Raw genomic sequence first — 288,358 nt, forward strand, 5'->3', positions numbered from 1 at the left:
TGTGAAAACGCAGCCCTTTCTCTCCACCCATTTTGTGAAAACTCCAGCCCACATTGCAGGCCTTGACTACTGCAGCCTTCTCTCTGGCCTTCTGTTATCATGTGTTTGCCCCCTCATATCCAGTGGTGTAGTGGAAACAGGGCTCATGGGGTCAAAGCACATGACTTTTTGATTAGCAGAGACAATTACGTCATCTGTGACCCCCCCCAGACCTCTCCATTCCCTCTGGGTTTAGCTGCAATCCTTACAGTATTTATTTCATTTTGAATTATTTTTAGGCTACCTAGAATCCTCTCAAGGTGGTGACAGTAGCTGGTGGGAAAATGGATTTTCCCAGCAACAATATATTGTTGTGAGCTATCCGTGTTGTAATGCAAAATATTCTTGGGTGGCTTGGTCTTGAGTGGGCAATTAACACCCATTAGCTTTACAAAAGACATACAAAAGACACAGACACAAAGGGGGCCGATCTACATTGCGCCTGCCATTGAATTCGGTGTCCAATGAATTCGGTGAATTGGGTTAACCGCTCTCGCATTAAAACGTGATTATTCACACTCACCCATTTTCCCCATTGCAGTGCTTCATCGAATGCTCAAGCTCGGTTCACACTTGAGCACTGTGCTGTTTTCCTGCTGTTTTCCTACGCGTGCTTGTCTGATCTCAGATGCTAAGCAGTGTTGGCCCCGGTCAGTAGTTGGATGGGCGACTGCCTGGGTATCAGGCTTCCTGCACTGAGCAGGGGGTTATTCTATCCCTTCAAATGAGACTAAGTTTTACCCCCTCCTATCCCCTGCTCCTGATGTGTTTTTTTTAAATTAAGGCGTTATCCTCGCAGAATCGGGGCTTCTCCGCGATGTTTTTTTTTTCTAATTCAGGCATGATCTTCCAAGATTCGAGGTTGTGAAGCTTCACAACTTTGAAGCTTCGAAGATCATGCCTGACTTAGAAAAAAAAACATTGCGGAGAAGCCCCGATTCTGCGAGGATAACGCCTTAATTTAAAAAAAACAACAACACCCAGAGTGGGGGATAGGAGGGGATAAACCTTAATCTCATTTGAAGGGATAGAATAACCTCCTGCTCAGTGCAGGAAGCCTGATTCCCAGGCGGTCTCCCATCCAAGCACTGACCGGGGCCAACCCTGCTTAGCATCTGAGATCAGACAAGTGTGTGCACATCCAGCCCTTTGCTTGTTGCTGAGGAAACAGGGGCTGCTGAGGAAGCTATGTGATTGGTGGCTGGAAGAAGAGATGGGGCTGTCGAGAGCTGTGATTGGACAGGAGGGAAATACAAACACCGCCACATATGGACAGGCGGGGGAGGGGACTACGACTGGATATGGTAGCAAAGGCGGAAAATCAGGGCACATTAAGGGGAAATACTGGGATATTAGGGTATTGAAAGCGGGAGCACAGAAGTGGGAAATTCCAGTTCCAATTCAAGGTGGCTACTGCGTAGTGTGAATGGCGGGCAGTGAAACCTCATTGGAAGCAAAAAAATGGCGGTAAGTGTAGATCCAGCCAAGAGAGAGATGGATCAACACCTCTGGCTGCATTTTTGGACTCTCCTTGGGGTTGTGGCTATGGGGACTGTCATGATGAGTGCCTGCACTTCAATATTTACCACTACACCACTGCTCACATCTCTCCAGAACTTCTGCTGCCAGAATTATTCATCTCTGCCATTATTCAGACCATGTTACACCACTCTTTAAATCCCTGCACTGGATTCCTGATAGAACACAAAACTCATCCTTGCTTTCAAAGCCCTTCATGGCCTTATCTCTCCAGTTCCATATGCTGCTCTATCCATGTCCATAACTATTATTCTTCTACCTCAGTCACCTTGAGATGTTGCAAGAGTTTACAAAAACTAAGGCAAGTAAACAACAATAAACAATGCAAACAAACCCTGGCGTCCCATCTTTCCATTCCTCTGTAACCCCTTGCTCTGCCAGGACTTTTGATTGTAAGTTCCTTGGTAGCAGGGACGTTTTCACTGTTTTTTATTCTGTATAGTTTAATGCAAATTGATGATGATGATGATGATACTGTAAACTTTGTGCCAAAGTCATAGGTTTCTATACAGCACCAGGTTGGGGAATATTGATGTAGATTTTGATATTCAAAGTGACCATGATAATCCGTCCTAATTAATAAGCTTTCAGAAATTGCTGCATGCAGATAGATGGATAGAAGATTTAGGCTTCCTAAATGTCAACCATTAACCCAAATATCCAGGCAGGTATTGGTATCAAGGTGGTCCATGTTTGGGTGAACCATGACTATGACCCAGTCAATCTAGTGCAGAGCACCATGGACAGACGGGGCTCTCCTGTTCTCATCAATATTATGAAAAGTTCTGCATATTGTACAACTGAGAACTGAATCCCAGGAAAATGAAGTTCACTTGATATTTTTTTATAAACTTGTTTGATATTTTCCAGTTTAATCTTCTGCGGGTTGTGGAGATTTGTAACTCTGTGACCTTTCTATTGCATAATAATGTATGCATATATTCAAGAGAAAAACAGTTACGAGTCTTGTGACATCTTAAAGGTTAAAAAAAATAATAATTCTGGCAGAGGCTTTCATTGACACTGTCCACTGAAGTGTTCACTTCAAACTGGCAGATTTATATACACATGGGCGGGAGTGGAGTGGGGGGACATAAACTCAAGAGGCTGACTTCTGAAACTTGGACTTTTTGTGTTTAAATGGTTTCATCTGGGACTGAAATAAAGACGTCTTGGGGAATCCTGGAGGGGGCTTGGGGAGGAGAGTGGCATGGCCCTCAGAGGGAGCCCAACCCTCCACAGGGAACCTCTGCAGGCCAAATTAAACCCACCTGCTAATCCCCCACCCCCACCCGCCCTATATCATAAAAAGCTGGTTGCATTAAAGATACTGAAGCATTACAGCCCTATTAGGAATCCCTAGCACTGCAAATAATGCTCCGATATATTTACTCCCATGAAAACTGCACCGCCCATGTGCTTCTCTATAGCAGTAAAGATGCAAAGCACATCCTGCATCACTGTATCAGACCTAAATATTTCCAGGTTTTCTCCACAGGCAAAGAGTATCCTCTCCATTAAAAAAAGAAAAAAGACAAAATAACTCTGCAATTAAACATAACGGATACAATCTAGCAAAGATTAGGCATGTCTAACTCCCATTGAAATCAATGGTAATTCAGTTACTTATGACAACGTTTTCCATTGCTTTCATTGGGAATTAGTTTTCAGGACTAACATTTGCTGGATTGTGCCTACTTTAACCAAGAATAGTTTTAATTTAGTGCACTGGGTTTTTTTCCCCTTAAAGAGCATTGCGAGGCAACTTCTTTTTGTTTGCTTCTAAAGCTGGAACTAGTTTTTCCAATACTTTTCACAATGTTGTTTAGCCGCATAAAATTTCAGTACGTGAACCATATAGAACTTCACATTGTGCTGACAGTTCTATTGTGGAAGATCTAATTCTGGTAAAAGACAAACTGCCATGGAATGTCCAGCTCCACATCCAATTAAAAGCAGCTTTGCAGAACGCAGGGCCCTGACAGGTTGAGGAGGACAAACATTTCTTTCTGTTCCATTGCCACACATCCCATGTTCATTCCATCCCCAGGAAAAACATCGACTACCTAAGAGAAAAAGGAGAAATATTGTAATCAGAATATTAAAGGAACTAATACAGCACCACGACTCCCAAAGTCAGATTAATTTAGCAATCAGCAGCCTTGGCGAGCACTGTGTTGTTGTTGTTTTAAAAGGGGGGGGGGAGTTATGTTTCTATGATTCTTAAGAACATGAGAAGTTGCCTTATATCATGTCAGACCATTCATCTAGTTCAGTATTGTCTTCACTGACTGGCAGTGCAGCTCTCCAGGACTTCAGACAGTAGTCATTCTCAGCACTACCTCGAGATGCCAGAGACTGAGCCTGGGATCTTTGGCAAGGCAAGCATGTGTTCTACAATTGATATACAGCCTTTTCCCAAAATACTTTTCAAGTAAACAGAGAGGCATTGTAAATGGGCTGATAGTTTCACTATGGATTATTCAAAAAGGAATCAAGTGTGTGGTGTGAACTTTGAGGTCCTGATCCAGCTTTGTTCATGCAACATTCCATTATCTTCTAATTACCTCTTCCATCTTCTCTTCTTTTTTCCTGTTTCAGACCAAGATCCAGGTTTGTTTATTAGCAGTATTTAGGGCTTTGAAATTCAGTACAAAGTGCTCAGTCTCATTTTAAAACGGGCTGATGGCAAAGGAACTTTTAGTCTAAAAAGTGGCAGCATGGTTTTCTGGAACTATTTCAGGTATTATCGTTCTTCTTTCGGTGCTGACAATCAAAGAAAAACAACACTTCCAAATGGAATTATACTCTTGTTTTTCTTCTATGCTTATGCCAGGGTAACTGGATGACACTTAACAGTACAGTATCAATTACTGCTCAGAAAAAAACCAAAATAGTTCTGTATTCAGTCTTTTTGTAAGCTCAGTCACATAAAAGGTATCCTAAACGTTGAAATACTTATTAGATCTAAAATCACACCCATCCAATCACTGACTTAAAGCTATCAAGTTAATATTAAGAATTAATGTTTGTACCTGTGGAATATATAGCTTATTTTTTTCCGGCCATTGCCTATGTTCTCCAGGATTGAATGTGCTAGATCCCTTCCCCTCCAGGTATCCAGTGAGGTCTACTATCCCACCCCCCAGCAACGCCTCTGCAAGTGATACTGCAGCATGATGCACTGGCTTCCAGAGGCTTTGTGAAAGAATGTTGCAGCTTGCAAGGATGCAGGATTAGTGCTCTGGCATCCCAGCTGGCTCCTGGCATCCTGGCTACAGGGAGAAGACTCACAAATGTGCTTCTGCCACTACATATTAATGAAAGCCCCTTCAAGGGACCAAAATGCTTAAAGAACTCCTCTCTCAAGAACTGTGCTGAAAATGCAAAGTGGGCTGTGAAAGTGGGGTGGCATTTTTGGAACAGCTTTAGTTAAACAAACCATAAGTTTGGATATCACAGAGGAGCTATGGTTACTTTAAAACTGGAAGCAGAAGCTTCTGCTCTCTTGCAGATGCAAAAGAGGAAAATAAAGGAGTGGAGATGTGAAAGCCCAAGGCTCACAGTGGTTCAGTCACATAGCAGGAAACCACAGTGTCCTGTTATGCCTTAACCGGGCAAGTGATCAGCCCAAGTTCAACCTTGGTATGTAGCTTGGGAGTACTCCTCAATCCAGCTTTGTCAACTGAGGCTAAGGGCCTCTGAGGCTTGGGGCACCTTTTACCAGCTTCAACAGGTAAATCAGCTATAACTGTTTCTGGACAAGGATAGTCTGGCCACAGTGATCCATGATCTGGTAACCTCTAGATTTGGTTATTGTAATGTGTTATTCGTGTGGCTGCCCTTGAAGACAACCCAGAAGCTTTAGTTAGTGTAGGATCTGGCCACTAGAGAGCGTGCCTCAAGAGCTGTGTGAGTAGAGGATGGGATGCCGATGATGTCCTCAAAGCCACATAGAAAAAGTCTTTGGAATCCAGCAGCAAGTTCTGACAGCATCCACAATCCACCCTTTTGCATGTAGTAGTAGTAGTAGTAGTAGTAGTAGTAGTAGCAGCACACTGCCCTGGGATCCACCAAGATGAAGGACAGTTTAAGCACATAATTAATTAATTAATAAGGTCATCCAGTGAGCTTCATGGCTGAGTGTGATTTGAACCAGGGTCTCCTGGGTCCCAATCTGATAGCAAATGTTAAGGGGTTAGAGCAGGGATGGGGAACGTGTGGCCCTTCAGATGCTGTTGGACTGCAACTCCCACCATCCCTTGCCATTCGCTATGCCAGCTAGGGCTGATGAGAGTTACAGCCCAACAGCATCTGGAGAGCCACCTGTTCCCCAATCCTGGGTTAAAGGAAAGCTCTTGCCAGCAGAGAAAATAGACCATTATGCATGTCAATAAAAATGCATTTATGGGGATGGGGAAATCAATGCTCATGGAATAACCAAGATGTTGTCAAATAACGTTGATGGTGAAACGCAGAATATGACACAGTTCAGTACAACATAGGAGAACAAAACCATATTAAAATGCCCTCCGCTGCCCAAACCTGAGGCATAAACAAGAAGAGACTGAAGAGAGATTAACTTTAATTAAGCACTGTACAGTTACTGAGGGCCAAATTAGAGATGATGCAGGAGTTTGATGCAATCATTCACAAGAAGGCAGTGATAAATAGGGACTGTGGGAGAGGTCCCCACCCCAAAGCTCCTCTTTGCCTCTCAGGGTAAATTATACAGGTTAACCCTTCCTCCCCTACCACTGCAATCCTGATATCTGGTTTCTCCTGTTAAAACACACTCAAATACCCTAAAGCACACCGAGATCGTAATCCGAAAGGACTGACTTGAAGCCATGGGTCTATCCAAAGCCCTACCTGGTGGGGCAGGAGTAATGACAGAGGAATTTCGGCCTCCCGTTCTTCCCTAAGTGCATTTTGAGCTAGATGGGCTCAGAGGCCCAGCTAGCTCTCCTACCTTCTTGGGGATGAGAAGTGGGAGGCTTGTGAATCTGGTGGATCCACGTCCTCTCCTCTCATCCTCCCCACCAGCACACACCCTTTCCACCCTTCCCATCCTCTTCCAAGGTTGCAACAGCAACTGTGGAAGAGAAGCCACAGGTGAGCTTTCCGCAGCAACTGGGAGAGAGGGTGGGAAAGATCCATTATCAGAAGTCCTCCTCCATGGTCGAAGCCACGGAAGAAGAGATCTGCAACACCCTAAGGCTCCCCAGATGCTGTCTGGGAGCCACAGGATTGCTCTCGAAAGCACACACACAGGAAAGCCTAATCTACATATTTTGTAAACCTACCCTGGAACGTTTTTGTAGAAGGTGTGGTATAGAAATTCCTTAATATGTTAATTAAATAATATAACCACAGTTCTCCTGCACCACATCTAGCTTGGCACTAACATTTAATATGTTATGGGACATTCAGTTCAGGACTATATGACGCCTTCCTCAACTCATGTATTATTCAACTGGCATTTGAAGAATCAAAGCAGCAAAGTCCAAACTAGTTCAGACATAAAAGGACCACCCAGAGATGTGGCTGCTATTGTTAGCAAGGAACAGTTTTTCTTTTTTGTTTTCATTTTTGGTACAGAATGATTCAGCTGTTTATTTTCTTTCAGCTGTACATCTGAAACCAGAAGTGGAAATACTGATATAGAAAAATAGAGGCTATTCTTGTGCTCTATTCCAACAGGACTAATCATGCCAGAAATCCAATGAGAAAACACGTTCTCCTTTCCCAACCTCATTCTGCTGATTTGAACAAGTGGAGTCTGCATTAGCATCTGAATACACGGCTAGCTGTCCATTAAATAAGTTATGCTCTGAGCCAACAAGCAAATGGTTTCCCAGCTGTAAGCTGGGATAATAACATGACGCTCCCTTCAATAGAAAGTCTGACCTCCTAAAAGCTCTTGCATTTTTAATAAAGAGGGACTGCAGCTGCATCCTCTTCCTTCATGCCTAGATAGGATGCCTTTCCAGATTTTACTGACATTAGCTAACAACACGATCACATTTGAGTATGAATGTAAAAATCAGTATTAGTTTTACATTACTATTACCCATTTAGTTGGAATGTGGATGACTTTAAGAATCCAAACAAAAATACATTCCTTTGAAAAATAAAATTTAAACAAAAGGACTTCTTCACACAACACAGAATTCGCCACAGGATATAATGATGGCCAGTATTATAAGATTATTTAACAGAAAGATGGTGCATGACCAAAGTTGACAGAGGAGGGACAGGGCTGCATGATCAACGTTACTTACAGTATTGTAGTCTGGCCAGCATGAAGACCAGAAAACCATGTACACAATAGAAGATAGCAGGGGATGGGAATGTGGAAGGTTCTGCACATGACTATCGCTGCATTGCTGAGCATAAGTATGCTTTGCAAATAGAGGGGGCTCTAGAACTTTGTTCTCCCACTGTATCCTTTAATTGAGGCCCTGAGCACAATTTTAATGACAACTGTAAGAATTGCATAATATGCTAATAACAACAACCTTCGGTTCCTTAAGGAGGAAAAAAGGCAGGATATAAATGTAATAAATGAATGAATGAATGAATGAATGAATGAATGAACAACAGATAGCAAACACTAATTTTGTCACCTGGCCAGAAATACATGGCTGTCTCTTGTTTAGCTATGATTTTTCAAAAGTATATCACACCTGAAAAAGGCAAATTGCTTCGCTTTATGAATTATGAAAAATCCAAGTCTAAGAGAAAAACACTTTTGGCTGAAAATTATGGTTTTGCAGGAAGTAAGGGTGTCCCCACCACCCCAACTTTTCTGCCTTAAATGCCAGTGCAGCCCATTTTCATGCAACAAACATTTAGGAAATGGAAAGACGCTTGATTGTTAACATAATTCTGCTGAATCTAATACCCCTGCAGTACACTAGACTGCTTTGAAAGGATGGAGATACTGGGTTGCTATGGAAACAAGAAGGCAAGTCTTTATATTGCTCATTCCTGAAAAGCTGCCCCATCAATATCTTTAAAGACTGCTAATAAAATTTTAATCCATGATAAGAATAAAATGTATTTCAAACTATTGTTTGACACTGTCCCCCACCCCCATCCCAGTTTAGATATTGTCACGCTCTTTCCATTTTGGCCACCCTAAGAATGTCCATCAACCATCTAAAACATGAATGAAAATCATCAACCTACAGTAACATCCAGTTTGATGGCTTAAGGAGATTATTTAGCACAGCATAAGACACCAGCTCCCTTGTTTAAAGCATGAGTACTGGTGAATATGATTGCTCATTAACTGATTTTCCAGCAGTCCCATTCCTACTCATCCCTTGCCCCCGTTCCCACAAGAAATTGTAAACTGTTAGTGACCAAAGAGTACACATTTTGAATGGATTATGGCAACAGACCAGTAAGTTGAATGAGTTCCAAAATAAAATTAACCACTGTTTTCATGAATTCTAAGTTACTTCCCTGAAGTGATGACTTCTACCTAATCTGGCTTACTCCCAAATGGTTTTCCAAGTCTTGTGAGACTGAAGAACTAACAAGGCACTTTAATCATTATGAAAAGCACCAGGGAGGTGGCTGATATGAGTGCCTGTTAAAATATACAGAATCTCAGGTTTAAAAACAAATGGGTTCAAATGGGAGGAGGGGAGATCCGGGTTTGAATTCTTGTTCAGCCATGAAGCTCTACTGGTTGAACTTTGGTCATTTTCTCTCAGCCAAACTTACCGCCCAGGGATGTTTTGAGCATAAACAGTTTGGGGGAGGGGGGAGGGAATGCAAGTTGCCTTGAACTCCTTGGAAGAAGGACCAAATAAACATGCAATAAATAATTGTTGTATTGCAAAAGTTCACCACAGTGTATCTTTGAGTGCTTAGTAAGCAAAAAGAAAATGAGAATACCTCACTGATTATGGATTGAACCCTCTTTATTTCCAAGTCATGATTTTAAGAGGCCAAGGCTTGGGATGGAGTCCCATAGAATGCACGATAGAGGTGTACAAAAATATGCATGGTGTGGATAATGTGGGTAAGGATACATTTTTTTCCCTCTTTCATAATACTGGAACCTAACAGGGTTATCCCATGAAGCTGATTGGTGGGAGATTCAGGACAGATAAAAGGAAGCACTTCTTCACACAGTGCATATTCAAATTATGGAATTCGCTACCACAAAATGTGGCGATGGCCACCAATTTGGATGGTTTTAAAAGGGGGTTAGACAAATTCCTGGAGCAGAAGGCTATCAATGGCTACTAGTCCTGATGGCTCTGTGCTACCTCCAGTATCAGAGGCAGTGAGCCTATGTACACCAGTTGCTGGGGAATATGGGAGGGAAGGTGTTGTTGCACTTGTGTCCTGCTTGTGGGTTTCTGATCTTATGTTCTTATGTTCCTTCCAAGTTAAGATTCCTAGAACTGGGCTGCCTATCATGATTCTAAACATTTGAATGCAACATGCTTTATTAATAAATTCAGGAATACTTTACATGTGTTGTATAGGTGTCTGTGTATAATTATTTTACTTTTGAATTTTAGTACTGCAAAATATAGCTGAGCAGGCCATTCATCCATGGCTGCAAAAGGCGAAATGCATCTCCCATGGCATATGTTCATGTATTATAAATAATTCATTTCACTCTAGTCATTTTCTATGAGTGTTCACAAAACCTTGCACCTGAATTTCCTGGGTAGACCTACAGTAGTAGAACATTCTGGAAAGAGCCAAGGCAACCCCCAGGCCAACCCATCATCATGATAATCTACTGTACAGAGAGCAATTACATATGTATTCTCAAGATAAAGAGAGACAAAGAAAAAGGGTCTATTAAAAAGATGTGCAAAAAGAAAGTATGATATTTATAACAATGAATACTCCTCCTAAATCAGCGGAATGTAGGGATGGCAGAGAATTTTCCCCCGAATCTTCGGGGGGCCGAGCGCCGACGCATTCGGCCCCCCGAAATCAGCGGTGAAATTCTCTGCCCCCCCGCCCCCCCCCCCGGGGGACGGGACTTACCTTTGGCGAATGTCCCTCCCGGCGGCGGTTCGGCGGCGGTTTGTCGCGGGCGGGGGCAGCGGCCGGTCTCCCGGCCGGCTGCCGCCGCCGCCATTGCAAAAAAAAAAACCTAAAGTAAAAAAAAAAACAAACCCATGACAGGCTACGTTACGATTTACGTAGCCTATCACGGCTAGATTTCCAAAGTCAGCCGTGATAGGCTACGTAAATCGTCATGTTGCCTATCACGGGTGACTTTGGAAAAAAAAAAAGCGCATACGCAAATGGGGACAGGGACGCCTCCCCCCCTTCGCCTGAACTTCGGGGGGAAAAGCGAAGCGCCTCCCCCCCACTGCGAAGCCAAGCTGCAAAAAGGTAAGTGACTTTCGTACATCCCTAGCGGAATGCAGAATTTTTAAAGGGGTAAGTTTGAGTCAGAATGCCAAGAATGGTGGTGCTTAAGGCATGAGCCCTACAGGAAGATGCCAGGAAGATGCTTCCTACAGGAAGATGCTTCAGGACTGCCAGGTCTAAAGACAAAATGCACCAAAGCAGCAAAATAACACTGTACTTGGAACTCTAATCTACCTTTTGGGAAACACCATCTTCTTTTTAGTTCTCACACCTAGGGTGGCCACTTATGAATTGCCAAAGAAGAGGCAATGCATCACCAAAAATAGAACAAAAGATGCAGATTTGCGTAAAATTTGTATATGTTAATTTATATGTATAGATGCAAATTTAAAATATTATAATTAAAATTGAAATATAGTACATCTAACCATAGACTAGAAGACTGTGACCAGGTGACCTGTGCTCCTGCCTGTTCAGTCTACTGTTCAGGTGTTAACTCCTGATGGGCAACGGTTCTTGTGGTTCTTTATCTTTAAACTGGAATTGGACAGGAGAGCCCCTTCAAACAGAGGACAACTTCAAATAGAAGACAGTCCTCTGGCAGCCCTTCAAACAGAGGACTGTCCTGTGTAAAAGAGGACACCTGGCCACCCTGCTCACACCATGTCGTAGCATATTCTTTTAGAAGATACTCAGTCTCCAGAAATTTTCTAACGGGATCATGTTTCACAACTGTAGAGCAACTGCAAAGAACATCTTTCTTATGTTTATTGAGTTTTCTTATGCACTTATCGTACAGGCCATATGGAATACAGTGTTTTACACGAGCTGAAGCTCTTGATAGATCTTGAAAACTGAGATGGGCATGGGGAATCCAAAAAGTTTATCACATTTAATGTCAAACTGAGCCAGACTGACTAGCAAATTCTAAGAAGATTCTAAGTTCACATTCTGGAGCAAGGTGCTATATTCCTGTGTCTTAACCCAGCTGAAGTTCTGCATTCTGTATCAAATTAATCTCCAAACATCTTCAAGAGAAGCTTGACATGGAGCATATGACGCTCATCTTGTCTCAAGCTTACAAATAAATGAATAGCAGCAAACACATCTATATCTGAAAGAAAAGATGCTCAACCAGATGGCTTGCTGAAAAGTGCTATTCGACTCCAAAATTTCCAGGCAAGCTGATGGGTCTAGGAGCATTTTAAAGCTATAAAGCCAAGGGATAAACTAGACATGACGGCAAACACGTGACTGGCAAATGGTATCTATACATCTACCTGCATCTATCTGCACCCTAAGTGCCTTGTACAACTTTGTATGTGTTGGAGTATCACAACATTGTACATTTCCCCACCTTACCTCACATCGTCAGCTGCCAACAACGAGGAGGTGGGGAAACAGAGAATGTTATGAAGTCGCAACAAGAGTTAGGTTTGAGTAAGTGTTATGGAAGGAATGGGGGATCTAGATGTGCGGTTGCTGCATGTTTACCATACACGTAATTTAGGCACTGGCCACGGGCTTAGAAAGAATTAGACAAATTCATGTAGGAAATTCATGGCTACCAGTTTTGAAAGCTAAATGAGAGCTAAACTCCATGTTCAGAGGCAAATGTGTCTCAGTGAATGGCCGGGGGGGGAGGGCAAATAAGAAGAAAGAGCTGTTGCCTTTGTATCCTGCTTGTGAGCTTCCTGAAGGCATCTGGCTGACCAGCATTGGACTGGATGAACCCTCCAATCCCAGTTGGATTCTTATCACAAGTGACCACAGGAGGCAAAGTACCCTAAGAGAGGAATATTTCCATTCCTTCCCCATCATCCATGCTCAAGACCACACAACCTGCCAACTGTATGGTTAACTGAGCAGAGAAAGGTCTGGCTTTTCTAAATGTATTATTTCACACCACTTCCCAAAAACATGACTGTCCCCTCCTGGTAACATCCTCAATTTCTGTCCCTGGACATTCCTGTCCCACACTACTATATAGACTATTGTTGCTTTATTCTGTTTTGTCTGGGTGATGCTTAAGTAGATGATGCTTGTCTAAATTCAGTCCCTGAGGTTTCAGAAACATGGAATGTGAAGGAACAGGGTTGGACGGAATGGACCGATAGAGTTGGGGCTTCATTTCAAATGTCCATGTCTAACTCAATGGACATATACACACACACTGGACAAGAACGAAGATGGAATACAACAACTGTAAAAGGGAGGTCCTGGTGACAGGACAAATATCCACACATTTCTGCCATCCAACTCCCCTACCCTCAACCCAAGAAAATAACAAGACCATTCATCGGCCAGGTGGATTAGGAGGCCACAAATGTGACATACTCTTAAACTGCATCCTTGTGCTACATTCTCTGCAATAGCAACCTGCAACATGAGATGTGAATATCCCAACGGCTAAAGCGCTGCTTTCCTCAATTATAGCAAGAACTCCCTAGAAGGTTGCACTTTAATTGCCTCATATTATCTTCCAATAAAAATCACCATTAACTCTGTGTATTATTAGACCTTCTCTTCATTTTTTAAAAAAGGAAATGCAGCAGCAGCTTAATGCATTAATACATCTTAGATAGTTTGCTATCCCATGCAAGCTACAGAGATTAAAGGACAATTTGTAACAGATGAGATAATTTCTAGATAACGTAAATGGGGGGAGAGAAACAGCACTGGAGCATGTGAGGAAGAGACTAGGATGAGGTGGAGCAAGATGAGAGACATGAATAAAGGAAGCTTTCCCAAAGAAATAAAAATAAATGTGCAAAAAGAGCTGACAGTCAGGATGACAGATGACCATGAGTAAGAGCATCAACGAGGCAATTAAGAGGCATTCCTTTACATATCCACAGAATAAATCTGCAGGTACGTCTTCTCCATGGCAACATAATATTATCAAACTGAGGAGCAAGAAATTCCCTTTAAAAAAAGGTTTAAAAAACATTTTGTGTTTAGAGGGAGTAGGGGGTGGGGAAAAAAACTTCCAAATTATGAACATTTTCAAGATCCAAATTATTTATTCTTACACAATATGAAATGTTGAAATATAAAACATATTTTAGCAGCCTGAGCAAATTCCTGCAGAGCTCTTGGAAAGACAATGCTTATGGACTGTAACCCCTACAAATCTTCCAGGCTTGCTGTCCCCAACTTCCCCATCACAACCACCATCAAGAGAGCATTCATGTGTTTGCATGACTGAAGAAAACAAGTCCCTTATCTCTGGATATCCTCTCTGAAGACTGGTTCAAATTGTTACTTTCCTCTGGCCCTAAGAATGAGGGTAACCTGTCCTGTTGCATACAATGAAGTGGCCACCTCAGGCAGCGGTTTGAGGGCAACATGAAAGGACAGCAAATTGTTAGATATTTAATTATTGTTGTGGTGATGGTGGTGGTGGTGTTGTATTTTTACTGCCAGGAAATGGCAATTGTTGGATTTCTACTTCAGATGCTAAAATAACTTTTCTGGCATTGGGTATTATGTACCCTGACCTGGGAGGGGGTATTTGTTGCTCCGCCTCAGGCTGCAAAATGTCTTGGGCCAGGCCTGACTGGACACTGGGAATGAGGATGAAATCCTGAAGTGGCTGGGTTTGTGAACCCTCCCTGCCTTCTCTCAAGCTTTGCCCATCTATTAACTCAAAGGCAGGATGCCTATTAGGCCTTGCAAATACATACCCTGATTAAAACAGTGCATTCCTACAGTTAATCAGCATAAACCAAGACCTCAAATTATTGGTCTATCTGAGTACTCATTTTGGTGGTGAGTGGCTGTTTGCGAGGAGCCTTGCTGGTCTCAAGTGTTAGAAAGACCTTTATCTTACAGTTCAAATGGATGTCAAGGTCACAATGAGCCCCAAAGAGGGTCACCATTCAAGTTTTATGGTGCCTTTATAAAATCATTATACCAATTTATTAACCATACACAACTTCTGAAATGTCATGGAGCCCGGCACCTCCTTGATCGCTCTGCAGTACTGCAGTTATTTATAAAGTTATCAAGCTTTATTGGAATGCCGTGGTTGACAAGTCTATACAAGTTGCTAACTCAGTTAAATGCCAGAAAAGGTATTCACTTCAGCTTGTACCAAGAGTGTTATCTGAAGACCAGGCTATAAATGCAGAAATACTGACCATTCAGTATTTATTATGATGAATTAATTTTATTTCATGCACACTACAGGAGAACTTGGAATGATCATCTGATATGATTATTAGCCTCTAATTTCCACAATCAGAGTTTTGAGAAGACATCTTTGAGACGTGTCAAGCCTACCCTAGAAATCTGATTCTTGATGGTCTCTTGTTTTTAGCAGGCTTAAGGGAAGATAATAACACTAATAAAAACAAATACAAATTAAGGTCACCCTTGTCCTGAGGGCCAAAATAGTCTTTAAGTCTGTGTCTAACAGCTAAGGGCTGATCTACATTGCACCCGCCATCACAATGAATTCGGTGTCCCGACGGGTTAAACGCTCTCGCATTAAAATGTTATTATTCATACTCAGCCATTTTCCCCATTGCAGTGCTTCATCGAATGCACGAGCTCGGTTCACACTCAAGCGCTGTGCTGTTTTCCTGCTGTTTTCCTGCACGCACTTGTCTGATCTCGGATGCTAAGCGGGGTCGGCCCCGGTCAGTAGTTGGATGGGTGACCGCCTGGAAATCAGGCTTCCTGCAATGAGCAGGGGGTTGTTGTATCCCTTCAAATGAGACTAAGTTTTACCCCCTCCTATCCCCTGCTCCCGATGTTTTTTTTTTAAATTAAGGCGTTATCCTCGCAGAATCGGGGCTTCTCCACGATGTTTTTTTTTCTAATTCAGGCATGATCTTCGAAGATTCGAAGCTGTGAAGCTTCACAACTTCGAATCTTCGAAGATCATGCCTGAATTAAAAAAAAAATCACTGCGGAGAAGCCTCAATTCTGCGAGGATAATGCCTTAATTAAAAAAAACAACATCTGGAGCGGGGGATAGGAGGGGGTAAAACTTAATCTCATTTGAAGGGATAGGACAACCCCCTGCTCAGTGCAGGAAGCCTGATTTCCAGGCGGTTGCCCATCCAACTACTGACCAGGGCCAACCCCGCTTAGCTTCCGAGATCAGACGAGCGTGTGCACATCCAGCCCTTTGCTTGTTGCTGAGGAAACGGGCTACTGAGGAAGCTATGCAAACAGTAGCCGGAAGAAGACATGGGGCCATCGAGAGCTGTGACTGGACAGGAGGGAAATACAAACACTGCTGTATATAGACAGGCGGGAAGGGGACAATGACCAGATACGGTAGCAAAGGTGGAAAATCAGAGCACATTAAGGGGAAATACCAAGTTATTAGGGTATTGAAAGTGGGAGCACGGAAGTGGGAAATTCCGGATCCAATTCGAGGTGGGTACTGCGTAGCGTGAAAGGTGGGCAGTGGAACCTCATTGGAAGCAAAAAAAGGCAGTAAGTGTAGATCCAGCCTATGTCTTCTTCTTTTTTCATTTTTACTTTAGACTAGGTGCAGGAGGCCTAATCCAGACCTTTAAAATATCTTGTCCTCTACACCAAGGTCCCAATCCAGACTGGGGCCTTACACCTACTCTAGAGTGAAAATGAGAAGAAGAAGAAGAAGAAGAAGAAGAAGGAGAAGAAGGAGAAGAAGAAGAACAAGCAGCAGCAGCAGCAGCAGCTAGACACAGATTTAAAGTAATAGCAGAAGGTGCCCTTTGTTGAAGTGGAAGCAGTAAAATAGGATCTGGTTTTCCAGTTTTCACCAGCAAAAACACAGGGCAGGGGTGGGTGTTGATCTATGCCAAACAACAAAACTGTAGGCCAAGAACTAGCCTTTGCAAGCTACCTTTTTCAGTGCAGAGGATCAGAGGTGGTTACAAATGACAAGGACCAAAACAGCTGTCATTAATTAAACAGACTATTAAGTGGTCTAACCAAATGTCTGTTATATGAAAACATTATTATGAATATTATTCTACAGACAGAAGACACTGGAGAAGAAAATATTTCAGAAGAGATACATAAATAAATATAGATATATAGATACAGATACTGTGAGGAGTACCTGGCAAACAAAACTGCATTGCACAAATGTATGCCTACTATGCTCCTGTAACTCAGACAGTTCTCTATTTAGACTTGCCAAGGTGAGTCAGACTCTTTCCCAAAGGGAAATACTGCATGCCATGGAAGAAAAAATGAAACATGAAAAGTAAAAAGGGCAGCAAATAATATGTCAGGTAAGACTCTAGCAGAAACCACCCAAAGACTTGCCTTGTAAATGCGTATACCTTCCTCAGTTAAGGGAAACCATAGAGGGATTTGCCAAGAACAGGTGCAACAATGGCCATGCTGGCTGAGGATTGTGGGAGTTGTAGTCCAAAACAACTGGTAGACACCTGGTTGGGGAAGGCTGATCTAGAACATGTGAGTAGACAGCCAGGCCAGGATCGAAAAGAACTGTACAACCAGTCCTGTTCACAGAATTATACTAATACAAAATATAGGTATTACATAGACTTGCTCTAATAAAATATAACAATTAGACAGAGCCATCAACCTCATGATATCATGCTAAAGGGGGGAGGTGATAAGCATGGTCCTGGCTGGACTACTACAAAACTATGTAGAATTAGAATGAATTCTGTATTACAGCATGTAGAAAATGCTAAAGGTACACCTTCTGGGAGGTAGGATTAGCTGCATGTTGTCTTGTTTGGGATACAAAATATTTGTCCACCCCAGATTCTATAAAATGTTAGCCGAGAGAGAAATGTGACTCTATCAAAAGAGGAAATCAAAAGAGGAAATCTTCTGCAAGGATAAACTGAAACAGAGGAGAGTTGAAACTAGGCAGCAGGTGACTGAAACCCCCTTCTGCAGTTTCACGAGAGCAATGAGTAGTTCCATCCAGCAGCAATGGTATCCAAGCTATGCTGTATTCAGCTCTTGAAAGGGATCATCAGCCAACAGGAAACATGGAGTCGTATCCAATGCAGTCACAGTGCTAGCACTAATGATGGCAAATCATCGCTTTCCCCCTTTGCCTAGCAAGCGCTGCTGATGTTGTGCTAGCGCTAGTTTGTGCTAGCGAGCCCTATCCAATGTGGGCTCGTGCTCCAAAAGAGCTTGAGATGCTGTGGCACCCTATCATCTTGCACTGAGACACCCCTGAACAGGCTCGTGCTTCTGGAAAAGTCACCACCCATGGTCAAGCGGATGTCAGTTTGCTGAAAGCAAAATGATGAACTGTTCGGCATTATGCCATCCCATTTAGAAGTGGGAAGGCTACTTCTGGGAGGCCCACTTTCAAATCCCTTCTTGGCAATGAAGTTCACTTGGTGGCAACGGGCAAGTCACCATCGCTCAGCAATTTAACTCACAGATATAATGTCTCTGCCATACTTTTCAGTGTCAGGGCTTTTTATGAATATCCAGGTAATGCCCATAATCACAAGCCTATCAAATAATTAGGGGTGTAATTCTTGCAGGAGCACCATACTGCAACCCTCTCAACTGAATTCCTGTACTCGGATGAGAGGAGAACATTAGCTCGTGCCCTTTGCATTTAATTGAATCCATTTTCTTGGCAAATTTTAAAAGTATATCTGGGTCTAAAATCTTCAAAATGAAACGATTACTGCTCTTGGCCTTTGATTTGGAGAGAATTAGGACTTGTGCACTCATGTGCTCTAGCTATTTCAAAGTGTATGTCAGATTTTTCACCAAAGGATTTTTCCTTAAAGGGGGTATATTAATAGATGCAAGAACATTCACAAGGGGAGGGAGGTATGAGTACTCCTACAGAGAATGTGACAATGACCTGGTTTGCAGGACATGACAGCCCACCATGCAATCCTATTGAGATAGTCCTCACCTCTGTGCTCCAGCCACCCTGCAATTGTGGCTAGATGGGTGATTTTGCCGTAAGGGGGAAGGAAGGAGGGTGGGCAGTGCATAGGAAGCTGCGTAACATGGCTTCTGTGGTCTCCTCCCCTCCCCGCCCCCGAGTGCGGAGATGTAGCCAGAGCAAAGAGAACTGTGCTGGCTACAAGGGGGAGGGGGAGGGGACAGGGAGCACGGTTTCTGGGAACCGACAAATCCTATGGCTATCTAGACAGTGTTTAGTGCCCATAGGATTGCTCCCTTAATTTACCCTAAAACGAGTCATGGGTTATTTGTTGATTGTGTAACCTTCAAACAACCTCTGCTCTACCGCATACGCAGAAGGGATTTAAGAGTTCATCTACTTCCGTTTTCTTTGTAGAACAGAACATTCTATAGCCAAATCAACTCTCAGAGGTGTTCGTCCAACTCTTTCCCCCCCTAAACTCCTCAAGAACGGTCTCCACAATTCTCCTTGGCATCTTATTCCATTGCTAGGCTGCTTTTAAGAAGTTGTTCAGGTTAACTTGAATCTTGGGGGGGGGGGGCCCTTAAGCCATTGACTTGGTTTGCATGTAACAACAACCCAAAGTACGGGTATGGGCTGTCATTGAACATGCAAACCCTGAACTATGGTTTAACTTTGGGTTGTTAACCATGAGCAACCCAGAGTTCACAACCCATCAAAAAACCATGGGTTCTCTTCCTGGGTTGTTTGTGGTTAACAACCTATAGTTAAATCATAGTGTAGGGTTCGCATGTAACAACAACCCACAATTCAACAACAACCCTATATGGCTTGGGGCCACACTACCTGAAAGACTGCCTTCTCCCATATGAGCCTGCTTGGTCTGTAAGATCTTCTGGAGAGGCCCTTCTTTCAAGATTGCAACTATCAGAGGCATGTTTGGTGGTGATGCAAAAGGGGGCCTTTTTGGTAGCTGCTCCCAGGTTGTGGACCTCCCTCCCAAGGGAGGCTATGTTCACTCCCTCTCTGCTATCCTTCCAATACCACGTAAAGACAACTTTATTCAAGAAAGTCTGTGGCCTGTAAGTGGTTCTGTGGGTTGGGTGCTGTTTTTAATTCTGTAATTATTATGTTTTTATTTGTATTTTAATGTGTTTTATTGTTTTAATATATTTAAAACTGTTTTTGCAAGCTGCCTTGAGTGCTATTTTTTGGTAGAAGGGTGGGGTATAAATCAAATTAATACATACATACATACATACATACATAAAACCCATGATTCAATGACAGCCCCAATTCAGTCAATACTCTGGGTTGTCAGGCCACTGTTTCCTGCCCTATTCCTCAGCAGACAAGCTAAAGAATTGTTACCCACCTTCTTTCTGGCATCTTTTTAAATAGTGTCAAAAAAGTTTCATCATAACCCCAACTAACCTCCTTGGAAATATATATTTTCTTTATAAAATAAAGAAAAGATTGCATCAAATCTAGATCTCATGATTGTGGAGGTGGGAGGAACTCGTGAAAGTATGTATGGGTGACATCTATGGTGACTTGGAAAGCTAAGCATCACATTTCTTTAAAAACACGTGGGTTTGATCCAGAGTTTTTATTTTGCTAGTGGGGGAGTTCCCAAGCAGAGTTCCACTCAGAATGCCCCTTTGGCAGAAAAGGGCACATAGGGGGCTGAAGGGGGAAGGGATGATTGGTGAAGATATCTCCTCCCCTCTTCAGCCAGTGGAACAGCCCTCCTGGATCAAAACCCTCCCACTGGTGGAAGGATCCCTTCCATTCATGGGAGGCTTCTCCTAGAAGAACCAATCTAGTGTTTAGGATTATGCGTGCATTTTGTTCAGCATCATTCACATTACAGAGGAAACTTCCACTATATTAAATTGATTAAACTTCAAGGTGGGGTCACACATAAAAAGTAAGAAATGTAACTTAAATTTAGAACTGTTTGACAAACAGAGGACTTTCATCACACACACACACGCACGCACACAACCTGTAAGTTGCATGTGGCTCCTGGTGTAGAGTGCCTTTTGTCTTACCTTTCCCCAAATTGTTGTGAACTGCCCAGAGAACTTTGGCTATGGATGGTATAGAAATGAAATAAATTAAATAAATAAATTTTGTTTCATCTAGTTCAGGGACCCCAAAGCGGTGCACACTGGGACCTCCAGTTGTGCCCACAAAGCTCGCCACTCCCTGCCCCCTTCAAAAATGTATTTGTTTAATTAACAACGTTAGGGCACCAAGTTCTCCTGCCTGTTCTTGAACCTGCTAGTAATCAGTTGTATGGCAGGAAGAGAAGGAAAGAGTTGCTTCCTGGCCCTGCCCAATCTTCTTCCACCTACGCAGACCATTCGCCTTTACACTCTGTCTCTTTCTCTCCACCCCCAGCCTCTAGCCTTGCTATTTCCCCAAGCCCTTTCCTCCTTTTTTCTCTCCCTTCCCCTCCCCTTGCCTTCTTCTTTCTCTCCCTTCCTAGCCCCTAGCCTTGCTCTCTCTCCCACTCACCCCTTTATTTTGCTGTTTCTCTCCACTCCTAACCTCTAGCCTATTTCTCTCCCTCACATCTTTACTTCACTGTTTCTCCCCTCTCCTAGCCTCCAGCCTCGCTCTTTCTCTCCCCTCTACCTCTTTGCCTTGGTATTCCCCCCCCCCGCCTCTAGCCTTGCTGTTTCTCCCCCAGACTCAGTGAATTTTGACTAGCCAGGTCCCCACAGCAGCCATTATGTGACTAACCACATCCTCTGTGGCAGCCACATTGTGGCGGCGCCCACAGCAGTTTCTCAAATTCCCAGATGTGCCCACAGGTCCAAAAAAGTTGGGGACTCCTGATTTAGTTGTTTTGACTTCATCTAACGGCAGCAAAGGAAAGAAATCCATTTGGCTAAATGCTAAACCCTGCAACCCTAAACTTGGGAAAGCAGGATGCCTTCATACTAACTGGAGAAATACAAGAAGAGCCAAGACCAAAAGACCTGTAGGATTCCAATTTTCTGCACATTTTGAAGATGATGCTTATAATAGAAAAATTTTGCATTTTAAAATATGATAGGTAATGGCTACATGATAGAATGTTGATACAACATCTCTGGTTCCTCTATTAGCACGTATAGGGCTTTTTTTTTTAATTAACTGCTTTATTTTTGTCCCTTTCCCTTTGCAATTAAAATTCATGCAGTGTGGTGGTACCAAGTGTGAGTAAAAGCCAGAACCAATTATCTAGGCTCTCTCAAAAAGGGGAATGACAACTTCCGTTACAAACTAATATAAAGAGGTCATGATAATAATACCTTCCCTCCAGATTTTCGCTCTCCAAAGAGAGGTAGGAGAGTTCCTGCAGAGATCTATAAACTTCTCTCCAAGCCTTACCTAGTGCAACTGTGATTCCTAAAGTCACCCATTAATCAAAATACTGTTTCTCTGTGCAGTGGATTCTATGGCCTGACCTGAACATTGATTTCAACTCTAAAATTCAGGTATATAAGAATGTGAATCTTCAAACAAAATATAAAATTGGAAAAATATTAGCTGTTTGCCACACTTTTCAATACATTCCTGGAGAATCAATTCACATGTAAAAACATTTTATTTATTTATTTATTTAATTATTATTTATTTATTTATTTATTTATTTATTTATTGTATTAATCGCCCATTCGGCCAGTCACCCAGGCTCTCTGGGTGATGTACAACAATAAAAACAGTTTACACAATAAAATTCAACATTAAAAACATCACATTTCTAAAATTACCCTAGCCCACCCCAAATGCCTGCCTGAACAACCATATTTTTAATGCACGGCGGAAGCTCATTAAAGAGGGGGCATGGCAGAGTTCCCTAGGGAGGGAGTTCCACAGAGTGGGGGCCACCACAGAAAAGGCCCTCTCCCTCGTCCTCACCAGCCTAGCTGTCCTGGCTGATGGGAAGAGAGAAGGCCATCCGAGGCTGATCTTGTTAAGCCACCTGTCTGGTGTTGCTGGAGGTGCTCCTTGAGATAGGCTGGGCCGGAACCATATAGGGTTTTAAAGGTCAAAACCAACAACTTGAATTTGGCCCGGAAAACAGCTGGTAGCCAGTGCAGCTCCTTCAGCACTGGAGTGATGTGATCTTGCCGGCGGCTGCCTTTAATCAGGCGAGCCGCCGCATTCTGTACCAGCTGCAGCTTCTGAACCGTCTTCAAGGGTAACCTCACATAGAGCGCATTACAGTAGTCTAAACGAGAGGAGACCAGGGCATGTACTACTGATGGGAGCAGATGGTCGGGAAGGAAGGGGCGCAGCCACCGTATCAGATGGAGTTGGTACAGCGCTGTCCGGCTCACAGCTGACACCTGAGCCTCCATGGATAGCTGGGAGTCTAAGATGACCCCCAAGCTGCGGACCTGGTCTTTCAAGGGTAACTGTACCCCATTCAACACCAGGTCGACATCCGCGAATCTCCTCTTGTCTCCCACCAAAAGTACCTCGGTCTTGTCAGGGTTCAGCTTCAGCTTGTTCCTCCCCATCCAGCCACTCACCGTCTCCAGACATTTGGACAGGGATCCTACAGCCAACCTTGGTGAAGATTTGAAGGAGAGGTAGAGCTGCGTGTCATCCGCATACTGATGACACCGTACCCCAAACCTCCTGATGATAGCCCCCAGCGGCTTCACATAGATGTTAAATAGCATCGGGGAGAGGATGGAACCCTGTGGCACCCCACAAGTGAGCGGCCATGGGTCCAAAACCTCATCTGCCAGTGCTACCCTCTGGTACTTGCCAGAGAGGAAGGACCGGAACCACCGCAATACGGTGTCTCCAATGCCCAACCCCCCGCAGGCTGTCCAGGAGGATACCGTGGTCAACGGTATCAAAAGCCGCTGAGAGGTCAAGGAGAACAAGGAAGGAGCATTTGCCCCTATCCAGAGCCCTGGAGCCCATTATATATTAACATATAATGTTAATAAAGCATTAACAGCATTCTCCAAAAACTCAGGTTTCTCCAAACCAAATTTTCGATCATGACACTTGAAGAGAGGGGCAGTTTGCATGACACAACAAGCCATCCTGGGTTAATTAACCCTTTGGGCACCATTTTAAATATCCAGGCCCCGGCTGGCAGTTGCCATGGCTTATCATACAATCCCGGGCAGCCTGGATTTATTTATTTATTACATTTCTACACCACCCCATAGCCAAAGCTCTCTGTGTGAGGCCTAAGCAACCCTTGTATGACCCTAGAACACACCATGGGCTATGCAAAGGTTTTTAACGCTTGCACAACCCCCACCGCCTGGGATCTCATGACACAACAAGCCATGGCAACCCCCAGCCAGAGCTTGCATATTAGAAATGGTGCCCTAAGGGTTAATTAACCTATGGTGTCTTGTCGTGACACACCAGGTCAGTGTAGGCCTATGTAGAGCCCTTACTTATATAGCCCCCACCCACCCAATGCCTCTCTGTTCTGATGCTCCCCATGCTTTGCAAGCCAATCAAGGGAGGAAAAGGGTGCAGTATATTTTTTAGAGTGTATTATACACTTTTAAAATTCTTTCTTGTGCACAAAATCACAGAATCAATTTACCACTTGCAGCTGCTACTAGATCCCAATTCTGAAAAATATTTAGGTATACTCTACCCAAAACAAGTACAGAGTTAGGACCTAGACATCTGAAGCCAGGCATTTGCAGATAAACATCAGGAAGATAAACAGAGGACCACAACCTACATTCAATGGGCCATGCATACATCTTTATAACACCCAAGGAGCCTATCCATTGGAAACTTGCTTTATGGAATCAGGTACAATTTTCATGACATCGGATAAACACCCAAGCAACTTAACCACTGGAAACTTGCTTTATGGAATCGGGTACAATTTTCATGTAAAATTCAAAGGCTCTAGGATTTCAATTCACGGGGAAAAAACACACGTTGTCATCAGTGACTTCCCTAGCAGCCTCTGATTGGTTAAGAACTGTGATGGATGAAGCAATATACAGTTAAATGGGAGACCAGGGTTCAAATTTCTCCTGCACAGAATTGTTGTGGGGATAAAATGAAATCGTTTCCATTTATTTGATAAAATTCCAACCAAGTTGGGAATTTGATAAAATTCCAATCAAGTACAGTTGTCGATATTTTTTCTGATTAATACACACAAAATGACATACACTTGCACATGCTCTTTTTATGTTGTATAATCTGTATTTTTTACTTTCATTAGGTATTGAGCTCCTACTTAGGCCATTTTACTATAGATGTTCCATAAGCATATCACTTATAGACTAGGATTTATAATTAGTGAATTCCTTTGTTTCTTTAGTGATTTTGATTTATTATTATGTACGTTCTTCTTTTTGTTGCCTTTATTTCATTAACTTTATCTCAAATCAAACTTCATGACAAATAAAATGAAAACTCCCACAAGGGCTTGGGGAGCAGGAGGCACGGGAGAACAGAGAAAATTAAATGAACAAAATCTCACTTATTTTTATGGTATTATTTATTTATGTATGTATTTATTTCATTTAAAGCACTGAATATCCCGCTCTTCAGTCTAAAAGGACTTCACTGTTGTCGACTTCAACAAGTGTCTGGAGGCAGTTTTAGAATGGATGAGGGAGAACAAACTGAAGCTTAATCCAGACAAGATGGAAAAGCTATGGGTAGCCATAGAAGCCAGCACATCTGGACAGAGTCTTGCAACCGTTTCCGGATGGGGTACACTCATCCTGAAGGACGAAGTGCACAGCTTGGGGGTTCTGCTGGACTCAGCGCTATCTGTAGAAGCACAGGTGGCAGCTGTGGCTAGGACTACCTTTTACCAGCAAAGACTGGTACATCAGCTGCAAGCTTATTTAGACAAGGCAGACCTTGCCTTGGTCATGCATGTACTGCTTACATCCAAACTAGGCTATGGGCTGCATTTGAAGACAACTTGGAAATGTCAACTGGTACAGAAACACAGCTGCTCGGGGGCACATTGGGGCTAGATGGTTGGAACATGGTACACCAATACTGTACCAGTGCTGTACTGAGTATCAGTCCATTTCTGAGCCCAATTCGAAGTGCCGGTTTTGAACTTTAATGCTCAAAGGGAGCAATCCTGTCCATGTTTCTACAGAGAAAAGTCCTACAACCCCCAGCATGCCCCAGCCAGCATGGCTGGCTGGGGCATGCTGGGAATTGTAGGACTTTTCTCTGTCTAAACATGCATAGGGCTGCACCCCAAACAGTTTAAGGCCAAGTTATTTGAAGGACCAAGTCCACCCATATGAACCTGCCCATATCTTAAGATCAGAAATGAAGGCCCTGCTGGTTGGCTCCCTGTTTATTTATTCATTTGAAGTAATTTTTTATCTTGCTCCTGTTAAGATAAATTAGATTGACAGGCACTAGAGACAGGGCCATTTTTGTCATGGCCTCTGATGTATCAAACTCCCTCCCAAGGGAGGTGTGCTTGGCCCTGTCAGTTCCAGCCTTTGAAAAGGTTGTGAAGACGCAAGTGTTTCAAATGCCTTTTAACGCAGAGTATTCCATTAAAGATGCCACTGGCTTTTACATTATTGGTGTTAGATGGTTGGTTTTTGGATTATTGTTTTTTCTTGTTTTTTAGCAGAGCTGAAACAGTGTTTTAAAGGTTCAGAAGCTGTACTTATTGTTAGTTGGATTTTGGCATTCTTCATGTGTAAACAGTGTTTCAAATTGTGTTATATATTGGAATTTTGATTTTATGGTGTTATGTTTTGTGAGATGCCTTGAGAAGGCAATGTCCTGTAAATCCTTTAAATAAATATGAATTTGTACAATGCCATCAGTGTTTATCATCAGAGATGATGCTATGTCTGGGCTCCAAATCTGTTTCCCAGAGCCCCGGATTTCTATCCCACAGACCTATGTGTCCATTGATGCTAGTGGAAGGATTTGAAACTTTTTCTAAGAAACTTTTTCTAGGTTTAATTGCCATATTGAGGGAGGGGGGTGATTTTCAGGGGGAGTTGCAGCAGGGGAGGGAAGGTTAAATACCCCCTCCTACATGCTGCAACCCCTCCCCCCACTGAAAAACCCCACAAATTCTCAACATGTACCTTCCCGCCACTCTGCGATGTAGGGGAAATGTTCCAAAGTACCCCAAGGACCTAGGTAGCACACATCCTGCACAACCACATCCCCGTAGCTATCCAAAATCCAAAGTTTGAAAACAGAGAGTGATGTCTTCATAGTAAATGGAACAATGGGCCCCCCCAGTTGGAATGCTCAGTTTCCAGTGACAAGGTTTTCCACTACCCATGCAGAATAAGGCAAATAAGGCAAAGCATTACAGAGGTGTATGGTGTGGAGAATGTGGATAGGGAGACATTTTTCTCCCTCTCTCATAATACTAGAATCCGGTGTCATCCCATGAACCTGATTGGTGGGATATTCAGGACAGATAAAAGGAAGTGTGTTTTACACAGCACATAGTTAAACTATGGAATTCGCTACCACGGGATGCAGTGATGGCCACCAATTTGGATGGCTTTAAAAAGGGAGGAGGAGGAGGAGGAGGAGGAGGAAGAGACTATCAATGGCTTCTAATCGTGATGGCTCTATGCTACCTCCAGTATTAGAGGCAGTATGCCTATGTACACCAGTTGCTGGAGAACATGGGCGGGAGGGTGTTGTTGCACTCATGTCCTGCTTGTGGGTTTCCTGTCAACAGCTGGTCAGCCACTGTGTGAACAGACTGCAGGGCTAGATGAACCCTTGGTCTGATCCAGCATGGTCTTTCTGGTCTTCCTCCTCTGTATATATTAAGAACATAAGGAGGAAGACCAGAAACCACCTTTCTTTGTCATTAGTTTTAATAACTGGAAGACCGATCTAGAGAACAAAAAAGGGTTTTCCAGGCATTGCTCATCCAAATCTCACATTATAACAAAGTGTGTATGGAAAGAAGAAAAGCAGAGGTCAGGGGCTGCACAACAAGGGGAATGCGTTATACAAGTCTACATTTACTTAAAGCCATTAACAAGGGGAATTAATTGGGTACCCTCACTCCAAATAAAGTTTTGTTGGAGTTCATCATGCCTCTTGTATGAAGCTTGAATATAACACACTTCTGCATTAGTGCTGTCAAACTCCCACTTCTGAGGATTTTCTGCCACTCTGTGTTGGTTTCTAAAGGTCATGGAGTGTGACTCTTAAGCAACAAAGCATGTGCACCAGGTCAGCCCTACCAACATCAGAGTGAGGCAGCAGACTCAGGCACTGGATGCTGAGGGGCGGGGAGCAGGCAAATCTGTGTGTGCTATCCTGCCTGCCCTGCATCCTTAAGTTATCTGCTGCCCTTGGGTGTGCTAGAAGGTGCTCTCCCATCACCAGCGTTTGAAGTAAGTACAGCGTTGAAGTAAGAATCAACAGCCAGGCTAGAGCAAATCTACATGGCCGATTTAGTGCAGAGCACGTGCACATCAGGGATGTTTATGACAGATGACACTGTCACCAATTCGCAGCAACCCCGCAGCTTCCCTCTGGAAAAAGCGCATTTTTGGAAAGGCCTTTTAGTGCATTTTTCTTAAATGCGGCTCCCGTGCAGTTCCACTGCAGTGTGCCCTGTCCCCCCGCATTAAATCCTGGGCGTGCCTCTGTGACCTGGCTGTGACCTGGCAGTGATGTGGACAAGGGGGTGGGGTCGCCCCTTCCCCCCTTTCCTTCTTTTTCCTCACTCGCAGTAGGGTGCTTTTGGACATGCTTTCCTTCCCACTTAGCACTCCTTCATGCTATTTCATCCTTTCATTATATCGCAGTAGTGCTGTTTTCCCATTCACAATATGTATCCTAGCGCTGTAGCCACTTTACCCATTCACAGTATGCAGCCAGTTTTTCCCGTTCATAATAGTGCAATAGTGCTGTTTCAGTCACTCAGAATAGCACAGTAGCTGCTTTACCCTTTCACAGTATGCAGCCTCGTTTTCTCATCCATTCATAATAGCACAGCAGTGCTGTTTCAATCATTCAGAAAAGTGCAGTAGCTGCTATACCCATTCAGATTATGTAGCCTGTTTTTTCCCATTCACAATAGAGCAGTTTCAATCACTCGGAATACTGCAGTAGTTGCTTTACGCATTCAGATTATGTAACCCATTTTTTCCATTCACAATAGTGCAGTTTCAAGCATTCACAATACCACAGTAGCGGCTTTACCCATTTACAGTATGTAGTCTGTCTTTCCCATTCATAATATGGCAGTAGAACGGTTTCAAGTATTCACAATAGCGCAGTAGCTGTGTCACCCATTCAGTCTATGTAGCCTGTTTGTCCCATTCACAATAGCACAGTATCTTTTAATCTTTCACAATATTCCAATGGTGGATGAGAGGGGAGAGGTGTGGGATAAGCTACAGAGGCTTAATGCAAAGCTTCCAGTAAACTTCCCTGAGCAGGGAAGCGTGGACAGGAGCGGGGAACAAGCCTCTCTCATTCGCTGAGCAGCACCTACAGGGGTGAGGACATTCAAGTCTATTCTGCCCACCCAGCCCCGAAGTATGGGAGTTTCAAGTGCTGTGTGTCCCTTAAAAGGTTTTAGGTAGTGTATACTCCACCTTTTTTGCTTCGTGTGCCCCTGACGGACCAAAGTGATTTCATGAAAATCCGAACATACCCAGAAAGCGCTTCTCACTCTCTCATTCTGTTTCCATGTAGATTGTCCCCTAGTCAGCTCTTATATATGGAATGGAGGGAGGCGTCATCTTGCCCTTAGCCTCAGGCAGCAAAATCTCTTGGGCCAGCCCTGTTGTGCACATGCATGTACACACAGAAAATGCACCCTTTTAAAAAGCCCTGCTGGGTAGCAAAGGGAATGGATTGGGCACTGTATATTCACTGCAGAAGGCCTTGGGGGATGTCAGGCTCAGGTTGAATCCCTTAGATTCTACCCACATTAGTTGTCCAGTGGTGCCTGCATGTTTTGTCCAAAGACAGTGCCAGGGTGGAAACTGAGCCCATAGAGCCCCAGAGCAGTTCTGATTCTGAGGAAGAACAGCAATCCATGGGAGAGGAGCTTGCTCATCTCTCACAAGCACAGCAGCTGGCAGAGATTCCTCCTGCCAGCATTCCTGGGATAGATAGTGACCCTGGCAGTGAGAGAGCGCTGGAGGGGGGCTTGCTGGACGCTCAGCGCAGACACAGGGAGCAGCGACAGATGGAGAGCGCCGAAAGGAGGCGCTCTGCTCGTTTGGCGCTAAAACAACGGTCACGTCCCGAGGACCCAAGGGTAAGAGGGAGGATCTCTCCATAGCCCATAAGTTCAAAGTCTTCCCGCGCCTCTCCTTCAAACGGGGACCAACTGCCTTACCTGGAGCTTAGGCTACTGTGCTATCTACCCCAGTGCAGTTCCTTGGTTAGTCGCTAGTGATTAGTATCTGTAAGAGTCATTAAGTAATAAAGGAATAAAGAATCCTCCTCGTCTGTGTCTTGAGTTGACAATTGGAGGGGAGTGTAAGAGGCAGCTAGGGCGCTCCTGACAGACAGTTTCCCCCAGCAGAATGTCTTAGGCTCTGCCAAGGTAAATTTTCTGGATGCACCCCTTGTCCTCTGTATCAAAAATGTCCATGAATGGTTTTCTCTCATTCATTTCGTGGCTCATTTTCACAGACCTTAATAGTAATGGCACTCTGTAATCCATCATACCAGCAAAGCAGACCTGAATATTGGGATCTCTCTTCCCCCACCTTTTTAATTTCCCTTATGCTTCAGCACATCCCACCCCCCTCGCCCCCGCTTTCTCTTTCAAAATCAGGTGGATAAATATAAATAACAGAAAAAAGATGTTCATATATATAACCTCACCCCAAGCACACCTAAATATAACAAGTAAAGCACAGCATTTGAGAAGCCTCACTTCTGATATTGCATTACAATCTATTCTTGCTTTTTCCTCTCCCCCTTGAAGTTGTGTGCAGAGGTCAAGTTTGTGTTCCAACTTCCATGAAAAACAATGTCATTATCGTGCATGCCAAATTTCACTGTGATTTCTCAGTGTTCAAAGATACGACAAGTGTGTTTTACATATTTCTTAGCCCTCTTGGAAAAATGAGCATGGGCATCAAACTTAAAACATATAACCAAATATTCTCAATGTGCTCACCAACATACATTTTCCTGGTCCTTTCAAAAGCAGGGGTGGAGTTTTTGCTGGGAGATTCAACATTCAAATGTAGAACTTTAAGTCTTCAAGGTAGGTATCACACTATAATGTATTTTGCATTTTCCTCCATCTCCACCCCGCCCCTGAAAATGGGTTCAAGAGTTGAGGTGGTGTAAGAATGTGATACATAGAACTGGCTCCTGACCTGAACATGCATATCCAGTGTCATTCTGATGTCTTAGTGTTCAACAGAATAGTCATGATACAACAAACAAAATGCCAAACAAACAAGTTGAAGCAAAGTACTTGCTTCGCTCAGCCAACTGAATTTAACACTCACATTCAAATCTTGAGCTCAGATTTGAAAGTTGAGATAAATATACACCCAGTTCTACTTTTCCTTTCCATCTAATTCAAAGGAAGCTGTTGCGGTGCTAAACCGGTGTCTCTCGGCAGTAATTGATTGAATGAGGGCAAACAAACTGATGCTTAATCCAGACAAGACAGAGGTGCTCCTGTTCAGTCGAAAGGTAGATCAGGGAACAGGGATTCAGCTTGTGCTGGATGAGGTTTCACTCCCCCTGAAGACACAGGTTTGCAGCTTCGGTATACTTCTGGATTCAGCCCTGAGCCTGGATGCCCAGTTTTCAGCAGTGGCCAGGAGTGCATTTGCACAGTTAAAGCTAGTGCGCCAGCTGCACCCGTTCCTTGAGATTTCTGACTTGGCCACAGTGACACATGCCTTAGTTACATCCCGTTTGGATTACTGTAACGCACTTTATGTGGGGCTGCCTTTGAAGAGTGTTCGGAAACTTCAGCTGGTTCAAAGACTGCTGACTGGAGCTGGCTACAGGGAGCATACCACTCCCCTGTTAAAACAGCTTCACTGACTCCCAGTCTGTTATGGGCACAATTCAAAGTGCTGGTCATGACCTATAAAACCCTATAGGATGGCGGAGAATTTCTCCATGAATCTCAGGGAGGCCGAATGCGTTGGCATTCGGCCTCCCTGAGATTCATGGAGAAATTCTCCGCCAATTCCCCAAAATTGGTGGTGAAATTCTCCGCCACCCCCCCCCGCCACCCCCCGGGATGGGACTTACCTCCCTCAAATGTCCCTCTCAGCAGCGGGTCCCAGCGGCGGTTCGGCGGGGGTGGCAGCCGGTCTTCCAACCGGCTGCTGCCGCCGCCATTACAAAGTAAATGTAAAAACACACACACACACACACGTGATAGGCTACGTAACGATTTACATAGCCTATCACGGCTGACTTTGCAAATCTAGCCGTGATAGGCTACGTAAATCGTTACGTAGCCTATCACGTGTGTGTGTTGGGTTTTTTTTACATTTACTTTTTTATTTCACGGCCGGGGAGATGGGGCGCTTCTCCCCGGCCTGAATTTCGGCCGGGCGAGGCGGGGCGCCTCCCCCCCAGCCTGAATTTCGGGGGGAGAACCGAAGCGCCTCCCCCCCACTGCGAAGTAAGCTGCGGGACCAGGTAAGGGACGTTCGTCCATCCCTTCCTATATGGCTCAGGTTCAGGCTATCTGAAAGACCGTATTCTCCCCTATGAGACTGCTCATGCCCTGAGATCTTCAGGGGAGGCCCTTCTCACGGTCCCGCCACCATCACAGGCTCGCTTGGTGGGAACGCGGGAGAGGGCCTTCTTGGTTGCTGCCCCAAGGCTATGGAACTCCCTTCCCAGGGAAGTAAGAATGGCACCCTCCTTGGTATGTTTCCGCAGGCAGGCAAAAACTTTTTTGTTCCAGCAGGCCTTTGTGGATAGATAGTCTGGGCCTGTGAGAATATGATGGATTGATACTATTGTTTATATTGTTGTCTTTTTAAATTCTGACATTCTAAACAATTTTATTGATGATTTAATTATATTTTTAACTTTTGTATACTTCTATATGTTTTAACTGTACTAGTTTTTAATGTTGTAAAGCTGCCTTGAGTCCCAGTATTGGGGGAAAGGCAGGATATAAATAAATATTATAATAATTATAATTTATAATATAGAAAATAAACATTAGGGAAATCAAGATATCTCTGCCTGGGTTTGTCTTGACTGCTTATATTCCCACATCATTTGTACTTGGGAAGTGTCCTCATTTTCTGACAAACACCTTAAGGCAATGCACCTAGCACTGACATTCATCAAAACAAGCACTAATTTGTTGGCACTGTTCTAGTCTGAGATGCATCAGAGCCTACAGGCTGAACCCTGGGCAATGTGAATTTACAAGCCCTGTCACGTTGAGCCAGTGAATAATCGAAAGCCATTGTTTGTGACAAAAATGCTCTCATCTCCTCTAAAGACATACAACAGCACCCTGAATATAGAGACGTAAATTGGTAGAAATGGCCATTTGGTAATGCAGTCAAATGAGTACAAAAATGGAAATATCAGCATGCCTATAATAAATAAAAGAAGCTACAAGGCATCCAGATAATGCAAAAACAAACCCACAGATGCACAAGAATATATTTATGAGGTTCTCATTAAGACACTCTTAATATACAAACAGGCATTCAGAGATCCCAAACAAATAAATTAGTTCTTCATAAATCAAGGGTCCTTGATGCCAGAGAAAGCATCCACTTTTCCCCATGTCTGAAGGGAAAATCTTATTAAGCATTTTAGATTTCTATCTCCAGACTTTTCATGGACTTTGTCTGAGGCAAATGAGATGACAGAAAAGCATTGAGCAGTTGAGCTTCATATGCCACAAGCTTCCATATCTTAATTCAGTAGGGAAGCCAGTCCATCATTTAGGTCTTGTGTAAGCCCTAAGAGAAATCCTGGAAGAGCCCTAAATAAACATTTAGGAGACCTTTTCCATATACTTGCTCAGAAAAATTTATTTTGTTTCTCATGTAGCATGGCCATTTACAAATCACCCCAAAGTAGGAAATGCATCACCAAAAAAGAGATGTAATTTTTCTTCCACTGCAATATATTATCTATACATATAAATTAGCATATGCATAATTTATATATATACAGAGAGAGAGAAATGCAAACTTAGAAATAATTATTATAATTGAAACAGAAATGCAGCACATCTCACCATAGTGTGGAAGACTATGACCAGGTGACCTGTGTGCCTTGCTTAGTCTGCTGTCCATGTGCTGTTGATGGGCACCTCCAAGGCCCAGCTGTACCTTCTGATGGTTCTGATGGGGGTTGGACTCAATGGTCTTATAGGCCCCTTCCAACCCTAATATTCTATGATTCTTTATCTTTAAACTGGACTTGGACTGGACAGCCCTTCACACAGAGGACACCTTCAAAATAGAGGACTGTCATCTGTAAAAGAGGGCACATGGCCACCATATTAAGCACTTTTATAAGGTGCTTTTATACATTATAAGGCATCTTTTGGGAAATTCTGACCATCAGTCAGGCTGGGCTGAGCCAGCCTTCCAGTATGGCTAAGATAACATAGGTATAGGTATACAGAGGCAAGAAGCTTGGTGAATGTTCTTGTAGACTGCTACCCCTGTATACCCCTGTATACTCCTGCAAGTCTTGACTACAATAGCTTTCTTAGAGCTGTAACTCAGCTTTGCCTGAACTAAGAGTCTGATGCTCTCCAGATTTCTCTGTTTGGTGACTGACCCCAATGCAATGTAGGTCTTGAGACTATTTGAAAACCACAGCTCATACAGGAAGGATAGAGGAGTGGCTGAGGAGGGATCCCTTAATGCCTAACCTTTGCTCTACTGTTACCAAAAGATTGAAGCAGTAAAGTTGCCAAGGAAGGAAGAGGCATTCTCAGTCTTCTCAGCCTTGTTGCAATGAATCATGAATCAATGAATCTTGTTGGGGGACTTCAACGTACATTCGGAGGCCATCCTCACAGGAGCACCTTGGGACTTCATGGAGACCATGGCCTCCTGGGAGCTGCACCATATTCTAACTGGGCCCACCCATGTAGCCGGTCATGCACTAGACCTTGTGTTTGTTTCTGGAGAAGCGGGAAGTGATCTGGAAGTCGGGGGTATATCCACCACCCCCTTGTCATGGTCAGATCACTATCTGGTGACGTTGGACTTCTCGGTTCCACAACCTCTCCGCAGGGGTGGAGGACCCATTAAAATGGTCCGCCCCAGGCGTCTTATGGATCCAAATGGATTCCTGAACGCACTTGGGGATTCTCTGGGGCATGCCAACGGCCACTCGGTCGAGACCCTGGTGGGTGGCTGGAATGCCGCAATCACTGGGGCATTAGATCGGGTGGCTCCGAAACGCCCTCTCCCCCTGAACAGGGCTCGGACTGCACCATGGTTCAATCCGCGGTTATGAGCTCTGAAACAGGAGGTGAGACAGCTAGAGTGCCGGTGGCGGAAGTCTCGCTCCAAAGACGATCAGACACGGGCTAGAGCTGTATCTTCAGCCTATCACGTGGCGGTGAAGGCAGCAAAAAAGGAATATTATGCTGCCTCCATTGCATCTTCAGAGTGCTGTCCCAGGAGGCTGTTCCAAGTGGTCCGGAGCCTGGTCGGTCCTGTGGCTCCGGAACCACTGGAGCATTCTAAGGCCACCTGTGAGGCTTTGGCAAGGCACTTTGCAGATAAAATTGATCAGATTAGGTGTGTTACTCTGCACGCTGTGGATACAGTTAGTGAGCAAGAGGCGGCCTGTGGCAAACCGGTTTTGTGGGATCGGTTCCAGCTTCTTCCTCCTGATGAAGTGGACAAGGTGCTTTCATCTGTAAGGCCGACCACCTGCTTACTTGATCCTTGCCCATCTTGGCTCATTATGAGCTGCAGAGAGAGACTGGGTGAGGGGATCAAGGCGGTGGTGAACGCCTCCCTTGAGGAGGGAGTGATGCCATCAGCCCTCAAGGAGGCAGTGATAAGACCACTCTTAAAGAAGCCCTCCTTGGATCCTCAAGTTCTGAACAACTTTCACCCAGTCTCAAATCTGCCATTTTTGGGCAAGGTGATTGAGCGGGTGGTGGCGGTGCAGTTGAAGGCACACTTGGAAGAAACTGATTATCTAGACCCATTTCAATCGGGCTTCAGGCCTGGGCATGGGACAGAGATGGCCTTGGTCACCTTGGTGGATGATATGAGGAGGGCTCTGGATAGGGGTGAATGCTCCTTCCTTGTTCTCCTCAACCTCTCAGCAGCTTTTGATACCGTTGACCACGGTATCCTCCTGGACCGCCTGGAGGGGTTGGGCATTGGAGACACTGTATTGCGGTGGTTCCGGTCCTTCCTCTCCGGCAGGTACCAGAGGGTAGCACTTGGAGAGGAGGTTTCGGACCCGTGGCCGCTTACTTGTGGGGTGCCACAGGGTTCCATCCTCTCCCCGATGCTATTTAACATCTATGTGAAGCCGCTGGGGGCTATCATCAGGAGGTTTGGGGTGCAGTGTCATCAATATGCGGATGACACGCAGCTCTACCTCTCATTCAAATCTTCACCAAGGTTGGCCGTAGAATCCCTGTCCAAATGTCTGGAGACGGTGAGTGGCTGGATGGGGAGGAATAAGCTGAAGCTGAACCATGACAAGACCGAGGTACTTTTGGTGGGAGACAAGAGGAGGCTGAGGGTTGTTGACCTGGTGTTGAATGGGGTACGGCTACCCTTGAAAGACCAGGTCCGCAGCCTGGGGGTCATTTTGGACTCCCAGCTGTCCATGGAGGCTCAGGTGTCAGCTGTGAGCCGGACAGCGCTGTATCAACTCCATCTGATATGGCGGCTGCGCCCCTTCCTTCCCGACCATCTGCTCCCGTCGGTAGTACATGCCCTGGTCTCCCCTTGTTTAGACTACTGTAATGCGCTCTACGTGGGGTTACCCTTGAAGACGGTTCGGAAGCTGCAGCTGGTACAGAACACGGAGGCTCGCCTGATTAAAGGCAGCCGCCGGCGAGATCACATCACTCCAGTGGTGAAGGAGTTGCACTGGTTACCAGTTGTTTTCCAGGCCAAATTCAAGGTGCTGGTTTTGACCTTTAAAACCCTATATGGTTCCGGCCCAGCCTATCTTAAGGAGCGCCTCCAGCAACACCAGACAGGCCGCTTAACAAGATCAGCCTCGGATGGCCTTCTCTCTGTCCCATCAGCCAGGACAGGTAGACTGATGGGGACGAGGGAGAGGGCCTTTTCTGTGGTGGCCCCCACTCTGTGGAACTCCCTCCCTAGGGAACTCCGTCATGCCCCCTCTTTAATGAGCTTCCGTCGTGCATTAAAAACGTGGTTGTTCAGGCAGGCATTTGGGGTGGGTTAGGGTATTTTAAAAAAAATTATGGTAGAATTTTATTGTTTTAAATTGTTTTATGGTATGTTGTACATCGGCCAGAGTGGCTGGGTGACCAGCCAGATGGGCGATTAATAAATTTAATAATATAATAAAAATTTAATAATAAAATCACATTGAACAAATATAGCATGGTTCCACTTTATTACATAAGGCAACATGTGGGGACTTACGCATAGAAAAAAGAGCAGAGACATAGGGTTTCTCCACATAGAGCTTTTATCTTGCTATTGAGATTGGTTACTTATTGAAGTTTGTGCATCCTTTACATGATGTCGTCAATCTCCAGGGCATCTCCTGCACTAAATGAGTTTTATCCCATTTTTTAAAAAGATCAGAGATAATGAGCTATCCAATTACAGCGCTTTGGATTCCCTCATGAAAAGAGGAAAAGCCACAATAAGAGGAGCTAGACCACAGCACCATCGAGCAGCTGTATAATGAAACTTATCGAAAACTCAGATAAGCAAGAAAAGGAGGGGGGAAATGAGGGGAGGAAGCACCTGTAAAGGGAGTCTGTCATGATCCTGCATTTAAAATGGAAGCAAAAAGCCCGGTTTTAAATGCGGGACTCGAGCTTGGGGGAGCTGGGGATGGCAAGGGCTGACAGGAAGCTCTGGTGTGGGCTGGTCCATGAAGTCACAAAGAGTCGGAAGCGACTGAACGAATAAACAACAACAACAGGAATGCTCATACCCTTCAACTGTCCCTATTTGCTCAGATCCATCCTGTTTTTTAGCTTCTGGCATAGATAAATCATCCCCTTAAGAATGAAAATGTTTTCTCATTGAAGGGGAAATAAAAAAAAAAAAATGTTGATGTTGTGTGCATATGCACGCACGCACGCACGTACACACTCACGGTCAATGTGTCTCCATGGTGAAGGGGGAGCGTAAGAATACTACGCAGGTGCCCAAGCCACTTGCCTGGCTCCACATTGTTCAAAATGGCCACTTCACTCCTTTCTCAGCTACTCATCACTTCCTCATCCCCAGTAGTGTCTGCATTCAAGACTAGCTTACTGTGAGATTGCTGTGGAAGTTAGTGATGGAAGCCTAAGATCAGAATCTGCGCACCCTCCCTATTCATTATCACTCCACAGTGAACCTGCCTCTTTGTAACAGAGGTTTAGGGCATGTTTAGACAGAGAAAAGGCCTACAGCAAGGCTGGCGGAGGAATGCTGGGAGTTGTAGGCCTTTTCTCTCTCTAAACATGCATAGGATTGCACCCTTAGAGTGTGATGGGGGTCCAAGCTTAGACTCCCATCATTGACTCCTCACCCCACCCATGGCAGACTCTAGGCCAGCCCTAGACAGAACTGCCTACCGTCACAGTTTATTCCCACCTAGAGATGCAAAATTTCCAGAAATGTTGAAGCCATGGGAAAAAAGCGAGTTTTTTTCTTGTTTTTTTATTTGGAAAAAAGGAAATTTGGGGGGAAACAGAAAAATAAACAATACTTACTTTTTTAACCACTCTTTACAGATCTGAAACCACTTTGTTGCTTTAGGATAGCCTTCCCCAACCTGGTGCCCTCCAGATATTTTGGACCTGATCTATCAGCCTCAGGCAGGATGGCCACTGGTCAGGAATGCTGGCCATTGTAGTCCAAAACACCTGTAGGGCATCAGGTTGAGGAAGGCTGCTTTAGGAATGTAAAGCAGCCTTTATGTTCCTAAAAGTATATTATGCATAACATGGTTTGCTCTTAAAATTATCATTATATTTGAAAACTTTAAGAAGTGAACTCAGTAAATTGGTAATTATTGTATGAATAAAGTTTAATATACCAAACATGATTAATTTTATGAGCAAACCAAGTTATACATAATATAGTTTATATTCCAGTTTATGTCTGACCAGAGGGAACTTCAGCAACCAGTCCCTGAAACATCTCAATCATCCTAGAAGCCAGATGAAGTGGGAAGAACTGGAAGCAGAGGAGGACAAGTCCAGAAACACAGGACTCTGTAGATCAAAACCCAAACTGTCAAGAATGTACATTTTCTTCCATATTATGATAGGGTGACTATTCACATGTTGGGAAACTGAGCATGACTTGGAGCATCCCAAAATGTCTATCAGTAAAAGATATATTGGATCAATAATTTTAATAAGAAATGGAAAAAATAACTATGCTAGGAGTCTTACAAAGAGAATTAAAAAACGTTTTCCCCCATTGCTTCATTATTTCCAGACATTTTATACCTCTAGTCTTTCTATAAAAGTCTTCTTATTACATAGTTTTGAGAAATCGGGGGGGGGGGAGTAAAGGCTTGAGATCAATATATAAACACCTTGTCTTACATCTTAAAAGAAAATATTTCATAACCTAAAGCTGTTCAATTCTTCAGAAAAACAAAAACAAAAATGGTCCTTCGGAAAGAAAATGGAAAAAACTGTTTTTTTCTGAATTTTTCTGGGCCTTCACATCTATGTTCCCACCTGAGGAGAAGGTAAGCTGAGTTGGAGCTTGGAGGGGAGCTTGGAAATTCCCATCTAGGTTGCTTCCCCCAAGTTAGAAATGCAGCAGTGCCAGGCAGTAGCAAATGAGATATTTTCAGTGGGGCAGGCAGACGATATGGTGGAGTAGCCTTGGCAGGGGAGGGAGACAAGTGTCTTCTATGCACCCTTTGCCCTCCTTTTTTTCCTCTTGCCATGCTTCTCTCTCTCTCTCTCTCTCTCTCTGTGTGGGTGTGTGTTTCTCTTTCCCCCATTGGTTATGGTATCCTTATGGACCATCTGAAATGGGCATTGGGGACACTATGCAACACTGGTTCCATTCATACCTGGATGGCTGGATCTAGATGGTGGTACTGCTCTCCCATGACAGCTCCGCAATGAGACTCTGAAAACCTCTATTCTGCCCTCCAACTCTTCAACATTTACATAAAACTGCTGAGTGGGAGTCATCCCCAGTGATTTGGGATGTGATGTCATCAGTAAGGTCCTTACACCTTCCATGACTGAGTTAGAAGGAAGGGGTTAGCATCATTTGGAAGTTGTGAATGTAAGAACTGCCCTTGATAAAGAGACGTTCTAAAAATGTGTTGGGAACCATAAACATTGGTGCAGCTGTCTTTTTGTCCAGTACTGGCATATGCAACACATCTCACAAGACCTGAAACAGTTTCAGTTGCTCCCAGTTAATTTCCAACCAATTCAAAGTACCAGTTTTAACTTTCAAAGCCCTAAACAACTTAGGACCAGAATACCTGAAGAACCACCTCTTTCCACACAAAGCTGCCAAGGTATTAATGTGCTGATGCAAGATCGGGATATTTTTTTTTTATTTCTTAAAAAGAATAGTTTATTACTATTTTTTATATTTTTTACAAGTGTTCAGTTGAACGCAAAAAGGACAGCAGAGATGCTCATCTAAGCCAGTGGTTTTAGTCCTGCTCTCCACTTCAGAATTTGGAGGCAGGGGCAGAGGAAGCGCTCCTGCTGGAGCTCTTTGCTGCATGAATAACAAACGGCTTTACGTCAACAAATGTGCTCTGTTAGTGGGAGAGGGGTCTGCTGCCTGTACGGGTGCACTGGGCTGATCATGATTTGCCATAAACTCATGGCACAACATGATGACTTCGAAGGGACAGGCTGGTAGGGTGGAAAGGATCTCAGATGACTATATTTACAGTAATTTGAACTGGCAGTTTGCTTTGATCAAACCAGGATAAGGGCTGTTCGGGGGAAGGGGGAAGCTCTCTCTTAATGCTAAAAGAAATCATAATTCATGTTCCTCCCTGACTAAACAGGGTTGTTAAAAGGCTCCTTTGAGAACAACTTTCTCTGGTATAACCTTCAGAACACAATAAAAGGGATTAAAAAACCTGACTGAAAACCCAGAGATTATGGATGCTTTTCCATTGGTTCTCAAAGGACTTAGAGCAGGGGTGAGAAACTGGTTTCTGGTGGGAGGGCAAATTGTCCCCCCTCACAGGTTGTATGACATCAGTGGGCATGGCCACTGTGATTGGAGACGGGTGGCGCTGCCTCTCCCAATTGGGAGGGGGAGTGGCATGCTAGGAGAAATCCCAACAGTGGGATTTCCTCCAGGAGGTTGGGCTTGGAAGCCAAGCCCCACCCCCTGAAGGACTCTTAGGGGGCTCTGCGGGCTGACTGGAAATCTCTATGGGCCAGATTAGGCCTGCAGGCTGGAAGTTCCCCATCTGTGAGTTAGAGCAATCCCCTTCAATGCTTAAATATATTACTACTGCCAAACACATATAATGAATGGGATGGGGGATTAATCAGAAAACAGTGTCAAAGTGGTAGAAGTACATTTTTGCATATCACGCTTGCTCTCATTCTGATCAGTTAGCCTACCACAGCATACTGGGTATCAGATCCCATAAAGGTGATGAGTCAAAGGTGTAACTGTTACTAGTCAAATCACTTGTTTGATCTCCTTAGGCTAAAGTAGCTGGCATATTTTATATGTAGCTGGCATATTTTATAAAGTAGCTGGCATATTTTGCTCATTGGAAGGACAGATACTGAAGCTGAAGCTGAAATATTTTGGCCACCTAATAAGAAGAGAAAACTCTCTGGAAAAGACCCTGATGCTGGGAAAGACTGAAGGCAAAAGGAGAAGGGGATGGCAGAGGATGAGATGGCTAGATAGCATCACCGATGCAATGAATATGGACTTGAGCACGCTCCGGGAGACAGCGCAGGACAGGAAGGCCTGGCGTGCTATGGTCCATGGGGTCACGAAGAGTCGGACATGATTGAATGACTGAACAACTATTAAAGTACCTCAGGTAATAATTTAAAATTGATAAATACCCCTTACAAACTTACAAGAGTGAGCTAAATACCAGGGGAGAATCCAGCAAGAACTTACAGGCCTTGCATTAACACAGACCACTGAGTGGTTGAAAAGAACCTTGGCTGCGTATTTTAAACTCACCCCAAGCTTAGAAAGGGGAATAGCAGTCTGCTTAAAGCAGGAAAAAGTGCACACTGGCTTCAGATTAGGCTCAGTTTAGGCTCAGGCTTGAGGCCTTAAAGAGCACTAAATAAAACAAGTTTAAGGGTTCAGCATATCATTTAAGTCTTTCAAAAGTAAAGCAGTGGAAGAGTCTGCTTAAAGCAGGAAAAGGTGCAGGCTAGCTTCAGATTGGGCTTGGTTTAGGCTCAGGCTTTAGGCTTTAAAGAGCAGTTCACTAAATAAAGCAACTTTAAGGGTTCAGCATACAATTTAAGTTTTAAAAAACACAGAGAAAAAGGATGCAGACCTTGCCAGCCACAGCCTTCCCAAATCACCTACCCTTTGTCTACTGTCCCTTCCAATGGTCCATTGAATAGAGGATCTCCCCTCAATAGGTCTCCCATTCACTATTGTTAATAGTCCTCCTTCCTAAATAGGAATCATCAATCCCTGGGGTGCCAGCTGACCTACATTCCCAGCTATGGAAAAGCCAGTGCTGATCAGGAGTTCAGCGGCTAGACGGCCATAGGATATGTGGTTTTCCGGGAACTGACCTTGGAGCCCGCGCTCTGAGATCAGTTCCTGGAGAACCGACCTTCCCCCTTTCCACACTGCAGGCTGCACGGAACAGCCCCATGCTCTGCAATCAGAAAAGGAGCGCAGAGCAGCCAAAACGGGGCATTCCGGGGGGTGTTCTGGGGCGGGGAAAGCAGAAATGCTGGTACAACATATCCTATGTGTCATCCGGCAGCCTCTTCCCCTGCTCCGCATTCCCGCTGCTAGACAGCCGAAATCAGCTGTCTAGCCGGAAATGCAGGGCAGGAGAAGCGCAGAGGGAACGATCCCCTCCGTGCTTCTCCTGCCCTGCATTGGATAGGCAGTCACCTCCGAGTTCGGAGGCAGCCACCTATCCCCATAGGATTGCGCCCTAAATGTATCAGAAGCAGAAAACCAGCTAGGGAGGCAGTTGGACCACTGGATGACAATGGAGTTAAAGGACTACTGAAGGAAGACAAGGAGATTGCAGAGAAGATGAATGAATTATTTTCATCTGTCTTCACTGCAGAAGATATAGAACAGATACCTGTGCCTGAACTGATGTTTTCAGGAAGGGAGTCTGAGGTACTAAGGCAAATAGTGGTGACAAAAGATGAAGTTCTCAATCTTACTGAGAAATTGAAAGCAAATAAATCACTGGGCCCAGATGGTATCCATCCTAGAGTTCTCAAAGAACTCAGATACGAAATTGCTGATCTCCTAACCAAAATAGGCAACATGACCCTAAGATCAGCCTCTATACCAGAGGACTGGAAGATGGCCAATGTAACACCAATTTTCAAAAAGGGATCCGGGGGGATCCAGGAAATTACGGGCTGGTTAGCTTAACATCTGTTCTGGGTAAACTGCTTGGAGGCATTATTAAAGATAAAATTAGTAAGCATATAGAAGGACAAGCCCTGCTGAAAAAATCAACACAGCTTCCACAAAGGTAAGTCCTGTCTCACTAACCTTTTAAGTTCTTTGAGAGTGTCAATAAACATGTAGGCAAGAGTGATCTGGTAGACATTGTTTATTTGGACTTCCAAAAGGCTTTTGACAAAGTCCCTTACCGAAGACTCCTGAACAAACTTAGCAGTCATGGAATAAGAGAACAGGCCCTCTTATGGATCAGTAATGGGTTAAAGAACAGAAAGCAGAGAGTAGGAATAAATGGTAAATTCTCCCAATGGAGGGAAGTAAATAGTGGGGTCCCACAGGGATCTGTGTTAGGACCAATGCTCTTCAACCTGTTCATAAATGATCTGGAATGAGGAGTAAGCACTGAAGTGGCCATGTTTGTGGATGACACCAAATTATATAGGCTGGATAAAACAAAAAGGGATTGCGAAGAGCTCTAAAAGGATCTCTCCAAACCAGGAGAATGGGCATCTAAATGGCAAATGCCATTCACTGTAACCAAGTGTAAAGTGATAAACGTTCGGGCAAAAAATCCCAACTTCAAGTATAGCCTGATGGGATCTGAGCTAGCAGTGACTAAGCAAGAAAGAGATCTTCGGATTGTGGTGGACAGCTCAGTTAAGATGTCAACCCAGTGTGCAGCCAATGTAAAAAAGGCAAACTCCATGTTAGGCATAATTAGAAAAGGAATTGAGAATAAAACTGCCAATATTATACTGCCCCTATACAAACCTATGGTGCAACCACACTCGGAATACAGTGTACAGTTCTGGTCACCACACCTAAAAAAAGATATTGTAGAGCTGGAAAATTGCAGAAAAGAGCAACTAAAATGACCAAGGGGATGGAGCATCACCTGTGAGGGAAGGTTATGACAGCTGGGGTTGTTTATCTTGAAAAAAGGAGGGTAAGGGGAGACATGATAGAGGTGTACAAAATTATGCATGGTTTGGAGAATGTGGATAGAGAGACCCTCTCCCTCTCTCAAAATTCTAGAACCTGGGGTCATCCTATGAAGCTGGTTGGTGGAGATTCAGGACAGATAAAAGGAAGTACTTCTTCACACAGTGCATAGTTAAACTGTGGAATTTGCTACTACAGGATGTAGTGATGGCCACCAACTTGGATGGCTTGAAAAGGGGGTTGGACAAATTCCTGGAGGAAAAGGCTATCAATGACTACTAGACTTGATGTCTATGTGCTACCTCCAGTACCAGAGGCAGTGAACCTATGCACACCAATTGTTGGGGAACGTGGGCGGGAGGGTGCTGTTGCACTCATGCCCTGCTTGTGGGTTCCTGGTCGACAGCTGGTTGGCCACTGTGTGAACAGAATGCTGGACTAGATGGACCCTTGGTCTGATCTATCATGGCTCTTCTCATGTTCTTATGTTCTTAAATAATAAATACATGAATAATAAAACGTAAAACTAACATGAAAGAATCTAGAATTAAAACAATAAGATATAAAAATATGCATTTTAATAAAGTGAAGTTTTATGAACCCATTGTGACCCCATATGATTTAAAAACTGTTACATGGCTCATTTAAGGGTTCAGACCTCACAAAACAAACTGTTCCTGGGTTGTTAACTGAATCAGAAATGGCACAGCTGTGGCTCATGCATCCCACTCCTCCCACAATTCCTGTGGAATTGCCAGGAATAACCCAGGAATTGCCCAGCATTACGTGTGAACCAGCTCATTCCGTTGCAAAAACAAAACCTAAACCTCATAGTCCTCACTGTTATGCCATTCCCCAATGTTCCAAAACAGTCAGTGTTCCAAAATCCTGGTGTTATTTTGACTATCCACCTTAACTTACTGCTTTAAAACCACATTTACAAATGGCTCTCTAGGAAGAAGAGAAATAGGCATTATGGGACAAAACAGTAATAATACAGGTTTTCTATATGGATTTTCAACTAAACAATGATTATTTAAACAGCCTCTTAATGCTCATCTATCTTTACAGAATGATGGCTTGTCTTTTATACCATCTGCCTCTCACACTGGCCAAAATGAGGCTGTAACCATAACCAATGTGTAAGATGTGTGAGAAGTGCACTATATTTTTTAAAAAACAAGCTGTTATATGCAGTAATGAAACCACAACCAATAGGAAACTGAAAATGCCATACAAGCAAGCTGACAATCCCATCTTTGATTTCTCACATGCAATAAATCCAGCCTTCACAATACTAAGAGGAATGCAGCAAACCACTGCCAACCAGCCATTGCAACGAGTACTGGGATTTGCTGCCATTTGCATTGCACAAAATTTGAACTGCAGCTTTAAAGGCGCTTTAAAAATGCTGTCACGTTGCCATTAAATCCTAGAACATGTATTTACTTAGTTTCTGTTTTGCTCTAAATGTTCTGAATCCTAGAATGTGTATTTACCTAGTTTCTGTTTTTCTCTAAGCTTGAGAATGAAACCACAGTGCTTTCCCAATGACGTTTCACAATGAAAAATTAAAACACTGATCACATGATGAAACTTAATCTGATTTCTCCACCTCAGAGCTGCCCTGTTATAGGAGGAAACAAGCCCCTTGAGAAGAGGGGGAAGACTGTTCATTTATCAGTCTCTACTACCGCGCATCCCCCGACCTATTTTATTACTAAAAATAGCTCTTCTTAGGTCACTACTGCAAATTGAATTCTGCTGCTTCATTGCCCACTGCATCTCACTGAGCTGCATCACACAGAGCATTAAGAAGGTTAACCTATAGGCTGCCAAACCAATGCAACTGGTCTTCTGGAAAGAACAGACATTCAAAACACATTACCTAATAGACTTTGGGTAGAGGGGTTTTTTATCTTTGTGAAATTATGGGCTGTTTGTATCTAACATGACATGACTGTTAGAGAAACTTTATTTTATTTCTATTTTGCATTTCAATTCAAAAGGATCTCCAAGGCAGCTTACATAATGTAAGAAAATGCTGGTTGGGGAATACTACATATTTCTGTTATAAAAGTTACATATTTCTATTATAAGCACCACTTATGGCTCAGTCACATTAGGGAGACTGTTATACTTTTCCTGAAGAAATTACAATGTGAAAAACAAGATAGAACAGGGGCGTAGAAGAAAGGCAGCACAATTACATGCATGACATCAACAGTGAAATAAGGAAGAGTACCTGCCTGGATGGTTCAGACATAGGAAGGATGAATGGCAGAACTATGTCCTTTCTAAGGACTGATTCTTACAACCACTTGCCAAATTTGGTCCTGTTCAAAGAGTACTAGCTAATTTCTGTTAGCAACCGAAGGCACACCAGTCAATGGGACAAAACCAAACAAAACACATTCACTTTTCATTTATATGTTTTGCCTCTGTTTTTAAAACTACTGCTGGATTATATGTGTTCATTAATTAGGGAAACAGCTGGAAACATACAAGTGTAGGTTTAACAAAAATCACTGTCCTTTCTTTCAGCTCATGAAGCTAGAGTGTCCATGGCATAAAAACTGCACCCTAACAGTGCAATCCTATACATGTCTACTCAAAGGTAAGACCCATTATGTTCAATGGGACCTACTCCCAGTTAAACGTGTATATGACAGCAAGCGAAACTTCCAGTATCAAAGTTTATATCAAACTGTGCAGTATCGGGACAATACCCCTATAATGCCTTCACACTGAAGTGAACAAGGACATTTCCATCTTCAGCCAAGTCCAATTCAAACACTGATTCACCCAGACTGACGCTGGGTTGCAGAATCAAATGGGGGGGGGGCAGCAGGAGTGGAATCTTGCTTATTGTACAAATGAGGTCAGTGAGACTTCAGCAGTGCTATTTATTATGCAGAAATAGCGGCTGTCTTAAGGGAAAAGGTGAAATCTGCTCTTCTTGAGTCTGGGCCAGCAGCACTGAGTGCTGTGCCACATTGAAGGTAGCTCAGATCACCATGTGTCAGCTATATTCTTCACAGCATTTATATTAAGCTGTGTAGTTTATGGAGACAGGAATCCAACTGAGAGGAGGCACTGCCTTATCAGGGAAATATTATAAAACAAGCACTGGGGTTGTGGGGAGAAGATTAAGAACCTCAGGAAGAAAACCAGCTGTGTCCATCTGCTGATGGAATGGCATCTGCCAGCAGAGCGAGTTCCCTTTCTAGCCACCACCACCCATCTGCTTTGGAGGGTTGGGGGACTGTCTGGAGCAGAATTTGGGAGCACACAGGAGGCTGTTGGGTGGAGGAGAGGATGGAAATGTTCGGTGCATGAGCAGAAGTCTGCTGCTTGTGTGATGCTGGATGAAGCCTTCAGGTACTCCAACGCCACTTTCAGAAATATAGAACCTAAGAACATAAGAAGAGCCATGCTGGATCAGACCAAGGTCCATCCAGTCCAGCATTCTGTACACATAGTAGCCAATCAACTGTCCACAAGCAGGACATGAGTGCAACAGCACCCCCCCACCCATATTCCCCAGCAACTGCTGTGCATAGGCATACTGCCTCTGATACTGGAGGGAGCATATAGCCATCAGGACCAGTAGCCCTTGATAGTCTTCTCCTCCATGAATTTGTCCAACCTGCTTTTAAAGGTATCCAAATGAGTGGCCATCACTATATCTTGTGGAAGTGAATTCCATAGTTTAACTATGCGATGTGTGAAGTACTTGAAAAATGTATCCCTATCCACTTTCTCCACACCATGCATAATTTTGTACACCTCTATCATGTCTCTCTTCACTCACCATTTTTCTAAGCTAAATAGTCTCAGATGTTGTAAGCTTTCCTCATAGGAGAGATGCTCCACCACCATGACCCCCTTTTCTGCACTTTTTCCAACTCTACAATAGTCTTTTGTACATGCACTTACCAGAACTGTACACAGTATTACAAGTGTGGTCACACCATAGATTTGTATAAGGCAGTATGATCTTGGCAGTTTTATTTTCAATTCCTTTCCTAATTATGCCTAACATAGAAATTGTGTTTGTTTGTTTGTTTGTTTTTCACCACAGCTGCACACTGGGTCGACATTTTCAACAAGATGTCCACCACAACCCCAAGATCTCTTTCTTGGACAGTCACAGCTAGCTCAGATCCCATCAGTGCATACATGAAATTGAGTATTTTTGCCCCAGTGTGCTTCACTTTACACTTGCCTTACATTGACCAGCATTTTAATGCCCATTCTCCCAGTTTGGAGATGTCCTTTTGGAGCTCTTCACAATCTCTTTTTGTTTCAACCACCCTAAATAATTTGGTGTCATCTACAGACTTGGCCACCTCACTGCTCACTCCTCATTCCAGATTATTTATGAATAAATTGAAAAGCATTGGTCCCAATACAGTGGGGACCCCACAGTTTACATCCCTCCATCAGGAGAATTTACCATTTATTCCTACTCTCTGCTTTCTGTTATTTAACCAGTTAATGATCCATTCACATCTTCTAAGTTTGCTCAGGAGTCTTTGGTGAGGGACTTTGTCAAAAGCCTTTTGGAAGTCCATGTTGATTCTTTTTTGGCAAGGCTTATCCTTCTATATGTTTACTAATTTTATCTTTAATAATGCTTTCAAACAATTTACCCAGAACAGACATTAAGCTAACTGGCCTGTACTTTCCTGGATCACCCCAGATCCCTTTTTAAAAACTGGTGTTACATTGGCCGTTCTCCAGTCCTCTGGTACACGTTACATATTTTTGTTAGAAGATCAGCAATTTCACATTTCAGTTTTTTAAGAACTCTGGGATGGATACTATCTGGGCCTGATGGTTTATTAACTTTCAATTTGTCAATAAAATTGAGAATTTCATCTTTTGTCACCACTATTGCCTTAGTTCCTCAGACCCCCTTCCTGAAAACAAATCTATTGGATGGCTTCTAGGATCACCAGGCACTACCTATATAATTATATCTGCATCTAGAAATTTGCTGCTCCCCTCAGGGGTTTTTTATATCATAGTGAGATAACCAATGCCTAAATAATGGAAACAAAGGGATGCTGGTTACCTGGGGATTAGCAAGCTAAAGCTATTCAGTTTTCCCAAGGTGTGTATGACGATTGCTCTGTTCATATAAGTGTTCAGAAGCATTTTTTTGAACAGCAAGCACTTAATCATTGGGCAGCCATCTGGATTATGAAACTGTCCAGTATCCCAAGCCATAACTAAATTGTCCTTTAAAACCAATTAAGATAAAAGCTCTTTGAATCTTTCAATGGCTATGATTTTCTGTCAGTCCGAAATAAAATTCAAAAGGTGTACTGAAAGTTTCTGAAACACAGGGCCAAGCCAACTACAGTGTAATTTCAGAATGATAATAGATGTAGAAAGAGGGGGGCATCAAGGTGGGGAGAACTAGAGCTTCTTCACACATTATTATTAATCCCCTTAAACAGAGATTAATCTCCATGTCAAAAAACCAGGAACCTTGCGAAGTATGCAATGAAATGCAAATAGCTTATTTCGCATAGAACATTGGTAACTTGGTGCACATGGCAGCTTCCTGATAGGCACAGAGTCACACACCACCATGCATGCATTACAAGGTTCATGTCCAATGCAGCAAGTAATCCCTTCCCGGTATACATACAAATACCACCCAGTCCTATGCCTGTTTATTTGGAAGTAAGTCCCATTGTGTGTATAGGGGCTTGCTCTAAAATAAGTGTGCATAGGACTGCTGCCTTAGCCTTGCTCTTTTAATTAGTAAGAGTTCCCTTTGTCATCAATACTTGTCATGAAGCAATGTCTGGAGTATGAGACTTTTGCAAGGGTAGGGTCATGCAGGCTAGAGCAAAGGGAATGGGCAAGACTCACAGTGCAAACTCCAGTGTATTATATAAGCTCAAGAAGGCAGCCTATGGCACAGAAAACAATACATGAGAGCAGAAGTGGTTGCAGAATGTTCAAGGAGTCTGTGGGAAATCTTGGTATTAATGACATGGCATAACATGGTACTGATAATACGAGGAGACCACAGGATGCAGATAGGTAAACACCAGCAGGGAAGGATGGGCAGAGGATACAAGGAAGACAGGGTCCAGGAAGAAGCACTGACCTGGGCAAGTTGTTTTGGTGGCCTCCCCGTCTAGATCAGCCCTTAGGTCAGAAAAAATTAGGGAATTAAAAGCAGTATAGTAGACTACACAACAAAGTGGCTACAAGGAAGCCATGTTTTAATTATTTATTCTTTGTAGTGAGGAGCAAACTGTCACGCTGACTTTGGGAACACAGAATTAGAACCAAGGGAACATGACTGAATGATCAACACTGAGGTGGGGAGAAATTGTAGTTGGCCTTTGGTTAAGTGGAATGATGAGATGGCCTTATTTTAACAAGGTAGGAAACAAATTGGATGTGGCTCCTCCAGACATTGTTGGACTACAACTCCCATCATCCTTTATCATTGGCCATGTTGGCTGGGGCTGATGTGAGTTGGAAGACTGCAAGTTCCCCACCCCTGTTAACTCTTAAAAACCTGTTTGCCCATGTTGTTGTTGTTGTTCAGTCGTTCAGTCATGTCTGACTCTTCGTGACCGCATGGACCATAGCACGCCAGGCCTTCCTGTCCTGCGCTCTCTCCCAGAGTGTGCTCAAGTTCATATTCATTGCATCGGTGATGCTATCTAGCCATCTCATCCTCTGCCATCCCCTTCTCCTTTTGCCTTCAGTCTTTCCCAGCATCAGGGTCTTTTCCAGAGAGTTTTCTCTTCGCATTAGGTGGCCAAAATATTTGAGCTTCAGCTTCAAGATCTATCCTTCCAATGAGCACTCAGGGTTGATTTCCTTTAGGATGGACTGATTTGACCTCCTTGCAGTCCAGGGGACTCGTAAGAGTCTTCTCCAGCACCACTGTTCGAAAGCATCAATTCTTCGGTGCTCAGCCGTCCTTATAGTCCAGCTCTCACAGCCATACATTACTACTGGGAAAACCATAGCTTTGATTAGACGGACCTTTGTCAGCAAGGTGATGTCTCTGCTTCTTACTATGCTGTCTAGGTTTGCCATAGCTTTCCTCCCAAGGAGCAAGCGTCTTTTAATTTCATGGCTACAGTCACTGTCTGCGGTCATCTTGGAGCCCAAGAAAGTAAAATCTGTCACTGCTTCCATTTCTTCCCCTTCTATATGCCAGGAAGTGATGGGGCCAGATGCCATGATCTTAGTTTTTTTAATGTTGAGTTTCAAACCAGCTTTTGCACTCTCCACTTTCACCCTCAACAAGAGGCTCTTTAGATCCTCTTCGCTTTCTGCCATTAGGGTGGTATCGTCTGCATATCAGAGGTTGTTGATATTTCTCCCAGCAATCTTAATTCCGATCTGTGATTCATCCAACCCGGCGTTTCTCATGATGTACTCAGCATATACGTTAAATAAGCAGGGTGACAGTATGCAGCCTTGTCGTACTCCTTTCCCAATTTTGAACCAATCGGTTGTTCCATGTCTGGTTCTTACTGTTGCCTCTTGACCCTCGTACAGGTTTCTCAGGAGACAGGTAAGGTGGTCTTATACTTCCATCACTTTAAGAATTTGCCATAGTTTGTTGTGATCCACACAATCAAAGTCTTTAGCGTAGTCAATGAAGCAGAAATAGACGTTTTTCTGGAATTCTCTTGCTTTCTCCATGATCCAGCGAATGTTGGCGATCTCTAGTTCCTCTGCCTCTTCGAAACCCAGCTTGTACTTCCGGTAGTTCTCGGTTCGCATACTGCTGAAGCCTAGCTTGTAGGATTTTGAGCATCACCTTGCTGGCATGTGAAATGAGTGCAATTGTGCTGTAGTTTGAACACTCTTTGGCGTTGCCCTTCTTTGGAATTGGAATGTAAACTGACCTTTTCCAGTCTTGTGGCCACTGTTGAGTGTGCCAAATTTGTTGGCATATAGAGTGCAGCACTTTAACAGCATCATCTTTTAGGATTTTAAATAGCTCAGCTGGAAGACTGTCATCTCCGCTAGCTTTGTTGTTACTAATGCTTCCTAAGGCCCACTTGACTTCACTCTCGAGGATGTCCGGCTCAAGTTCAGTGACCACACTCTCATGCCTATCAGGGACATTCAGATCTTTCCTGTATAGTTCTTCTGTGTATTCTTGCCACCTCTTCTTAATCTCATCTGCTTCTGTTAGGTCCCTGCCTTCTTTGTCCTTTATCATGCCCGTCTTTGCACAGAACGTTCCCTTGATATCTCCAATTTTCTTGAAGAGATCTCTAGTCTTTCCCATTCTGTTGTTTTCCTCGATTTCCTTGCATTGTTCATTTAAGAAGGCCTTCTTGTCTCTCCTTGCTATTCTCTGGAACTCTGCATTCAGTTGGATATATCTTCCCCTTTCTCCCTTGCTTTTCGCTTCCCTTCTTTCCTCAGCTACTTGTAAAGCCTCATCAGACAGACACTTGGCTTTCTTGCATTTCTTTTTCTTTGGGATGGATTTCGTTGCTGCCTCCTGAACAATGTTACAGACCTCCGTCCATAGTTCCTCAGGCACTCTGTCTATCAGGTCTAATCCCTGAAATCTATTCCTCACCTCCACTGTATATTCATAAGGGATATGATTTAGGTCATACCTGAATGGTTTAGTGGTTTTCCCTACGATCTTCAATTTAAGCCGAAATTTTGCAAGAAGCAGCTCATGATCTGAGCCACAGTCAGCTCCAGGTCTTGTTTTTACTGACTGTATAGAGCTTCTCCATCTTTGACTGCAAAGGACATAATCAATCTGATTTCGATATTGACCATCTGGTGATGTCCATGTGTAGAGTCGCCTCTTGTGCTGTTGGAAAAGAGTGTTTGCTATGATCAGCGTGTTCTCTTGGCAAAACTCTATTAGCTTTTGTCCTGCTTCATTTTGTACACCAAGGCCATGCCTGCCTGTTATCCTGGTAATTTCTTGACTTCCTGCTTTAGCATTCCAATCCCCTATGATGAAGAGGACATCTTTTTTTTGGTGTTAGTTCTAGAAGGTGTTGTAGGTCTTCATAGAACCGATCAACCTCAGCTTCTTCGGCATCAGTGGTTGGGGCATAGACTTGAATTACTGTGATGTTGAATGGTTTGCCTTGGATTCGTACTGAGATCATTCTATCGTTTTTAAGATTGTACCTCAGTACTGCTTTTCCCACCCTTTTGTTGACTATGAGTGCTACTCCATTTCTTCTAAGGGATTCTTGCCCACAGTAGTAGATATGATGGTCACCTGAATTAAATTCGCCCAGGCCTGTCCATTTTAGTTCGCTGATTCCCAAGATGTCGATATTCAATCTTGCCATCTCATCTTTGACCACCTCCAGCTTACCTTGATTCATTGATCTTACATTCCAGGTTCCGAAACAGTATTGTTCTTTACAGCATCGGATTTTCTTTTCACCACCAGACACATCCACAGCTGAGTGTCCTTTCGGCTTTGGCCCAGCCGCTTCACTCTTTCTGGCGCTACTTGGAAATACCCTCTGCTCTTCCCCAGTAGTATATTGGACACCTTCCGACCTGAGGGGCTCATCTTCCGGCGTCAGCTCTTTTAGCCTTGTGATACGTTCCATGGAGTTTTCTTGGCAAGAATACTGGAGTGGGTTGCCATTTCCTTCTCCAGTGGACCACATTTTGTCAGAACTCTCTGCCATGACCTGTCCGTCTTGGGTGGCCCTGCATGGCATAGCTTATGGCTTCACTGAGTTACGCAAGCCCCTTCGCCACAACAAGGCAGTGATCCATGAAGGGGCTGTTAGCCCATATTTTGGCCCAAACATTTCCAGCATCTCTCCCACCAGCAATACATGTTCCTGATGCTGGTGAAGAAACGCTGCTTATGTTGGGGCTGATTCATGGGATAAAAGGCTTTTAAACATTATGCCTGCCATGTGAAAAACATAGGGACAGGAGGAAGTATCCTGGAAGTGGTCATGGCTAGCTGGCTGGAACCCTAAACAAGAGGACGCAACGCTGCAATATTTTTTAAAGCAGCCTGCTTGGTTCACAGCCTATGCGGGTATGGGCCAAATATTTAATTGTGATTTCATTACTATTCCTTAAGGAGGTAGATGGCATTGGATTCTGGAACTTATTTCATCTTTGGTAGAGCACGACCTTAAAGCTCTTCCTATATTCAAATCAGGGCAAGCTGGGACTAACAATATCCATCTTGGAATATGAAGCAGCAAGCCTGGGAAGGGCACACCAGTTTATCAGAAATAGGCAAATGTTGTACCTGTCTTCACACAAGTGAATCAAAGATGAGCATTAACTGAACTTCAGTGCCAGGTAAGGCACCAGAAGAAAACTTACAGGAAAAGATATGGGAAAAATAGCATGCAGGGTGTTAGCCAGGATGGGGCTACTACACCAGACAGATAGGCAAGATCTCAGTATTCTTCTTAGATTATTTTCTAGTCAACTTTCTGAAAAATACTTAAATCAGCCTATCTAGATTACTTTCTTAAACCTCAGTGGTGGCCCACTGGGCTCAGGAAAGTTTTTTGACCCCCCCCCCATGTCATGAGAGCTTTCTCCGCCCCTTCCTCTGGAGCATCAGAAACGTCTAAAGCCAGGGCCAGGATACTTGGAGTTTAATTAAGTTTCCCGTTAGGGTGAATTGGCAGATGAGTTGCCATCGTGGGTTTAGAATCTACCATATTTGGAAGGAGTTTTCCTCCAGGTAACATTAGCAGTGGTTACAGAGGTTGTTTCTCCTTCCACGGAAGCATGGAGCTGTGAGAGCCCCCTCAAGCTATCTTAAATTTCTGTATTGTATTCCAGGTACTTTTCTATTATTATTATTATTATTATTCATACACACACACACACACGAAAAATGAAACTACAGCACAAGCCTTGTAACTGTTTCCCCTTCCATTCCTTCTATTTTTAACTTTAATGTTGTTCATAACGAACTGAGCAATGATTATGGTGAACTGGAGCATGTGGTAAGTTCAAATGCTTTACTTATTCACAGGCCACTGATTCTTTTATATACCACTAGAGTAGGCCAAATATACTTCCACTCCTTTGGACCTTTAGAGACTTTCACTTTTTGTCTATCAGGGCAAAGAGCAGAAGACAATCTTTCCATTTTCAAACAAATAAATACTTTCCAAGAGAAACCTGATGCAATCTGCAAACAGATTTTATTTTTAGAATATTATAATCCAGCTGAATCTTCTGTGCCAAATGGTTACTAGAGAAGCAGGAAACCAAAGGCGGATGTGGGGAGGCTCATAAGACCTAATTCTCTGGTGGGAAAATCAAAGCGGTTTTAATTAACATCAGAGTACCTCTCTGGAAAAAATAATAATCAGGACACAAAAAGGAACTCTGAAGTTGAAAGACAACAGCAAATCTAAAGCTAAAGCCTGATTACACCATGTGAGAATCCAGCTGGTTTTTTCCAGGGGGGCAACTGTATTAGCCAGTTGTAGGGATCTGTCAGTTCTGCTTTCTCCTGCATTCAGATTGTTTAAAACCTCAAGTTCTTTCTCTCCTGAATATGAAGAACTCTGCAAATTTTGGTAAAATAAACTGAAATGAAATTCTCACCCATCTGCAGCAGTCAAATTCAATAGGTACAGCTATTTCCAGCAAAGAGAGGACAACAATGTATCTGCCTGCCATGCAGCTGTTAAAGATGAGGAGCCGGTCAGAAAAAAAGGCAGCAACCCTAATTCAACACTAACATGAGCCCTGTTCAGGCATTCTGAGGCCGCTTCTACATGAGGCATTTATTATTGGCCACTCATGGAAGTTTGCAGGCCCAGTACATGACGTCATCAGCATCCAGGGCCCCTCCCACCCTATCCCCAGTGTAAGCTGTCGCAATTTAAACCTCTTTTAATTGAGGTTTGAATATAAACCATGCGATGTAGTGCTATTTTTCAGCCACTAGATAGCGTTGTTTTTCGTTCAACGATATGGAGGCGCTGAGAAAGGACGTTTGGTCACATTCACAGTCTAAAGAGCCAATCGTCAATGCTCCACAGAAAAGGAAGTAAAATGCTCCACCGGCTCCCAATTTTTCCTTTAATGCAGAGCAGCTCAGAAAGTGTGTTGTTTAAACATGAGAGGAGAGGAAGCATTCCAGCACTGCTCCTCTCCTTCCTCATTGTTGTTGTGGACAATCAGCGTTCAGAATTGTGTGGAGTGCCCCCACGGATAGCGGAAGCTTCAGACAGTCGCCTGCCATGTGTACAGGGCTATGAGAGCAACGATGGAAGGGGAGGAGGCTAGCTCTCCTCCTCCTCCTCACTTGTTTAAACAACATATTTTGAGAACACCTGAATAGGGCTATGGTTGAAGAGACAGGGATTCAATCCAAAACTTTCAAGAGCTTAAGCACTCAAAGCTCTGGGCCTGGATGGATGAATCTATCCATTTCAGTTTCTCCTGCGTTCATTTTTTTAATCTCAAGTTCTTTTTGTCCCAAATATGGACAAATTCTTATCAAAACTGAAATGAAATTCTCACCCATCCCGAGTTGGTTGCAGCAAAACAACACAGTCTTGTGGTACCTTAAAGATTCATGCTTTTGTGGACTGGAGTCCCAGGTGCATGAAGTATTATCCTCAGTAGGTATACACACATGGGTATAAAGGAAAAAAAAATAAACATTAAGGTCAGATGGAAAAGAAATGTAAAAAATACATGTGACAATTATGTCCAAGCTTAAATGTACACAAAATAAGCATAGTGACCATTCACAGCAGCAGTAATAGATAACAAACATTTTAGCATTGCCAAGATAATTGACAACTGTAGCAGGACAGAAACCCATTATCTCTATTTAAGAAGAGGTGATAGAATTTGACATTTTGATAAGTTGTAATCCAGCAGACCAATCGTTTTAACATCCAAAATTATAGCTTTGAACACACTAAATTGATGAAAGAAAAACTGGTCAACAGGTCTGGCTCCTTTATCAGACAAACTGCCATACTGTTGTAAGCCCAAGCTATAGAACTGGTACAGTTCTTCTCCACTTTTACTGGAAGGATGTCTGCACATTACATCTAATGTTTTTCCATTCAAGCATCTCCTTGCAATTTATGCAGATATGGATATGGAGACAGAGTTGGCTGCAGATTGGTTTGTGTCTCTGTTAGATAAATCTCCTGATGCTGGTGGGTAGCATTTTAGATTAAGGGGCTGTTTTTAAGTGAGAACCAAGAGAAGTATAACTGATCACGATATGCTGTAGATCATTGATTTTCTATTGAGAGCAGTTTGATCTGGGAGTTCTAGGTGATAAGTGCTACTATGTCCTTTCTTTTTTAGGCCTGACCTACAGTATACAACCTGTGTGTATCTACTGTAGATACAGAAAACTTCCATCTTTGGGTTTTGTTTGCCCTTGTGGCAAAGGAGTAACAGAAAATTTAGACCACTATCTCCTAAAATGATAAAGTACATCAAGAACTGAGGGATAAATCGATCCATCCAGTAACTAAAATTAGTTTTTTCACACCTGTCTTTAATGATGCTACTCATTTTGAAACAGAAGGAAGAGAAACATAACAGAATGGTTGATATTTTTCACATTTGGTATATATTCAATGTTGGCAAAAGGGAATGGAAAAACAAAGGGGCTGCATATAGTTGCCACTCTCTTAATGATGGGTAGAAGTATTTTTCTCTCTTCATCTTTGGTATGCCTTTTATATGTAAATTCAATAACCCAAAACCTATGGCTTATTAATTATTACTTATTTAATACATATTTAATCTACCCAATAATTAATATTCTCTGGGTGAATTACAACCAGTTTACAATTTAAAAAAAAGAGTTAGGGCTATACAGTTTTCAACCAAGCATCAAAAAGCAGGGAAATTGTGGGCTAAGGCTCACAAGCCATGCTAGGAAGCGTTGCTGTCCAACACATCTGCAGGGCACCAGGTTGGGAAAGGCTGCCCTCAAAAAAGAGATGTAGGTGGCCCTAAGTTGTTCATCATCAGTTTTCCACAACCCCACAGTCACCTCTGCATATCATATTCTCCATCCTGTCCACATGATTTATCTGCTTTGGGAGAATGAGAATTTCACTTGCGTTTTCTGTTAAGGCTTGTGAGCCTTAGCTCACAGTTTCCCTGCTTTCTGGTGTTTGCCTGAAAATTGTATAGCCTCTTCACACACAAAAAGCAAGCCAAACCATCTTGTTCCTGGTGCCCTCCTGCTTCTGATCAAAGGACAGACTCATCAGTTTTTAACTGTTAGTCTGCATTTCCCTTGATTTCCTCTCTCCTAGGGGCTGCAGAATTCCTAAGACTCTGTGAAAAGCTTGAAGGTGGGAGTGGTTACTTGTCTTTATCAAGCAATGCAGTGGCTTCTCTTTACTTTTTAACTCTTCCCCCACTTTCACGTGTGACTGGGGGGGGGGGGTGTTTTTAAAAACTGGTCTTTCTCCCTCCAGATCTTCCTGAAATTTTCAGGGTATGTAAAAACAACACTTCTTTCTCGCTCCTGAACCATTTCAATTTTATAAAGTTTAGAACAACACACCCCTGATGACCATTTTACATGATGGAACCTTGAGGATGTTGGGTTTTTTTACAGATGGGCCTTAACAAAGGAGATACTAGCATGTCTCCCTTAATTTAAAGAAATGTTTACACTGAAGATTGAATATGTATGTTGTAGATCAAAATTTTAGTGGTGTATTAAACATTTTTTTGGAATTGATCTTATTTTATTAATCTAACCTCATTGTAATTTTTTCTTCTTCACTGTTTAGTGGCAGACCATTATGCCTATGGAACCTAGAGATTGCATATAGCCACCATGACTACTATTCATTGACAGGCTCATCTTCCATTAATTTGTCTAATCCCCTTTTAAACACATAGTTTTGCCGTTGGGTGCAGATTTGCATTGCAAAAAAGGGTCATATTGCAACAAATTGGATGTTTTTTTGCAATGCAAATTTTAGGCACCAAGGCCCCTATCCATATTGGGACTACAGCAGAGGGCACAAGAGGTTAAAGCCCCCTACCCCAACACTAGGGTCACAATCTGGATCCCCTGCCCCTTCATGCTGGCGGTTTGTGTGTAGTTTGGCCCTAAACTAGTGGTCCCCAGCACATCTTGTGGCACTGAATTCTATAAACTATGCACTGTGTGAAAACATGCTTCCTTTTGTCTGGCCCAGCTCTCCTGATAATCAGCTTCATTGGATCACTCCACCTTCTAGAGTTATGAGAGGTCTATCCACTTTCTCCACATCATCCATATTTTCATATAAAGCTCTGTCAAATGATCTAATCAGTTCAGGATGGGGTGAGTGGGAGAAGTGTTGCATAACAGTGTTGCACAAAGTGTTGCACAAAAACCTTCCATCAATTGTGATCCAGCTCCTCACAATTTCCATCAAAAGCAGAGTGTGAGTGACACTAAGACCATCACACTACTCATCAATGACAGTCACCACCAGATTTTTGCTACAGGGGAAAAGAGCATTGGTACATCTGTCTCTTAAAACTAGCTGGTAATGATACATTGTCACTGTCAAAAAATTGACAAATATGGTGTGGTAGCCTGGAGGAAACTGAGGGCACTGGCCATTTTTAACTGCTAGTCTATCATTTGCATACAGTTTGTGGTTTTATTTAAATATTAATTTAATTTAATTTTTCCTCTGCCAAAAATCAGTATGGATATCTGGTCTGGGATGGCTAATGGAGCAGACTTTCCAAACCTGGCACGGCTTGTGCTGCTTAACACTCCCTGCCCCTGTTCTTAAAAGAAAGCCAGTGTGTTATATTAGACAGAGGGTTTCTCCACACGAGGCTTTTATCCCACAATTTACCACTTCTTCTTCTTCTGGATTCTTTACGGGATTTTAAATCGTCTCTTTACAGAGGTGGTTTTTCTTTAATGCTACCTGCCATTTCCACTGGTTGGGTGGAGCCTGGTGGGTTGTTATCAGATGTCAGCAGCATTGTACGCCAACTGCCCACCCCCTCCGGGGTTGCCCCTCCCCCCTCTCCGCATGAACATCTATTGCCTCCGATCCCTACCTCAGCAACTTCTATATACAATCCACAGTACTGTATATAGAGGCAGAAAATAAACATTACTGTGCACAAAGAAGGAATGAAACGTTTAAAAAATGGAGGAAAAAGGAATAGAGTATCATTGCTGGTCTTCATGACACTGAAAAAAGGAAGACACATTAAAATCATGACATTGAACTGCGTTCATTTGATATTTCTGTGTATTTCATAAACATATCTGCAGAGTTGCATTCCCCACAAAGCCATATCATATGGTAGAAATGTTGGCACTATGGGAAAATGATGCATATCTTGATCCAAACTGGAGAGGGAGACCACACTAACAAGAACAAACTTAAGGCTGCTGATAGGCAATATTTTCTCTGCATGGATATATACTCATGAAAAGGAAAAGTATACCCATGTCCATTGTGTAAAAGGTGTACATGTGTTTGAAAGCCACAGTACACAGCAGCTTCCAAGGATGTGTACATGCAGCAATATGGTTTCACTTATGATGGTACGCACTGGTTATATTGACTTGCCATATGTAAAGTAGGGTGGTACACAGTCACAAGGATCTTGTTAGAGCTGTCTTCACTCAGTAATACCAGCCACTTCATGAAAATTAAACAAAAGATGCAAAATGAGGCACAATTCCTTGGAAATGTTGAGCAGATTATATAGCACGTGGTAACATTCACCACCAGACCATGTCGGATGGCTTCAAAATCCTAATAAATCAAATGATAAAAATCTAAAAATTCAAAGGAAAAATCATTGGGTTGGATCCAAAGATTGTGTGAGCAAAAAGCCATTTGCAATTGATATGTCCTATGCCCTCCTTCCTTCTACAAAGTCTACCTGGACTGCAGGTGATGCTCCTGTCATGGCAGACTGTGGGGGAGGGGGGAGGCTTGCCAAAAAAACCTGTTGGTAGAGCTTCACTTTTACAAAGTGCCTCTGCCTGATTCAGGGCAATCTCCCTCCCACTGATCAGTGGGACAGAGACACTTTTTGAGGGTGCACACAGCTGCACAGGACAGGACAGGACAGAACTGTTCCACAAGGGGCTTCCACTCGTGCTACCTTTGGTTCCAATTCTCAGCAACTACTGTATCAAGTGAAGAGCAGGATCCCTTCCTGTGTCAAAGACAGTGACAGAGAAATGTCTTCCACCACCTCTGACAACCTACTGACTGAGTCCAAGATTTGTGGCTCACGTAAGGAGCCCTGGATAGAAGACCAACTATTCCCCTTTACTATTTATTAGCAAAATCCATTCTCTGGGCAGGAGTCACTGGAGAGACATCTGTCCTTCCATCTCACACCTACAAAAAGACAACCCTGTTTCCCCAAGCCTGGAAATACCACGGTAATGTAGCTTCCAACAAAGCCAAATAACAACGTGTTGGGAACAAGACAACATGTTCCAAGCCTTGTGAATAAGTTTCTCTGACCAGCTTTCTAGAACTTCAGATTAAATTATTACAATGGCAGCTCCTAGGCTTATTCTATGAGTCACTGAAATTCACAGATTTATCCTGCTGGTGGTTACCATACATGTGGGACTTACAGGCATTCATCAAAGCTGAAACCACCATGTTTAATTTTGTTACTGAGCTTTTTGAACCAGTTTGCTGCCTGTTAGCTTCCCATTAAAATGTAGCTTTCTATAAATGGGCACTTCCTATAAAGATATATGTTCTGCATAAAAAAAATCTCCTGCTTGCACTGTGCATTTTTCTATTGTATGAGAAGCTTGCGTGCATCTATTTCATTGTACATACACATGGCTTGAAGCCCCAATTGGTGATGGATTTTCTCTTCAGCTTTTTCTGTATATTTTTGGTTCATCCCAACTCCAGATCTCAGAAGTAAAAGAGCAATGCTAGTTATAATTTTGAGTTTCATATATGCATTTTAATTATGGATCCAATGAAAATAGAGTCAACACAAAGGAAGAGCTAAATGAATTCTCTAGTAATATTCTTGGCATGTGAGGGTGCAATTTATGGTATCTGGTGGAAAACAAAGATAACAACTTGTAAAGCAGATCTGCAACTGAGGATTTGTTGATTTGGCATTGATTAAGAAACACTGCCACAATATAAGTAAGTTCCATACCTTTCTGTTGGGAGTTCTTTTTTCCCATCTCTTGGAGATAGCAAGCATAATTGTGGACAGTTGCATATTTGTCACATTTATTTAAACTGTGCTGTGATCAGCTCAGCTCAACATCTCCTTTTCCTTACTTACATTGTTTGCTAGTTGGGTTCCATTAATTTATTCTGTATTTAGATTTCCCACCTATTTACTCTTTTGTTCTGCTCAGTTTTCATTTGCACGTGCTCATTAGTGCTTTTAAACTGAGATGTTGTCTCAATCAGATCGCATTCCAGTTAATATTTATATAACTGTAGAAGGGCTTCTAAACCACAGGTGTTGAATGGCTACTCCTTTCTGTTCCCCTCACATTAGCAAGGAAATAACACACAAAAGGGCAAGCAATTACAGACAAATTTCAATGGCCAACTCATATAAATGCTAGGATGAATAAATAATCGGTGGTTGTTAGGAAGAATCCCTGCAAGGTGCCCTTTAACAACTTATGGCTGTGATTAGGACTGCAATGAGAAAGGAGAGGGTGCTGTTAACATGCCTCCATGCTGGTCTTCCAGGAAGCTCTTACAATACAGACCTAGTGAAAGCAGAATTTATCATGTATAATAGATAAAAGTAATAAAATGGCATGCTGAGCTTTCTTGCTATACACAAATGCTCTGCACTATGCTGAAAGATTCCCCCAACTATTAGAGCAGTATGAAAAAGAAGCAGAGAATTTATGATTATCTCCTAGTGACAGTCCATCAAGTCCCCTGGGATCGCACGTCAGACACGCGATCAGGTCTCCTGCTTTATAAGGCTGCCACAAACATTTAAGTAACACTGTCAGCATAACGGAGGGATCTGTCCATCAGGCAGCCTCAGCCTTGGTTCCCAACTGGTGTTCATTCCACCCTGGAATATGCCTTTCATAATCTGTTAGGAGTGTTTCCTGGGCCAAGGCTTCTTACCATAATATAGCTCAAATCCTAGAACTTAACTGAGAATAAAAAGAGCTTGTGGAGTAAATAGGCAAAAGATTCCTTTTACCTTCCTTCTAAGAAAGAAGAGGAATAAAATTCTGCTGTGTAAGAACTGCATCTGCTCTTCTTAGAACAATGATGATGATGATGACGACGACGACGACGACGACAACGACAACAATGATTTCTATCATACCCAATTGCCTGGATCCAAAGATCCCATGATACAAGTGGAAGGCACTCCTGCTCATGAAGGGCCGGGAAGGATTCACCCATTCCTCTTCCTATCTGCAGATACCCTCAACCAGTAGGGCAGGGATAAGGACCTCTGGCCTGCAGGCCTAATCCAGCCTGCAGAGGTTCCCCATCCAGCCCGTGGAACCTCCTCCAGAGGGTGGGGCCCGGCCACAGCTGAATTTACTGCAGCAGTGATGGCAAAAAAAAGAGCAGCAGTTTTGCAAGTGAACAAAGCATTTGAAGAGTGCACAACTTGTTTGCAGGCAGAATTCTACTCCCAGACGCCCCACAGGAGCACAATTCTGCTTGCGAACAAGTCACACGCTCCCTGCGGGCCTTACCTGCTTGCAAAATTGCAGTTTTTTTGCTGCCCCAGCAGCAACATCCAGCTTCAACCTGGAGGTGTTCCAGGGTGTGTGTGTGTGTGTGTGTGCGTGCGTGCACACACAAAAAAATCTTGACCCCCAGAAGTTGCACACCCCAGGTCTATGCATAGAGAAGACATCCATGACTGACATGTAGCCATCACCTGCACAACCTCAGGGACAGGGCCAGCAGCATGGCCCCACAGTCCCCTTCTACACGACATGCGTACTCATGCAATTCATGCGTGAAGGGGGCTTGTTCTTACAAAAATTAGTATAGAAATTCACCTAGAGCGAAGCCTCACCCGTTGTCAAGAAGGACAGACACTCATCTTCCTCATTTGTTCACCTGGAAATCTTCCTTCCAGTTGATCCACTAGTCTTTTGTTAGGTTTGTCTTTCTAAGACTATGGCCGGGTTTGGATGATCACCGGGGGTGGTTTTCCCCGCCCCCACGTGCTGGTCGCATGACTGGAATTACTTTAATTACCCATGCCACATCGTGGGTTACCATGTCGTCTGAACCTGGCATGCGGAACAGGCATAGTGACTTTTCACCCACCCAACAAACCATGGCTTGCAATAGGGGTAGCAGAGTGGGTGGAAAGTCACTACGCCCACACCTGCTGGATTCGAATGACACAGCAACCCGCAACTGGTAATTAGGGCAAACCCAGCCACAGAACCAGCATGTACAGCGGTGGGGGAAACGACCAACGCTGCATTGTTTCCGTCGTTGATCGGCCAAACCTGGTCAGTAATGGGTACTGGAACTCTGAACTCAGTGAGATCTCATAGGGACAACACCCTTGCTGGGATACACTCCTGGAGTTCCCAGCTTTCATTGCCCATCTTTGCACTCCCTCATCCAGTGATCTATGCCTGGAAAAGATCTGTCACACTGCCTGCAGCACATCCACCACTTTCACTTTTACTCAGCAACCCATGATCAGTGTGGAATTCCTGCTCTTCCTGCCACCTTTTGATCAGATCATAAGGAAGGAAAACTGCTCCTTCTCTCCTCCCCCTTGCCAGTTACACTACTTCCCCCTCTCATATCCTCTGTCCGCTAAAGCGTAACAGTATAGATGTCTTGTGCTCACCGCCGTGTCACTCCTTCTCTAGCACAGCCTTCTACAGTTCACCTGTAACTTGCCTTTTATTTTTGCTCTATCACTAAAACTCCTTTTCTGAAAAGATCTGACCCAACCTTTGTTATTCCCTCTCAGGTACCTTGCAAGGGCACTCTGCTAACTAAAGTTATCCACACTCTTATGTATTTTATGTATAAGGTATGTGATCTTATGTACTTCCGTAAATGTGCTACTTTCTGGGCCAGGTCTACTGGACCAACAGCAGCCTCCATGTTCCAGAACGGCTCATTCCCTAAACATGGAAAGGTAGGTTTCAGACATGTAGGCCTGGTTCACACATTATGACAACCCAGAGAATGGGTTGTCGTTGAATCATGGGTTGTTGTTACGTGCATACCTTGCACTATGGTTTAACTATGGGCTGGTTCGCACATCACAACAGCCTATGGGTTAAACAACCCATGGGCTGTCAAGGATAAGCAGGAAAGCCAGCGCACCCGTTACAATCAGCTTCTTCGTAGGTTGCTTACTGTGACATATGAACCTAGACCGCTGGGTTGTTTATGGTCTAAACAACCCAACGGTTAACCCAACAACAAACTATGGGCAAATCACTGGTTTGTTTAGCCCCTAAAGAACCCAGCAGTCCAAGTTCACATGTCACACTAACCAACCTAAGAAGGAACTGATTGTGGGTTGCTGAGTAAAAGTGAACATAAGAACATAAGAACAGCCATGCTGGATCAGACCAGGGGTCCATCTAGTTCAGCATTCTGTTCACACAGTGACCAACCAGCTGTCAATGGGAAACCCACAAGCAGGACATGAGTGCAACACCACCCTCCTGCCCATGTTCCCCAGCAACTGGGGTACATAGGCATGCTGCCTCTGATACTGGAGGTAGGATAGAGCCATCAGGACTAGTAGCCATTGATAGCCTTCTCCTCCAGGAATTTGTCTTATCCCCTTTTAAAGCCATCTAAATTGGTGGCCATCACTACGTCTTGTGGTAGCGAATTCCATAGTTTAACTATGCGCTGTGTGAAGAAGTGCTTCCTTTTATCTGTCCTGAATCTCCTATCATTCAGCTTCATGGGATGACCCCAGGTTCCAGTATTATGAGAGAGGGAGAAAAATGTATCCCTCTCCACACCATGCATAATTTTTGTACAACTCTATCATATCTCCCCTTACTTGTCATTTTTCCAAGCTAAATAATCCCAGCTGTTATAACCTTCCCTCAGCTGGAAGTGGTGCATGTGCTGCAGGCAGCATGGCCGCTCTCTCCCACTCATCCCCAACAGCCCATGAGTTGTTTAGCCTATGGGCTGTCGTGTCATGTGAACCAGGTCTAGGGGTTGTTAACCACAAACAGTCCAGAGTTCACAACCCAACAACAAACAATGGGTTCTCTTCCTGGGTTGTTTGTGGTTAACAACCATAGTTAAACCATAGAGCAGGGTTTGCATGTTACAGCAACCCACAATTCAAAAACAACCCACGATTCAATAACTCACCCCATACTCTGGGTTGTTGTTATGTGCAAACCAGGTCTTAGAGAGACACATGTCCTGAAAAAGCATGGTAATATATCAGAGCAGATGAGGGGAGTCTTAGGTTGGCCTTAGGCAGCCTTCACCAAACTACAGTCCCTCCAGAAGTGTTGGACTGCAACTATATTGTGTCGGACTACAACTGGGAATAATTGCTGATGATCTTGAAACTTCAGTCATCAGTTCCAGCTTTGATGAAACTGATTAATATTTTTAGTGAATTGTCAGGCTATTCAATTAATTGGTCAAAGTTGGAAATAATACCAACTGGAGATAGGATATACTCTAGTATATTAAGCTGGCAATTTCGACGATGCTCAGATTTCCTTACTTATTTGGGGATAATTATCCCTAGAGACATATCTCAAATGATCAAGTTCAGTATAAATAAGTTGATTAATGATATTTCACGAGATACCAATAGATGGGCATCTTTAAAGCTGAGTCTATGGGGTAAGGTTAATACACTTAAGATGAATACTATACCTAGAATTGTTTATGTTATACGTGGGATCCCTTTACTTATACCTGGCAAATATTTCCAAAAGTTTAATGCTTTGTTTCAGAGATTTTTTAGGGGGGAAGGGTTTCTTTCCACCAAGAATATATTTGAAAGGCAACTTCCAATTAAAGAAGGTGGGTTTGGTTTTCCAGATCTTGCTACATACCATTGGGCTTATCTACTGTATTGTACTACATTTTGGTCTTTTCCACTTAGACGTGATTTTCCACCCTGGTCAGTTTTGGAATCTTCCTGTCTGGAGCCTCTCTCCAAATTGATGGTATTAGGTTCTTGGCATATTAAGGTGGAGACAACTTTTTCCACAGTCAAAGAAGTGTGGCATATAATGTCACAGCAATTACAGTTTGACCCATTTTCCCATGTCAAATTGACTTTATGGGAAAATCCAGACTTATTGGAAAGAAAATTTTCTTGTGGGAGATCTGGACAGATAAGATGATTTTTACTTTGGATCAATTAGTGGGTACTGATTAAGAGTTTTTGCCATTTTCAGCTTTGCGAGATAAATTTGATTTGCCAGCTACAGCTGAATGGCAGTATTTGCAATTGCAGTTTTTGTTAGAATCTAGCTTAGGTTCTGCTGCTTTCAGTGCTTTGGAGTCCCCTTTGCTGGTGGAAACACCTACTGAAGATGACCAGGTACATGGACCCACAATTCATGTTTATAAATACTTATTATCAGTGAATATGTATGATACACAGGGTCTTCAACAGGAATGAATAGGGAATTGGAATGTCCTGTTTTGCCTAATCAATGGACTGCTGTCTTAGTGTCTGTATCTGATATGTCTACGAACCTTCAGTTATGCCTTATCCACCAAAAACCTTTGTTTCGGGTTTATTGGACACCACAATGTCTCTTTAACAAAGGCTGGTCTAAATCAGCTAATTGTTGGAGGTATAATGGAGTTACCACTTCTTTTATTCATATGTTTTGGAAATGCCCAATAGTGGCCTCCTTTTGGGTGGAAGTTATCATATAGATAAACTTTGTACTGGAAAGCTCTTTAATATTTACTGACGTACATGTTCTTTTAAATTATTTACCTGCTTATTGGAATCTAACACATGGTCAGCATAACTAGATTTTTCATGCCCTCTTGACTGCTAAAAGACTGATATTACAACAATGGAAGGATAAAAGCTGCACCTGTAATGCAATGGATTGAAGACCTAACAATACTAGCAACGTTTGAAAGAGTAGTATATAGGTGCAAAATGGATCTATATATGGATATTTGCTCTGCTTTTACTGAAGTTTATGTATAATCCATTCTGTCTTTTCTTTTCTTTTTTTTAGAATACTGTAATATTTGGAAATGAGGCTTTTAAAGCATGTAGTTATACTTGCGAATTTCTTTTCTGTTTGTTTTTGTTTTCTTTCATTTGGTTGAAGCTCACAGTAAATTAAAAAAATACAACTGGGAATAGTAGTCCAACACATCTGGAGGGCAGCATGTTGGGGAAGACTGGCCTGAGACATGCCCAGAGTGGACTGCAATATCTATTCCAGATGTCATAGCCCATTCTGGAGTTGGGAAGAAACCTTTCTGAGCAGAGCCGAAGAGCTTTTCTACACAAGCCTGTTAATCCACTGTATCTACTTTCAGTTTCATTTGAAATCCAAGCACTACATGAAGAGTGTTTCCTTTTCTGTTTCTCCACTATATACCATCTAGGTGGCACTGTGACGTAGTGGCATAGCATAATTACACAAGCGGAAAATGTCTATATGATATGTCTGATATATCTGGCATACATGATGCATTCTCATTTCATCTCTAACTGAAAAAGGAAGAGTTCAAAGCATCAGCTAAAAATCAAGCTACTTACCAATTATTGCTAGACTGTGCTCTGAACCACATGCAATCTGCAAAAGAAATAGGAATACAATGGTAAACAGATGACTTAGCAACAGATCTTATTACCATCAATGTAGTTTGTAATCTTGCATTAGAAATAGTTGCGGTGTACTAAACATACACCTAAGTCCTATACAATTTAAAGCCAAACAAAACAGTGATGAAAGAAAATCTGTATCATTGGTTTAGATTCAGACTTTGTCTCCCATGGACAAAAGAGATCTTTGGTCCATGGAAGGCCTTTGATCCAGTGGAGGAATCCCACTGGTGGAATAGGGAAAGAGGTAATTTTGTCAATTCCTCCTTGTGCAGCTCCCTATGCCCTCTGGACCACTGGGGGACTCTCTGGAATAGCATTGGATTTGGCACTGAGGGCTGGAGAGGGAAGTGAAAATTGACAAAAATTGCTCCCCACCCACCCCGGTCCCCCACCCACCCAACTTCCTGCTGGCAGAACCATCCTGAGTGGAATTCCACTCAGGGGATGCTCCCACCAGTGGGAGTAAAGTCTGGATTCAACCCAATATATTTTGAGAATATAAAACTGTTTATATTCTTCAGAGGCCTAACAAATGAGTTGCAGCTCACCTCACAGGGGTGCCATTTCAAGTTTTAATAGTGGGGCAAAGAGGGGGTATAGGTTCAGCAAGATTCATAGCACAATCCTATGCCTGTTTACCAAAACTTAAGTACCACTGTGTTCAATGGAGCTTACTCTCATGTAAGTTGCAACATAACGGTCTATCCTCAAAGTCCCATCTTGAATACATTCAACGTGAAACCGGGGGGGGGGGGGGATGCCTATTTTAGGAGCAGCTGTCATAATTATTTTCATCATTATACCTCATAACAACAACTATGGCAATGTTCTCACTACAAGACAAACTCTTAAAACACACGGGGGGGGGGGGGAGAGCACATTTCCCTAAGACCAGAGATTTGTGCCCTTGGCCTGCATATCTAATTCATAGGCATATTTAATTTTTCATAAGTATGACCAATCAAAGAGGAGAACCAGTGAGCTGGCCAGAGCAGATGCTCCCAAGGAACCACTGTATGTGCTCTGCACTGCAGAGGTGGGGTGAGAAGATAACCTGCCTCCTGGCAAATCTTATTTTCTAGACTCAGTATGACACCACTTCCCACCCCACCCCCACCTCAAAACACTGGTATGGCTGCCATTCATTTTATCAATAATAAGAAATACTATACTTTATCTGATGTTCACCAGGGGGAAACCAAAAGCATAATCCACAAATTATGCAAATATTACATGGATCACATGGAGACATCTGAGGACAGGAAGTAACAAAACTACAGATCTGATCCCAGGCTCAAGAAGGCAAGAAGCATATAGAGGAGCTTGGCATTTTAACCACTAGCCTTCTTCAGACAACAAATGAGGATGCTCAGATGGGGGTGGAGTTGAATGCCATCCCACTTCCTTTCAGGTGAAGCTAAAACAACTTCTTTTCAGCAGACCTGAGTCTGGCCTAACTTGCAATGAAACCATCCCATTTCCTTTTTTTTCTCCCACTTTGAGCATTGCAGATAAGGGCTGCTTCCAGATAGAGCCCTAACAGTGAGAAGGCATTGTGCAGCTATTCCAAGTTTTACTCTGTAATGGATTTTCTGCAATTAAAAAGAAGGAAAAAGCAGTGGGAAAACATGGGAGGGTTACAAATGGAAGATGACAATGTCTGGAACCTTCATAAAATTCTGTGAATGAGGCAGGGCAATGAACGCCTTGTCTGGAAGCACCCTAGACAAACAACAATCCCGAAATACAACAGAGCAGCCAAACACAGAGCCCCCATTGATCATGGAAAGGGGCATGCCTCTTTAAAACCCAAAATAAACTCTTGCATTGTGAAACAGAGGCCCTACTTACATTTATGTATTTATTGCATTTCTATATTGCCCAGTAGCCAAAGCTCTCTGGAAGTGATGAGCCCAGGGACTAAGACAATCAACATAGCGTACACAAATTCAAGACCGGAATAATCACCAGTGTGTTCCATAGAGAGAACACTGCTAGTGCCATTCACTTGATACAGGAGATGCCCCTCACACTCATGCTGTCATGAAGTGGAATGCTAATCGAATGGCTTAGTACAGCGCTCTATAGAAATCCAAATTACAACTGACTTTGATCTCTCCTCAGTGAATTGTTGCTTTAGCTCTTCAACAACTCATTGAGCATCTTCATTACGATACAAAGGCCTCTCAGTTAATTTGCAGCTGAAAGAAAAGAGGTTGGGTAGAGCAGCACAGCCTGACCAGAACAGGGTTTCCTTACTATCATAGGGATGAGAGGGTATTTTCTTCAGCTTGTTATTTGACAGGGACTTTCCAAAATTCATAATTTTTTTTCATAAACAGGATGGAAAGAACTTGAGATTTATTTATTTTTTAAAAACTGAATGGGGGAGAAAGCTAAACAGAGAGATTGGTTCACACCTATTATCTGAACACTGCTTCAGTTCCTAGAATTCACATTTACCAAAAAAAAAAATAGTGTTATGTAATTTTATCATTAATACTTAATATCAAGGAGCGGGTGTCTCTTGAGGTAAACAGAGATGCCAAGAAGTACTAAAGTACTGAAATACTGTGTGATACAGAAGCTCCAAGGAGCTGGGTAACAATACTCTAGAGTCTTCCTTTATATTTTTAACCTTTTCTATATAACCTGTTTTTCATATGTAACCACATCTTTTCTTTATGAGCAGCGGAAAAAAAGGCTTGTGTGAATTACTCACATTTCCAGGTAACATACATAGGGCAAACCTCAACATCCCTCCTATGGCAGGATGTGCAAAGTTCAAATTTATGTGAAACATATGTATCTCATTATCAAACAGATAAATAGGTATGTACCTGCACCTTACACAGAAGTAGGGAAGAATTTTGCACAGCCAGAGAAATGGCAAAAGCCAGCCTAAAGCCAAATACAGGGCAATTATGCACATAAGGCTATCCAACTCAGAATAATGCCAGCAACTTACTGGTATTTCCTGAGATGAAAAACCTGAGCTAATCAGAAATGAGTGCAATCAAATTGCAATCTATGATTGGGAAAAGTGGCCCTTTTACTAGCTTAAGTGCCACAATCAAGGGTATTGATAAGCAATAATTGCCCCAAGCAATCAAGCAATAAGTGCCACAGTCAAGACTATTGATAAATATAAATATCTAACTAGGAGATGAAATCTATTTATATAATCCAATGCTGGCAACTCAAATGAAACAGAAACAGTTCTAGTTCTCAGGAGAAGAAAAAGTGGAAGCGTCTAAGATGAGTTGGTGTCATCACTCAATGAAAACTATCTGAATTTAAAGTTATGGTTCGCTTTCAGTGCCAATAAAAACAGGAAGATTCACAATAACTTAAATCATCAAGCTTGTTTTAACTCATAAAACATTTTATTTTATTTTAAAAAAACTTAAATAAACACATTCCAGAGTAAGACAATATCCATCATAAGACAGGGTTCTACATGACAGAACTGGAGATCTTTCCACTCCATCAAAGCAACTACGGGGTTTAAGATTTAAGCCATGGAAACCACCCGAAACCATCCACAGACTATGGGCCGCACATGAGCACTGCTTTTACAATGAGACCACACATGCCCAAATCAAGTCTCCTCCATAGGATCCCTTAAGGTGCAATGGGCATTCTCCCTTCACTTAAAGGATCACCAGGAGTGGAGGAAATGGCCTGGAAGATCTACTCCTACACTAGCTTTCCCTCTAGATGTGTTGGACTAAAACTCTCATCATCCCAAGCCAGCATGGCCAGCCTAGACTAATTCTTCCACAGGAAAGAAAACTATTTAGGAAACCCAGTGACTTCTTTTTCTAAAATGCAATGGAGAAGGGGAACAGGGAGTAGGAAGGGAAAGGGTTGAGATAGGGGTGGAGGTAAACAGGGAGGAAGGGGGAAAAGTGAGTGTGGGGGTTGAGTGAAGGGCAGATGGTGCAAAGAAGGAGAAGAATTGAGAAGGGGGCTTAGTAGATGAGATCCCAGCCCAAATGATCCCTTGAATTGCAGCTTAAAAGTACTGTAAAGGAAATGATTGGCCTCATGTTCCCTGAGCCAAATCCCCTGGTTTCAGGATGGCTGAAAGAGAGAGGAGACAAGACTCTCTCTCTCTCTCTCTCTCTCTCTCTCACACACACACACACACACACACACACACATCCTAGCCATGGTATTTGACATATCTTCAGCACTAATATAACCTTGAGTGGTGCACACTGTACCAAGCACTTGCACCAGCCAACATCACAGTGGATTTTTGTAAATCTAGCTCAGTGTTGTCTGTATTTGACTGGCAGCATTTCTCCAGGGGGTCTTTTCCAGTCCTACCTGGAGATGCCAGGATGCTTAGGATGTTTGGGATGCTTTGCTATAGCATAAAAACAGACACGGTGAGGCGGATTTCCCTTTTTGCCCTAACACCCTTTTTTCAACTTGTACATCCCTATATAACAATATCCTTAGAAGCACCTCTAGGGTTGTGTGCCACTGCAGAAATGTTAAGACTAATCAATAAGAATTCAATACTTTAAATGGAAGTCTAAGTTATTTATGTCTCTTAAGGGACTTAGTTACCAGCAGACCTTAGTTAGGTACTACTAGTGTTGCAAATGTTAAATGCTTCCTTGTGGGCTGTTAAGATAAGATTATGTTAACAGGACAGCACTTGAAGACCTCAGCTTTGGGGGTGGGGATAGGGGGCAGGGTTACACAGGTTTCTAACCCTCGTGATTATATAACCATGACAATTCTCCTTTTCCACTGTGCATGCTAAAAGATCAGAATTCAAAAGTGGAGAGCTTCTAGCAGTTGGGTTTTGTTTGGGGGGCCTTACACAGATTGCTATCCCCACCCCATAATTTTGTGGGGAGGGCATTCTTCATAATGGAGCCCATATGTCTGGAGGGCAGGCAGCTGGGAGCAAAGAGATGCCTTTGAGTCATGGGAGAAAGGGAAAGGATTTCTAGTGCAGGAAATTCTCATTCCTACCTTATCCCTGTTCCTGCTCCACCTCACTGTCATTCACCCCAGTGTTCATGCTCTCACCAGTCTTCTCTGGCACCATTCTGCTCCCACCTAGTAGAGGGGAAGGGTGTAAGCTCACTGGTAGAGCTTTTCTGCTTTTTGTGCAGAAGGTCCCAGATTCAGTCCTGGCATCTCCAGTTAGGACTGGAAAAGACCCCCTGGAGAGATGCTGCCAGTCAAATACAGACAATACTGAGCTAGATGGACCAATGATCTGACTGACAGATTACATTTCTATACTGCCCATTAGCTGAAGCTCTCTGGGCGGTTTACATGGCAAAGCTAAAGCCAAAAAATGCAATATCCTAGTAAAACATAATATAAAACCATACATTTAAAACAGAATAAAACCAAAGTTGTAACTGAGAAAAAAGTCAACAGCAGTGCACAGATCTAAAAATGCTCTAATGCAATTTTTAAAACTGAAGGGCTAAAAAGCCTGGGAAAATAAGGTCTTCACTTGGCACCAAAAAGACCACAATGTAGACGCCAGGCAAGTGTCTCTGGGGAGGTCATTCCACAATTGGATTGCCACCACTGAGAAGACCCTTAGTGGCTAACCACCTTACTTCATTCAGTGGGGGCACTTGGAGAAAGAGCTCTAAGGATGATCTTAGGCTCTTGTTGTTGTTGTTGTTCAGTCGTTCAGTCGTGTCCGACTCTTCGTGACCCCATGGACCATAGCACGCCAGGCCTTCCTGTCCTGCGCTCTCTCCCGGAGCGTGCTCAAGTTCATATTCATTGCATCCGTGATGCTATCTAGCCATCTCATCCTCTGCCGTCCCCTTCTCCTTTTGCCTTCAGTCTTTCCCAGCATCAGGGTCTTTTCCAGGGAGTTTTCTCTTCGCATTAGGTGGCCAAAATATTGGAGCTTCAGCTTCAGTATCTGTCCTTCCAATGAGCAGTCAGGGTTGATTTCCTTTAGGATGGACTGATTTGACCTCCTTGCAGTCCAGGGGACTCGTAAGAGTCTTCTCCAGCACCACAGTTCGAAAGCATCAATTCTTCGGCGCTCAGCCTTCCTTATAGTCCAGCTCTCACAGCCATACATTACTACTGGGAAAACCATAGCTTTGATTAGACGGACCTTTGTTGGCAAGGTGATGTCTCTGCTTCTTACTATGCTGCCTAGGTTTGCCATAGCTTTCCTCCCAAGGAGCAAGCGTCTTTTAATTTCATGGCTACAGTCACCGTCTGCGGTGATCTTGGAGCCCAAGAAAGTAAAATCTGTCACTGCTTCCATTTCTTCCCCTTCTATATGCCAGGAAGTGATAGGGCCAGATGACATGATCTTAGTTTTTTTAATGTTGAGTTTCAAACCAGCTTTTGCACTCTCCTCTTTCACCCTCAACAAGAGGCTCTTGAGATCCTCTTCGCTTTCTGCCATTAGGGTGGTATCGTCTGCATATCGGAGGTTGTTGATAATTCTTCCGGCAATCTTAATTCCGACCTCTGATTCATCCAACCTGGCATTTCTCATGATGTACTCTGCATATAAGTTAAATAAGCAGGGTGACAATATGCAGCCTTGTCGTACTCCTTTCCCAATTTTGAACCAATCGGTTGTTCCATCTCTGGTTCTTACTGTTGCTTCTTGACCCTCGTACAGGTTTCTCAGGAGACAGGTAAGGTGGTCTGGTACTCCCATCACTTTCAGAATTTGCCACAGCTTGTTGTGATCCACACAATCAAAGGCTTTAGCGTAGTCAATGAAGCAGAAATAGACGTTTTTCTGGAATTCTCTTGCTTTCTCCATGATGCAGCGAATGTTGGCGATTTGATCTCTAGTTCCTCTGCCTCTTCGAAACCCAGCTTGTACTTCCGGTAGTTCTCGGTTCGCATACTGCTGAAGCCTAGCTTGTAGGATTTTGAGCATCACCTTGCTGGCATGTGAAATGAGCGCAATTGTGCGGTAGTTTGAACTCTTAGGCTCTAGGGAAGTATATATGGAAGTTAGGGATGTCCATCGCTGGAGAATCCAGTTCTGTTTTGGCTTGACCGAGTTCTGCAGCATGTATAACTTGTTTTGGGTCTGCAAGCTAATTTGCAGACTGTTCCCCAAACTCTGGGAACTTTTTTGCACATTTTATTTGGAAGGTTCTACCACTTGCATATATTTCTGAGCAATCTGTGCAAATTATGACTGAATTTGAGCAAAGTACAGCCCAATTTGCACAAATTACACAAATTTGGCCATAATTTGCATAATTGAGCAAATTCAACCATAATTTGCACAAATTTGGCTGTAATTTGCACTAATTCCTTAGATATGTGTGCAAATTACAGAACCAACTAAAAATGCACAAATTCCTGGAAAATCCACAAATTGCCCCAACTCACTGCAGATCGAGTTCGGTGCCACAACAGGAACCAAAATGAAGTCCAGGAGGCCAAGCCTAGGAAACTCATCAAATTCCACTCCCCAAACAGATTTCTCCAGCATCCCTAATGGAAGATGATCCTTCAGGTAACCTGGCCCCAAGCCTTTAGGGCTTTGTAAATTAATACCAACACTTTGAACTTGGCCCAGCACTCTAAAGCAGTTTGCTATGAGGAAATTTCCTGCACTGACCATTTCCATTTCCTTTCTAGGTTTTTTTCCCATCTCCAGACACATCCCCACTCCTAAGCTTACTGTCCTTTGCACCTGCCCCTCTATGTAGTAGGTATCTGTGTGTGGAATCTGGATCATGCTCATGGTTGTTGTTGTTAAAGGTGACTGCTCCAATCCAGTATATGTTGTGCTTTTAAAAGGCATTTATATGTGACTAGCTGTACCAAAATGTGGACGGGCGTTTGAACGTGCAGTTCTCTAAAAGCAATGCAATGTACTTAAACAAAGTCCACACCTGGTTGCTTGTTTCAATGTGCATTTTTATTGCTGTCTGCAGTTCCTGATCCAGGAAGTTATATGCACATAATGCAGTTATATGCGTTATGTGCAGAGATCTCCTTAACTGATTGGGGAAGATGCCCAGAAAAGCCTAGAGCCAAAAGTGGAAACTGATTCAAAGTGGATGGTTCCCTGGAAATAAGACCCAAGGGGTTCAGTGGTGCTTACTCCCCATATAAATGTATGTAAGGTTGTAGCCTTAATATGTAATTTTGCTATATAGATTTCTGTGCATTATTGCTGCATTTCATCAGTGTTAACAGGAGTTCAGAATGGATCCACAATTTATACATCCCCTGAAATATTTGGGGATCCAAAATTCTTCCTTTTAAAAATGATTTTTTCTTTTATTTAGAAGACCTTCTCACGGCATCTTAGTAATAGATGATCATGTACTGAACATACATTCATATTTTAAAGTTTTATCATTCCACCTTTATTTTGGCTGTCTCGTCACAGCCTCACCAAAGCATTTCACAAACAGCAGCTTATCAGTCCGAGCAAGACAGATCTAGCATTCAACTTGTTCCTAATTAAAATATGCCGCCGCCACCCAGCAGCCCTGGGTGGAATTTTGCTGAGACATTATCTAGTCATCTCATATACATTTTGCTAATCCAAAAAAGAGAAATAAGTACATATTTGTATGTCTCAGTAAAACTCAGAACTGAGTTCAGGAACAAAGGAAACAGAAGAAATTGAAATGGAGAATATCACTGTTTTGATATCAAGGGAAAACAGGTCCAATTCATACCTTACCTGAGTGGTAATCCCACTTTTCTGGGGCTGGCTGGATCCTAAGCTGCTCCATTAGCAATCAGATTATTAAACCATATGGGATTGTGTACAAATTTTCATTCCAGGTGTGAAGGAATGCAACTTTCAACCACTCTCCTCTAGTGCATATACTTTTAAAAGGCCCACAGTCTCATGAGTAGATTGGAACATATCATGAAGTTACTGGAGTCAAAGACCTAAAGATTAATGTCTATGTCAGGGTGGAAACTGAGCCAATAGAGCCCCAGAGCAGTTCTGATTCTGAGGAAGAACAGCAATCCGTGGGAGAGGAGCTCGCTCATCTCTCACAAGCACAGCAGCTGGCAGAGATTCCTCCGGCCAGCATTCCTGGGAGAGATAGAGACCCTGGCAGTGAGAGAGTGCTGGAGGGGGGCTTGCTGGACGCTCGGCGCAGACGCAGGGAGCGACGACAGATGGAGGGCGCAGAAAGGAGGCGTACCACTCGTTTGGAGCTCAAACAACAGTCGTGTCCCAAGGACCCAAGGGAAAGAGGGAGGATCTCTCCCTAGCCCATAAGTTCAGGGTCTTCCCATGGTTCTCCTTCAAATGGGGACCAACTGCCTTACCTGGAGCTTAGGCTACTCTGCTATCTTTCCCCAGTGCTGTTCCTTGCTTTGTTGCAAGTGATTAGTATCTGAAAGAGTCATAAAGGAATAAAGTCTCAGAAAGAATCCTCGTCGCCTGTGGCTGAGTTGGCTATTGGTGGGGCCTGCAAGAGGCAGCTAGGGCGCTCCTGACAGCGTGCTGTTATTTTAATGCATGGCTATACCACACAGAGTACAGGTGAAAGGAAAAAAAGATAAAAGATTAACTAAAAGCTACCTTCATCAGAATTTGAGATTTACGTTTAGTCACAGGAATCTTAAAAACCCTTGTCAATTCTTTTTTTTGGCAACATATCCAAATAGGCCAGAAAAATAATGTAATTTTATTCTTTTTGGGTTAAGAAGTCAAAGGGAGTGATAAGTAGCAACAGGTACTGCAAATCAGTAAAGATCAACCCTTACACAACACTGCATAATCATTCTTTTCTCCTGCTGTTCTTCATGTGCTTCATTAATGTATTGCTGTTTAACTTAACCTAGCTACATTTGGTATGAATAATTCCTCTGACACAGAAAAAGAAGCAAGGCTTTAATTAGAGAAATTGTCAGATGATGATGATGATGATGATGATGATTTACATTTCTATACCGCCCAATAGCTCTCTGATTGGTTTACAAAGATTAAAAATATTAAAAATACAATATACAGAGATTAGAAACCATTGAAACCTTCTTGATCACATGAGTATTGATAAGGAGAAGGCACTTCAGCAATACCCAAAAGTCATCTATAGTTAGCAACAAACCAAAGGTACTTGATCATAAACCCATTTTTCATGATGCAAGGAAATCCTTCACTAAGTCAGGATTCATAAACGACTTGACAGAATGTTTCAAAGCGATGAGATATTTAAAAGGTTTGTGTGTGGTCATATGAAAGCATTCAGTATACTAGGAAATAAACTAATGGAAAAATGTTTTTAAAAACTACTGCAAGATTCTAGAGGAGTGAAGAATGGCATTCCCTTAACACTGGAAATGTCTGGTAAGGATTTATACATCTGTCCCAATACTCATGGCTAATGAAGATTCAGAAGGTTTCATTGTGATTTGTTTCCTGCACCTTCTCCAGTGAAATACATAACTAGAGAGTTATGCTCTTCAGAGTGTTGATTTTATCCCATTATTGGAGCAAGTAATGTTAGCATTCTATTATGGCATAGTAGATTTGTAAAAGAAATACTGAATATACTAGATGTATATGTTAATAATCACTCGGAACCCGATTGTTAACATCATCAGTTTTCTGAAATTCATGTCTAAAAGATGCCTGTGTGTGTACATTATACTCCCTTTTGCTCACATGTCACATTTCCTCTTCACTCTACAGCAGGCTGTTCCATTCAACCATTTCAGAATTACACCTTAATAATGAGTCATAGATATGTGAACTCTCTTGGAGACAATTCATGGACTCGTACGTTGCAGAAACTGCACAACATTGCTTTTCTGGTCAAGACCTAGCTTTAGCAGCTGTACCTTTGTTGTCTAACAAAGCATCAGAAATGACTGGCAAGCACAGAGGAGTTCTCATGCTTCTCCACGAAAACTGGAGGAGAAATTTATAGAGTAGGCTGCTCTTTATCATCTAGCACATTTTGTGGCAGAAGAGGATACTGTGCCCTCATTAGATTCAAAGGCTTTCTAGTGGGTAGGGATACCTACTAATGATTTTCAAAAATGTTGTAGTGGTCAAAATGTCTGACTAGGACTGCAGAAACCCAGATTCTAATCCCCACTCAGTCATGAAACTTAACAGGTGACCTTTGTCATTGAGCCTAACCTATCTCACACACAGAGTTGTTGTGATGATAAAATGTGGGGAGGGGAGAGAACTAGTTACTCTGCCCTAAGCTCTTTGGAAGGGTAACAGGATAAAAATGTAATGAAGAGATAAAATAAGAACTGCTGGGAGTGTTTTTGTTTGATTGAGTAAAGAGGCCATTAAGAGAGAACCCTGAAAGATGCACCATCTCAATGGCTGCATCATGTATGCCAGAGACAGTACACTGCTATTTCATGATACATAACATGATGGCAGTGAAGAAACCTACTCCTTCGAGGTACCATAAAGCGGTTGGTGTAGTAGGAGATTATAGACATAGACACTGACATAGAATCATAGGGTTGGAAGGGGCCTACAAGACCATCAAGTCCAACTCCCTGCTCAATGCAGGAAGCCTGATTCCAAGTTCTAACCAGGGCTGACTCTGCTTAGCTTCCGAGATCAGACGAGATCATGTATATGGAGCCAAAGACAGAATGCTAGCAAACATTTTTAAGGAACCCATTAACAAACTGAATGTGCTCTTTCCACAGACAGTTAAATTACGCTTAGGGGTGAGATGTTCAACTTGCTTCTTCAGCATGGAGAACCCATGAACACAGGCTGCAACTAGCTACAATGAATCAATAACATGCAAATGTGCTTTATTAATCCTCCAGGGATGTGAGAATAATGATGATCTACTTGCTAGAGATATCACTGCAACTTTGTTTTTCTCCTTCAGAATCCCGGGACAGATTTATTTGCTGGGTTTGCTGCATCTCGAATGACCAAGAAACAGAATGTTGAGGAATCATTTGAGGCTATTAAGTTCCATCATGCAGTGAAGGGGGGGGGGGGTGTTTCCTAATCAGAATGCTCTGACATTCATGAACAGAACGTTTCTAAAAGAAGCATGTGATCAGGGCTGCTGTTCTGCTTAACACTCAAGGTGGAGAACCAACCCAGCTGTTCTGTGATAGCTGTGCTAAAGAAATCCCCCAGCGTCATTCCACAGTGCAAAGCAGATGGTGGCCACAGTATGCACTGAGTCTATGCAGTCCTAAGGTCTACTGATAGAATCACGCCCTACTTCTCCCTTCAGAGGACAGTTCTGGCATCACTTTTCACAGCTGAGAACACTAGATAGTCAGACAACCACTGTTTAAGGTTACTTTCCCAGTTGGCAAAATGTGCGTTTTCATCCCACACAGGCATGCTTTGGGTAAGCTTTTTCAGTATTGTCTACATAGAAAAATACATCTAAAATCCAGAGCTCCTGGGGTGGGGGTGGAGGGGGGATCAGCAGCTTAAATTGAACATACAGGAATTAGAAACAGCCTCTGTTCAGAGAAGGCATCCAAAAGTCAATATATTCAAGAACTCTTGAACAGTGACTTTGCCAACCTCTAATACAATCCACAAGGCTAGACTGGCAACATATACAAGTTGGATTACAAGAAATAAGAAATAATAATTAATAAACAGAGATACCACAAAGGCTGGACCACGGATCAGGGCAGACTAATTCCTTCAAAATGTCTTGAACATAAAGATTACTGTGACTACCTACCTGATCTGTTGTTTATCAATTAAGCAGCATTGCATAATTGCACTCACATTCATATCCCTCACATTTCAAAGAAATTGGAACTGTTTTCTGTCCTCAGCTCTGCCATGGAAACAGCCCCTGGTAGGCAATGCTTTGCTCTGACATTTCACCTGTCTGCTCTGCAGCAACCTCTGGGATTAATTCTTTCACCTACATCTCAGCCTATAGCTCCCAAAGTCTCATCCGGATCCTTGGCCCTTCTTCTCATTGCATTCTGATCTTCATCTTCAATCTTAATAATTTAATTTACTTAGATACACTATTCCAAGGTCTTCACCTCCTTAGATGAGGACGTTCATCCCTATGCCAGATCTCCAGCCTTGCTTCTAGTCACTACTTATGACCTTCCAGCTTCTCATTTTGCCTTTCAAACACACTTCTGGGCATGGTGTATAATTGCTTTTATCCTGACCTTGGGCTCCTTCACACAGAGCTTTTATCCTGTGATTGAGATTGCTCCTTCATGGAAGTTTGTGGGTTCTTTACATGATGCCATGACCCTGCCGTGACCCTCCAGGGCGTCTCCTGCACTAAATGCCCTTTGTTCCATTTTTAAATAGATGGCAGATAATGAGCTATTAAATTATCCCGTTGTGTTCCACTTCAGTTTCCTCTGTGAAAAGTGTAAAAGCGACAAGAAGAGGAGCAAGATCAATGAAAGATAATGGAAGACTCAGATATGGGGAGGAGGGGGGAAGGGGGTGGAGGAAAAGGAAGCATGTGAAAAAGGGAGTCGTTGTGATCCTGCATTTAAAACGGAAGCAGAAAGCCCTGTTTTAAATGCAGCATTTTAGGCTGGTGTAGAGATGCCCCTTGTCATCTACAGCCCAGTTTCAGTCAGCAGCTCCTGAATTCATCTTCTGTTTTGGATGCAGCCCTATATTTCAACTTTGCCAAAGCTCCTGATCCCTCCATTCTCTTATCCAACTAAGAGAACTTAGGGGATGGGAAAACTCCTGGCTCCCAACCTTGACACCAGGCCTCCCAGTCTCTCATGATGGATGATAGCCACAACAATTTGTCATGAAGTTCTTCTAGCCTGAGGGCCAATTCACACATCACTTTTTCATACTGCCTCCAAGCACTGGACTCCAAGGTTCTCCTGCTCCTCAGTGCTGTATCAGTCCAGTGTGTATTCTGTTCAGTAGGGTGATCTCTTCAACATCTATAGTTCTCAGTATCTCTATGCCAGTCATGCTATGCAATGGGTGCTTGTGACACTCATGCATATAGGTTCCAAATGGCAATTACTCACATTTCCTTGAGTTTGCATGATCAAGAAGGATAAATAAGCCAGGGGTCTTATGCCATGGCTTATTGTGTTGTGTGAACCCGGTGAGGGTGGCTTATGTGAGGGTTAAACAACCCTTGCATAACCCATGGGCCATTTTAGGGTTGTGTGAGGATTGTTTAATCCCTACATAAGCCACTTTTGCGAACCTGGTCATTATGTGCCAGCAAATCTAGTTTGCAACCAGGTGAATAATAAGGAACATAGGAAGCTGCCTTGCATTGAGACAGACCATTGCTCCATCTAGCCCACTATAGAATCATAGAATCATAGGGTTGGAAGGGGCCTACAAGACCATCAAGTCCAACCCCCTGCTCAGTGCAGGAAGCCTGATTCCCAGGCAGTTGCCCATCCACGTACTAACCAGGGCTGATGCTGCTTAGCTTCTGAGATCAGACAAGATCAGATGCATCCAGCCCTTTCCTTCTCCCATCACTAATGTCAGCAGTGGGCCTGTTCGCACAATCAAGCAGCCCACCGTGGCTTAAGTAAGCCGTGGGTGGGCAGCCATTTTGAATATTCAAGCCATAACCACAGCTTGTCATGTCGTCCAAACCTGGTGAGGGTAAGTTGTTGGCATGGTTGGCAAAGCATCCACAACCCTAAAACAGCCCATGGATTCTGGGTGGTTTTTAACCACGCCAACAACCCACCCTTGCCGGGTTCAGATGACATGACAAGGCACAGTTGCGGCTTGAATATTCAAAAGCTGTCAGGCACATGCTGCAACCCACCGTGTTTAAATAAGCCACAGTGGGCTACAGTGGTAGTGTGAACCTGGTCACTGACTGGCAGTGTCTCTCCAGGATTTCAGGCAGGATTCTTTCTCAGCTCTACCTGGAGATGCCAGGGATTGAACCTGGGACCTTCTGCATGTGAAGTAGGTGCTCTGCCATTGAGCTAAAGCCCCTCCCCTGATCAGGAGCTGTAGCCAAGGCTGGCTCACTAATGAGTGCGCCTGCATGATACATGTATTTTCAGCTATGTGCCAGTGTAAACTTTGAAAAGTGTGGTATACAGCTAAAAAATGGGTTGAATCCAGAATTTGCTCCCCATGGACAGAAGGGTGCCTTTGGTCTATGGAAGCTTTCTGATCCAGTAAAAAAACCCACTGGCAGGATGGGGAAGGAAGCGATTTTCATCTATTCCCCCTCCAAATCTGCCCCTCTGGAAGGCTGGCAGACGGTACTCTGGAACAGTGAGGGAAGTGGCACTGGAGGCTTTAGGGGGACGTGGAAATTGGCAAATATTTCCTCCCCTTTCCACCAGCAGGGGTGTTCTGAGCAGAATTCCACTCAGGGTATGCTACCACCTGCAGAAGCAAATGCTGGATCTAACACATTCTGTCTGAAGGAGCCCTAATTATGTTAAGCAAAGGTGGAAAAAAACATAACCACTAACAGGATATAAAAACTTGGTGGTGAAACCCATTTATTCTGAGGTAAGGGTTAAAATGATGGCAGCTATTAATGATTATTACCTTTAAACCAAGTTTTTGTTTTTAAAATATGAAACATGGTATATATGGTAACTGCGCTCATTGCCACCTATGGCAATGGTGTTCCTTGACACCTTTGCAAGCTCTGCTTTTACTTTTGACAGAATTCTTCCTGTTTCCTGGCTACCTTTTAGTTTAGAACAATGAAGATGCTATAGCAGCTGGATGTGTTTATGCCGGCTGTTGTCTCTGTTCTATTAGACCCGCAAACATAACATTAACCAGGAACCAGGAACCTCAGATGATGGAAAGCAGCTGTCCAAACTAAATCTGTTCAGTATGAAGTTAGATCATAACTAGCACTGAGCTGAGGAACATCCTATGGATTCTCTAAACATTTGTTGGACAATAATGTCTCAATAGCTATGCACAATATTCTGATTTTTTTTACACAAACTCCTTAGTTGTGTTTGCTACAGAAATATATATTTTACCTTTTGTGCTTTTTAAGGTTCTTATTCACACCCTACTCCATTATTCCACCCCACCTTTTTCTGTTTCCCTATGTCTATTTTAGATTGTAAGCCACTTATTTGTTATTATTAATACATTTATAGTCCACCTTTTTTCCTCATGGAAGGAACCTAAGGCAGCTTACATGTAGGGGAAGCTGGTGGCTCCAATTTCAGTGGGGCAGAAATTCCATTCTAGTTTTTAGTTACAAGTGCCAGAAGTCTGTGGAGCTATCCAAGGTGCTGAACCTTATCCCCAAAATGGGTCCAGCACCTTGGATAACTTCTTTAGACTTTTTGCTGGTTGTAACTAAAACCCAGAATGTAATTTCCACCCCACCAAAATTGGAGCCACCAGCCTCCTCTGCTTACATGGTCCTCCTCCTCTCCACTTTATCCACACATCAGCCCTGTGGGGTAGGTTAGGCTGAGACTCAGTGCCTGGCCCAAAGTCACTCAGTAAGCTTCATGACCAAGTGGGGACTAGCACCCAGATCTCTTAAGTCCCAGTCCAACACTCTAACCACTATATCACACTGGCTCTCCATAAGGTAAGGACCTGTCAAACCTGTGCTTTGTAAAGCACCATGTACATAGATGGAATCATGTTCTTCTTAACATAGAAGCTCAAGAGACCAGAGAAGAGCAGGATTCTGTTTATGTGTAATAGTAGAAAGGAATTAATGTGGCTTTACTGCATAATCTTGTAAATGTTCTCACAAATATGTTTGCTGTTTATAGAGAAGGTGAGAGAGATAACAGCATTTACCTTCTGGTCAATACCTTCTGGTCAGTAAGTAGGCATGTAGCCACGGGAAGTAAATGGATCTCATTCTAGATTTATGGCAAAAATGTTCCCCTTACTAGTTGACATGGACACCTATTTCATGGCAAAATCTGGTAGTTTGGGGAAAACACAGCTACTCTTAGACAAACAGGGCTTCTTACTAGTTGCAGGCACAGATATGCAGCAAAGTAAATAAAGATCATACATGGAACCGCAAAGGAATTGATTATCCCACTTAGAACTTCTCTTGGTTGGAATGTATTAATTTTTTCTCTGATACAAGGTGACGGGGCTTTGAAACAGTTTAAGCGAACAATCTCTCTCATAGCTGCATGCCAACATTTGTACATCAGTTCCCTACGTAAAGCTTAAAGATGATAAATGTAATGAAAATGTTCAAGCAGAGACTTCATGCTTCAAAGCCCCACTGCAAGTTTATACCCTAGAGCAGGGGTAGGTAACCTGGTGCCTGCCACATGTTTTGGACTGCAGCTCCCATAACCACAGTCCATTGATCATGCTGGCTGGGTATGATAGAAGTTGTAGTCCAAAACCTCAGGGGCCCACCAGGTTGCCTCTTACCCTAGAGAGCTGTGCTCTGTCCCATCGGATGCACCACCTAGTGCCCTAATTACCACAGATGCCGAGAAGGCCTTTGACCAGGTCTCCTGGGACTTCTTTATTATAACATTAGAAGCCTTTCAATTTCCCCGAGTTTATAAACTGGATTAATATTCTATATTGCTCACCCACCTTGAGAGTGTTAACCAATGGCTTGAGTTCTAAACCTTCACCCATAGAAACAGGGATGCGCCAGGGCTCCCCACTGTCCCCCTTACTCTTTGATTTGTCATTAGAACCATTGGCCTATGCATGAGGGCGTTAGACTGGGTGACATTGTACAAAAAAATACTATTGTATGTGGATGATGCCCTAGTGTCCCTTTCCAATGATCCAGAGTCCCTACCTAAGTTAATTACCACACTAAACCAATATAGCAAAGCCTCAGGTTACAGGGTGAACTGGGAGAAATCAGAGATTATGCCTCTAGGAACCCCACATAGCAAGACGGTTTATTCAGGATGGGGATTTAAACTTAGTGAAGATTCTTCCAAGTATTTAGGTCTCTCCATCCCTAAACTATTAAATAATTCAGTCCCATATAACTTAGATCCCCTAAATGAGCACATAAAACTGGACACTGAATGGTGGAAGCACTTCAGATTAAGTTTGTGGGCCAAAGTGAATACCATTAAAATTAATATTGTCCCCAGGCTGAATTATGTGCTAGGGGGAATCCCCTTTAAAATATCTAAAACGTATTTTAATCTTGTGGATAAATTATTAGAATAATTAGAATATCTTATGGGAAGAAAAAAAAGGCCAGATTCTCTATTGGAAAAAAATGAGACTCTCAGTGCAGGAGGGAGGCTTTAGTCTGCCCAATCCGGGCACTGACCACTCTGCCCATATTTTAACACAGGCACTGCACTGGTCTGAACCAAAGGGATTGGAAACCCCTGTCTGGGTAGTGGTGGAGGGGCAAGCTTTGGAACCCATGCCTGCACTACCCATGCTTGCTCCTTCTGTGTGCACCCTGGTCATTGCCAACTCCACACCATCGCAGAGGCAAGGAAGGTTTGGGCTCAACTGGGACTGACACTGAAATTTGACCCTCACCCTCATGCAGGCCTCACGCTGTGGAACAATACCAGCAAAATTGTGGTGGGTAGACAAATATGCTGGAGACAATGGCTTATAGCGGGCATTTTTCCATTAAGCCGGTTGATAGTTGAGCACCAACATTTTGTAATTTTTGAGAATCTACCGATGATGGCTCCCCTCCCACCCTTAGCTAGGTGGCAGCTACTACAATTGCAACTTGCTCTCAGAGCTAAATTTGGTCCTGCTGCCTTCTATCAGCATCAGAATTCCTGTCACCATGGATGGTCCTCCAGTCAGCGTCCTCCCTCCCTAAGCAAACACTAGTGGTATTTACCCAGTTTAAAAAACTCCAGAGGTTTAATCTTTCTCGTACTAGGGAAGCGTGGAACACTGAACTTGGCCAAGAGTGCCAACTTTCAGACTCAGTTTGGGATGCCCTAAGAGCACAAATTTTAAAAAGCACCCTAGACCTGAAATTAAGATTAATCCAACAAAAAATTATTCTAAGAGCCTACTGGACACATGAACGACAGTACCAGAAGAATTTCAGTGACTCTGCCCTTTGTTGGAGATGTCAAAAAGGGAAGGGGACTCTAATGCACATGCTCTAGAGTTGTCCAGTGCTGGAACCGTTCTGGAGGAATGGGATTGAAAGGATCAAATTCACTCTTCAATTAGATTTTGCTATATTAGGCCATACAGTGGTGTTAGGACTCAGGCCATCAATATGGAACAGTGACACACCACTAATGGACTAGTTGTTAAGCGTGACTCTAGTGCCTAAAAGATTGGTGCTCCAGGCCTGGAAGGCAAAACACCCACCCACAAGAAGCATGGTGTGAGGCCATGTCTCTTTGGCCTCCCATGAATTAATGTTGTTTAAACACCTGTTGAAAGAGGCCTCCTGATTTGGCAGCCTTATGTGGAACTGTTTGATTAACCACCCTTATTAAGTTATTTTCCCCTTTTGCTTTGTTTTGAATATTATTTTGTCTGTTTTTTTGTTTTGTTTTTCCTGAGTTGGTCCTGAGCTGGGATCACTCAGGTGGTGGGGGTTATTGAAGGGTTGGGGAAGGGAGGGTTGGTAGAGAAAAAGGACTGTAAGAAAAAGAAACAGAACTCCCTAGGGATCTCTGCCATGCCCCCTCTTTAATGAGCTTCCACCACGCATTAAAAACATGGTTGTTCAGGCAGGCATTTGGGCGGGTTAGAATGTAGAATTTTATTGTTTTAACCTGTTTCTATTATTGTACATCGCCCAGAGTGGCTGGGTGACCAGCCAGATGGGCAATTAATAAATTAAATAAATAAATAAATGCGACAATGTCCAGGATTTGGGAATGTTTATTCATGTTTAATCAGTACAAAGACATGGACTAGCAGTCACTGTTGATTTCTTGATATATTGTTCTTTTGTGATATGAAACTAAAAATGAATAAAGAATTATTAAGAAAAAAAGAACCCTAGAGAGCTGTGCTACAGTGCAAGCTGCCACAGAAGCATCCTTAAATTCTTTTCATCATATAATCTTCACAGCAGAAATACTGCCCCCACCTCCTATTGCAAGAAATTCCTGTCCCTCTGCAAAGAAAATGGCAATATGCACTTCTTTGTGTTAAACTGTATACCTTCTTCTGACAATAAACCTGGCTTGCCAGCAAGTGCACACAGTTCAACAAAAAAAAGTTCAGCAGACTGACTTGTCCAAAGAAAAGGAAAAGAGAAGAATGGACAGCATGAAAAAAGCTTCTTCGCAATGTATGTTTCAGCAGTGTCCACTGACCTCATGTTAAACAAGAATGGGAAATGTGCTGTGTTGCAACTTTTCCTACAGCTGCAGTGTCTTTGAGGCAGAACCCATATGATGCAGTGGGTTTTTTTCTTGCACGCACAGTACACGCACAAAAGAAGCAGTTTCCATAGCAACCAAGCCACAGTGAAATTTATCAGGACAGCTCCTCACCTTCTACCAATTATTATTACTGGTTAACATTGTATGGATCAGCTGACACCTAGTGTCTGCTCTGAAAGCTTCTGCATGGACTGATTTCCTGAGCGCACTATAGCGGGAAGTTAAAACCTTTTCCCACTTAGACAGGCAGGAGCACTCACTTCCAAAGTGCCCAACGTATCAATTCTCCCACATAACAGATAAGCTAATCATCATTATGTGTGGTATGGCATATAAACAAACACGCATATATGCATCACTGGCACCCGATTTTGTTAGTTTGATGAACTGGAAAAGTGTCCATTTTATGTGAAGATAGAGGACTTCCACAGAACATTTAATCTCCAAAGAACTCTCATGAATTAAACAGATTTTTTTTTTTTTTACAACGGGGAGGCTGAGATGGTATTATTTATTGCATACACATACAAAGCTACCAGCTTATGCACTCAAAAGAAAAATAGTATGCAACTATCCAAAAGATAATATGCAGCAAAGTACAACAGCTCATAACCAATATAACAACATAATATCATCATACCTTTTAGGCTGTGAAGGGAGTGAGCCCAACTCTACACAGTGAGATTTACTTCCAAGTAAACACAGACAGGATAGCGCTGTAAGGGTGAAATGCAATTGTGTCCCTACGCTGATGGAATGGCATCCTCCAGTGGAGACAATTTCCCCTCCCCTCCGCAACCCCCTGTACCCCATCTATTCTGAAGGGTTGGAGGACCCTCTGGGACCCTTGGGGCACACGGCTGGCTGCAGGGGACAGATATATCCCATCAATTTCCACTATTTGTAACAGCAGCTAAACATTTTGAGCGAGAGGATTCAAAAAAGTGTCAGTGGATTGCACAAGTGATTCAAATAAGCTAAATGAAAAGTAATTAGTGGAGGTTTTTATGAAGGATTTATTTTAGTTACACTTTTTACGTTAAATGAGAGTAAGCTGCATTACATGTTTTATATCTTCGTTGTGGAGTTTTTTACCTCTTTTGTATTGTTTTAGAGTATATAAGTGGAACCTGCAACAAAATGTTGCAGTGTGGAGTGCTCCTGTTACTGACCCAGTCAGACAGCCATGACTCTTCCAGCCTGCGCAATTCCATTTGCTCTACCATTCGCTTTCTTCCCCTTTCCCAAACAGATAATATACTCCAACTACTGAGCATGCTCAGTTCTCACTGGGCTATTTCTGGGGATCCCCCTGTGTGTGTGTGTGGGGGGGTTAAACTGTAGTTCTTCAAAACATGGGTTCCACCAAGCATGCAGATACCTCCTACTTAAATGTATGTGCTGTCAGCTCTAGTGCCATAAGTAATGGCACCTCTGACCTTTGGAAATCGAAGAAATGATACATTAGAAAGGAAGCAAAAACTACTTCCAAATATTCCCAAGAGGTTTTAGAGAAACTGTGCAGGGATCTACTGTCCTATTTCCATGATTCTGCAAGAGCGAATCTGGTTGGGGGTCAGGGCATCAGTGCCCGCAGCAGCTCCCTGACCCTGACTATCAACCCCCCCCCCAAGTTATGCAAAAATATAATTATGCAAATGGGCATAATTTATACATGTTTACAGAATCCAGCTTTTCTCAATGCAGAATTTGGATATCATGGGCACAGAATTTTAATTGTACTGATGTGCAATACACACAGCTCTGAGTTTAAGGTTTGACAGCACTATCTTCCTTAAGTTTCTTGGAACTTTCCTACTGCTACTCTTTACGTCAGAGGTGGAGAATGTCAGGCCCAGCTGCCAAATCTGGCCTGCCTGTGAGCCAAATCTAGCCCTCCAAAGTTCCCAAGATAGCCCTGCCCCCTTTCCCCTGGCTACCAATCATTTGGTTGTTTCTTGGCTTTGTGGTTTCCCTGACATTCTAACAGGTTGAAACACCTCTCCTAAGGCTTGGTTACTGGGAATATGAGATTTAAGCTGCAATATGCTGGTATTTTTGGTCCCACCCCTTTTGCCTTTGGCCCTGCCCACCAATAGAATGTGGCCCCTGGAAGCTTCTCCAAAATGGAATTTGGCCCTTGGCCTGAAAGAGGTTCAACACCTCTGCTTTAGGCCCTCCCCATTGGGGAAGATGTGGCGTGGGTGAAGCATCCCTGGCCAATGGAGCAGCTGGAGCATCCCCCATTAGAGAGGACATGGTGTGGTGAAGCGGCTTGGATGAAGCAGCTGCAGCCAAGGCAGCTTTGCCTGTGCTATGGGGATGCTGCTGGATTTTGCTGCTGCCACCAAAGCCTAATTTTCCTGCAAATCATGCACTGTCCTCCCTTCCCTGCATGTTGTCCTCTCCATGTCAATCACAGTCCCCAAAGCACTAGGAGTGTAATTGTGATAAGGAGGACAATGCACAGGGATGAACCTCCCCACGCACCATCCTTTCCCATGAAAAATCCCACTCCCCACAGCTCACCAAACAGCTGGGAAGGATATGATGGTGGGGCAGATCAGAAGGATACCTGTGACATTGCATCAGAGTCTAGTCACAGGGAAGAATGGGCTTTCCTCTTTCCAGATCAAATTCTTTGCTACTAATTCTGAGACAACTATAGAACAGTGTGGGGAATGGCTCCTGTTATTACTACGGGGCGAAAAAACCATAGAGGTATAAATCAAGGCAAGGTACAATACTGCAAGTACCTATATATTCTCATGGAATTTCTGTTATCCACAGACATCTACAACCACCAAACTTTAGCAGCACTGGGATGCTAGGCAATATACAGATCATGAAAGTGTTGCAAACCCGATACTGAAAGCTGACAATCGAAATCAGATGGACAAGACAGCAACAGCACAATGCGTCAAGAGGCAATACAGGTGCTAGGACGAGGTTAGGGTGATTACAAGCATGTACAATTCAATGGCTGGAAATGACAGATAAAGGAAGATATTATGCTTGGAACATGGAGAATGCAGGACATCTTGATTTATGACTTGGAGAGTAACAATGGTTAAGGTACTTGCTTGAAACCTAGCAAACCTAAATTCAATTCAATGTTGCTGTAACATGGCATAGCATGTGTGTGTCTGTCTGTGTGTATCTGTCTTTCATGGATGGATGGATGGACAGACTTGCAACAGAGCAATTTCAAAATATATTTAGAGCTAAACATGTGGGCTTCTGCCCTCATCAGTAGCTGTGATGTTAAATGGATACCAAGAGTGGCAGTTTGGAATGCTGGGTGATAAAAATTCCTAAGGAGAAAAAAAAAGTGATATGACTGGTATAATGCTTTGCGCGTGCGCGCGCACACACACATATCTAGCCATTTCAGGACAAGAGATGCAATACCTAATAGCAATTTTTGAATCCAAGCAAAAATAGCTCTTGTGCCTGAAAGACATACTCAGAATATATCAGCATATCAAGGCAGAAATAGCAACAAGAAGCTAATCACTTATTAACACTCTGCTCCCTGTAATAAAACCAGTACGTGGACAACACAAGTAGAGAAATAGTTGGGATGAATATTGTCTTTCATCTATTTAATCCCGTCATGGCCATGCCATTTCATGTCTGGCTTTGGGGCTTCAAATACTACAAGACATGAGGTCTCTGTGGCCCCAATCTGTATTACAGAATTGCTATGAATGTGGGGAAGCTGGGGAGGGTCAGGAAGGGGGGGGGATTAATACACTGAAAACTAATGCTGAAAAGCATGAAATACGCATTTCCTTCTTGAAGATAGATTGAAGTAATTTAATGGAGAAAAGCTAAGCACTGACACAGTACATCAGAACTGAAAGCTCTACAGTTTTCAGCTTAGATACAAAACAGCTATCATCATCCCCAAAGAGATGGTTTTTGTTTGGTTTTGATTAAAGGAAAAGTAATGGCTCCCATGTTTCGCTGACTTTTTTTAAAGGGACTGTTAACTGTACTGACTTTTAAAACGAAAACTTCAGAGCCTTGGCTATAGATGGAATCTTTTAAAATAAAAAACCTATTTTTTAAGGTATGCAATTTTAAATTGCCTTGTAGCATGGCCTTGTAGGCCCCTTCCAACCCTACCATTCTATGACTATTCTATGAAAATTGGCTACTTGGTACAGAGAAAATAGTTATACTGATATACAGTGATAATATACTGGAACACTAAATATGGCCTAACAACACAACAGATTTTGTCCGTTTTGTTGAGATTTTGGTACAAGTAGGACCTGTGATAAAATCTGCCAGTGTTGATGCGCCTGTTCAGCCGTCCAGCCAGCCAGCCCCTCTCCCGGTTTTCCACAGCTCTGATTATGTTTTGGCATCTGAGCATACTCAGTATTCATAGGGAGGGGGGATTCCCTTGACTTAGTGTGTGTGTGTTTTTATAGATTTTTTGTATTTCTGGAAACCTAGGGTACCTCCCAATAGTGCTGATAACCCTCTTGTGCATGGATGGTGCCATTTCAGCTACATAAGGCTTGGCACTTGGAGAACAAGCTTTCTTTTAGTATATAGGATAGTGCCATATTTTAGCTTATGACATTAGTGTAATGACATCTGGGTCATGTGGTTTAAAAAGGAATAGTCTATGGCAGGAGTCCCAACGCAGCAATCACGTGAACTTCCAATGGTGCCCACGAAGCTCTCCCTCCCTGCCCACTTAAAAAAAATAGTTCTAAGAAAAACCCTGGAAAATGTTAGGGCAGTCTTCTTTCTCTCCCTTTCTTGCCTCTCCCCTTTACACCTCTCTCCCCATTTCTCTCCCCTCTACCCCTTTGCCTCGCTATTTCCCCCAGTCTCTAGCCTCACTATTTCTCTTCCACACACACACACATGCACGCACGCACGCACGCACCACTTCTTTAGCTCACTTTTGACTAGCCAGGCCCTCACGGCAGCTGTTATGCAACTAGTCACATCCACTGTGGGAGCCATTTTGTGGTGGCACCCACAGCAGTTTCTAAAATTCCCAAATGTGCCCACAGGTCCAAAAAGGCTGGGGGGGCCTGGTCTATGGAGAACTTTCTCCTGAAGAGTAATTTGCAGGGCATAGTACAGTATGTGTAAAAATAAGGAATTGGATCCAAAGGTTTTATGAGAAGACCACTTGCATAACTGACCTTTCCTTTCCTTTTCTCCCCCTGCACCTTTCAAAAATCTTCTCTGTAGGGTCAAGGGCCTTCTTGAACAGCATGAGAAGTGTCACGGGGGGCTGCAGTGGGAGAGGGGATATTATCCAAAATAATAATAACTGGGGAACTTTGTGTGAGAGGATTCAAAAACTGTTCAGTTTCTGAGTTAACATTGTTGTTCCTATAAAAACTGGAGCCTTAGCCAGGTTCATCCCATTGTTATATTTGTCAGCATTCTCAATAAATATTATTTCCTCCGAAGTACTTGTGTATGAAGTTACATGGGCATCGGTAACTACAGATTATGTATGTTGGTATGGTATTTCTATACTGCCTTTCTAAAGCCAAGCAAGGAGGTTTACAAAAAAAAAAAAAAAACCCACAGAAGATATAACAATCAAATAAAAGTATAGTCAAGCACTAAAAGCAACCTAAAAAAATAATGACTTTAAAAGCCAAGTTAAATGTCTCCTGACCCTGTTCCTAAATGCAAAGAGAGTGGAGACCAGTCACAGCTGCACAAGTAGTGTGTTCCAGAGTTTGGCAGCAACACAGGTGAAAGCCTTTTCCTGCATGACTGAAAAATAAGAACATAAGAGTCATGCTGGATCAGACCAAGGGTCCATCTAGTCCAGCATTCTGTTCACACAATGGCAAGCCAGCTGTCGACAGGAGACCTACAAGCAAGACATCAGTTCAACAGCACCCTCCTGGCCATGTTCCCCAGCAACTGGTGCACATTGTCATACTGCCTCTGATACTGGAGGTAGTATATAGCCATCAGGACTAATAGTCATTGATAGCTTTCTCCTCTAGGAATTTGTCTAACCTCCTTTTAAAGCCATCCAAATTGGCAGCCCTCTTGTGTTAGCGAATTTCATAGTCCGGCTATGCACTGTGTGAAGAAGTACATCCTTTTATCTGTCCTAAATCTCCCACCATTTGGCTTCATGGGATGACCCTGGGTTCTAGTATTATGAGAGGCAGAGAAAAATATCTCCCTATCTACATTTCCACACCATGCCTAATTTTGTACGCCTCTATCATGTCTCCCCTAACTCGCCTTCCTTCCAAGCTAAACAAACCCAGCTCTTGTAACCTTCCCTCATAAGGGAGATGCTCTAGCCCCTTGAACATTTTAATTGCCCTTTTCTGCAATTTTTCCAGCTCTACAATATCTTTTTTAGGTGTGGTGACCAGAACTGTACACAGTATTCCAAGTGTGGTCGCACCATTGATTTATATAAGGGCAGTATGATACTGGAAGTGTTATTCTCAGTTCCTTTCCTAATTATGCCTAACATGGAGTTTGCCTTCTTTACAGTGGCCACACACTGGGTTGACCTTTTCATTGAGCTGTCCACCACAACCCCAAGATCGCTTTCTTGGTCAGTCACTGCTAGATCAGATCCCATCAAGTTATATTTGAAGTAGGGATATTTTGCCCCAACGTGCATCTCTTTACACTTGCTTGCATTGAGCTGCATTTGGGCATCTGCACACGAGGGTGTCTTCAAAAGGGCCTCTCCTGCTGATCTTAATAACCGAGCAGGTTCATACCAAGACAGGCAATCCCTCAGACAGCCAGGCCACAGGCCATTTAGAGCTTCAAATGTTAAACCCAAAAGCTTGAATTGAGCTTGAAAAACAGTTGACAACCAGAGCAGATATTTCAGTATTGGGGTGATATGATCACCAAACCATGTACTGGTTACCAGCCTAGATGCCACATTTTGTACTAATTGAAGTTTCCAGGTGCTCTCCAAGGATAGCCCCATATAGAGCGCATTGTTCACTGTTGCCAGATCAGACTGACTGATGTGAGATCGGACTTTCCAGTGCTACATTCAAATGTTTTATGGACTGTTAAACAGAATAATATGTGCAACAAACTCTGCTGAAATCACCTAGCAATAAAATAAAGCATCCTATGCTATAACATATACACTGTGGCACATTCTTAGACACTTTTCACTTTCTCCACCTATACTTTGTAAGACAGTGCCATACTGTGGACAGTCCTGTTTCTTTGCCCTTACGGTCTGCAGTCCCTGCAGGTACAGCAAGCATGTTTTCTGACCCAGTTTCCTCACCAGTCTCTACTTAGCTGTATGCTAGCGATGCTCCTCGCATGCCAATCAGATACTGCAGCTTGCACTGCAGTTTGTTACAGCACATTTACAGCTCCTACTAAAAAATTATAAGAGGAAAAGTACTGTATCAGCTAAGCCTAATTGAATGGAAGCTGCTTCCACACATGTATTTGGTACTTTTATGCATGTTGATTTTTATTATGCTTGTGCCTGCACATAACATCCTCAGTAAGCCGGGGGGGGGGGGGGGAATGCTTTTTCTAGGTGTGTGGAAAGAGAGAGTATTTAAATTATCTTCTGCTCATGCTCCCTTGAAAGGAAGCTCATAAATCTATAAGCATAAGCGCTTCTTCTTTTTTGACCAGTTGATGAGGTACGTAACTCACTACAAGAGAGACCTCATTCAATTTCTCTTGCTTTCATTTATTCAACACTATAAACACACTCAAATAACCTGTCAGGTAAAGAATGGAATTATAATCCCGCTGCAGCATATAAAATCAAGTACTATAGTACAGTGGAAGCAAAAACATATCTAAAACAAATGCCTCTGTACATCAGGCAAGAAGTACATGACTAATACTTGTACAAACACCTGACAGCAAAGTTTTGCCCAACATATATGGGTTAATGTCTAATTCAGGAGACTATTCTGGTTCTTGCCCTTCATCATATTACACTAAAATACAGTCATGATGGGAAATTATCAACAGTTCTTAGGGACCATGCTGACGATATAACATCATAAACTAGGGCCAAGTAGACACAGTCTTTTGAGAACTGATACACGATCAATACACGATGACAACTGATATACGATTAATAGAATCATGGGTCAGCTGAGTAACACCTGGTGAAAAACATAGCAGAAATCGGAGACTCATGCAGGCTAGAAGAATCAAGCTAAAAGTTAAATGGGTACTAAGGGAAAATCCAAAAATATGAGGACAAAGCTATGCAAAGAAATATGATCAAGGAATACAGCTTTGTATGTCCATATGTCTTGTGAAACAATAAAATATCTGGATAATCAGGGGTTCAGCTAAATATGCGTGGCATTTCAAAGAGTAACCCTGTCTTGGATGAAACAGTGGATTTGGGTAACAATGACTACTTTCAGATAACTGCAGTCCTGATATTGAGGTGTTACTACATGTGACTGACACTAGAAGAGAACCAACCAGTTACAAAATCTATATTTTAAGGCCAGAATGTAATGTTGTGAACAAGTTAACTGACGAGTTAGCAATACAGGGCATAACCCAGCCAAAGTTTAGCTCCACTAAGTTCCACTGATTTCAGTTAAAGATTTAACTGTGTGTAATTCTATTAAACCCCTTCATGGATCACTGCCTTGTTGTGGCGAAGGGGCTTGCATAACTCAGTGAAGCCATAAGCTATGCCGTGCAGGGCCACCCAAGACGGACAGGTCATGGCAGAGAGTTCTGACAAAATGTGGTCCACTGGAGAAGGAAATGGCAACCCACTCCAGTATTCTTGCCAAGAAAACCCCATGGAACGTTTCACAAGGCTAAAAGAGATGACGCCGGAAGATGAGCCCCTCAGGTCGGAAGGTGTCCAATATACTACTGGGGAAGAGCAGAGGGAATTTCCAAGTAGCGCCAGAAAGAGTGAAGCGGCTGGGCCAAAGCTGAAAGGACACTCAGCTGTGGATGTGTCTGGTGGAGAAAAGAAAATCCGATGCTGTAAAGAACAATACTGTTTCGGAACCTGGAATGTAAGATCAATGAATCAAGGTAAGCTGGAGGTGGTCAAACATGAGATGGCAAGATTGAATATCGACATCTTGGGAATCAGCGAACTAAAATGGACAGGCCTGGGCGAATTTAATTCAGGTGACCATCATATCTACTACTGTGGGCAAGAATCCCTTAGAAGAAATGGAGTAGCACTCATAGTCAACAAAAGGGTGGGAAAAGCAGTACTGGGGTACAATCTTAAAAACGATAGAATGATCTCAGTACGAATCCAAGGCAAACCATTCAACATCACAGTAATTCAAGTCTATGCCCCAACCACTGATGCCGAAGAAGCTGAGGTTGATCGGTTCTATGAAGACCTACAACACCTTCTAGAACTAACAGCAAAAAAAGATGTCCTCTTCATCATAGGGGATTGGAATGCTAAAGCAGGAAGTCAAGAAATTACCGGGATAACAGGCAGGCATGGCCTTGGTGTACAAAATGAAGCAGGACAAAAGCTAATAGAGTTTTGCCAAGAGAACATGCTGATCATAGCAAACACTCTTTTCCAACAGCACAAGAGGCGACTCTACATATGGACATCACCGGATGGTCAATATCGAAATCAGATTGATTATGTCCTTTGCAGTCAAAGATGGAGAAGCTCTATACAGTCAGTAAAAACAAGACCTGGAGCTGACTGTGGCTCAGATCATGAGCTGCTTCTTGCAAAATTTCGGCTTAAATTTAAGATCGTAGGGAAAACCACTAAACCGTTCAGGTATGACCTAAATCATATCCCTTATGAATATACAGTGGAGGTGAGGAATAGATTTCAGGGATTAGACCTGATAGACAGAGTGCCTGAGGAACTATGGACGGAGGTCTGTAACATTGTTCAGGAGGCAGCAACGAATCCATCCCAAAGAAAAAGAAATGCAAGAAAGCCAAGTGGCTGTCTGAGGAGGCTTTACAAGTAGCTGAGGAAAGAAGGGAAGCGAAAAGCAAGGGAGAAAGGGGAAGATATATCCAACTGAATGCAGAGTTCCAGAGAATAGCAAGGAGAGACAAGAAGGCCTTCTTAAATGAACAATGCAAAGAAATTGAGGAAAACAACAGAATGGGAAAGACTAGAGATCTCTTCAAGAAAATTGGAGATCTCAAGGGAACGTTCTGTGCAAAGACGGGCATGATAAAGGACAAAGAAGGCAGGGACCTAACAGAAGCAAATGAGATTAAGAAGAGGTGGAAAGAATACACAGAAGAACTATACAGGAAAGATCTGAATGTCCCTGATAGCCATGAGAGTGTGGTCACTGAACTTGAGCCGGACATCCTCGAGAGTGAAGTCAAGTGGGCCTTAGGAAGCATTACTAACAACAAAGCTAGCGGAGATGACAGTCTTCCAGCTGAGCTATTTAAAATCCTAAAAGATGATCCTGTTAAAGTGCTGCACTCTATATGCCAACAAATTTGGCACACTCAACAGTGGCCACAAGACTGGAAAAGGTCAGCTTACATTCCAATTCCAAAGAAGGGCAATGCCAAAGAGTGTTCAAACTACAGCACAATTGCGCTCATTTCACATGCCAGCAAGGTGATGCTCAAAATCCTACAAGCTAGGCTTCAGCAGTATGCGAACCGAGAACTACCGGAAGTACAAGCTGGGTTTCGAAGAGGCAGAGGAACTAGAGATCAAATCGCCAACATTCGCTGGATCATGGAGAAAGCAAGAGAATTCCAGAAAAACGTCTATTTCTGCTTCATTGACTACGCTAAAGCCTTTGATTGTGTGGATCACAACAAACTGTGGCAAATTCTTAAAGTGATGGGAGTATCAGACCACCTTACCTGTCTCCTGAGAAACCTGTACGAGGGTCAAGAGGCAACAGTAAGAACCATACATGGAACAACCGAGTGGTTCAAAATTGGGAAAGGAGTACGACAAGGCTGCATACTGTCACCCTGCTTATTTAACGTATATGCTGAGTACATCATGAGAAACACCGGGTTGGATGAATCACAGATCGGAATTAAGATTGCTGGGAGAAATATCAACAACCTCTGATATGCAGACGATACCACCCTAATGGCAGAAAGCGAAGAGGATCTAAAGAGCCTCTTGTTGAGGGTGAAAGTGGAGAGTGCAAAAGCTGGTTTGAAACTCAACATTAAAAAAACTCAGATCATGGCATCTGGCCCCATCACTTCCTGGCATATAGAAAGGGAAGAAATGGAAGCAGTGACAGATTTTACTTTCTTGGGCTCCAAGATCACTGCAGACAGTAACTGTAGCCATGAAATTAAAAGACGCTTGCTCCTTGGGAGGAAAGCTATGGCAAACCTAGACAGCATAGTAAGAAGCAGAGACATCACCTTGCCGACAAAGGTCCGTCTAATCAAAGCTATGGTTTTCCCAGTAGTAATGTATGGCTGTGAGAGCTGGACTATAAGGAAGGCTGAGCACCGAAGAATTGATGCTTTCGAACTGTGGTGCTGGAGAAGACTCTTACGAGTCCCCTGGACTGCAAGGAGGTCAAATCAGTCCATCCTAAAGGAAATCAACCCTGAGTGCTCATTGGAAGGACAGATCCTGAAGATGAAGCTCCAGTATTTTGGCCACCTAATGCGAAGAGAAAACTCTCTGGAAAAGACCCTGATGCTGGGAAAGACTGAAGGCAAAAGGAGACGGGGACGGCAGAGGATGAGATAGCTAGATAGCATCACCGATGCAATGAATATGAACTTGAGCACACTCTGGGAGAGAGCGCAGGACAGGAAGGCCTGGCGTGCTATGGTCCATGGGGTCACGAAGAGTCGGACATGACTGAACGACTGAACAACAACATGGGCTAACAGGTTTTTAAGAGTTAACAGGGGTGGGGAACTTGCAGTCTTCCAACTCACATCAGCCCCAGCCAACATGGCCAATGATAAAGGATGATGGGAGTTGTAGTCCAACAATGTCTGGAGGAGCCACATCCAATTTGTTTCCTACCTTGTTAAAATAAGGCCATCTCATCATTCCACTTAACCAAAGGCCAACTACAATTTCTCCCCACCTCAGTGTTGATCATTCAGTCATGTTCCCTTGGTTCTAATTCTGTGTTCCCAAAGTCAGCGTGACAGTTTGCTCCTCACTACAAAGAATAAATAATTAAAACATGGCTTCCTTGTAGCCACTTTGTTGTGTAGTCTACTATACTGCTTTTAATTCCCTAATTTTTTCTGACCTAAGGGCTGATCTAGACGGGGAGGCCACCAAAAGAACTTGCCCAGGTCAGTGCTTCTTCCTGGACCCTGTCTTCCTTGTATCCTCTGCCCATCCTTCCCTGCTGGTGTTTACCTATCTGCATCCTGTGGTCTCCTCGTATTATCAGTACCATGTTATGCCATGTCATTAATACCAAGATTTCCCACAGACTCCTTGAACCTTCTGCAACCACTTCTGCTCTCATGTATTGTTTTCTGTGCCATAGGCTGCCTTCTTGAGCTTATATAATACACTGGAGTTTGCACTGTGAGTCTTGTCCATTCCCTTTGTTCTAGCCTGCATGACCCTACCCTTGCAAAAGTCTCATACTCCAGACATTGCTTCATGACAAGTATTGATGACAAAGGGAATTCTTACTAATTAAAAGAGCAATGCTAAGGCAGCAGTCCTATGCACACTTATTTTAGAGCAAGCCCCTATACACACAATGGGACTTACTTCCAAATAAACAGGCATAGGACTGGGTGGTATTTGTATGTATACTGGGAAGGGATTACTTGCTGCATTGGACATGAACCTTGTAATGCTTCAAGACTGAAGGCAAAAGGAGAAGGGGACGACAGAGGATGAGATGGCTAGATAGCATCACCAATGCAATGAATATGAACTTGAGCACACTCCGGGAGAGAGTGCAGGACAGGAAGGCTTGGCGTGCTATGGTCCATGGGGTCACGAAGAGTCGGACACGACTGAACGACTGAACAACAACAACAACAATTCTATTAAAATTAATAGCATCCTTTGGCTGGATTGTGACGATAGATAAACGAAATCGTTCTATAACCTCCTACCAAAGAAAACTCAGGGCTAAGAATGGGTTCTCAGTAAGGGGGTTATCAAGTCATTGTGGTTATTAGGGAAAGAGAAGGCAAACCTCTGTATGTCACAGGGCTATCCCTACCATTAGGCTCTCATGACTCCCCTGGAGGATTCCTTATCAGAAAAAGAGCTTGAACCTTCTGAGCCAGATGTTCATAGGGAACAGGCTACCTCAGAGGACCCCAGGATTACTCAAGACAGTCCTGGGCCATCAGGGGTGATGCCTTCGGATCTGCCTCCTCAAGAAGCAGAAAGCTCCACTTTGGAGGCCGGGTGGGTGAGGGGGATGCTGATGCAACCACCATGTTCCTGAGAACCCCAGCACCTTAAGATTCAGGCTAGGATGGTGGCCAGGTGAAGGAATGCTCACTTGCTGAAAAGGTCTTCTCATGAGCAAGGCCTTGCTCACAAGTAGACTTCTGATAAAGTGCCTCTGATGTGCTGCAGTGGAGTCCTGCATGGGAATCTGGAGGTGCCAGCTTATAAACTTTCAGCTGAGACCTGCTTCTTCCTGGAACAACTTACCTCAGGTCCTAGCACCTTGAAACCTTGTTTCCTTGACATTATTCCTTGAACTGATCTCTTATGCTGTTGGCACTTGGACTCCTGTAAGTAACCTTGCACTGCCTTTGATCACTCTTCTTGCTAAATCCTTGTCTGTTACTATGCTCTAAGAACTTGATGACTTTGACCTTGGACTGACTTGACCTTGGTACATGCCTGTTCCTTGACTGAACTGGACTGGGGGGGCGGGGGGGGATGTTTCAACTTTAGACCATTATTCCCTATCCAAGCCCAAGGCCCTGTAAACAGGACACAGGCAGAGTGATGTGATTCCCTCAGGTAACAGACACTGGGAGAGCAGGCAAGGGGAAAACAGTGGCAGCCTCCTGGCTGTTTCTTCTGAACTCCGCAGCTGTTCCCTTCTGTTGGAGGACAAAGCTGTGCATGCCACACAACCTATCCTTAGCCCCCTAAACTACCCTGGTGCCTCAGGTGTGGTGGCCGACACTGTGCCATTAAAAGTGCTGAATTACGTTTCACCTGCCTGTCCAGCTGGATTCTTTGCATGGGATGGGGATGGGGAGCCATCTTGTCCTTTGCCTCGGGCAGAAAAATGTCTTGAGCTGACTCTGGTATGTCAGAGGCCACCCTGTTCTCCACACACTATTCTTGAGGATGGAAGTATGTGCCATCGGACTCTAAGATAAATGGCCTACTCTTAGCACCAAATGATTCACAAACACAGAACACATGCACGTGGATTGTTATGTGGTTATCAAATGGGACTGGGGCCAAGGTGTGAATTAAGTTCCTAAAAGAATCCCTAAAAAAGCAAACAAATAAAAGCCCATTGCCATTTCTAGAATGCACATGAGATAAATTTCTGTGAAATACAAAAGGAGACTTATTGCTTTTTTTCCTTACAAGTCAAACTGTAAGCAAATATTTTCAACACACCTTGTTTATAATTCAGTATAGCCACCAAGGGCCAGATGATGCCTGGATCACAGCTGTCATGGGCTGCCAGTTCACCAAGCTGATTAATGCTTTCCAAAATGAATACTAAGTTTTGTTTTTTGTGTATGTAAAATACATTATTATTCAGAGAAGACACCATACACTAAAACAGGAAAACAAAATTATGTATCCATCAGAATGTCAAACATATTTACATTTATAGTAGCAACACAAACATTAAGTGAATCATTATTATAATGTATAACTATCATTCACTGTTCTGACCCAATAGCAAACCCATCTTCAGAGGGCAAACATCATCCAGAAGAGCATGCTTTATGATGAGCACATTTCTACATGCTGTAGAACACAGTTTATAATATGCAGTGTTTCCAACAGCAGCCCATCAAATGCTTCTGGGAAGCCCACAAGCAAGGCTTGGGAAATAGCTCTCTCCTGTTATCCTTTGGATTGTGTCTTTCCTAGATTTTGCCAGAGATTCCAAGGCTTCAACAGGGTTGGAGACAGGAACCTAGCTTGGTGAGCTTCCTTGGCATGTGTGTGTGCTCAAGCCTCAAGAGGGATTCAGGATTGACATTCACAGATGTGTGTCATGAACCCCTATGATTTGATGGCAATACGAAGCCTCTAGTTTGGTCATGCCTAGTATAAATACTACCAACTGAGCTTTCTGCTTCTGCCTGGTCCACAGAGCTCAACTTCCATCTCCTTACCTTCTTGCTCCTTCCTTTTGCTTCAGCCTCTTATCTTCTGCAAATCTTACAGGCTTTGCTTCAGATTTGGCTGTCCACACTCTTAGCTGGGTCCTAACAGTTCCTCAAAAGCAGGGGTGGGCAACTTATGGCCCTCCAGATGTTTTGGCCTACAGTTCCCATGATCCCTCACCACTGACTATGCTGATTAGGGCTGATGGGAGTTGTGGTTGAAAACATCAGAGGGCCACCCCTGCACAAAATGTGAGCAGTGGCCATATTCAAGTGGGCCCACATGGCAAATGTCTCCTTTTTGGCAACAGCAGTCATTCCCTTCTCTTTCCCCATGTGCATTTCAACCACATCACTAAAACAGGAAAGCCTCCTTTAAAGGTTTTCAGAGGTGTCTTGTGATATGGCATTATCCTGGAAAGCTTAGACCTATTCTTCTTAGGGCTGCCACGTTTTTCTTTTTACTGGCCCTACTCCAGAGACTTAAACAACAGCCTGACACACAGAAATTCAGGTGAAGCTTTTTCTGCTATAAGCCCACTTATTTCCACACCAAGGGAAAAACTTCCCCTGCTAAAACTTCTTTTGTCAAGCTGTAGTTCTACACTGTGAGGTCTGATCAATTAATTCGAAATGGCATCAATGAACCTAGCCTCTCCCAGTCAGTTATTGTTACAAATAGAGATGTTCTCTCCTTTTTATCCTCTTCTCTCCTCTAGGGACCAAGAAGTATTATTAGCTTGCTTTTATCTTACCATATCCACTTTTAGATACCAATATTGTGTTTTCTAAGTGGTTTTCTTTAGTGCACTTTCAACCTAAAATATAGTTCCAGGACAGTTCATTCAGAAAAAACTGCTTGATCATGCCCTGTCTTTGTGATATGAATGAAAGAAGAGTATAGGTACCTGAATCTGACCACATGCTATGATGTTACAGCAAAAATAGAAGGGAAAGAACTAATCTCAGCTGCAGTTATGTGTATGCTCTGGAAGGATGTGGAGCATATCTTCAGACTTCCATATAGTAATCACATGAGAAGATTTTGCTGCTCCCAAATTCTAGGCTATGTTCTACAATGTAGCCCAAAGCATGGGAAACAGTATTATCAAAACCCCAAGAGAGATACAGTGGGTGAATTCCAACATAAGAGCAAATCATCATTTGTCCTTATAGAAGCTATGATTCAAGCAGATATGAACAGAGAGCATCCTGCCCATTAAGACCCCCTCAGGACCAGCAACTGGCTGTTCCAGAACAGAATCCCTCCACTCTGCCCAAGTCTGAATGTATTTCAGTAACATGTCACTTTAGAATCGCCATAAAAGGGCTGACATACAGCTTACTTATTTGAGAAACGGGAGAGAGATAATTAATTGGATATTTTATATTATTTGTAGCTTCTTTCCTCTCACGAGCTTTTGAGATAGGACTGGCTAATTATTTAAATACAGAAAGCATGATTCCACTGGAAAGTTCTCCCGTGTGAACAGTGGTGTACTGGTAAATTCTGAAGTGTAGGAGTTCATCATGACACACACACGCACACACCAAAGAGCAGCAATACATAGCATAATGCCCTATTTATTAGGACCATCATGTCTGCAATCCAATGCTCTTTCAGAAAAGCTTACCTGGGAGTACGCTCCATTGAATTCCATGGTGCTTGCTTCTGACTACATACGTTGAACTTGTAAAACAAAAGGTCTTCAGTCAGCTGAAATGCAACCTTTTGCTTCTAATTAGAAATGCAAACAGTCTTGCAAAGAAGTGTTACCATTTAAACTGCTAGAGTGAATAGCAACCCCATCAATGAAAAGGAAAGAAGCAGCCAGCCTCTGCTTCATTATTTTCCTCATTTTCTGACTTCCTATATACTACTAATCTGTCACAAACAACAATAGAACTTGAAAGCCTCATCATCACCTCACTCATTTTCCAGAGTAAGGAGGGTCTGGCAATTACGCTGGTGCTCTGGCAGAAGACATCATAGCTCCTGTTCTGGAAAAAGTCCTGGAGCTGCATTCCCCCTCCATTACACCATTGTGTGCAAATCCACCAAAACATCAGGGAACTACATGAAAACACACAGAGTGCAGCAAAGCTTCCTGGTGGATTGTTCCCATTAACTTTAAACTAGACAACTAGAAAAAAGAACAATTTCTAACATTACACTTTTCCTTCAAAATGGGTAAAGATGGCGACTGTGCACTGTCCTAATTTCCAGGTACATCAGTGTTCCAAAGCAGTGCAGACTGCTTAAATAATTCACTCTTCTTAAAAGCACCTCCACAGGCAGGCCTCATCCAGAAGAGGAATGTTTTGAAGGGCTTAGGGAACACAACTCCTATTGCAGTGCAAGATAATACAACGATTTGTACTCAAAGTTCTGGGATCTTGTTCTCAAGGAAATTGGAAAAATCTCCTCTGACTTATTGATCCTATACCTCAGATAGCACTTTTTTTGGTCTCTTCCCTGACTTCTTACAGCATCTGTCAAATAAAGATGTAGCTATTCCTTTGTGCTGCACATTCAGTACTTATACCACACTGGACAACTGAAAGCCATTCAAATGTAGCTACTTGGTATTTGAAAGCGTGGTAATTTGCATGGGAAAAGCATAGTGGCAAAGCACTAGCTTTGCATGCAGAAGGCCTCAGGGTCAGGGTTGGGAAAGACTCCTGTCCGAAATGCCACCAGTCAGTGTGTGTAGATCAGGAGTGTCGAAGCTCTTTCAGTCCGAGGACTGAATTCTATTTCGAAAAAGCTCTTGGGGGCCACATCCAGTGGTGGGTGTGGCAAAGGGCAAAAGGGCTGAGGCCAAAACTACCAACATTTTAACTTAAAACTTTTACGGCCAGTAACTAAGCTTTAAGAGAGATTTTTCAACCTTTTAGAATGGGGCACAATGTGCAAAAGCCTGGAAACCACCAAACAACTGGCAATGTGGGGGATGTGGGGGACCCTGAAGGGCCAGATTGGGGCACCAGATTGCACTCACAGGCCTGAGGTTCGACACCCTTGATGTAGACAGTACTGAGCTAAATGCATCAATGGTCTGATGGTATAAAGTAGCTTTGTATGACTGGGTAGCTGTGGAAAAATTCACCCAGTAAATTCAATGCTCAGAAGGATTAGCTAAACCTGAAGCTTTCCGCACTATGAGATAAATTTGCCTCATTTATTGAAAAGTAATCTCATGCTATAAAACCTCCTATAAGATACTTTTTATTTGTCTACTTTCTTTGATATTATTTCTCTCTCTTATGCTCTTCATTGTATGGTTAACTTGTGTATAAGGGCATTTCTACATGAGACTTTTATTGCACGCTCGTAACTGGTCACTCATAGAGGTTTGTGGGTCCTTTATTTATTTATTTATTTATTTTACTACATTTATATCCTGTCTTTTTTCCTCCTTAAGGAACCCAAGGTGGCGTACATAATCCTCCTCCTCCATTTTATCCTCACAACAACAACCCTGTGAGGTGAGTTGGCCCGAGAGTCTGTGACTGGCCCAAATTCACCCAGTGAGCTTCCATGGCCGAATGGGGACTAGAACCTGGTTCTCCTGACTCCCAGTCCAACACCCTAGCCACCACACCACATGGCTCTCCTTTACATGACATCGTCAATCTCCAGGGCATCTCCCACGCTTTCTGACCTTTATCCCAGTTTTTAAAAGATCAAGGATAATGCAGTAATAAATATTAATCTGCTTTAATGGTCATGCGTAATTGTGCAGTTCCGCTATACCACAGCACCATCTAGTGGCTGTATAATGAAACATGTAGATCTTGCAGACAAAGGAAGTCCCGGGGGAAAAGCCCATGTCAGCCCATGTAAGGAGCCGATCTTAATCCTGCAAAGAATCCAGAAGCAGAAGCCCCAGTAAGTTGCGGGATAAAAAGCCTGGTGTGGAGAGCCCTAAGTCATATTCAGCCTTCTGTGTTCTGGAATCATTTTTACTTTTGGGATGTGGAATCTTATTTTTACCGATTACTTTTAAAAAAATAGGTACAAAGGTTTTACACTAAGTACCCTAAAGATTTCCTGTCCTGATTTTAAAGCATGTTGTTGTTGTTGTTTATTCGGTCAGTCGCTTCCGACTCTTCGTGACTTCATGGACCAGCCCACGCCAGAGCTTCCTGTCAGCCGTCGCCACCCCCAGCTCCCCCAAGGTCGAGTCTGTCACCTCCAAAATATCATCCATCCACCTTGCCCTTGGTCGGCCCCTCTTCCTTTTGCCTTCCACTTTCCCTAGCATCAGTATCTTCTCCAGGGTATCCAGTCTTCTCATGATGTGGCCAAAGTACTTCAGTTTTGCCTTTAAGATCATTCCCTCAAGTGAGCAGTCTGGCTTTATTTCCTGGAGTATGGACTGGTTTGATCTTCTCGCCGTCCAAGGCACTCTCAGAATTTTCCTCCAACACCACAGTTCAAAAGCATCTATCTTCCTTCCTTCGCTCAGCCTTCCGTATGGTCCAGCTCTCGCAGCCATAGGTTACTACGGGGAATACCATTGCTTTCACTATGCGGACCTTTGTTGTCAGTGTGATGTCTCTGCTCTTCACTATTTGATCAAGATTTGTCATTGCTGTCCTCCCAAGAAGTAAACGTCTTCTGATTTCCTGGCTGCAGTCAGCGTCTGCAGTAATCTTTGCGCCTAGAAAGACAAAGTCTGTCACTGCCTTCACATTTTCTCCCTCTATTTGCCAGTTATCAATCAAGCTGGTTGCCATAATCTTGGGTTTTTTGAGGTTTAACTGCAACCCAGCTTTTGCACTTTCTTCTTTCACCTTCATCATGAGGTTCCTCAGCTCCTCCTCACTTTCAGCCATCAAAGTGGTATCATCTGCATATCGGAGATTGTTAATGTTTCTTCCAGCGATTTTAACTCCAGCCTTGGATTCATCAAGCCTAGCACATCGCATGATGTGTTCTGCGTACAGGTTGAATAGGTAGGGTGACAGTATACAACCCTGCCGTACTCCTTTCCCAATCTTAAACCAGTCTGTTGTTCCGTGGTCTGTTCCTACCGTTGCTAATTGGTCATTATACAGATTCCTCAGGAGGCAGACAAGATGACTTGGTATCCCCATACCACTAAGAACTTGCCACAGTTCGTTATGATCCACACAGTCAAAGGCTTTAGAATAGTCAATAAAACAGAAATAGATGTTTTTCTGAAACTCCCTGGCTTTCTCCATTATCCAGCAGATATTGGCAATTTGGTCTCTAGTTCCTCTGCCTTTTCTAAACCCAGCTTGTACATCTGGCAATTCTCATTCCATGAGTTGCTGGAGTCTACCTTGCAAGATCTTGAGCATTACCTTACTGGCATGTGAAATAAGTGCCACTGTTCGATAGTTTGAACATTCTTTGGTGCTTCCCTTTTTTGGTATGGGGATATAAGTTGATTTTTTCCAATCTGGTGGCCATTCTTGTGTTTTCCAAATTTGCTGGCATATGGCATGCATCATCTTGACAGCATCATCTTGCACGATTTTAAACAGTTCAGCTGGGATACCGTCATCTCCTGCTGCCTTGTTATTAGCAATGCTTCTTAAAGCCCATTCAACCTCACCCTTCAGGATGTCTGGCTCTAGCTCACTGACCACACCGTCAAATCTATCCCTGATATTATTATCCTTCCTATACAGATCTTCCGTATATTCTTGCCACCTTTTCTTGATCTCTTCTGCTTCTGTTTGGTCCTTGCCATCTTTGTTTTTGATCATACCCATTTTTGCCTGGAATTTACCTCCGATGTTTCTAATTTTCTGGAAGAGGTCTCTTGTCCTTCCTATTCTATTATCTTCTTCCGCTTCCACGCATTGCTTGTTTAAAAATAATTCCTTATCTCTTCTGGCTAACCTCTGGAATTTGGCATGTAATTGGGCATATCCCCCTCCCCATCCCTGTTGCCTTTTGCTTTCCTTCTTTCTTGGGCTACTTCCAGTGTCTCAGCAGACAGCCATCTTGCCTTCTTGGTTTTCTTTTTCTTTGGGACATTTTTTGTTGCCGCCTCCTGAACAATGTTGCGAACTTCTGTCCATAGTTTTTCTGGGACCCTATCTACTAAATCTAGTCCCTTAAATCTATTCTTCACCTCCACTGCATATTCATGAGGAATATTAGTGAGCTCATATCTAACTGATCTGTGGGTCTTCCCTATTCTCTTTAGTCTGATTCTAAATTGTGCAATAAGAAGTTCGTGATCTGAACTACAATCAGCTCCAGGTCTTGTTTTTACCATCTGCATAGATGTCCGCCACCTTTGGCTACAAAGGATGTAGTCAATCTGATTTCGGTGTCGACCGTCTGGTGAAGTCCATGTATAAAGTCGTGTCTTAGGTTGTTGGAAGAGAGTGTTTGTTATGCACAGTGAGTTGTCTTGGCAAAATTCTATCAGCCCGCTTCATTTTGTTCTCCCAGACCACGCTTGCCTGTAATTCCAGGTGTCGTTTGACTACCCTCCTTAGCATTCCAGTCTCCTATAATGAAAATAACATCTTTTTTTGGCGTACTATCCAGTAGGTGCTGCAGATCCTCATAGAACTGGTCTACTTTTGCTTCTTCAGCATCTGTGGTTGGGGCGTATATTTGGATTTTAAATTTATTTTTTTTAAATTATTTTACTTTATTTATTTTAAATTTTAATTTTAAAGCATACTCATTTGATTGTATCAGTTTTTTCAAACCTTACTCTTAATGCTCATTGTGAAAGAACAGTCAGTTTTAACTACTGTCATAATGATAAATAGTTATTAAGACATTTATCAGTAGCCCAGATATGAAGCCAAGACATTATACTGGCAGGAGTGATTAGAATAAATTGCTTGGATGTCAGACAGGAATCTTTTCAAAAGAGCAGTTTGCACTGATGCATATGAAATAACCACCATATGAAGGGCACTTTAAATTGCTCCCTGTAATGACACTCTTTAGGCAAAGGAAAAGATGCTTCCCATGTCATTCCATGTACAGAAACTCATCTGACTGGCAGTTGAATCTTACTTCAACACTGGCGATGGGACAGCATGCTGAACGGAGCAGGCTAGCTTAGTGAGTGCAGAACGTAGTGGGTGTAGGCCCACATAGGTCCAACACATTACCACAACTCCCCAGCATGCACTCTGTGAGACAGCCACCTCACTCTGCCTAATAGTGGGGCCAAGCCTGCCCAGGGGCATGCCAGTGAACCAAGGGCACAGTGTGTGGATTAGGACATTTCTCTACTACAGCCCTCCTCTACCTGAACAGTTTTATTGTGTCATGGAAAGCCACTGCACATGACTAGCTTGTAGAATGAACTGGAGACAGCCAACAGGATGAACAATTCAAAATGGCTTCCATGTGGCTGTATGTGTGTGTAATTCCTAAGAGATCTGTGTAAAGGCACAAGCATTTGTGCCTTATTATAGCAAACTTAGCCAGATCCTTCAAAACGTCAAGCCTGACTCCTGTACCTATCTATTCATAACCTAAATGAACAAGGGCATTATTTGTAGAACCTGGAATTCTAAAGGAAAAAAAGGAATGCATACTAATATTGCTGCGGATTAAAATTAACATTTCCTTGTGATACTCAAGCTAATTACTCCCAAAGCAGCTGTAGGACTCTGAAGCAAACTCACTACTGCCTATGTTAGTCAATCTATCTTGCTTCACATTTTCCTGCACAGTGACCATAAAATAATGGGCAAAGTTGGTAATAAGTGACTGAGGGCGCTTCCAGACAGAGGGTTTTTCATTCTACCAATTAGAAGACATTGTGCAGCTATTCCATCATTTTCTCTGTAATGGATTTTCTGCAGTAAGAAAAAAAGATGGCAAAAGCAGTAGGAAATCCCCCCCGATCCCCCACACACACACTTCCTTTTTATACATTATTGTGCTGGGTTGGTCTAATCTCCTTCAGTGCAATGTGTTCATTCCATCAACAACTGAATAATAACTCCCAAAGAGCACTGCAGTATTCAAATTGAAAGCTAAGTTTATGTTATACCTAAGCAGTCCAGTCCAAACTTTGAAATTATATTCTTAGATTACAAATTCACAATATTTTTCAACAGATCCAAAGGAGTTCTGCATGTGTACTGGGTCTTTTCACAGGGTTCTGCATGTATACTGGGGCTTTTCAGGACCCTCCTTCCAATCTCAGCCACTTGCATCCCCCCAAAAAGCCACTCCTGAAGGTCCAGAGGGCACTCTCCAGAATACCATGTGATTGATTGATTGATTGATTGATTGATTGTATTTTTATCCCACTTCTCAGCCAAAAAAGGCTCCCGGAGTGGCTTCAATCAATGAACAAAGAAGACAAGGGACTGCAGACTGAATGCATGCATAGGCCCTTTGGATCCCATCCTTTTTTCTTTCTCTTTTTTTAATGATTTTTTAAAAATTCTCCTTTTTTCTATTTTACTGACTTGTAAGGTTTCTTTTTTTATTTGCCTTTTGCTATATGCATTTTTTGTTCTTTTTTAATTGGTAAAGGGCCTTTTTATACATTCATTATTTTTGGATTCCTGTGGCAAAGTTGTCCAACCTCAGGATGTGTTGAGATTTGTGAGCTGTTTGAACAGTCATTCACGCAAAATAGTTGGACTTGCCTCTGTTCCTTATCTGCTGCACAATGGTCTCTCTGGACCTTGACCTTCACTTTCCTGTTGACCATAGAATTTTCCTGATGTTTACATCACCCAACATGGTCTAGCTGCCAGCTTCAGAATCATAGCCAATTGGGCTCCTGCCTGTTGGCTAGGGTCCTAATGTCATAAGCTACATGTTTCTCCTCCCAGGTGCTTATAGACTGAAGCTTTGTGCCACCCTAACCAGATCTTATTTACCTGTTTCTGGAGTAATTTTTCTATCATCAGTAACCAGGGTATCAATATTTGCAGATTCACAAATGCCTAGATTCAAAAGCCAGAGGTTGGAACCTCCTGCATTCAGCTTCCATAGAGATCAGTTGTACATTACAGACCTGCTTTTCTACCATATGGGAATCCAGAATGGTAGTCCTGTGATCAGAATAGTCAGCTGTTGAGCAGGTATAAACTATATGACAGAGGGAGCAATCCTATCAGGATAGGCGGCCGCCTCCAAACTTGGAGGCGACCGCCTATCCAATGTATGGTGGCTGGAGTGCAGAGGGGATCCTCTCCTCCATGCTCCAGCCACCCTGCATTCAAGCTAGATGGCTGTCTAGCCAGGGGAGGTTGGAGCACAGGGTGGGGAGGTTGGAGCACAGGGTAGGGAGGCTGGATGACACAAATGAAGCATCGTACTGGCATTTCCACACTCCCCACCCGTGGGAATGCCCCCTTTTGCCCGCTCCGCGCTGCTCTTACAAGCGTGGAGCCTAGGGATGATCTGTGCCACTTACGAGGCGGCACAAGAAGGGGCAGGGATGCGGTTCTCCTGGAACTGACCTCGGAGTGCAGGCTCTGAGGTCGGTTCCCAGAAACTGACCAATCCTAGGGCTGTCTAGCCACTGTCTAGCAGCCATAGGATTGCGCCTCTACCTGACTAGGTACTCTGTGTTGCCTTTTAGTTTTATTTACAACATTAAAAGTCTGATTACAGCTTTATCTAACATTTTATTCTTCTATGACCTAAAGAAACCTAAATGTGCTGGCTTTATTGTCAGTGGTCTCTTAGCTTTGACTGTTGAAATTCCTGGTAAGCGTTACACTTTTGAGAATTGGCCCATCATAAAGGGCAATGACAAGGCGGGAGAGAAGGTTAGTGACCAGCTTTTCTGGTCAAGCCAGTAAAGGTTAGGCAGATCTATAAAGTGGAGTTGCTCATTAATCAATGAGATGTCAATAAAGAGAAAGGTATATATATACACAACTGTAGAGTGTGAATTGATTGATTCCACCTGGGTTAGCCGATTCCATCTCTGGATGGGGCATACTGTGGGTGCAGGCCTCAGAGGGTGGTAACACATTTATTAGAGTTCTGTCATTTGGCCTTCTGACCAAGTGGCACAGGAAGGAGAACTTCTGAATCCCTCTCCGACAACTTGACTCATAATCTCAACAGGGAACAAATGGTGACTACAGTGGCGCACCAGGCAATAATGGAGAAGATGCTTGTATTGCCAGAGGATTGTAACTGACAAGTCGTGGTTGGTGATTGGTCTCTTTTTAGAGAAATATATATAGACACCTCATTAAATCATATAGCAAAATATTGTCATTAAAACTAGGAAGTTCGCCTGCTGATTAAAATCAGTTATTATTTTACATGAAGCAGAACAGAACCTAAATATAAAAGACTTCCTTTTCAAACATAGACCAAACAAATTAAAAACTGCAGCAACCTCCTGCTTTAAGAAATAAGCAATTTGACTCTCTGTTTTGAATGCATGACAGTTTCAATTCATTCCTCTTAAATAGAATGGCCTCCAAATCCCATCAGTATAGGTGCATTCAGGTAGCAGGTTCCTCTGCTTTGAGCCCTTTATGGATATTTAAAGTGCATAGACTGAACGCGCATAGCATTGCAGCAGCAAGCACACAGAGTTGTTTCAGTTGTTGGAATCAACATATACAAGTCAAGGGGCACAGCCCGCCCTGCCCCCGCCCCTGCTCACCCCACACACACACACACACACACACACTAAATGTTTGTAAAGAGCTTTGGTGTTTGGACATTAAACCCAAAGTGAGAAAAGAAGGAACTCTAGAGAAGCAGATCCTATAACTCAGCTTTGTTGACAGAGGCTGCCTTTATGCTAAAGAAAAATCCCACAGGCCTCCCGCTGTGCAGCCTTTCCACATTTAACACGGGCTCCCAGACAGCGACCACATGATTGCTGAGAGGGGATGCTTTTAATTTTCAAGGTTCCATAGAACACAATGAAACAGCGCCATCTAGTGACTGTTTTAATAGCGTAACAATTCGAGTTTAAAAAATGGTTCATTAGTTCTGGATCTTTTTGGCGAGAAATAACCAGGAAATACCTCTGGATGTGCCCTGGAGGTTAATGACATCATAAAAGGACCCGCAAACGTCTGTGAGTGAGCAATCTCGATAGCAGGATAAAAGCTCCATGTGAAGGAGCCCATGGTCTCTATGGCCTGTGCTGGGGTAGATCCAAACAACAGGCTCCTAGCACTACCAAACAGAAGGCATTATGCAGCTACTCAGCCTTTCCCTCCTTACCTGGCTTTTTCTGCTAAGAAAATAAAAAGATGAAAGACGTGGTGGGAAAACACAGGAGCATTATAAATTGAAGACAACTATGTCTGGACCTCCTGTAAAATTCCATGAGTGAGGCAGTGCGAGTGCATGATAAAAGCCTCATCTGGAAGTTCTGCTAGTCCCACAGTTGCCACTGCCTGCATTATGGCCTGGCTGAGACAGGAGCATGGGATAAAGTCACAGCTGCATGTAGACTGTAGGGGCCAAGTGCGTTTACCTGTACCTTCAAACCACCATCCAGACACATTCTGAATCTGAATCATCCCACGTCTGTGTTCTGTCTTTACACTTCAAAATCTATCAAGGGATTTTCCACTTTGTATGTTGAGTTTATCAAAACAGAAAAGGGCCGCTGTCTCTGTATCATATGGAGCAGGCATGGCCAAAGCCTCAGGGGGCACCCTGTTCTCAGCTGTAATTTTCACATACAAGCCATGTTTTACCACCTGAAAAACATTTTTCCTTTCCTCATGTGCGAAACTGCAAACATATGTTTTACCTTCCTTTGATTAAACTTTGGCAGGGCCATCAGGGACCAGATACATTTACCATGGAGCTAGCTCTGGCCTACAGGCTACCAGTGGCCCACCCCAGATACTGAGAAGAGATTGATGATGATGCTCTACGTTTTTCCCTACATTTTTAAAAAAATAATTTGCTGTTTTAAAGGCAGTGGAAGAGACCTTTTATTTCCTTCTATATCTTTTTAAAACATCAGGTTAGCTTTTCACAGCACTGGGAGAAAGCAGACAATTTAAAATGCCCTAATGCATTGTTTCCTTAAGACCTACAGTTTTGGTAATCAGCTTAGTGATACATTTAATGTACACATGTTCTCAGCAGCTGAATAGCAAATCTGGCTTCAAAGGCTTAATATATTTATGGGATTTCTCTCACTGAGAATGAAAGCCTTTGCAGTCTTCACATTTTTATAGCAAACTCCTAGTACTCAACCTCATTGCAATGAATCCATAAAGGCAAGCAGCAGAAAGTCTGATTCAGTCGTCTAGACTTGGACATAGTTTGAAAATCTGGTTGCATGATTCATCGTTCTGCTTTTTTTAATGCGTGTTGTATATTTCATTCCTCTAACCAAACAGACCCATTAACAGTGGAGGACAGCTTAATGCAACAGAACCATTTCTTCTTATTATAAGATCAGAGTTCTCATAAGAATATTGGAGCTCCATGGAAGGTAGTCATGCTTGCAAAGAGAAAATGGGGTATCTGTTTAATGATTTCCAGAGTATCTCAATGCTAGCAGCTACCACAGATCAACTTGGGACAATATGCAGTACATTTTAAAATGCTATAGGAACCTGGCAGCCAAAATCTGCTTCCTTACTCCTTGTGAGTCAGCGGGCCAGAAGATTGAGCTTCTTCTGTTCTTTGAGGTAACTGTACTTTTCCCAGGGCTTCTTCACACGGAGATTTTATCCTACTATTGAGATTGCTTACTCGTGGAAGTTTGCGGGCCCTTTAGCTAATGCCGTTAACTTCCAGGGCATCTCCTGCACTTGTTGTTCAGTCGTTAAGTCGTGTCCAATTCTTTGTGACCCCATGGACCATAGCACGCCAGGCCTTCCTGTCCTGTGCTCTCTCCTGGAGCGTGCTCAAGTTTATATTCATTGCATCGGTGATGCTATCTAGCCATCTTATCCTCTGCCGTCCCCTTCTCCTTTTGCCTTCAATCTTTCCCAGCATCAGGGTCTTTTCCAGGGAGTTTTCTCTTCGCATTAGGTGGCCAAAATATTTGAGCTTCAGCTTCAGTATCTGCCCTTCCAATGAGCAGTCAGGGTGGATTTCCTTTAGGATTGACCGATTTGACCTCCTTGCATTAGGGATGTACGAAAGTCACTTACCTTTGACGAAATTTGCTTCGCAATGGGGGGGAGGCGCTCCGTCCCTCCCCTCAAAATTCTGGCCAGGGGGGAGGCGCCCCGTCCCTCCCCCCCGAAATTCTGGCCAGGGGGGAGGCGCCCCGTCCCTCCCGCCGCGAATCCCAGCCGGCCGGGAATGCAAATGGCGGCGGCCGTAGCCACCACCGTTTGCGTCCCTGCAATCAGGCGTGATAGGCTACATAAATGTTTACGTAGCCTATCACGGCTGAGTGGGGGGGGGGAAACCCGCGCGTATGCAAATGGCAGCGCCCATGGGCGCCGCCATTTGCGTTCCTTATTTTGGCACATGTAGTCTACGTAAACATTTACATAGACTATGGCGAAAATAAGGGGAACGCAAATACGCTATTAAAATACGTATAAAAATACGCTGGGTTTTTTTTTTTCACTCAGCCGTGATAGGCTACGTAAACATTTACGTAGCCTATCATGGTATTTTTTGAAAATCTAGCCGTGATAGGCTACATAAATCTTTACGTAGCCTATCACGTTTTTGTTTTTTTTTACTGGAAATGGCAGCGGCGGCAGCCAGTCGGATGACCGGCCGCCGCCACCGAACCGCCGCCGGAGCCTCCGCCACCAGGGACATTCACCGAAGGTAAGTCCCATCCTGGGGGGAGGCGGGGGGGCAGACCATTTTGCCACCAATTTCGGGGGACCGAATGCGCTGGCATTTGGCCTCCCCAAGATTCGTGGCGAAATTCTCTGACATCCCTACTTGCAGTCCAGGGGACTCGTAAGAGTCTTCTCCAGCACCATAGTTCGAAGGCATCAATTCTATGGCGCTCAGCCTTCCTTATGGTCAGGAGCGCTCTGGCAGCCTCTCCCAGTAGACTCCAATAGCCAACTCAAGATACAGACGAAAGGATTTCTTTTCAAAGCTTTAATCCTTTTACAACTTAATGACTCTTTCAGATCCTAATCACCAGCGACTAAAGCAAGGAACAGCAGAGTGGCCTAAGCTTCAAGTAGTCAGTTGATCCCCATTTGAAAGAGAGTCACTTGAAGACCCAGAACTTATGGGCTAGGGAGAGATCCTCCCTCTTTCCCTTGGGTCCATGGGAGGTGGCCATTGCTTGCACGCCAAACAGGCGCTACGCCTCCTTTCCACGCCCTCCATCGCTCGTCACTCTTTGCGTCTGCGTCGAGCATCTAAGAAGCCCCCCTCCCGCATTCCCTCACTGCCAGGGTCGCTCTCTATCTTAGGAATGGTGGCAGGAGGAATCTCTGCCAGGTGCTGAGCCTGGGAGGGATGAGCTGGCCCCTCTCCCACGGATAGCTGTTCCTCTTCAGAATCCAAACTGCTCTGAGACCCTCTGGGCTCAGTTTCCACCCTGACACTTATAGTCCAGCTCTCACAGCCATACATTACTACTGGGAAAACCATAGCTTTGATTAGACGGACCTTTGTCGGCAAGGTGATGTCTCTGCTTCTTACTATGCTGTCTAGGTTTGCCATAGCTTTCCTCCCAAGGAGCAAGCGCCTTTTAATTTCATGGCTACAATCACCGTCTGCGGTGATCTTGGAGCCCAAGAAAATAAAATCTGTCACTGCTTCCATTTCTTCAGTTCTGTATGCCAGGAAGTGATGGGGCCAGAAGCCATGATCTTCGTTTTTTTAATGTTGAGTTTCAAACCAGCTTTTGCACTCTCCACTTTCACCCTCAACAAGAGGCTCTTTAGATCCTCTTTGCTTTCTGCCATTAGGGTGGTATCGTCTGCATATCTAAGGTTGTTGATAATTCCCCCAGCAATCTTAATTCCGACCTTTGATTCATCCAACCCGGCATTTATCATGATGTACTCTGCATATAAGTTAAATAAGCAGGACAACAATATGCAGCGTTGTCGTACTCCTTTCCCAATTTTGAACCACTCGGTTGTTCCATGTCTGGTTCTTACTGTTGTTTCTTGACCCTCGTACAGATTTCTCAGGAGACAGGTAAGGTGGTCTGGTACTCCCATCTCCTTAAGAATTTGCCACAGTTTGTTGTGATCCACACAATCAAAGGCTTTAGCATAGTCAATGAAGCAGAAATAGATGTTTTTCTGGAATTCTCTTGCTTTCTCCATGATCCAGCGAATGTTGGCGATTTGATCTCTAGTTCCTCTGCCTCTTCGAAATCCAGCTTGTACTTCCGGTAGTTCTCGGTTCACATACTGCTGAAGCCTAGCTTGTAGGATTTTGAGCATAACCTTGCTGGCATGTGAAATGAGCAGATTGTACGGTAGTTTGAACACTCTTTGGCATTGCCCTTCTTTGGAATTGGAATGTAAACTGACCTTTTCCAGTCTTGTGGCCACTGCTGAGTGTTCCAAATTTGTTGGCATATTGAGTGCAGCACTTTAACAGCATCATCTTTTAGGATCTTAAATAGCTCAGCTGGAATACTGTCATCTTTGCTAGCTTTGTTGTTAGTAATGCTTCCTAAGGCCCACTTGACTTCACTCTCGAGGATGTCCTGCTCAAGTTCAGTGACCGCACTCTCATGGCTATCAGGGACTTTAAGATCTTTCCTGTATAGTTCTTCTGTGTATTCTTTCCACCTCTTCTTAATCTCATCTGCTTCTGTTAGGTCCCTGCCTTCTTTGTCCTTTATCATGCTCGCCTTTGCACAAAACGTTCCCTTGAGATCTCCGATTTTCTTGAAAATATCTCTAGTCTTTCCCATTCTATTGCTTTCCTCGATTTCTTTGCATTGTTCATTTAAGAAGGCCTTCTTGTTTCTCCTTGCTATTCTCTGGAACTCTGCATTCAGTTGGATATATCTTCCCCTTTCTCCCTTGCTTTTCGCTTCCCTTCTTTCCTCAGCTACCTGTAAAGCCTCCTCAGACAGCCACTTGGCTTTCTTGCATTTCTTTTTCTTTGGGATGGATTTCGTTGCTGCCTCCTGAACAACGTTACAGACCTCTGTCCATAGTTCCTCAGGCACTCTGTCTGTCAGGTCTAATCCCTGAAATCTATTCCTCACCTCCACTGTATATTCATAAGGGATATGATTTAGGTCATACCTGAATAGTTTAGTGGTTTTCCCTATGTTCTTCAATTTAAGCCGAAATTTTGCAAGAAGCAGCTCATGATCTGAGCCACAGTCAGCTCCAGGTCTTGTTTTTACTAACTGTATAGAGCTTCTCCATCTTTGGCTGCAAAGGACATAATCAATCTGATTTCGATATTGACCATCTGGTGATGTCCATGTGTAGAGTCACCTCTTGTGCTGTTGGAAGAGTGTTTGCTATGATCAGCATGTTCTCTTGGCAAAAGTCTATTAGCCTTTGTCCTGCTTCATTTTGTACACCAAGGCCATGCTTTCCTGTTATCCCGGTGATTTCTTGACTTCCTGCTTTAGCATTCCAATCCCCTATGATGAAGAGGACATCTTTTTTTGGCTTTTCCCACCCTTTTATTGACTATGAGTGCTACTCCATTTCTTCTAAGGGATTCTTGCCCACAGTAGTAGATATAATGGTCACCTGAATTAAATTCGCCCAGGCCTGTCCATTTTAGTTCGCTGATTCCCAAGATGTCGATGTTCAATCCTGCCATCTCAGAACTCTCTGCCATGACCTGTCCGTCTTGGGTGGCCCTGCATGGCATAGCTTATGGCTTCACTGAGTTACGCAAGCCCCTTCGCCACAACAAGGCAGTGATCCACTAAGTGACCTTTATTCCGTTTTTAAATAGATTAGGGATAATGAGGTACCAAATTTCCCTGCTTATCTTCTGCATGAGTTCCCTCTGTGAAAAACGAAAAGCCGCAAGAAGAGGAGCAAGATCAATTAAACATATGGAAGATTCAGATAAGGGGAGCGACAGAGGGGGAAAGGGGAGGGGGGAAAGAAAGTGCATGTAAAGAGAGTCAATTGTGATCCTGCATTTAAAACAGAAGCAGAAAACCCCATTTCAAATGTGGGATTTTAGGCTGGTGTAGAGATGCTCCCACTTTGGATGCAACAGAAAGCTCTTGTTATAAAAGAAAACCTGTAAATGGGGGGAGGGGGACTGGAGAGTGCAAAGGGAGGAGGAAGGGGAAAAGGGAGGAAGCAGTATGCAAGCTTGAGGCAAAGGCAACAGCATCGGAATTGGGCCATAGTATGTCTCTGCCTGACCTAGCCAGACCTAAGAACCAGAAACCTGTTAGGTGACCCAGAGAACCAGTGAAAGTTCACTGTATGCGATACTACCCCTTAACATGTTCTTCCTGTTTATGAATAAGGAGTGTAACAGAGTGGCCAGGCTGTGAGCCAGTAAGTCCCTGGTTCAAATCTCTCCTTGGCTCTAATGTACTACTGGGACATGGAACCTCTTTCACACTGAGGGCTGAATTCAGTTTTGGAGAAGCTCTCAGGGGATGCATTCTAGTGGAGGGAGGGGCCAAAAACACCAAAAACACCAGCATATTACTGCCAGTAACAAAGCCTTGGAAGAGGCATTTCTACCTTTTTGAATGGTGGGAAAAAACTGGGGAAAAGCAGGGAAATCACCAATCAGCGGTTGAATAAAAGGGGGGGCAGGTCAAGGGGGCAGGGCCATCTGGGAACCCCAGAAGGCTGGATCAGGATCCCAGGGGGGCTGCATTTGGCCTGAAGTCCCCCCCCCCTTGATGTACTGTGCAGCCTCAGCCAAGACACTAGCTTTTGGCCTCAGATGATGACAGTGTCCTGCTGTGGTAAGGACTATGAAGATAGAGTAAAAGAACATAACAACATAAGGAGAGCCATGCTAGATCAGACCAAGGGTCCATCTACTCCAGCATTATACAGTGTCCAACCAGCTGCCCACAGGAATCCCACAAGTAGGACATGAGTGCAACAGCACCCTCTCGCCCATGTTCCCCAGCAACTGGTGTACATAAGCATAGTGCCTCTGATACTGGAAGCAGCATATAGCCATCAGGACTAGCAGCCATTGATAGCCTTCTCCTCCAGGAATGTGTCCAATCTCCTTTTAAAGCCATCCAAATTGGTGGCCATCGCTACATCTTGTGGACATTAATTCCATAGTTTCACTACGTGCTGTGTGAAGTGCTTCCTTTTATCTGTTCTGAATCTCCCACCAATCAGCTTCATGGGATGACCCCAGGTTCTAGTATTTTGACAGAGGGAGAAAATTACTCCGTATCCACATTCTCCACACCATGAGTAATTTTATACGCCTCTATCATGTATCTTTTGTTCCACGCTAAACAATCCCAGCTGTTGAAACACTCCAGCTCCTTGATCATTTTAGTTGCCCTTTTCTGCACTTTTCCAGCTCTATAATATCTTTTTTTAGGTGCAGTGACCAGAACAGTACACACTATTCTAAGTTGTGGTCACGCCATAGATTTGTATAAGAGCAGTATGATATTGGCAGTTTTATTCTCAATTTATTTCCTAATTATGCCTAACATGGAGTTTGCCTTTTTTATAGCAGCTGCACACTGCGCTGACATTCATTGAGCTGTCCACCACAACTCCAAGATCTCTCTCTTGGTCAGTCACCACTAGCTCAGATCCCATCAGCTTACACTGTCGGGATTTTTTACCCCAACATGCATCGCTTTACACTTGCTTAACATTGAACTGCCTTTGCCATTTCAATGCCTATTCTGCCAGTTTGGAGAGATCCTTTTGGAGCTCCTCACAAGCCCATTTTGTTTTAACTGCCATTAATAATTTGGTGTCATTGGCAAACTTGGCCACTTCACTGCTCACTCCTAATTCCAGATCATTTATGAACTGGTTGAAAAGCATTGGTCCTAATGCAGATCTCTGTGGGACCCCACTATTTACTTCCCTCCATTGGGAAAATTTACCATTTATTCTTACTCTCTGCTTTCTGTTCTTTAACCAGTTACTGATCCCTAAGAGGACCTGTCCTCTTATTCCATGTCTGCTAAGTATGCACAGGAGTCTTTGGTGACAGAGTTTGTCAAAGGCCTTTTGGAAATCCAAGTAAACAATGCCTATCGGATCACCCCTGTCTACATGTTTACTGACACTCTCAAAGAACTCTAAAAGGTTAGTGAGACAGGACTTACTTTTGTGGAAGCCATGTTGATTCTTTTTCAGCAGGGCTTGTCCTTCTATATGCTTACTAAAAAAAATGAGTGTGTTAAGCATATGTGAAATGCTTAAACACTCAAGTACTTCTATATAAAATACTATGAACCTGTCATTTTATTGAGGATTTTATTTATTTATTTATTTATTTGGCTGTCAGTCAAAACTCTCAAGGCAGTTCACACTCTGGAGGATTATCCTAGTGCTACCTCCCCTTGCCTTCACCTCCCTTCCTCACTTTGACTCCACTCCTTGCAAACTAGTCATCTGGCTTTCATCCTCTGCCTCCCTCTCTAACACTATGTTCGACTATGCCTCCAGCTCCCATCATCTAGAATTCCTGGGTTCCCCTATCCAGAGCCTTGCTCCTCATTTCAACAGATACTGACTGCCTGTCATATCATACCTATTCAATCAGAAACAGTACAGTGCAAAATGAGGCAACGCAGGCACAGCTTCTGATGCACTCCAGACACTGTTACCATGACCCAACTATGTTTCAACAGAAATCATGCAGATCAGCTGTGTACCAGTTGATAAAACCAAATATAAACCGAACATAAAACCAAATGCTCAGACTTCTGCTAGCACAGGCCTAGTCGAGTTAGCATATTGCCCACTGGGACGGTTTACTGCAATAAGAGGCATATTGAAACTATTGGCTAATATCTAATGTAATCTAATGATCTAAGTACGACTTCTGTTGGATTTTACCCATTATGAAGTAAAAGAATATCCGCCAATACTGAAAACTCTACAGTTACCAAACAGGCTGGCAAGCTGTGTAGGAAGCATGAAGCCTAAACCAGATAGAATTTGTTCAAAAAGATCTAAAAGTAGCACTTTTTAAATTATTTAATTGCCTGGGGCAGCAGTGACAGACAGAAAAGATGAATCAGTGCAAAAATAATACAGGTGGCGGCTTAAGTGCACTTAACAGAGAGCGAAGCACATGATCCCCAGCCCACCCCCAAACCCTGCATTCCCATGCCAGACCAGCACCCCCACCTTAGCTGCCGTAAAGGCTAAACTGGTTTATTACTTAACCAGAATTTTTAACCAGGGTTTGAAGATGTTATGGCCTCTATGCGAATGAAATGTTTCTAACCAGCCCAGATGTGGACACCATACATTGAAAAAATACTTCAGGACAGCAAATGCGTACCTTATCTTGGTCTCCTTTTCCACAACCACAAATATGCAGGTTAACACTAAGACTGAAAGCAAAATAATACAGTTTCATGAAGCCCAGAACACAGAGATACTGACAAGCCTGATATCGGCTTCATTATTTCTGCACTCTCGGTGAGAAAGATCAAGTCCTAACTCTGCATCTTAGCTGTGATCGTGTTGCCAGAAGATGTGATAAACTGCCGAAGACCTTCAAAATCTTTCCAAAGGTTTTCTTCGTAACCTCCTTATGTTCCTGTCTGCCAGATCATTAATAGTTGTGTGCAAGGGAAAGATAATAAAGCTTCTGTAGAAAACAGTGTGAGAATGAGGCACCTGATGGACACTGCTGCCTATACTCTGTAGCTCACACTCCATAAACTGATGAACCTTTGTAATAATTTTTAACTGTCTTTTTCGTTGCAGCAGGCAAAGGCCCAATATGCATATGATCTATGTGGTGTGGCTGTGTGAATCTGGACCACTGGCTTGTTTAGGGGCTAAACAACCCAGCAGTTAACCCATGGTTTGTTGTTGGGTTAAGTGCTGGGTTGTTTAGCCCCTAAATGGCTTACCAATCTGGGTTCACATGCCACACTACACAACCTATGAAAGAGCCGATTGTGGGTTGTGTGGTAAAGGAGAAGAGGCAGGTGCACTGCAGACAGTGCGCCTGTTCGCGTATGACAACTCAGCGGTTTTTAAACTGATAGATTGTCATTATGTGTGAACCAGGTCGTGGGTGCATCCTCCAGCCTAGATCATATGTGAACTTTCTACTCCAGCCCCAGCATAGAGGATCAGCACTAATGTGGGAAGGATCTGGATCACGCATGTAATCAGTCCTTCTTATGTTAGGGTTGTGTGGTAAAGTGGAAAAGGTGGGCATGCTGCAGGGCTCGCCCGGTCATGCACAACAACCCATCAATTTTTAAATCAATGGGCCGTCATTACGTGCGAACAGCAGTTGTTCTATCTATGCAGAGGGTACATGGGAGGTAGACCATAGGAAATCAGTTTTGTAGCAACTATACTTGTAAAATTAATGTACAGGTTGGTCCTATCAACACAACCGCTCCTACAGAATTAACCCAAAAATGTATTTTCCACAATGCAGGGCAGAATGGGGGGAAGGCCTGCCACAGAGGAAGAATGCAGATTTTTAATATTTACAGCCATGTCATTAATACATCAAGTAAATAAAAATAGCCAGTCTGGAAGCAGCTTCGATGTGTAGAACACTTTCTTAACTTAGAGCTGAATGAGCAGTTGATATTCCCAGTGGTTAGGGGTGGGGTCTCTATGCTGTGAAACGCCCACTGTCATGGTTCAAGCTGGTATGAGACTGATAACATCAGGTATTAAGATGCATTCTTTCAAACATTCTTAGTGGGGTCAAAAGCAATTTTTAGCTCCATTCCTGGATTGTGGCTACTACCAGACAGTACCAAGCCATCAATATTATTACAGAATCAGCTCCACAAGTTCTTTGTGATCTGATTATATTTGGCATCCCTCAAAATTCACCCTTATGCACTTTCTTTCTATAGGTTAAATCCAATTTGGCACTGGCTGACATCCGATAACATGAAGTTTTCCTCTCCCCTCCCCTTCACAGCCCCAAAAATCTATTCCCGAGGGTTTCCCTAGAGGATTAAAAATAAGAACACTGGTTACTATGACTAGTTAAACTTGCGGGCAGTAGGCAAGAGTTTGTTTTGTTAATAAACTCTTAGTAAGCTGAGCAGCGCTTAAGCTGCTGCGTATATAGGGCTGGGTCCAACCCTCCTGTGCAGATTATGAGGGTGCACGGAGGGGGGAGGTCAAATTGCCCCCTTCTGGAATAACAGCGTTGGATCCAAGCCTATATCAGTAGCAACTTAAATACTGTTGAGCTTACTAGGATGTTTATTAATAAAATAATCTCTCACCTCCTTCCCACGAGTTTAACAAGTCACAGTAGTCAGTGTTTCTGTTTTTAATTGGTCTAAAGAATTCTTGACAACTGCATTTTTCATTTAAGTTTATGTCCACAGAAATCTTTCCCAGTCATTGCATAGTCCTCAGAAATGCTCAACTCCATAAAAATGGCAGCCTCACCTGTCAATACTTAACAGATGGTTGTAAAACCTGTACATAGAAAAATGAACTACAGATGCACTAAAACATAATTTGAAGTCGGTAGCACTGTTGCTAAACAGAAAGAACGTCAAAGAAACAGCCAGGCATTGCCTCAAACAAAATTCAACAGCAGAAACACTTGAACTCCCTTTAAAACAGGGGTGGGGAACCTGTGGCCCTCCAGATGTTGTTGGATTGCAACTGCCATCAGCCCTACCCAGCATAGCTAAGTGAAGGATGATGGGAGTTGCAGTCCAACAACATTGGACTGTTGGAGGACCACACACACACGTTTCCTTCTAAGAACTAGTCCTTCTTTATATTGCAAGTACTGGGGAAACAGACTTCTCTTTTCCAGGTAATCTAGTCCCAGTTTCTCAAGTACTGCTTCTACAGAGACTTCCAAAGAGATGGAAGATGGCGATCTGCGGTTGTTACAATCACCAGCATGCCACTCCTTTCTGGTGTGTAAAAGCCTGAGGACCACAGGTGTCCCTTACTCTGTGTCCAAAAGTCTGACACCAGACCTGCGGTTTTAATTGCAAATTAAAAATGCAAGATAAAACAACATGTAGCATTCTGAAGCCAACAACAAGCATGGCCTTTTCTTACCTCAGATGCCCCAGTGAGGCTGGGCACTGGAGCAGGGGCATTTAGTGGCTCTTTCAAACTGTGTTCAGTTGGCCCTCGTCCATCCAGGCTCTGTTCTTCATGGAGCATTCCACTTCTTCCAAGCTGCCCATAGTCTGCTCTACCCCACGTAAAGACCTTCCTGGTCTCTAAATGTAAGACACACAATTGTACAGCTTTCATTCTTTGATCCAGAAAAAATTATAACCACTCTGATTATACCAGAAATATGGTAATATGGGAAGAATCGCAAGAAACTCTGAGGGTTAGTGAATGGGAGTTCTTTACTTGGTACAGCCCTCAGTCTCTCTTCTTCGACCCCAGTCCATATATTTCCTTGCTAGTGCAGACTCCCTCCCTCACCCTTTCCCTATACATTCCAACCTCTCTCAAGGTGTGGCAGCAGAATTTCTGAATGAGTATCTGAGATTAATAATGGAATAGATGAGAGTGAAGCTTAATCCAAGCACGCCTAAGATGATCATGGTGGAGGAGACTCAGTGGACTATCTGGCCAAGGAAACAACAGTCCTAGATGGGGTCACACGCCCTCCTCAGAGGCAAGTCACAGTCTGAAGGTACTTGTGTACCCACCAATTCTTCTGGGTGATCAGGTTGTGGCCCAGAGTGTCTTTTATCAACTTTGGTTGACTCATCAGCTTGCATCCCCTATTGAAAGAGTGACCTGGCCAAAGTCACTCATGCCTTGGTGACTACATAGACCTGCCCTTGAAGATGACCGAAATGCAGCTGCCTACTCTTGACAAGTGGAAACTCAATGAGGACAATGAGTTTGAAACAACATCAGTCTCTAATTCATGTTTAGGGCCAAATGACAGTGCCAGTTTTGACTTTTAAAGCTGTAAATAGCCTGAATCCCAAATAGTTCAGCAAACACCTTCTTCCATAAGATTCCCCAAAGAACCAGAGTAGCTAAGCCCTATTCAATCACTCAAAAAGCAATTAAAATCCACAAGTGAGGGGAAGGAGTGCTCCAGCCTCTCGCTCATCGCATTTTGTCACCCTCAACTCATGGAGGGCAACTGTCTGAAGAGGAAAGCCCCCTCTTTCTGGGTGGGGGCTCTCCACACAACCCAGAACCCTGATTTTCCAGCGTTCTCAATTGCATGGACAGCCTTCATGGAAAGAGGGGGCTCTCATTTACACCTATAGCCTCCTTCAGGCATTATGCTGAATGTGTGTCCAGGGTGCAACAGCAGCCACAGTCATGCTCCCTGCTAGGCATGTTCAGATGAACATCTGAATAGTGCTAACTGGTGATAGCTTTCGCTAATTAAATTGTAGGTTACTTCAATAATGTACCTATACCAAGGATAATATAAAAGTTTATAATGTTTACCTGCTTTGGGGGGAGGGGGGGGAACAGAGCATGCTCAGACTGCTGAAGCAAATTTCCAGTCAGCAGGCAACCCAACCCCTGCAAGTTCATATACACTTAAATTTGTTGAAATGTATTAGATCAAGTTCTCAGTTAGTGGACAGTCCTTGTTAGAACTCATCAAGACACTTCTCATGAGCAGTTTTGAAAGGCGGCTAAGGAATGCACTAAATAAGTAAAGAAAATTGTTCTATGGCTTCAGCCATTTGCGTTTTCTTTTTTAAAAAGCCAGTATTTGAGGAATTAAAGGCTCATTTAAAAGCTCAGATATTGCAAGGGAAACACCTAGCACTGCTTGCTTCGTACTCCAACATTTCCAAATCATCAGAGATTTTTTATATAGAGCCTCCCCTAAACCATTGAGGGTAGAGTAGACAAATAGAAAAGGCAATATCAATGCTTTCCTCTAGAGGATATTTATGTATATCACATGCCAGGTTGTCTTTGTTTTAAACGAAGTCCTAGAGGTCTCTTGACTCTGCCCTTAGTTGGTTCACTTCCTACCTGTTTAATTGCATGTTCAATGTTGCCATAGGGGGAAGTTCTTCCTCTGTTTTCCACCTCCCCCGTGGACCTGTTCTTTTCTTCTGCTATTCTTGCTCTACACACTGTGTCTGGGTGACCTCATCAAGTGACATGGTTTTCAGTACCCTCTATGCTGGGGTGCTGAACCTCAGGTGCAGGAGCCAAATCCAGCCCTCCAGGGTTTCCCACATGCCATGCCCCCTCCCCGACCACCAATTGTTTGGTTGTTTCCCAGCTTTAGTGTACTTTTTTCCCCTCATTCTTAAAGGTTGAAATGCCTCTCCGTAGTTACTGGCAGTAAGAGCTTTAAGCTAAAATATGCTGGTAGTTTTGGCCCCACAATTTACTTTTGGTCCCGCCCACCACTGGAATGTGGCCCCAAGGGATTCTTCAAAATGGAATCCAGCCCTTCGGCTGAAAGGAGTTCAACACCTCTGCCCTACATGCTGATGACACCCAGTAATGCCTCAGTGCTCCAGAACTTTCTCCCTCCATACAGGCCTACAATTCCTGCTACCTGTCCAATATTTCCAGTTGGATGTTTCATTGCCATCTCAAAACCATGTGATCAACACCAAATTTCTCATCCTTTTCTCCCAAGCCTTCTTGGGAGGCTTGTAGGCCCCTTCCAACCCTACTATTCTGTGATTCTATGATTCTCCACTTGTACTCTTTGTACAAACTGACTATGATACTGTTGTTTGTTGTTCAGTCGTTCAGTCGTGTCCGACTCTTCGTGACCCCATGGACCATAGCATGCCAGGCCTTCCTGTCCTGCGCTCTCTCCCGGAGTGTGCTCAAGTTCATATTCATTGCATCGGTGATGCTTTCTAGCCATCTCATCCTCTGTCGTTCCCTTCTCCTTTTGCCTTCAGTCTTTCCCAGCATCAGGGTCTTTTCCAGGGAGTTTTCTCTTCGCATTAGGTGGCCAAAATATTTGAGCTTCAGCTTCAGTATCTGTCCTTCCAATGAGCATTCAGGGTTGATTTCCTTTAGGATTGACTGATTTGACCTCCTTGCAGTCCAGGGGACTCATAAGAGTCTTCTCCAGCACCACTGTTCGAAAGCATCAATTCTTCGGCGCTCAGCCATCCTTATAGTCCAGCTCTCACAGCCATACATTACTACTGGGAAAACCATAGATTTGATTAGACGGACCTTTGTCGGCAAAGTGATGTCTCTGCTTCTTACTATGCTGTCTAGGTTTGCCATAGCTTTCCTCCCAAGGAGCAAGCGTATTTTAATTTCATGGCTACAGTCACCGTCTGCGGTGATCTTGGAGCCCAAGAAAGTAAAATCTGTCACTGCTTCCATTTCTTCCCCTTCTATATGCCAGGAAGTGATGGGGCCAGATGCCATGATCTTAGTTTTTGTAATGTTGAGTTTCAAACCAGCTTTTGCACTCTCCTCTTTCACCCTCAACAAGAGGCTCTTGAGATCCTCTTCACTTTCTGCCATAAGGGTGGTATGGTCTGCATATCGGAGGTTGTTGATAATTCTCCCGGCAATCTTAATTCCGACCTGTGATTCATCCAACCCAGCGTTTCTCATAATGTACTCTGCATATAAGTTAAATAAGCAGGGTGACAATATGCAGCCTTGTCGTACTCCTTTCCCAATTTTGAACCACTCGGTTGTTCCATGTCTGGTTCTTACTGTTGCTTCTTGACCCTCGTAGAGGTTTCTCAGGAGACAGGTAAGGTGGTCTGGTACTCCCATCTCCTTAAGAATTTGCCACAGTTTGTTGTGATCCACACAATCAAAGACTTTAGTGTAGTCAATGAAGCAGAAATAGACGTTTTTCTGGAATTCTCTTGCTTTCTCCATGATGCAGCGAATGTTGGCGATTTGATCTCTAGTTCCTCTGCCTCTTCGAAACCCAGCTTGTACTTCCGGTAGTTCTCGTTTCACATACTGCTGAAGCCTAGCTTGTAGGATTTTGAGCATCACCTTGCTGGCATGTGAAATGAGCGCAATTGTGCGGTAGTTTGAACACTCTTTGGCATTGCCCTTCTTTGGAATTGGAATGTAAACTGAACTTTCCCAGTCTTGTGGCCACTGCTGAGTGTTCCAAATTTGTTGGCATATTGAATGCAGCATTTTAACAGCATCATCTTTTAGGATTTTAAATAGCTCAGCTGGAAGACTGTCATCTCCGCTAGCTTCGTTGTTACTAATGCTTCCTAAGGCCCACTTGACTTCACTCTCGAGGATGTCCGGCTCATGTTCAGTGGCCGCACTATCATGGCTATCAGGGACATTAAGATCTTTCCTGTATAGTTCTTCTGTGTATTCTTTCCACCTCTTCTTAATCTCATCTGCTTCTGTTAGGTCCCTGCCTTCTTTGTCCTTTATCATGCCCGTCTTTGCACAAAACATTCCCTTGAGATCTCCAATTTTCTTGAAGAGATCTCTAGTCTTTCCCATTCTGTTGTTTTCCTCAATTTATTTGCATTGTTCATTTAAGAAGGCCTTCTTGTCTCTCCTTGCTATTCTCTGGAACTCTGCATTCAGTTGGATATATCTTCCCCTTTCTCCCTTGCTTTTCGCTTCCCTTCTTTCCTCAGCTACTTGTAAAGCCTCATCAGACAGCCACTTGGCTTTCTTGCATTTCTTTTTCTTTGGGATGGATTTCGTTGCTGCCTCCTCAACAATGTTACGGACCTCCGTCCATATTTCCTCAGGCACTCTGTCTATCAGGTCTAATCCCTGAAATCTATTCCTCACCTCCACTGTATATTCATAAGGGATATGATTTAGGTCATACCTGAATGGTTTAGTGGTTTTCCCTACGTTCTTCAATTTAAGCTGAAATTTTGCAACAAGAAGCTCATGATCTGAGCCACAGTCAGCTCCAGGTCTTGTTTTTACTGACTGTATAGAGCTTCTCCATCTTTGGCTGCAAAGGACATAATCAATCTGATTTCGATATTGACCATCTGGTGATGTCCATGTGTATAGTCGCCTCTTGTGCTGTTGGAAAAGAGTGTTTGCTATGATCAGCGTGTTCTCCTGGCAAAACTCTATTAGCTTTTGTCCTGCTTCATTTTGTGCACCAAGGCCATGCCTGCCTGTTATCCCGGTGATTTCTTGACTTCCTACTTTAGCATTCCAATCACCTATGATGAAGAGGTCATCTTTTTTTGGTGTTAGTTCTAGAAGGTGTTGTAGGTCTTCATAGAACCGATCAACCTCAGCTTCTTCGGCCTCAGTGGTTGGGGCACAGACTTGAATTACTGTGATGTTGAATGGTTTGCCTTGGATTCGTACTGAGATCATTCTATCGTTTTTAAGATTGTACCCCACTACTGCTTTTCCCACCCTTTTGTTGACTATGAGTGCTACTCCATTTCTTCTAAGGGATTCCTGCCCACAGTAGTAGATATGATGGTCACCTGAATTAAATTCGCCCAGGCCTGTCCATTTTAGTTCGCTGATTCCCAAGATGTCGATGTTCAATCTTGCCATCTCATGTTTGACCACCTCCAGCTTACCTTGATTCATTGATCTGACATTCCAGGTTCCTAAACAATATTGTTCTTTACAGCATCGGATTTTCTTTTCACCACCAGACACATCCACAGCTGAGTGTCCTTTCGGCTTTGGCCCAGCCGCTTCACTCTTTCTGGCGTTACTTGGAAATACCCTCTGCTCTTCCCCAGTAGTATATTGGACACCTTCCAACCTGAGGGGCTCATCTTCCGGCGTCATCTCTTTTAGCCTTGTGATACGTTCCATGGGGTTTTCTTGGCAAGGATACTGGAGTGGGTTGCCATTTCCTTCTCCAGTGGACCACATTTTGTCAGAACTCTCTGCCATGACCTGTCCGTCTTGAGTGGCCCTGCACAGCATAGCTTATGGCTTCACTGAGTTACGCAAGCCCCTTCGCCACAACAAGGCAGTGATCCATGAAGGGGGACTATGTTACTATTCACCCCCTAACCTCCCACTTGATGGAAATACTATAAACTTTTTTTTTAAAGCCTTGCCTTCTGGTTGTTTAAAGCCAGTACTTTCCCACTTTTGAAGTTTTCCACTACCATAATTTCACTTCATCAGTCGCATGGTACTTCAAGTATGCACAAAGGTTTAATGTGATGTAAGAAGATGTAACATTTACAATTTAATTTATGGGTTTTACCCTGAGGGAGCCAAATGGCAATCAAGATGAATAATACAATGTAAATTCCTCATTCAGCTTAAGAAGGTTTGACAAGGCCCATTGGGTCTGCAGTGATTGTCATAACAGAAACCTTCAGTAGGCTCAGTGAATTTATTTGGACAATATTTACTATTGTATAAAAGACTACGCTGGAAAATGCTATTTTTAAGGTGTGAAAAAACCAGCTGATCTTGCACAGAAGCCTTTGTTCTCATTATAGCTATGTCTCTGCTGAAGCCACAGCTCTCACCCTACAGCCCACTTTGTGTGACACATGGATAGTTAATAAGCCACAGTGGCTTGTTAACTACCCCCGTGCATGCCAGCTCAGTTCCCCAATTACCCTTGCTGGTTGTGGGTTACCAAGATATCCAAAGCTAGCGAGGGTAGGTTGTTGGGGTTCTTAACAAAGCACCCGGAACCCATGGCCTGTTGTGGAGCAGTTTGTTAATCACCCCGTCACCCTCACTGGGTTCAGACAACACAAGGAGCTGTGGCAGGGGACATGAACTGGCAACCTGGCGCTCATGGGTGCTGCAACCCACCATGTAAACCAAGTTATTGTGTTAGATGTACTTCAGGATGGAGTATGAATTAGCACATCCTACAGTGTTCTGTTGTCATGGGCACCTGAGTTTGGCTCAGTTGTTTGTCAAGATGTTCATATAGACAAGAAAGCATTTGTCAAAGACCATAAGTGATAATAGGTTAAATCCATAAAAGAATAAAATTAATGTACAATTCCACAGAACACAGTATCAGACATCTTAAAAACAATCAAATGCACATTCTTTCTCAAGTGGACAAATATGCACTGAAGGGATGGGGCAGGAAGATATCTTGGCAGTCTGCTCTCCAGTGTAGAGTGTTGTACCTGAATCTGGCAGACCAAGGTTCCAATTATTGCTCAGAAGTGGAAATTTAGTGAGTGGCCATGGGCAAGTCATTTTCTTCCAGCTCACCCTCTGTAAAATGTGCTGCATAAAGCACCATCCTTTATAACCTGAAGCTCTCCATAATACTCTATGAATCTGATGAAGTGGGCTACTGTCCAGAAAGCTTCTGCCAGAATAAATTTGGTAGTCTTTTAGATTTCACAAGCCTCTTTGTTGTTTTTGCTGCAAAAGAGTAAAACAGCTAACCTCTTGAAACTGCTTTATAAGGTTGTTGCAGGAACTAATGTGGCCTGTAAAACCACGTCACAAAGTTCTACCAAAAAAATTAAATACAGCACTGACAAAGTAAACAGTCAAATCTTGGCTTCAGCTTCATTATATATCTTCTCTAGCTGAAGCTCACTGATTTCTGTCAAGCCTGAACTAACACCACAATCTGAGCCTTTGTTCGTTGATTACAGCACAAAGTGTTTGTTCATACAACGTTCAAGGAACAGTTCTCCGTTCTCAGCACATAACCCAACCCCATAATAAATACATGGTTAGTCAAGAGACTTATTTTGTTGCAACCACAATGACAATAGCTAAGAGAAACCAGAATTTTAATCTGGAAGCTACTGAGCCCCTCTAAACCTAACTTGTGTGTGGCAGCGCATAGCTGGTCCTTCTATGGAAGGGCGGGGGAAAGGGGAAACAAACAAAACTTGGTTGGGTTAAATAACCAACCACCGCTACATTGGTTTCAGCTTGCAGTAGAATTTGGGCAGGGGCACAGGGCATGGATCTGTCAATCGAGCAGCCTGCTTGCTGCCCAGTTCCTCCACCCTTCCTGGAGGCTCAGTGGAGAGGCAGGAGCCAGGTCCTCACATCACAGCGTAGATGGTGAGCCCCCTCTCCACCGCCCTGAGGCATAGCAGGGTTGCCGCTCCTGCTGGGCTGTCTCTTGATCCCCCTCACCCGCAAGGTCCCTTATGGGGAACCCCTCATGGGAGAATGGGAAGCCCAATCCCACTCCCCATTATCAATGGGATCCAGTCCAATATCTTCAATGCCACCAGAAGCAGTGCGGGGGGGGGGGCCTCTCCCCCACCCCATCTTGCTGCCAAATCTATTGATGCTGCAACCAATTTATTATGCCTGCCCTGATGTCCTCTAGACCAGTGGTCTCCAAAGTGGGGTGTACACACCCCAGGGGATGCACAAGATAATCCATTGGTGTGCGCAAGCCGCCTGATAACTGAGCAGTTTCCCGCTATCCTGACAAGCTGCCATTGCGTGCAACGATGGTGGCGATGGAGGGAGCAGGATGGGACGGGAGCTGAGAGGGGAGTTCCATGGCATTTCCCTCTCGGCTCTGGTCCTATCCTGCCTCTGCTGCGGCCACCAAGAGCAACTGTGCCAGTCTCTGCCAGGCACAGCAGAGGAAGGCGCAGTTGCTTGCTCCATTCTGCCAAAGGAGAGCAGGAAGGAAGGAGATTAACCCTTCCCACTCTCCTTTGGCATAAAGAACCCGAGAAGAAAGTGCGTGCTGTGACAGCTATGTCAGCTATGACAGCCATGAAAACCAAGTATCAAAATAAACTGAACTTAGAACCAGACCTTCAAATCGCTCTATCACAAAGTGTTAAACCAAGATTTTCAAAAGTAATGAAGCATATTCAGTCACATTGCCCTTACTAAATAAATTATTAATAATATGTTTTAGTGAGAGCAAAAAGGGGGTTTGTACTATTAATAAATACAATAAACAAAACTTTCTTTCAAAAATATTGTTTATTTCATCTTTATCTCATCTTTTTTACATTTCTATTTTTGTGTATGTTTTATAGCGAACATAATATATTAGTACAGTAGTACATGTATATAATTTATAAATAAATAAATAAACAAACATATATTGGCCCCTTCATGGATCACTGCATTGTTGTGGCGAAGGGGCTTGTGTAACTCGGTGAAGCCACCCAAGACGGACAGGTCAAGGCGGAGAGTTCTGACAAAATGTGGTCCACTGGAGAAGGAAATGGCAACCCACTCCAGTATTCTTGCCACGAAAACCCCATGGAACGTATCACAAGGCTGAAAGATATGACACTGGAAGATGAGCCCCTCAGGTCGGAAGGTGTCCAATATAGGAGGGCTAACGTTGTCCCTATCTTCAAAAAGGGTAAAAAGGAGGAACCTGGGAACTACAGACCAGTCAGTCTGACATCAATCCCTGGGAAAATTCTGGAGCAGATCATAAAGCAATCCATCTGGAAGCACCTTGACAACAATGCCGTGATTACTCGAAGCCAACATGGATTTGTCAAAAACAAGTCCTGCCAGACAAATCTGATCTCATTTTTTGATCAAGTCACCTCCCTTGTAGACCGTGGGAATGCTGTAGACATCATATACCTCGACTTCAGCAAAGCTTTCGACAAAGTGCCCCATGATATCCTGATGAGCAAACTAGCTCAAAGTGGGCTAGATGAAACAACGATCCGGTGGATCCACAGTTGGCTACAGAATCGGACTCAAAGAGTGCTTATCAATGGGACCGTCACAAACTGGGGAGAGGTAACGAGTGGGGTACCGCAGGGCTCAGTCCTGGGCCCAGTGCTCTTCAACATTTTTATTAATGACTTGGAGGAGGAGGTGCAGGGAATGCTGATCAAATTTGCAGATGACACCAAATTGGGAGGGATAGCTAATACTTTGGAAGACAGAAACAAAATTCAAAGTGATCTGGATAGACTGGAGCGCTGGGCAGAAAACAACAGAATGACATTTAATAGGGACAAATGCCAAGTTCTGCACCTAGGAAAAAGAAACCAAATGCACAGTTACAAGATGGGGTATACGTGGCTCAACCACACTACAAGCGAGAAGGATCTTGGAATTGTTGTCGATCACAAGTTGAATATGAGCCAACAATGTGATGTGGCTGCAAAAAAAGGCAAATGCTCTTTTGGGCTGCATTCATAGAAGCATCGCTTCCAAATCCCGGGAAGTACTAGTTCCCCTCTACTCAGCACTGGTTAGGCCTCATCTGGAGTACTGTGTCCAGTTCTGGGCACCACACTTTAAGAAGGATGCAGACAAACTGGAGAGGGTTCAGAGGAGGGCAACAAAGATGATCAGGGGACTGGAAACAAAGCCCTATGAACAGAGACTGAAAGAACTGGGCATGTTTAGCCTTGAGAAGAGAAGACTGAGGGGATATATGATAGCACTCTTCAAGTACTTGAAAGGTTGTCACAGAGAAGAAGGCCAGGATCTCTTCTTGATCATCCCAGAGTGCAGGACATGGAATAATGGGCTCAAGTTACAGGAAGCCAGATTCCGGCCGAACATCAGGAAAAACTTCCTGACTGTAAGAGCAATACAACAATGGAACCAATTACCTGGGGAGGTGGTGGGCTCTCCCACACAGGAGGCCTTCAAGACGAGACTGGACAGCCATTTGTCAGGGATGCTCTGACTTGGATTCCTGCATTGAGCAGGGGGTTGGACTCGATGGCCTTGTAGGCCCCTTCCAACCCTACTATTCTATGATTCTATGATCTATGATACTACTGGGGAAGAGCAGAGGGAATTCCCAAGTAGCGCCAGAAAGAGTGAAGCGGCTGGGCCAAAGCCGAAAGGACACTCAGCTGTGGATGTGTCTGGTGGTGAAAAGAAAATCCGATGCTGTAAAGAACAATATTGTTTAGGAACCTGGAATGTCAGATCAATGAATCAAGGTAAGCTGGAGGTGGTCAAACATGAGATGGCAAGATTGAACATCAACATCTTGGGAATCAGCGAACTAAAATGGACAAGCATGGGCGAATTTAATTCAGGTGACCATCATATCTACTATTGTGGGCAAGAATCCCTTAGAAGAAATGGAGTAGCACTCATAGTCAACAAAAGGGTGGGAAAAGCAGTCCTGGGGTACAATCTTAAAAACGATAGAATGATCTCAGTATGAATCCGAGGCAAACCATTCAACATCACAGTAATTCAAGTCTATCCCCCAACAACTGAAGCTGAAGAAGCTGAGGTTGATCAGTTCTATGAAGACCTACAACACCTTCTAGAACTAACACCAAAAAAAGATGTCTTCTTCATCATAGGGGATTGGAATGCTAAAGCAGGAAGTCAAGAAATCACCAGGATAACATGCAAGCATGGCCTTGGTGTACAAAATGAAGCAGGACAAAGGCTAATAGAGTTTTGCCTAGAGAACACGCTGATCATAGCAAACACTCTTTCCCAACAGTACAAGAGGCGACTCTACACATGGACATCACCAGATGGTCAATATCGAAATCAGATTGATTATGTCCTTTGCAGCCAAAGATGGAGAAGCTCCATACAGTCAGTAAAAACAAGACCTGGAGCTGACTGTGGCTCAGATCATGAGCTGCTTCTTGCAAAATTTCGGTTTAAATTGAAGAACGTAGGGAAAACCACTAAACCATTCAGGTAGGACCTAAATCATATCCCTTATGAATATACAGTGGAGGTGAGGAATAGATTTCAGGGATTAGACCTGATAGACAGAGTGCCTGAGGAACTATGGACGGAGGTCCATAACATTGTTCAGGAGGCAGCAACTCAATCCATCCCAAAGAAAAAGAAATGCAAGAAAGCAAAGTTGCTGTCTGAGGAGGCTTTACAAGTAGCTGAGCAAAGAAGGGAAGCGAAAAGCAAGGGAGAAAGGGGAAGATATATCCAACTGAATGCAGAGTTCCAGAGAATAGCAAGGAGAGACAAGAAGGCCTTCTTAAATGAACAATGCAAAGAAATTGAGGAAAACAACAGAATGGAAAAGACTAGAGATCTTTTCAAGAAAATCGGAGATCTCAAGGGAACGTTTTGTGCAAAGACGGGCATGATAATGGACAAAGAAGGCAGGGATCTAACAGAAGCAGATTAGATTAAGAAGAGGTGGAAAGAATACACAGAAGAACTATACAGGAAAGATCTTAATGTCCCTGATAGCCATGAGAATGCACTCACTGAACTTGAGCTGGACATCCTAGAGAGTGAAGTCAAGTGGGCCTTAGGAAGCATTACTAACAACAAAGCTAGTGGAGATGACAGTATTCCAGCTGAGCTATTTAAAATCCTAAAAGATGATGCTGTTAAAAGTGCTGCACTCAATATGCCAACAAATTTGGAACACTCAACAGTGGCCACAAGACTGGAAAAGGTCAGTTTACATTCCAATTCCAAAGAAAGGCAACGCCAAAGAGTGTTCAAACTACTGTACAATTGCGCTCATTTCACATGCCAGCAAGGTGATGCTCAAAATCCTACAAGCTAGGCTTCAGCAGTATGTGAACCGAGAACTACCGGAAGTACAAGCTGGGTTTCGAAGAGGCAGAGGAACTAGAGATCAAATCGCCAACATTCGCTGCATCATGGAGAAAGCAAGAGAATTCCAGAAAAACGTCTATTTCTGCTTCATTGACTACGCTAAAGCCTTTGATTGTGTGGATCACAACAAACTGTGGCAAATTCTTAAAGAGGTGGGAGTACCAGACCACCTTAACTGTCTCCTGGGAAACCTGTACTAGGGTCAAGAAGCAACAGTAAGAACCGGACATGGAACAACCGATTGGTTCAAAATTGGGAAAGGAGTACGACAAGGCTGCATATTGTCGCCCTGCTTATTTAACTTATATGCAGAGTACATCATGAGAAACGTCGGGTTGGATGAAACACAGGTCAGTATTAAGATTGCTGGGAGAATTATCAACAACCTCAGATACGCAGTTGATACCACCCTAATGGCAGAAAGCGAAGAGGATCTAAAGAGCCTCTTGTTGAGGGTGAAAGAGGAGAGTGCAAAAGCTGGTTTGAAACTCAACATTAAAAAAACGAAGATCATGGCATCTGGCCCCATCACTTCCTGGCATATGGAAGGGGAAGAAATGGAAGCAGTGACAGATTTATTTTCTTGGGCTCCAAGATCACAGCAGACGGTGACTGTAGCCATGAAATTAAAAGACGCTTGCTCCTTGGGAGGAAAGCTATGGCAAACCTAGACAGCATAGTAAGAAGCAGAGACATCACCTTGCCGACAAAGGTCCGCATAATCAAAGCTATAGTTTTCCCAGTAGTAACGTATGGCTGTGAGAGCTGGACTATAAGGAAGGCTGAGCGCCGAAGAATTGATGCTTTCGAACTGTGGTGCTGGAGAAGACTCTTACGAGTCCCCTGGACTGCAAGGAGGTCAAATCCGTCCATTCTAAAGGAAATCAACCCTGAGTGCTCATAGGAAGGACAGATACTGAAGCTGAAGCTCAAATATTTTGGCCACCTAATGCGAAGAGAAAACTCCCTGGAAAAGACCCTGATGATGGGAAAGATTGAAGGCAAAAGGAGAAGGGGATGAGATGGCTAGATAGCATCACTGATGCAATGAATATGGACTTGAGCACGCTCCGGGAGAGAGCGCAGGACAGGAAGGCCTGGCATGCTATGGTCCATGGGGTCACGAAGAGTCGGACATGACTGAACCACTGAACAACAACAACAACATATATTGGGGATGTATGCTCAAAAATATTTTACTGATTGGGATGCACAATCAGAAAGGTTTGGAGACCACTGCTCTAGACAAAAGTTGCTTCCTTCTCTGGAGAGGTGCACCCTATTCAGTCTGTACAGTTCTTGTTAGTCAAATGTGATATTTGGAAAACCAATATGTTTTCCACCTTGAACCTCCAGGAAAACCCACATTCATCTTCCACCTGGCCTTGTACACCTTGGCTGGTTTCACTGCCCCCTGCCACACATGCCTCTCAAGCAGATCCAACTATATGACTGTCACACCTGGGATGCTGGCGACAGCAATGCCAAAGCCATGCAGGAAGCCTGGGAGGGCCAGAGGGAGAGAGGGAGAGAGTCTTCCCTGCAGTCTGCCGGCTCTCTGCTGCTCCCTTCCTTTCCACCAGGACCACACCACTACTACGACCCCAATGTGGCTCCCAGGTAAGCAAGGGGCTTTATTTCTTAAAAAAGGAAAACATGTATGTATATTACAGACTGACACACAATATTAAGAAACTTCGGCAGCGTACTAATTGCTAAAAAGATACACATCATGACTTTAATTTAAGACAGAACATTTCTATTTTAAAATCAGGTATTTTCATAGTTTGGCAAAATACGGGCTGGGTTGGTGTTTCCTTTGCATTTTTTTCAAATTAAAAATGCTGTGAGAAGCCTCAACTGACTTACTGCCACCGACATAAAATGTATATTTTATGGGCAGTATTTACTTGGATTTGGCAAAAGCTGCAAATACAGAACTATTTACACTTACATTTTTTGTGTCCTACATTTAAAATAGAAACACCATGTTGCTTTTCAAGGTGCCCCTAAAAAGCAGCAAAATAAATAAATCAGCTAAAAGCTGTTCCATAAAACTGACCTGACTTACATGGCATCTACTGTTAGCACACCAGAGTTAAAATCTCTCCACACAGACAGCTCCAACATGCTTAATGGAAGCCTTTTTGTGTAAACTGAGGATACCTGTGCAAACCTTACTCCATCTGTTCAGCACGGCCTAAGCTGTCGGAACAAATGTGAGACTGTGACCAAAGTCACGTGCAAGCAGCAACAACATGGGAGACCAAGGGCTACCTCAGTGGCATGAATTTCCGAAACACGTAGCATTTTTGTATAGGGCAACATGTGGAAACCAGGGGTGGGGAATCTCAGGCTGGGGAGACCAAATCCAGCCCTCCTGTTTTTCCCAGAAGGCCACATCCCATTTCCCCTGACTACTGATCATTTGGTAGTTTCCCGGCTTTTGTGCATCTTCCCCCCCACCCCACCCCGCCCCGCCCCGCCCCAATTTTAAAAGGTTGAAATGCCTCTCCTCTGGCTTAGTTTCTGGGAGTAAGAGCCTTAAGCTACAATATGCTGACATTTTTGTTAGAATAATTGTATTTTTGGCCCCACCCATTTTGCCTTTGGCCCCACCCAAACACTGGAAAACAGGCCCGAGTCTCTCTGAAACTGAATTCGGCCCCCAGGCTGAAAAAAGTTCCCCACCCCACATTAGAGTCTGCATGGGGCTCAACAACCCTGAGGCAAGTTTCTCTCCCTCCCTCTCTCCCTCTCCCTCTCCCTCTCTCTCACACACACACACACAAGCTATGTCCTCTAGGAGACCTGATAGCATGAACCATAGCCGTCATGTCAACCATCTTTGACTGCAATTTAGATGAATCCTGCTTAATGGATGATTCACCCATTTTTGTACATAGTGTTACTCCATATGGTGGCAGTGTTGTGAATGAATTACATAGCAGTTCCAGGGAGGTTTCTGCTAAAGGTTTCTGAAGTTCTCTCCTTAATACAATAGGAAGTGACCATTTCTATTACAGTTCATTTCCAGAACTATCCATCTTTGCCCAGCTTGCTTGCACAAGACATGCTAGCTATTGTGGCAGAACCCACTAAGTCAGAAGGCTTGAGAGATCTCAAGTTCGTTTTTTATTAGAATCCCTAAAACCCACCCACCAGAGCCTGGTGGAAAAAAACATACTTAGAATTAAACTATTCCGAGCCCAGGAATTTGTTCTGAGTACTAGAGGTGAACAGAGTGGGCAAGTTCACACATCAAGCTAAGCCACCCTGAAGATAAGCCACAATGGGTTGTGGTTTTTTGCTGGATAACCCACATTATTCCCAACAGACAATTGTGCACACTGAGACTTACTGTAGGTTGTTTCCCTCCCAGTCCTCCCACTTGCTCCCAGCTCGAATCCCAGGAGCCTTTGCAGCAGAACTCATTTCCCTTTTTCCTTATGTCAGCATCCTTTCTGCAACGGGTCTGCTGTGGTTGCTGGCTCATATGGAGCACACACACACCCATCACATCAGATCGCAAAAAAGAAATAATTTTCTGAGCAATCATGAACGCGGTAACGTGTTCACAAACTTTTTCTTTCTTTTTTTAGGGTTTTGCACAAGTGCACAGCAGCACAAAATCGCCTGTCCGCTATTTAGCCCAGCATACTGATATCCGCCTCCTGTCAATGTCATTATCAATTTCATCTTCTACTTCAGCATTTGCCTTGCTAGCAAACACCTTTAAAAAAAAAAAAGGCTGCTTTACCTACTGCTGAAGTCATAACAGCCACCAAAAAGCTCCTTCTCCTACAGCTGCCATCCGCTTTCAACTCCCCCTGCTTTGTGGTTTGGATGTCACAACAAGCCACCCTGAAAACAAGCCACCCTAAACACCCCAACAACAAGCCATGGTTCTCAGAGTGGCTTGGTCATGGAAAACAACCCACGATGAAAAAAAACACTCCAGGTTCAGACATCACAAGCTACCCTGAGTCAGCCCACCAGGGCTTATTCTGTCATGCAAACCAGGTCATTGTGCAGTTCTTCCACACAAAAATCCATTCCTGGTATCCCCGAGCTTTCTTTATTTCAGCAATATAATCTAAGATAAGAGTGTATGTCATTTTACATATGTCATATAGAAATTAAATAAATACAATTTGATTACTGTTATTGTTGAACAAGTGAGGGTCAGAAAGCCTTGCCAATCTACTGTAAATCATCCAGGGATCCAGTAGATCCAGATCTATCTTCTGCCCACCCATGCTCTAAAGAGAAAAGTCTAACTGCTCAGACTTTTTCTGTCTCAGTCTCCATCCCTTTCTCTCAAGTCATCCATTTGTCTCTAAGCAAAGTCAGCAGGACCAGACAAAATATTATTATGATCACATCCACAGAAACGTTCAGTAGACAAAATTGCTTTATGGGCTGTAGGTAGGGGGAGGGTTGTCTGCAAACTGCCTTGCGAGGTAGGTTTATTTATCCAATTTTTACAACGTCCTTCAGTGGAAAATTATACCAGGGTGGTTTACAAAATAAACACAGAATCACAAAGATACAATAAAACATCAAATTATTCATAAGGAATAGAATCAAAGCAGCAATAAAAGAATCAAATGATAAAACTGAAATGGTAAAGACCCAGGAAAGTAAAAAGTCTTTACCTAGCGCCAAAAAGGCACTGAAGTGGGCACCAGGCAGACCTCCTTGGGAAGAGACTATAACTTGCCCAAGGCCACCAAGTGAGACTCAAAGATTAGCTGTAATTTGAACCTGCATCTCCCAGGTACAAACCCTAATAATTATCACATTGCACTACATTGGCCCTCAGGGACTTGAGTAACTAACTGAAGAAGTTTCAGGTCCATTAACATTTAACAGTGAGAAGACAGAGAACAGCCGAACAGGTTAAAAAAGCGCAAAATATGGTACCTGACTTCAAAAAGAACACTGACGATTTCAGCCAGTTAGCTTGACTTTAGTCTAGACTGTAGACTCTACGGGATGGCATTAAAAGTAACAGTTTGTGGACACACATGACAGAAAACTAAGAATCAAGCCAGAGAAACTTTAGAGCAGTTTGGGCCTGTAGTTGATTTTGCGGCTTAAAAAAACAGATGTTTCTCATCAGTATTCATTCTTCCTCAGTAACCAATGACAATCAGATTGAAAGATAATGGATCTATGCGAACCTTAGAAAGGCACTTGAATCAGCTCTACATAATATATTTATACATAAAGCTTTAAAAGAGAAGGTTATTCTGTCATACATAAATACCAGTACCCAGATGGCTGAACAACCACACTCAAAGAGTAATTATTCATGACTTATGGTCAAAGAGGAGGTGTTAGCATGCGATGTCTCCCCACCAAGACTTTGCCTGGATTTGATCTTACTAAATTATTTGGACAAGGGAAGTGGAGAACATACCTCGATGCTCAGAAAATGGGAAAAGATGACAAATGCTATAAGTAGAAGGTAGGATCAAGAATGATCTTGAACAAATTGCAATATTGAGCTTGAAAGCTAAGGAAGTGACATTACTCCATACTTCATGAAACAACATGTGAAGTACTAAGCTAGATTGGAAACAAATGAAAGGCAAAAGTGAGAGAGAAAACAACTGTGTAATTAACTCTCTCATCTCCTTCAAATTCTCAAAACACGTTCTCTAAGAGAACAGAGTGGAGGGGGGGAAGAATACCTCTGCCTCCTGAAGGTTAATCTCTTATCAGGAGATTACTGTGCTACAGTCTCTTGATTTAAGTCCAAACTTCAGATTAAAATGCAAATAACACTACATGTAATGAACCAATCATACTTAATATTTATTTTGTCCCTTTTTAAATGTTCAAAGGGCTTTATATGCATTAACTTAGTGATCCTTACAACCACCCTGTACAGTAGGTCAGGTCAGTATAATGGAATAATGGCCACCTAGTGAGCTCATTTCCTGAAGTGAGGCTTGAGGTGGGGACTTCCTGGTTTGAGCTCTAAGACTGGAGTCCTAAATACCCCTATGGGGAAGTAAGCCCCACTGAACTCAATACGACTTACTTCTGAGTGGACATGGATCAATCTCGTCTGATCTCGGAAGCTAAGCAGGATCACCCCACTTACTTGTGGGGTGCCACAGGGTTCCATCCTCTCCCCGATGCTATTTAACATCTATGTGAAGCCACTGGGGGCTATCATCAGGAGGTTTGGGGTGCAGTGTCATCAATATGCGGATGACACTCAGCTCTACCTCTCATTCAAATCTTCACCAAGGTTGGCCGTAGAATCCCTGTCCAAATGTCTGGAGACGGTGAGTGGCTGGATGGGGAGGAATAAGCTGAAGCTCAACCCTGACAAGACCGAGGTACTTTTGGTGGGAGACAAGAGGAGGCTGGGGGATGTTGACCTGGTGTTGAATGGGGTACAGCTACCATTGAAAGACCAGGTCCGCAGCCTGGGGGTCATTTTGGACTCCCAGCTGTCCATGGAGGCTCAGGTGTCAGCTGTGAGCCGGACAGCGCTGTATCAACTCCATCTGATACGGCGGCTGCGCCCCTACCTTCCCGACCATCTGCTCCCATCGGTAGTACATGCCCTGGTCTCCTCTCGTTTAGACTACTGTAATGCGCTCTACGTGGGGTTACCCTTGAAGACGGTTCGGAAACTGCAGCTGGTACAGAACGCGGCGGCTCGCCTGATTAAAGGCAGCCGCCGGCGAGATCACATCACTCCAGTGCTGAAGGAGTTGCACTGGTTACCAGTTGTTTTCCGGGCCAAATTCAAGGTGTTGGTTTTGACCTTTAAAACCCTATATGGTTCCGGCCCAGCCTATCTTAAGGAGCGCCTCCAGCAACACCAGACAGGCCGCTTAACAAGATCAGCCTCGGATGGCCTTCTCTTTGTCCCATCAGCCAGGACAGCTAGACTGGTGGGGACGAGGGAGAGGGCCTTCTCTGTGGTGGCCCCCACTCTGTGGAACTCCCTCCCTAGGGAACTCCGTCATGCCCCCTCTTTAATGAGCTTCCGTCGTGCATTAAAAACGTTGTTGTTCAGGCAGGCATTTGGGGTGGGTTAGGGTATTTTTTTAAAAAAAAAATTATGGTAAAATTTTATTGTTTTAAATTGTTTATGGTGGGTTGTACATCGCCCAGAGTGGCTGGGTGACCAGTCAGATGGGCGATTAATAAATTTAATAAATAAATAAATAAAATTAGTACTTGGATGGGAGACCGCCTGGGAATCAGGCTTCCTGCACTGAGCAGGGGGTTGGACTCAATGGTCTTGAAGGCCTCTTCCAGCCCTATGATTCTATGAATCTATGAATTGCACTGTTAGCCACAATGAAGTAATTCAGTATGAAGTAATAAGGAATTCTGCTATCACATTTCTAACAAGATGAACATGAGGCACCTGACTAGCCATTTCTAAATTCTTGTACCCATCCATTTTATTTTGCTCACTGGCAGTCTTCTCAAGATTCTCCAGCATAATATTGCCATTCGTTTCCTTTTCTGGGAACACTGCCTAGAACAGCAAGTCACTGATATTTAGATGGGGCATGAAGGCGTTCCAGTGTAATTAAAGAGTTCAAAAACAGCAAAAGCCAAAATGAATCCTCCCTTAAAATAATTTAGCACATAATGAAATGTCCAGTGTAATTTTGCTATGACACTTGACGGGGGGGGGGGGGGGGAATCAAACAGCAACAAGTGAAGTAGCTCTCTGTGGGATAAATTCCACCAGGCTTTAATCACACAAGCTCTGCCCTTGAGCACAGGGCTGTTTTTCACAAATTGCAGGGGGGCGGGATCCAGATCAGGACCCTAGAGTGGGACATAGGAGGGTTAATCCTTTGCCCCCACTGCAGTTCTGATCTGGATGGGGGCCCCGGCACAAAAAATGGTCACTGAAATGCTGCTAAAGGACTTCCAAGTAAGTTCAAATTCAGGGATGATTTTGCAGGAAGGACATGATGCTATGCAGCAACATTTCCCCAGTGGTTTGATGACATATTTTTCTTCTGGGATTTTTTATGGCTCCAGTTTGATTTTTGCCGCAGTCAAAAATGGCAATGTAAGTGTATGTTTTTTTTAATACCAACTTTCAGGGGAAGGAGCGTGTAAATCTTTGGTTGTACCAAGAATTTATTTACCCATTTTTATGGTAATTTGAACTGATGGTACATGACAGATTAGTGGATGTATCTGGAAGAGCACAAAAATAAATAAACTTCTTTAATTAAGGCTGCCTTTGTTATCAGCCATTCCAGTTTAAGGAGGAAGGCACTTATTCTGAACTGAGGATGACTCATCTTTTGTAAGCCTTAAAATGCTCATTCTACTGTTCTTCACCACCCTTCTACTATATTTAGGACTGCCTTCAGTCAAAGAACTTCTATGCTATCCTTATGTAACCTAATTTACATCTAGAGCATTACAGAACCTAGCCCCATCATCAAGAGAAATAGCAACTACACGCAGCATCTCTCAGCTTGGGTTTTGCAATTCTGTAGTTCTTTTGATAATGCAAACTGCAAGGATACCAGCGAGAGAGGCTACATATTTAAATTTAGATGACAGAGGGGTCGCGATGCTTGTTATTTTTCCTTAAACAGAGGCCCAGTTCACATGATCACAGGGTGGTTCACAAGCCATGATGGCTTGTGAACCACCCTGCATGTGCTGGTCACGTGCTGGCTGATTTGCATAATTACCCTCACTGGGCGCAGCTTCTCGTGTCATCCAAACCCAGCAAGGGTGGCTTATTAAGTGGTTAACAAATCACCCAGATCCCATGGCCTGTTGTAGGGTGGTTTGTTAACCATCCCAACAAGCTACCCTTACTGGATTCGGATGACACGAGAAGATGCTGGGGGGGGGGTGCTCAGATTGGCAACCTGGCACCCATGGCTGCCCCAACCCACCATGGTTAATAATCCACAGTGGGCTGCAGTGATCATGCAAACCAGGTCAAGGAGTTCTGTGGAGCCCTAGAGATGAACACATTTGTTAGTCTTTGAAGTGCTAGAAGCTTATGTTGTTTTAAACACAAATGAGCTATACAGAACACAACATGGAGGACTATTTGCGCCTTTGTAGCAACAACATCGAGGGTATGAAGCAGCACATCTTAAAAAGAAGCTGTCTTATACCAAGTCAGACCTCTGGTCTATCTAACAGTCGCTCTCCAGGGTTTCATATGGGGGTCTTTCCCAGCCCTGCATCCAAGTCCCAACCCTCATGCAACAAGATCCCTTTTAATGCATTATGCTGCCATTCCTCTGAGCATTCACTGAACGCAAGAACAAGGCCCTGACATGAACAGCTGTATGTACAGAGACCTCTATGCGTGTGATCAGGAACCCTGTAAATGCAAGCAGCATATGAAAAGGTCTGTGGCGCATCTCAATTAGGATTTGGACACAATGCTAAACTGCAGTTAATTGAAAACAAAGTGAAAGCTTCCAGTCTCCTCCTCTCAGCTGCATCAGAGGATGAAAGAGAAGGAGGAAGCATACTGAACTAAACTATTCCCCAACTGAGTACCCTCCAAATGTTTTGATCAACTTCAGTCCAAAGAAACTGCCTTCAGTTCTTTAAGGAGGAAAAAAAGCCAGGATATAAGTGTAATAAACAAACAAACAAACAAACTTTCATCAGCCCCAGCCACCATGAACAATGCTCAGTAGTTCTGGGAGTTGTAGTCCAAAATATCTGGAGGGCATCAGGTTGGGGAAGGAAGCGCTAAATTATGGTCTGATGGACCAAACCACCATATTATATAAAAAAAAAAAACACATATCCTTGGGAAAGTGGCTATTGTCCATCAAAAACCAAGGACACAATACTACTTAGAACAACTTATAAACAGATCTTCCTTTTACTTCCTCCCCCTATCATGGATTTTGCTCCTGCATCAGGGGACCTCAGCAAGATGGGAGTACCTCCAAAAGCTCACAGAACTCAGTCCTAAAGGCCAATTCATACCTTACGTTTTCCAGTCACAGGATTTTGCCATACCTTCCATGCATCTCAACCTGAAGATTCTTTTATTAATCTTTTTATAAACAACATTTTCAATGAAGTGAATATTTTCATATGTAACACCCAACTTTTTATGTCCTACCTGTTTGCACTATCATGTGTGTCCATCCATTCCAGACTTTTTTGATCTTTTCACCCCCAAAATAGTGAGTTTCTATCTTCAGAGGTTTCAAAAGAAAATAATCTTGGCTCACTAGCTGCTTATGTTTGTTGCTCCCCCAAACATACAACTCTCCTTCATCTTAAAAGAAAAGAAAGATGTTAAGAAAGGACATAGAACGTGTCTTAAGGACACAGAAATATTGACTAAATGTCATTGTTCCATTGCACATTTGCGCTCTGTCTTGTCTTCGACTATGACACAGACAGATGAACATTCTAAAGAACAACAATACATCAAATTTAAAATATACTTAAGTTGCCATTTAGACATCACAAAGGACAAGAAATGAAGCTTAAGTTGCAATGGGTAGTATCCAATGGTGGTATTGTGCTAGTGGGAAGTACTTCTTGTCACACAAGGTGGGACACCCATTTTCTCCCACCTGCTGCATCCCACTGTGACATATCCCATACTATTCTGTAGGGCTCTTCAACCCTCAGGTACAGCTTTTTAGGAGGATGCAGAGTAGATGTGGGGGGCAGGGTAACAGTGAAAACCAGAAGTGGAAATGCTTTCCAGTTGTGTGAAGCCATCATCGGATACAACCCCATGTATACAACTGTGTATTGCTGCAACTTAACTCTCTGCAAAAAACAAAACCAAAAAAAAAAAAAAAACAGGTAGTACTACAAACCAACATAGCACTACACAAAATTTGCCAGTCCAAGATGAGTGGCTTCCCCATCTCTATTAAGAGATAGAGCTGGGAGAAAAGCTAAGGTAGCGAATATAGAATTTCAGGGAGAGGGGTTAAAGTCATTAATGTGTTGAATCTCTTTCCACACTATGCTTCTGACAAGAAAAAGAAGCTCCTTCATATTCCACAAGGTTAAAAGAATATCCTACTTTGGGGAGGATCACAAATCCATTAAAGACGGCGGGAGTGGGAAGTATGTGTTGCAAGGTACACCCAAGTTAAATGTGAACACTGAAATGCACAAGACACACACATTTCACAGGCAAGTTGAACTAGTCTCAGAGACAAAATACTTGGTGTGTTTCAGCCAAACAAAAGAGGTGACCACACACAGTGAAACCTACCTGTGAGTGAGACAGCATGGTATGAGCCAGAAGTGACACTCTTCACTTTGGTGTTTTCTAAATCTAGGACAATAATCCATTATATTTCATTAGAAGAAGAGAGAGATTTCCTTTCACAGGAGCATTTTGCAATGCAGAAAGCCACAACACATGACTGCATAAGAAGAGAACTAAGAAAAAAAGGCACAAAGGGCGGGGGGCTGTGAAACGTATTGTGGCAGCAATGCAATTAGGTAAGACCTGGGGGTGGGGGGAGAGCCAGGGAAAGAATTGAGGGATTGAGCTGCAGATGGAAAATTGTTGTCTAGACATTAGGTCTATCCACTAAGAAACAATACAGGAGTAGACTTTGTACACAAATTTCTCAGAGACCAGGTCTATCTATCTTGGTAGACCCGGTGCCCATGCCTTGTTGCTGCTGTTGCCAGAAATGATAGACTTGTTCTCTGATGCTAGTGATGTATGTATATACTTACACCCCCTAAAAATTCCTGAGGTCATTCATGCCCACTCCCCCCACCCCCAGGTCTTACCTAATTGCATTGCTGCCACAATATGTTTCACAGCCCCCCCCCCCTTTGTGCCTTTTTTTCTTAGTTCTCTTCTTATGCAGTCATGTGTTGTGGCTTTCTGCATTGCAAAATGCTCCTGTGGATGCACCAGATTCCAGGTATCATATCACAGAAAATACCATTCTTATAGTCATTTGCAGCCTCCATGTAAGTGATCTCCTCACATTACTAAAGTTTTAGTATTTTCAAAAGGTAACCAAAAAGAAGTTGGTCTTCAGATGGACATTCACTTGAACATGTCTCAACATTTAAGTATTTAGGATTTTTTTCCCCATTCTTTTTAATCTTGGACATTCCATAGGAATTATGCTATTGATAATGCACAGAACAGCATGGCTGCCATTCAGCCTTTCTTCTATTCTAAAGGGGGCTGTCATGGGCTTCGGCTATTGGGCAGTATAGAAATGAAAAGAAAGAAAGAAATATCCCCTCAGTTTTGCAAGTCTCCACTGCCAAATCACTTGCTCAGCTTTGATATGGCACTCAAATTTGGGTTCTGAGCTACAATTCAAATGCTGAAAAAGCCCTAACAGCCTTCTTAAGGGCAATTTTTGGTGTCTCCAAATGTGTGGCAACTGCAGTTTTGAGACTCGAGGCAGGCCTGGACTCTAAAGAAACCAAAGCTTGGTCTCTAGCTTTGAAACTTTGGCTTTGCTTAATGTTTCTACTTCTTCATCCAATTACTTGACATTGATCCACTTAAATCCATATGTAAGTTTATGGATGAAGATGCTAAATGACAAAATATAGAATCTAGGGCTTTTTCCACCACTGCTGTTTCTCATACAGCCCTGATAAGGCTAGATCTTGTATAATCCAGCATATTAAAGATATAGATTTTCAAGATTCACTCGTAGCAACAAACAAGACCTGCTCTCCTTTGGCATTTAGCATTCATCCAGCTTCTTATCGTTCAGTCATTAAGTCATGTCCGACCATAGCATGCCAGGCCTTCCTGTCCTCCGCTCTCTCCCGGAGTGTGCTCAAGTTCATATTCATTGCATCGGTGATACTATCTAGCCATCTCATCCTCTGCCATCCCCTTCTCCTTTTGCCTTCAGTCTTTCCCAGCATCAGGGTCTTTTCCAGGGAGTTTTCTCTTCGCATTAGGTGGCCAAAATATTTGCGCTTCAGTTTCAGTATCTGTCCTTCCAATGAGCAGTCAGGGTTGATTTCCTTTAGGATTGACTGATTTGACCTCCTTGCAGTCCAGGGGACTTGTAAGAGTCTTCTCCAGCACCACAGTTCGAAAGCATCAATTCTTCAGCACTCAACCTTCCTTATAGTCCAGCTCTCACAGCCATACGTTGCTACTGGGAAAACCATAGCTTTGATTATACAAACCTTTGTCAGCAAGGTGATGTCTCTGCTTCTTACTATGCTGTCTAGGTTTGCCACAGCTTTCCTCCCAAGGAGCAAGCGTCTTTTAATTTCATGGCTACAGTCACCATCTGCGGTGATCTTGGAGCCCAAGAAAATCTGTCACTGCTTCCATTTCTTCCCCTTCCATATGCCAGGAAGTGATGGGGCCAGATGCCATGATCTTCGATTTTTTAATGTTGAGTTTCAAACCAGCTTTTGCACTCTCCACTTTCATCTTCAACAAGAGGCTCTTTAGATCCTCTTCGCTTTCTGCCATTAGGGTGGTATTGTCTGCGTATCTGAGGTTGTTAATTCCCCCAGCAATCTTAATTCTGACCTGTGATTCATCCAACCCGGCGTTTCTCATGATGTACTCTGCATATAAGTTAAATAAGCAGGGCGACAATATACAGCCTTGTCGTACTCCTTTCCCAATTTTGAACCAATCGGTTGTTCCATGTCTGGTTCTTACTGTTGCTTCTTGACCCTCGTACAGGTTTCTCAGGAGACAGGTAAGGTGGTCTGGTACCCCCATCTCTTTAAGAATTTGCCAGTTTGTTGTCATCCACACAGTCAAAGGCTTTAGTGTAGTCAGTGAAGTTGAAATAGACGTTTTTCTGGAATTCTCTTGCTTTCTCCATGATCCAGCGAATTCTGGCGATTTGATCTCTAGTTCCTGTGCCTCTTTGAAACCCAGCTTGTACTTACAGTACGTCTCAGTTCACATGCTGCTGAAGCCTAGCTTGTAGGATTTTGAGCATCACCTTGCTGGCATGTGAAATGAGCGCAATTGTATGGTAGCTTGAACACTCTTTGGCATTGCCCTTCTTTGGAATTGGAATGAAAACTGACCTTTTCCAGTCTTGTGGCCACTGTTGAGTGTTCCAAATTTGTTGGCATATTGAGTGCAGCACTTTAACAGCATCATCTTTTAGGATTTTAAATAGTTCAGCTGGAATACTGTCATCTCCGCTAGCTTTGTTGTTAGTAATGCTTCCTAAGGCCCACTTGACTTCACTCTCGAGGATGTCCAGCTCAAGTTCAGTGACTGCACTCTCATGGCTATCAGGGACATTCAGATCTTTCCTGTATAGTTCTTCTGTGTATTCTTTCCACCTCTTCTGAATATCATCTGCTTCTGTTAGGTCCATGCCTTCTTTGTCCTTTATCATGCCCGTCTTTGCACAAAACATTCCCTTGAGATCTCCAATTTTCTTGAAAAGATCTCTAGTCTTTCCCATTCTGTTGTTTTCCTCGATTTCTTTGCATTGTTCATTTAAGAAGGCCTTCTTGTCTCTCCTTGCTATTCTCTGGAACTCTGCATTCAGTTGGATATATCTTCCCCTTTCTCCCTTGCTTTACGTTTCCCTTCTTTGCTCAGCTACTTGTAAAGCCTCCTCAGACAGCCACTTGGCTTTCTTGCATTTCTTTTTCTTTGGGATGGATTTCGTTGCTGTCTCCTGAACAATGTTACGGACCTCCGTCCATAGTTCCTCAGGCACTCTGTCTATCAGGTCTAATCCCTGAAATCTATTCCTCACCTCCACTGTGTATTCATAAGGGATATGATTTAGGTCATACCTGAATGGTTTAGTGGTTTTCCCTACGTTCTTCTATTTAAGCCAGAATTTTGCAAGAAGCAGCTCATGATCTGAGCCACAGTCAGCTCCAGGTCTTGTTTTTACTTACTGTATAGAGCTTCTCCATCTTTGACTGCAGACATAATCAATCTGATTTCGATATTGACCATCTGGTGATGTCCATGTGTAGAGTCGCCTCTTGTACTTTTGGAAAAGAGTGTTTGCTATGATCAGCGTGTTCTCTTGGCAAAACTCTATTAGCCTTTGTCATGCTTCATTTTGTACACCAAGGCCATGCTTGCCTGTTATCCCAGTCATTTCTTGACTTCCTTCTTTGGCATTCCAATCCCTTATGATGAAAAGGACATCTTTTTTTGGTGTTAGTTCTAGAAGGTGTTGTAGGTCTTCATAGAACCAATCAACCTCAGCTTCTTCAGCCTCACTGGTTGGGGCACAGACTTGAATTACTGTGATGTTGAATGGTTTGCCTTGGATTCGTACTGAGATCATTCTATCGTTTTTAAGATTGTACCCCACTACTGCTTTTCCCACCCTTTTGTTGACTATGAGTGCTACTCCATTTCTTCTAAGGGATTCTGGCCCACAGTAGTAGATATAATGGACACCTGAATTAAATTCGCCCATGCCTGTCCATTTTAGTTCACTGATTCCCAAGATGTTGATGTTCAATCTTGCCATCTCATGTTTGACCACCTCCAGCTTACCTTGATTCATTGATCTGACATTCCAGGTTCCTAAACAATATTGTTCTTTATAGCATCGGACTTTCTTTTCACCACCAGACACATCCACAGCAGAGTGTCCTTTCGGCTTTGGCCCAGGCGCTTCACTCTTTCTGGCACTACTTGGAAATTCCCTCTGCTCTTCCCCAGTAGGATACTGGACACCTTCCGACCTGAGGGGCTCATCTTCCGGCTTCATATCTTTTAGCCTTGTGATACGTTCCATGGGGTTTTCTTGGCAAGAATACTGGAGTGGATTGCCATTTCCTTCTCCAGTGGACCACATTTTGTCAGAACTCTCTGCCATAACCTGTCCATCTTGGGTGGCCCTGCACGGCATAGCTTATGGCTTCACTGAGTTATGCAACCCCGTTCACCACAACAAGGCAGTGATAAGTCTCAAATCAAATACTTGCAAATATTAAGCATCTCATAGTATAAGAGGGCATTTACTCTTGCATGTTTTAATGTGATACCCTCAGCCCTCTAGGATGGGAGATTTAGGGGGATACCTTATTCCAACAGACTATGTCCTTGTGGCTCAGAAGAAATCGATAGAGTAAGCAATGTTTTTCTTTTCTGATATTTTTATCAAGATATCCGCAAGAAGTTAATTAATCCATTAACTTATTTGTATCCTGGAAGATCGTCTGAATAGTATGTTCCTTTTCTTCTTTCTGATACAAACAAGTCTGTTAGAGAAGTTATAGCTAAATATTTGTTAAGAACAGTGAAAATACAGTCTAAAATATTATTGAGCTAGACTAATTTTTCTGCTTGTCTGTTTTCTCTTTTTCTCTTTTTTATTGTACAAATAGAGATATTCAACTTATGTTTTAGGATTTTACTTCTGTAAGTAAAATATTATTGAGCTAGACTAATTTTTCTGCTTGTCTGTTTTCTCTTTTTCTCTTTTTTATTGTACAAATAGAGATATTCAACTTATGTTTTAGGATTTTACTTCTGTAAGTCAAGAAAAATTCAAACTCACCTTTGAATTTTATTCTCCCGTGTCTGTTATTGTATAGGTCTTATTGTGAGGTCTGTTGACTGGATCATTAAATTGACTGATAGATTGACATTTGGGTTTATACTTTACACCAGCCTTCTTAAACTTGGTGCCCTCCAAATCTGTTGGACTGCAACACCCATCATTCCCAGCCAGCATGGGCCATGGGGGAAGGCTGCTTTACACAATGCTAATGAATCCATAGCTGTTCATTCTGTAGGGCGCCCCAAGGACTCCAATTTACCAAGAAGTCAGCTCAGCTATAGAAAAATTCCACATACTTCTATGGAATGTGAAATATTTTGTTATGGAGACAGTGCAAGACCAGTGTCCAAAACCCCTGCTGAAGCCCCAGATTTTTACTGCTCACCAGAATGCAAGGAGTCATTGTGATTGGGCCAAGTAGGCATCCATTGGGAGAGCATTCCATAACTGTGATGTTGCAGCTGAGAACCTCCTGTTACTTGTGGCCACTTGCCTCACCTCTGAAGGCGGGGAACATGGAACAGGGCCTTAGATACGGACCAGAGCGGATACGTGGGTACCTTGGGATGCCGTGTTCCTTCAGATATCCCATCCCATCATACTGCTAACAATAGAGACATGGCATAGGAGGTCCTGCTTTGGCCTCCCACACTGTCTTTGGGTCGCTCAGCCATCAAGCAGTAGCGGATGGGATTGAGGTAATGTATTCTGCAAAAAGGGGAGCCCTGTGTGCAAGCCTGAAGCCTAGTTTTGTATTTGGGCTGGGGTCAGATAGCATGATGGAGTAGGAAATACTCTGTTACAGGAGCACAATGCAGCAAAAGTCTTGGGGGTGGAAGGATTTAGCCGCACTGGCAACAATACAAGTAATGGCTGGCTACTAAACCAAGCCAAAATTTATGAACCCTGTATACATATAAGACATCATAACTTAAATATTTTAGTACCTAATACATCACATGCAGAAATACAATATATATTTTAGAATACAAACCTGTTACTTTGCAAGGCTCTTTTGCCCTCAAGAAGGATGGAACCATTTCCCCTTGGCATGCCCGCTTTGCCTGAGACGCCATACCAATCCCCCACTGGAACACTGAACCATTTTCTTTTCAGCATGTACATGCAAAAGGAAATTGAATTTTTAATGCTAAGGGCTGTTCCCTGATAATAGAAGAGTGTGTTAATATTTTTAGTATTAACATGAAACATAAACTTGAAAGATATTTAACACATATATTATAATAGTAGAACAGTTTAACAGTAAAATTCTCAGCACCCCAAATATGCTATACCAGCATCCAATTCAGGGCCATTTCACATATCCTGTTTTCAGAAATACACTTAAGATATTTCAAGTATACATCTGAACAGGTCATTAATGGACATGGCAAACATCTGTCACAAGGGAATTCCACAGGGTAGGGGCCACCACTGAGAGGGCCCCATCTCCAGTGTTTTTACTGATCATACCAGCAGGTTAGACAGTAGGGCCCCTGAAGAAGATCTTAAAGTATGGGCACATTCATATGGGTGTAGGCAGGCCTTCTAATAACCTGAACCCAAACCATTTAAAGCATTAAAGGTCAAAAGCAGTACTTTGAATTGGGCCTGGAAATACACTGGCAACCAGTGCAGTTGGTACAGAATTGGTATAATATGATCCAACTATCTAGTCTGAACATTCTGTGGTATCCCAGATTGTGTCAGAGGGAACAGATTCATATTTACTTCCAGAGTTTTATGTTAAAGGTAAATCATTCAATACATATACAGTTTAAAAGTCCTAATGTAAGATCCCGTATTATTACTACTAATACTATTACTACTGCTACTACTACTACAAATTCCCTTCAAAAATCCAGTGAGTCACATCTGGAACACTTTACTAGGAGCTAAAGTAATGGCCAATGATAATAAGTAAGATACTAAAAGATATAAAAGTGAAGTGTTAGTCTGTCAATGAATAACTGGGGATGGATTCTTTCTTGTTTCATGGCGTCCTCTGAATCATGTAGCAATTACTGCTGCAAGAACAGGCCCATCATTGAACCCAGTATAGCATTTTTATGTTATTATTGGTTCTTCACTTTAAAAAAAAAAAAAGTATTAAAAATGGCAAAGGTATAACTCACCAGTGACAGCAAGTGCATGTCTCAGTCCAGCAGCAACATTTATCACCCTGTCCTTTAAAGACTATGGGACAAAGGGATGGGGGGGAAACACTCTTTAAACTCCATTAGGGAAATATATACTACTGAAAATAATTCTGTTTATAAGCCAACTCAATCAATACTAGAATGGTCAAGATTGGTTAATAGATATGTAGTGCATACATGATACAAAGTAACATTAAGAGCTGCAGCACTGACATACAGCAGCCTCCCCCAATCTGGTGCCCTCCAGATGTTTTGGACTACAACTCCCAGCATTCCTGACCACTGGATTGTGGAAAGCTTGGGGCCACAATGATGTGGCTTGGGGAAGGAACCATCTCATTTTTATTACTGAACAATAAGACTACTTCTTTTTGGTCATAATGGCTAATTAAAATGCTCATGCTGGCAGAGCACCAATTTCTCAAACATCTTACCGCAATCCACTCTGGGGCAGTGCATCCTCTGGAAGTGTGAGGAATTCCCAATTGTCCAAAGACATTAGATCCACAAGAGAATACTTGGCCATTTCCTGAAAGATTAACCAGGGCATTGCAACAACTTTATTGTCTACCTCAAGTTCATATGCAGGGCATTCCTTTCCCCATTAGAAACAGCACGTACGATCCATCAAACACTAATCACATCTACATCTCACTGAAAGCAAACGAATGGGACTACTACAACTACTACTAATTTAAGAAAGACCCACTGATTTTATGAATTTGTTGTATGCTAAATTGTGCCCCATGACGCAATGGCCTCCTGACAAGTACAAGGCCAAGGCAAGGGTCTTTATTCACAGTTTGTTTTCTTAACCATTATGCTATACCAGCACTCAACTAAACACACAATAATTTCCAAAAACCCAATAAATTGCATCCTCATGATTTTACATATAAAATTCTGTAAAACTCTTGAGCATTTATGGAGGCCTCCACAGAGCTTAGTGCTTTTACTACATGTGATAATTGTTTTAATTCTAATGATAGATCTAGGATGCAGTGATGGCCACCAGCTAGTGTGGCATAGTGGTCAGAGTGCTGGACTAGGACTCAGGAGATCTGGGTTCTAGCCCCCACTCAGCCATGAAGCTCATTGGGTGACTTTGGGCCAGTCACTGACTCTCAGTCAACCCTACTTCACAGGGTTGTTGTGGGGATAAAATGGAGAGGAGGAGGACCAGGTAAGCTGCCTTGGGTTCCTTGCAAGAGGAAAAATTGTGGGGTATAATGTAATACTAAATAAAAATTAAAAATAAAACTGGGACAGCTTTAAAAAGGGATTAGACAAATTAATGGAGGATAAGGCAACCAGTGGCTACTAGTCATAATGGCTCTATATCACCTCCAGAATCAGAAGCAGTATGTCTCTGAATCAGGGATGGGGGAGAAATGTATGTGGTTTGCATTGTAATGCAAACATGCCTAATTTCACACTTTCAAACCAATACATGAACTGAAATATTCCCCGAATGTTAAAATGGAGTTCTCCAATCGACAAATGCATACAAAAATGTGTATATGGGTCGGGCAGGATTATTTATATATTTAATACTATTTTTCAGATAAAACCCCCTCACACAAAAATGCACACAGAAAAGTGTATACCAGTGAAAAAAACATTAAAAATGCATTATAAGAAAAACTGCTTCCAAAAAATACGTACACTGGGCAAAATTGCAAACAAAAATGCATGTGTACAAAAATATGTATGAATTTCCATGCAAACCTTTTTAAAAAGATGTCAAAGTTCAGAACAAACCGAACGTAAGACTGGAAAAATGCAAAACTAAGAGAAACCAAAATGTTTAGATTTGTCCATCCTTGCTCTGAATACCAGTTGCTGGGGAACATGGGCAGAAGAGCCCTCATGTCCTGCTTGTGGGCATCCCAAGAGACATCTGGTTGGCCATTGTGGGTACAGAATGCTGGGCTAGATAAGCCTTTGGTCTGATCCAGCAGCACATTTCGTATGTTCTTACCGGCAAGTACGACTGTAAAATCCCAACCACAGGCAACTTGTATGACAGGACAACATGACAGAGAAGTACATAATGTAAAATGTATCACGTCCTCAGTGTGACTAAGTCCCAACTGCCCATCTTTATTTTGGCCACATAAAAAGAGTTCTCCAGTATCTGGAAAATGAACAAATACCATCAGGCATATGTGCAACAGATGCAAAATATAACCCTATACATACTTTGACTCAATAATCACTTGCACATTAAGATCCAATAATTGCTATTTGTCCAGAAAATGTGGGGGAATTTTCATGCTAATAACGCCCAATCCTCCCTTCCTCTTCTACCAGAACCTGTGGCCCTCCTGATGTTGTTGGACTCCATCTTAGGAGTTGCAGTCCAACATCATCTTGTGGGGGCGATCTTCATGACGATGGGATGAGAAGCATGTTGGAGTATTACTTGGATTTTCATGGAATCAGCTTTCAGGGACACATGAAGCAAGATAAGCCAAGTGTACCGTACCTTTAAAATATGGTTTTCATGGTTCACACAGCGCTTTCATAGGTCACACAGCGAAGGAACATACTTCTGGGTGGGGTGGGGTGGGGTGGGGTGGGGTGGGGGAGTAGAATTGAATGTCATCAAGCTGGCAGGGGCTGTTCAACCAATGAGAGAGGCTTGTTTCTTGCCCTTGTCCAGGCTCCCCCCTGCTACTACATTATTAAGAATACAGCGCAACTAATGTTTTCCCCATGTATACAGATTTCCCTGAAAAAGCCAAAATCCCCAATTCAAGAACCATCTGAAGGCTCTTCCTGAAAGCATCCCACCCCACCCCCAATTTCACCACATTCCAGCACTCTGCTGTACAGTTATTGCTTTCAACCTGCCCCCCGCCCTTCTCCCTCTCCCTGCTTGCAATGAGAGGCTCCCATAAACCTGAAAGATCAGGATTAAGCACAGATGGGACTTTACATAACAACAGAGAAACGACTTTACATCAGCAAAACTACAGAACATCAAAGAAGCACAGCATTGAAATAGCAATTTAAGAGAGCATTGGAGAAGTGAAAGAGCACTTTAGGACAGGTGTTGGAAAGGCAGGCAAGTTACTAAAGTTAGCCTTTCACCCTTTAAAGCTTTAATGCTCTGAATGCAGATTCACTGTGGGGGAGCAAGATTTATTTCTTACTTCTGAGTAAACATGCACAGAAGTGGGGGTGCTTTACAGAGACTCTCACAGAACATTGGGGTATGCTGAAGATTCACTGGAGAGAGTGAGATTTATTTCTTACTTCTGAGTAAACATGCACAGAAGGGGGGATATGTTAAAGATTAAAAGCAGGCTACCTGAGGTGAATGAGTGTCCCCACTACTGCGGTAATGTGAGGGGTCGCTGCTGCGCTCCTGGGCATTTTTTCAATGGGACTGGGGAAACAAGAGGGAATAGGCCATCCCACCCCCTTGACTACTCACTGCGATAAGTGCCAACAAGACTGTAGCCAAAATGAGACCACTAAGAAACAAAGGGAAGCATTAGCATGCTCAAGGGAACCCCAAGGTTTGCAGACACACAGGGAAACATTAAGGGGAAAACTTGCTGAGGCAAAACGCACACTAGAAGAACACCCAATGCAGACAGCATGCTCAGAAGCCACAGAATGCTTCACACAGCACATAAATTATGGAATTCTCTACCTCAAGGTGTAACGATGCCTACTAAGTTGGATGGCTTTAAAAGCCATCACAAATTCATGGGGGGATAAGTCCATCAATGGCTACTAGTCATGCTGGATATAGATTACCTCAAGTATCAGAGGCACTACACCTCTCACTCCCAGTTACTGGGAACATGACTGGGAGGGTGCTATTGCACTCATGTCCTGCTTGTGGGCTTCCGATTGGGACATCTGATTGGCTGCTCTGGGAACACCATGCTGGACTACATAGGCTTTTGGTCTGATCCAGCAGGGTTCTTCTTATGTTCTTAGGGAAGTAATCAACACTCCCACTCCACTTAAACGATTGATGCAGCACTAGCATAAGGGACCTCTAGTACTATGGCAATAGTGTAAGCTGGCACAATGAGTTTTCCAGGAAAACCCATCACACCAGCAGAGCAGCAGTACTGGATACTGCCCTTAGTGTCTGTAGGGGGGAGAAGAATGGAAAACAAGGTAGGATGGATGATACTGAGTATTCTGGAAGAATACTCTTCCAGAATTGGAATGCTAAATTTAGCACTGGAATGCTAAAGTAGGAAGTCAAGAAATCACCGGGATAACAGGCAGGCATGGCCTTGGTGTACAAAATGAAGCAGGACAAAAGCTAATAGAGTTTTGCCAAGAGAACCCGCTGATCATACCAAACACTCTTTTCCAACAGCACAAGAGACGACTCTACACATGGACATCACCAGATGGTCAATATCGAAATCATATTGATTATGTCCTTTGCAGCCAAAGAGAGAGAAACTCTATACAGTCAGTAAAAACGAGACCTGGAGCTGACTGTGGCTCAGATCATGCGTTGCTTCTTGCAAAATTTCGGCTTAAATGGAAGAACGTAGGGAAAACCACTAAACCATTCAGGTATGACCTAAATCATATCCCTTATGAATATACAGTGGAGGTGAGGAATAGATTTCAGGGATTAGACCTGATAGACAGAGTACCTGACGAACTATGGACAGAGGTCTGTAACATTGTTCAGGAGGCAGCAACGAAATCCATCCCAAAGAAAAAGAAATGCAAGAAAGCCAAGTGGCTGTCTGAGGAGGCTTTACAAGTAGCTGAGCAAAGAAGGGAAGCGAAAAGCAAAGGAGAAAGGAGAAGATATATCCAACTCAATGCAGAGTTCCAGAGAATAGCAAGGAGAGACAAGAAGGCCTTCTTAAATGAACAATGCAAAGAAATTGAGGAAAACAACAGAATGGGAAAGACTAGAGATCTCTTCAAGAAAATCAGAGTTATCAAGGGAACGTTTTGTGCAAAGATGGGCATGATAAAGGACAAAGAAGGCAGGGACCTAACAGAAGCAGATAAGATTAAGAAGAGGTGGAAAGAATACACAGAAGAACTATACAGGAAAGATCTTAATGTCCCTGATAGCCATGACAGTGCAGTCACTGAACTTGAGCCGGACATCCTCGAGGGTGAAGTCAAGTGGGCCTTAAGAAGCATTACTAACAACAAAGCTAGTGGAGATGACAGTATTCCAGCTGAGCTATTTAAAATCCTAAAAGATGATGCTGTTGAAGTGCTGCACTCAATATGCCAACAAATTTGGAACACTCAGCAGTGGCCACAAGACTGGAAAAGGTCAGTTTACATTCCAATTCCAAAGAAGGGCAACGCCAAAGAGTGTTCAAACTACCGTACAATTGCGCTCATTTCACATGCCAGCAAGGTTATACTCAAAATCCTACAAGCTAGGCTTCAGCAGTATGCGAACCAAGAACTACCGGAAGTACAAGCTGGGTTTCGAAGAGGCAGAGGAACTAGAGATCAAATCGCCAGCATTCGCTGGATCATGGAGAAAGCAAGAGAATTCCAGAGAAACATCTATTTCTGCTTCATTGACTACGCTAAAGCCTTTGATTGTGTGGATCACAACAAACTGTGGCAAATTCTGAAAGAGATGGGAGTACCAGACCACCTTACCTGTCTCCTGAGAAACCTCTACGAGGGTCAAGAAGCAACAGTAAGAACCGGACATGGAACAACCGAGTAGTTCAAAATTGGGAAAGGAGTACGACAAGGCTGCATATTGTCGCCCTGCTTATTCAACTCATATGCAGAGTACATCATGAGAAACGCCGGGTTGGATGAATCACAGGTCGGAATTAAATTTGCCGGGAGAATTATCAACAACCTCCGATACACAGATGATACCACTCTAATGGCAGAAAGCGAAGAGGATCCAAAGAGCCTCTTGTTGAGGGTGAAAGTGGAGAGTGCAAAAGCTGGTTTGAAACTCAACATTAAAAAAAACGAAGATCATGGCATCTGGCCCCATCACTTCCTGGCATATAGAAGAGGAAGAAATGGAAGAAGTAACAGATTTTATTTTCTTGGGCTCCAAGATCTCCGCAGACGGTGACTGTAGCCATGAAATTAAAAGACACTTGCTCCTTGGGAGGAAAGCTATGGCAAACCTAGACAGCATAGTAAGAAGCAGAGACATCACCTTGCCGATAAAGTCTGCATAATCAAAGCTATGGTTTTCCCAGTAGTAATGTATGGCTGTGAGAGCTGGACTATAAGGATGGCTGAGCGCAGAAGAATTGATGCTTTCGAACTGTGGTGCTGGAGAAGACTCTTATGAGTCCCCTGGACTACAAGGAGGTCAAATCAGTCAATCCTAAAGGAAATTAACCCTGAGTGCTCATTGGAAGGACAGATACTGAAGGTGAAGCGCAAATATTCTGGCCACCTAATGCGAAGAGAAAACTCTCTGGAAAAGACCCTGATGCTGGGAAAGACTGAAGGCAAAAGGAGAAGGGGACGGCAGAGGATGAGATGGCTAGATAGCATCACTGATGCAATGAATATGGACTTGAGCATGCTCCGGGAGAGAGCACAGGACAGGAAGGCCTGGCGTGCTATGGTCCATGGGGTCACGAAGTATCAGACATGACTGAACGACAACAACAACAACAACAATAACAATTCTGGAAGAGGAGATGGCTGGCACACTGAAAAGAAGCACTCCACACTACATTTTGTTGCAGGTCCCGCTTATAGTTACTAAATAGTAATCCCACTGAACACAGTGGAGCTCACTTTTGAGTAACCAAGCAGAGGATAGGGGCAGCATAACTCTTCAACTTAAACGTGCGCATGCGCAGAGAGACAGAGAGAGAGAGAGAGAGAGAGAGAGGAGACTATGACCAGAGAAAGCTGCTAACCTAATCACACATACTGGGAAGTAAGCCTCATTGAACTCAATGGGACTTAAATGCAAGAACAAGGTTACACATTCTCATAAGACTAGAGAGGTCCCTATTTAATTAACGTGCAACACATTTTAAAACAAAAGAAAATGCTTTTTATACACTTTAAATTAGCAACAGCTAGGAGTAGACAATAAAGAAGGGCTCTTAAGCTGCAATCCTATGCATGTTTAGAGAGAAAAATGTCCTACAACTCCCAGGATTCCCTAGCCAGCCATGCTGTGTCCTGTAACAAATTGCATCCAGATCTGGTCATATCATTAAGCTAAATGAAATGTTGATCTGATGCAGCGTGGTTATTTATATGTTGCCTCCTCCATTTTAGACTTTATGTATTGGTTGATGATACAAATAAGCATTCTATCATCTCAATTTAAAGAAAGAGGAAAACTGAAATTCTTAAGAAACCATTATATGCCATATAGGTGGCAGTGTGGTACTCAAGAGACTTGACAATTAAATTTTGCAAAGATGATAGACACTGCAATGTGCAGGAAACATTAATGCTGATTTCTTACCAGTAAGAATGGCAGAATGCCCTCCTCCTCCAGTAATGCTTTTGATGTTTTTCTGGTTACAGAGAAATCCCTTCAGGGACTGGGGCAGAAGTACATCTTCTTTATGACCAAGACCAAGCTGTCCATAGCTGTTTGCTCCCTGTATGCACAGAGGGGGCAGAAGAGAGGTAGACTGATTGAAATAAACACTGATTCATCCAGTTTTCCACCTATGTGTATTTTGCAGTCAAACAAATTGTATTTTGAATTCTAGTTCTATATTTCTTAGCAACTTAATATTATCTATTTTATGTTATTTGTATCCTACCCGTGAGATAGATTAGGCTAACAGTGACCAGCTCAAGGTCATCCAGCGATCTTCACTGCAATCAGGGATTCAAAGCCAAGCCAGTCAAAATATAAAACTCGACCACCTACACACCACACTGGCTCTTTATTTTGAGTTCTAATTTGCTAGGATGTTGTTGAATAGGTTTTTAACAAGCGTATATATTAGGATGAGACCGAAATTGTATAGGGAACCTTCGGCTCTATATGCCGCTGCCCCTTTTGGGAGTCCCTCAGAGTTCAATAGCATTACTAGTGGCAGCATTGAGCTCCAACAATTCTAAAAATCAACAATATGGCCATTAACCTGCAGTTTTCCATTTCCTGGCAACTAGGAAATGGGACTTCTCCATGGTGGCACACATTTTGAGGAATGGTCTCCCCCTTTGTTGTGAAGGAGGCGGCAACTGTGGCATGTTTTAGGCACCTGTTAAAGACTTACCTTTTCACTCCCTTTTTCAACTTTCCCTGACTGACTGTGCTGCCCAGTTTGTTGATTGTTAGTTCTTTAATTGTAAATGTTTTAATTGAGAATGGGTTGTTTTGTTTGTTCAAAATGTTTTTAACTGAGATGTTCTGTATTCTTCATTTTTAAACGTTTTAACTATGGACATTTTGTATTTTAAACTTTTGTGTTGTAAAGCACTTCTAGATGTCTTTTTAGGTATAGTCTAGCAGTCTATAAATTAAGGGAGCAATCCTATGTCCTCTAGACAGTGTCTGGGGGACATAGGATTTTTCAGTTTCCTGGCTCCAAGTTTGTAGACAGGGCTCGGAGCTCGGAGCCAGGCAACCGCTCTCCCCTCCCTCTCATAGCTGGTGCGGAGAGAACCGTGTCAGCTGCTTCTCCACACTCGTAAAACGGACCGCAGAGATGGGGAGAAGGGGGCATTCCCAGGGGAGGAGACCAGGACAGCATTCCTGCAGTCTTTCCAATGGCCGCTCCAGCCTCCTTCCCTCCCTCTCCCTGAAGCCTCCACTAGATGGGCAAAAGTCTAGCTAAAATGCAGAGCGGGAGGCACAAGGCGCCTCCCTCTCTGCATAGGATATTTGTAAGCCTCCGAGTTTGGGGGCTTTTGAGTACCCAGAGCACAACCCATAGGACTGCACCCTAAATAAATAAAAGTAATGAAAATTATAAATTGGAATTAGAGGTGCCTGAAGCAATCTTAAGCACTGCACTGTCTTGCAAAGTATTTGACATTATTTCAGCCCAAATATAGCATCACCATTGCCATTTTTACAGTCGTCATGTCTCATGGATAATGTCCCATAAACTTCTGCCCTTTGTTACCAAGGATGTTATAGTCTTCCAGGCTCACGCAGGCAATAGTGCAAGTCAGTCTAGACTTTATTATAACATAGATTTTGTGAAACCACTAGCCTTTGACCCCTTTCTCTCTCTCTCCGGAAATTTTTTTGTTTTCTTGCCAATGTCACTTTTGAATGGTTATGTGTGTGTCCATTTCGTATTTCTCCCCACTTGGAAGTATAAAACTCATAAAACTGGCAAGCATCTATCTACTGGTTCTGGCTATTACTTGGAAGCGAGTCACATCAATTTCAATGAAAGGTACTTCTGAAATATAGATTTGGGATCAGATACACATATATTTGATAACATCCATTATTTTTACAATGAAATGTCATCCTGTGTTACCCAACAGCACAAATCTTGGCCGCTTTAGAGCATTTTCAGCTGCATTCCTAAGAAGTGAATCTGACCACCCCTCTCTAGATGTTTGTGCCACACATGAACACTGTTCAAATGGGAGATAATTTGGAAGAAAACGCAAACATACATCCCAGCCATCTCACATTTTACAAGTGCTCTTAGGGCTAGCGTAAAAGAAATCTGAGTTAAGCCTTTATGAAAACAAGGTTAATCCTTGTTGCAGAAAAAAATGTTTATTAAGACCTACAGGATCTAACAGCTTGCTTTGACACATGGTTATAACTACATGATTTTTTTGCACATTGAAAAATAGTGGTGCTCTCTAAAACAGCATGACTGTTCAAAGAGGAGGAGACAAGAGGACATTACATCCAGGGATATTTAGCCTTATTGGACAAGCACCAGCATGTGTTTTAAGACAAAGTTAGCACTAGGGAGGCAATGCTCAAGGTTCCTTACAAATTCAATTCATTTTCCTTAGCTCTGTCACAATTGTAGCCGGGCAGGTACACCACTGACCACAGTAAAATGGGGCAGGAACAGATGGCAGTGCTTTGTTGTAAACTGGAGAGGGTGCTGGCAATTCACATCCCCTAACCTGGGAGCTCTCTAATCCCAGATACATGGGTGTTGGCTGTAGTGAGAGAAATACAATCAACACATGCTCACAGGGACATTTTATTTATTTATTACTATTATTATTACTTATTTCCCAGAGCGTATCATCCTAGCTATGGAGGTTGAGTCTCTCTATACCAGCATCTCACAGCCTGGTGTTCTCCAGATGTTTTTGAACTTTAACTCCTGTCAGCCCCAACCAGCAGGGCCAATGAACACAACCATGCAATGACATAATGGACATACAAGCACATACATCAGAAACCTACTTACAGCTAGACATACCTGCATGTTTTCATCTTCCACCCAGAACACACCACAGCATCCATTGTCTAGAGCCAAGCTCTGTGATACAACTGCGTCTGTTCTGACTCATCAGAGACTTCACAACTTAGGATTTACATCAGGCATTTGTTAGAGCATAATACCCACTCACTGAAGGAGGAAAAGCAGATCAACAAGGCCAAACTGGTACCCAGGAATAATCTACTACAGGACAGACGTAGAAGAGAAAGTGACAGAACACAACTTGCCACCTATAGCTCCCAACTAAAACTACTCCAGTGTATCATCAGTGATATATTTCCCATCCTGGATAATTATACTTCCCTCTCATAGGTAACCCACTAATCTGAAACTGCTGCTCACCTGCAACAACAGGTCATGTATCAGACACAAACACAGAGACCAGACACTGTAAGACACCTAGACGCCAACTCTGATCCCCATATCTACTCAGGCAACACTATTACAGGACCTAGGAATACCATCCATATCATTGTTGTTGTTCAGTCATAAAGTCATGTCTGACTCCTCGTGACCCCATGGACCATAGCACGCCAGGCCTTCCTGTCCTCCGCTCTCTCCCCGAGTGTGCTCAAGTTCATATTCATTGCATCAGTGATGCTATCTAGCCATCTCATCCTCTGCCGTCCCCTTCTCCTTTTGCCTTCAATCTTTCCCAGCATCAGGGCCTTTTCCAGGGAGTTTTCTCTTCACATTAGGTGGCCAAAATATTGGAGCTTCAGCTTCAGTATCTGTCCTTCCAATGAGCACTCAGGGTTGATTTCCTTTAGGATGGACGGATTTGACCTCCTTGCAGTCCAGGGGACTCGTTAAGAGTCTTCTCCAGCACCACAGTTCGAAAGCATCAATTCTTCGGCGCTCAGCCTTCCTTATAGTCCAGCTCTCACAGCCATACGTTGCTACTGGGAAAACCACAGCTTTGATATACGAACTTTGTCGGCAAAGTGATGTCTCTGCTTCTTACTATGCTGTCTAGGTTTGCCATAGCTTTCCTCCCAAGGAGCAAGCATCTTTTAATTTCATGGCTACAGTCACCGTCTGCGGTGATCTTGGAGCCCAAGAAAATAAAATCTGTCACTGCTTCCATTTCTTCCCCTTCTATACGCCAGGAAGTGATGGGGCCAGATGCCATGATCTGAGTTTTTTTAATGTTGAGTTTCAAACCAGCTTTTGCACTCTCCACTTTCACCCTCAACAAGAGGCTCTTTAGATCCTTTTCGCTTTCTGCCATTAGGGTGGTATCGTCTGCGTATCTGAGGTTGTTGATAATTCTCCCAGCAATCTTAACTCCGACCTGTGATTCATCCAATCCAGCGTTTCTCATGATGTACTCTGCATATAAGTTAAATAAGCAGGGCGACAATATACAGCCTTGTCAGCTCCAGGTCTTGTTTTTACTGACTGTATAGAGCTTCTCCATCTTTGGCTGCAAAGTACATAATCAATCCGATTTTGATATTGACCATCTGGTGATAACCTGCTCATCTTCCAATGCGATATATTCTATCACCTATCAGCACTGCCCTTCTGCATTCTACATAGGACAAGTGGGCCTGTCTCTATGCAAAAGAACAAGTGGGCACAAATCTACCATCACAATGGGCAATATTTATAAAATAGTATGGGCAATATCTCAGCCTCCTGGGAGTCACCTCTGCTGACCTTAAGGTGGCTGTCCTTGAACAAAGGAACTTCAAAGGAAGAATCTAACATGAAACTGCTGTATTACCATTTATCAAGAAGTTCAATTTTCTATCACCTGTGGCTTGAATTAAGATTACAGATTTTTATCCCACGTCAGGATGTTTATCCATATTACTTTGTGGACAGTCACTCAATGTCTTCTACATACATCTAAGCTTTAACATAATTATTACTGTTGGCATTTCATTTCCCTCTGACCTCACTGCTACCACTTTTCTTACCTTCTTGCTACACCCATGTAGATAGACACACACACACCTGCCAGCTCAGGATAACACTTTATGCATGAAGTAGACTCTGGTCCATGAAGAATGTATTATGGCTTAAGTTGCTGATCTTAAGGTGCCAGAAGATTCTTTGTTGTTTTTCTTCATTACAGCTTAAGTTCTATGGCTAATCCCTGGCTTCTTCTTCTTTTTTTTAAGGGGCGGGGGAGACTGTAGTAGAGACCTGGCAGATGGACAAGCGTCAAGCACTAGCAAAGCACCTAACTCAACATTCATCGGGTCACTACTGGCAAACAAACCACAAGTGCTAGTAAAACGTGGATCCACTTTCACCTCTGGCCAGCAGGGAGCAGCAGAAGCGTGGACTGTGGGTTTGGGAAGGTCCAAAAAGACACACTTCCGACTCTCAAAATGAGACACCCAAGCCTGAACAGACACGTCCCAGAAGTTCTGTCTCAGTGTATGAAGCTCTTCAAAGCTTCTGGGAGAATTCCAACCTAGAATTAATGTAAATTACATGACTAGCTCACACTTCTGAGTAGCGTTACCGTCTTTCTCCTGCCGTGAACAGAGGCGTTGCGCCTTTAAAAACACCACGGCACGGAACCAGTCAACGGGCTTTGAGACTCAATCAACGAGAATCTGGAATGCTTTATATGCCTAACCTGACATAGAGACTAATGATGGAGAAAAGCTTCACCTGCTGGTTTGCTCCTGTTAAAGACTGTGTTTGTTTGTTTGTTTGTTTGTTTGAAGGGATCAACACGGATAATCGATTAGCGCTTCGGACCAAATTGAACGGATCCATTCAGAGGTAGCGGGTTTGCCAATAACGTCTTATCTGCTTGTTCCAGTAGCCCAGAGGAGGTGAGGGTGAGATACTCCTCTCCAATATGTTATGCTAATGAAAAACGTTTAAAAGACTTCGGCTGCACTCCTGTGTAGACAGGAAAAAGTCCTACAACTCCCAGATTGCATGGCATGACGGGCGCTGCAGGGCTTTTTTTTTCTTCTTCTATGGTCTAAACATCCATAGGATTGTGCCCTTGGTTGGGGAACAACAGCGAGACTTGTGGCACCTTAAAGACTTAACACATTTATTCCGGCAGAGGCTTTCGTAGTCCTCCTCCTCAGATGCATAAAGTGATTGAGAGCTCCAGGTTTATATACACCGTGCATACGATGGGATGCGGTGGAGAGGGAGGGAGAATCTTAAATAGGCTGCAATGGCTTTTGCCGCAACGGACTAACACGGCCGCCCTCTGAGAATTGTTGACTGGGAACTGAAGCAGCGCCACGAACAACGCGAACACTTCGTTCCAAAAGGCACGTGCGCCCCCCACCCGCACCAAGCAGGGGAAGAGCGCAGCCCGCTCTGCCCCCCGCGCCCCTCTGCCCGCCGCTTCCGGCCTTCCGGGCGCCTCGGCAGGAACCTACCCAAGCGAACAGCGCCGGTGTCGAGTCCTCGCGTGCGACGTCCATAGCAACAGAACGGGAGGAGCCGCTCGCGGAAGCGCCCGCTCGGGGGCAGAAGGAAGCGCCCGTCCTCGCCGCGGCCGTGGGCGGCGCTTGTTCCCGCCAGTCGCGCGCCTTTCGCTCGCTGTGTCCCCTCTGAGGCGGGGGAGCCGCGGAAGGGCGCGCGGTGCCGTGGCCAGAGCGTCTTTGTGCTTCTCTGCGGTCAACCATAAGCATGCTTCGGTAGCGCCGCTGCAATTAGTAGGGGTTACTTTTGAGGAAAACGTGTGTGTGCGGGAATGAAAGAGTAAAACAAAAGTACATCATACGTACTTCCCCACAGACTCTCAAGAACACAAGAAGAGCCCTGCTGGGTCACACCAAGGGTCCATCTCGTCCAGCATTCTGTTCACACAGTGGCCAACCAGCTGCCCACAGGAAAGCCACAAGCAGGGCACGAGTGCAACGGTGTGCACTGGTGTACATAGGCTCACTGCCTCTGGTACTGGAGGTAGCACATAGCCATCAGGACTAGTAGCCATTGGTAGCCTTCTCCATGGATTTGTCCAACCCCCTTTTAAAGTCATCCAAATTGGTGCCTATCATTACGTACTGTGGTAGCAAATTCCATCATTTAACTATGCACTATGTGAAGAAGTACTTCCTTTTATCAGTCCTGAATCACCTACCAATCAGCATCATGGGATGACCCCGTTAGGTTCTAGTATTATGAGAGAGGGAGAAAAATGTCTCTCTATCCACATTCTCCACACTGCATATTTTTGTACACCTCTGTATCTCCCCTTACTTTTTCCCAGCTGAATGATCCCAGCTGTTGTAACCTTGATCATTTTAGTTGCCCTTTTCTGGACTTTTTTCTGTATGTATGTATAGGTGCAGTGTCCAGAATTGTACACAATATTCTAAGTGTGATTACACCATAGAGTTCATAGAATCATAGTAGGGTTGGAAGGGGCCTACAAGGCCATCGAGTCCAACCCCCTGCTGAGGTGTGTGAACAATCCCCTAAATCTTCTGATTTCCTCCAGCCAATTACTCCGGAGTAAGTAAGTATTCCACGATAAACTCGTGGAAGAGATCAGCCCCTGGAATGTATGGACAACAAATTTCAAAGGTGTGTTAGTTTGTTATAGCAACACAGACTGGCAAAATCCTTTGGCACCTTGCAGGTGAACATTTTGTTATGTTAGCAACAGCTTTGTGCAAACATGACATCCTCCTGAGTGCATGAATGCACATGTGGATGTAAGAATAAGTGTAAGGAGTGGTTGTAAGAATAAGTGTAAGGATATTCATATCCAAAGTTTGTATCTATGCTTTGAACCTCCTTGGGATTTGTCAAACACTTCAGGATAGCCTTCAAATAAGAAGCAGTATATAAATATAATTACTTAATTAAATGGGAGGACCTAAATAAATCCAGGATGATGATTGCGCATTCATGGTATGCACATATGCATGTGTGAATTGCCTGTCCCATGTATGAAATGAATCTGTCAAAGCACAGGGATAGTAACAAGGTACAATTAATCATAAGATTTTTGATGTTATTTTTTGTAGTGTTTCCTACTACCTCCCTACTAGAATACCATATAGTATAACATGTGGTAAGGGCATGATTTTACACATAATTAACATCTGCATGTCTCTGAATATGTGTATACTCTCATTATTGAATAATCTCAGGCTATTCAGATAGCAAAGGTTCATGATCAGAGGGTCAAGTTTTCAGGCAGGCCTGAGCCCTGGCTCTATTCTTTTCAGAAATTGGTCAAGGGTGCTTCCAAAAAATGGACAATTCCTAGTGCTACCAATCAAAAGACATTGTGCAGCTATTCCATCTTACTTTCCTTAATGGACTTTCTGTGGTAAGAATAAAGATGGAAGCAGTGGGAAAACACAGGAGGACTACAAATGGAAAATGATGTCTGGAACACACACCCCTAAAAGTCTGTGAATGAGGTGGGGTCAGTGTACATAATACCTAATTGAGGTCAGTGTACATAATGCATAATTACAGCACTAGCATATGCATGTCTACTCTGAAGTAAGTCCTATTAAGTTTGAAGGACCTTATTCTCAGGTAAATGATAAAGGATTGCGGCCCTATAGAATGGAAATAGGAACTCTTGGTACTGTTCTAAAAACAGAGTAGACCACAGGTCGGAATTAAGATTGCCGGGAGAATTATCAACAACCTCCGATATGCAGATGATACCACCCTAATGGCAGAAAGCGAAGAGGATCTAAAGAGCCTCTTGTTGAGGGTGAAAGAGGAGAGTGCAAAAGCTGGTTTGAAACTCAGCATTAAAAAAACTAAGATCATGGCATCTGGCCCCATCACTTCCTGGCATATAGAAGGGGAAGAAATGGAAGCAGTGACAGATTTTATTTTCTTGGGCTCCAAGATCACTGCAGACGGTGACTGTAGCCATGAAATTAAAAGACGCTTGCTCCTTGGGAGGAAAGCTATGGCCAACCTAGACAGCATAGTAAGAAGCAGAGACATCACCTTGCCGACAAAGGTCTGTCTAATCAAAGCTATAGTTTTCCCAGTAGTAATGTATGGCTGTGAGAGCTGGACTATAAGGAAGGCTGAGCGCCGAAGAATCGATGCTTTCGAACTGTGGTGTTGGAGAAGTCTCTGACGAGTCCCCTGGACTGCAAGGAGGTCAAATCAGTCAATCCTAAAGGAAATCAACCCTGAGTGCTCATTGGAAGGACAGATACTGAAGCTGAAGCTCAAATATTTTGGCCACCAAATGCGAAGAGAAAAGTCACTGGAAAAGACCCTGATGCTGGGAAAGACTGAAGGCAAAAGGAGAAGGGGACAACAGAGGATGAGATGGCTAGATAGCATCACCGATACAATGAATATGAACTTGAGCATGCTCCGGGAGAGAGCGGAGGACAGGAAGGCCTGGCATGCTATGGTCCATGGGGTCACGAAGAGTCGGACACGACTGAACGACAGAACAACAAAAACTTCTTCACACAGCACATAAACTATGAAATTCACTACCACAAGATGTAGTGATGGCAACCAATGTGGATGTCTTTAGAAAGGGATTAGACAAATTCATGGAGAAGGCTATCAATGGCTACTAGTCCTGATGGCTACGTGCCAACTCCAGGATCGTCAGCAGTATGCCTATGTACACCAGCTGCTGGGGAACACAAGTGGGTGGGTACTGTTGCACTCATGTCCTACTCAGGGGATTCCCACAGGCAGCTAGTTAGCAACTGTGTGAACAGAATGCTGGACTAGATGAACTCTTGGGTCTGATCCAGCATTGCTCTTCTTATGTTCTTATGTAGATTTTTCCATATGTGGTGGATGTGTTGCAGAACTTGAGCATATTTGAAAAGGATTACCTAACCAATATTGTCCTTTACTGTTGTTAATGTACCTATAGATCCTCTTGTTTGTCTTCCAGATATAGCCCCTAGAAAGAAGTATGAGGTAGTATTAAATGCACTAGTGTTTACTAGACTGGTTTATGCTTATTTCTGGAAATGTAAAGAGATACCTTTGATACAAAAATGGCTGGGGAAATTGTGGGATACATCTATTGTATTTCATTTCATTTCTACACTGCCCAATATTCGAAGCTCTCTGGGCAGTTCACAAACATCAAAACCACAAAGTGCAGCACAAAACATGAAAGCTTAAAACCACAATGTAACAGTACAACCAGAATAAAACCTAGCAGCAATGCAGCAATTTAAAATACAGATTTAAAACACCAGAGCTAAAAGACTAGGAAGCTAAAATGCAAAAATACTGGGAGAATAAAAAGGTCTTCTTCACCTGGTGCCAGAAGGGGTACAATGTAGGTGCCAGGCGAACCCCCCTAGGGAGCTCATTCCACAGCCGGGGTGCCACAGCAGAAAAAAAACTCTTTTATTAGTTAAATTGACAACATTCCGCAAATCCTGAAATGTATTTGAATGTGCTAATGAAGCCCAGTGGTCATTTTTATAAAGAACTCCTTGCCATTGGGTTATGACCATTTTGAGTGGTTAAACCCTATATAAGGGGTAATATTCTTCTTTTTGTAAATTGATTTTATCTTACAGAAATGTTTTTTATGTGGAGTGTATGTTTTATCTTTTGTACAAATTTATTATATAATAAAAAGTTTTTTAAAGGATTTAGATTTATATTGTGCTACTTGTTCAGAGCGATTTACACCACTGTATGAGATATCTGTGTATGGGCTCACACTTACGTCTGTTTGTGGATAGGATACTTCAAATGAATTTAGGGCATAATCCTATACATGTTTAGACAGAAAAAGTCCTACAACTCTCAACATTCCCCAGCCAGCATGAACTTCTTACTGTCTAAACATGCATAGGATTGCATCCATAGTTAAATAATACATTATCTTTCATATGGACTTTACACCTAGTACTATGGTTTAGCTGTCAGCCATACCTAATCCTGTCTGTCTGTATTTGGCTGTGTTTTACTAGTGAATTCATTCATGGCCATTTAATGTTTGGGAAGAGAAACGTTATCTGATTATAACAGTGTATGAATTAATAACAAGTACAAAATGTGAATGGGGGGGATTTAAGAGAGATGCTACAGGCATGTGATGTCATACATCTGAAGACACATGATGCAGCAACCTTGATCAAGCTAAGCACTCAATGCCTGGGCTGCCTGGGAACTTTATGTACACATCTTGAATTCCATGGAAATATTTTATTTATTTATTGAAGATATTTTTAAGCTGCTTTTCAAGGCAGAGTTCTCTCAAGGTGGTTTACAGAACACTCTGCACCATAAAATCACAATTCCAATAATATAACAATGTAAAACAACAAATTACAAATATCAAAATTCAAGGCAAAACCATTAATCATACCTACAGCCAACAAACGTTTTAAAACATGAGTCAAACAACATAACCCCCCCAACCCACACAAAAAAAACAGTAGAGGGAGAAAATGTGGAGGCAGTGACAGACTTTGTCTTTCTAGGCGCAAAGATTACTGCAGACGCTGACTGCAGCCAGGAAATCAGAAGTTTACTTCTTGGGAGGACAGCAATGACAAATCTTGATAAAATAGTGAAGAGCAGAGACATCACACTGACAACAAAAGTCCGCATAGTTAAAGCAGTGGTATTCCCTGTAGTAACCTATGGCTGCGAAAGCTGGACCATAAGGAAGGCTGAGCGAAGGAAGATAGATGCTTTTGAACTGTGGTGCTGAAGGAAAATTCTGAGAGTGCCTTGGACTGCAAGAAGATCAAACCAGTCCATATTCCAGGTAATAAAGCCAGACTGCTCACTTGAGGGAATGATATTAAAGGCAAAACTGAAGTACTTTGGCCACATCATGAGAAGACAGGATACCTTGGAGAAGATGCTGACGCTAGGGAAAGTGGAAGGCAAAAGGAAGAGGGGCCGACCAAGGGCAAGGTGGATGGATGATATTTTGGAGGTGACAGACTCGACCTTGGGGGAGCTGGGGGTGGCGACGGCTGACAGGAAGCTCTGGCGTGGGCTGGTCCATGAAGTCACGAGGAGTCGGAAGTGACTGACCAAATAAACAACAACAAAAAGCCAGCAGCTGACTTTTAAAAATAATCTCAGTTGAAGTCCATTTGAAACAAAGAGGTCTTCTATAGCCCTTTGAAGAACTGACAGAGCCAACCATACATGTCTTAGCGGGGAGTTCCACAGATTAGGAGCCACCACTGAGAGAAGGTGGGATATAAATGTAATTATACAGATACAAAAGGCTTACCAGTGCAGACTTCCCTGTGCCTGGCACTGCATTTAAACCAGATCATCTCAGCTGTACATGCACTTGCATGCTAATGCCACATGCTTAGCAGCTGAGGGCACCCATTTAAACATGAAGTCAGACACATGGAACATCCCACTGGGTTTTTCTTGTGCAGTCAGTGTCACCATTAAATTAGACCTGGGTTGAAGTGAAATGTAGAATTTAAACTCAGCATTATAAACATTTCAGCTGGCATGCTATGCATCCTCTTAAAAGTGGTTTCCTGATTTAGCTAGTTCATTATAATACCTTGTTCAGTGTGAATAAGTATACTTCCTTTCACATGTTGAAGACATAAGGATATGAAGTTCGGGCCTAAATTTAGAAGATTAGGGCCAAACTACCTGTTACAGTAATCATAAGCTAACTGTAGTATCTTGTCTAAGCACATGCAACCCTAATTCATGTAAGCATGTTCACCCTCCACAGTCCAGGAGGGAAGAATTAATCTTTCCTTCCCACAACATGGTTTTTTCCCTGATATTCCACACACACCGGGGGGGGGGGGGGTGAGAAAAAAAGCCTCCATTGACTCCAATGGAAACATTTTTCCAGCACAAACTCTCCTGCCACCTGAGGCAGAAGAGCACACATAAATTGCTGCCCTCCATTTCTGTCACCGTGCACCCCATTGTTGCTATGTCTGCCTCCCAGCCCAGCCCAGCCCCCTTTGCCACAGAATCTCCCTCCCTCTCCCACCAGATGCATTTGTGAGCATTTCTACACCAGGCTAAAACCCTGCAACTTTACCGGGGCTTTCTCCTTCCATTTTAAATGCAGGATCACGACAGGCTCCCTTTCAACATGCTCCCCCCCCCCACTTTTCCCCCCTATCTGCATTTTCGATATGTTTCATTATACACCAGCTAGATGGCACTGTGGTATAGCTCCTGTTATTGCTGGACACATCCTCTTTTCACAAGGAAACCCAAAGCACTGTAATTTGATAGCTCATTATCTCCGCTCTTTTTAAAAATGGGATAAAGGTCATTTAGCGCTGGAGATGCCTGGGAGGTTAACGACATCATCTAAAGGACCCGCGAACTCCCGTGAGTAATCAATTTCAATTGCAGGATGAAAGCCCCGTGTGGAGAAGTCCTGTCTCTCTCTCTCCCCCCCCACCCACCATGTTTGTCTGTGGCATTTGGGCCTGGCTGGCAGTCCGGACAGCCATGCCAGCTGCTTTTCCAGCCAACATGGCTCTTCAGAGAGCTCTCATGAGGGCCTCAGGCAGAGGAGTGGGAGGGGCTGCCGCCTGCGCTATAGCTCCTCTGAGTGAGCACCAGGCAGCAGCAGCAATGGGACTGGGAGATGGGGCAGCAGAGGCAGCAAACAGTGGTATGGGGGGGTAGTCGGGTGGCACGCAGTGGCGGCAGGAGGTCCTCCAGGCGGAGGAGACCACACAATTTGCCACTCCTGTTGCTCCGCTGCCTGAGGCCCTCATGAGAGGGCTGCCCTACGTTTTCCGTTTTTTACCCCCCCACGCACACACACATAGGGGAGGTTTGAAATTGAAGGGGAAAAACAGGTGGGAAGATTTAATTCTCCCCTCCTGGACTACAGTGGTTCCAATCCAAATTGAGGCCACATGTGCTTACACAAGAGTAAAACGTTACGCCTCAGCTACACAATTAGCATAACATGCAGTTTGGCTCTTGGTCTGCTGTGATTTGATCATGCGTTGGGGAAGGAATGCGCCCACGAGATCAGCGCTGTCTCTTCAAGGGGGTTGCCACATGCAGCCATCAGTATGAAACCCTCTGTTCTTGATAACATCTCGGGGAAGAGGGCCAGGGGGCCAAATTTTAGTAGCCATAACTATCCTCACTCTGTTCTGGAAGAGGGCCCTGTGGAGATCCCCATGAGGAAGATCCTAGCAAGAAAATAAGCACCTGGCACCATCTTTTCAGGAATTCCTGCTAGGAATAAGAGGCATTCATCAAATACCTCCAAAGGCTCCAGCGGTCCATCACGCACACTTCATGCTCAACTAGTTCAAAAGCCGTGGAGTGATCTAATAATATTGATACGATTCAGTTACCTTTGCTGACTCTAAGCAAAAATTGTTGGCCACCATGTGTTTCAATTTGCATTTATGGGAGTGGTTCCACAAGTTACTATTGCCTACTGAAGCATGAAAAAAAGCCTACATGCACAGCTCGTGTAGTGTAGTGTTCAGAATGTCAGATCAGGACCAGGGAGACATGGGTTCAAATCCTCACTTGGGCGACCTTGGCTCAATCACTTCCTCAGTCTAACCCACCTCGCAAAGTTTCTGTAAGGATAAAATGAGGGCAGGGAGGACCATGTACACCATCCTGATCTAGGAGGAAAGGTAGCATAAAAAAGTGATAAATAAAATACTTGTGAAACACAGGCACATTGGAGCAGTGCTATATGAAACTTTTAAAGCAGTAGATATTATTCCACTTTCTCAAAAATCTTGTTATCCCATCTCCATTTTTCTCAAGCTTCAACTAACAAATAAAGCATGGTTGGTTGGTTGGTTTTTTTGACTTTCCATATTTTGTATCTGAAAATACCATCAATATTTATAAACAGGGAAAATGTCATTGGCTAAGCACTCTGGAATTTTAAAAATTCTGTTACTACTACTACAGTAAATACAGTTAGTGAATTTACTAACACAGATGGTGACAAAGTTTACACATGCTACAAACACCAAATATAAATGTTTAAGTATTGTAAGTGAATTCCTCGATCCATCTAGAACAATTGCAACTCCAAGTGGCTTCATTATATACTAGAAGTTAAGGTACAAATATTAATTTAACAGTATGTTTTCTTTTGAGCTACAAGCATAATACAGACCCCCAAAACTTGATTATCTAATATAGAAACACACACAATAGAATCCAGTTTTTAAAATGCTATTTTTTGTAGAAGCACAGCAAATCAGATCTATAGTTTCTATTTGTTTCAACAGAGATTATTATTTTTTAATGCTTGAGATTCCAACAAACTTATTCAAAGTGCATTTAAGACAAAAAGTTTTGGTATCCAAAAATAAGGTTTCCCTAAATGTCAAAGGCAAATCAATTATAAAAGGACCTAGCTAAACAAAGATTAAAAACAGGCATCTGTCTCCTGGCACCTTGACAACAATTTGGATCCTAGAGCAGACAATGAGCATAGACCCATTTTCTCTACAGCAAACCCCTGAATCCCTCTCATCTTTACACTCTACCCTCCTTGGTGGTTGGGGGAAAAGGGGTGTGGCCCAATGGGAAACCCCAGAGGGCCAGACTAGAGCCTCTCCAGGAGGCCTGGATTTGGTCCATGGATCTGAGGTGCCCAACCCCTGTCCTAGCTGTAACTCCTCATGACTTCAGACAGCCTTGTCTTCTCACGGGCTCTGTCCAGATCTGATTAAAAGATGGGATTAGTGGTGCTGGAAGTTCTCAGCTGAGCGTGATGCAACCTTTTATTCCTATATTAGAGTAGGATATCTGGGATATAAGGCCTAGAATATTTAGAATCTAGTTTTTTCTAATTTGCTGAGCTCTTCCTTCCTATTGTGTTTATTGCTGCTATGGCACCATCAGTCAATAATCCAATGCATATAACCAGCGTTTGCACTTGCAGTTGGTGAGAAGTTTTCATAACATGCTGATAGCTATGAACTGTTTTTCCATGTGTATGATCATATCGGCTATGGCTTTTCAGGGGGTTTTCCTATCAGAAATAACTTTTCCTACTAATATTGCCAGCACTGATAATTCAGGGGTATTGAACCTTTCAGCCCGAGGGCCAAATTCCATTTCAGAGAAACTCTCAGGGGCCACACATTCCAGTGGTGGGCATGGCAAAAGGGGCAGGGTCAAAAATGCCAGTTTATTTTAGCATAAAGCTCTTCCTGCCAGTCACTAAGCCTTAAGAGAGGCATTTCAACCTTTTAGAATGGGGGAAAATGGCACAAAAGCTGGGATACCATCAAACAATTGGGGGTGGGGGCAGGGGAAAGTGGTGTGGCCATAGGGGAAACCCCAGAGGCTGAATTAGGACCCCAGGAGGGCCGGATTTAGCCCCTGGCCTAAGGTTCTCCACCCCTGTGAGAACTATGGTATTAACATCTTATGCTACGTTCATGTGTAGTATGTAGCACAAGATGTTAATACCATAGTTCTCAGGCCGAGCATATACTAGAGCAATTCCAAGCTGTTCCTGGCTTGTTGCAGAGGGTTTTTTAGCCATAACACGGAAAGCCAAATAACTACATATGTTACACAGGACACTGCCTTATAGTGAGTCAGACCCTTGGTCCATCTAGCTCAGTACTCCCTACACAGATTTAAAGTGGCTCTCCAAGATGACAGTCAGGAGTCTTTCTCAGCCCAACCTGGAGATACCAGAGATTCAACCTGGGATCTTTTGCATGCAAATCATATAATCTACCACTGAGCTACAGTTCTTCTGAACTAATGCTATTTGCTCATATACTTATATTGCAAGACGTTGTGCAGGTTGGGTAGAATCAGTATCATGATAATTATAATGGACTATATCAGAGGTGCAAAGTACAGGCTGAGGGCAGCCCCTCAAGCCCTGCCTGGCAACCCCCAAGACTCCCAAGAATCTGCTGCCACCAAAATAAGGAAAATCCATTAGGAATGCTTCCTGCCATAGAATCACAGAATCATAGGGTTGGCTATAGAAGCTTCATCCCCAGAGCATCCTAGGAAGCCATGCTCAAGGTTCCAGCCACTTTCTAGGGCACTGTAGGAACACGGCGTCTATGGCAGGAACCATAGTACCTGTTGTTGGAGCATTTTCCCCTCTTTTGTTTGATGATCAGGTTGGGGTGGCTGGGGTGGGGAGGGGCTTCAGCCTCAGATCTGATGCTTACTCAGACCTATTAGAGGAGCACCTACAAAAGTGGTAGCAATACTTTGTGGTTAACTAAGTTAACTATCCTTTATGTTAGCCTGGATCTTCCAACAGAAACTGTGATATAATGTCTGTGGTTAATTACTCTGGTAACTTATCAGATTGTTTATTGTATGTGTGCTTGGGGGAGGTGTTGTGAGTGAGAGCGAGAGAGAGAGAGAGACATATGTGATTGTGCATACGTGTGTGCACACGTGTGGCCCCTGCCACCCCAGTGGATACCCTATATGGCCCTGGATTACATAAACAACTAGCCTTTCATTGTAGCCATTCCTAAGATCCTACAGCAACTTTTCTAGAGCAAATTAAGTCTGCTTTCCTTCCAAAACTCTGAGGAACCAGAAAACAGAAAGGGAGAAATAGCATGTAAATCTTGATATGAAGACTTCCAGGTGACCATAGATTAAGAACATATTTCCCCTTCATTCATCCTTTGGTTTTTGGAAAGTGGCATTCTGTATAAAGCACACACAGAGCATTTTCATGCCTCGAATGGGACAAAATCCATAGCTGCTGCATGCAGAGTGGCCGAAGGTCATTGGATAGGTTAGATGCCCAGCTGTTTGCCCATCTTGTTGAGGGCATCACTGACAATGTCCAGTTCATGGCGTAGCTCATTCACCACATTAGCAATGCTCCTTGTGTCTTTCAAGATCTGAACACTTTGTGTATATGGGTTATAATTCACTCCAAAGGGGCGCTTGATAGTCTTTGCAAACTCTCTGTTCAGACAGGAAAAAGAAAAAAGTTTCTGATGAAAGCCAGCTTAAACCTTCTGAATGTAGCTTTCAGCCAATTACCATTCCTTGTATGTGTGCACTGCAATATCTCAAGAATTCCCATAGCTTAGGAGAAATTGTACAAATTGTGTTTATAAGCTATCAGGTGGAGGGAGGGAGGATGAGTCACTTTCACAGTGAAAAACCATGGCAGATGTGATACAGGCTGTGGATGATCCGATGAAAGAGCGGGAAATAGGGGGTGTGGGGGGAGAGAATAACAAGCACATAGAGATTAGGGATGAAATAAACCCAGGGAAATGGCCAGAAGATGAAGGCCCTTGGTGGGTCCTTAGCAAGAGCACAGAGGATGTGCAAAGGTTAACTAACCTAGGGAAAAGAAGCAGAAGGGTGGAGCCTCTGGCTCCAGGATTTAAAAAGCAGAGGTGAAGCCTGAGGGGAGAAGGAAAAGTGAGAGAGCAAAGGAAGATGAGGTTATGCAAGAGACGATAGAGAGGGAGCAGGAGCATTTAGGCCAACAGTAGGCAACTTACAGTCCTACAGCATCTGGAAGGCTACAATCCCCATCAGCCCTAGCCAGCATTGCCTATGGTGAGGGACAGTGGGAACTGCAGTCAAACAACATCTGGAGGGCCAAAAGTTGCCCTCCCCTGGTTTAGGCCCTAGAGCCAAAGACTGGGGGTGTTTCTACATTAAGCAAAACCCCCGCAAAACCCCACATCCTTGCTGGAGCGTCCTGCTTTCGGTTTCTTTGCGGGATTAGGAAGGGCTTCTTTACATGGCAGCCACCTGGTTTGGACTGAGGGAGTGCCTCCCTCCCTCCCTGGCATGTGTGCAAAGGACGGGGCGGAGTCTTGTTTACATAGCTTAACTTCTGCTGTACTGTTTTCTCGCACCCCTCAGGAAGCCTCTGACTTACTTCTCAGTAGCCATAAAATGTAAGATGGTGCTGTAAGTTTGCAACCCTTGGCACACTTATGTGGGAGTAAACCCCATTGAACTCAATGGGACTTACTTCTGAGTAGACATAAGATCACCCTGTAAACCTGCAACCCTCAGCACATTTACTTGGAAGTAAGCCCCACTGAACTTTATAGGGTGCTCTGAAGCAGAGGACGTTGCTTCTGAGCTTGGTGGGGTGGGGGAATCAGATGTGTCTCCCTTCATTGCAGGGAGGCATTTTCCCCTCTTCTCCCTCCAACTGAGAAATGTGGAGGCAGGAAACGCAATTGGCAGGCAATTCTTGTCCTCACGCCTGTCAAATGTCATCCTGACCACACCCGCAAGAGCTGAAAACAAATGCCCAGAGAAGGCAGACACAGCAGTTTCTTCCGCAACTGGAGAATTTCACGGGGAGGTCATGGAGTGCCTGTTCCATGGGCTGGGAAAAATACCACATTTTTTGCATTTGGGGAAAACACGAGATAGGCTGGAGGTAACGGCGTCGTCTACAGAGCCCGGAAACTTCCGTGAGAGAGCCATCTCAATAGCAGGATAAAAGAAGCTCCATGTGATGAACCCCTGGGACAACTGGAGGCTCTGTGCCGAAGACAATGCCTAACAGGTGAGGCGTATACCCAAGATCAAAAAGCCTGAGAAGGTAGCTAATGGGGTCTTTATCTGAGGTGGGAGGAAGCCAGGCTGAGGGATGTCACACTGATCCAGGAAATCCAACACCATGTAGCCCAGAGCCTATGGGAGCTGTGTTACTACTTACCTAAGTCTGCTCAGGGTCGAAAGTAAGGGGTCTGTTGTGAAGCTAACGACCAACCCAAAATGTTAGTCCTATATAGCGTAGACCCATTGAAATGAATGAGACTTTAGTCATGACTAACAAGTCCTATTCATTTCAATGGGCCTGCTTTACATAGGACTAACACTGGATAATACTCAGTAACTACACACAATAAAAAAAATACCATTCGTTTCTATATCCTCAGAGCACAGCTGTGTTTGTAACCAACTAGACTAAGATAATAAAGCCATATGATGTGGAGCTGCCTCCGGCAAGCCCAAGGCAACACTGGTAGTCTATCTGCTACAAAATTATATAAGTATCTAAATCAAGGGTGGTCAACTTGTAGGTTAAAACATCTGGAGGGCCACAACTCCCTTCAGTCCTCACCACTGGCTAGGCTCGCTAGGGCTGATGGGAGTTGTAGGCCAAAATATCTGTTTGGCCACAAGTTGCCTACCCGATTTAAATAGTGCTTGTGAGTATGTGACATAAATTATCTTATTGCAATCCTTACAACAACACCGCAGAGTAGGTAAATATTTTTTTATTCCCATAATGCAGATGCGGGGTGGGGCCTGGGCTGAGGTTTATAAATACTGGTTTGTCTAAGGCGACTTAGTATATGCAGAGTGGAAATTTGGATATTTTCAGAATCATGGCTGAGCCTAAATGTAAACATTTTTCAATCTCCGAGCTATACTTAACAAATTACCTCATCTTTTCTTTTGCATCTTCAAAGCTTTCAGAAATGAAGTAAACTTCCTGGAATGTCGTAATCATACATTCTTGCTTGCAGGTGACACTGGGATCGAAGGGTTTGACCTTGGCATTCCCAGAGAGCGCATGCTGGTTGTCAGACAAAGCAAAATAGCAAGGATTAACTTTTGCATATACTGTGGTCATCAGCACTGAAAAATCTTCAGAAATGGCAGGTGATTTGAAATCATGAATTTATATCATAGCTGAACCCTGGCATTTAAATATTATTTCTCCTAAATACTGTGCTCTTGCACAGCCTCTTTCTGAATAAATGAATTTATTACCCAAACTGAGCTGCACCTTGTTATATAAATCATCATACTGGATCTCATGACATTGCATCCAATGACCATTGGTTACATTTTCATGACACTTTGCATGATGTTCCATTCCATAAGAAACTATATTCCTGCAGAGCCTGCTTAAGGCTCCCAGCTGAAGGTCAGACTCCCAGCAGATTGCCCATCTTGTTGAGGGCATCACTGACAACGTCCAGTTCATGGTGCAGCTCAGTCACATTAGCCAGTCACATTATTTCTAAGTACACCGATTTAGGACTGGGGTGATGATAGTTTGCCCATTTAACCAGCCTGCTCATATGATCTTGAGGAGGGGGCCCTGTTTAAGAAGAAGCCCTACTTGGGAATTAACTCAAGAAATGCTCCAAAGCAGCTCATTGAGGAATACAGGTCATTAAAATGTGCCTTTTTTCCAGAGGGAGTAGGATGCCAACGCTTAAAATTCACCTGGAGCTATTGCAGCTGTCAGTTTGTATTTGTAGCAATGACCTTGCAGCAGTGGTTTTCACACTAGTCTCTTTCATGTTCAGCAGAAGAGGAGCAAAATTGCCCCATACATGCGTTGGGGTGAGGATGTAAGAATCCATATGCATACAAACGGTTCTTATGTCCACACGATTAGAACCCCTTGAATAGGTAGAGTCCACAGTCGCAGTTTAAGACACCAGTCGGCTCTTCCACACTTTCATCCAAATTACGTACAGGGCAGGGCCAGCAAGTATAACCACACTTCCCCTTGTATGTGTGCTTGGCTGCTAGGTTAGGGAACTCTGGTTTCCTTGGAAGCTTATCAGGGGTTCCTCCTCAGTGAGGAGATAAGCAATGGGAGTCAAGCTTCCTTGAAAGGCAGGCTTGTCCACCACTACAGTTTTCCCCCTCCAATGTGTAGGTAAGTCTGGGAAAATGGCAGGGGCCCTATCTAAACCAAGATGCCTAGAATATACCCCAGATAATTCTCTGCAAGGAATTCTGTGGCAGAGATTCAGGGATTCCTTGACTGATGTTTATTCTCCCTTTCAGCATACCCTTCTCAAAGTGGCTAACGACAGAAGTTTAAAAACCATCTCCCCACTGAGGCGCACCTGGCACCAACACTGTCATCTTTTTGGCACCATGTTAAAATTGTCCTCTGTTCCCAGGCATTTGATAGCATATGATGGGGCATTTATGCCAGCTGTTTGAACAGGTCTAGTATTTTATTAAAATTGTTTTTAGTTGTTTAAATTGTTTTTTTAAGTTTTGTCTATTTAAATTTTTATGCTGTATTTGTTCTTGTGAACTGTTGTGAACCACCCAGAAAGCTTTGGCTATTGGGCGGTATAGAAATGGAATGTATGAATGAATGAATGAATGAAGATTAAAGAACAGGCAGATTTACAAGGAAGCAGACAGTGCAGATACCCCAGCCCCAAGCCATATAAGGGTCTAAAGATCAAAACCTAGCACTATGAATTACATCTGGAAACTGACTGGAAGCCAGTAAAGTGATGCTGGTGGTGGGGAGGGCGTGTTTCTTAATGCTAGCAAGATATGTTCTGACTGGCCAGTTCCAGTCAATAATTTGGCCATCTTGGCAGACAGGCTGATGTGAAAAGCCTTATCCGAATGCAGACAGTTTTAAAACCGTTACTATAATCAGACCTGCTGGTTATAATTTGAAGATGGTTTTAGGACTTACCTTCAGTTCACTAATAGAAGAGAGTAAACCAGCTCCATAGGCTCTCAGCCGGCCTTCCTGTTTGCATAAGCCAAACTCCACAGTGAAAAAGTAACACTAAGAAGAAAGAGAATGGAAGAAGGAAAACAGTGACCTTCAACAGAGATTCAGGGTGTCTCTACATTAAGCAAAAACACCGCAAAACCCCACATCCTTTCCGTAGCTTCCTGCTTTCGGGTTTTTTGCAGGATTAGGAAGGGCTTCTTTACATGGCAGCCACCTAGTTTGGACTGAGGGAGCACTTTCCTCCCTCCCTGGCATGTGTGCAAAGGACGGGGGGCAGGGGGTCTTGTTTTCGTAGCTTAAATTCTGCTGTATTCTTTTCTCACAACCCCCAGGAAGCCTCTGACTTACTTGTGAGTAGCCATAAAATTTAAGATTGTGCTGTAAGTCTGCAACCCTCAGCACACTTACTTGGGAGTAAGCCCCATTGAACTTAATAGGGTGCTCTGAAACAACAGAGGACGTTGCTTCTTAGTACGGGGGGCAGGAGGATCAGATATGTCTCCCATCGTTGCAGGGAGGCATTTTACCCTCCTCTCCCTCCAACTGAGAAATGCAGAGGCAGGAGTCGCAATTGGCAGGCAATTCTTGCCCTTGCGCCTGTCAAATCTGCTCCATCTCCTTCCGTGCAACCCCGCTCCCATCCTCAGTGCCTTCGTCATCCTGACCACGCCCCCAGCAACCAAAAACAAATGCACAAAGCAGGCAGATACAGCGGTTTCTTCCACTATGGGAGAATTTCACGGGGAGGTCGTGGTGCTCCTGTTCCATGGGCTGGAAAAAATACAATTTTTTTGCGTTTGGGGAAAACATGAGATAGGCTGGGGGAAATTGCGGGAGGCGTTAACATTGGAGGCTAACGGCGTCATGTAAAGAGCCCACAAACTCCCGAGAGAGAGCCATCTCAGTAGCAGGATAAACGCTCTGTGTGATGAACCCCTCAGCACAGCGAATCTCAAGCAACAAGCGTTTTCATACTCCCTTTCCTGGATGGAAAATAACATAAAAACTCAAAAGAGTCTCAACGGTGCAGTCACTAAACCGCCAGATGAACAAATAAAGGCGTAAGGGCCATTCCCCTTCTAACGGAGATGGGGTAATTTCTCTCTATATCAGCCACTTATACCTCCACCATTGACTTTATCAATCACCCACTAAATGTAATTTTAAAATCCCAGACTCTGGATTCAGAGAACCCCCTAAATCTCCAGTTCACCCCTAGAAATGATAGCAATGTGCCACTGAAGGGCCAAAGTCCCTTGTACGACTGAGAAATGGAAGTTGTCTTCAGAATTTTTCAGAATACAGATAGGGTGACTTCCTCAGGCACAAGGGGAAGGATAGTGGGTCAGAGGTGTGTTCGGAAGGCAACTGGGTTTTCTAGATGGCAATAATCTACTTCAGAGGTGGGGAATCTTTTTCAGCTCGAGGGCCAAATTGGTTCTGGGCAAGCACGTCAGGGGCTGCCCGCCAGGACTGGGCGGGGCCACCCCACAGCTGGCAGGCAGCCCAGTGTGATTGCCGAGACCCCATTCACTCACACACTCAAATCACCACCCACACACACACACACACACACACACACAGCGGGGAAGAGCAATTATTTGGGGTAGGGGAGCACAGCATGGGGGAGGGTTAGGTTAGCTCTTCCCTTTACAGCAGCCCTCTGGAAGGGCGCATTTTGCTATATTTGATTCTGTTTGGATGTGGAAAAGATAGTGTTGTGGCACTTTAAATGTGGATGTCTGCGGTTTACATATATTGTCAAACTCTGTTTCATTTCATTTGTTGTTGTTTTTTTAATACCAGGGGTTAATAACAGGAATACATAAGACAGAAACACTGCAGTATTGTTGGAATTGAGGAACATATTGCACTGAGCAGTATCTTCTGCTTACAGTTGCCAGCTTTTCAACAGCTTCATCAGATGCTCCAAGCGAGGCCAAGCCAATTTCCTGAGAGAATTGAGCAAAACTGGGCTCAGCCAGAAGAGGGACATGACCTAATAGTTCATGGCAGGTATCACTGGAAAATGGAAAAAAAAACAAACTAATGATGAACCAGGCAGTTATTCCCTTGCACTTGCTGCATAAAGTATCATACACTACAATCTAATATAATTAAGTAGGAACTGCCAACAGTATGGAAGAATTGTGAAATATGAGAATGACTAATTCCTCCAAGCATGCTGTGGTACTTAAAACAAATTTATTGGATCATAAGGTTGCACAACTTGCATGCCACTTTGTCAGGTTCAAGACATGGTTTAGAAATTTGGTAAGGATATGTAAATACGAGGGTGGAGATTAGGGGGAAAACGAAGCAGTTTTAGAGGAGAAAGATCACATGAACCAGACCTCCATGTGGAGCACCTGCATTGCACATTACATAATTTAATGTGCTTAGTGAAGCAGGACATATGTCCCTGCTAAGGTGGCCATGTGTCCTCTTTTTCAGAGGTCAGTCCTCTGTTTGAAGGCATCCTCTGTTTGAAGGGCTCCCCTGTCCAATTCCAGTTTAAAGATAATGAATCATAACAACTGTTGCCCATCAGCAGTTAACAACTGAACAGCAGGTACACAGGTCACCTGGTCACAGTCTTCCACACTGTGGTGTGATGTATTGTATTTTTATTTAAATTATCATTATTTCAAGAGTTGCGTCTCTCTATATAAATTAACATATGCAAATCGCTGTCCCCTTTTGTCTTTTTTTTGGTGATGCATTTCCTCTTTGGGGGCAATTCATAAGTGGCCACCCTAGTACCTGCTCTTCTACCATCGGATCATCAGGCTGGTAAAACATGTGAACCAACCCCCAGAGTAGCCCAAAGGCAAGGAAAATGCAAAAGGTGGTGGTGGTGGTGGTGTTAAGAGAGCCATTCCTGTTTGGTAAATCCAGAATATAAATGATTTCATTGACTCTGTAGGAAGCTGGCAGTGCCTTATTTAATTCAGTGTGCTTCATGGTAATGAAACATTTAAGAAGCTTGGGCTCAAATTTTCATATACTAATATTTAGAACTTGCCTCTTACATTCAGATTAAGGCACTCAGAAGAACTCTACGCTCATTTTGTTTTTTCAGACATAAGTGAGTGGAAATAATCAGTATTATGAGAGCTAGGCTGGTGCTAAGTATTTGTGAAAATCCTCAATTAGAAGTAGTACTAAGCACCCAACCCCTTTCTCTGCTCCCCACCACCAACTCATGAATGCTGCAGAAAAGTGATTTGCATCTTCGGATGTGCAGACAGTACTGTATCTAGATTTGTAATGTCACTCTAAAGCCTGGCATTAGACATCCAGATTTTGAACTGGGCGCACTTTATTTAGAAATCAGCATAACTGTGTACATTTGTCATAAGGATAAAAAAAGGAGTTGCTTACGGTTCCGGTGTGTAAAGTGGGTCCGAACTGTGCCTAACATACTGAGTGCAGTGAAAGACTCTGAATGCTAAGCCCGCCAAGAAATCTCTGGGCGACAGGTATCCAGCAACTGGGCGGATAGTAAATCCAGTGCGCTCTGCAAAAGCGAGACATAAACCATGATGCAGTTTCTTTCAATATGACAAAATGCTCAGTTCAAACTTGGCACTAAAGAGTTTAATAATGGCACCAAGATTGCAATCCTATGCAAACTTACTTTGAGAGAAAGATGCGTCAAACTCAGTGGAATTTATGTTTGAACAAGCACACATAGGAACAGATTACACAAGAGACTAGAAGAGCCAGTTATTACGTCACCCTTCCCAAACATGGTGCTTCCCAGATGTTCTGGACTACAACTCCCAGCATTCCTGACCATTGGTCATGCTAGCTGGGGCTGATGGGAGTTAAAGTCCAAAACATCTGGAGGGCACCAGGTTGTGGAAAGCTGCAGTAGATGGTTTCATGCCTCAGCAAGAACCCTGTGATGGGAACTAGCGTGGGGGGGGGGGAATGATGACACACAGCATTTCTACATGAGGCATTTATCATGTGCTCATCATTCCCTACTCATGGTTGTTTACGGGTTGTTTATAGACACTGATGTGACCCTCCAGTTTTGCTTCTGTGTTGCACTTTCAGTGCATTTCTTTTTAGAGCAGGGAAATGCAGCATTTAATAGTAAAGTGAAAGCAACTGTTTTTTTTCACTTGTGTATTTGTGCTATTCCACTATAGCACAGTGCCACCTACAGGTTATGTAGTGGAAAAGCAGGAAAGGAAATGCTCTTTGTGTAGTGCTCAGATCTCAATTCTGCCATGAAACTGAAAGTAGATGCAGCAGATTAACACCCGATTAGCAGCCTCTTGTGGAAAAGCTCATAGCTAAGGTGAAAGAAATTTGCAAGCCCTTTGTAAGAAACCTGAGCCTGAGGCCAAATGGCATACATGCCAACATTTGAAAATCCAAAAGAGGGAGAACTTTATTGAGGTAAGGATATAGCAAGCAGTCATATACTAAGCCCATTAGCAGCGGCCCATCTTGTATTGACACGCCTGACTGACAAGGATCCTCCAAAGCCTCACACAAGTCTTTCCCAGCACTGAAAAGAGAGATCCCTTTAAGAGCAAAGCATGTGCTCTACCCATGAGCTATGGCCTTTCTTAGACATTAGAGCACGCAGTTCACATAAAATGGTAAAAGACACTCTAGGCCATAGCTGCTATTTGAGAATCCAGGAGCAATGCTGGGTCCAGGGGTATGCCTAAACTACAGAGACTGAACCCATCAAAGACAGGTATTTCCCCAGCTAGCACATCCACTGAGCCCCCCCACCCCCACCCAATCATGAACTGTCTTGTCTGGAATGAGCTTAACCTTACACTCTCATCTAGTCCATTACCGATCTCAGACACTCTTCCTCACTCCACATGTCTTAGGCAGCTAGTTAAGAGGTTTTTATTTTATTGGATCTACAGAAGAAAGTATTGCTTCTGGATAACTTTATTTAATATATTTTTAATCTACCAAGAGAGGTTCTCAGTTAATAATACTGTGATCTGGCTGTATCCTGTACTTTTGTGCTACTGTGAAATATGGTTTGGTGTTTTCATTTTAATGATCTTTCTTTGTTTTCCAGTTATTTTATATTTCATGGCTGTAGCCATTTTATTGTATGCCACTTCGAGCATTCCATTCATGGAACACATGTTCACTGGAATATGTGATATAGAGAGACACTTTTAAAATGACAAAGATAGTGGGCTGGTCTGCACAATCAAACAAGCCACGGTAGCATGTTTAAGCCATGGTGGTGCATGCCAGGCACCGTTAGCCTAATTATTCGCCCAGGCACAGCTAATTGTGTTGTCTAAACCCAGGTGGCATGGCTTGTTTGAAGCGGAAACAACCCTCAAATAACCCAACAACAGGGCATGGGTTATTTGAGGGTTGTTTCCCCCTCAAACAAGCCATGCCACCTGGGTTCAGACAACACGACAAGCCACAACCAGGTGAATAATTAGGCCAATGGCACCTAGCACACGCCGCTGAGTTAAACAAGCCACCGTGATTGAGATTAGAAACGTACAAAATCCTTTCACAATTTGAATGTTACTTCCATAATAAGCAGCGCTGATTGTTCAAGTTAGCCTCAGTCGACTTCCAGTTACAAAATTTTAGACAGAGCCAAGGATCATGTCTTCATTTTATTATCAGATATTGATTAATGCAGAAGATAAACATCCTGCCAACTCCCCTCACAAGATATCCTAATTCCAGCGGGGGGGGGGGGGGAGAGAGAGGCTGATCTCTAGCCTCTTGTTCTTCAAAGCCACACTCTAATGCAGGGGTGGGCAACTTGTGGCTCTAGGGCTCCATGCAGTCCTCAGCCTAATTTGATGCAGCCCTCTGTAAGCAATCAGTTCAGAACTCTAGAAAGAGCAATCTGCCCTTCCCGCAGCACTATATTGCACAGGGGGGAAAGAGAAAAAAAACGGGTAGCAGAAAGAGAAAAGGGGGTGGTCCCACCCACTGTTGGCCCTGGCCCCAGCCACTACTGGCTCCAGCCCCACTCACCACCAGCACGTGGCCCCTGGCAGAGGAGACCCGGAGGAAATGTGTCCCTTGACAGAAAAATGGTTCCCCGCCCTTGGCATAACGGTTGCACAGCCTCAGAAAAAACATCTGACCAGACAGATATCTGCACATTACCTTTGAGAAAATGTGATACATCCTCCAGCTGGGGTATGTTGTCTTCACGGTACCCACAATATTTGGTTAGCAAAGGCAGGTTTTTAAGATACTCTCTGCAAGCATGGGTTGGATAGAGCTTATTGAGCTCTCGGAATACAGTGCCCCAAGTCCTGACCTCCTCCTCAGTGAATTCGACTTTTGGAATTGGGTCGCCACTATAAGGAGAAAGCATAATAAAGGGTTAACTTTCAGAAACATGTTTCAGAATCATTTTCCTACTACTCAATGCTGGCGGTTGCTTGTAAATTCAATGGGAAAGGGGTTTTGAACTTAGGCTTAATGGGTGAGCCTCAACCTAGGTGAACAGTCACCTGCACAGCAGGTCACAGCAACCTGTCAAGGCTGGGGGTTAAAACTGATTTTGCTTGATCTGGTAAGGCCACTAAATGATTTGGGTGGACAACTTAATTTTGCTCTACTAAAATCTAGCATGGATTTGGGGGTGCTAAAAGGAGCAAGCCTGCCTGCCTACATACTCTGCGTTCTATAATACCTTCTCAACCTCTACATTTGAAAGTCAACAGAAAAGAGTATTTAGCAAGCAGTGAAACGTACTGTTTGTAATTCATAGCCAGGTCTGCAAAATACTTCCGTCTCTTGCGATAAACATTGTCTTTGAAACCCTAATAGTGAAATTAAAAGAAAAATCCCACATCAGGCTTTGTGATTAACAGGCTCATGCCAAAAAGCAGGGGGAAAGTCAGTTCTGTCAAAGCAGCTATGGGGGAAGAGGCTTATAGAAGCATTCTATGGGGCAAAGCAGAGCTGGGGAACCTCAGGTCCAGGGGCCAAATATGGACCTCTTGGGTCCCCTAGAGGGCAACGCCCCTTCCCCTGGTCCCACCCCTTTCCCCCAACTACCAGTCATGTGGTGGTTTCCTAGGTTATGTGCAGATTTCCCCCCATTCTAACGGGCTGAAATGCCTCGCCTAAGGCTGAGTTCCTGCCAGCAAGAGCTTTTAAGCTACAATGTGCTGGTATTTTTTGAATTTTGGCCCCACTGCTTTTGTCTTTAGCCCCAACTCCTTTTCATTCTGCTCCACCCAGCACTGGAATGCAGCCCCCCAGGAGCTTCTCCAAAACTGAATGTGGCCCTTGGCCCGAAAGAGGTTCTCCAGCCCTCCAGGATATACACACAGCAGGAATCTGCTGGCACATTTTAGAACTGCATTACTTAAATGCACTCCTCCAAGTAAAGGCAGGGACCAACAGTTCAGTGGCATGGATTTCAAGACTGAAACCCAAAACACACTGCATAAGCCATGCTGAAAGTGAATAAATGAGAACTATGCAAGACAAAGTTGGCAAGACTGTACCCTTGGCTCATGTCCTTTGATCCTCCAGAACCACCCACTTTCATAGAGTAAACTGTGCTCCTTTCTGGCTCTTGCTCTCTGCTTCTGAATTGGATTATATAGGTCAGGGGTGGGCAACTTGTGGCCCTCCAGACGTTTTAGCCTACAACTCCCATCAGCCCTAGCCAACGAAGCCAATGGTGAGGGATCATGGGTGTTGTAGACCAAAACATCTGGAGAACTACAAGCTGCCAACCCATGATGTAGCTTAAGCTAGGATGGGGGGGAAGAGCATCAATTACTCTCCCCCCTGTCAGCATCTTCCCACTCCCAAATCTTGAGGCGCTTTAGGTTAGCTTCAAATGAGCATTCCTTAAAACTGGTCCGTGCCCATTTGAGTAAAATGGAAGCCAAAACCCCAAGAGTTATTGGCAAAATGGGGTATCTTTGACCTTTTGTGGACTGGCGGGGAGGCACCTTTCCCCCAGTCTTTTTGCCTTACACATCTCCACAGTGTGAAATTTCACCTAAGCCCCAGATCTAGCCTATGGGACTCCAGTATTATGTTTGACGGTTGAGTTTATTTAATGTGTAGTAAAGTTTGATAATGGAGTGCAAATTAAAAGTATAAGATATTCAAGGTTAAATTTCCATAAGTAAATGCTTCAAGCAGCTCTTTTAAAACAACAAAAATATTGGGAGGCAATGCAAATCTACTCACGGGATGGTCTGCATCTAGGTCAGAGCCATACATCAGAACACGGTTTGCACATTTATCCAAATCGGAGACCTTCTTAGGGAACCAGGGAATATTTTCCATATCTAAGGAATGGAGAAAACCCACATAGCTATTAATATTAAAGTGGTTAGGAAAAGGAAACTGTTCTCACAGCCAGCTACAAATGAAATTTAGCTCTTAAGGAGTTAACAGAAGGATGAGAGAACATATTCCTATCTGACATATGCACAACACTGAGCACTTTCTCCCATATTAAAAATAGTGGAAACAATATAGCACTATTATGGCCTTTACTGCTTGCATTAAATTATCAAGGCTCCACTTCAGCTCTTACTCCAATAGATGTTATATGTGCTTATAAGAGAAGAGAGGGAAATACTATAAGGCTAGGCAAAGAAGCAACTAGTTGATAGAGGGGAAACCCTTTAATAACTATTTTTAATAAAATGTTTCCAGAGCATATGGTGCCAAATCTCCTGAGAAACTGAGTGCTCTAGAATGCAATATAATGATTCCCATAAATACAGTACACTTAGAGAGCAATCCTATGGGTGCTAGACAGTGTCTAGGCAGACATAGGATTTTTCGGTTCCCAGAAACCATGCTCCCCGTCCCCATCGCCTCATAGTTAGCACGGTTCTTCCCCGTCTCCACGCTTGTAAACGCAGCACAGAGTGGGCAAAAAAGGGGAGTTCCCAGGGCAGAGAGTGGAGGAGACCGCAGAAGCATCATAACAATGCTTCCTATGCATCATGCAGCCTCCCCGCACCTCCTGCTCTGAAGTTCCCAGATAGACAGCCAAAATCAGCGGCCTAGCCGCAAATGCAGGGTGGCCAGAGCACAGAGGAGAGGATCCCCTCCGTGTTCTGCCTGCCCTGCATTGGATAGTTGGCCACCTCCGAGTTTGGAGGCGGACAGCTATCCCGATAACACTGTGCCCTTAAAATACTAAAGCATCTGTAATATCAAAAGGGCTAGAAAAGACTAGGAAAAAACCCTATCGGAGAGAGAGAAAATGTTTTAAGGAGCTGTGTAAAGAATAAACCTAAGATTGTTGTTGTTCAGTCGTTCAGTCATGTCCAAGTCTTCGTAACCCCATGGACCATAGCACGCCAGGCCCTCCTGTCCTGCGCTCTCTCCCGGAGTGTGCTCAAGTTCATATTCATTGCAACGGTGATGCTATCTAGCCATCTCATCCTCTGCCGTCCCCTTCTCCTTTTGCCTTCAGTCTTTCCCAGCATCGGGGTCTTTTCCAGGGAGTTTTCTCTTCGCATTAGGTGGCCAAAATATTTGCGCTTCACCTTCAGTATCTGTCCTTCCAATGAGCACTCAGGGTTGATTTCCTTTAGGATTGACTGATTTGACCTCCTTGCAGTCCAGGGGACTTGTAAGAGTCTTCTCCAGCACCACAGTTCGAAAGCATCAATTCTTCGGTGCTCAGCCTTCCTTATAGTCCAGCTCTCACAGCCATACATTACTACTGGGAAAACCATAGCTTTGATTAGACGGACCTTTGTCGGCAAGGTGATGTCTCTGCTTCTTACTATGCTGCCTAGGTTTGCCATAGCTTTCCTCCCAAGGAGCAAGTGTCTTTTAATTTCATGGCTACAGTCACCGTCTGTGGTTATCTTGGAGCCCAAGAAAATAAAATCTGTCACTGCTTGCATTTCTTCCCCTTCTATATGCCAGGAAGTGATGGGGCCAGATGCCATGATCTTAAGTTTTTTTTAATGTTGAGTTTCAAACCAGCTTTTGCACTCTCCTCTTTCACCCTCAACAAGAGGCTCTTTAGATCCTCTTCGCTTTCTGCCATTAGGGTGGTATCGTCTGCATATCAGAGGTTGTTGATAATTCTCCCGGCAATCTTAATTCCGACCTGTGATTCATCCAACCCGGCGTTTCTCATGATGTACTCTGCATATAAGTTAAATAAGTAGGGTGACAATATGCAGCCTTGTCGTACTCCTTTCCCAATTTTGAACCAATCGGTTGTTCCATGTCTGGTTCTTACTGTTGCTTCTTGACCCTCGTACAGGTTTCTCAGGGGACAGGTAAGGTGGTCTGGTACTCCCATCACTTTAAGAATTTGCCACAGTTTGTTATGATCCACACAATCAAAGGCTTTAGCATAGTCAATGAAGCAGAAATAGACGTTTCTCTGGAATTCTCTTGCTTTCTCCATGATCCAGCGAATGTTGGTGATTTGATCTCTAGTTCCTCTGCCTCTTCGAAACCCAGCTTGTACTTCCGGTAGTTCTCGGTTCACATACTGCTGAAGCCTAGCTTGTAGGATTTTGAGCATCACCTTGCTGGCATGTGAAATGAGCGCAATTGTGCGGTAGTTTGAACACTCTTTGGCGTTGCCCTTCTTTGGAACTGGAATGTAAACTGACCTTTTCCAGTCTTGCGGCCATTGTTGAGGGTTCCAAATTTGTTGGCATACTGAATGCAGCACTACAATAGCATCATCTTTTAGGATTTTAAATAGCTCAGCTGGAATACTGTCATCTCCGCTAGCTTTGTTGTTAGTAATGCTTCCTAAGGCCCACTTGACTTCACTCTCGAGGATGTCCGGCTCAAGTTCAGTGACCGCACTATCATGGCTATCAGGGACATTAAGATCTTTCCTATATATTTATTTATTTATTTTTATTTATTACATTTATATCCCGCCTTTTTTCCTCCAAGGAACTCAAGGTGGCGTACATAATCCTCCTCCTCCTCCATTTTATCCTCACAACAACAACCCTGTGAGGTAGGCTGGGCTGAGAGTATGTGACTGGCCCATAGTCACCCAGTGAGCTTCCATGGCCGAGTGGGGACTAGAACCCGGATCTCCCAGCTCCCAGTCCAGCACTCTAGCCACTACACCATGCTGGCACAGAAGATATAGTTCTTCTGTGTATTCTTTCCACCTCTTCTTAATCTCATCTGCTTCTGTTAGGTCCCTGCCTTCTTTGTCCTCTATCATACCCGTCTGTGCACAGAACGTTCCCTTGAGATCTCCAATTTTCTTGAAGAGATCTCTAGTCTTTCCCATTTTGTTGTTTTCCTTAATTTCCTTGCATTGTTCATTTAAGAAGGCCTTCTTGTCTCTCCTTGCTATTCTCTGGAACTCTGCATTCAGTTGAATATATCTTCCCCTTTCTCCCTTGCTTTTTGCTTCCCTTCTTTCCTCAGCTACTTGTAAAGCCTCATCAGACAGCCACTTGGCTTTCTTGCATTTCTTTTTCTTTGGGATGGATTTCATTGCTGCCTCCTGAACAATGTTACGGACCTCCGTCCATAGTTCCTCAGGCACGCTGTCTATCAGGTCTAATCCCTTAAATGTATTCCTCACCTCCACTGTATATTCATAAGGGATATGATTTGGGTCATACCTGAATGGTTTAGTGGTTTTCCCTATGTTCTTCAATTTAAGCTGAAATTTTGCAAGAAGCAGCTCATGATCTGAGCCACAGTCAGCTCCAGGTCTTGTTTTTACTGACTGTATAGAGCTTCTCCATCTTTGGCTGCAAAGGACATAATCAATCTGATTTTGATATTGACCATCTGGTGATGTCCATGTGTAGAGTCGTCTCTTGTGCTGTTGGAAAAGAGTGTTTGCTATGATCAGCGTGTTCTCTTGGCAAAACTCTATTAGCTTTTGTCCTGCTTCATTTTGTACACCAAGGCCATGCCTGCCTGTTATCCCAGTGATTTCTTGACTTCCTACTTTAGCATTCCAATCCCCTATGATGAAGAAGACATCTTTTTTTGGTGTTAGTTCTAGAAGGTGTTGTAGATCTTCATAGAACCGATCAACCTCAGCTTCTTCGGCATCAGTGGTTGGGGCATAGACTTGAATTACTGTGATGTTGAATGGTTTGCCTTGGATTCGTACTGAGATCATTCTATCGTTTTTAAGATTGTACCCCAGTACTGCTTTTCCCACCCTTTTATTGTCTATGAGTGCTACTCCATTTCTTCTAAGGAATTCATGCCCACAGTAGTAGATATGATGGTCACCTGAATTAAATTCGCCCAGGCCTGTCCATTTTAGTTTGCTGATTCCAAAGATGTCGATGTTCAATCTTGCCATCTCATGTTTGACCACCTCCAGCTTACCTTGATTCATTGATCTGACATTCCAGGTTCCTAAACAATATTGTTCTTTACAGCATCGGATTTTCTTTTCACCACCAGACACATCCACAGCTGAGTGTCCTTTTGGCTTTGGCCCAGCCGCTTCACTCTTTCTGGCGCTACTTGGAAATACCCTCTGCTCTTCCCCAGTAGTATATTCGACACCTTCCAACCTGAGGGGCTCATCTTCCGGCGTCCTATCTTTTAGCCTTGTGATATGTTCCATGGGGTTTTCTTGGCAAGAATACTGGAGTGGGTTGCCATTTCCTTCTCCAGCGGATCACTTTTTGTCAGAACTCTCTGCCATGACCTTGGGTCCGTCTTGGGTGGCCCTGCATGGCATAGCTTATGGCTTTACTGATTTACACAAGCCCCTTCGCCACAACAAGGCAGTGATCCATGAAGGGGAAACCTAAGATACATGCTCTAAATGTGAGTTTGAATGACTAGAGATCCCAGATAAGGAGGAGAAGTAGTACGAAGAGGATTCCCTAGGCTCATTCCATATATAACTTTACAGTTATGAATATAAATGAAAGGAAATCTTTCTTGAACTCCTGATGCTGTCTTTTTCAGAAAGGACTTTGAAAGAAAAGACCAAAGAATGTTCTCTCTAGAAGAGAAAAATTAGAAGCCTCCAAAGGGAAAAAATGAAACACAACACTATTTTTAAAATCATGCATTTCTAATAAATCACATTCTTATTTTCCTCCTTACCATCTTCCTGTACAGTGAAATTGTCTGCCGGATTCACAGACACAACGTTGACATGAGATTTCAGGAGATGGAAGATCTCATCTAGCTGTGCCCTGTTACTGTCACAGTCTACAAATATCTCAAACTCTGAATTCCGTCTTCTGGATTTTCGAGATTCTATGTGCACCAGGTTCACATGTTTGTCCTGATGGATAAGACCATTTTGGTTAGATTGTCAACAGCATCTGAGTACCAAAGTTTGTAGTATTCAACTCTTTCTCTGAAGTCTATTTAGTCAAACATATTTAGTTAAATTACTTTACTAACGCAAAAGAATTTATCCCCTGACATAATGAATATGATAACACTATTCATATTCAGCATATACATGGACAAACATTATAGAAAGAAAATATTTTATCTTAGCTCCAGTTCAGATGTAATGAGAAACCATGGTTTGCCACTATGTAAATGAGCAATGATGAGTCTTGGGCTTACACACTCTTCCCATCCCCTCTTCTCCTCCACAGAAGAGATCAGAAACATTGACTTCTAGTTTTAAACTAACCACAGTTGCCACCCAAGGTGTCCACATTTGGGAAACTGTGATTTATTTAAACTATGGTTTAAGAACAGGCCAGGATCAAAAACTATAGTTCGATCCTGGCTTGTTCTCACTAACCATAATGAAAATAAATCACAATTCCCAAATTTGAATGCAACAGGGAACTGTGGTTTATTTAAGATCAGAGGGGAAAGCCTCTAATCCACTTCTTGTAGATGTGAAGGAGGAGAGAAGAGGTAGCACATGAGCCCAAGGCTCACCACAGTTCATTCACGTAGCATTACATCTGAACTGGACCTATCACCAACACTAGAGATATAGCCCTCAGCAGCTGCTCGGTTTATTAACACCATTAGTGTACTGATTAGATCTATTGCTCAGACCTAAGCTAAAGCCATTGATATGCCAGAGCTTCTCTTTCTGAACAGGCTTATTCTGCTCTCCTTCTAGATTACCATAGAAAATGCGAGGAAAGGATATGTGACAAAGATAAAATCCTAGAATCATATCTATAGAAGCCAACCCCCTGGCCTCTATCTATGAGTCTCACTGCACTTCAGGTATAATATCCTCTCCTGTCCTCTAAAGCAGAGGTTCTCAAACTGATGCCTACAAACCACTAGTTGTCCAGAAGCTCCATTCGAGTGGTCCACAGAAAGTTTGCTGAACAGCCAATTATATCTGTAGTTGACCTGCATTCAATTTTTTTTGACAATGATGTTCAAGACTGTTTTGTCCGGTGCCAGATGATTAGATAGGCTAACAAGGCCCTATCCTAGAGTTCGTGGTTTTCATAATATGGTGCTGATGCAGTCTGCTCATTTTTTCTTAAAAAATACCAATTAAACAGGTCCCTTCCCAGCAGCTTGGCCTAAGGACTCTGACTACCATAATATGGTGCTGGTTTTGACAATGATGCCAGTGCTGAAGAAAAACATGTTATTAAAAATTAATTATGTGCTTTGATTTGTAGAATTACAAATCTTCAGATGGGTCTAAACTAAAACAGTGTTTTCATTTCAGTTTCTGCTCTAGTGCTCAGGAACTGCTTGAGGTCAAGTCATCATCTGGGGGAGTGAGGAGGGGAGAGACACAGTTTTATGATCATACTTAATTGGCTGGGATATATTTTTTAAAAAAGAAAAGATGGAATACAAGAGATGGAATAGCAGGACTTTTGGCTCTAGACGCCCTCCATCTGGAAACCCTTAGTCACACAGTAGACCCACTAAAATCAATGGGGTAGTATTAGTCATGATGACTCACTTATATCTCATTGATTTCAATGGGTCTACTCCAAGAATGGCTAAAGGCAGTATCCAATGCTAACTGTGTGTCTCCACTTATTCTGTTGCACTTGCAGGACCAGCAGCAGGCACAACAGGAAAGTAATACTTCCTAAAGAAACCCCAGAAACTACCTGAAATGCATATTTCTGGAACAGGACAGGTCAGCTAAGAGCCCTCCTGTGAGCTCCACTGACCTGACCAGTTCAGGAAGTGTGCATTTCAGCTCATTCCTGGGGTTGCTTTAGAAAACACAGTGGGTTCTGCTGGCGAGCGGACTTCTTTGGATACTGTCCCCAGTCTGAATCCAAGGCAATTTCTTAGTACAACAGCAAATGCGTTATGCTTTTACCAAAGCTGTTACTACCTTTACTACCTTTATTATACCTGCTGTACATAATAGAGATTGCTTACCTGAAAAAGTTTTAGGGCTTTGACAAGTCCGCCAACTTCATTCTTTAAAGAAAAAATGACAGCAGCTCTGCTCCTTTCCAAAGAATTGTCTTTGTTCTCTTTATTGTCTTCATTTGTAGTGTAGTTTGACTTGTAGATCTAAACGTGATCAGTGTGGCAATTAGTGTTAAATAAGCCTAATTTGTAAAGAATTTTTAAAAACAGAATGTCAAACTCACACAACTCCCATTCATTTCTGCACATTAGAACTTTCCAGTGGGCTGTACTCAATGCTATTTGTCATTGATTTTCTGGCATCTGAGTTCCAAACCCATTTATATACAAGCAGTCCCGCTTGATTTCAATAGAACACACATCCAATTAAGTATGATTAAGACCAGGGCAAGATTAATGTCTTTGTAGGCCCTACGCACTCTCATAATCGTAGACCACCAAGATCTATAGGTATTTACACTGAATAGATCCCTTAATCATAGATCTATGCACAGGACCAAGTGTATGTTACCTTGGGCTAGTGGGGCACAGTCCTGGGAAGATTCTCGCTCCAAAATATCCACAAGGAACCCCAAAACAATTGTCCAGAGACCTTACATTACCACCATTTATACATACATGTCTGTGACATTTCTCAGCATGACAAGTGAAAAACCCTTACAGCTTGCTACTATGGGTGTTTACTCAGATGTCTACTAAAATCGTTAGGAGTTACATTACTTCCAAGAAAGTGTGTATAGGACTGCTGCCAGACTCAGAATTGTATTCAAATCTGAAGAAGAAATTAAGGCTGCAATCCTAAGCACAGGTACCTAAGAGTAACCTCAATTGAACAGAGTAGGATTTGCGTCTGAGAAAACATAAATAGGATTGTGCTATACACCCCCTATCCTGCAAGAGCTATATTAATCAGAGAAGGTGAGCAACATTCAGGGATCTAGGTGCGCACACACACGGAACGTACCAGGGGCCACAGCCCGTGTATCGCTTCCAGATTTGGTGGCATGGCAGCAGCTGCAAAAAAGGCCAGGTGGCACATGCAGCCCATGGGCCGCCCGGTGCCCACCCCTGAACTAGAGTGTGGGATCAAGATTTTAATGCATATTTTAAATTATCCACAAATATACAATTAAAAATACAGTCCAACCACTGTTTTTGAGGCTTATACTTCCCCTCAATACCGCATCATTTCCATTAAAAATAACTAAAATGTCTATGTACCTGGTTGCTTTTTTAAGAGACAAGATATGCAAGGTAAAGGACTATACACACACACACACACGTGTGTGTGTGTGTGTGTGTGTGTGAGAGAGAGATGGGGCTGCCAACATTTTAACCGGCCTGTGCTCCTGTGCCTCTAACAGGCATTAGCAGGTGATAAGTGCTTTTCTACACGCTGAGAAGAGCTTTGTGGACTGATTTCTGCAGAGCAAGGTGCTGTTAAAAGGCACAAGAGAAGGTCAGGCTATTTTCTTCTGGTCAGTTGGCAACTTTAGCTAAACTATTGGTTTCTACAATAGTAATGACATGCCTGCAGCTTAGTAAGTTCCTGCAGTTGTGGTTCCAGCACTACAGTGCATAACTAGAAGCAGACAACGTGGCTGTGGAAATAGTAAACATCTTTACCCCTCCCACCGCAACCAGTAGTATAAAGCCAGCCCTGCTGACTCCCCAGTTCACAATGATTCTGCAGTCTGTCCCATCAGGCATCCGGGCCAGACAGAAGACAAGAATATGCTGAATGGCCTTGCATGTGTATACACTGCATGGAACTATGCTTCATGGGCGTATCCAATAAGCACCAGCATGAATATGTGCCCTAAAAAGAAAAGCCTGGCTCAGGCATTCAAATGGCCATTTTTTTCCAGTGCATTCTCTCCCCAGGTAACATGTGGCTAAGCCTCCATGTAAGGACAAACTCCAAATCCTAGGCATAAGTAGCAATAATATAATAACAAGATTTATAAAATGATATAAAACATTTATAAAACGTAGCTTAAAATTGCACAGCAGAAGATGCAACTAAAAGGTTGTAACGCAATCTATAACGTAAGAAGTTGTAAAAACACAGCTCAACGCATACAGCAAAAGCGCAGATAAAAGTCAATTTTACAACTTAAAAATATAGAAGAGTTATAAGGACAGGCAAAACATTTCTCTATCCCGTTACACACATTGTATCTTCAAATTACAAAGGCAGTCTGTAGAATTCAACATTCTTGTTTGTCAGACGCATTTGAACTGGATGGTTTTTTTCCAATGGCAGATTTACAAGACTCCAAATATTTGCTTCAGCATGGGTCCAAAGTATCAAATTTCAAAAATAGTATCACTCAGGACATATAAAATAGTTGGGTTTGCATCTCACCATATATTTAAAGTGGTTGTTGTGAAGTACTTCTCTACTTAGACCTGTATGGTCTGAAAAAAAAATTTTAATACAAAGTTGAAGCGGCAAGCATCTATAAAAATAAATTAAACCAGATTAGTTTCTGGGCTTTCCCCATACATTCAAAATTTGAAATAACCCAACTGGGGAACTCACTACTCCAGTCACCATCCACAAGCAGGAAAAACATCTCCAAGGTAGCCCCTCTGGATCCATGCTAAAGAGACTTAAGCTTCTATAGCATTAACCAACAATAATTCACCTGAGATGTATTGACCGTTAGGCCACCTCCTCAAGGGGTAGGTCAACTGAATTTTAAAACTTTTGTCTGTTAAAAAGGTAAACTCACTATATAGTTATCATATAGCCTAATCCCACTAAAATTTAGCTGTTTTAGCTTGTGGATTTGGTTTATTCCACTATATCACCTAGGGGTTATGTAGCAGAAAAGCAGGAAAGGAAACATTTCATAGGCAGACGGCTTCTGTGCATATGATGAAGGCACATTTCAGATTTATTCCAGTTTCTACATTACATGATATCAATTATGTCTACATGTAGCAAAATACACACATACATTCTTCAGCTTTTGTACATTTTTTTTTACTGCCAGAAGTTGATATCCATGTAGGAAGAATGTCATGAATGGTGGCTCTTTAGTGCTCTGAATTGGACGCTATTTTTAATGCACATGAAGATTCTTATCAATGAGATGGAATAGTGCTTCCAGAAATGGGTTGTTGGTGTTGGCTTTTTAAATAAAAAAAATCATTGACCACAATCCTTAGTAAAAGGGGAAAGGTTTATATGATCTGAAGAGAAACCAGAGTATGCAATCCAGCATGGAGTTAGGGGTACTTAAACCCTTTGATTTCAATGGGCATAAGTTAGTTTAATGCTATTGTATACTGGGTTATGGCTTGTGCCTTTAAAAAGATGGAATACTGGCAATCAAAAATGGGAATAATATTTGCCTTGGTGACATTTGTGGAAAAGCAGTCTATTCATATTATTAATTAATAAAATAAAATTTAAATACAGCTGAAATGAAAAGCAATGCTTGCTTGCTACTGAAACATGAGATTCCTTTGGCAATGATATGCATTTATATCTTCGGAAATATGTTTGTTTTTCATTTTTTTTTAGACTGCCTTTCAATAGCAACAAAAATTCACAGGGCAGTTACAGCTGAGAGCTAGGTGGATATATTGCACATTTGATTTGTAAAACAGGGCAACTATGAGGATTACCTAGCCAGTTCCCTAATTCCTCCTTCAGGCCAGACATTTCTAACTGATCATCACGAAGCTAGGTGCTCACATGTAACTTTTAATTCCAAGAACAGTGATCCTGTCTTAGTCCGCAACGTCTTTCCAAACCCAACTCTAGGCATATCTTGTCATGTGCATAGCGGATTAATTTCTCGGTATTGTTTGCCAAAGACGTTAACCTGCCTGGCAGGTGACTGAAGACAGTGTGGCACATTCTTAGGATTAAGAAAATGTATTAGTAAATCTCCCCATGAATCCCATTAGCAATTAAAAACAATGTTCATTCCAAATGATGTAAAATGAAGCTCAAGTGTTTATTAGATTTGTCTTACGCTCAGAAGTGAAACTTTTCTGATGCTAAGGCTGTCATAGATGTTTTATTCATGCCGGGTGTGTTGTTGGGTTTTATGCTTTTTATGTTTAGCAATATAACATTTCTTCCCACATTTGTAGTCTGCTTTGGGTGCTGTTTACAGCAAAGATACCACCTAAGAAATTGCTAATAATAAGGCTAGGAATCTTGAAAGCCAAGAAGGCTTTTAAGGGTGCAATCCTATGGCCACTAGTCGGCGGCTAGACAGCCATAGGATAGGTTGGTTCCCGAGAACTGACCTTGGAGCCCACCCTCCGAGGCTGGTTCCCAGAGAACTGACCTCCACCCCCTCCCGCGCCGCCTCGTAGGCAGCATGGATTGGCCCCCGCACTCGGAACAGCAGAGCGGGGAAACGGCGTTCTCAGGGGCGGGGAGGTCGGATGTGCCAGTACGACACACCCTATGTGTTGTCTGCCTGCACTCTGAGGTCCCACGGCTAGACAGCCAAAATTTGCCGTCTAGCCATGAAAGCAGGGTGGCAGGAGTGCGAAGAGATCCACTCCTCACCAGTCCTCCTGCCCTGCACAGGCGGTCGCCCTGGGCTTGAAGACAACCGTCGATTCACATAGGATTGCTCCCTAACTTTGTAAATTCAAGGCCAGATCCCTACTATTTTTCCCCTCAAACATACACTGTGTATTTCTTTCATACCCATGTGTTTTATGTACACCGCTTTTAACTGCAGGGGGGAAAAAAAGAGCAATTGTATGCATGTTTAGACAGAGAAAAGTCCTACATCTCCCAGCATTCCTCCAGCAAGCCATGCTGGCTGGGGCATTCTGAAATTGTAGGACGACTTTCTGTCTAAACATGAATAGGATTTCACCCTTAAGGCACAATCCTATTTGGAGAGGCGGCAGCCTCCGAACTCAGAGGCAACCACCTATCCAATGCATGGCGGGAGGAGTGTCGAGGGGATTGTCTCCTCCGTGCTCCAGCCGCCCTGCATTTGCAGCTAGATGGTCGATTTCAGGACATCGGAGCACAGGGTGGGGAGGCCAGATGATGCATAGGAAGCATACCGGCACTTACATACTCCCTGGCCCTCCCCCAGGACCGCCCCCTTTTGCCCTGCTCCATGTTGCTCTTATAAGCACAGAACCTGGGGACAATCCACACCACCTACGAGGCAGCGGGGAAGTGGTTCTCTGGGAACTGAGGTCAGTTCCCGGAAACCAGCCAATCCTATGGCCATCTGGCTGCTCACTAGAGGCCACAGGACTGCACCCTCAATCTTATAAATAGAAATGTAGATAATAGAATCTGATCTGTGTTACAGTGTTCTATGTTGTTGTTTTTCATACGTCCATCTGAAAAACCTTGTCTAGGTTCTTGCATAGAATTGGGCATCTTTAAACTGAATTTTGTTAATAAAAACAATTTTAAAAAATACATTTCTAAATCTTACAGAAAAGAGCTTGGAACGATCTGAAGGCTCAGAAGCCAGAGGGAAGTCCTGAAGGGCCTTCAGTGCCCAGTAGGCAAAGTTTTATGTGCATGACTCAGCTCCCTATCTCTAGTCTCTGTTGTCCTCCTCCCACCCTACCTACTACTAATCTTAATGCTTTTCTTCTCTCCATTCCTCCCCTTCCTTTGTTTCTTTCTGCCTCCACTCCTCAGTCATTATCTATTTCCAAATTCTTTGACTACCTGATCCTTAGGAGTATAAATTAAGAAAAAAAATCTATGCACGCTTGCTTGAAGCTTGCAGTTGATTCATCATGCTGAATCAGGATTCGCTTGGTGCAGAACTTTGATTGGAAGCACTGTTACCCCCTCTTCGACTGAAAAAGGCTCCACAGAGCGGCTTACCAAGGTCAATAACAAGGAGACAGTCCCTGTCCTCAGGCTCACAATCTAAAAGGCAAGACACAAAAGTAAAAGGAACTAGGGTGGAGGAGGAAAAAGGCAAAGTTGGGCTTCTTATATGGACTTCCACATTTACTGAATGGCTGGCTTCTTATATTTTGGATTTCTCTACACCACTGCAAGACTCTCTTTTTGGATGACTGTTGTGGCATGGAGACAGCCACCCAACTGTGTGATGAACACCAAGCAGTGTTCATAGTTGCTCCTTACAAAAGGGGCACTCTGCTGATAACATTTCTCTAAGAAATGTACATATCATCTGTTGCCAGCCATGTTCACTTATGGTGGCACAACTTTACACCCACTTGAGGCTTCTGAAGAAAGACCACATACTTTTCCAGTGCCACTCTACAGTAAGGGCACAAGACCCAGTGTTTGGGCACAGGTGTGTCAAAAGAGACGCAGTGGAGAAGCACGTGCACTAGGATGTTTTTCTACAACCTAGTGATGGAAGAGTGAAATAAAAAAGCACAAGCCTTCATTTGTCCATTTATTTAGTCAGTTACCTTTACCTGTACGGAAATGCTGAATGCTGTTGTTTATGTGGACAGCTAATCAATTCACTGACAATGCAATCCAGTTCATCAACTTGTCATGAGATGAAAATCCTAACTGTGACCGTTTGAACACATGACATTAAAAAGAGCTATTGCGCCTCTAGGATAGCCACTTAGGTGTCGCCACAAAAGAGGACACAGATTTGAATAACTTTTGCATATTCTAATTGATATGTTGTTGTTTATTCGGTCAGTCGCTTCCGACTCTTCGTGACTTCACGGACCAGCCTACGCCAGAGCTTCCTGTCGGCCGTCACCACCCCCAGCTCCCCCAAGGTCGAGTCCGTCACCTCCAGAATATCATCCATCCATCTTGCCCTTGGTTGGCCCCTCTTCCTTTTGCCTTCCACTTTCCCTAGCATCAGCATCTTCTCCAGGGTATCCTGTCTTCTCATGATATGGCCAAAGTACTTCAGTTTTGCCTTTTATATCATTCCCTCAAGTGAGCAGCCTGGCTTTCTTTCCTGGATTATGGACTGGTTTGATCTTCTCGCAGTCCAAGGCACTCTCAGAATTTTCCTCCAACACCACAGTTCAAAAGCACCTATCTTCCTTCGCTCAGCCTTCCTTATGGTCCAGCTCTCGCAGCCATAGGTTACTATGGGGAACACCATTGCTTTAACTATGCGGACCTTTGTTGTCAATGTGATGTCTCTGCTCTTCACTATTTTATCAAGATTTGTCATTGCTGTCCTCCCAAGAAGTCTTCTGATTTCCTGGCTGCAGTCAGCAATTGATATGTATAGGTGCCAATTTAGAAATTATTATTATCATTTAAATAGAAGTACAATACATGTGACCACAGTGGGGAAGACTGTGACCTGGCCTGCTCTGCCTGCTGCCCCAGTGCTAAATAATGAGCATCTTCAAGGCCACTGGGCTCCCTCCCTTTTTATGGTTCTAGATCTTTAAAGAGGCTTTGGAGTGGACAGCCCTTCAAATAGAAGACACATTGAACAGAGGATTGTCCTCTGTAAATTAAGACACCTGGCCACCCTATGAGCCTCTCTTGAGCTATTTGTACCAGATGAGAATGTTGTAAATGGGGAATAGAACACAGAAGAGAGCCATTTTAAATTGAGTTCCAGAAGAGGGCCCTGATAATCTGTTACACCAAACACAAAGAGTCACTGGCATCTTAAAGACTAAGGGCATCTCTATGCCAGCCTAAAATCGTGCATTTAAAACAGGGCGTTCTGCTTCCATTTTAAATGCACGATCACAACGACTCCCTTTTTCACGTGCTTCTTTTCCCCCCACCCCCTTCCCCCTCCTTCTCCCCATATCTGAGTCTTCCATTATCTTTCATTGATCTCGCTCCTCTTCTTGCTGCTTTTCCTCTTTTCACTCAAGCAGAACCCAATGGGATAATTTGATAGCTCATTATCTGCGATCTATTTAAAAATGAAACAAAGGGCGTTTAGTGCAGGTGATGCCTTGAATGATCACAGCATCATGTAAAGAGCCCGCAAACTTCCGTGAAGGAGCAATCTCAACTGCAGGATAAAAGCTCCGTGTGAAGAAAGCCTATATGCTTTATTGTGATATAAATCCATGAAAGGTGGTGCCACAATAAATCTGTTAGTCTTTAAGGGGCTACAAGACTCTTTTTAATTTTAATGTTGCATTTATGTTTGCATTACAGACTGATCCAAGCAAAAATAGACATAAGGTTCACATGAGCAAAGCTGAGAAACTTTTTCAGATGACAGAAAAAGCTTGTTAGCTTCCCTTTCCTGAACCTATTGGACGTGAACTTATTTCCATGATGTCTGATGCTCCTTGATAAATGCTTAGTTGGCTCTGGGTAGATCCCAACGAAAAGTGCAGCTTTATGTTCAGCAAGGAAGCAAATAGCCAATCATGGGTTGGTTTTATGGTCCTGAAGCAACCCTGGTCACATCATATTTGGCTTAGCCTATTTGGCACCCAAATCAACAGCAAAACTCTCACTGGGGTTGAATGATTAAGGAGTGTCATGACAGCTACCCAGCATAGGGTTCGACTCTCCAAACAGCATCACTGACAGACAACTCACTCATTACAAACACAGAGTTAGTGTGCTAATCTGTAGACAGGCCCCCGTCTCTCCTAATCTGCTCAACATCTCAAGGAGAGGATCTTCAAACTGCTGGCATCAACAGCAAGGTCAGCAAAGGTAAATCTCCTTCTTACCTCTTAAGCCAGCCTTCCCTGCACCGTCTCCGGCAAGTCCCAAAGTCACTGTTAAACCTCAGCAACCCCAGCTCACCATGCACTCCAGGACCACCCCAGCTACAAGCAGGTGACAGCTATAAACACGGCTCTTCTAGCCTGTATTGCTTTCAGTTAACACCGGTGGTTTCTAAATGGCTCCTTTGAATACTAGTTTACGTTATGGCAGAACTTTTCCTCTGTGTCTTTTTGTTGTTAGCCGCGAATGAGAAATGTGAGATACAAATACATGAAGGGCACAATCCTATCGATTGCGCCCTCGATGCTTGTGAGCCTCCGAACCTGGAGACTTCCACGTATCCAGTGCAGAGCAGGAGGTGCGTTGGAGGCAACTCTTCCCTTCACCACACCTCCCACTCTGCTTTTCAGCTAGACGGGCTTTTTCACCTGTCTAGCTGGGGAGCTGCAGAGGGGGAGGGAAGGAGGCCTGGGGATACAGCATAACCCCCCGCTCCACAGAAACACCCCCTTTACCACGTCTCCAAAATCGCTTTGGCGACCTTGGAGAGGCAGCCGATGTGATTCTTTCTGCACCAGCTGAAAGAGGAAGGGGGAGGGATGTAGAGTGGGGATTCCCACACCTGAAGTCGGGGAGCTGTCGCTAACCTCAGACCCAGGAATCTGAAATATCCTGTGCCCCCCCCCCAGATGCTGTCTAGGGGCCATAGGATTGCTCCCTAAATTAGGTGTCAGTAACTGGAGCTGCATGGGCCAAATTTAGCCCCAGAAAGTAATTTCTGCCCCCCACAGCTGCTAACCTGGATGCCAATATAGTGTGGAAAATGTGGTATTCGCGGCAACAGAACCTTCTGGCAGGAGCCTCTTCCCCTACCTCATGCCCTCCAGGTGTTTTTGATTTCACACCTCCTATCAGTCCTAACCAGCATTGCCAATGATCAGGAATGCTGGGAGTTGTTGTCCAAAACATCTGGAGGGCACCAGGTTGGGGAAGGCTGCTCTAGGATCTGGGAGTCAAGGTGCTGGTCTTCCACCATCCACTCCCTTTTCCAAGCAGCCCTCCAAGAAAACTAGTTGCTGTCTAATAGAATATATTTACTTCATGTGGTGTGCAGAGCAAGCCCAAATGGATTTCTAGGATCTTAGATGGGTTAGTGGGATAGGGGAAGATGGTGGTAGGTGGTAATATAGCAAAGCTGGATAAAGAACAAACAAGGCAGCTAAAAGGATCAGGGAGTTAAGAACATAAGAACAGCCATGCTGGATCACACCAAGGGTCCCTCTAGTCCAGCATTCCGTTCATACAGTGGCCAACCAGCTGTCGACCAGGAAACCACAAGCAGGGCACGAGCGCAACTGCACCCTCCCACCCATGTTCCCCAGCAACTGGTGTACATAGGCTCACTGCCTCTGGTACTGGAGGTAGCACAGAGCTGTCAAGACCAGTAGCCACTGATAGCCTTCTCCTCCGGGAATTTGTCTAACCCCCTTTTAAAGCCATCCAAATTGGTGGCCATCACTACATCCTATGGTAGCAAATTCCATAGTTTAACTACACACTGTTTGAAGAAGTACTTCCTTTTAACTGTTCTGAATCTCCCACCAACCAGCTTCATGGGATGACCCCAGGTTCTAGTATTTTGAGAGAGAGAGAGAAAAGTCTCCCTATCCACATTTTCCACACCATGCATAATTTTGTAGACCTCTATCATGTCTTCCCTTACACTCCTTTTTTCCAAGCTAAACAATCCCAGCTGTTATAACTTTCTCTCACATGGAAGATGCTCCAGCCCCTTGATCATTTTAGTTGCCCTTTTCTGCACTTTTTCCAGCTCTACAATATCTTTTTTTAGGTGTGGTGACCAGAACTGTATACAGTATTCCAAGTGTGGTTGCACCATAGATTTGTATAGGGGCAGTATGATATTGGCAGTTTTATTCTCAATTCCTTTTCTAATTATGCCTAACATGGAAGTCACCTTCTTTTTCCTTTTTCTTTTTTACATCAGCCACACACTGGGTTGACCTTTTCAGCAAGCTGTCCACCACAACCCAAAGATCGCTTTTTTGGTCAGTCACTGCTAGGTCAGATCCCATCAGGTTATACTGGAAGTTGGGATTTTTTACCCCAACATGCATCACTTTACACTTGCTTACATTGAACCGCAATTGCCATTAGATGCCCATTCTCCCGGTTTGGAGAGATCCTTTTAGAACTCTTTTTGTTTTAACCACCCTAAATAATTTGGGGTCATATGCAAACTTGGCCGCTTCACTGCTCACTCCTAATTCCAGATCATTTATGAACTGGTGGGACCCCACTATTTACTTCCCTCCATTGGGAGAATTTACCATTTATTCCTACTCTCTGCTTTCTGTTCTTTAACCCGTTACTCATCCATAAGAGGACCTGTCCCCTGATTCCATGACTGCTATGTTTGCTCAGGAGTCTTTGGTGAGGGACTTCGCCAAAAGCCTTTTGGAAATCCAAGTAAACAATGCCTATCGGATCACCCCTGTCTACATGTTTATTGACACTCTCAAAGAACTCTAAAAGGTTAGTGAGACAGGACTTACCTTTGCGGAGTTGAGATCATCGACATGACGAGAAGCTTAGGGTGCAATCCTATGCACGTTTAGACAGAAAAAAGTTCTACACCTCCCAGCATTGTAGGGAGTTGTAGAGCTTTTTTCTGTCTAAACATGCAAAAGATTGCACTTTTAATGTTTATTGGAGAGGGTTAGGTTTGATGACTTAGGATAAGTGATTTATAGTAGAGTTTTCTTAAATCACTTTGGGCACAATCCTATGGCCACTAGACTGAAGCTAGACGGCCATAGGATTTTTCATTTTCTGGGAACTGAGCTCAGAACCAGCACTCCAAGCTCAGTTCCCAGAAAATCACCTCCCTGCCTCTTCCCCCGCTGCCCCATAGGTGTCATGGTTCATCCCCAGCTCTGCACTCAGAAAAGTAGCACAAAGCAGGGGGAAAGGGGGCATCCTGGGGGCAGGAAGGGAAATGCGGAGTGTCGTTTTGACACTTCCTATGCGCCATTCAGCCATCAGGCCTCCCCCTGCATCTGCCACTCCGAGGCGCCTCAGCTAGACAGCCGAAATCAGCCATCTAGCCGCAAATGCAGGGCAGCCAGACCGCTAAGGAGAAGATCCCCTCCACGCTCCGCCAGCCCTGCGCTGGATAGTTGGTCGCCTCTGAGTTCAGGGGAGGCAGACTATCCCCATAGGACTGTGCCGTTTATTTACTTATTTACACTTTTAGACACCCGAATAACTGACATTCTCAGCGTGGCGTACAAGTAAATTAAAAACATAAAATACAAGTCATGAGTGATGTGGAGAGATTGAATACAGAAAGAGTATTTGCATCCCTCTTAGAATACAAAAATACCAGGGAATCTGCTGAATTAATAGGCAGTGGATTTAAGATAAGCCAATGGAAGAACTCCATAAAGGACACAGTTCACGTATGGAACTTTGCACCACTAGATACCATACTGGCCACCATCATATACAACTTTTTAAAGGCTTAGATGAAAACATTAAAACTGGATCTATGGCTGTAAGCTAAGAAGTGCAGCCTCAGTTTTCAGAGATCATACTGTTCTTATCATCAGATGCTGACAGTTAACATCGTAGGAAGTTTACCACCAGGGCTAGGACAAGGTATTTTGCTGCCTGAGGCAAAGGACAAAATGGTACCCCTACCCCATCCCACATACAGAAGCCAACTGGACTGGCAGCTGAATCTTACTTCAACACTGGCAATGGGACAGCACCCTTCATCACACCTGAGGGCTGCAAGCTAACTTAGAGGACACAGGGCAGGCTCAGTAGCCTATGCAGCTCTCTCCTCCAGCACCTAGACCACAATTCTCCACCCCTCAGCATTTGCTGCCTGAGGTGAGTGCTTCACTTTGCCTAATGGTAGGGCCAGCCCTGGATACTGTACACATGCCTTGCTCATGGATTTCCCCATTTTTGGTAGACAGACTACAGTTAGGTGAAGTAGCCCAACGGTTCTTAAGAACCTGTATACCATTTAGCACTCACAATTTATATTAAATCGACAAGACAAGGATTGGTGGAAAGTGGTCTGGAGGAGACAGATGAGCACTGGCAATGAGGGAGGCAATGAAGATGCAGATGATGCATGGGTGGAATCTACAGCCAAGAGCATGCTCAGCCTAGTGAGCTCTTTATACAGGCTCTGCGATGTGAGGAAGCCCATTGGTGTCATCTGCAAAGATGGCGCTCTCAGGATGTTTGGATTGCTGTGTATTACATAAACAAGACAAGGGATCAGCTGATCACACCCTAAGTGCACATGGGCAAGGAATCTCAACTTATTGTATGTATTTAATATTACAATAATGTAATATTGTATATTAAAGAATATTGTATTGTATTCTTGTACCCTGGAAGTCCACATGAAGCAGTCTGCACACCCATGACTTTCCACATAAATGTTCAGGATACAAATATGTGCTTTTCCCTAGGAGATGTCCCCCACACTTCTACTTACGTGCTACAGCGCCGGCCAAAAAAAGCTGGTAAGTGGACGTATCCTTAGGTAAGTGCCCAAAATTATCCAGATAATGTTATCAGTTATGTTAATACAACTGAACAGTGCATTTTCAAATTACACAGAGTTCTAGAGCAGGCAGGAACAGGTAACTTATCCAGAGTTAGTTCTTATCTGCTCATCTGAATGGTTTTGGGTCCTGACTATTTATTTTTATCCATCATAACAGTTGCCAGTCCCAGCTGGAGAGGATCTCCCACCTTCCCCTCCCTTCCTAAAGGTGTTTTTGCTAAGTGATGTTGTAGAGAACATGTTTTCGTGTGGGAGCACATCTCTTGTTAATACAGATGGACTGGGGAGCACCATGTGTAAATGGAACATACCCATCTGCGGAAAATCAGTTCTGCATTCAAATTACCGATGTGGAAAAGGTATCAAGCAATGTCATCATAACTCACGTAAAGCGCTCTTACAGTACAATCCTACGCATGTCTTCTCGGAAGTAAAGCCCGCTGCGTTCAATGGGACTTATGCCCAGGTAAATGGGCATAGGATTACAGCCTTAGATTGTTTCAGTTTTCTGCTGTTGGTTTGGCCATATGAGAGTTTCCACTTCCAAAGGGGGGGGGGGGGGAGGATCCTTTACAGCTTTTAAGCTCCGAAGCACTTTATGTAGTTGTAGTTCTACTGAACTTTTCTCTTTAAACATAAAAGCCAACTGTTTCATTCAAAGCTATTTGAATCCGATTAGGATTTAGACAACCCAAGGGAAAGTTCCAGTTTGGGCGGGCAAGAAAGAGGGTGGGGGGGAGAACGGAAGGGAACGACCCCCGCAGACCTACCCCATTCAGGGCGGAGAGAGACGCGAGGCTTCCGACCACGTTGTTGAGCTGGTTCTCGCCGAAGCTGGTGTTCACGGAGTCGAAGGATCGGCCCCTCCTGGGAAGCTCGATTCTGCTGGGGTACATGATGCCGCCCGGCAGAGGGGCGAGCGCGCGCTGCGAGGGGCACAACGCCGGAGACGCTCTGCCGGCGCGCCGCCTGCTGCTCGGCTATTTATGGGCGGAGGGGCCCGAGGAGAGGCGCCTAATCTTCCGGGCAGCCAACGGGCGGGGCGGAGAGAGCCTCTTCCCACGCCTCACGCCAGCGCCGAGGCGACGGGCCGGGGCCGGGGCCGGGGCCTGGGCGAGGCGGGAGCGGCAGCCTCCCCTTCGGTCGTTATGGGTTGGCATGGGCAGAGCCCTCGCCCTCGCCCTCGCGACAGGTGCTGGGGTGGGGGAGGCCCCCGGCTCAGAAATTACGCACCCTGGGCAAACTCCAGCACAAGCCCTACTTGGAGCGGGTCCACTGAAATGAACAGGACTTAAGTTAGTCATGACTATCTCAAATCCCGTTCATTTCAGTGGATGCACTCTAAGTAGGGCTTGTGCTGGAGTTTCCCCTCTGCATGGCAGGATCTACAAGAGTGCCCAGGGAAGAGATCGGTCATAACTCTATTGTTATACCCCACAGTTTTCCTCACGCTTCCACTTTCCCTAAAGAGTGCGTGCTGAATTTCTTCAGTTTGTAAGGACTTGAGATAGCAAGAAGGGTTGCCATCTTCTCTGTATCTCTTGGCAGCACCCTAGCTTTAGCAGTTATGTGAGAGGCAGAAATTCCACGGATGTGATTTTTCAACAGTAGATGCAATATTAGGGATTGACCTGCTGAATTTCTGCCTGGCATGGAACTATTAAAGGTATAGGAGCCCTCTCAGGGAGAAGTGGCAGTTTGCTGTTTCTTTTCCACTTTCCTTTATCAAGAACTGTTTGCTAGCAACTTTAAACACACTCACGCTCTCACACACAGAGAATGAAAGTGTGCCTGCAGTACAATCACGGCACTGGATACTTGAATTCCACTAGTTGTGCAAACCAGATCCCACTACATTCCTGAGATCAAACACCTTCCAAGCAGGGTTTGCCTTTGCTCCATATTCTGTTCAGTACCTAGCACACCACTGATGATGAATCAGTGTTTAATGTTACTGAGGGGAGCACCAGATATGGGTTCAAATCCCTGGCACCAGTCAGACAAGTGAAGCAGAAAAATATTACTTGCCCACAGCTATTCAATGAACTTTGTAGCTGACCATGGTTGGGATTCCCACATCCAGACCTCTCTGTCTCCTAAGAGTTCAGAAAACAGAATTTCTCAGAATAAGTCTGTCTTATCTCAGAATAGATCTGTCTTAAATCTCCATCCAGTGTCAACAAGCTGGGACCATGAAGGGAAGAGCACACAGCATTAGGCAAAACCTAAAAGCCAAGAGTATAATTTTGGCTTAAATGTTTGGGGAAGATGCTGTTTCCATGTCCTTGTATAGGAAAAACACATGCACTGAAATGGAATATAATTGACCCTTAAGCAATATCTGTATCCCCAGACAGGAGGCAAAGATGCAGAAACTCTTATAAGCACTGACATTATCAGGAATGTACAAATATGTGTGTATTTGTCTCAACCTAGTATTAGAAGTGCGGGAGCTTTGAATAGTTTCATCTACCTTTTAAATTTTATTATAAAGTCATGCATGTTACAAACTCTGGAATTAGTCCAAAGAGTGTCAACCAAACAAATTAATCATACATATATGTATGATTAATTTGTTTGGTTGACACTCTTTGGATTAATTCCAGAGTTTGTAACATGCATGACTTTATAATAAAATTTAAAAGGTAGATGAAACTATTCAAAGCTCCCGCACTCCTAATACTAGGTTGAGACCTCCCTCTGCCCTTTTCCCGATCCCTTCTAAAATGAGAGCTCATTTCTGCCCCTAATAAATTCAAAGATAACCATTATTTCACTCAAATTATAAAAATCCTATGATTAAGCCATTTCAGCTGCAATCCTGTACTCACTCACCTGGGAGTAAATCTCACTGACTTCTTAATAGACCCATATACGATTGTACTGTAATTGTATGATTTTGCAAACAGGAGAAATGATGCTCAGGGACAATTATTTGTCCCAGTGCCTACTTCTCAAGCTGTAACTGAGCTGAGACTGGAGCCAAATTCTTTCTGTTCAGAGTCCTTTGTAGAACCTGCCCACTACAATACCTGCTCTAAATATCATAACAATTAGTTACATCCCCTTTGGACTACTGTAATGTGCTCTGCACAGGGCTGCCTTCAAAAACTGTTCAGAAACTTCAGCTGGTCCAAATGCTGCAGCCAGACTACTGATGGGGGCCAGCTACAGGGAGCACACGATTCCCTTGTTACAACAACTTCACTAGTTGCCGGTCTGTTTCTGGGCAGAATTCAAGGTGCTGGTTTTGACCTTGTACAGTTTAGGACCAAGCTACCTGAAAGACTGCTTCTCCCATATCATATAATCATAGAATAGTATGGCTGGGAGGGGCCTATAAGACCATCGAGTCCAAGCCCCTGCTCAGTGCAGGAATCCAAGTCAGAGCATCCCTGACAGATGGCTGTCCAGCTTTATCTCAAATGCCTCCCGTGTGGGAGAGCACATGACTTCCCTAGGTAATTGGCTCTATTGTCGTATTGCTCTAACAGTCAGGAAGTTTTTCCTGATGTTCAGGAAGAATCTGGCTTCCTGTAACTTGAGCCCATTATTCCATGTCCTGCATTCTGGGATGATCGAGAAGAGATCCTGGCCTTCCTCTCTGGGACAACCTTTCAAGTACTTCAAGAGTGCTATCATATCTCCCCTCAGTCTTCTCAAGGCTAAACATGCCCAGTTCTTTCAGTCTCTCCTCATAGGGCTTTGTTTCCAGTCCCCTGATCATCTTTGTTGCCCTTCTCTGAACCCTCTCCAGTTTGTCTGCATCCTTCTTAAAGTGTGGCACCCAGAACTGGACACAGTACTCAAGAGGCCTACCCAGTGCTGAGTAGAGAGGAACTAGTACTTCCCAGGATTTGGAAGCTTGTTGTTCAGTCGTTAAGTCGTGTCCGACTCTTCATAACCCATGGACCATAGCACGCCAGGCCTTCCTGTCCTCCGCTCTCTCCCGGAGTGTGCTCAAGTTCATGTTCCATGGGGTTTTCTTGGCAAGAATACTGGAGTGGGTTGCCATTTCCTTCTCCAGTGAACCACATTTTGTCAGAACTCTCCACCATGACCTGTCCGTCTTGGGTGGCCCTGCATGGCATAGCTTATGGCTTCACTGAGTTACGCAAGCCCCTTCACCACAACAAGGCAGTGATCCATGAAGGGGATTTGGAAGCTATATTTCTATTAATGCAGCCCAAAAAAGCATTTGCCTTTTTTGCAGCCACATCACATTGTTGGCTCATATTCAGCTTGTGATTGACAACAATTCCAAGGTCCTTCTCACTTGTAGTATTGTTGAGCCAAGTATCGCCCATCTTGTGACTGTGCATTTGGTTTCTTTTTCCTAGGTGCAGAACTTGGCATTTATCCCTATTAAATTTCATTCTGTTGTTTTCTGCCTGGCATTCCAACCTATCAAGATCACTTTGAATTCTGTTTCTGTCTTCCAGGGCTGTCCCATCCAATTTTGTGTCATCTGCAAATTTGATCAGCATTCCCTGCACCTCCTAATCCAAGTTATTAACAGAAATGTTGAAGCGCACTGGGCCCAAGACTGAGCACTTCTGGAAAGGCCCTTCTTTCAAGATCACCATCTTCAGAGGCACATTTGGTAGCAATGTGAAAGAAGGCCTTCTTGGTGGCTGCTCCCTGGCTGTGGAACTCCCTGCAGAGGGAGGCTAGGTTTGCTCTCTCACTGCTGTCCTTCAACCAGCAGGCAAAGATTGCTTTATTCAAAAATAATAATTTGGTTTGTAATCAGATCTGTTGGGTTGGAGGCTGTTTTTGTTCTGTTGTTGTTTTTCATAGTTTTTGTCTTATTATTGTTTTTATCAAGTTTTATCAGTGATTGTAAACCACCTTGAGTGCCATTTTTGGTAGAAAGGTAAGGTACAAGTCAAATAAATAAACAAACAGGTGCCTGTTGGGAAAAAGAACACCATTATCAAAACCAAGAGCTCCACTGAGTAACCATTTCTTCAGGTCATGTGTGACCAAATCTGTCTGTTATAGGATGATCAGTCCCAATCAGACCTGGGATCTAAAAAAAGCTGGAGTAATGAGGCTGCACACAAAAGCTCTTCTAGTCTTACCTTGCTTTATTGATTACACCAAAAGCATATATAGAATGTGCACTTCAAATCACAGATATCAGATATCATATAAATAGAATATAAATAGAGTATCCAATCATACTCACCACTCACTACAATGGGAGAACCCCACTCAGTGATACTTTTCTCCAGAGATTTTGGGGTGTCAAGGTGCGCACCTTCCTGATGTTACGAGAATGATTTGGACTATTCCTAGGCCCACTTTTATATCCATTAGTCCACGGTCACTGTGCTGGGTGTTGCCCCGTGTTCATTAGTCACTGCATTATCTCACAGATGTTCAGCCTTCAACCCACAAGTCAAGAGACTGACTTATTGCTGAAGGTGCATTGTTCTGGTCAGCTCACCCTCAGCTCACAGCTGAGGGTGAGCTGACCAGAAGCTGACTTGCTATTGCACAGGATGTTACAATGGCTATTTCAAGCTGTTGTTCTACAGGATGGTGTAACTGCTGAAATGGCAATTGCCGACCTCACTCTGTAAAGGCTTCTTCACCCAGTTTTCAGAAGTTCTCATAGCATAATTTCTGAGATGTCCAATACTCCATAGCTCACGGACTTACTGGAACCCAACATCACTTATACTCCGGGAACCCATTCAATTAACATCTAACACATAATGTGGACACATAAATGCTGATACCTACATGATAACACATGAAATCAAGTGTAACACTTAAAATGTAATGCCTGGTCTCACACATGAAAGCATTGCACATGGCCTTGAATAAAGCATTCTGACATCATATTTTTCAAAGAAAATGTGGTTTGGTTGGATCCAGAATAGGAATTCTTTTGTCATGACTCTTGTGCTCTTTTGTCATCCCTAGTTAGCAACCACACCAGTCTACAAGTCTAGCCCAGATAGATCCCAATCAGTTTTGGTGAGCATCTTCTATTTATTTATTTTTATACTACCCTATAGCCAAAGCTCTCTGGGCAGTTAAAGATAATGTAGAGGTGCTACTGAGGTGACCTACTTTAGGTTGGGCCATGGTCCAGTTGCAGTTCATGACCATACTAGTTTACTAAAAGGGCCAGCTCTACCATTAGGCAGAGTTAGGCAGTTGCCTCAAACAGCAGATATTGTCCTGCTATGGGTGTGCTGAGCAAAACTAGAGGCAAATCCATGTGGCAAAGCCACTAAGCAAACAAAAGGTCAACACACAGTCCAGGAAAAAAAGGAAGTCCAAAAGAAGGGTCTTATCAGGGGTCAGTCACATGAGATATCAGTCCAAGGAGAAACAAAGTTTCAAAGCTCTAGGAGCTGGATTAAAGGTGTTATTCCAGCAGCTAGTAGGTCTTAACTCAAGGCCAAGTCTCCCAGTCCACACCCAGGTACAGCTGCAACACATCTGACGCTTCTGGAAGGAGTCCTCCTCATGAGGAGGAATAATACTCAGGACCATGACAGATGCCGAGGGAGCACAGGGCAGTTGGAGGGCAGAGCTGTGTGTGCCATGCAGCCTGCCCTGTACCCCTAAGCTAGTCGAGGGTGCTGTCCTGTCACCAGTGTTGAAGTAAGATTCAGCTTCCAGTTTTGGGGAACATCTTTTTATTTTATTTATTTATTACATTTTTATACCACCCAATGTAGGCGGGAGCGGGGGTATCATTTTGTCAATTGCCTCAGACTCTGAAATCTCTTGGGTTAGCCCTAGTGACCAACATAGTAGACTATTTGTTGTGTTTGTATTCCATCCTCTCTCCAAGGAGCTCAGAAAAGGTGGTCTCCCATATCAGTACTACTAGGCTTGGACCTGCTTAGCTTCAGTTACAGAACTACAACAGACAAGATTTAGTACTATTATTTAGTACTATTGGGGCAGTTGGTTGGCCACTGTGTGAACAGAATGCCGAACCAGGTAGGGCTTTAGTCTGATCCACCATAGTTCTTATGTTCTTAACATGTTCTCTTTAGGAAGTATTCAATTTCAGAACAGAAAGTGCTCTACTATATGATATATTCAGTGCTGTATGAAAAAGAAAAGTCAGGAAAGGGGAAACAATGTTTCACTTGGCTATAAAATTCTGCCTTACATAATATTGCTTTAATAATCTCCGTAGGCTGGTGCATTGTAGTAGCTATTCCATCAGTGGTGCTGAAAAACTACACCAATTCTTTGTAAAGGAAGAGAGAGGGAGGGAGGAGCTGTTCTTCTTTAGTTCTGAAATTGATTCTCAGTTGTTGCTAGTTGCTTGCAGTATAGTCAGCGTGCTGCTAAGCAAACCTCAGTGTATATATTTGATATCACAGTATTAATAATACAGGGTAATAAATGTGTAAGGGAAATTATATATGTTATCACTCAATGCCTATCGTGTATAAAAGTCATTACCGTGGATTCCAGTTCTACTCTCCCCTTGCGTACTTTGCTTGCTTGGGGGGCGGGGTATTAATTTTGCTTGCCTTTCCTTTAAATATGCTCCTGTCAACAGAGAGAAAATAGAGCTCCGTCAGATGTAATGTTTGTTCATTGATTTGAAAATGAAGTGCAAACTAGTTACACTTTACAGCAAACAAGGGTCACATCCTGTTGCATAGAGTCTCCCATTTCTTTGCACCTAACTGCCTGGCGGTGGTGGCGGCGGCACCACCACCACCACCAGGCCTTCCCTGTGGACTCCTGCCTGGCATTATTTTTAAGGGGATTTTAAAAATTTTGTTGTTGTTGTTGTTTTTCTGGGGGATTTTGTTGTGTTTTTAGGGGTGGGTAGCCTGCCTGATAGGCGGGAGCGAGGGGGCATGTGTCCACCTGATGGAGGCAGTGGGGGGAGTGTTGGGGGCCAGAACATACCGTGGCTGGGCGGCAGGCGCTGGCAGAGCGCTAGGGGCAGGCCATGCCAGATAAGGGGAACAAGGGAGAGATGTGTAGTATCTGTCCCCTGCTCCGGGTCTGTCCAGAGCCAAAGGATGGCTGGGGGAGGCGTGACCCCATCTTCTGGCCTTTGTTTGCTGCTCTGCAATGCCAGGTCTGTTACCCAGAAAACCTCCCTCATCCATGACATGATCCTGGATGAGGGTGCATACCTGGCATGTATTACGGAGACCTGGCTGGCCGAGGCTGCTGCTCCAACCCTTGCAGCCATGTGTCCAGCCGGATTTTCGTATGCACAGCAGCCGAGGGCTGGGGATCGGGGAGGGGGAGTGGCTGTTATCTACCAAGAGTCCTTGGTCTTCACCAGACCCCCTCTCCGGGAGACCAAGGTTGCTGAGTGCATGTACTGGAAGTTGGGCCCAAAGGGCAGTCTGGGGATTCTGCTTGTGTACCGTCCACCCCGCTGCACGACCGACTCCCTGGCCAAGGTGCTTGAGGTGGTCTCTGATGTGTGTGTACAGTCCCCTAACTTATTGGTGTTGGGGGACTTCAACGTACATTCAGAGGCCATCCTCACAGGAGCACCTCGGGACTTCATGGAGACCATGGCCTCCTGGGAGCTGCACCATATTCTAACTGGGCCCACCCATGTAGCCGGTCATGCGCTAGACCTTGTGTTTGTTTCTGGAAAAGCGGGGAGTGATCTGGAAGTTGGGGGCATATCCACCACCCCCTTGTCATGGTCAGATCACTATCTGGTGACGTTGGACTTCTCGGTTCCACAACCCCTCCGCAGGGGTGGAGGACCCATTAAAATGGTCCGCCCCAGGCGTCTTATGGATCCAAATGGATTCCTGAACACGCTTGGGGATTCTCTGGGGCACACCAATGGCCACTCGGTCGAGACCCTGGTGGGTGGCTGGAATGCCGCAATCACTGGGGCATTAGATCAGGTGGCTCCGAAACGCCCTCTCCCCCTGAACAGGGCTCGGACTGCACCATGGTTCAATCCGCGGTTACGAGCTCTGAAACAGGAGGTGAGACAGCTAGAGCGCTGGTGGCGGAAGTCTCGCTCCAAAGACGATCAGACACGGGCTACAGCTGTATCTTCAGCCTATCACGTGGCGGTGAAGGCAGCAAAAAAGGAATATTATGCTGCCTCTATCGCGTCTGCAGAGTGCTGTCCCAGGAGGATGTTCCAAGTGGTCCGGAGCCTGGTCAGTCCTGTGGCTCCTGAACCACTGGAGCATTCTAAGGCCTCTTGTGAGGCCTTGGCAAGGCACTTTTCAGATAACATTGATCAGATTAGGTGTGTTACTCTGCATGCTGTGGATACAGTTAGTGAGCAAGAGGCGGCCTGTGGCAAACCGGTTTTGTGGGATTGGTTCCAGCTTCTTCCTCCTGATGAAGTGGACAAGGTGCTTTCATCTGTAAGGCCGACCACCTGCCTACTTGATCCTTGCCCATCGTGGCTCATTATGGGCTGCAGAGAGAGACTGGGTGAGGGGATCAGGGCGGTGGTGAACGCCTCCCTTGAGGAGGGAGTGATGCCATCAGCCCTCAAGGAGGCAGTGATAAGAAGCCCTCCTTGGATCCTCAAGTTTTGAACAACTTTCGCCCAGTCTCAAATCTGCCATTTTGGGGCAAGGTGATTGAGCGGGTGGTGGCGATGCAGTTGAAGGCACACTTGGAAGAAACTGATTATCTAGACCCATTTCAGTCGGGCTTCAGGCTTGGGCATGGGACAGAAACGGCCTTGGTCGCCTTGGTAGATGATATGAGGAGGGCTCTGGATAGGGGTGAATGCTCCTTCCTTGTTCTCCTCGACCTCTCAGCGGCTTTCGATACCATTGACCACGGTATCCTCCTGGACCACCTGGAGGGGTTGGGCATTGGAGACACCATATTGCGGTGGTTCCGGTCCTTCCTCTCCAGCAGGTACCAGAAGGCAGCACTGGGAGAGGAGGTTTCGGACCCGTGTCCACTCACTTGTGGAGTGCCATAGGGTTCCATCCTCTCTCCGATGCTATTTAACATCTATGTGAAGCCACTGGGGGCTATCATCAGGAGGTTTGGGATGTGGTGTCATCAATATGTGGATGACACGCAGCTCTACCTCTCATTCAAATCTTCACCAAGGTTGGCCGTAGAATCCCTGTCCAAATGTCTGGAGATGGTGAGTGGCTGGATGGGGAGGAATAAGCTGAAGCTGAACCCTGACAAGACCGAGGTACTTTTGGTGGGAGACAAGAGGAGGCTGGGGGATGTTGACCTGGTGTTGAATGGGGCACGGCTACCCTTGAAAGACCAGGTCCGCAGTCTGGGGGTCATTTTGGACTCCCAGCTGTCCATGCAGGCTCAGGTGTCAGCTGTGAGCCGAACAGCACTGTATCAACTCCATCTGATACAGCGGCTGCGCCCCTTCCTTCCCGACCATCTGCTCCCATCGGTAGTACATGCCCTGGTCTCCTGTCGTTTAGACTACTGTAATGCGCTCTACGTGAGGTTACCCTTGAAGACGGTTCGGAAGCTGCAGCTGGTACAGAACACGGCGGCTCGCCTGATTAAAGGCAGCCGCCGGTGAGATCACATCACTCCAGTGCTAAAGGAGTTGCACTGGTTACCAGTTGTTTTCCTGGCCAAATTCAAGGTGTTGGTTTTGACCTTTAAAACCCTATATGGTTCCAGCCCAGCCTATCTTAAGGAGCTCCTCCAGCAGCACCAGACAGGCCGCTTAACAAGATCAGCCTCGGATGGCCTTCTCTCTGTCCCATCAGCCAGGACAGCTAGACTGGTGGGGACGAGGGAGAGGGCCTTTTCTGTGGTGGCCCCCACTCTGTGGAACTCCCTCCCTAGGGAACTCTGCCATGCCCCCTCTTCAATGAGCTTCCGTTGTGCATTAAAAACGTGGTTGTTCAGGCAGGCATTTGGGGTGGGTTAGGGTATTTTAGAAAATGTTTTTACTGTAGAATTTTATTGTTTTAAACTGTTTAATTGTATGTTGTACATCGCCCAGAGTGGCTGGGTGACCAGCCAGATGGGCGATTAATAAATTTAATAATAATAATAATAATAATAATAATAACTGAAATAATGGCTTGCCTAGTTGATGTAGAAAGTGTGATATGACACCTCCCCATTCCCCCTTGAGATGGATACCCTTGAAGGCATTTGTTCATCAGAGAGCCAAAATAAGGCCCAAGCTAACTTTATGGAATATAGGACATATGCAAATATGAAAATTAAGTATATTTACTGACTAAAATCAGAAGCAATGAGAACATTTATTTTTATTTGCATTTGGACTCTGTTCAGTAGAGACGGCTTGGGGGCAGCGGGGGAGAAATGTTTAAAACTAGAATTTAAAAAAATGAAGTGGAATGCTGGGAGTTGTAAGGCTTTTTTCTGTATAAACATGCATAGGATTGTGCCCTTAATGTATTTAAGGTCCCATAACACTCTATATTAAACAGTGATATCAAAGGGAAATTAAATCCCATCTTATCTTAATCTGTAGAAATAAAATGTCAGTCCAAAGAAAAAAAGGCTCTTGTGCTTTTCATGGAAGATGTTTACACTCAGGACCTAAGTAGATCTGTGTGGGAGATCTGTGATTGGATCTTCCAATGTCATTTTCTTCTTCTGAAAGCAGGGAGGATTGAATTGGGCTGAAGCAAGTCCAACTCTTTCCTTCCCCCATCACACCCCAATCAAAAATTACCTCTTTCCTAACTGCTATTAGCCCCAGATGGGGCAACATACAGGGGCTTGTATTATGTTAATACAACTAGTAGCAGCTGCAGGGATGCAGGGTAAAGCATGGGTTAGAGCAGGGGTGGGAAGACGATAGATCCCCAGATTTTTTGGACTACAACTCCCGTAAGCCCAACCTTTGGAGATCTACCTTCTGCCCACCTCTGGGTTAGAGTGCCCATCTACCAATCCAAATTCAAATCAGGGGAGGGGCTGCTTAAAAAAGAGAAAATTGCATTAAGAGATCCAGTCACTGATCTCCTACATAACATATACTTTGGCCCTCAATCTTTGGGGAATCTTCAGGGGAAGAGTGTTCTACAGCATATTTGATCCTCCTTAGGATTTATTAATGGTTACATTGCACAAAAGCAGTGAATTTTAAGGGCATTCAGTATGTCCATTTTCTTTGAAGGGCATTCAGTATGATCCTTTTCTGTTTAACAGTTCACAGTAACCACAGGTGTTATCAGTACAGGACAAATACCATTTCTTTTGAAGCAAAGGTATTTGTGACTTCAGCAGACAGACCTAATACATAGCGCTATTTGAGGAATAATCACATGTTGTTAGAAATACAGAGCAGGGGGGACAATTCCTGAATAGTACCCCTGCCTCAACAGCATGTTGTGGTTATTCTAATTCATAGTAATGGTTCTCTGGGCAGAAAAAAAAAGAAATACTGGTGTTTATTCTGTACATTTTAAGCTAGGGCATGTGGATCTGTTAATGTCTCTTTATTATAGATTAAGATGACCTCCTTCTATAAGGGTTTTTTCTTTCCTGTCAAGACTGCCATTTGCCCTGGACATGTTACCTCAGTTTCATTCCCATGACTGAAAAAGCCTATCTCAAAGGAAACACTTTCCCAGACATTATCTAACCTCTGAATCACTCACCTAAATCTTTTATGAATGCTTATTCACTTTGAAGATATTTACTGACTCAGTAAAACATCGAAAGCTTTACTTCATTCTGCAAAGTGCGCATCACTGTGGCTACCTCACTAATGATCCCTGCAGCAAAATCTTGTACATGTCTACTCAGGAACAAATCCCATTGAGTTCAATGGGGCTTACTTCCAGAGAAGTGTGCGTAGGATTGCAGCCCTAAGGTGCCTGGAAACACAGCCTGATTCCTCAAGATCTTGAATCAAGAGGATTTTTTTTTTCCATTGGCAGTGCTAAGATTGTGTTTTAAAAAAGGATTGCAGTATTCCAGTCCTGCCAAAGTTAAACCCTGCTACTTAAAATGTTCTGGCCACACAATAAAGAAACACACAACACATTCCATGTGTTTGCAGCTCAAACATGTGTCTTTGCTCACAAGTACATCCTACTGTGTTCCATGAGCCTTATTCTGAGCTAAGCCTGTTTGGGTTTGCAGCCTTAGACTGCTTTTCTTAACAGCAGAGCCCACCGCATAGCAAACTTCTTTTGAAACTGAGTTGCAAAAGCAGTTAGTGATAATGAAAGCCCTTGCAAGAAGCTTAAGCAGCTCTTCAGATCCTGGCCTGTTATGTGGGTGGAGTTGGTGGAGAGTAGCAGTAGTAGTGTTGTAGTAGTAGGTTTAGTTTGGGTTGGTTGGTTGTTGTTTTTAGGAAACTCAGGCTTCTGGCAGATACGTAATAGCTTTAACAAAAATGGTTAATTCTAATGTTATGTTAATATTGATTTCTATGCTCTTTTTTCTGGTCAAAGCCCCTAAAGCAGCATAAAACAATAAAAAGGCATAATAAAAAGGCAACATAACCAAAACAAAACACAATCAATGAAACGCAATCAAATTGCAATAAACAACAGGGAGGACAGTTATAAATAAAAACAGCCAGCATGAACAGCATAAAGTAAGGGGGAACAAATCAGCCGTTCTAAAAAGACTGGTCTGAGGACTTCCGGTTGGGACCAATGTCGCTTTGGTAGCTTCCCATGGGGCTCCGTGGGAGCTTTCTCAAACAGCTTTTTAAAAGGTTGAAAAACCTTTTCATCTCCCCCCTGGAATGGAAAGGGGGGGGCAAGGCAAGCAAGCTTTGGACAACATCTTGGAGAAAGGTAACTCCCATGCAATAGTGGGGGGGCTAGATGCCAGGATTATCTCCCCAGAGCTTTACCAATGCAAAAAGCTGTACTGAGACTCCTATTTTATAGGAGAAAACACGGCTGACGTGTCCCATATAATATATGCTTTAAGAAATAACAAACTTTGAGGAATGATTTTAACAAAATTTGAGAACATCTGAGGACCTGTAAGATCTGCTTGAGAGAAACATGTCTGTGCCGAGGAGAAAAAGGGAGCTTGCATCTACTCCCCCCGAACCTTCTGTGTCAAAAATGTCAAGAAGAAAAGATAGAGGTGAATTATTTATGCTGATAAAGACCTTATCTTCGCAATTTTCAGAGCAAGTCAAGAGGTTGGATTTAATCCAAAATTCCATCACCGCCCTGCAAGGAGCTGTAGATTTGATTAATGTGTCATGGCAAAAAATGGAGTCGAAAATTAATGAGCTTGAAGACCGTGTGGCTGGAAACGAAGCCACGACACAAATTTATTTTAAAAATATCTCTGATAGAATTTCTCAACTGGAGGCCTTTATGAAGAGATCCAATGTACATATTTTAGGGATTAAAAATTTGCCTAATGATGTAAAATTGCTTGTTTTTGTGGATAAACTTTTGCATGAAATACTCCCTATTCCATCTGATTATTTACTTGATATTGAGCAGGCAATTTGTGTGCCAAATGCTAAAGGGACTGATTACACCATCATAGCTCAATTTGCAAAAGTCTCCCCAAAGAATTTTATCCTGCGTTTGGCTAGAGAGGCACGAAGCCTTTCCTGGAAAGAAGATAAAGTGATGCTATTTCCAGACTACATTAAAGAGGTGGCGAATAAAAGAAGGCAATTTATCAAAGCAAAGAACTTGGCAAATCAAATGAATTTACAATACTACTTAAAATATCCTGCTACTCTCTGTATTGTGTCTGAAGATCAGATGAAGAAGTTTCAAAATCATGAAATGGTGGAGGCTTGGCTGAACGTAAAAAAGTATAAGAACTTTGTTACAACCCCATGAATTGGAATCTTTAAACAAGCTTTGTTAATTGTTTCTATTTAGTCTATTTGATCCAGGCTAACTCATAAGATAAATGATTATATAGATTTGCTTACTTTCTTTCATTTCTTACTTTTTCTTTTTTCTTGCTTTTATTTTAAAATAGATAATATATCTAGTATAAAATATATTACTCAATATTGAAGGTTTATATTGTTTTATTGTTATATAGTATTATATCTATATCTATATCTATATTTATCTATCTATCTATCTATATATATATATAATTACTAATAATACTAGGCTTTTGGGGATGAATTCTAGACTTCTTTTTTGATATAAGATTGATGATATGATATAGAAATGTAAGGTTGTATACTAAATTGTAAGATTGTTAAGGTTATAGATATAGTCTTTAAAGTAGAATGGAGACCGGGGAGTGTTGGAACTTAAATTCAATTTGTTAGGGGAGAGGGAGAGGGAGGGAGGAATTTTCTTCTTTTTTCTTTGCTTCCTTTCCTCCTTCCTTTTCCTTTTTTCCTTTTCTTTCTTTTTTCTTCTCTTTTTATTATTGTGGTGTCCTCATCAGAATATTGTATTGCTGGGAAATTGAAGCATTGATGAGGTTGTTGGTAATTCTGGTACTGTTTATTTCATTCATATAAAATAAATAAAAATATATTCAAAAAAAAATAAAAAGACTGGTCTGTTGTTGTTGTTGTTGTTGTTCAGTCGTTCAGTCGTGTCCGACTCTTCGTGACCCCATGGACCATAACACGCCAGGCCTTCCAGTCCTGCGCTCTCTCCCGGAGCGTGCTCAAGTTCATATTCATTGCATCCGTGATGCTATCTAACCTTCTCATCCTCTGCCTTCCCCTTCTCCTTTGGCCTTCAGTCTTTCCCAGCATCAGGGTCTTTTCCAGGGAGTTTTCTCTTCGCATTAGGTGGCCAAAATATTGGAGCTTCAGCTTCATTATCTGTCCTTCCAATGAGCACTCAGGGTTGATTTCCTTTAGGATGGACGGATTTGACCTCCTTGCAGTCCAGGGCACTCGTAAGAGTCTTCTCCAGCACCACAGTTCGAAAGCATCAATTCTTCGGCGCTCAGCCTTCCTTATAGTCCAGCTCTCACAGCCATACATTACTACTGGGAAAACCATAGCTTTGATTAGACGGACCTTTGTCGGCAAGGTGATGTCTCTGCTTCTTACTATGCTGTCTAGGTTGGCCATAGCTTTCCTCCCAAGGAGCAAGCGTCTTTTAATTTCATGGCTACAGTCACCGTCTGCGGTGATCTTGGAGCCCAAGAAAGTAAAATCTGTCACTGCTTCCATTTCTTCCCCTTCTATATGCCAGGAAGTGATGGGGCCAGATGCCATGATCTTAGTTTTTTTAATGTTGAGTTTCAAACCAGCTTTTGCACTCTCCTCTTTCACCCTCAACAAGAGGCTCTTTAGATCCTCTTCATTTTCTGCCATTAGGGTGGTATCGTCTGCATATCGGAGGTTGTTGATAATTCTCCCAGCAATCTTAATTCTGACCTCTGATTCATCCAACCCGGCATTTCTCATGATGTACTCTGCATATAAGTTAAATAAGCAGGGTGACAATATGCAGCCTTGTCGTACTCCTTTCCCAATTTGGAACCAATCGGTTGTTCCATGTCTGGTTCTTACTGTTGCTTCTTGACCCTCGTACAGGTTTCTCAGGAGACAGGTAAGGTGGTCTGGTACTCCCATCACTTTAAGAATTTGCCACAGTTTGTTGTGATCCACACAATCAAAGGCTTTAGCATAGTCAATGAAGCAGAAATAGACGTTTTTCTGGAATTCTCTTGCTTTCTCCATGATGCAGCGAATGTTGGCGATTTGATCTCTAGTTCCTCTGCCTCTTCTAAACCCAGCTTGTACTTCCGGTAGTTCTCGGTTCGCATACTGCTGAAGCCTAGCTTGTAGGATTTTGAGCATCACCTTGCTGGCATGTGAAATGAGCGCAATTGTGCGGTAGTTTGAACACTCTTTGGCGTTGCCCTTCTTTGGAATTGGAATGTAAACTGACCTTTTCCAGTCTTGTGGCCACTGTTGAGTGTTCCAGATTTGTTGGCATATTGAATGCAGCACTTTAACAGCATCATCTTTTAGGATTTTAAATAGCTCAGCTGGAATACTGTCATCTCCGCTAGCTTTGTTGTTACTAATGCTTCCTAAGGCCCACTTGACTTCACTCTCGAGGATGTCCGGCTCAAGTTCAGTGACCGCACTATCATGGCTATCAGGGACATTCAGATCTTTCCTGTATAGTTCTTCTGTGTATTCTTGCCACCTCTTCTTAATCTCATCTGCTTCTGTTAGGTCCATGCCTTCTTTGTCCTTTATCATGCCCGTCTTTGCACAAAACGTTCCCTTGAGATCTCCAATTTTCTTGAAGAGATCTCTAGTCTTTCCCATTCTGTTGTTTTCCTTGATTTCTTTGCATTGTTCATTTAAGAAGGCCTTCTTGTCTCTCCTTGCTATTCTCTGGAACTCTGCATTCAGTTGGGTATATCTTCCCCTTTCTCCCTTGCTTTTCGCTTCCCTTCTTTCGTGAGCTACTTGTAAAGCCTCATCAGACAGCCACTTTGCTTTCTTGCATTTCTTTTTCTTTGGGATGGATTTCGTTGCTGCCTCCTGAACAATGTTACGGACCTCCGTCCATAGGCACTCTGTCTATCAGGTCTAATCCCTGAAATCTATTCCTCACCTCCACTGCATATTCATCAGGGATATAAGAGAAGAGGGAGGGGGCCAGGCATAGCTCCCAAGAGAGAGATTTCTAGAGCCTTGGTGCCACTGCAGAGAAAGTCATCACGCACACCGACCAGTCTCAGACAGTGGTGAGATGCAAAGGAAAACCTCATCCAAAGATTTCAATGAGCAGGCAGAACCATGCAAGAGCCAAGTGCCCTTTCAGATACCTCTCAGACTGCTTCATTCAAACATCAATGAATGACACTGATTTCAATAACAGATTTTCATTCTAACTGTAAGTTCTGTTATCTAACATTCATGGCCACCTTGCATCTATGTGTGAGACCCTGCATAATAATATTTTGTATCTATATGAAGCTTTAGAGTCTTCTAAGTGCTTTTCAGACACTCTTTCAGGAAAAAGAATAATAAAGCAACCTCCTTTGCAGCCATGGGATCAGGTTTACTTGCAAATTTTAAGACCTCTTCACTTACACTAATGAAAAGAATAGCTTTTCTAGGATATAATTCGCTACCTTTTTGCACCCTTGTTGTTGTTGTTCAGTCGTTCAGTCGTGTCCGACTCTTCGTGACCCCATGGACCATAGCACGCCAGGCCTTCCTGTCCTGCGCTCTCTCCCGGAGCGTGCTCAAGTTCATATTCATTGCATCCGTGATGCTATCTAGCCATCTCATCCTCTGCCGTCCCCTTCTCCTTTTGCCTTCAGTCTTTCCCAGCATCAGGGTCTTTTCCAGGGAGTTTTCTCTTCGCATTAGGTGGCCAAAATATTGGAGCTTCAGCTTCATTATCTGTCCTTCCAATGAGCACTCAGGGTTGATTTCCTTTAGGATGGACTGATTTGACCTCCTTGCAGTCCAGGGCACTCGTAAGAGTCTTCTCCAGCACCACAGTTCGAAAGCATCAATTCTTCGGCGCTCAGCCTTCCTTATAGTCCAGCTCTCACAGCCATACATTACTACTGGGAAAACCATAGCTTTGATTAGACGGACCTTTGTCGGCAAGGTGGTGTCTCTGCTTCTTACTATGCTGTCTAGGTTGGCCATAGCTTTCCTCCCAAGGAGCAAGCGTCTTTTAATTTCATGGCTACAGTCACCGTCTGCGGTGATCTTGGAACCCAAGAAAGTAAAATCTGTCACTGCTTCCATTTCTTCCCCTTCTATATGCCAGGAAGTGATGGGGCCAGATGCCATGATCTTAGTTTTTTTAATGTTGAGTTTCAAACCAGCTTTTGCACTCTCCTCTTTCACCCTCAACAAGAGGCTCTTTAGATCCTCTTCGCTTTCTGCCATTAGGGTGGTATCGTCTGCATATCGGAGGTTGTTGATAATTCTCCCAGCAATCTTAATTCCGACCTCTGATTCATCCAACCCGGCATTTCTCATGATGTACTCTGCATATAAGTTAAATAAGCAGGGTGACAATATGCAGCCTTGTCGTACTCCTTTCCCAATTTGGAACCAATCGGTTGTTCCATGTCTGGTTCTTACTGTTGCTTCTTGACCCTCGTACAGGTTTCTCAGGAGACAGGTAAGGTGGTCTGGTACTCCCATCACTTTAAGAATTTGCCACAGTTTGTTGTGATCCACACAATCAAAGGCTTTAGCATAGTCAATGAAGCAGAAATAGACGTTTTTCTGGAATTCTCTTGCTTTCTCCATGATGCAGCGAATGTTGGCGATTTGATCTCTAGTTCCTCTGCCTCTTCTAAACCCAGCTTGTACTTCCGGTAGTTCTCGGTTCGCATACTGCTGAAGCCTAGCTTGTAGGATTTTGAGCATCACCTTGCTGGCATGTGAAATGAGCGCAATTGTGCGGTAGTTTGAACACTCTTTGGCGTTGCCCTTCTTTGGAATTGGAATGTAAACTGACCTTTTCCAGTCTTGTGGCCACTGTTGAGTGTTCCAGATTTGTTGGCATATTGAATGCAGCACTTTAACAGCATCATCTTTTAGGATTTTAAATAGCTCAGCTGGAATACTGTCATCTCCGCTAGCTTTGTTGTTACTAATGCTTCCTAAGGCCCACTTGACTTCACTCTCGAGGATGTCCGGCTCAAGTTCAGTGACCGCACTATCATGGCTATCAGGGACATTCAGATCTTTCCTGTATAGTTCTTCTGTGTATTCTTGCCACCTCTTCTTAATCTCATCTGCTTCTGTTAGGTCCATGCCTTCTTTGTCCTTTATCATGCCCGTCTTTGCACAAAACGTTCCCTTGAGATCTCCAATTTTCTTGAAGAGATCTCTAGTCTTTCCCATTCTGTTGTTTTCCTTGATTTCTTTGCATTGTTCATTTAAGAAGGCCTTCTTGTCTCTCCTTGCTATTCTCTGGAACTCTGCATTCAGTTGGGTATATCTTCCCCTTTCTCCCTTGCTTTTCGCTTCCCTTCTTTCGTGAGCTACTTGTAAAGCCTCATCAGACAGCCACTTTGCTTTCTTGCATTTCTTTTTCTTTGGGATGGATTTCGTTGCTGCCTCCTGAACAATGTTACGGACCTCCGTCCATAGGCACTCTGTCTATCAGGTCTAATCCCTGAAATCTATTCCTCACCTCCACTGCATATTCATCAGGGATATAAGAGAAGAGGGAGGGGGCCAGGCATAGCTCCCAAGAGAGAGATTTCTAGAGCCTTGGTGCCACTGCAGAGAAAGTCATCACGCACACCGACCAGTCTCAGACAGTGGTGAGATGCAAAGGAAAACCTCATCCAAAGATTTCAATGAGCAGGCAGAACCATGCAAGAGCCAAGTGCCCTTTCAGATACCTCTCAGACTGCTTCATTCAAACATCAATGAATGACACTGATTTCAATAACAGATTTTCATTCTAACTGTAAGTTCTGTTATCTAACATTCATGGCCACCTTGCATCTATGTGTGAGACCCTGCATAATAATATTTTGTATCTATATGAAGCTTTAGAGTCTTCTAAGTGCTTTTCAGACACTCTTTCAGGAAAAAGAATAATAAAGCAACCTCCTTTGCAGCCATGGGATCAGGTTTACTTGCAAATTTTAAGACCTCTTCACTTACACTAATGAAAAGAATAGCTTTTCTAGGATATAATTCGCTACCTTTTTGCACCCTTGTTGTTGTTGTTCAGTCGTTCAGTCGTGTCCGACTCTTCGTGACCCCATGGACCATAGCACGCCAGGCCTTCCTGTCCTGCGCTCTCTCCCGGAGCGTGCTCAAGTTCATATTCATTGCATCCGTGATGCTATCTAGCCATCTCATCCTCTGCCGTCCCCTTCTCCTTTTGCCTTCAGTCTTTCCCAGCATCAGGGTCTTTTCCAGGGAGTTTTCTCTTCGCATTAGGTGGCCAAAATATTGGAGCTTCAGCTTCATTATCTGTCCTTCCAATGAGCACTCAGGGTTGATTTCCTTTAGGATGGACTGATTTGACCTCCTTGCAGTCCAGGGCACTCGTAAGAGTCTTCTCCAGCACCACAGTTCGAAAGCATCAATTCTTCGGCGCTCAGCCTTCCTTATAGTCCAGCTCTCACAGCCATACATTACTACTGGGAAAACCATAGCTTTGATTAGACGGACCTTTGTCGGCAAGGTGGTGTCTCTGCTTCTTACTATGCTGTCTAGGTTGGCCATAGCTTTCCTCCCAAGGAGCAAGCGTCTTTTAATTTCATGGCTACAGTCACCGTCTGCGGTGATCTTGGAACCCAAGAAAGTAAAATCTGTCACTGCTTCCATTTCTTCCCCTTCTATATGCCAGGAAGTGATGGGGCCAGATGCCATGATCTTAGTTTTTTTAATGTTGAGTTTCAAACCAGCTTTTGCACTCTCCTCTTTCACCCTCAACAAGAGGCTCTTTAGATCCTCTTCGCTTTCTGCCATTAGGGTGGTATCGTCTGCATATCGGAGGTTGTTGATAATTCTCCCAGCAATCTTAATTCCGACCTCTGATTCATCCAACCCGGCATTTCTCATGATGTACTCTGCATATAAGTTAAATAAGCAGGGTGACAATATGCAGCCTTGTCGTACTCCTTTCCCAATTTGGAACCAATCGGTTGTTCCATGTCTGGTTCTTACTGTTGCTTCTTGACCCTCGTACAGGTTTCTCAGGAGACAGGTAAGGTGGTCTGGTACTCCCATCACTTTAAGAATTTGCCACAGTTTGTTGTGATCCACACAATCAAAGGCTTTAGCATAGTCAATGAAGCAGAAATAGACGTTTTTCTGGAATTCTCTTGCTTTCTCCATGATGCAGCGAATGTTGGCGATTTGATCTCTAGTTCCTCTGCCTCTTCTAAACCCAGCTTGTACTTCCGGTAGTTCTCGGTTCGCATACTGCTGAAGCCTAGCTTGTAGGATTTTGAGCATCACCTTGCTGGCATGTGAAATGAGCGCAATTGTGCGGTAGTTTGAACACTCTTTGGCGTTGCCCTTCTTTGGAATTGGAATGTAAACTGACCTTTTCCAGTCTTGTGGCCACTGTTGAGTGTTCCAGATTTGTTGGCATATTGAATGCAGCACTTTAACAGCATCATCTTTTAGGATTTTAAATAGCTCAGCTGGAATACTGTCATCTCCGCTAGCTTTGTTGTTACTAATGCTTCCTAAGGCCCACTTGACTTCACTCTCGAGGATGTCCGGCTCAAGTTCAGTGACCGCACTATCATGGCTATCAGGGACATTCAGATCTTTCCTGTATAGTTCTTCTGTGTATTCTTGCCACCTCTTCTTAATCTCATCTGCTTCTGTTAGGTCCATGCCTTCTTTGTCCTTTATCATGCCCGTCTTTGCACAAAACGTTCCCTTGAGATCTCCAATTTTCTTGAAGAGATCTCTAGTCTTTCCCATTCTGTTGTTTTCCTTGATTTCTTTGCATTGTTCATTTAAGAAGGCCTTCTTGTCTCTCCTTGCTATTCTCTGGAACTCTGCATTCAGTTGGGTATATCTTCCCCTTTCTCCCTTGCTTTTCGCTTCCCTTCTTTCGTGAGCTACTTGTAAAGCCTCATCAGACAGCCACTTTGCTTTCTTGCATTTCTTTTTCTTTGGGATGGATTTCGTTGCTGCCTCCTGAACAATGTTACGGACCTCCGTCCATAGGCACTCTGTCTATCAGGTCTAATCCCTGAAATCTATTCCTCACCTCCACTGCATATTCATCAGGGATATAAGAGAAGAGGGAGGGGGCCAGGCATAGCTCCCAAGAGAGAGATTTCTAGAGCCTTGGTGCCACTGCAGAGAAAGTCATCACGCACACCGACCAGTCTCAGACAGTGGTGAGATGCAAAGGAAAACCTCATCCAAAGATTTCAATGAGCAGGCAGAACCATGCAAGAGCCAAGTGCCCTTTCAGATACCTCTCAGACTGCTTCATTCAAACATCAATGAATGACACTGATTTCAATAACAGATTTTCATTCTAACTGTAAGTTCTGTTATCTAACATTCATGGCCACCTTGCATCTATGTGTGAGACCCTGCATAATAATATTTTGTATCTATATGAAGCTTTAGAGTCTTCTAAGTGCTTTTCAGACACTCTTTCAGGAAAAAGAATAATAAAGCAACCTCCTTTGCAGCCATGGGATCAGGTTTACTTGCAAATTTTAAGACCTCTTCACTTACACTAATGAAAAGAATAGCTTTTCTAGGATATAATTCGCTACCTTTTTGCACCCTTGTTGTTGTTGTTCAGTCGTTCAGTCGTGTCCGACTCTTCGTGACCCCATGGACCATAGCACGCCAGGCCTTCCTGTCCTGCGCTCTCTCCCGGAGCGTGCTCAAGTTCATATTCATTGCATCCGTGATGCTATCTAGCCATCTCATCCTCTGCCGTCCCCTTCTCCTTTTGCCTTCAGTCTTTCCCAGCATCAGGGTCTTTTCCAGGGAGTTTTCTCTTCGCATTAGGTGGCCAAAATATTGGAGCTTCAGCTTCATTATCTGTCCTTCCAATGAGCACTCAGGGTTGATTTCCTTTAGGATGGACTGATTTGACCTCCTTGCAGTCCAGGGCACTCGTAAGAGTCTTCTCCAGCACCACAGTTCGAAAGCATCAATTCTTCGGCGCTCAGCCTTCCTTATAGTCCAGCTCTCACAGCCATACATTACTACTGGGAAAACCATAGCTTTGATTAGACGGACCTTTGTCGGCAAGGTGGTGTCTCTGCTTCTTACTATGCTGTCTAGGTTGGCCATAGCTTTCCTCCCAAGGAGCAAGCGTCTTTTAATTTCATGGCTACAGTCACCGTCTGCGGTGATCTTGGAACCCAAGAAAGTAAAATCTGTCACTGCTTCCATTTCTTCCCCTTCTATATGCCAGGAAGTGATGGGGCCAGATGCCATGATCTTAGTTTTTTTAATGTTGAGTTTCAAACCAGCTTTTGCACTCTCCTCTTTCACCCTCAACAAGAGGCTCTTTAGATCCTCTTCGCTTTCTGCCATTAGGGTGGTATCGTCTGCATATCGGAGGTTGTTGATAATTCTCCCAGCAATCTTAATTCCGACCTCTGATTCATCCAACCCGGCATTTCTCATGATGTACTCTGCATATAAGTTAAATAAGCAGGGTGACAATATGCAGCCTTGTCGTACTCCTTTCCCAATTTTGAACCAATCGGTTGTTCAATGTCTGGTTCTTACTGTTGCTTCTTGACCCTCGTACAGGTTTCTCAGGAGACAGGTAAGGTGGTCTGGTACTCCCATCACTTTAAGAATTTGCCACAGTTTGTTGTGATCCACACAATCAAAGGCTTTAGCGTAGTCAATGAAGCAGAAATAGACGTTTTTCTGGAATTCTCTTGCTTTCTCCATGATCCAGCGAATGTTGGCGATTTGATCTCTAGTTCCTCTGCCTCTTCGAAACCCAGCTTGTACTTCCGGTAGTTCTCGGTTCGCATACTGCTGAAGCCTAGCTTGTAGGATTTTGAGCATCACCTTGCTGGCATGTGAAATGAGCGCAATTGTGCGGTAGTTTGAACACTCTTTGGCGTTGCCCTTCTTTGGAATTGGAATGTAAACTGACCTTTTCCAGTCTTGTGGCCACTGTTGAGTGTTCCAGATTTGTTGGCATATTGAATGCAGCACTTTAACAGCATCATCTTTTAGGATTTTAAATAGCTCGGCTGGAATACTGTCATCTCCGCTAGCTTTGTTGTTACTAATGCTTCCTAATGCTTTGCACCCTACACAAAGCCAATCAGTTAATATATGCACACAGACAAAAGGACAGGCAGCAATCAAACCAAATTATAAATAAAATGTTCACTAATATAAGAACCTAACTGGGCTGCTTCTAAACCTGTACACTCTTCTTGTCACAGTTTCAGGGACAGCACGTATTGTTACCATCAACACAGAATTTTCCAGGGAACTAATTTGCTTTCAAGCCCAGTGTAGTGAAGATAATGAACCCATTCAATATCCTTGCACTCTATGACTCATCTTGTGCATGTGGCATATGCCACAGTTAGCAGATGGAGATATGTGGTTTAACCCATTTTGAAGTGACATGTCTCTGATAGCAGCCTGTTGCTGTTCTGCAGATCTCAGACACAAAAACTCTAATAAATGCCCTTCAAGATCATTTATATCCCTGATTTGTCTCTTTTTTTCAAGGCAGCTTTCTATATCTTATTCTCTTGCAAAATTCTCACCACAGTTTCTCATTCTTCTAGATTTGGCTGCTTGTGGGGCCATCTACATGAGACTTTTCCTCTGGGGTGGGTGCAAGTCAAGATCCTTTTGATCAGACAACACAGTGGCCACTTCACAGCCATCCATGGTTTTCTCCTGGAAAATGCGGATTTCCAAGGAGGCGTTTTGCTGCAATGTTTTTGGTTTGCTGCAGGTTTCCCACAGTTGCGAGTCATCTGTCCCTTCCCCAAACCAACTTTGCATTTTGTGGTGGGCGTGTTGTAGGTGTGCATAGTGTTTGCGTCACCCTGTGACGCCCCTTTACTCCCCTGTCCCTTCACAGCTGTGCAGTTACAGAGGCACAGAGAGGCATTTTCATCTATTTAATTACACTTTCACACAATTTTGCACCTTCGTATCTTCGCAATGGTTGCTTTTGGACTCAGTGCCCAAGGGCCGGAGGGGTCTTGGGGGAAGACCAACATAGCTCCAGCCACCATTTCAGATGAAACCCCATGCCCCTCCTCCCCTGACGTTTCAGCCCACATGTGATTATTCTTCAGAAAGACCTATGACTATTGTTAAAAAGCAGCTCAGTTGGCCTGTGGAGGGCATCAAGTTGGGGAAGGCTTTGGATCTTTGAATGTTCTTTGTGGCCTGGACTGTCCATTTTCAGACAAAGAGATGATGGCGATGCAATTCACATACATCTTAAAGCACTGCAACAAATGAAGTTTGAGCGCAGGTTTACAGGGAAGAAAGAGTAAAGGCAAATTAAATAACCTGAAGTCACTGAACATCCTAAATAAACAAGACAGATGGCAGCCAGTGACCTGTAGTCTGGTTTGAGGAAAGTCATAAAGCGTGACTTAATTAAATTATGATCAAGCTTGGGTTTTTGATTCACTGGATGCTTACTGCTATCTATTCTATTCTTCTTCAATCCTCTCAGTGGAATTCATGGCCCTACATATTTGAAGAGACTTTTACAGGGAGCTATTAAAAGACGTGGTCTGAATACAGAACTGATGACATGGGGAAATAAAACAAGTCATGTTCAGGGCAAATTGCCTTCCCCCACCTCTGTGGATAATGGGAGTTTGACTGTAATGTCAAGAAACATTTCCAGCCTTGCACTGTTGACAAAGAGAATCATATGACTAAAAGCACAGTTTTTACAAGGGGAAATGTCCTACTAGCTCAACTTTTCATCATGACATGAACTGTTTGGGATCCTGGCACCATTCAGAACTAAACACTGGCTATTTTTTTGTTCTGTTTTTAAAGAGTCCACAAGTGCTTATTCCACCTGAATTAAGGCTAAGGGTGCAATCCTATGCATGTTTAGACAGAGAAAAGGCCTACAACTCCTAGCATTCCCTAGCCAACCATGGGGCTGGGGCATGCTGGCTGGGGCATGCTGGGAATTGTATGCCTTTTTTCTGTCTAAAATTGAATAGGATTGTGCCTTAAGTAGACTATTGGTCTACTGGTCATTTTTCTTTCTAAAAAGAATATGATGTGACCTTAGTCGCTGCATGAAGGCCCTGGAAGCATAAGGAATGCATGCCAGAACCTAGGAGACTGAGTTTACTAACAGGATAAACAACATAGCTGTGAAAGGAAGATGTATTAAAAGTCTGATGCTTCTTCAGTCACAGCAAGAAGCAGCACAGAGCAGGGTGTTCTTTTTCCCCCAAGAGGTCCCTGAAATTCAGCACATTTATAGTGGCAGTCTTGCTCCAAAAGAGGGCACAGGATCAGACAGGACGTTTTTTATAGTAGAACATGGCTGGGCCACAGGAGGTAGTGTAAACTTGACTGTAGTTCCACTTTTTTAAATGTTCGGTTCTCCTTCATTTGGGAGGGCAAAGACTGTATTTTCAGTCTCCCTATACAAATAATATGCATGCCTGGTGTAGATTCTGAGCAAGGATTACATCACCTCTGTGTTCTATACCTCAGGGTCAGCAGAAAGTAGATCTCCAGATGTTTTGGACTTCAACTCCCAGCATTTCTGACCATTAGCCATGCTGGCAGGGACCTCTAGGAGTTGAAGTCCAAAACATCTGGACATCGACCTTCTGCCCATCCTGCTATACATTACCTTATACAGTGATTGTTCCAAATAGTCTCAACCTCTGCCCTGCCTCATATTTGCTTAGGAATCCAAGAGCACATCTTCCAAAAGAGTGACCATTTTAGTCTGTTGTAGCAAATCAACAGAATCTAATAGCACCTTTAAGATTAACATTTTTTTTGTTGCATTACCTTTTGTAGGGAAAACCCTACTTCATCAAATTCAAGTTGAACATCTGATGAACACAAGCAGAAGAAAGCTGTGGGGAGCGAGAAATCAAAAATAACTTAGAAGTGGAGACAGAGGAGAGAAATATATGGGAGATATTATAGAAACAAAAAATACTGCAGGGCTAAAACTGCCATTCAGAATGTGAGGGAAATGGAATAAAACCTAGTCATTTATCTACCATTCAATGCAAGTTGTTCCGGTACAACCTTAGTAGCTGCAATATAGCATCAGCATTCAGCCTCTTTCCCCATTTGCTTGTATCAGTTCATACTATCAGTTTAAACAGTTGCATCAATTTCTCCTTTGTGTACCATTTCAGATTTATGCTAGCAGATGGTGATGATGGAACCACCTTTGAATCCCTGGATTTTCCTGTAGCAACAAGGTGATACAAGGTAATGCTAAAATAATCACTTGAAAAGCATGTGAAGAAAAGATGTGACAGACACATCCCTACATCTTTATAAATAACACTCACAAAGATTCATGGTGGATGTACATTCTGATATATACGACATCTTGAGAAAAGAAGCCAAAAGATACACATACAACTTTACATCAAAAGTGGATTTTAGTAAAAGTTATGCTGGATTCATTAAGACCAGCGTAGGACATCTGCTGTTAATATGGATGAGATTTGCTATTAGGTGGCATGGACACTTTTAGACAGGGAAGCTTTTCCTCATTGTGGAATTTCAAACACAACGCAATAGTCTTAAGTCCAATTCACACATCTACTTTTAATGTGGTGGTTATGCAAGGAAGTCACAACAGGGTAACCTCTTTTTAACATGGCAACCCATCTTCTCGCAGTTCACCACCTCATGGAACGCCTTCAAAATATGAGTTTAGCCTGTTTGGAGATGACTGAATCCTTACACGTCACAGATGTGTTGGTGCCAGTGGCGGATGGTGCCCCTTGGGGCTGGTAGGGCAGAAGGCAGGGCAGATGCTCAATGTTCTACCAAGATTGTTGGAGGAGGACAGGGGAAGACCATGCGTGGCACTCGGCAGCCCTGCACCATGCATTGGAGGAAATGTACCTGGTCTTGGGGGGATCTCTATGCCACAAGTAGATGGGGACAAGCCCCATTTACCCCAAATATGGAGCCGCCTCTGGTTGGTGCCTTCATGAGACACAACCAGGCATCATGATTAAATAAAAAATATAGTCACGTTGCAGTTGGCTTGCCACATAACCACCATATTAAGAAATGGTTTGGCCTCCCCTAGGGTTCTGTAAGACACACAAAGAGTAGAAAGATAGGAGAATGATATACACAGGGAAAGAAGACAAAAATAAAGCAGGAGAAAAAGGGAAACACCATCCCTTTATAGCAGGGGTACAGAACCTCAGGCCCAGAGGGCCACACCCCTTTTCCCTAAGCACTGTCATTTGGTGGTTCCTGGCTTTTTACAGTTGTTTCCTCATTCTAAACGTTTGAAATGCCTCTCCTAAGGCTGAGTTACTGGCAGGAAGAGCTTTAAGCTCAAATATGCTGGTATTTTGGTATTTTTGGGCCCACTCACCACTGGAATGTAGCCCGTGAGAGCTTTGCCAAAATGACATTTGGCCCTCAGCTGAAAGAGGTTTTGCACTCCTGCTTCATGCAAATGATTAGGGTTGGATATTGCATTTTATTACATTAACATCATGGGTGGTTGTTTCCTTATCTTATTGGCCTCCTGCAACTGGGATCTTTTTTTCAGATTCTACAAGTAATCAAATTTCTAATTTTTATTTGCATATCAATGTATGTCATCACCTGCATTGCTGAAAAAGCTACCTCACACCACCTCTTTAGATGATCAGCTCTGGGACATCTGGCACAACCCTAGCCTTGCTGCAAACTGGGTCAACAGACTGATTCCAGGTTGAGAAAAAGCAGAGTTCCGTCACGTGCCCCAGCTTGGGTATATAGTCTTTGGCCATAACACCCAGCTAACTCCCCTTCTGAGAAGCTCTAATTACATTATTCTCCTACAATTACTCTCATTAAATAAGCTTTCTTCTCAACACCCTTATCCTTGCAGCCAAAGGGTCAGCATTTACATGCAGAGAGAACCAAGGCTGTTCCTGAACTTGAATTAATGCAAGTGTAGTTGCATGCCAGCCCTGGAAAATTCATGGGACAAAACTATTTTATACCAGTGAATAACTTAGGGTGCAATCCTATGGGGAGAGGTGGCCGCCTCCGAACTCAGAGGCGACCGCCTATCCAATGCAGGGCAGGAGAAGCATGGAGGGGATCATTCCCTCTGCGCTTCTCTTGCCCTGCATTTGCGGCTAGACGCCAATTTCGGCTGTCTAGCCACAAATGTAGGGCAAGAGAAGTGCAGAGGGAATGATTCCCTCTGTGCTTTTCCTGCCCTGCATTGGATAGGCGGGTCGCCTCTGAGTTCGGAGGCGGCCACCTCTCCCCATAGGATTGCCAATTTCGGCTGTCTAGCCATGGGAAGGCAGAGTGGGAGAGGAGGCTGCCGGACGACACATAGGATGTGTCATACCAGCATTTCCGCCTTCCCCGCCCCGGAACGCCCCATTTTGGCCACTCTGTGCTCCTCTTCCGAGCGCGGGGGCATTCCATGCTGCCTGCGAGGCAGCACAGAAAGGGGGGAATGTCGGTTTTCTGCGAACCAACCTTGGAGGAAAACCACATATCCTATGGCCATCTAGCTGCTGACTAGCAGCCACAGGATTGTCCCCCCCCCTTTGCTATCGATGCATTCAAAGAAATAGTTGAGATTTCTGTACTTTGTATCACTGTTCCAATAACTGTGTATGTTAGAGGATGAGCTGCTGACTCAGCCTCAGTTTTATCACATTGTTTCAAAAGCCATCTTTGGATTAGCTTTGCCAATGAGGTGGCCTTAATTCCTTTTGTTTCTAAGCTGCACACATGTAAAGGAAGAAAATTCCACAATGGCAGCATGTTTGAAGAATCAAAATAACAGCAATAAAAAGAACTGGAACAGCATCCAGCACTGCTGCTCCACTTATGCCGCTGACTCAATGCTAGCATAAGCGGTCTGCAGCGCAATAGCGTAAGATCTTTTCCCAGGAAAACCCATCGCTCCAGCTTATGCAAGTGGCATCCTGCTAGAGGCCGCTGATGCTAGTGGTACATGACTGGTACATGACTGGCATAAGCCAGGGGTGGGCAACTTGTGGCCTGGGGGGACACATGAAACCCCGCATGGCCTTGAGTGTGCCCCCCACCCCCTGCTATTGCCCCCGCACTGTTGCAATGTGGTTATGCAGCAACAAAACAATCTGTGGTTTGCTGCGGACATTTGGGAGCAAACCACTACAGGTACTCGAAAATGCCACATTTAGCTTGTTTTCAAGCTAATTATGGCCCTTTTGAGTTTCTGTAGGGGTTTGCTGTCAAATTTCATTGGCAAACTGTGAATTTTTTGCCACTGCAGGTACTGCAGCAGCAGGAATGTGGCCCGCAGGGGAGTCCAGGGGCTGGAGATTGGCCCCTGAACTACCTGAAGTTGCCCACTTCTGGTGTAAACAGAGTGGCAGTGCTGGATACTGCCCCTGGAACAGAAAGTGAGAGGGTGATTTGGGTTTCGTTTCTAAGGCAATACTATTGTGCCTTTAACTACATTTAAGATAGTGTACATAATGAAAATAATTTACTGTATTAAAGCTGCAATACTGTAGACACTTAACCAGGAGTAAGTCCAATTGAAATCATTTGGCCTTACCTCTGAGTAGACTTGCACATCGCCATGTGCTGTTAATATTATAACACTGGAATCCTATGTGCATGTCTACTCAGAAGTGAGTCCCATTGAGTTCAGTGGGTTTTGCTACTCCCAGGTAAGTGTGAATAGGATTGCAGCCTAAAAGTGCTTAGTGTTGGCTGGATTGTGACAAGAACCTTCCTTTCTATTTATCCATTTATTTTCTTTAGAGATAAGGGCGAGTGCAGCCTTTGGGCATAATGGGAATATCTTGAGGTTCCTCCAGGACTAAGGGGGAGATGTAGTGCATCACTGCACCCCCTTGAGTGCACTGCCCCTGGGTCTCCTTTGTAATTAATCTTCTATTCACTGAAAGGCAAGATTAATTACCCAAGGGCTACAGTAATGCAGGGAGATAATCAGGCAGCTGTAAAATCTTTCCAAACCTCTCAAGGTCATTCCTGTTGAGTAAGCTTTATTCCATTTTAGATCCTCCCCCACATAAAAGTCCATTTGTGGCACAATTAGTCTTATTACTGTGGTGTTTTATGATTTTAAATTGTATTGTTGTTTATATATCATAAATCTCTATGCTTGAAGCCATCTTGGGGGGGCTGTACCTGAAAGGGGCCCTCCAAATATTTTAAGTAAATGTATTATCACAGAGCAGGTCTCTTGGATCATCTGGATTCCCAGCTCTGCACATGCCCACCTTTTCCCAAGCTAGCAAAGTGGCATGTGGGAAACTGTGGAGAAAGCCAGGGGGTGGCTCTTTTAGGGGGAAAGGCATGAAGTGCTAATTCTCTTTTGCAAAACAGGTTTAAGGAAGCATAATTCCTCTGTCCAATTAGGGCCTGATTACATTCTTCAAAATGCAGTGTTGTATTTCTAAACCACAATCTGTGCATTTTTGTTAATTGCCTGGGAAAGCCCAGGAAAGCAGTACCAGCAAGTATTTTGGCTGGCTCAAAATATTTTGCTGCTTGAGGGAGAGCAGCAAATCCTACCCCATACCCCAGTCAAGGTGCACAGTACTCAAGGCCAGTCAAGTCATTTGGCATCTATAGCAGAAAACCCCACAAGTGCCTTTATATAATTCCTTCACCGCCTTTCAGAACCATAGGTCTTCCCAAGCCAACTTCTGTTCTTTAGTGAAATGTCTCAAAATTAATGGGGTTAATTATTCATAGTTCATAAGAGAAGAGTAGTAATACCTAATCATGCAAATCAAGAGAGAAAGAGAGAGTAAATCTAGCAAACCGCTTCCCTTCATAGCTTAATAACTGTTTGCCCTTGCAACTGTTTGGAGAAGCAAGTCTGCCATTTTCATGTGGAGTAAAGCAATCATTTGTACAGAAATCAAACAGTAGTTTGGATGTGATGAGGGACTGTGTTGCTCAGAGCAAACAAGTTGTCCAGTTAAAACATTGGCCAGGTTTTATGCAGAGTTTTCTAAAGCAGAAAAAAAAGGTAGAATGCAAGAAGTAACATTCAATCATAGTTCACCTTTTTGTATGTTTGTATCACTGCCTTGTTGTGGCGAAGGAGCTTGCGTAACTCAGTGAAGCCATAAGCTATGCTGTGCAGGGCCACCCAAGACGGACAGGTCATGGTGGAGAGTTCTGACAAAATGTGGTCCACTGGAGAAGGAAATGGCAACCCACTCCAGTATTCTTGCCAAGAAAACCCCATGGAACGTATCACAAGGCTAAAAGATATGACGTCAGAAGATGAGCCCCTCAGGTCGGAAGGTGTCCAATATCCTACTGGGGAAGAGCAGAGGGAATTTCCAAGTAGCGCCAGAAAGAGTGAAGCAGCTGGGCCAAAGCCGAAAGGACACTCTGCTGTGGATGTGTCTGGTGGTGAAAAGAAAATCCGATGCTGTAAAGAACAATATTGTTTAGGAACCTGGAATGTCAGATCAATGAATCAAGGTAAGCTGGAGGTGGTCAAACATGAGATGGCAAGACTGAACATCGACATCTTGGGCATCAGCGAACTAAAATGGACAGGCATGGGCGAATTTAATTCAGGTGACCATTATATCTACTACTGTGGGCAAGAATCCCTTAGAAGAAATGGAGTAGCACTCATAGTCAATAAAAGGTTGGGAAAAGCAGTACTGGGGTACAATCTCAAAAATGATAGAATGAACTCAGTACGAATCCAAAGTAAACCATTCAACATCACAGTAATTCAAGTCTATGCCCCAACCACTGAGGCCGAAGAAGCTGAAGCTGATTGGTTCTATGAAGACCTATAACACCTTCTAGAACTAACACCAAAAAAAATGTCCTTTTCATCATAGGGGATTAGAATGCTAAAGCAGGAAGTCAAGAAATCACCGGGATAACAGGCAAGTATGGCCTTGGTGTACAAAATGAAGCAGGACAAAGGCTAATAGAGTTTTGCCAAGAGAACACGCTGATCATAGCAAACACTCTTTTCCAACAGCACAAGAGACGACTCTACACATGGACATCACCAGATGGTCAATATCGAAATCAGCTTTGCAGCCAAAGACAGAGAAGCTCTATATGGTCAATAAAAACAAGACCTGGAGCTGACTGTGGCTCAGATCATGAGCTGCTTCTTCAAAATTTTGGCTTAAATTAAAGAACGTAGGGAAAACCACTAAACCAATGAGGTATGACCTAAATCATATCTCTTATGAATATACAGTGGAGGTGAGGAATAGATTTAAGGGATTAAACATGATAGACAGAGTGCCTGAGGAACTATGGACGGAGGTCCGTAACATTGTTCAGGAGGCAGCAACGAAATCTATCCCAGAGAAAAAGAAATGCAAGAAAGCAAAGTGGCTGTCTGAGGAGGCTTTAAAAGTAGCTGAGGAAAGAAGGGAAGCGAAAAGCAAGGGAGAAAGGGGAAGATATATCCAACTGAATTGAGAGTTCCAGAGAATAGCAAGGAGAGACAAGAAGGCCTTCTTAAATGAACAATGCAAAGAAATCAAGGAAAACAATAGAATGGGAAAGACTAGAGATCTTTTCAAGAAAATTGGAGATATCAAGGGAACGTTTTGTGCAAAGACGGGCATGATAAAGGACAAAGAAGGCAGGGACCTAACAGAAGCAGATGAGATTAAGAAGAGGTGGAAAGAATACAAAGAAGAACTATACAGGAAAGTTCTGAATGGCCCTGATAGCCATGAGAGTGCACTCACTGAACTTGAGCTGGACATCCTCGAGAGTGAAGTCAAGTGGGCCTTAGAAAGCATTACTACAACAAAGCTAGCGGACATGACAGTATTCCAGCTGAGCTATTTAAAATCCTAAAAGATGATGCTGTTGAAGTGCTGTACTCAATATGCCAACAAATTTGGAACACTCAGCAGTGGCCACAAGACTGGAAAAGGTCAGTTTACATTCCAATTCCAAAGAAGGGCAATGCCAAAGAGTGTTCAAACTACCGTACAATTGCACGCATTTCACATGCCAGCAAGGTGATGCTCAAAATCCTACAAGCTAGGCTTCAGCAGTATGTGAACCAAGAACTACCGGAAGTAAAAGCTGGGTTTTGAAGAGGCAGTGGAACTAGAGATCAAATCGCCAACATTTGCTGCATCATGGAGAAAGCAAGAGAATTCCAGAAAAACGTTTATTTCTGCTTCATTGACTACGCTAAAGCCTTTGATCGACCACCTTACCTGTCTCCTGAGAAACCTGTACGAGGGTCAAGAAGCAACAGTAAGAACCAGACATGGAACAACCGATTGGTTCAAAATTGGGAAAGGAGTACGACAAGGCTGCATATTGTCGCCCTGCTTATTTAACTTATATGCAGAGTACATCATGAGAAACGCCGGGTTGGATGAATCACAGGTCGGAATTAAGATTGCTGGGAGAATTATCAACAATCTCAGATATGCAGATGATACCACCCTAATGGCAGAAAGTGAAGAGGATCTCATGGGGCCACGAAGAGTCGGACACGACTTAACGACTGAACAACAGCAATGAGAATTTGGCTGTGCCCAATATGCTGGGCTGGCCCTACCATTAGGCAAAGTGAGACAGCCACCTCAGACCCTAGATGCTGGAGGGCAGGGGGTTACAGTTTGGTCACTGGATTTCATCCTAAGGACTTAGGCTGCATCCAGATGCCATGTTCCTAACTGTGTTCCCAACCTGGTGCTGTGTGCACAGTCAGAACTATGAGAAACAGGATAAAAAAGGCAACTTCCCATTTTGGGGGGGATGGGTCACTTCAGAGCATGGTGGAAGTCATATAAACTGCTTAGCCAGCACCAGTCTTGCAACTGACAGCACCTGTAATGTAGATAGGCAGACAGATAGGAGTGCCATGAGATGAGAGTACAGGTATATGGTGTGGCTTTTCTATTAAATCATCACCTAAGGGGACTCAGGCCTATACAGCTGAGCAAATTACCCCAGTCATATAGTGGTGCACCCTGAAAGCCAGGTTAAAAATATTTATCATCATTATCCTAGATGGTAAGGAAAATCTTACCTCACATCAGATACTGATATTATCCCCCTGTGGAGCAAAGAGCAGCTTGAGGGGTGATTTTGATCATGTAAACATCACAGTAAAGAGTGGAAGGGCTGAACACCTCCTCCCCCTACTGCTGCTCCAAATAATGGGAAGGCTGCTACCCTCCACCCCCATTTCATTAAAAAAGAAAATCTGAAGGCATCTAATCATGGATCTATCGCAGAACATGTAAGCTGGGCCTCAGGGCTCTATACTAAACACAGCCAAAAAAACTCTGTAAGACAGGGATGGGGAGCCTCTTTTAGCCCTAGGGCTGAACTCAGTTTTGGAGAGGCTCCCACGGGCAGCATTAATGATGGGCAGGGGCTGAATGAAAAGGGACAGGGCCAAAGGCAAATTGGTAAGGCCAAAATACAGAAATGCCAGCCTATTTTAGCGTAAAGCTTTTACTGCTACTAACGAAGTCTTAGGAGGGGCATTTCAACCTGTTAGAATGGGGGGGGGGATGCACAAAAGCCAGGAAACCACCAAACAATCAGTGTTTGGGGGGGAAGGGTGGGGCAAGGGAAAGGGGGCATGGCCAGCTGGGAAACCCGAGAGGGCTGGATTTGGTCCCCGGGCTGGAGGTTCTCTACCACTGCAATCCTAAGCACACTTACTAGGGAGAAAGTCCCCTTAAACAGAGTGGGACCTCCATCAGAATACTAAGACAGGCGGGCCTGCCCTAAGTCCACCAAGCACTCCTGTGATTTACTCCGCTCTTTTTGTACAGACTAAGGATAATCAAATTCATAATCACAGTGAATAAGAGGGCTGCTGAGTGTTCTACTACAATAACCAAGTAGAAAACATAAGCAACATGTTAACATCAAGAGAAAGAGATTAAAGCATTGCGAAATCAACTAGGCTTTGTAGTTTCAATGATATGATTAAGCACAGTTTGAAGCCCAGCCATGCAGGTGAGAGCTCTTCAACCATTTTCTAACAAAGCAGGAGGTCCCTTTCTTGCTTTATTTTACCCATTGTCTATGTATGAGTTTCCTCATTTGTGCTCAGCCAGCTGCAATAGAGAGCCATACAGATGACCAAACAACCCCACCTTGCCATGCATTATGTATAATGTTGCCACACATCAGGTGCGGGTACGTGGTTCACTGTGTACTGAAAAAGGACCATCTGCCTTCACATTATCTTAGTAAAGTTTCAGAAAAGACTACTTTGCCAGTATTTACATGTCCTGAAGATACAGAGAAAACTGTCAACCCAACAGAACCCAGAACAGCACACTTCCTCTGTTTGCTCTAGAACCACCAGTCTGACTGAGACCAAAAGTCTTAACACCATCCAGATTGGGCACACCCCAATCACAGGCATGGTGTTCGCTAGGGCGCACTACCTAGTAAGCGTGTTAAGGATTGCTGTCTTAACAGAGTGAGCTGAGCTTAGCCTTAGGCAAGCTACTGACCTGGTTTGCACATCACAGCAACAATTCCTGGGTTGTTTAACCCATAAACCCAGTAGCACTCATTTCTGCTGTTAATTAACACCCCAGGAACTCTGGGTTGTTTATGGGTTACACAACCCAGAGTTAACCCAACAGTTGCCTGGAGTTTGTTGCTGGGTTAATTCTGGGTTGTTTAACCCATAAACAACCCAGAGTTTCCATGTTGGATGTCAAGAAACAACCCAGGAAGTGCCACCATGATGTCTGAACCAGGTCACTGCCTCAGTTCCCCACCTGTAGATTTGGTATAATGAGATAATGGATGTGAAGCTACATAATTTAAGGCATAATCTTATGCATGTTTAGACAGAAGAAAGGCCAACAACTTCCAGCATTCCCCAACTGGCTGGCTGGGAAATGCTGGGAGTTGTAGGACTTTCTTCTGTCTAAACATGCACAGGATTGCATCCTAAGAATAACATTTTGTTCTTATCTGCAGTGTCTCAGCACAGGTTTGGAAGCTCTACTGAAGTCCGTTGCACTTACTCCTAAGTAAATGTGTTTTAAGAAGTGGGTGTTAAGAACACACACAGGGTGATCCTAGGCATGTCTCCTCAGAAATATGTCCCACTGTGTTCAGTGAGGCATACTCCCTAATAAGTGTGTTTAGGATTGCAGCCCTAAAAACTCAGCTTTGTTAGCCTTAAATGAATGTTCACTTTTAGTCCAGTCTTTCTCCTTTAACTTCTATATTTTGTAACAAAAACAAAAAACTATTACCAAGATGTTTGGGAGACAGCTCTTATTGACAAAATAAGGATTGGTTTACTTGGGAGAATCTTGTTATAAAGCTGTTGTTTTCTTTGAGGAAGTGCTTTTAAGAATGGGTGGCTTAGAAACCCCATTATATCAGTATTTTCAGTTAAGATATACATTACAATCACTTATGTTGAACTATAATGACTTAAGAATATAAACAGATATTGCATTGCTGTTTAGTTCACTTCCTAAGAAACATGTTTGATAAGAATGGGCTTGGGTTTACAAAAACCAAGGTTAATTTTGAGGGATCAAATTTCCATCCAGGTTACTTTTGGTTGCTTGAAGGGTGGCGGGAATTAAGGATATACTCAAGGTATCTCCCAAGTAGCAACAGTAAGAACAGACCACGGAACAACGGACTGGTTTAAGATAGGGAAAGGAGTACAGCAGGGTTGTATACTCTCACCCTACCTACTCAACCTGTACGCAGAACACATCATGCAACGTGCTGGGCTTGATGAATCCAAGGCTGGAGTTAAAATCGCTGGAAGAAACACTAACAATCTCAGATATGAAGATGATACCACTTTGATGGCTGAAAGCGAGGAGGAGCTGAGGAACCTTATGACAAAGGTGAAAGAAGAAAGTACAAAAGCTGGGCTGCAGTTGAACCTCAAAAAACCCAAGATTATGGCAACCAGCTTCATTGATAACTGGCAAATAGAGGGAGAAAACGTGGAGGCAGTGACAGACTTTGTCTTTCTAGGTGCAAAGATTACTGCAGATGCTGACTGCAGCCAGGAAATCAGAAGAAGTTTACTTCTTGGGAGGACAGCAATGACAAATCTTGATAAAATAGCGAAGAGCAGAGACATCACACTGACAACAAAGGTCCGCATAGTTAAAGCAATGGTATTCCCTGTAGTAACCTATGGCTGCAAGAGCTGGACCATAAGGAAGGCTGAGCGAGGGAAGATAGATGCTTTTGAACTGTGGTGTTGGAAGAAAATTCTGAGAGTGCCTTGGACTGCGAGAAGATCAAACCAGTCCATACTCCAGGAAAGAAAGCCAGGCTGCTCACTTGAGGGAATGATATTCAAGGCAAAACTGAAGTACTTTGGCCTCATAATTAGAAGACAGGATACCCTGGAGAAGATGCTGATGCTAGGGAAAGTGGAAGGCTAAAGAGGGGCCGACCAAGGGCCAGATGGATGGATGATATTCTGGAGGTGATGGACTCGACCTTGGGGGAGCTGGGGGTGGCGACAGCCGACAGGAAGCTCTGGCGTGGGCTGGTTTATGAAGTCACGAAGAGTCAGAAGCGACTGAACAAATAAACAACAACAAGGTATCTCATTCCACATAAGTTATATCAGATATATCACATAACACCAGAATCTGCTGGAGATATTCCACTATGTATCCAGAGTGTTTTCATATCTTCAGGAAGAGTGCTATTATTTTTGTATTTTGGAGAGAAGTATTAAGAATCTTTCAAGAAATAATGGGACATAATATTTGTATTAATTTTAAAAAGACGATTTCCCTCTATTATTTACAAAATGATGTAGATATCACTGATTTGACACAGTATTGGCCTTAGTAACACTTTAAAAAATAAATATTGCTGCAAATGGGGGGGGGGGACAAAGCCCCTACAACTTGGGATAAAGTGTTAATCGCGAAACTGACTTATTTTTCAAAATTATAATTTAGAAACCTAGCAGAAACCAAGATGAACTCATTTCATAATGTACTGGAATTAATAGTATTGTAGTAATATTTACAGTTCCATTTATTTTACTTGTTATGATGGATATATGGTTGAGGGGGTTGATATTTGTTTTCTTAAAAGGGAATAACTTTTACTTATGAATTACATGATCATGTAAATAAGTAACACCAAGGAATTGTTCATTTGGTGAATAAAGCCAAAGACTGTTTCTAGGATCAGGAAATTGCTCTACCTCCAAAATTAAGATGTAGCTTTACTGTAACCATGACAGAACAAGGAAGATCGGCTCCCCTGCTACGCTGGCAAAGCTCAGAATTTTTTTACAAACTCATTAATTTTGTTCCATTCTTTTTAGTCATCCTGGCAACAGAAGTTAATTTCTTCTTGTTACATTTAACTTGTCATAAGAGTTAGACAAGCTTCATAATGGGATAAACAATTAGTCAGCATCAAAGCAAAGCTTTCTCAAATGTGACACATAATATAATCCATCCAGCTGATTAGAGGGATTCTGCTTTTCCTTTTAGCGTAGGCAAAATTTGATGTCAGAGAAAGCCTGCGTGTTGTTTTCAGAAGACAAACAATGGAGGCAACCTAGAGATCTATGAAGATACCATGGGTCAGACTTGCATTAAATCCCCAATTTATTGAATTTGGGAGAGCTTTACAGAGCAGATTGGCAGGGGAAGCAACTTTTGAATGGAAAATTCTGTAAAATAATTGGATGAGTACATGAAATGTACATATTCCCTTATATCATTTATGATCTATGCTTTCTCAAAGGCATCGCAATCTAGGGATCCTCTTCCAGTTCTAGCAGGAATATTGTAAATGTGGAACAACTCTTCCACATAGGTGACTCAGTCTCCTCTGGATCCTGCTCCATTACGAAAAGCAAGACCATAACTACTGCTCTGCTGTCCACATGTAGGATCCAGCTAGTGAAGACACACTACTGTAATGAAGGAATCCCAAGGAGAATATCTGCAGATATATTTCCATATGCAAAAGCGGAGCTCACATACAGTCAGGGCCAGAAATACTGGAACAAGGATAACTGCTTTGGCAGTTGGCCTCTGTACACCACCACATTGAAGTTGAAAGGAAACACACCCAGATGGGAGCGAAGTCAGGACTTTCAGCTGTAATTCAAGGGGTGTGACAAAAGTGGGGCACTAACCATTCAGGAAGGACAGCCAGTGACACACATACACACCCATCGTTGGTGGCTCATAAGTAATGGAACGAATGGCTGACAAGCAGCTGCATGGCCAGGTGAGGCCTGTTTCCTGGGTCCCCCATGACCAATCAAGCAGATAAAAGGCCTGGAGGTGGTTCTGAGTGTGACATCTGCATTTGGTAGCTGTTCACTGGAACTCCCAACAGGAGGCCCAAAGAGGTGTCCATGCGAGTGAAGGAGGCCATCATTAGGCTGAGGGAAAAAAATAAACCCATCAGAGAGATAGCAAAAACATTGGGATTGGCCAACACAACAGTTTGGAACATCCTGAAAAAGAAGGACTTAACTGGCAAGCTCAGCAACAGCAAAAGGCCTAGAAGACCACAGAAGACAACTAAAGGGGATGACCGCAGAATTCTTCATCATGGTGAAGAGGAACCCTTTCACAACATCTAGCCAAGTCAAGAATGCTCTTGAGGAGGTAGGCATGTCATTGTCAACATCTACAGTCAAGAGACGGCTTTATGAATGTAAATACGGAGACTTCACAACAAGGTGCAAACCACTGGTAATACTCAAGAACAGAAAGGCCAGATTAGCCATTGCCAGCAAACACCTAAAAAAGCCTGCCCAGTTCTGGAATAAGATTCTTTGGACTGATGAAACCAAGATTAACTTGTACCAGAATGATGGGAAGAGAAAAGTATGGAGAAGGAAAGGAACAGCTCATGATCCAAAGCATACCAAATCATCTGTCAAACATGGTGGAGGCAGTGTTATGGCATGGGCATGTATGGCTGCCGGTGGAACCGGGTCACTGGTGTTTATTGATGACCTGACGGCTGATAAAAGCAGCAGGATGAATTCTGAAGTGTATAGGGCTATACTTCTGCTCAGATTCAGCCAAATGCTGCCAAACTGATAGGACGCCACTTCATATTGCAGATGGATAATGACCCAAAACATCCAGCAAAAGCTACCCAAGAGTTTCTGAAGGCAAAGAAGTGGGATGTTCTTCAATGGCCAAGTCAGTCACCTGATCTCAACCCAATAGAGCATGCTTTTTACTTACTGAAGACTGAAGGCAGAAAGTCCCACAAACAAGCAGCAGCTGAAGGCAGCTGCAGTAAAGGCCTGGCAAAGCATCTCGAGGGAGGAAACTCAGCATTTGGTCATGTCCATGGGTTCCAGACTTCAGGCAGTCATTGACTGCAAAGGATTTTCAACCAGGTATTCAAGGCGATCCTTAAGTTTGAAATGATGTTGGTTTGTTCCATTACTTATGAGCCACCAACGATGGGGCGGGGGTATGCCACTGGCTGTATTTCCTGAATGGTTAGTGCCCCACTTTTGTCAAACCCCTTGAATTATAGCTGGAAGTCCTGACTTCACTTCCATCTGGGTGTGTTTCCTTTCAACTTCAATGTGGTGGCATACAGAGGCCAACTGCCAAAACAGTTATCCTTGTTTCAATATTTCTGGCCCTGACTGTATATAGAACCAGGCCTAATAGCAATGCAGTGTGAATAACCAACCTGCACTCCCAGCCTTGATAGCTCGCCAATGCAGATATTAAGGCTTCTCCATATCAAATTACTCTTTTATGCACAAGTTTCTCTGGATACGGAATTCAGGGCCCAGAGCCAAGAAGAGGGCTTTAAATAATCCCTTTAGATAATTCTCAGTTCCATATTTGACCAATGGTGGCTTCTAGAATATCACACCATGGGCAGCCCCATGAGGGTCATCCTTGTCAGGTCCCTCTGCTATGTTCGATGGCCTTGTAGGCCCCTTCCAACTCTACTATTCTATGATTCTATGTTCCACCATGTACCTGGCAGTGCTTAAAATATAAGCCTGCTAAGCTTGGGCACAATATCCTGCTTTATCCAGGACTGCTCCATCACCTAATATTTGTTTAAGAATCCCTTTCTGTGGTTGCTTGCTCTCCCCCTCAGTAGGAGTGGGCAACTTGTGGCTACTTGTTGCCCTACAACTCCCATTAGCCCTAGTTAGCACAGCCAATGGTGAGAGATCATGGGAATTGTAGGCCAAAACATCTGGAGAGCCACAAGTTGCCCACCTCTGCTGTTCAGCTACCTTTTTGCAGCCTCCTCCTAGCATATGAATCTCTGAGGCATCTCTGATGTATAGGTTTATTTGTAGGGGCACATGATTCCTGTGCTGAGACAGTCCTTTGAACTTTGAGGGGAGAAATGCTTAAAGTGCTAAAACGTAGACTGAAATGGGGAAGGTTATAAGTTTACTTGAGGAGGCTATATTATTCATCAAAAAGCCGTTTCATACATTATGCAAGAATAAACCCATGACTGCCACCAACTGTACCCTTGATAAAGAGCTGCCGCCAAACCCAGCTCTCTGACAAGTGTATCTGTATGACACAACCTGTTATTATGCTTACATTCTGTCGGTGCACAAACACAAAAATGTAACTTGTGAATTGATCTCAACTATTAGCACAGAGTGGAACAGACTTCCAACTTCCTGTCACCCTGCCACCAGTTGGCCATCTTTAATGTCAAAAGCGGTATGATACTACCACGTGGATTGATTTATGTATATTTATTTAGAAAGTAAGTACCATCTTCCTAATCTTTATAACCTGCTGCATCACATTCGCTTCGAGATCTTCTGAGCCCATTTTAACATGTACCTGTGCCCCATTCCCTCTGCTTTGAGCATGCTGCACCTGGACGTCATGTTTCCTTCATTACTCTTGCCTGACAGGACAACAAAAAGCAGGGCTACCATTATTTATAGCTTCTTTGTCATCTCAAGAGAAACAGGAAAAGGATTCAACAGGAGGGCTTTGTTTAATTTTAATTAACTTCACTTCTTTCAAATCTGAGTAAACCCCAGAGCCAGAGCAGCCAAGCTAATAATATTATGAAAGCTCTCTTTCCCCCATATAAGGGAAATCGACATTGGGATATGTAGCAACTGACATGTTTCTCCAAAGGTGGTTTGTAGCTGTCTATGTTCTGAGTTTAAACAAATGTTAAACCACTTGAAGGGTGATAAATCAGTACTGGAGGGGATTTCCCCAAAGCAGGAGCTGGTGTCCATAAACTAGGTTCATCACTGTTTCCAGGAAGACTTTATTGTATTTGAAATGAGTCTCTAAGAGGGAACGTCCCTCAGCCAATGGCACTGGCTTTCTATTGCAGCACGCGTCACGAATGTGTATGATCATCCTAAAAGTGGTGGCTAAGTTCAAGGAGTGTAGATAAAACACATCCAATGACCATACTCTTCTACAACTTCCCAACATATGTTCCAAACAGCAATACAAATTCTTGTACAATTTTAATTTAGGGTAATGCCATGCAGGAAAAAGTCCAATGTGAAGTGGCCCTGAGATAGATGCTAATAGTGTGACTTCAGTGTAACATTTTCACACAGCTTCAGACATGGAAGGAAGTGACTGCTGAGGCTAGTTGCAATCCAACAGGCAATAAATGTGTTCAAGCCCATTGAAATCAATGGGCTTCAGCATGCTGAACTCTCTATAGGATTGTGGCCAACATGCCTCTTTTTCTTAAATTGGAGCTGCCTTATATGGTCAGACCATACGTCTATCTGGCTGAACTGGCTGTTCGAATGTCCAGTGGATCTCCAAGGCCTCAGACAGAGATCTTCTCCAGCCTGAGGTAGTTTTTCCTTTCAACTACAGTCAAGGCCAGAAATATTGGAACAAGGATAACTGTTTTGGCAGTTGGCCTCTGTACACCACCACATTGAAGTTGAGAGGAAACACACCCGTATGGGAGCAAAGTCAGGACTTTCAGCTGTAATTCAAGGGGTTTGACAAAAGTGGGGTACTAACCATTCAGGAAGGACAGCCAGTGGCATACACACACCCCCATCGTTGGTGGTTCATAAGTAATGGAATAAACCAACATCATTTCAAACTTAAGGATCGCCTTGAATACCTGGATGAAAACCCTTTGCAGTCAATGACTGCCTGAAGTCTGGAACCCATGGACATGACCAAATGCTGAGTTTCCTCCCTCGAGATGCTTTGCCAGGCCTTTACTGCAGCTGCCTTCAGCTGCTGCTTGTTTGTGGGACTTTCTGCCTTCAGTCTTCAGTAAGTAAAAAGCATGCTCTATTGGGTTGAGATCAGGTGACTGACTTGGCCATTGAAGAACATCCCACTTCTTTGCCTTCAGAAACTCTTGGGTAGCTTTTGCTGGATGTTTTGGGTCATTATCCATCTGCAATATGAAGTGGCGTCCTATCAGTTTGGCAGCATTTGGCTGAATCTGAGCAGAAGTATAGGCCTATACACTTCAGAATTCATCCTGCTGCTTTTATCAGCCGTCAGGTCATCAATAAACACCAGTGACCCGGTTCCACCGGCAGCCATACATGCCCATGCCATAACACTGCCTCCACCATGTTTGACAGATGATTTGGTATGCTTTGGATCATGAGCTGTTCCTTTCCTTCTCCATACTTTTCTCTTCCCATCATTCTGGTACAAGTTAATCTTGGTTTCACCAGTCCAAAGAATCTTATTCCAGAACTGGGTGGGCTTTTTTAGGTGTTTGCTGGCAAAGGCTAATCTGGCCTGTCTGTTCTTGAGCGTTGCCAGTGGTTTACATCTTGTTGTGAAGCCTCCGTATTTACATTCATAAAGCCGTCTCTTGACTGTAGATGTTGACAATGACATGCTTACCTCCTCAAGAGCATTCTTGACCTGGCTAGATGTCTCCTCTTCACCATGAGCAGAATTCTGCGGTCATCCACTTTAGTTGTTTTCCGTGGTCTTCCAGGCCTTTTGCTGTTGCTGAGCTTGCCAGTTAAGTCCTTCTTTTTCAGGATGTTCCAGACTGTTGTGTTGGCCACTCCCACTGTTTTTGCTATCTCTCTGATGGGCTTATTTTGTTTCCTCAGCCTAATGATGGCCTCCTTCACTCGCATGGACACCTCTTTGGGCCTCCTGTTGGGAGTTCCAGTGAACAGCTACCAAATGCAAATGTCACACTCAAAACCACCTCCAGGCCTTTTATCTGCTTGATTGGTCATGGGGGACCCAGGAAACAGGCCACACCTGGCCATGCAGCTGCTTGTCAGCCATTCGTTCCATTACTTGTGAGCCACCAACGATGGGTGTGTGTGTATGTCACTGGCTGTACTTCCTGAATGGTTAGTGCCCCACTTTTGTCACACCCCTTGAATTACAGCTGAAAGTCCTGACTTCACTCCCATCTGGGTGTGTTTCCTTTCAATTTCAATGTGGTGGTGTACAGAGGCCAACTGCCAAAACAGTTATTCTTGTTCCAGTATTTCTGGCCCTGACTGTAAGTAGCTTAGCAGCTGAGTCTGGGATCTTATGCCTACATATATTCTAAGAGCAAGGGGCTAACCACACATTATGCACTAATGTGTGTGACAGTAAACATTGCAGATGGCAAGAAAATGCCAGGCACAGTGTGTGGATTAAATAGGACACAGCTTTAACTAGCTGATAACCTGGTAAGACACAACAACATTTAAACCAGTGATAAGGAGGGCTGCCTACATAGATCTCTGTGCCCAGGGAGACTAGCTTGTCTGTCCAGCTACAAATGTGTCTCCCACCAACCCCAGCCTCCCAGATGGTTTTCCTTGGGCAAGCCTGCCTCCCCTCTGAGGGTGAGCAGAGTGTCACCAAGCAGAAGCAGCAGGCAGCCAGGCACTAACACCCACATACCACCCTGCCCCATCCTGTAGAGATCACCACATCTCCTGCCACCTGATCTCTGGCCTATGGGCCTACTCAGTTTAAAGTGGCCATCCCCTTTGATTTCCCCCTAAATAGCTCCTCCTTCATCAGTGGTCCACCCATCCCAAGTTTCCAACCATGACGAACAAGTAACATGAACTAATCAGCCAAATTAAACCTTGACCTGAGGGGTGCCCTGAGAAAGACAAAACAAAAAACAAGCTAAAAAATGGCCAGTCTGGTAGAACATGAAAAATACCCTTTCCGACTCCCAATAAAGGGTGACATGAAACTGGACCAGCTCTTTTTTTTTTTTTTAAGGTGATGCCACATCAGCAGGAGGGAATTCAAAGATGAAAGGGAAGGGGGGTGCGTAGTCTTTTACTGCCCTGCTATTTCCTACTTAAACTGCCACCCTCAGCAGTGTTTCCCCTGTGGTATTCCAAATGCTTGTTTGCCCTCACGAGCACAGTTGGGTCCCTCTATGGCTGTTTTATGAGTTGGCAAATACATTCTTATTCTGGCAGGCTTTTGCCTTGGTTAAGTATTTGCCGTTTTATTTAAAGGTTGTGTTTCGTATGTTGGGTACGTTGTTCGTATGCCCTGTTGGGTTTTATTATTTATTGAATGTTATTGCTTTGTATGATATTGTGGTTTTAAATTGTTGCACCTCACCATAGGTACTAGAAGGGTAGGACAGCAATGTGTATATAAATATATAAATAAATACAATCGTGGGCTTCCCTGCTCTCCATCACCCCTTCCAGAATCAGCCTTTCTTCTTTAAAAAGGACTGTTGCACTCATGTCCCACTTGTGGGCTTCCTATAGGCATCTGGTGGCTGGTCACTGTGGAAATGGAATGCTGGAATAGATACTCAAAGGGCTGCCTGCATCTGGTCTGATCCAACATGGCTCTTATGTTCTCTATTCTTCAGAGGGAGGGAGCAGAAGGCACTGCAAACTGCGTGTGGCTGATGGTGGAGATGGTGCCCACAGAAGCAACCCTTCCACTGATCTGTGTATGTAAAACATACACAGAAATAAGGGGATCTAAAGTTCCTGGCCCAGTGCCTCCTTCCTGCTGTCAAGAGACTAGTCTTTAGAAATCATCATTGATAGGATTTATGTGAAAGATTCCATGGTGTTAAATGAAATGCAATATGGGAAGTTCTCAAAGATTAAAAAATCCCAAAGAGATGGCGGTACTAATATATCATCACCATCTCTTTGGCGTCACCAGCTATTGAAGATTTCACACAAGGCTGCTTCTATGACGTAGACCAGCAGGGACTTCCTTGTACATTTCATTACCACTCTATTGACAGTAGATAGGGAAATTGTGGTAGCATGGCAGACCAGGAAATAGTTTTGTGAATTAATTAAAGTAATTGACAAAAACATTTCCCCTTCAAGGAGGGAGAGCAGATGGCCAGTTAAACATATAACTACTCTTCTACACATGTTGTTAAAAAACGCCCTGCAAGGCAACAAAAACAATATTGATATAATCTCAGTACTCAAAAGGGCTGCCTGCATCATATTCACACTGTTTCACTGCAACAAAGAGTAATTTGCTCACTTTTGGGTTATGAAACCATCTCAAAATCAGGGGTGGGGAGTGGAATCCAGTGCCCTGGAGAACAGCAGGATGAAAAATAACACCAAAAACAACTTTGTGGTGTCTGGGTGTTATGCACAATAGTATACTGTGTGGCAACGTTAAACTGTCACTTTCTGCACTAGACAGGACTGCTTACCGCAGGCTCCCCAAGTACGCCACAGCAGTTGGAGAACATTCTAGGTTTGCATGACAATGACCTTGCGCTGTCTCATTGAGGGTGCTAAAAATGGCACAACCTGGCCCAGCCACCAAGGCTAGGCCCAAATCCAACTGAAATTAAAGAACATGCTGGGTAGAGCAATCATGTGGGTGAGGAAGAGTCTGTACTGGAAAAAACATCACTTCCTAAGCCCCCCCCCCAGGCTGGGGGGGGGGCATGATTTTTGTCCTTGCCTTGCCTTTTTTCCCCACTAGGTGTTCCATTTTAAAATGTGCCCTAAAACTGATTTCAATGGAAGGGGAAATTATATCAGCTCCAGGGCTTACGTACTTTTTTGCCCTTTCTGGGGGTAGGATGGGGGAGAAAGAGGGCTATAGATCTAGCTAGTCCAAGACCTTCCCTGACCCATCCCGGCACACCCCTCCCTCTATTGGAGCAGCAACAGAGCTTTCCACCGCCAGGATGAGGTCTCCAGTGGCAGAGCTCCTTCTCCACTGGTGGAGAGGAAGGTCCACAGCATCCAGTCACACCCCAGCCACTCTCCCCAGGAGCTCTGGACAGACTACAGGAGCGATCCCTAAAAGCTGGGTTAGAATTAGGGATGTACAAAAGTCACTTACCGTTTTGCAGATCTGCTTCGCGGTCGGGGGGGAGGAGCTCCATACCTCCCCCGGAATCCTCGACGGGGGGGGAGGCGCTCCATCCCTCCCCCCGGAGTCCTGCCCGGCCATGGAGCCGCCGGGCAGCTCTGCCCGCAGCCGGACATCTGGCCGCTGGGCAGCAGGGACGCTGGGCAGCAGGGACACAAATGGTGGTGGCCATGATAGGCTATTTAAATATTTAAGTAGCCTATTACAGCAAAGTAAAAAAAAACATGTACGCAAATGGTGGCGGCTACCATTTGCGTTCGCTATTTTTCGCCGTTCTAGCCTACGTATTTACGTAGGCTAGAACGGCAAAAAATAGCGAACGCAAATGGCGGCCACCGCAGCCACTGCCATTTGTGTACGCTGCACCCGGCCGCAGCCAGCCAGGAGCCCAGCCACCGCACCCGCCATTAGGGTGGTATCGTCTGCGTATCTGAGGTTGTTGATAATTCTCCCAGCAATCTTAATTCCAACCTGTGATTCATCCAACCCGGCGTTTCTCATGATGTACTCTGCATATAAGTTAAATAAGCAGGGCGACAATATACAGCCTTGTCGTACTCCTTTCCCAATTTTGAACCAATCGGTTGTTCCGTGTCTGGTTCTTACTGTTGCTTCTTGACCCTCGTACAGGTTTCTCAGGAGACAGGTAAGGTGGTCTGGTACTCCCATCTCTTTAAGAAATTGCTACAGTTTGTTGTGATCAACACAATCAAAGGCTTTAGCGTAGTCAATGAAGCAGAAGTAGACATTTTTCTGGAATTCTCTTGGTTTCTCCATGATCCAGCGAATGCTGGCAATTTGATCTCTAGTTCCTCTGCCTCTTCGAAACCCAGCTTGTACTTCGGGTAGTTCTCGATTCACATACTGCTGAAGCCTAGCTTGTAGGATTTTGAGCATAATGTATATTTAACATAAATAATGGTATAATGAAGAGATGGGTTTACTGTGATACGGGGAGGGGCTGTAGCTCAGTAGCAGAGCAGATGCTTTGAACACAGGTCCCAGGTTCAATCTTCTCCATCTCAAGCCAAGATACTGCACGCAGCAGGGCTGGGAAACACCCTTGCCTAAAACCTCAGGGAGATCCTACTAGTCAAGAGTAGGTCCCAGTTCCTTATTTCTAGTTCCCATGAAGTTTGAAACTGAGGTAAATGAGCAGCCTCAATAAAGAACTGAGGTTTATATGCCCCTGCTCCCCAAAAAGAGTTTTGGGCTACCCTAATCATGTATCTCCGCAGCAGCGTAACTTTGAGATAAAAGAGAAAATAAGGTGAGGTGACAAAAAATATTTCTGACCTGCTGAAACCTCACCCCTTGAAATGGAAGATCATGTACCTCTTCTAAGGAAAACCTCTGGTCCAAACAGGAGTTATAAGCATTGGATTGGATCCAGAGTTGACCCTCCATGAATGGAAGGACTCGTTCTATTGGCTGAAGGCACCCAGATCAAGCAGACCCTCCTCACTGGAATGGGGCTATTTTCACTCATTCCTCCTTCCCACTGCAGCCCGTGGCACCGCCTCACACACTGTTCTGGAGGGTGACCCTTCGGGGCACTGGTGACAATCGCCTTCCCACTGCCGCCTGTAGTATCATCCAGTTTGCAGAGTTCCTGCTCTGTACAGCTTTGGATCCAACCTACTGTAATTATGTGAACAAACGGTAAATGTTTATTGCTTTGTTACCATTAATTTAAATATATGTGATTAACTGTCATCAATATCTCTAACCCCATTTTCAGATAAATTGTGATGAGAATACATGCTCCGCTGTTTGTTTCTTGCTTGCTTAAGGGCACCATCCTATGTGTGTTTAGACAGAAAAAAGTCCTACAACTCCCAGCATGCCCTAGCCAGCATGGGTATCCCCTAAAGTTTCAGGATTTATTCAGGATCCCCTAAAGTTTGTGTAATTCAGTATTTGTATTTCCTTTCCACCCACACATGAATGTTTTTACTAAAAACATCAACTTTCTAGGCTTTTGGAAAGTGAGAGTGGTAAGCTGTCTAGCTAAGCTTTGTGCCACTGCTCACTACCTTAATGTTTATTCACAGATTTTTAATGAACAATTAAAAAAATAAAACTATAACTGAAAGAGATCTTGAGCATTTCAGAATCAGGACAAAAATACTTTAGGCAACAATCCTATCTGTTTCTAGACAGAAAGTCATACAACTCCTGGCATGCCCCAGCCAGCCATGCTGGCTAGGGCATGCTGGGAGTTGTAGGACTTTTTTCTGTCTAAACACACATAGGATGGTGCCCTTAAGCAAGCAAGAAACAAACAGCGGAGCATGTATTCTCATTACACCCCATTCTTATTTCATTATGCACATCGAGATACTCTGCTGTTATCTATTTTTGTATGCAATGTAGTTAATCAACTTAGTTAGCTTTATACTACACTATGAGTAAACTCTATATAGCACTGTTTGTAAAGTGCTTTAAATCTTTATTATATTTTCCTGACAAAAACCTCATAAAAGTAGTCATTATTGTTTCTGTTTTACACACAGGAAACCTTGGCAGCAAGATGGTGAATTATGCCAAAGGGCATATAGTGCATCCCAGCTAAAAATGACACTTTGGACTTCAATTCCTGAAATGCCCGAGTTCAATCCTCTACCCACTGGTGCACATTGGCTCTATGAAAATTTGAGATTTGTAAACTTAAAGATTTTCTTAGTCATAGAATCAGATAGAATCTGCATGGAAACAAACAGTACACTAGCAACATCTTCGTAAGAGCAAAGTAACTCCATTCACCTTACCCTAAGGGGCATCCTCTTCTAAACAAAATTAGACAATGTCAGATTTACTTAGCATACACCCCGTTAACTCAGACCATGAACATTCTCCCTGACATGACCAGTAGGCACAATTGTAACCTGTGTCAAAGGATTGTTTCCCTTGATCTTCCAGTTGCTTCTGTGGAATGTCAGTTATTTGAGAAATTGCATGATGTCATGGAGAAATGATTCTGACCTCAGGTGAAGGAAGCAACCTTCTCTCCCAGTTAAGTCTTCATTTTCATGCAATCACATGATTTTAAAATCCTCACCAGAATATTCAGTATGGAATTCTTAGGAAGTCTTTAGGGTAAATAGACGAAGGCATAATTTTCATTATGTATAAAGAAATGACTACGGCTGCAATCTTGCAGTGTTAAAATCAATGGGATTTGAATTCTATAGATTGTATACTTTGTGAGTTATGAAGATACAGAGAGGTTAGTAAGTTATTTTGTGTGTAGTTAACGGCAACAAACTGAACATGGAGGAGTGCCATGGGTAGGGGCTGTAGCAGTCCAGTGTTAACTGTATGGTTTTCACATATGGCACCTTAAGTCCAATCCCCAGCATCCCCACTTAAAGAATGTCATGGCTGCTTTGTATGATGAAAGCATAACAGGCCCCTGTGAAAGATTTAGCATATACCTAACTGAACCCCATAACATGCAAGGCAGAAACATCCAGTGTATTCCTCAAATGTGCAGTGTGACTGGTTCTGGATTCCTGCAACTTGTCTTCACAGGATACACATGATGAAGTGAAACATCTGCCTCCTACGTTACAAAATGTAAGCAAGTACATGCTAAATCTGTAACATGAAAATCAGCCTTGAGTGTTGGGAAATACCTCCCAATATGTGGAAGAGCTGGTACCAGTCAGTCAACTGCACTTGACTAGGCAGGGCATTGATCTCACTCAGAATAAGGCAGTGGCTCATCAGAAACATACACCATTGGCCAGATTTTACTTTTCCAATAGAAATCAAACTCCTAATGACTTAGCTAAGGTTGAGGAACAGAGCCACTTTAAACTCTCTGTACTAGGCTACGAAGCGTCTATATGATGACTTTTCCATGCCACTTCCGTGAAGAATGACCCCCATTACCAAATGAAACTTCCACTCAACACTGAAATTTCCACACTAGGGCCACCTCGTGATGGCAGCTGCTGCCATAAGAAGTTTCCTCAAGGAGATGGAAGAACCATATAACACATTTACAATGATGATGTGCAAAACGAAATCACACAGAACCCATTTCTAAGGTACTCCATGTAATAAAAATAATGTATAAACATGATCTCTGTCACATACATCAGCACACTTGACTACTAGTTAGGTACGTATCAAATTTTGGAGGATACTACCACTCTAAAGTGCACAACATTCCACTGTTACTTAACAGAGCTGGATCAAAATGGCAGGTCAGTATTGTAAGCCTATTTTGTGCAACCTGTTTTGAGGTTTTTTTTTCCAGGGGGCATCTGAAAGTGCACAAAATTGTTTACAGGAGGGAGAAATGCGTCAGCCTATTTCTTACTGAGGCAGCCAAGACAACACTCTCTTGACTTGCCATATTGTACAATGAAACGCTAGCATGGCATGGCAAGACAAATACCCCAATCAACTACCGAGATTGGTTTTGCACAGCAACCACTTATTAGATCAGGAAGCATGGCTTAAATGGGGTATGTATCTGGAAACTTCCCCTGAACGGGGAGGGGAAAGTGCTTCCTATTTAAAGCCACAGGTGGACAGTATCTACACTTGGTGCCCATCCAATTTAAGTAGTGGTTCTTCACTGAGTAAGTGACACATGTATGGAAGCTTCCTTCTGCATGCTGATCTCTCTTGCCCTGCTATGCTGGAAGTTTCACTGCCTGCCAGGGCTGTGCAGCATGGCAGAGAACATCAGCCTGATTACTTTGGCAGTGCACTGACACATTTCCTCTTGCCTCTCCCATTCAGAACGAAGCCAGCGAGAGAGGTCCATTTGCCCTCTCTGACATCACTGGATCCACATCACTGGATATGTAGTGCCATGTCATCATGCAGTCCACACGATCTCTTGATTGGTTGGGTACTTATAGCCAGCAGGAAGAAAAACACTATAGGTTTTGCTGTTTAAAAAATGATGCTGAAGCAGCTGCCAGGAAGAGCAGAGAACAGGTGCCAAAAATACATACACTGTGGTGGTGGTGGTGAACACTGAGGCACCCAGAAAGCCTCATTTTTGCTCGTTTCCCAACAGTTCAGTGCAGCTCTAACTAACATTCCAATACTCATCTGTACTTCCTAAAGCTACAGCCACATGCTCCTCCAAAATAACGTAGGATGGATATCTACTGCAGGTCTGAGTGACAGAATATTTTAAAATGTACAAATAAACATAAAACACCCTACTTATACAAGATCACTGTAGAAGGTGTGTGTATATATGCATGCATGCATATGCATTTAATAAAAACTTTATTGTAACTTTAGTTTCAAGAATATATTTCCAATATACATATAAAACCAGGCTCATTGGCAGTTGTTAGTAAAAAATGCCAGAAACACAATTTGAGATCCAAAGTCGCTTCTACATACACACACAGGAGAATGGCAAAATGCCTTCTAGCAGCAGCCTCATATCATATGTGCTGCCTCTCCAAAGGAATCTTTGATCTTGGAAGGGGGCTTTGGAGGAAGAATGGAGGATGCTGCTTACAAGGGAAAGCATTGCTGCTCCTATGTGCAAGTGGAGCAGCCACTTGTTTCAGTCTGGATCCTGGTCATAATACCATTCCTTTGGGCCCATTTAATTCATTTTTTTCTGGCTCAAAATTCCAGAGCCAGAAAGAGTTGCAAACAGCAATGCCATCACAAGATATAATTCCACCGCTCCAGAAACTAAACATTAATAAAGAATTGTGTATAACTCCAAATATCATATCTTTCATAAAAAATAGTTTGGATGTCAAGTGTACACAGAATTTAAAGCAGTACAATAATTAATGTTGAAACATTTCTCTGTGTGTGTTTTATGCATTGATATCAAAAAGCTGTTCTTCATGACCTAGCTACCTTCTATTTAATATAAACTAATTTGGTCCACTTTTTTTCAAATTCCATCTTCTAGAAACTATATAAGGTGAAGTGCAGTTTTGATGCTACTTCTAATGTTTCAACAAGTTAGACTAGGAAAACTGCATAATCTGCATTCAAGTTATGTTGGGCAAGAGAACCACAAGATGGTGACCATTTAATCATTGCCCATTCATCTGAACCGGAACTGTTGTATCCTAGCTTTTTTCAGAGCTGCATTTAGCAACAGGAAAGTAAAGTCAGGGATTACAGAATAAATGGGCTGAAGTACATATGTTCTACATAATGTTCTAAAAATGATGACATGTAATTCATTCTTCAGTTTTAGAGTTCACTTTTAAAAATGCATTATGCATTCATAAATCCTTATGACAAGGAAACTGAATGATGTCTTTAAAAAGGTTGCTACTAAATTGTAGCGAGGAGACAGCAGAGCATGGCTCCCATATGGGAGCTTTAATATAAATTTAAAGATTTCTGAACATTACTATGAATTGTTCACTTAAAAAACAACACACAAACTATTTCAAAATAGATGAAGCATAGTTCATTGTTTCAACAAAGTTGAGATCCACATCCTCAATGGCTACTAAAATATAAAAACATGTTTGTATTCCCACCTCGTATACAGCCCTTAAAAATGTAGAGTTGTGGATGCAAAACAGGCTTTAGGAGAGCTTGTTTTCCATGCCAATATCCATCACTTCCACCCTTGTTTAATAAGGATTCACATTTGAATTTCCTTGCAAGGAAGTTAAAGAAATATGATTCTTTTGAATTCTTCACACATTGCTTTCTTAAAACAGGAATGAAAGATTCAAAGTCATGCTGCAAGAAAATATAGTACATGCACTCTTATGTTGGGAGTTTCACGGTTGGGAAGCTCTTTCCTAAGCTGTCAGCGAGGGCCTGATCAGCTTCATGCAGCACTTCAAGAAAACTCTCCACCTGGAAATAAATACTAAGGTCAATGAACGGAGTCAGGTGGGACACAGGAATTCACAGAAAGAATCGGACTATTTAGTCAAACAGCTTGAATAGGTTAATGAACCACTCAAACAGATTATTTCAGTCCTTTCCAAAATTCTAGCTGACTCTGCACTAGCTAATGCTACTGAAGTTATGATTATTTTTTTGAATGTCTAATTGCTTTCCTGATCTTAGGTTTCCAACTTCACTTGTGTAAGTGAATGCATATGGTGGACAGTGGCCATGAAACTGAAGACATACTTCCTAAAACTTTCACTGTTTTGATTGCTATCCTGGGTACATAAATTTATGCCCAAGGTGTGGGAAATAAATTATTGCTTTGGCTTAAAGAAGAGATGAACACCTCTGTGAAATTATGTATTAAAAACAGATACAGGGTTTTGCAGTGTGGATCCAGATAACCATTTATCTCATGGCAGCATTAACTGACTATTATGTCCGCAACCGCATGGAGAGCTAGTGTGGCGAGGACTCTCATACCCGTACAAATATCAGAGTCTTGCACAACAATGTTCACCTTAATTCACCAAAGATAGAAACAGCTCTCTCTCCACAAGGCTGAAGATGCTATTCATCCAAAGCCCAAGTTGTCTATAACCACACTTCAGTGGTGACATGTAAAAGTATCCACCATTTTGTATAAATTGAGACTAAATTAGTCTAGCTATAGTGTATTGTGCTTATGGCAATGAAGCCTTGCCACAAACAGCACATGCATATGGTGGCTAGAGAGTGGGGTGTTTGGTACATGTCTTAATACTAACTTCATAGGAGTACAGCAATACAGGTGAGAAGAAAAGCATTGCTCTGATTATTGCATCTTTCCCTCCAAATTTTAGGCTCCTGAATTCCAGGCAGGCTGGGCCAGTAATTGCTTCAGAGGCATCAGAACTGCAAAACATGCAAACACTCCACCAGGCTGTCTTAGTTCTTTCTGTGTTCCTTTCAGATTCATAGGAACTGCTGTAGCCACCCAGGTTACAGTTAGGCTGCAATACTGTGCACACTAATTTGGGATTAAGTTCCATTAAACTTATTGGAATTGACTTCATAGCTTATGTTCATAGGATCAGGTTGCTGACTGCAGTAGTGCTGTGGAGGAGTGACCCCCAGTTACTGCCCTCCTTGTCTGGCAGTCTAAAAGTTTGATTCCTCACCAATGATGAGTTCCCTTATTTTGGCAGCAGCACTCCAAAGCTTTGGTAACAAAAGAAATTTGGAGAGCTGGTAGACACTATGCTAGAGAGCTGAAAGAGGTAGATTGGACTGGATTTCACATGTTGATGTTAATTTCCCAGCCAAATCTTTGACTGCAGGCCTCTAGTCTTTCAGATGATGCTGTATTGTCAACACAGTTTCTCTCTTTCCTTACAGTCAAGTCAAACAGTTTTTCACTTATTACCAAGACAATACATACCGAAGATAAATACAAAGGGAGAAGGTTTTGAAACGTGCAGCAACATTTCTGTTCGTTTAAATGACCTTGCTTGAGCCCCTCCAGTATGTTTTCCTGAAAACATCAAACCATTATTAGTTCTCATATATGTATGTATGTTTGTTTGAGTACAGCATATTTATGTTGACACCCAACTGAATCAATTAATATGTTTATGTGATACTGTACAGCTAATAAAATGCTGCCAATGGAACTCAAGTGCTAGAAAACTAGTGTAAATCAATGTGCTCAGGAAAAGCTCCATGGGACTCCAATGCATACATGGAGTCCAGATAATCAAGGAGTTATCAAAACACTTTAATATTAGCAACAGCTCTGCATATGGAGATCTATACCCAGTATTCAAGTGAATGGAGATGGCTGTTTTTGCATGAGCTTCATGTGCGCCTCAAAACCCTGATGTAGATGCCAGAATATTTGGTTCAGCCTTACCACAGGAGTGGTATTATATCATAAATGCTCTGTCTGGTCTGCAGGTCTGACAGGAACTAAGAAACCAGTGTTTAAAACACAAGAGAACATATGTATATTCTCTTTCACTCAAAATAAATTAAAGTGCCTCATGAAAATAATTAATCCCGCATAGGTTTTAACTTCTTAGAAACACCTTGTTCTCTACTATTTATAGTAACTAAGGGCGCAATACTATGGCCGCTAGTCAGTGGCTAGATGGCCATAGGATTGGTCGGTTTCTGGGGACCAACCTTGGAGCCCGCGCTCCAAGGTCGCATCCTGGAGAACCGCCTCCCCACCTCTCCCCCGTTGCCTCATAGGCAGTGTGGACTGTCCCTGGGCCCCAGGCCCGGAAGAGCAGCACAGAGCAGGGCAAAAGGGGGCGTTCCCGGGAACGGGGAGGGGAGCATGTAAATGCTGGTACAATGCTTCCTATGAGTTGTCCACAGTGTAGCTGTGAATGCAGGGCAGCTGGAGCGTAGAGGAGACGATCCCCTCCGCACTCCTCCTGCCCTGCATTGGACAGGCAGTGACCTCTGAGTTTGGCGGTAACTGCCTCTCCACATAGGATTGCTCCCTCCATTTTCTAATCAGACTGTTGCACAAATCAAAATAAGAGTCTCAGTTCACACAGCTGTTTTTAAATGCAAGCCAACCACACACAAGGAGACTTTCTCCATTATTTTTGATGTGGTGAAGCAGAACTGTGAATGTGTCCACCACATATCATAAAATCAATTTCTCACATCTTGGAAAACTTTTCAAAACTAACTTTTCCAAATGATCACGGCAATCGCTGCACTGGTGAGAAAACCAAGCTGAAACTAAAAGCAAGTTGGGTAAAGTATTTTCTGTGTCATGGATTTAAACCATTTTTACCTTAGATAGTTCCTGAAGCATATTGGAGAGTAGCTCACAACAGATGTCCTTTAATATTTTTAAATGGAAATCTTCCTCAGTCATTCCCAGCTTCTCAGCCTCCTCTGACTTGGATTTATTGGAGCTGTCTATAGATCTCTTTCCACATTCATCCATGTTTTGTAGGACTCTAATTAAGCTTTCAATTAGAGGCATATCTGACATATAAAGCAAGTAAAAACAAACTTTATAGATTAATGGCAAGGGGGAGCTCTCCTGTAGCAGAGAGAGCAAGAGGTTTTGACATGTGAAGACTTCGATAGAAAATTAAAGTGTGCCTTTACATGATTTATAATAAATAATAATGAATGTTCAGGGATCAAAATAGTCATCACACCCCCATCCCCAAAGGAACATAAGCCATTAAAAGGGGAAGAGAGTCAGGCCAACATGGCAAGTTAACACATTCTGGGAAGTCACACAGTTATGGCCCACACAGAGCACATTCCTGTAAATTTTGCTCATTCCCCATCATCACTGTGACATATACTGTACCCCCGAAAGCCATTTTTCCCCTTTATAAAACCCTTACACTCCAAAATCCTTAGAGCATATTTCCTAAAATTTTAACTCTTGTAATAAGTAAAAAAAACACTTGCTTTTCCCCATCTTGACATAATCCTGCTCAGTCTGTGAAGCAAAGATGGCCGATAAGACAGATAAAATTGAAGCTAACACAGTCTTCTGTTCTTGAACAATAATTGGTGGATCATCTGGCTGGCAGAGTTCATGGCAAAGAAGATTATACAGCAAACTCCAAGTTTCTTTTCCGCTATCAGGAGAATGTACTTGAGAATGGGAAAAAAGGTCAATAAGTCAACATATGGAAAAAAATCTTTATCCAAAGACTCTTTACAGATACACAGTCACAATACACGCGCAATTCAAAAATATTACCAATTGTTTGAATGCCTTCATCCACTGTAGTGAGCAGCTGTAGGATATGCATATAAACATCAAGTCCTTCTGAATTGTTATCTGAGCTGCAGTAAAGAATTACAAATTTTGTTTAGAACTATTACCAAGAAATCTTTGTGTGGATGTAAAATGTATTTATTAAAGTATTTCTATCTAACCCCTCTCAGTCAATGACTCCCAAGCTGGCTAAACTGAAACTGTTATTCAGGTTTCCATTTCCAGTGATATTTAAATTGAAAAAGCAATTTTTGTTTGGGTGTGTTCACTTTTTCCATGCTTAGGTGAACATAACACACCTCCACCATTAAGTATAAGTCTACAGGGAGGCAGACAGAGGCATATTCCTATTATAGATACAAATATCGATGCTACTTGGTGTTCCTATGATTGGGGACGTAGGTAGACTATGCTACTATGACACAGTAGCATCTAGGCCATACTGTGCAATACACAAGATGAGACTGCAAGCAGCCTCTATGTCCTGGAAATGGAGCACTGTAGCCTGAGCTCTACTTCTCTCTATTGCCTGACATGTCAGTAGCAGAAAAAGGAAGCGCAGAAGACTCAATTGTGATTGGTACCCAAGTTGGACAGGCAGCTCAAGTTGCATATAACAGAAAAGAGCTGCAGAATCAGTAAGGTACTAAATGTCAGGGTGGAAACTGAGCCTACAGAGCCCCAGAGCAGTTCTGATTCTGAGGAGGAACAGCACTCCGTGGGAGAGGAGCTCACTCATCTCTCACAAGCACAGCAGCTGGCAGAGATTCCTCCGGCCAGCATTCCTGGGAGAGATAGAGACCCTGGCAGTGAGAGAGTGCTGGAGGGGGGTTTGCTGGACGCTCGGCGCAGACGCAGGGAGCGACGACAGATGGAGAGCGCTGAAAGGAGGCGTAGCGCTCGTTTGCTGCGCAAACAATGGTCGCGTCCCGAAGACCCAAGGGAAAGAGGGAGGATCTCTCCCTAGCCCATAAGTTCAGGGTCTTCCCATGATTCTCCTTCAAACAGGGACCAACTGCCTTACCTGGAGCTTAGGCTACTCAGCTATCTTTCCCCAGTGCTGTTCCTTGCTTTGGCGCTAGCAACTAGTATTCTGAAAGAGTCATAAAGTAATAAAAGAATAAAGTCTTGGAAAGAATTCCTCGTCGTCTGTGTCCTGAGTTGGCTATTGGTGGGGACTGCAAGAGGCAGGTAGGGCGCTCCTGACACTAAAGGTCACAGCAGATGAGCTTCCTTCTGCAGCAAACTTTGTGGTTCAGCTATTTCCAAAGACTGACACTCCTATGAAACTTTTTCAAGAGCATTTTAGATATCCATAACTCAGTACAAGCATACCAAAAAAAGCATCTACTAATAAAATATCCCCAGTATTCTTAATGCAGATATTTTTTTCTTTCCTGCGAATTCCTAAGAAATTCTTTATGGAAGCGGCTTCAAAGAACCTTCTGAAAACCACCTTTTCAAACCATGAAAGCTAATGTGATTTAGTTAGTAGAGTGAGAAACTTGAGTCCAAATTCCCACACATCATGAGGCTCATTGACTGACCTTGGACCAGTCAGCCTAACCTACTTCACAGGGTTGATGTAATGATAAAATGGGAAGTGGGGAAGAAGTACTCTGCCCCGAGCTTCTTGGATAAAGGTGGGATAAAAATGTAATAAATCAATGGCACTAAACAGGGATATGAACAGATATATTTGGTCAATTTTTAAAATTTTTGGTTAATTCTATTCAGAATTACTGCAGTGTGGAGGAGCTGTAATATTGCATCATATGCATCCATGTATATACAGACTTAGACATACCAGACTTGTTTTGCAGCTTCAAGCAGACAGGGTACAATCTTAAAATCTGGAAGCTCATCTGTAGGATCATCTGTAGGCTGCTCCACTGACTGATGAGAACCTTTTTTAATCCAGTTCAACATTAATTCTTCATCCAAGTCAAATAATTTATCGACCACTTCACCCACTTTCACCAGCAACTCCACTGTAACAAAGTTTAAACGTAATTTAAAGACTGATGAACTAATACCTCACAAAATTCACTTTGGGTCACTTCTTAGAAAGCAAAACTTTAAAAAATGCTTTAAATATTTATTTTATTACGGCTTCCTTTGGTTATATTCATTATTGCGATTTAATTTTGATATAAGTTGCTTTGAGGACTTTTGAAGTGGGAAGGTAAGATAGAGAGTTTTTTAAATAAGTAAATATTGTACCCAATGACCAAAGTAGAGATAACCTCTAAAAACAATGTTCACTACCTACTTCCTTCCTCTTTCTTTCCTCCCCCCACCCTCATGCACCTTGCATTTCTTCCTCAGGTCTCTGAGCTGTAGCAGTGACTAGATTTCCAGAGATTACAACATAACACTTAAAATGGGCTGAGGAGTTTGTGGCCACAACCCCTAAATCTGGTATTCAGCAGTAAGCCTGTGCACTCTATGGAGTTCTGAACAGCAGGCCAATACCATGATCTTAAATACAATAGGGTGTAATCTAAAAAAATTAAGCACACGAGTTCAGACGATTTTCACTTAACTTCCATATCAGAATACTGAGACCTATAGCTTAAGCCTTACTGACAACTGTTAAGATGAGGATATGTAATTCTAATTTTAAGACAAGATGTAAGAGTGCAATCCTATGGCCCCTAGACAAAGACTGAGGGGCCATAGGATACTGGGGATTTTCACCTCCAAAACCAGTCAGAGCTATAACCATGGACATGAAAACTCCCATTTGAATCTTCATCCCCACCCCCATCCGAGCCATTGCAGGAAGTTCTACAGCAACTCCTCTTCCAAAGTCGGTATCACAACCTCAAGTAAGGACAGGGAGAGGAAAAGGAGACATGCTGGTGGGCAGGGTAGGAGGAAGAGAGGCCAGGATTTGCTGTATCTTGTGGCTTCTCCAGCCCTGGGCTCACCCACATCAGCGCAATCCACTAGATGGGCTCAGAGGCCCATTTATTTATTTATTTATTTATTAAATTTATTAATCGCCCATCTGACTGGTCACCCAGCCACTCTGGGCGATGTACAACCCCCATAAAACAATTTAAAACAATAAAATTTTACCATAAATTTTTTTTTTTAAATACCCTAACCCACCCCAAATGCCTGCCTGAACAACCATGTTTTTAATGCACGACGGAAGCTCATTAAAGAGGGGGCATGACGGAGTTCCCTGGGGAGGGAACTAGGGAACCATCTAGTGGAAAAAATTTAAAAGGAGGACCAAGAATCAAAAATAGCCTCCGTCACTCCCTCCCACTTGCTGGCATCAGAGGCTTCTGTCTAGCGGGTAGCAGGGTTGCACCCTAAATGATCTTCAAGTTCCATGCACTTTTTAAAAAGTGTGTGTGTGGGGCGGGGGGGGGGGGGAGCAGAGAACCTGCACCTGGTAGAGCTGCAAAGCAAAAATATGCATGCTCCTATGCTTTCCTTTTAAAACTCTCTATAGCACATGTATATCTTTCAAAAGTAAGTCTAATTAAATTCACAAATCCAGGCATTTGGGGTACTCATGAAGTTTACTTTAGTTAGGATATGATTCTTCCCTGCATACACCCAGCACGGAGGAATGCCATAGACTCAACAGAAGCCTGTCTCTATCCTCCCTGCCCCTCTCAGTGCACAAACACAGGCACCCATAGATGTGAGAGATGAAACAGGGCTCTGCTGAACTTTATAGAGATCCTTCCATGTGAAAGTTCTATGCCCATGTAGGAGCCATAGGTAAAAAGACACCAAACACAAAAACAGCTGCACTGGTTGGCATGATTCCCAATGTATTTTGAAGAACTCTTTATTCTGGGAAACATTTCTATATTCCTTATTTTAAAAAAAAATAGAACAAAATTTTAGTAAGGAATATTTTTTAAATTCCCTTGATATAGAGTTCTTCAAAACACACTGGGAATCACGCCAACCTGCATTTCAGAGATGATTGTACCCTTTTTGATAAAACCTTGTGTCTGACAAGATCAATGCTCAAATTATTTGGTAGCCTACCATTTGTAGAACTAGACATGATAAAACAGATACAGTCATAAACTGATGGACTTCCTCGGATTCTTTCCACCCAAATACTGGCCACTTCAGATTGGCAAAGGCAAGTCAACAACAACCTAAAGAAAAAATGCAAACTTCATTGGCATGGAATTTTAAAGAAAACCAGATTCAGGATGCAATCCTATAAATACCCAGGAGTAAGCCACACAACTCCATGAAACTTATTTCTGAGTAAACATGTATAGGATTGCAATGCTATTTTTTTCTTGTACAAGTGTAAATGAGGCATAAGTCTTTTAGATATACAATTAAAATAAAAAAATGACATTCAAGGAGTGAATTTAATTCAAATGTGAAATTTAGATAGGGGAAGAGTAAGAATCAGGAAGCCTGGGAAGGAAGTTCTACTGAGTTCAATAGTAGTTACTCCTAAGTAAGTATACATAGGATCAAAGCCCTAATTTAGAAAATAAAAAGGGAACAAACTAATCCTTTATTTACATGCATTAGTACTCAATACCTAACAGCACTTTTTGCTGAGATATTTTAACAAAATTGCTTACCTGCTTGTTTCAAGCAGAGTTGGGGAATCAGAATCACATAAACGCTGCAGCACCATTTGTCTGAAAAAGTGACAACACGCTGCAAATGTCAACTAAACATCTTATAAAAGAGGAGACAGTGAGAATTAATTTGCCATCACGTTTTCTCAAACTTTGTCCAAACACACACCACCATCTCCTGAACGCATATCTCTAATATTTGTAGCTGCAAACATAGAGAGCAGGTACAGTAATGGGGCATATGTTACTACAACACCTTAAAGTAAGGGTGATTCGGGCACAAAGGGCACCAGCCTGTCAATCTGGTTTGGAGTTCCTGTTTCTATACAAATTTGCTAAGCAATCTTTAGCAAGGGCATTTAGGCCTGGATCCACAAACTACTTAGGACGAAGAACATGTACCTAGATGTTCTGCTAGTATTTAACAATTCCATAGCAGCAACAGTGTGCTTGTTGCCGAAGAGTGTGACAAATTTGCTGCCAGAGCATCTACAAGCTACGGTGGATAGATGAGGGAGTGGGAACATAGGAAGCTGCCTTACACAGAGTCAGGCCATTGATTCACCTAGCCCAGTATTGTCTACACTGATTGGCAGTGGCTCTCCAGGGTTTCAGGCAGGAGATTTTCCTGCACTATCTGCAGATGCCAGGGACTGAACCTGGGACTTTCTGCAAGCAAAAACTACCACTCAGCTATGGCTCTTCTCCAATTAAAGAATAAACTGTCTTTGTCAATTACATAGCCACTACTCTCTCTCAGAGAGAAAAGCTAAAACATCTAATAGAACATAATAAATTGCCCAGGATCCAAACAACTGTTCCATGCACCAAATGGAGCATTGGGACGATACATGAATAGGTGTCCCCAATGCTTTATAAGAACATACATTTATCAAAAAATGTTTATACTCCTTATGAGAGACCACTGAAAAGCCATGCTGCAGCTCACCTGCAACAAAAACTAACAGTATTCAAAGCCAGGAAATATGACTGTCAACTGCAGCATGAAGGCAGGGAGGAGCTGGGCTTGCCCCACCAGAGGAAAAAAAGATTCATCAGCTCCTGTGATAAGTACATCTGAACACACCCTAAAAAAACTATCTTTCAAAACCATTAAAATTCAGCATTTCACTATCCCACCATTTAAAAGTCTCAAATCTGGACTAATGTCCACCATATATTTATGTTTTACCTTGATCGATAATGTCTACTCAGACAGGGACCCAAGCAACCTTGCCATTTCTTCTCCACCCAAGATTTTACCCAGGGCATGTTCTATTCTATAACTCTTTTTCTGTAGAAGTTCTTCCTAACCTTTCAAAGACTAAATTTACACTAGCTACCTGGACTCTTCCTTCCAGTCCTGCTCAACTGTCTTCCATACTACCACTTGATCACCTCCTATCTCTAATTTACTAAAATAGTATTCTCCTCTTTTATCCTTACTTTCAACCTGAATCTTATTTTCTTCATTTCCTCTTTGCTGTTGTTGTCCTTCAAACAAGCACCTTTCAAACATTCCATTATTTCTCCACTTCTTAGGGAGCAATCCTATGGCTGCTAGACAGTGGCTAGACGGCCATAGGATATGTTGTTTTCTAGGAACCGACCTCGAAGCCTGTGCTCCGAGGTTGGTTCCTGGAGAACTGCCCTCCCCTCACTTCCATGCTGCCTCCGAGGCTCCATGCTCGCAAGAGGAGCACAAAGAGGCTGGAAAGGGGCGTGGCTGGGGGCGTTCCGGGGAGAGCGTAACTGCCTGTACAACACATCCTATGAGTCATACAGCAGCCTTCTTCCTCACTCCATCCTCCCGCAGCTAAACAGCCGTAATCAGCTGTCTAGCCGAAAAAGCAGGGCAGGAGAAGCGCAGAGGGAACGATCCCCTCCGTGCTTCTCCTGCCTTGCTTTGGACAGGCAGTCGCCTCCAAGTTAGATAGGATTGCTCCCTTAAGAAACTATCTCAGTACCTTCTAGCTATCCCTCCTTCCTTCTGTATCCTCCCAAACTTAGAGTATAAATTCTAGATTGATCTTATCTTTTTCTCAATTATTGACTATTCCATTCTGACTTTGACCTCTGCCAGTCCAGTGAGCTATCACTATAGCTTTTACCTCGCCAGACTCAAAGACTTCTTGAGTTATCTTATGTCCTCTCGCCCTTATTATGACTTATGCTCTTCTCCAATTTTACAAATGCTAACACCAGGAATTTGTTTTCCTTTCACTCTACAAACAGCTTGTGTGCATCAATATGGCTTTAATAGCAATAAGAGAAGAAACTGGAGTCTGAAGAAGTTGGTGTGCTTAATCCTAAGAACATAAGGAGAGCCATGCTGGATCAGACCAAGGGTCCATCTTGTCCAGCATTCTGTTCAGTGGCCAACCAGCTGTCTGTGGGAAAGCCCCAAGTAGGACATGAGTGTCATAGCACACTCCAAGTTGTGTTTCTCAGCAACTGGTGTACATAGGCATGCTGCCTCTGACACTGGAGATTGTATGCAGCCATCAGGACTAGCAGCCATTGATAGCCTGATCCTCTATGATTTGTCCAGTCCCCTTTTAAAGCCATCCAAATTGGTGGCCATCACCACATCCTGTGGAAGTGAATTCCATAGTTTAACTATGTGTGACAAAATACCTCCTTTTATCTGTCCTGAATCTCCCACCAATCAGATTCATGGAAGTAGCACAGGTTCTAGTATTATGAGAGAGGGAGAAAAATGTCTCCCTATCCATATTCTCCACACCATAATTTTGCGTAATTTTGTACACCTCTATCATGTCTCCCCTTACTCGCCTTTTTTCTAAGCTAAACAATCCCAGAAATGGTAACATTTCCTCATAGGGGAATTGCTCCAGCCTTTGTCCTTTTCTGCACTTTTTCTAATTCTATAATATCCTTTTTTTAGGTGCGGTGACCAGAACTGTGCAGTACACAGTATTCCTAGTGTGGTTGCACAATACGTTTGTATAAAGGTGGTATGATACTGGCAGTTTTATTTTTGATTCCTTTCCTAATCCACATTTACTATTTCATAAAAATTAAGAAATCAAGAATAAAATGCCACTTACCCAAGATTTTCATTTTTACTCATGGACATGCATATGTCTTGACAACAGGCCATATTACCCAGTATTCCCACACAGATTTCCTGAAATGCCAAATATAGTAACATTAAGCACACAGAGATTGACTATAGTATAAAGCTACCTAAGAAGAAAAATAATTACTAACAAAAAAAATGGTAATATGGACAAAATGATTCAGAGAATTATACCCCTTCATTGTTTGTCTCTGGCAACACACACACACACACACACACACCCCTACCTCACTTGACTTTCAACAGCCATATGGGGTCAGAGCAGAGAGAAGATTAGCCCTGTCTTCTTCTCTGATAGAGGCCAGATCCAGATGCTTCAAGTTTTAGTAGCACATTTAACTAATTAGGCACTCTCTTTCCCACAAAAATCAAACCTTTGCACAATAATACATCTCAGCATATAGATATATATCACCAACTGCCAGGGGACAGAAAAGTGCAGATCAACAGAACGTCTCCTTTTGCGAGTCGGTATCTTTACCATCAGCCAGTTCCTGTGTCGATCTCCCCCTCCTCCCTCTGGAGGGAAGAGCCTGGAACCTGGATTGCATCACCAACTTCCAGGAGCCAGAATAGACCAGCCCCCCACCCCCAACACACACACACAACACATCAATATTTCCCTAATTATATTGTAGCATTGACTGGATTTTAATTGCATGCTGCTTTGGAAGCCCATCTTAGCAGAGAAGCAAGATAATAAATATAATAAAATAAAAAACAAAACAAAACAAGTTTCCCAGAAAATCTCTGTTCGCTGGAAGGCTGATTTACTGATTTGTATACCACTTTTCAATTTGCGCTCCTTTGGGATTTCAGTTCCTAAAACTTAAAATATTAACATAAAAATACATATTAACATAACATCACCTAAGGTAAAATAAAAATAACACACACCAGATGCAAATACAGCAAAAACAGCACGAAGAGAGAAAGGTAACGATAGCCCCGTTTTTGTTATATCTCCCAAAATAGTCTTTGCTCATAACACCACAGAGGAAGATAAATGAACAGCTCATGGAAGGGAATTCTAGAGCTGGGGCTGTCTGGGATCTTTTGGGGTCCCTCCCATACCACAGAGTACCTCCCATACCACAGAGCCCAAGGCCTCTACCTACATATGGCATGAGAAAGATAAAAAGCAGAAAGCATTATTAATAAACAGAGCACAAATTCAGAACAGGACTTACAGTAAGCCGAGGACACTTAGACTTCGCAAATACACCCATAAATATATCAGGAGCATTAAACTCTTGTAGAAATAAAGCAACATCCTGAAAATAAGAAAATCATGTGTGAATAACAGTTACATGAGAAATGGAGAATTAAATCTCTTTTAAAAAGTAGGCCCTTCTCTCATTCAGATTCCAGCAACTACTATTTTTACTTAACTGTAAGTAGCTATTTTCTACAGTCTTGGGGCGCAATCTTACGAATGTTTAGGCAAAAAAAGTCGTGCAGTTCCCAGTATTCCCCAGGCAGCATGGCTGGCTGGGGCATTCTGAAAGTTGTAGGATTTTTTTCTGTCTAAACATGCATAGGATTGTGCCTTCAGTTATCTACTATGGTTGAAAGCTTGTCATTCAAGTGTATTTTACTACATCCTTACTACTCCAGTCTGTGACATCCAAGTGCATATCTCCATGATACAAAAACATTTGATTCCATCTTTGAATAAACTGTTACAAGTTATGAAAGATGTATAAGAAAGACATTAAGTTTCAATTTATTCCCAAATAAACGCCGCCTGCTGTTAACTGCCCAATGGTTCCCAAGATTCATAGAAGATCTGCGACAGACAAGACGTTTTTAACATACACTCTCATGGTATGCAACTTGTCAATTCTAAAAATAAGTCCAATAGCAATTCCACCCTATCTTCAAATCATTTCAGTTGAAGCCTTCCTGCATTAACAGAGCAATTCTATGGTCCCTGGGTGTCCCATGGGTCATAGGATACTGCAGATCCCTCCTCGCACCCAGAAGCTATAGAAACAGCTATCACCTCAGGAGGGGACCCCCCACCTCCCATGGAAAACTCCACAGAAGCTCCTCTGTGAGGTCACACCAGCAACCTCGGAAGAGGGTTGGAGGGAGAAAAGGAGGCTGGATGGTGGGAGGAGAGGGGGAAGGAGAGACATGGCTCTTGATTTCTGTCCCCACCCACCGAGAGGCCCATCTAGCTGAAAAAAATAAAATTGGGGGAACAGGAGGCTGTAAAAACCTGTCCCCCTCCTGTCCTGGCTGGCTCTTGCCAATAAGGCGCTGGATAGATGGAGGGCTCTGAGGTCAGAGCCCCCTGTCTATCAAGACCTCTAACAGCTCAATCCTACCGGGATAGGCAGCTGCCTCCGAACTTGGAGGCAACCGCCCATCCAATGCAGGGCAGGAGCAACACAGAGGGGATCGTCCCCTCCGTGCTTCAGCCACCCTGCATTCACAGCTGGAGAGCCAATTTCAGCTGTCTAGCCACGGGAAGTTGGAGCAGGGGCGGGACGGACACCAGACGACGCATAGGAAGCATCGGAACGGCACTTCCGCCCCCCACCGCCCCCAAGAACACCCTGTTTTCACTGCTCTGTGCTACTCTTACAAGCGCGGAGCACGGAGCTGATCCATGCTGCCTACAAGGCAGCACAGGAAGGGGTGGAGCGGTTCCTCGGAACCGACCTATCCTATGGCCATCTAGCCGCTGACTAGCGGCCATAGGGTTGCACACTAAATGTATATTTTAAAAGGTATTCCAAATTCTTCACCTAACCTTAAAAAAAATTAGGGCAACGAACCCCTCTTCAACCCAAATTACTATGACTGTGCTAAAAACTCAAAATAGAGCACAGTACCACAGCTGAAATATTTTGGCAACTGGACTCTGTTCCTAGGCAATACTAGCTATGCACATTTTCACTCTTTGGGCACAATCCTATGCATGTTTAGACAGAAAAACGTCTGCAATTCCCAGCATTCTCCAGCCAGCCATGCTGGGAGTTGTAGGACTTTTTTCTGTCTAAACATGCATACGATTGTGCCCTTTAACAAGCACATTCCCACGTAATTTCAATACACTACAAAATATTAAAAAATGGCCAATACCTTATCCATAGACATGTCCCATACTTTGCAAATGTCATTTTCCATATCTTCATCCAATTCCATCTGTTCTTCCACATTGTTCAACTCAGAATCATCCTTCTTAGAGCTTATAACCTTCCAAAGAGAATAAAATAACACATTGATAAAGGAGCCAAAGTAGCACAATAAGTGTTTCTTTAAAGTGACACTAGAGTTGTGATCTCATGCACACTTACTAGGAAGCAAATCCCACTAAGCTCAGTGAAACCTTACTACCAAGTCAAAATTGTAGGTGGACTATCACTTCTGAATATTGTCAATGCCCAATTTTAAAATCAAATGTCTGTTCCAATCAATGTTGCTCTCTTTCATGCAATTTACAATAGAAACACTAAAACCTAAACATCAAATACATACCGTATTTTCCGGCGTATAAGACGACCCCCAACTTTTCCAGTTAAAATATCACGGCAAGCGATGTACCTTTCTGGCGATTGGCTGGTTGTTGTACACAAAGCCTGCTTGGATTGGTCAGCTCTCCCTGCCTGCCCAGCCATCCCTGTCTCCAAGACTATCAGAGCGGTAGCGCAAACACGCCTCTTTTTTCCATACCCTGGGCGTCCCGGACGCCTGCAGCTTGCTCCGCCCTTCACTTACACCTTCCCGGTGAGGCGCCCCCTCACCTCGTCATCGGGACCGCGTTAAGTCACTTCTTTCCACGAATCCTGGTGAGTGGATTTTCTTCTACCATACTTGTACAGCACCGCCCTTGCTGCTTTCATACAGTCACCGCATACGGCGGGGATGCGGCCGCAGCCGTTTTTGAGCTCCCCCCACCATATGCGGCGACCGCAGATTCTCCAGTCTGGCTCGGAAGTTTCAGCACCCACCCTATAAGACGACACCCGGCGTATAAGACGGCCCCCGACTTTTGAGAAGATTTTCCTGGTTTAAGAAGTCGTCTTATACGCCGGAAAATATGGTACCTCTCACAGTACAAAC

At 43.4% G+C, this 288,358-nt stretch overlaps 3 protein-coding genes across 21 annotated transcripts in view; all 3 read right to left on the minus strand.

The window, feature by feature from the left end:
• Positions 1–1,998: 1,998 nt before the first annotated feature.
• SERGEF (secretion regulating guanine nucleotide exchange factor) lies at positions 1,999–172,768 on the minus strand. Of its 4 annotated transcripts, none has more exons than XM_084855047.1 (11): positions 172,599–172,768; positions 166,305–166,443; positions 160,848–161,003; positions 159,301–159,395; positions 158,843–158,903; positions 157,702–157,815; positions 151,457–151,519; positions 150,335–150,493; positions 127,870–128,036; positions 69,220–69,256; positions 1,999–3,644 (listed from the first exon to the last, which is right to left on the minus strand). In XM_084855047.1, the coding sequence occupies exons 1-11, from the start codon at positions 172,641–172,643 to the stop codon at positions 3,463–3,465; spliced, it is 1,218 nt and encodes a 405-aa protein (XP_084711173.1). In that variant the 5' UTR covers positions 172,644–172,768; the 3' UTR covers positions 1,999–3,462. The 4 variants fall into 4 exon arrangements, with proteins under 4 accessions (XP_084711173.1, XP_084711174.1, XP_084711176.1 ...); XM_084855048.1 differs by lacking the exon at positions 172,599–172,768 and adding an exon at positions 169,210–169,290; XM_084855050.1 differs by lacking the exon at positions 1,999–3,644 and adding an exon at positions 60,736–61,142 and having other exon boundaries at positions 172,599–172,704.
• Positions 172,769–180,961: 8,193 nt separating this feature from the next.
• TPH1 (tryptophan hydroxylase 1) lies at positions 180,962–218,115 on the minus strand. Its single transcript, XM_084828508.1, has 11 exons — positions 217,914–218,115; positions 203,906–204,043; positions 201,662–201,845; positions 196,802–196,902; positions 195,341–195,408; positions 194,744–194,940; positions 191,993–192,128; positions 190,504–190,630; positions 188,564–188,659; positions 186,540–186,673; positions 180,962–184,071 (listed from the first exon to the last, which is right to left on the minus strand). The coding sequence occupies exons 1-11, from the start codon at positions 218,037–218,039 to the stop codon at positions 183,897–183,899; spliced, it is 1,482 nt and encodes a 493-aa protein (XP_084684634.1). The 5' UTR covers positions 218,040–218,115; the 3' UTR covers positions 180,962–183,896.
• Positions 218,116–271,231: 53,116 nt separating this feature from the next.
• Positions 271,232–288,358, minus strand: part of SAAL1 (serum amyloid A like 1) — a 20,259-nt gene continuing 3,132 nt past the window's right edge. For all 16 annotated transcript variants that reach the window (XM_084855124.1, XM_084855096.1, XM_084855082.1 and 13 more), the window contains 11 exons: positions 287,378–287,491; positions 285,475–285,558; positions 284,253–284,332; positions 281,182–281,241; positions 280,619–280,734; positions 278,406–278,589; positions 276,581–276,666; positions 276,283–276,471; positions 275,645–275,841; positions 274,274–274,366; positions 271,232–272,814 (listed from right to left, as the gene is read on the minus strand). In XM_084855124.1, the coding sequence (XP_084711250.1) occupies positions 272,722–272,814; positions 274,274–274,366; positions 275,645–275,841; positions 276,283–276,471; positions 276,581–276,666; positions 278,406–278,589; positions 280,619–280,734; positions 281,182–281,241; positions 284,253–284,332; positions 285,475–285,558; positions 287,378–287,491 (1,296 nt within the window). In that variant the 3' untranslated portion in view covers positions 271,232–272,721. The remainder of the gene's footprint in view (positions 272,815–274,273; positions 274,367–275,644; positions 275,842–276,282; positions 276,472–276,580; positions 276,667–278,405; positions 278,590–280,618; positions 280,735–281,181; positions 281,242–284,252; positions 284,333–285,474; positions 285,559–287,377; positions 287,492–288,358) is intronic.

The sequence above is a fragment of the Heloderma suspectum genome, chromosome 1 (assembly GCF_057233095.1).
Source record: "Heloderma suspectum isolate Gila_16-S chromosome 1, 16-S_ref, whole genome shotgun sequence".
Classification (NCBI taxonomy): domain Eukaryota; kingdom Metazoa; phylum Chordata; class Lepidosauria; order Squamata; family Helodermatidae; genus Heloderma; species Heloderma suspectum.

Bases quoted from the DNA above. Each gene is read 5' to 3' on its own strand.
- TPH1 (XM_084828508.1), bottom strand. From the start codon at position 218,039: ATGTACCCCAGCAGAATCGAGCTTCCCAGGAGGGGCCGATCCTTCGAC. The intron at 194,941-195,340 runs GTACGTTTCACT...TTCTCCTTATAG, and splicing joins CTGGCTATGAATTACAAACA to TGGCGACCCAATTCCAAAAG. The intron at 190,631-191,992 runs GTAAGCAACTCC...TCCATTTTCCAG, and splicing joins CCACTTTACACACCGGAACC to TGATACCTGCCATGAACTAT.
- SERGEF (XM_084855047.1), bottom strand. From the start codon at position 172,643: ATGGACGTCGCACGCGAGGACTCGACACCGGCGCTGTTCGCTTGG. The intron at 161,004-166,304 runs GTAAGAAATCAG...TTCATTTTCCAG, and splicing joins GCATTCTGCCATTCTTACTG to ATACTGGAGAACTCTTTTTA. The intron at 151,520-157,701 runs GTTTGTATTCTA...TTATTGTCCTAG, and splicing joins AGAGCCTTGCAAAGTAACAG to ATTTAGAAAACACCAAAGTG.